We start from the raw sequence: 288358 nt of genomic DNA on the forward strand, positions 1-288358 counted from the left end.
TCTGCCAGAGGATACAATCAAGGAAACACATCAAAGTTCTGTCTCTGGAGCTGATGTGCTCACATGCATGAGTACTATATGGACACATCTGTGCACACAAACACATTCATCGAATCACTCACTAATTGCACATGAATACTCTATAGCATGACTCATAATGAAAGAGCAATTAAGGCTCTCTAACACTGGCTTTGTACCAAATGTAGCTTTGACTTTTATGCAGCTTTGATGCTTCTAGTGTCTGCAGGCCAACCACGTGTTGGGTTGTCTGACTTGACCGTCGTACCTTGGGGAGAATCTGTGGGCTTCCTGCCCACCGAATGTCAGTACCTTCTCTCCCTCCTTTATTGTCATCTATTTCAACTCCTCATTTACAACCTCTTGTTCTTGTTCCTATTAGTCGTGTATTCATGTGTGACGTCGGTTGGGACAAACTCCCATGTCTGGGCCTGAGTCCAGCGCCAATGCTGCTCTTGCATTTCACTCCTGAATTGGACATTGTGTGTATGTGTGTGATTATTTTACTTCCAAGCAGCACTAGCTTGGCTTAATGATATTCTCGTGTTGTGTGTAATCCCTAGTAGTAATGTTGTGGGAGTTGAAGCGTGTGGTGCAGGCAGGTCGGCAACAATCCCATCTCAGCCCACATCAGTCTGTCCATCCAAAACAAGAGTCCAGTTTGTCTCAAGTCTTGTTAACATCAGACTGCAGGCAAGCTTGACATGTGCATACATATTAATGAAGCTATGAAGTCATTTATTCACTCGCTGATTTACATTGCAGAGCAGTGAGGCCCTAAATCAAAGGGATTTCAAAACACTTTCCAAGATTTGCAAATTAGATGAGACAAGCTGTTTATTTCTCTTGCATGTTGTAGCTTTTGGCCCTAAACTTCATTTTAATCCTAATTCCTTCATTAGGCAAATACAACAGTGGCTCCTTCTACACTAATGCAATTTGCTGAACACGTCTATAAAAAATTAAACATTGTATGTGTGCATGTGAGTGCACGCATTAAATATAGCCTCAGAACACATCATACATAAGCATGCGAGGACACAGACACGAACAATATGCAGCTCACCATATTAATCTTTTTCTTGGCTGGGACTCACTAAAACGTTATCTACTTGTCTGGTTGTCTGTGGTCTCGAGGGAGGAATGTGCATGTGGCAGAGCCCGGTGGAGCAGAGTGGGTAGGACAGATTCAGGATTTGTATGCGACGGGAGGCACCTTTAGGAGGAGTGTGTCTGGTCTGTCTGACGCTCAGTGATTCTCGTGGGTAGGGAGCAGAAGCTCACTCAGTTGGAGGAAAAGACTTATGAGCTTTATTGATCACAAGCTCTTATAGAGAGAGGGAGGTTCTCCGTCTGCATAACACACTTTTATTGACATCAAGACTGCAACAAGTGAAGCAACTGGAGAATTCATCAGCATAAGAAGAGTACATTTAAAAGACAAGCTTGGTTTTTGCTCATAATAAGCATTACAAAAAGCTGAAATGTATTCTGTTTTTAAAGATCTGTGAGCACAAGAGACACAAGTCTGACCGCTACTTACCCACCAAAGGCAGATTATGGCATCAATACCACTGAATGTCAGGGCTGCTTGATATTCATATTACTTCCACATCACTGGAAGAAAAAAAATCATTCATGCTCTACTGCCCACAACATGTAAAGACCATATCATCTGTCTTTAAATCACCGGACTATGATAAGGTTAATCTATATCTGTTTTGAGGGTCAATTTAGTGACATTTCTAATTTTGTTGAATGACATCCAACATAAGCGACAGTGGGGTTCATTTAAAATGTTCAATTGGTTTGGAAACAGTATGTAATAGTTCAAACTGTCCAAGGGGGATTAGGTCTGATTATTCTGTTGTAAGGCAACATTAAGTGAATTTTGTGCAACTGAAAATGAGCAGAAACTTGCCTCATACTGAACTGTGCTGAAAGGTTTTATAAACACAACTGTGATTTGGCAAAGGAGTGAACTGTGAGGCCAGGAGGTGAAGGCTCAGAATTTTTTGTTTGTTTTTCATTTTTAGTAGATGTCACTAAGTGCTGTGACCCACAAAACAGCTGCATGTGATTGGGAAAACGCGGTTTGAAGTCATAGAGGCAGCTGTAGCTGCTGTTTCGCCTGAAAAGCTGTTTTCCAAACAGTTTTCCCATTTCTTTGCCAACATCATGTGTGAGTGTGCTCCAGGTGATTTGTACAGCCTGTGGCTTGCCTAGCTGCATGCTCATCAACTCTGTGACAAAGTTCAGTAAGCCAAACTCCCCACACCATTCAGATGTCTACCAGAGCCTCGCCAGACAACAGTAACTGCTTCTGATGTCCACTGCTGTTGGACTAAGCTCACGCTCCTGTTTTTGTTGAGAGACATTTTTTCTCATCTCCCAGCAGGTGCATGAGTGACCACAGAAGTTAATGCCAGCACTCTAATTTGAAGATACTCAGTTGTCCTATCTTATTTGGGAGCCTGCTGGTGTGGGTTGGGGGATTTAAACTGGGGCTGACTGGTTGTTCAAGTACCAGGCCACAGTTGTTGGCAGTTTACCACAGCACTCGCTCTGGCAGCAGTCAGCCCATGGTCTGACTCCCTGTTGCAGCCACACATGGATCACTGCTTGTGTTTAGCTATTAACACAAATGGGTGAGTAGGAATTTAATCCTCAGCAACAGGTTTTTTTTTTGTTGTTGTTTTTTTTGCCTTGGATGATTAAAAAAAAATGGAAAAAAATATTGAGTATGATCAGTGACCTTTACTGACATGTAGGAATGTAGTTTTACGTCTCTGAGAAAATTTTTTAGGTAGTGAGCAATTGTCTCTGTTGCACAAAGTATTAAAACGTGCTAAGTACTGAAACTTGCACTGAATGCTCATCAATGCTGTTGTTTACTGTTTGTTTATATCAAATGTTATTTCAGATATATTATTTTAATTTCAATTCTATCAATTTAATAATCAATGCAGGAAGCCCACAGGTGAATAATTGCTGTACCTTATATAGAACAGACCTAGTTTTAAATAAGACTGTATAAAACAGCATGGTCATTCCCATCAGGATTACTTCAAGAATAAATCAGCAACATTCAAAGCAGTTTATCAGGTTATCGTGACACAGAACCTAAATGTTATTTAGGTTTTGTGTCATGACATTGACCTCACAACTTAACTCGACCTCAACCTCACCACTTGACTTGGATTAATTCATTTGAACATCAGATGTTTGTGTCAGCAAGATAAATAATGAGATCATTTAAACATAATGGTCTTATAGGCAGACCCAGATTTTGTGGTTGTCACAGAAATCTGTCTTAGAAAAAGCAAAACTCATTCTGATATGTCCATACATGGTTACAATATGAACAGACATGATTAGTAGAGGTGTCGCCATATTTCAAGAACTGTTTGAATGTATCTATCCTGTGTGCTGTCACTATCCTAATGCTTTGAATTTACTGACCTGAAAAGTATATTTGAGTGTACTCTCTCAATATGTTCAGTCAGAAATGATAATCATGAATGACTTGATGGTTTATCTAATGTTCTGAACACCTTGTGCAGGAATTGTGTAGCAATTTGAACTTTTCACCATTGATTACTGACCCTGCCAGGCCCAATCCAAAATATCATAAGAGGTAATAGATCTTATGTAGTTAAAGAACTTTGCAATCATTGTTAATCATGCTCAGTTCAAAAAGCTCTAAGTAAAAGATAGGTCCTCTCTTTGGTTTTCTCCTGAACTGTTATTTTTGTCTAAGGCAAGAAACAGAGTCTGGTCTCTCTAGACACTCAGGCGATCCGTCCCATTGGCTTTCATTCAGGCTTTCCTCTGTAAAGAGAGGCAAATCCAAATATCTAGAATAAATTTAAAGCTCATATTCAAATCTGGCAAAATTCTGTAAAGCAGTAAATTCTATTAAAATAAGACCATTATTATCTGACCAGAAAGAGATCCACTTAGCTTTTAAATTAGCGTTTTGCTGCTCCTTGTCTTTTTATTTAAAGATGTGTATACAGGACCCCTGCCTAGTAATAATGCTTGTGCATACCGTATAAGCCACACTTCACAGTTCACATTACAATTTGTCTCTTTAGTGATGTGGATGATGCACTTAAAGAAAACATCTCAGGAAATCAACAAGAGCAGATAAACCAGATATGTCCTTCTTAAAATGCTCTGCTCATCATTGATCAAATAAAACACACGTTTATTCTTTAAATTTCTAGTGGTAAAATTGGTGAACAAGCAACTCAAAGTATTTCTCTCAAAATATTCGGTTTTGAGCCACCACCAGTCTGGTTTGAGACGTATGCATACTAACATCTCTCCCATGTAGTTGTAAATGATATTGTTTCTTCAGTGGACAAAAGGAAGCATCATACAGTTACAGATGTTTTTGGAATGACCTCTCTGAAAGATTTCAGTATGTGAAAACTGGAAATATCTAATCTGAATTTTTACCAGTAAAAAGGTGTTCCACAAAGATCAGTTCTGGGCTCTGTCCTGTTTACGATTTATATTAATTATATTGTCTCTTCTGACTGACTGTAATGTCGATGACACTATTCTGTATTTGTTTTGCTAACTCTTTTAAACTTTCTGTTGAGAAACAAACAGTCTACACCTATCCACACTCGTACCAACATTGAGAAAGTCCCAAAGTATGAATATCTAGATAATTGAGTTAATGAAACCTTTACAGTTAAAGTCATATTGTAAATCTTGTCATCAAGCTATAGCAACGAACCTGAATTTTGTACAGAAACAGATGCAGCTTCCCTTTGAATTGTAGAAAGAGTATAGTTGAACCAGTTTTTGTCAGTCCTAGATAATAGTGATGTAATCTACAGACATGCAGCTGCTTCCACATTCAAACCCAAAACTCAGTTTATCATTCTGCCCTTAGATTTATTGCTGGAGATTCCTTTGACATTCACAATTGCATTCTGTATGACTAAGTTGGTTGGTCCTCTCTGGCACAGAGGCATAATAAGTACTTGTATCATTTTATCCATAAAGCTCTTATTAGACATTTACCACCCTATAACATCTATCTGGACTGGACCACGGGACCATACCAAAGTTGCTCTACTTACTGTCTTATGCCTCAAGTCCTGCTGGTTTGTTCTGAACTTCGAAAAATGTGCCCTAACTAAAGACACTATTGCTAACCCTGGACAATTCAAGATTATGATCTCCAACCACTTCACCTAAGTTTGTAATAGTTTTCATTGAACATTGCCCTTTTTTGATCTATTTAATGCTGCATATTTTCTTTTTAACTGCATCTCGACATCATTGCAAATGAGGGAAACCTCTGTGATTTTTGAGGCTTAAATAACAGTTTGAATTAAGTAATGAATGACTTCAGAGTTTTTGTGTCGTGAACTATTTCAAGACAGCATAAAACACTGATAAAGATAGGTATTGATTACTTCCAAACACATATTACAAGACTCAAGAGTATGTGTGATGGATAGGTCAGAGGGTGGGGATGGACTTGTCTTGACATATGACTGTGTATCCTGAAGTGACTATGTCTCATGTTTCCAGACACCAGTCTCGACACTCCTGAAGAATATGTTTGTGACATCAAAGTTTCCCTCTCTTAAGCCATCACTGTTCTTTGGCACACTGGCAATGATGGACTGTGCTATTAGAGGATCAAGCTTCTGTGCTTTAGTGTACCTGGACCAGCACCAAGCTGACACAAGAACTACAGACAACACATACAATAGGTCATCTCCTCTTTCAGCCTGTCATTTCACTGCATACCTCTGGCCAGAAGGTTAATCGATGTTGTCAGAAGGCAAGGACAAAAAATTGTTTTGATTATAATGTATAATTCTTTAGTACATGCAATAAGAGAAAAAAATGTTTCAACATCACACATTCGATTTTGACAGTCATCAGTTATTCGAGTTATTGTGTGTTAAGCTGTGCCTGCTGAACTTTGTGCTCTGTCAATTTCTATCAGAGACGGGCTTACTGATCGAAAGATAGCCTATAACGTTTCATCAAGCCCAAATGGTAAAAAATTAGGCCAACATTATCACAACCCACCCAAAACTACTTTTTACACATGATTGATGATTTGTCAGGAAATGCATTTAAATAGTGATAACTAAGGGTTGTGCAAGGGCCTATTTTAGCCATTTACTCCCAGTTTATACTGACTGTTGATAGAAGACACAAATAACATCAAATCAAATACCAATAAATCTGAAAGTAGGTGAATCTAGTATTTGACTAAGGCAGATTGTATGGCCTACACCTTTTCTCTTTATCCTCTAATTATTCACTTATGTGACCCTTGCCATACATTTTTAAACTGAAAACTTCAAACTTTGCTACTTAATAGTAGACCACATTGAGGAGCACATTTAACACCCTCTTATCATGTTTTGTTGTGTTAACAGAGTGTTAATTTGTTGAGGGCTGTGTTAGCACAGTAATTATGTGTCTGTGTTGGTAAGGATTAGGGAATGGGGGTTTATTTTCAACTGTGATACACAATGTGCTTATTCTTACATACATCTTGCATAAGCTTGGGCATATTTTGCTGTGTGCCTGTGTTTTAAACAAGGACAGCAGTTAGCTGAGGTGCAACACCTTTTCTCTCATTAAGCTTACTAAACAGGATAATGATTCCCCTGAGAATCTGTCTCCATCGCTCTGCTTGCCCTGTCGCTCTACACCACCATCACCATGGTGATCAAAGCCAGATGTGCTCACTTCTGTTGCTGCCAACAAAGCACAACTGTACTAAGAGTCTTTACAGTTGTCACTCTGCCATAGCCCTTAGGGAATCTTCTATGAACTATACCAACATTAGACAAACCTAAAAACACACTGCAGCTCTTCTCCTGGAGAGGTGCACACATTTTAAAGCTAAAATAAGCTTAATTTGACTGATGAGAGTCAGCTATGATTATTTTACAATCCCATGGTTGGACATGGTCAGTACTCTAGTCCTTTCAAGAATTTAGACACCTGAACCAAATTAGTTTTAAATTAGACGGAATCTGTATAATAATAACAACATATTTTTTCACTTTTATATCTTTCATTTTTAAATGATCCCTGTCTGTCTGCTATATGAATGTTACCATAATTACACTGTAGATAGAGTTAGATAATGGTTTTCTCAGAAACATGCTCTATCTGATCATCATGCTTTTGTCCACCAGGCTGTTGTTTTTCCTTTCATCTATTAGTGACACTTGTTTAACCTCTTTCCTATTAATAGTCATTTTTTGAGCTCATGCTGGGTCAAAGTTTGTCTCCTTCTGAAAGACAAACTTATTAAACTATCAAAAAGCCAGCCAATAAAGCAGCTGCTACTGACAAAAACAACAGTGAACCAAACCTAACTAATTTGTTGTGACTACAGATGAATACACTTGCATAAAGTTCAGACTGCATGATGCCATTCAGCTGTTTGAAGAGGGAATACATCAGTACAGATAGTGAGATATTAAATATCTGCTGTGATATTTTGTGTGATTGCTAAATATGTGGTATTTGTTTGAAATGTGGCAAGGGATGAGTCTTTCATGCTTTTTAACAACAACAACATCAACAAACATCACCGCAAGACAGCGCAACAAAGACAAAGAACTGAAAGAGGGCAAAAATTTACACTGGTGTAATGCAACAGTGATCAAAGAAAAACAGAAAAGACACACAGAAACACACCTGCAGTGACAGATGGAGGTAGCCCTAGTAAAGGAGAGAGAGGGCAACACCACACTGCAAGAGATGGAACAAGGGAGGAATAATAAAGAAGGTACGAGAAATCCATTGTTGATTAAGTAAGTGTTGGACCACAAACCCAGACTATATTCAGTCTAAGAACAGTCTGGCTTGATCTATAAACAGGAGAGAACAGTCAGGAACCGTCTTGTCCCCGGGTGACACTATTAGGGTGTTGGTTTACCACCATAACAGTCTCGTCCTGGATCTGAGCCCAACAACAAGGTGACTCAGCTCAGTGTGTGCAGTGATTAGTCAAGTTCTGCCATGTAGTGATGCTCTTTGGTGCAGCTTTACAGCTCAGAAAAAGAAAAAAAAACACAGGTCTTTGATTTTGAGACAGAGGAGAAACCACATGCAAAAGATATGGAATCTCAGTGCTTCAATTTATTAGATGCGGAGAGAACGTTGTGGGAACTGCTGAAGAGTTTTTGCATTGACGCACAGAGCAATTACAGCAATTTTCTTTTAGAACCTAAATGTACAGACAATGAAGAAACTAGCAGGCAGAAACATAGAAAAATGTTTCTTCTTGTCTTTCAACAAAATGTGAACTCGTAGGATGGCTGATTCTCCTAAAACGGATGTTCATATACATACAGTGTATATAATATAATCTTTTTACAGATTACATTTTTATACCGACATAAAAAGGAAATGCTTACATTCAGAGCGTGTGCAAACTGCCTACACATTTTAATAACAAATGAAAATGAAAGCTGTTGAGATAAATCAAAGCAAAGCACTTAGTTGAGGTTAAAGGGAAAGATCATGGTTTTAATTAACTATGAGTCAATGCTGACTTGAAGCCACATTGAACCTTTTTCAATATTTAACCAAAGCACAACCTCTCCCTAACCTTTAACCAATTTTAAAGGTATTTTGTGGGGGTATTGACCAGCAGTAGTGGGTCACCATTATGAAGTATAATACAAGTGTACAAGGATAAATATGCATGGATTGAGGTGCACATCCTGCCAATGTTTCTCACTGTTCCTCTTATTGACGTTTTGTGGCTGTAATGTGCCAAATAAATGTAGCAATGTACAAAAACAAAGGCTGCTAGGAAGCAAACGACGTGGATATGTTAAGAAGTGGATAGTGTATTTAAGGTGGTGCCCATTCAGTACTATGAAAGTTGCTCAGTAGCATGTGAAACTAAAAAAAGGGGTGGGGTTCCTCAAATTCCTGCAATTTTGGGTCCATACAGCAAGCACATTAGAGTCCTCCAGTTCATCCAAGACTTCTGTAGGTGTGCAGGTTGGCTCCCTGCTAACCTGAATGGTGATTAAATAATTTAATTATGCAGGTCAGACTGTCCAAATATTATTTGGATCAAATTGTAATAATACAATGAGCCATTTCATGGCGAACATGGATGTATTAAGTAGAACTGGATACCGGAGTCAAAGATGGCAACCAGTTCATTCCTGTCAAAGTTGTTAAGTGGTGCATGAAGCCAAAAAAATTGGCTTCTGGGCTTCTGGCTGAAAAGAAATGACCAGGATGATCCTCATGCTTCCTGATTTTTGGGCCCATATAACATGCAAACCAGAGACTTCCCTTGGTCAAGCTGGCTAACTTCCAGGTTGCTCTCAGCTCACTTGAATGGGGACAAAATAATTTAATCTTGCAGCTCTTCTAGACTATCCAAATGTTGTTGGACCGAAATTCGGAGTAACATGTGTCATGGTTGTGACGCTAAAAAAGTGTACTGTTTTATAGTCGCTCCTTTTCTAATGACTGCGTATCGGCGAAAGGCTTTTTGGACCAGTATGCATCACGTGACACACCCAGACATGGACCCCAGTTTGAAGACTACTAAATTGCACTGTTCCTGCGAGTTTAGTAAACATGGATGTAAGTAATCCACAATTTAAAATTTGATGAAAAAATGTTTGCAAATATTTCATGAGGAAGGACAGCACCACACCTGTAAGACATTTTTTGTAGAAACACCGATGTTTTTGTTTGTTTACAATACAACTCCAAAGACTACCTTTAACAAAAGTAATTGAACAATCTAAACCTAACCACATGAGGGATACAGGACTATGTGTGACTTCTGTGAAAGTCAAGTCTTTTATCTTCTGTCATAAATGCCTGACTAAAGTGAGTATGTGTACTGAATTAACGCAGATGATCACACAGCAGCACTGTCTGAAATGTTTCCTGCACAGACACTGACAGATAACTGCTGATGTACTGCTTGAGCTACATGGTTTGTGTAGACGAGGTGTAAGAATGTCATATTTCCTGGATTGGAAGAAGCGTTGCCAGTGAATATAATCCAGACAGCAATTACATTTCCTCCAAAATGTATTTGGCAAGGCAAATTAGTAGCGCATCAATGTATTTTGTAGGAGACAGGGATGGATGGCTACATCCTTCCTGCTAACCAAACACTAAAACTGTGACTGACACCATCAACAGTAGATTACAACATAATTCTACCAAACAACCTGAAAATAGAAAACGATTTTGCAGCATTAAATTACAGAATATGATGTGTACAGGCGGCACAGTGCTCACTCTTTGACTCCCAGGGAAAAGAAATAGTGACAAATCTGTTGATTTGCTTTGTACTTTCCCCCTCCTCCACAAATCCTAAAACACATTTTTAATGTCATCTCCAATCAAAGAAGCCCAGATTGCAATCTGTTACACAATATGTTTTGCTCCACTTTATTAGGCCCATAGATAAACCTCATGGCTAGAACACAGGCCTGTGAGTAATGAAGGCTCCCTCAGCATAACAAGATCCTACCCTCCTTATGTTCTTCTTCTCCTCTCAATTTGTAGAATCCTGAAAAAAAGAAATCAGGAAAATGACCGGCTAAACTCAAAGGACCAGGCGCTCTAACAAAATGTAATCATGTTTTAGATCTTGCAGGCAATTAAAGAGAATGTATTGTGAATAAGTATGCAGCTCCAGGTACGTATTCCTGATGTCGACAAAATGTATTTCAGCTAATCATATTATCAGTTAGATAGAGGGCTCCTGTCTGGCACACAAATGACGTTCCAAGGTTTTTGTAAATTATAGTGTGCAGTCCTGTAAAAATGAAAGACAAATGAAATGTTTGGTAATAACCTATTTTGTGGGTGTATTGTGAGTCACTTGAATGAGAATGAGAAGCATATTTACAACACTGTCATTATCATGTATTAGCATCATGGAATTGAACATCTTTGGAAACACCATATTAGAAAAAAAGCACACTCATAATTATTCTCTATTTCAAAAAATTCAGGAAACTCGTAAAAGAACTTCAGAAAAATAAGAATGTGTTTAGTTCTCAGTGCTATTGAAAAGAAAAGGGAAACAAAACAAAACAAATGAATTCTCTCTTGTAGCAGCAGTTTTACAAAAAAGCTGAGGTATTGAAGAAGAAGGTGACTGGTGTTACATCCTTGAAGAGAACCACGAAAGACCTTAAAAGAAAGTGGTTTGATTTTAAACAGCTCAGTAAAAAGCACACTAGAGCCAGCTGAAGCTTAATCAAGGCCACTGGAGGAGCCCTTGTTAACAATAACAACTACGCTCTCCCAAACTGCTGAGTGCATCACCAGGGGCGTGTGTGTGTGTTTCTGGCCATGCTCCAGGTGTGGTTCCCAGTTGTTAAGATATTCGCTAGCTGGGAGGCTATAGCAAGGAGACCTTGTCAGACAGTGGGTTGATTGTTCAGCAGACCTCTCACTTCTTCTACTTCTCAATTGAACTTGATCCTTTTGATTTAATGCTTATCTTATTAATTTATCTTGTTTCATCAATAAAAATGGATGATGAAAGCTCACACATGCATTTTACAGGCTCCGAGTCAGAAGTCTATTGTATTTACACAATTTAACAAGGCATGAAAAATATGATAAAATGAGTGCTAAGGTTTTTGTTTATTTTTCTATTCACAAATCATAAGAACATTTACATTATGTAAAAATTGTGTACCAAAAACACTTCTAACTACTTCACTACTACTTCACTACTAACCCTAACCCTAGCCTGCCCTACACTGCACAACATTTTCTAAGGACCCAACAATGACATTTTAGAATTAAATAAAAAAAGCAGATGGAAAATAGATGATAAAAGTCCTTCACAGGCCATAGCATTAAATAAACCATCTGAAAAAGAAGCATATAGTGAGACTAGTGTGCTCCCCTCAGCAGCACCAACATGGAACCAGCACTTACAGCCCTAACATAGAAACAGTGTTGGAAGTAGAGAAGAAATGTGAACACTTGAGAAAAAAAGACTCAATTCTCACTAACTAAATGATAATTGCAAGCCCAATCATAATTGCGCACAGATAATCTGATGCCATATGCGCCTGTATTGATGGTCTCATGTAGCTTTGAACACTTGAATATCAAATTGTTGTTGTTTTGTTTTTTTTAGACCCTTTTACAGCTGACAAACTCTGCAAACTGGCATGCAGTTACCCAGTGGTTAGGCTGTAGCAGTGCTTGAATTTATGACTTAGACAGAGATTAAGTCGTTATTTTGTCTCAGGAAGGAGGGCTGCGTTTTTTCTGCTTAAAAACTTGTGATACATGCTTAACTATGATTCAGTATGAGCACTGAAAGCAATGATGTGAATGCAGAATATCTGTAATATGCCGAGAACCTGCCAGGGAAAAAAAAAAAAAGACAGAACGCATTTAGCCTTGTTTTAATGTAAATGTGTTTATAAAAATGAGCAATACAGGTAAAGATAAAAGAATGCAAAATATTGTCATTTCAGTGCTTTTACTGTAGGAGAACAAAAACAGCATCAATGATGGTTATCTTGCAACTGGTTGAAATTGTTTCTTTGTGCCAGATTTATGATAATTATGCTGCGAGACCTTGTTCTCATTTGATATAAATTTTCTCATTTCATTTCAATGCAATTTATTCATTAAAACCAAAGTAAACTCGTCAGGTGATCTAATTACCCATGAAAGTACAGTGTCACAGAATATTTACTGATGTTTTGTTTATATTTAAATATATATATATAGATTTTAAGGAACACAGAAAATAGATTTATAGAAAATAAAAATGATGACTCAATGCTTTGAATATAAAAGACACCTCATCATCCAACAAGGAATGAAAAATACAGAAAGGAAAGGTAAACAGAAAGGAAAACAATCAAATACTAAAAAGTAATACATGCAGATACGGGCTGAGTCTTTCAATTCTAAACTAATTCACTGTATGAAATTAATGTTCATTCCAAAAAATACAGGACAAAGGGACATAAATATAATAAACTGTAAAATAAATGTTTTCAAAACTAGAAGCGGTTCTAGGGAATGCAAATGTGAACAGAGATGTTAAAGAGTTTTTAAACGGTGCATATTAATATACTAATAGATTGCGATGAAAGTGCTTAGCAATATTGCATATTTGATTTCAGAGGAAAAGCTGTTACATTCTCAATGTTATATAGGATATGTGAATGATTGCCAAATGCTTTTTTTGACAATGCAATGCCAAGTACAGACTCTGTTAAATCTATACAGCAGCTGTAACTATGCTGTGTGTGTTTCCTTTGAATCTTTTACATTATTAATGTCATGAAGGTACCGCTGAGCCAAAGTGTAACTGTCTTTGCTGTACTTGACAGAATTTTCTTTAAGGAATATATTTTTTCTTTTCTTTCTTCATACCATCAAGTGTTTAAAACATGGTCCTCAAAATAATTACTACTACTATACAAATTTATTTTTATGGAGCTTTATAAAAGCCCATGTTTCTTTAACTTAAATGAATATAAATTTGATTGCTATCATGCCATTTCAAATTCTCTGCTTATCGCCAAGTTTTAAAAAAAGGAAAGTCTTTTAGAGCATGTTTGCAACATATACTATATATTATACCAGAGATAAGACGTGATTCTTACAAGGCCCTGAGTTTGGCCAGCAGAGCCTCGACATCAGACTCTCCATTGGTGCTACAGTTGCTGACTGTAGCACCAGTGGAGGACGGCTGGAAGGCTGGAGGCTCTGCTTCAATCCCCCTCTCTTTCACTGTGGGTTTAACCATCTCTTTCACTGTGGGTTTAACCATCTCTCTGTCCACCACCCTCTCTCTGTCCAACCCGTAGCTGTGACCTGGGTAGTTCCTGTACCTGCGACCGGACTCCGAACACGCGGCAGCCTTGGCCCGGGCTGTTGCAGATGGATGGCTCTCAGACTCGTTATGGGCCTCCTTGGCAGGGGGAGCTTTCACCACCGCCGAACCCACATTTATATTCTGCCGAGAGCGAGACCTTTGTAAAGGTGCCCTGTTGTTTTCTGTGAGTGAAAAACAAGAGAGACAAAGCAGTGAGCACAAACTGTGAGTGTGAATGAGGGAGGGGAATGAGACAAAGTTTAAACGCGACGAACTTGTTAAATGAGTGGAAGCAAGGGGGTTAAATCAAATCACAGATCAAATTAGAAGCCAGAAAGAGAGTAGGAGAAAGGTTAAAAAAAGGAAAGGCATAAGTAATGTTATTCTGCAGCAAATACACTCGATGGAATAACAGAAAATGTGAGAAAGTAACAAGAAGCACTTAAGCGAGCATATAAACATGCAAAACAAAGCAAATACACACATGGTGTCACTGTACACACTGTTAGTCTGGATGAATGCACACACAAACACACAACATGGAGGCATACACCGTGTACACACACACACACACACACACTGATGAGGACAAATTCTCTGCAGCAGACTGTGGCATGCAGCCAGCGCAATATGATGAAATGGATATGGCTGATCAACCGCAACAGAAACTCAATAACATTGTGCGTCGCCCTTTTCCAATCTCCCAGTCTCTTTCCCTTTTCTCTTACATGGCACCCTCCCACCCAGTTCCACCTCCCCCTCCCATCATCATTCTCCTTCCTCCGCTCTTCATCTCAGCTCTCTTCATCTTTCTTATTTCTCTTATACCCCGCACCCGCCATTCTCCTCTCAACGCTACCCCCCTCCTCTCTGGTTTCCGACTTAAAACACACACCCAGACAGACAGTGGAACAGAGCGACGGCCCAGATAGGACCTACATTCTGAATTATAATCCCTCTGAGTAGATCTTAGACTTCATCATCAGTACGAGCACGCTGGAAAGAGAGGTTGAAATCCATATTCATGTGACCTTGAACGTGAGGCTGAGAGGAGTGGCGTGAGGAAAGACACCACTGCATTTAAAGTTTCCTGAGCCTGAAATGTCTGGCAAACAGGAGTCAAACACAGCAGAGCAGAACAGAGCGACCCGCTCTGTCAGCCAATCGGTAATGAGTTTGGAGCGTGGCCAGTCAGTCATGACAGTGTGTTTTATGGGCTGCGCTGACGAATGACAAGCAACGTCCCTGAACACAACCTCTGACAAATAAATAAGGATAAAGGGAGGAAAGAGAGCTGACAAGAAGGAACCAAGTGCAAAATTAAGCAAAGAAAGCCTACTATTACACACATAGGCACATGTGCGCACACACACACAGGCACATTCACACACTAGCACGCGCACACACTCGTTAGGCAAACAAGAGGTGATTTTAAAAGGATGAAATCAGTAGCTTGTGTGGTCTCTCTGCTGTGACTGAACATTTACCCCTGCTGAAAATCTGAGTCTCCTCTCATTATCTCACCCTTTCTGCTCTCCCTTCCTGTTGTTGCCGTCTCAATTGTAAAAGATGACAATTATTCCCCACATTCGTTCTTCTTGCTCTACACTTCCCTATCATGTTCTGTTCCTCACTCCTCCCTCTAAAAAGCTGTCATCCACCCCCCCATGCCTGTTTCTCTCTACTCGATCAAGGCAATGCTCCACAAACACATTCGCACATTCACAGATTCTGAGCTGGTGTTGCGAACATTATCAATTGTGGTATCAGCAATTTGCATTTTAATATCTTGTTTACACTTCTGTTGAAATCTTAAAATGATGCCATTTTTGTCATCTTGGAAAGAAAAGAAAGAGAACATGTAACAGCAATTTTAACCGAATTCAAACACACTAATTATTGACATTTATTTTAGCATTTATTATTACGATTTAATATTTTATTTACTGCTCTGTGACCTTCAATATTTATGTATGAAACACACTAGAGATACAAAACAAAATATCAATGCCTATACAGTAAATACAACTAAAACAAGATTTTATAAAACCCACATATCGAGAAGACCTCTTATCCAAAAGTGCACTTCTTTTCCTCCTAACAGGGCTTTGGCCTTTAGTGGTGAGCATGATCAAAGTGCTAGCAAGACTGTGACACCTAGCTGCCCCTTCCTTTGAAGCCTAGCTAGCTTCTCTATATATGCCTTCATCTAAGCTGTAAAACACATCTGAAAGATGTAAAACATGTCTCATCTTACAAGTTGTTCCACTTTAACCAACAGCTGACACTGGTTTTATAGGAGAACAAGTCAAGTGGGGTTTGAACTGAAATAGCAGCTCTGGAAGATGATTGGATTCTGAAAGGAAGCCGTTGTCTTGACTGAACACATGCTGTGATGATAGCGGTCTGAATTTTTCTCTCTCACATAATTTAATACAGATTTATAGACGTGATCTACAATCTGATTCAACAATGATATATATGTTTTCCTGTAAAATAATATTCAATACATTTACATTTAGTGTAAATGCAGTCCTTTAGTTTCTGCTGGCAGTAACTTCATTAAAACATCTCCTTACTTTTTATTGCAAGAACCTTGTATAATAAGCCACACCATAAATACTTAAAATGAGCACCGACACAAAGGCCAACATTTTGGACATTCCCCAAAGACGACATATTTCTCACTGAAACTTGGTATTGTTTACCTTGATTTCAGGGTCACTGTCATCCATCTACATCCAGCACTTTGAGTAATACTATATGGGTGCATGTCCTTGTAAATAAAATAGCTTATTGCTTCAGTTATTGCCTTTGACCAGGAGGAGTTGGGGGCAAGTAGCATTAGCTTGCCTTGGGTTGACTGCTCCTATTTCTTGCAGCTTTCTGCCTTTTTCAATATTAAGTTAGTGTTTCCATTTGTAGACTTTAAGACTTTGGGCCCCATTTTAACGATCTATAGCGCATGGCATGAAGCGTGTGGCGCAAGTGCCTTTGGGGCGTGTCCAAATCCACTTTTGCTATTTTAACGGCAGAAAAATGGTCACTGCGCCAGGTGCATGGTCTAAAAGGGAAGGACCTAAGTCCCCTCATTAATCATAGGCGTGTTTTGGGGCATAACACGCAGTAAACCAAGCAGAGTGTCATCTCCCATTCCCTTTAACATCCAGGAGCGCTGTCACTTTGGTGGTTATTATAACAGCGCATTTATCCAGCAATACATTTCAAACATGAGTTACTTTTGCTGAAAGGCCTGGTGTCATCAGCTGAATTAATAAACAGTGAGTGGCTGTGCGTAATGGTACTGCGCTCTGTGCAGCATCAGAGGCTACAGACTTTCATTGGTTGTTAGGACTGTCCACAACGGTACTCTCCATTTTTTACAATTAATTAAATCTGATAAATATTATGACTAACTAATATGACATGTATTTGTTTTGTATGTCATGTATTATTTTTAATATGTTGATGTAAATCATAATACGAATTCACATTGTAGTCCTTTTATTTGTAATGTTTTGCATGTTTGTTTGTTTTGCATGTATGTTTTGCATGCACCCACCTATATAGGAGCATATTGGACTCTTGATGATGCACCCCTTAAATAACAGTGAAATATGCAACAGTGACTTTAGACCTGTTTTTTTTTGGTCAGTAGCACAATCTCTTTTCTCTGCCTCTACCACACCTCATTTTGAGATCAACACGCCCATAGGCGCACAGACTGGTGCAAGTGCATTTGCTATTTAGACAATGTGGGTACAGGGCGAGAAAATGACAACTGCGCCGGGGGAAACTAACAAAGACACACCCTTTATGTCTACATGACATGAAGCATCAATTTTGACTAATTTCCACAGAACTTATGTTAATATTTGTGACTCCAAATAAATGAAAGCACATCTCTTCAACAGACACCAAGGAGATCATCAACTCTGTTAGTAAGAGACAATGGTGATACTTTTTAACAATAAATAATCTCTAAAAACTATTTACACCTTGTGTAATAGCAGTTTAGTGGAGCACAAAATATCTCTTTCCCAATAACAGAAAACTGTATGGTAGGTGTTCCTTTCTTCCATCTCCAAATAGCAGCAGAGTGGAATTCACATTTCCTACTGTAAGATCATTTGCTCCATTTACATTTGCTGCTTTGACTGATGTAGATGAGCTTTTACTTATCTCCCTCCCTCCTCCTTCCTACTGCTCTCTTGAAGTTTGGAGAAGTTAGTAGGCAGACTGATGCAGGGAGCCTCAGCTGAAGTCTGGCCTGTCTTTTTCTTTGCCTGACTCTCAAAGCTACACTGCCTGCCACCACTGTGGTGACAATGCACTCATGTACATGAAGACATGTTAAAAGTAAAACAGTCATGCACATGATACAGCCTGGAGATTGGTATTTTCCATTGTCTGTACATCAGGAACACAGAGCAATTGTGGTAAACTACCAGTCTATTACATTTCTCAGTTTGCCACTGTCCTGCTGGAAGACAGAACAGAGAAGAAAAACTGTTAGAAAAACAATGATAAAAGAGCTGGCAGACTGAGCTTGTTGTGTCTTTTCTTGCTCTCAGCTTTGCTGTAAAATGTGTCTTTAAACTGTAAGTCTCACAGCCCTCAGCCCTTTAACCAGCTACTGACACTGTTTCTGTGGTAGAATAAAACAAGTAAAATCTCAAAGAAAACAGACTGCTCTGAATGATTTGAGAATATGATCAAGAATTTCAAGATGGAACCATGGTGGTTTATTAAATGCCTGAGAGGATGGCATTTTGTAGGAATGTAAAAGGCCCTGTCCAATACAGAAAACTGAGCATTTCTCTTTTTTCTATCTGCAAATAGCTGCAGAGAGGAATTCACATTTTCCTCTTGTCAGATCATTTGGTCCATTTGCATTTGCCACTTCAAATACAGATGCAGATGAGCCTTTCCTCTCATCTCTCTCTCCCTCCCCTTCTCTCCTCTCTTATGAAGTTTGCAGTATTTGATCACTTTAAGAAGAGAGCAGTCATGCAGACTCACAAAAATACAGACAGTAAAGTGACTTTTTCTCTCTGCGTAGTGACTGACACAACAAGTTGAAGTTAGCAAGATCAAACACACACTTCTACACTCGCCATAAATCACAACATAGCAAGCTGGATTGGCAGTTTGCGGCTTGTTCTGTCTAATGATCACTATTTGCGCTGTTTATTGCATTTACAAGTGGAACATCTAGGGCCAATGTACTTTATACAAGGGTCAGGTCATATACAAAACTTTTTTTTTTTTTCAATGCTGATAGTGGATTTTTTAACACAGTAATTTACCTTCAGCAACAAAAGTCAATCAGCAATTACTGGTGAGAAGGATCCTTTCAACTGGCTGGTTTGAAGTGTGCTTTATTTATTTATTATTTTACTTTTAAATGGGAGTAGGGCAGCAACTAGTTATTTTTATTGTAAACTGTAAACTATTCTAAATGGTCTTTTAACACTTCCAAAATTCAAGGTTTCAAGAAGAGGAAAGAAGATGTGTTTTCACTGTATATCAGTCAGAACATAGGAAACCAGATAAATAATGACATTATTGTGATATTATTTATCCTATGAGTTCAAGTACTGTATATGTGACTGGCAATGGATTTTTTGCAAGGCAGGCAAAGCATGCCTCTGAAAAAGTAAGAGTTTGTCAGTATGTCCAACACAGACTGAATAAAGACAAAATCATACTGTTACCATTAATATATGAAAAGCTGTGATGATTGCATTTATGTATGATTGTCCAAACTCCGATAGACTACATTTACCATTTATTTCCCACAGAGTAGAATGAATAATTAAGAAGGCGGGTGAGAGACAGAACAGAAAAACCTGTACCAGCTACAGACTAGAGAGTAAAAGGAGCAGACTACAAACAACCCTCACCACTTTCTCTCCTCTAATGTTTGGCTGTACAATAAATTGACACTGAGGTCAGACTAAAGATGCTAAATAACCCCATCATTTTGTCGTTTTGAGCATAAGACTGTGTGCACTTAGCTGCTATGATTTAATGTTTGTTTGTTTCTACATACAGAGAGAACACCTGCAGAGGAAGGCTAAATTTAAGACCTGGAAATGTATAATGTCATAAATCTAACTAAAGAAAGAAGGACTTTGTCCGTCTGTCTGTGTGTATGTACTTTGCTTATCTCAAGAACCCTTCATCTGATCTAATTCACACTTGGCAGCTGCATTTCTGGGGATCCAAGGAAGTGCAGTGTCTAATCTGGTGCAATTTGGACATGCGATATGTTCAATATCAATAAACTTTAGATAAACAAGTGATCACCGAGCCATTCAGCCCGGTAACAGCAGGGTGGGGCTTCAGGGCTCTGTGACTGCATAACATGAGCACAGCTGGAGATCGGAGCTGTATAGTGAGTCAGAGAAAGGTATTTTCACATGTTGTGCTTGGACACGTGTTTAAATATTAATTAACTTTGTATAAACAAGCAAACAGAAAGCTGTTCAGCTCTGGTTCTGAGCATGGAGTATGCTGTCCAGGAGTAAGGAAAGAGCAGGGAGTTGAAGTGGTGGCTGTCCTCTGCTGCTGGAGTTTAGCATTTCCCTGAATATGGAAACGTATTTGGATTAGTGTGAGTGGTTATTCTTACTCAAGATAAAATTTGATGAATTGGAAATTACATAGGGCCAAACTGGAAATGGCTAAATGATGTGTGTAATAGTCAAATAACGAAAAAACATGAGTGATTTTCAACAAAAAAAAAAAAGAAAGGCGTTTCTGATTTCCTTGTACTTAAACCATAAGCATAAGCACAGCTGGGGATAAGAGCTGTATAGCAATTCAGAGAAAAAATCATATTGTGTAGTAGATGGTGAAATCACAGCCTTTAATCAAGAATGGACAGACTGCTTCTCACAGGCAGTTCAAAACCATTATGTCTCATATATGCACAAATCGTAAATATACTCATTCAAATGATCTGAACTGAAGCCACAGATCCACTTTGTTTTAGATTATATTATTATTTTTCAAAAGCTCTCGGTTGTTTTTGTTTTTAAATGCAGCCCTTATTTTTGAGGAAAGATTCACTATTACAGTGCTTAACATCTGTGTACAATAGAAGGTTAATTTCTTTTTTCATGTTACTGATGTGTACACATCTCACATCAACATTATTAATTTTTCTATGTGTTGAAACAGCAGTACCAGAGGCCAAGCAATCAGCTTTTTCCGAACAGGATTTTTTTGAACAGGCATTGCACTAGTGTGTGTGCTAAGTCAACATGCCCCAGTGAGTCTTTTAAAAGGTAAAAGCTAGCAGACAGCTTGTTAGCCTGCCTCTATGCATTAGAATGGCTGTAATTAAAGATCATTACTTGGCAACGCACCAGTCATTGAAGGTTTGTCCCTAGCTTGTTCATTGTATTTAACTGTCTATGTGCAGAGTGGTCCTGTCTAGCTTCTCCATCACATAGGAAAATAGCAGAGATTCAAGATTAAAAGCAAGTAGAGAAGCAACCAGCAATGACAGGAGAGTGGAAGGAGGACAACAGTGGGGAAATGGGATGATGAGGGAGAAGATGACAAGATGGACAGAGGAAGAAGATGACAAGATGGGCAAAGTAAAAAGCATCAAGACACTGTGATGATTTGGAGGCGATGGTTGTGATTTAAACTCAACTAGAATAGAGTATAAAAAAAGAGGGAACAATAAGAAGAAGAGAAAATAAGAGGTGTGCAGATAGGTTGTTGAAAAAGCACTATAACTATCCCTGTGGGTAATGTGCAAACCAGCACTCTTATAGGTAACTGAAGCCTGTCCTGGTCTAATGCATATCAAAGTGTTTTCCTTTGTTGAGCTGTGATTTAACCCCCCCTCTCTCTTGTCCCTCCTCTCCCACATTTAACAACCCCAAATATCTTTGTGTAAATACAGAGGCAGAATAGATCACAGTGTTAGTGGAAAACCAACATCATTTGGAAGCTTTTTAGAGAGGTGTGTGCATGTGTGAATGTGTGTAAATCTGCAAATGGATAAGAATTTATGTCGTCCATATATTTGAGCCTATACCAGAATTAGGTGGCTCCAAATGACATCCATTTTTGAAGGTTTGGGTTAGGGTCAGTTTCGGTTAGCTTACATACAAAAGATCGACACCCATTAACCAGTACCTAGCTGGTTAATTTTTAAGAAAAGTTGTGATGTAGCTTTTGTTTGTGAGGGTTGTCTGGGAGACGGTGGTCTGAACTAGTTTGTCTGCCCTGGTTGGCTTGACTTTGGCTCATCCTTCTCTTCAAAGTGATTTTCAATGTATTAGTCACATAAGCTCTTGATGGTATATAATACTTGAGCTAAAGGTACCAAACTAGCTCTTTCAATCCCTCATTCTCTAACACACTGATTGGCAGAATATCGGTCTCAATCAGTCAGCACACCAACTGTGTGATGGCCTCCTTATCATCTGTGACAGTGGTATTTGGCAGCTTGACGTGTTCCGTTTCTGAAGCAGAGATGTCTGAACACGTTTTGGACTCATTTTGACTAAAATTATTTCCTCCAGAAATAAGAAAAACACGTTACTGAACGAAACTCCACAAACAACCCATAATACAACACTCTGTGTAGGAGTCTGTTTTACACCAGTAATTTATCCATTCAAAGGGAATATCTGATGTCATGAACACATAATTGTCTAGTTGTTAGCAGAGAGTGGCAGATTCATTTGGGAGATGCGTTTGTCCAAAGACATGTACAAATGAGGTTCAGTCCAAGCCACAGTAGATCAAGGAGTAGCCTTCAAGAATGAGTTGCTTTGCTGTTTTTTTCTGTCTTATATCTTTTGAATCATTGACTATCTTGGGATCTGGACCGTTGGTTGGTCTGATGTCACACTGACCTCTGGGAACTTGAGATGGGTGTTTTTCACTATTTTAAAACACAGATTAAACAGTTATTACTTTAATAAGAGAAATAATCAACATATTTGAGAATTGATAATGCAAGTATCTATTAGTTGCAGCACCAGGGGCAAATGTTATATCAGGCTTACCAATGGTGCGTATGATCAAACCAAAAGGAGAACAGAGATGGCCCCTCACAATGACCTCTTTTGTACAAGCATAACACTAATTTTAGAAAAAACATCATGATCAAGTGCTGTTTCTGTTTAATCAAGTAAAAAAAAGACTTTAATTTGTTCTATAATGCTTGGGAGATACCAGTTTTTTCTACACTTAAAGTAACAGGTTGTGAGTTTAAAATAGAACCATTATAATTGTGATAAATGCATCTTTTAAAGTAATCTATGAATTGGAGCTTGGAAAAGGCCTGGATCAAGAGAAAGAATGAGGGCAGTTTCATGACATTTATAGGCCATCCTCTGTGACTCATCTACAAACAAATTCATGGTAAGAATCCGCATAAATATTCCTTTAACTGGACATGGCAAGGGTCTTTGCACAACAACATGTGTACATACTAGACACACACAAAGACATGCCAACACATTTGACCTACAATGCCATTATTGAGTCATATTAAAATGAAGTGTGTGTGACAATGTTAGCAGAGAGTGGGAAGGGGTGTCAGGCTGGTTTGCTGCTTAAAACCAAAAAAGGGCGACATAGAGGATATGAAAGGGCTGAGCTGGATGTCCCTCAAGTCTTCTGCCCCTTAGTGTGAACCCCAGCCACTGTGAGCTGCAGCGAAGCATGACATTGCGTTAGCACGCCTTGGTGCGTCTAACAATGCCTCAAAAGCGAGCCTGGTTTCCTGCCACTAGTACTGCTACCCTACACAGTACTGGCTGACACTACACAGAACACTCTATTGAGAATTCAATTTAAATAAACAAAAAAAAAAGCTGCTATTTTTACAAACATCAAGATCCACCTCTTCACTGTCAAGAGGTAGGGTGGTGATGTTTTCCGTGACGTCACACGCCAACAGTATTGTTGAGATGACAAATTCACTCTAGTAGACTTTTCAAAAAGGGACAGTGTGTGACTGACAGCCCATCTTCATTAAACTCAATATAGGCACAAAATTATGCATAATTGAAGGTTTGAACATTGCTGCTAGAGCAAACAAAGACATATCTGTTGTGACATGGTGAAAAATAAACTGTTGTTATGATTATAGTGTAATGGCTACTGTGTTTATCATATATAAACAGATGTAATCCGATATTGGGCTGTTACTTTGAGGGAAAATAAAAAAAATAAAAGCTAAATTAATATTTGTTAAGACCACAGAAATGGCATATTCCAGAAATAATGACTTTCTTTGCTTTCAACTGTACTTGTGCATGATAACATAATTCTGAGTGAAAAAAAAGCAACATGATGCTCTGAGTTGTAAATTGCCTGTTTCAAGCAGATTTCATGTCTCTGCAAGTTGTTAAATTGCATTCATATATCTAAACATTTGTGTACTTCGGGCTATGGTCAGCAAAAATACAAATTTGCAATTTGTAATTAAAGAGAGGTATGAGCCTTTACAATATAAACAAATCTGTCTGCCTGTATTACAAAAAGGAAATACACCTGGCAGATGGTTGTAGCAGACTGGGCTCTTACTCCTGCTTTACTCTAATTATATCTACATGCAGGGTAATGGACTGAGAATGTTTCCTCATACAGGGGCAGTATCACTTCCTGGGGTCTATCTCTCTCTCTTTCTCTCTCCCACACATACACATAAAAGCAAACAACAGGCACAAACACAGCTAGACAGCCTGACAGACACACATCACTGCACAGGAGTAAGCACACACGCACATGCACACAGTCCTTTTCTAATAAGCACCGGCTATTTCACTGATACAAGTGTACAGTCGGTGTACTCTGTTGCCTCTGGCATGAATTAAACATGTCTAGGTTTCAGGCTCTGCTACCTGTTGTTTGTGTGGTTACTGCTGGTAAATATCCCTAGCAGTTGTAGTCCAATGCATATGTATTTCCCCTCAGTGGCTCCACACTAACTAAGGGTTTCTATCAGCCTCTCTCTCCAGCAGTGTACACCTGTCACACTGGGAGAGGAAAATATTGATCCTTCACACGCCTCCAGACACAGAGCTGAATCGCATTGCAAATGTATCCAAAGACAGAGAAATGTGTGCGTCTGTCTGTTTGTCTGTTGGCTTCCATTCAGTCGGCAACATCAATTAATGAACTGGTTGAGTGAGGGGAAGTTTCTTTGACAGATGAGGAGCACGACCCTATGTGTGTTTTTCACACACAGACTGTAGTGGATTATAGAAAACATAGTGGCTAACTCACTTTTATCCATAATCAGGGTGACGGCTGTGGATGAGGAGCTAAAGTGGGTTGTCAGTCCATTTACCTACCATAAGACATTTTCAGTGTTCATTTTTCTGATGAATTCCTTTGTAATTACAAATAAATTGTTCTTCATAGTACGTAAATTTTGAACAAATTTTGGCACCAAAGGTTAAAGTTCCATATTAATAACAATAAAAGCTTCAGTGGAATTTATGTTCTTACACAGCTAGTTTTCTTGGATTGGTTTTCATTTGCCAGCGTCCAGGTGGGAGTTATAAATCATACATTTAATACAATTTATTGCCATACATTACAGGGTATACATTTTATGATGGGAATTGAACCTCCTTTTTTGCCTCCAACTAAATTGTGTTTGTAAAACCATGTATGGAAAATAAATGATCTTGTATAATTATTCTTTAATCAGGTAGCTAATTATTTAAAAATCACCAATTTTAGACCACTTTACAGTATTCAGTTCATTTGGTTATTTGTGTTTAGATGACATTTACCATTTAAGTACAGTATATATGCATATTTAATGTACTGTGTATATCAGTTGCTGTGCATAGATATATTTATGTTTCTGTGTGGAAGGTACTGGCGGTGAAAACAATCTTCCACTGACACGATAAAAACTATCTAAGAAGTTTAGCTTCTCTTGGTAAATCAGAAAGGGACCTGAAAAGCGTTTATTTTTCTTAATAGAAGTATTGAATAAATGAAAATATCAAAATTCTGGTATTGTTTCACAGGAAATGATTCTTCCTCCCTAATACAAGTGATCATTCAGTAACACTTTTTCATTGAGGTGGTGTTAATGATTCAGCATCAAAAGGTGATTCAATATTCAGCCTCCAATAGAAATCGTCTATTCTTTTTCTCTTTTGTAGTTCCTCTGAGGTGTTTCTTCTCTGCCATTGTTTCTAAAGCCAGCCGAAGGGTTGTGTTTAACAATCAGGCCGGCTCTGACAGTTCTCAATATGCAGGGCCAGTCCTGCCAAACAGACTTATGAATTCCAAACGGCCCGGAGTCATGCTCCATATTTCATTGAAGTTGAATATTTAAAAAGATCAACCCACTCAAAACCCTATAAAACCTATCGTTCTGGGGCCTTGTGTCCTAAAAATAAAATCGCATCTGCCATATCGCATTACAGACAGCCACATCAGCCTCCATCTCTTAACCATTTCCCTCTCTCTGTTCCCCTCTCTCTCTGACAAAACCCATCTGGTAACCAGCCTGTCTCCATCAACACAGGTTTTGCTCTCTCTCTTTCAGACAACTGTGCACTTCTTCCTGTCTCCTTTATCTCATTTGCTTCCCTTTTCTTCCTCACTGTCGGGAACTCAGGCTTTTTCCCCCCTTTATTGGTATTGTATCTCTCACCCTTGCGCTGTCCTTCAACCTCATAATTTCACAGACCACCAGGTAGAAGAGATGGTTTTCTATTTGCTACCTAGGAGCAAAATGGACCTGGTTTCCTTTTTCAATAATCCAGCATAAAAGCACAAGATTTAAAAAGATGCAACAAACTAAGAGGAGTTAGACTGCAATGCAGCCTGCTTCTAACAGCACAGTCTAGACATCAAAGCGATGCAGGATTATACTTAAAAAAAATAAAAGAATCAAATTGAATAATCAAAATGAGAGAAATTGACAGATTATCCAGAGCAGGGTTTCACCCTCACTATGCACACGGGAGACCAGAAAAGTCTTGGTCATATAATATAATCATAATTAAAAGTAAAGCATTAATTTGTTGAGATATTTATTATTACATAAGAAAAATATGAGCATAACATAACATGAATTTGCCTCACAATGCATTAAGTGAAGATTTTGCCAGTCAGGAAAGGACAGTTTGTTTATAGTACAAGCATCACCACTGATTACACTGGTTTACTGAACTTGCATTAAATGCACTAAACTGCATTTAGAGAGCAGAATGACTCATGATGATTGACATGATGTCCATCATGTTCAGTTAATAGCCTTGTTAGATTTTTGTCCTTCCAAAAGGTGATCTTTTTGGTGCATTTGGATTACTGTAGCAGGCTGGTGGATTGTTGGATGGTAGAATACTCTTAGACAGTTGCTAAAAACATTTTACAAACCACATGATATAAGTACATTTAAGAGCTTTTGAGAGAAAGATTAGCCACTTATTCTCAAAAGACCCATTACAATCCTTATACCAACTAGACAAAAAGACTGCAGTGTTTTTATTGAAAAAAAGCAACTGAACAGAACTCAACTGTGTGCATAATGTTCTCCCACCGCTCTCCATTCACATGGGACATACAACAGTAGAGGTGTTTCAAAGGGTATAAATTGCTGATTTTTAAACTAAAGACGTTTAAAAAGAAATTAACGTATGGTGTGCTCAGTCTGTCTGAGAAAACAACACAATAACAGAGCAGCAGGGTTGGATTCATACTCAAGTAGCAGTGCTGTTACTTAACTAAAACAATAGCCATGTAAAAGTAAAATTAGGAATTGTATTATTATATAATAATTCTCTTTTGATACCAATAAAAGGTGAATACCTTCATATATTATACAATTATAATACTTTTAGGTCGTAAATAATCTCATCTGAAGTTTTACCCTAACATTTAAGACTTGTATTGTACTAAAACTACTTTGTATTAAATGTAATCATTTGCTATGGTATTCAAATGATAGTCAAATTTAGGTTAACATGACAAACTTCATGTGGACTAAAGCCAGACATTCTGATACAGCCACAAAAAGGATTCATATTTTATCTACAGACGGAAATGTACAATATGCTAATTTTATGCTTCCACTTGATTTAAGATATAATCTTTGATGAATAAACATGACACACACATAGATAAGCCTGTGGGCAGGAGCATGTGCATACACCCACCCATCAGTTGGCATGAAAATTGATCAAATCAACCCATATCAGAAGTCAAGAGACAAGAAAAGCATCAAGCCAAGATTCTTCAGTAATCAGGGGATTATGACATTAATAAAACCACCATTAATATAGAATTCATAGATCCTTACATTGGGTGCTGCCCTACTTAGGATGGTTGTTACTGTACTGTATGTTATGTGGGTATGGGTATCACTTAAAACAAAGGTGAAATGTTGGTGTTTGTTTTTTTCCATCATTTCAGAAAAAAATAAAACCAAATAAATAAATAAATATCCCTGATCCATGATATAAATGAACAAAGAGTAGCAGAGAACAGAGAGCGCAGTACATGTGACAAGCCATGTTATCATGCTGTTCATGAAAAAAACACTTTCTGCAGCTGCTTCAAAGTAGAAACTTTCCACAGACTTCATTGTTGTGACTTTTGCTGTGAATCACAAGAGAACTAGTTAAGTGAAGACAAATTTGGATTTTCTGCTTTCACTAATTGTATAAGACAACGCCAAGCAGCGAGAACAGATCCAGGCTTCAAAACAAATCACCAGAAACTTATGGGTCACGTTACAGTGTTGCACATTTGTCTGAAGGGCTGTTTATTGTCCCTCACAGACACAGACACAGACACAGCCAGAGGAAACCTTGAATTGATAAAGTGGTCTGTGTGTATAAGGGCCCCATTTTAACGATCTATAGCACATGGCGCGGAGCGTGGGTGTATCCAAATCCACTTTTGCTATGTTAACGGCGGAAAAATGGTCACTGCGCCAGGTGCATGGTCTAAAAAGGTCGGACTTAAGTCCCCTCATTAATCATAGGCACGTTTTGGGCGTACCACGCAGTGTCATTTCACATAAGTTAAATGACGGATTTACCATTGGTCACATGACTACATTGACAGTTTCATTGATAATTACTGCCATTGACTGATTCTGATACATAGTGGCAAGTCATTGTGACTTTTTTTTAATATGTTGATGTACATCATAATACCTTTTATTAGTGATGTTCTGCATGTTTGTGTGCTGCTACGTGCCCATCCGCCTATCTAAGAGCATATTGGACTCTTGATGATGCGCCCCTTAAATAACAGTGAAATATGCGCCATTGACTTTAGACCTGTTTTTTTTTTTTTTTTTTTTTTTTGGTCAGTAGCGCAATCGCTTTCCTCTGCCTCATAATAGCAACATGCCTGACCACACCTATTTAGACAACGTGGGAGCAGGGCGAGAAAATGACAACTGTGCTGGGGGAAACTAACAAAGACACTTGCGCTACGCCCGCCATCCGCTGTGTGCCAACCGCAAGATGGGGCCTTAAGTGTTAGTCTGTCTTCTTCTCAGCAGCCCGACTCTGTGACTCATCACTAAAAAGGAAGCAAAATTCACATGGCACCACCACAGTGCTTTGGGGTAATATTACTATGCTCTCCTGCAACCATTGGAGCTCACCGACATATCAATGCAATTAGAATCATGGCTGTGTCCCAGTGAAGGTCAGCAAGCACCACTCAGACTAACACACAGAGAGAACCAGAGGGACAGTAAGAGAGTGAGAAAGCAAGGGAGGCAGTCAGAAAGGAAACAAATTAAGTGACAGGGCAGCACGGCTGAGTTTAGCTCAGCCTCTGTCCAGGGGCCTCCCCAAAACTCTCATACAGGCCTGGCAATTAAAAATACATGCATCGATGGTCTATCTATGCAACTCTCTGAACATACAATAATACAGTTACACAAACCAAACACACATGTAAATGGACACAACCATTCAACAGTATGTGTTGCTAAATGCAGACCCATTTCATATTCCTTATGCACTTAGAACTGATGACCAGCCAGCCATGTTTCATTCAATGAACTTCTAATCAATGCAGCAGACAAACGATGCGACAAAATAGGAGGTTGGCTCAGGGGAACACATTAACCCAATCACCTCGAAAGGTATGGATCTACCCAAAGCTACAGTTCATCACACACTCCCATGTCCCCAAGACGGCAAGACAGACATCGGAAGGCCAAGGACAGTGGCGTTGATGAGATTGGACCGTATTGATTTTAATCAATAGAGGGTTGAACAGAGATATGTGCCCTCTCAAGATGAGGAAACACATTTGAATTGCGTTGCTCAGTTTTGTAGCCTGTTATTAGCGAACACCCAGGGGATAACTTTCAAGCTGAGTGGAACCTGTGTGTATGCACGCAAGACACAGAAGATTATGTGTAGGTAATAAATGATTGTTCTAATTGACTTCCAAGTGTGTACAAAAATCCCATCACTGGTATAGCATGTGTGTAATATCTGTGCTCGTATTGATGGTTTAGCACAAAAGTGTCCTTAACAGATCTGGCCTGAGGAAGAGTGCAGCGCTTTACTGTAAGTGTGTCATCCATCTCATTCCTTCTGAGAGCTCCCTTGGGGCCCATAGCAATCCATGCTCCCCTCAGACATGGACTATGTCTCGACAGTCGATAGAGTCAGTCGCAATGTGGACAATAGAATGGGTTAGTATTGTAAATGGCCAGCAGAGCAGCACTCTCAGGTCAGCAGAAAGAGAGGCACATATTCATACATGACCGCATCAATAATTAGAAGGTGTGTAACGGTACACAAAATTCATGATTTGGTATGTACCAAGGTAATCTAGGAAGCCAGGCTAGCTTGGCAAAGTCAGCTAGCTTATATCATGAGCATACTACAGCTAAGTGGTAAACTGCGGAAAGACTCAAGGTAGAACACTTTGGTTTTTATTGTTCTGCTAATTGGATGGAATTAATTAGTTTGACTGTTTTGACAGTAATTGTTTGGGTCACGGAGCATATTCTTCAGTTGACTGCATGCACTGAACCGTACTGTAATATGACACTCAAGATGAAGACACATACCGTTACGCCGCTAACAATCAGAAAATCCCACCAAATTCTTGACGACAAATTACTTGCTTTACACACAAATTAATGGTTTTATTAATTCAGTGCTCATGTGAGTCTAGTCCTGGAAAAACATGTGGAGCAGATGTGGGAAAAGGTGTTTGTGGGTTGAGGTAATTTGCTTCTTTTGTACATGGTCATGCTAAAAATCCACATTCTCAAAAATAAGAACCTTGAAAGAAATCAAAGCAAACATGTGCCTCTTCTAAAACACACACACACACACACACAAAAACACAAACACACACACACACACCCACACACAGGGTGTCACGATTCACCAACTGGAATCAATATGCCGTGCTTAATGTCTAAGATACAGCTGCATCGATTCAAACTGCTTGAAACAGGGCAAAGCTGGGAGGAAATCGCAGCTGAATCAATGCAGGCATTTCTGTATCAGGAAAGCCTGATATGACAAGCATATCTTTTTTTTAGGCAGCAAATAATGTCTTTTACTCTTTTGTGTGTGTTTCCCTTTCTTATATCTGCCAGCCTTGTCAGCTCGTTCAGAGTTCATGTTTTGACTACCCCTTGCTCAAAAGAGGAGGGGGAAAAAATAACTTTGTGCTCTGCTGCCCAACATGCCACTTTTTAAAATACATTTGTTAAACCTGAGAGATGCCATAACAATTTCTAAAAAAAACATATTTACTGTTTTATTTAAGTATCTGCACTTAAAAGTACATCAAAAATGTTGCTCCATAAATGCTTATATAACAAAATGTCATTCATAAAAAAAGAAAAGAAAAAGTACGGTCTGAGTCATATGTTTGGGCACACTTTCTCAATTTGGACAATGGGAAGGTGTGTTCAAACTTTTGATTGGTACTGGATTTTTTTGTTTGTTTTGTAACTTACATGTAGGACTCCCAACAATGATGTTATTGCTCCCATTAATGTCTCAGATCTAGCATTTTACTGTGCACTCTAACCACACACATGGCTGGATTAAGTGAAAAAGTCTTAACTATATACTATATACTCAGGTTATATTCCAAGAAAGCACTATTTGACTCTTTCTCTAATTTGTATTAAATCATCCTCAAAAGAAGAAATACACACCTCTGTTATAAAACCTGCATAGTTGTACCATTTATTCAGCACAGTCAATGTACAAAATAACACTGAAATGTGTTTGTTTTCTTTAATCAGACAATGAAGAGAACAATGGTGCAGTGTGACACATCAGAGCATACAGGAGTGCCTGCGGCACCATCGCACTTGCAATTATCACAACACCAATCAGCAAACACACACAAGAGAAACATGGGAACAAAGAAGAAATCGAGTGGGAAACAAACAAGTAAATAACTTCAGAAAAAAGACAATGCACCATGACAGCATTTAACACCCTCTGTCTAGAAACAATCGGGGACGTTTTGGTGCTGTTGTGTGCTGGTAGCATTGATCAGACAGGAAATATAAAACTGGGGGCGAGAGCAAGTCTTCATAGGGATATGTGTGTGTCCTGACTGCTTTGGAAAGTTAGTTAAATCATTGTTACTTCTAGATATGGCTACCTCATTACAATTTGACAGAGAGAAATAGTCAAGCCAGGAAGTACACTTAAGTATTCACAAAAATTACACATACATCCTAACAACACCAACCAAAAACTCAGAAAAACATAACTCTAATACACCCACTGAAAAATAAACATCAAAAATGCTTTAGAAATGTGTTTTGCATAAGTAAAGACACAAACAAATAATGACTAGTGGTAACTGGTATATGAGGGTACAGGACAGGGGAGTAAAGCAAGGTATTTATGAGTGAAACACCAGCCCAGCCTGAGAGTTTTGCCTTGGTAAAAACAACATGTCACATTCATAAATGGAACAACATACCCCAGCAGAACCTATTATGCAAAAATGCAGAGAAATTTAACTGTTTACAGAACTGCTTTCAGATGGAGAGAGAGTATTCCATAAACTCTAAAGAGCAGCAGTTGCATATAGGAGGAACATGTTATGGGTGCAAATGTGAATAGTTAACGATAAAGTTAATGTTTTATAAAAACACATGATGTGGATTGTAGTAAATGCTAATTAGTACCTAAATGCAGGTTATCAAAGTGAAATTTAAGGATTTAAGCCAGTCAGAAAATCACAAACAGTAAGTTGACAGTAATTGTTTGGGTCATTGAGCGTATTCTTTGTCAAACTGCATGCACTGAACCATGACGTCCATACAGTACCATGACAGTTGGATAAATATATCTAACATTACAGCTCTAAATCACACAGTACTAATAAACACATTTCTTCTTCTTTTTTTTTTTTTTGGGGGGGGGAGGGGGTGGAGGGGTACCAGTTGTAATAATTACTTTGTCAAGACATTGGTGAAAATACAGCCTTTTTTCTTAGGAATATATTTGTTTGCTAGTTATTGGAATGTATCATTCTATCCTTTGACACCAGCAGAGACCATCACAGTTTTACAGACAACTGATCTTCTGACAGCAAGATACTTGCTTACATTCACCGCTGATTCCCACACATGCAAATTAAGTAAACAGAAAATACAGCATAAACAAGAAAGCTGAAGATGAATTGCGGAGAGAAAACTAGGTAATGACAAGAGTAACAACAAAATATAGGCAAAACTTGGAAACCTGGCTCGTAATACTTCCATGACAACACTTACAGTGGGTGCAGCTCTGGGCATTAACAAATCAGATTTTGCTTGCACTGCTTTCATATTTGCTAAACCAGCTGGCGAGGAGACCAAGCTTACGTGTTATTAGAATTGCTCGAGTCTGGACAAAATCAGACATCTCTAAACCTGGAAGGAAGATAAGGGGACAAGTACCAGCCTATGATACAGCAAACACATATTTTAAATTGGACTGCACCATTAATTCTGTTCAGCTAAGGTAGATGGCTGGTGACAAACAACATCAGCATTCACTGCGGTTGATACCATGAATACCTAATTCACCAGAGCAGAAAAGTGTTTGATAAGAGTGTCCTAATTTTCAGAGGTGTATTTTTCTCAATAAGCATGACAAATACATACAGTAAATTGATTTTAGGCCAGACCATATCTTTTCCACTTCAGGGTGGGAGCATCTTGTTGACTACAACAACAAGGTGTAAGAACAGCTGGGTCTGAAACACCAGCCCAGCTTGACAGTTTTGCCTTTTACTGCAGATAATTAGAAACACTCATTTGGTGTGAAATCATACATAGGTCTACAAAATGATTTAATCAAGGGCGACACTACAAGTTTGTGTGGGTAGCTAAAGAAGGTATAGCTAGTGTAGTTTGCCAACCAGCTAATCACTGAAACAAATCATGATTTTCCTCAACATAAATAATTACACATAAATAAATAGTTCATTTGATTAAAAACAAATCACTGCATACAAATAAGCAAAAGACGTCTAATCTTACCATCTACTCTGATGAGAATGAAAGGTGTATGTGACATAATCTACACATGCAAGAAATCTATATACAGTACATAAAAGGTCAGTATGCATTAGACCTGGCAGTGTGATGTGTAATACATTATTTCCTGTGTGGTCATGTGTATCTATGCATATTTGTTTTCCCTGATTGTAAGCCACCTACAATGGAAAACTATACATAGACAAGCGTATGCAAAGCAAAAACACTACAATAAATGGCGTTTGTTACAAAGATGCCAGTAAGAAAAGTATTAAGTATTTTACACTTTCCTATGTGAGTGACTTTTGTCACAACAAGATTATGAAATTATTTTATCATGGACACTGCTTCTGAATACAGGCCATGTCTTCACTGGTGGAGGCTTTCTCTCTCTCTGTAATAAAAGGATTAGAGGCCTAGCAACATACACACACACATTAAATGTCTGTGTGTATGTTGCACATTCTCTAATCCTTTTATTACATATATATATTATATGTGTGGCTCGGGATGTAGAACAGGTCATCCACCAATCAGAAGGTCAGTGGTTTGATCACTGGCTCCTCCAGTCTGCATGTCAGTGTCCTTGGGCAAGATACTGGGCCCCAAATTGCTCCCAGTGGTGTGTGTGAGTGTGAGTGTGTGTCTGTGTCTGTGTGTATGTGAATGGGTGAGCACAGAAACACTGTGGCACTTTGGGTAGGAAGCTTTGCATCACTCCTGATCAGCAGGTTGGCAGCTTGCATGGCAGCCTGTGTATGAATGGGTGAATGTAGGCATGTACTATAGAGCAAGTTGAATGGTTGATAAGACTAGAAAAGTGCTTCTTTATATAAATGCAGTCCATATATCTATTTCTAAGTGAAACTAAGTTGTACTCTCAAAGGTGAGAATACAAGCACACACAGCTTTACAGACAGGTATACCCGAACATAACCAGCACAATCAACACAGAAACCTACTGTGACAGGCTGCTGTGTAGTGTTGGATGGGTGGAAGGGAAGAAAGATACATTATCTTTGTAAAGCTCATATTTTTGACTCAGCATGTACACAATCACTGCTGAGAATTTAAAAAATCAACAAAATAAAACAGAAGATAAAGGGGCGGTGGGTGGGGATATGGGAAAATAGTACACATTGTTTTCATCATCACACTATCACCCCCTGATATGTGGTAAGAAGGATAATGGCATTGCTAATGCCACTTGATCACACATGTACATATGAATACATATGATTCTTCAGTTTTTGTATGCATGCACACATACATCCAAATATACACATCAATTTCCCCCTTCACCATAGCAACGGAAACAAGATACCTAGTGCCTTGTACACAGCACTATCTTATGAATCCTTTATACTCAACTACATGGATCTCATTATAACCTGATGAGATGAACTGTTTAAAAAACAGCTGTACACATTCAGTATTAGTGAGATGGCCCCAAGACACAGACAAGCATATACACTGACACACATCATGCTAATGTCTCCTCCTCTGTGACTCCTGTTTCAAAATGCTGGTGGCATTTTATACAGAAGGACTGTGACAAATCCTGACAACATCTCCCTTGTTACTACTCCTCCCTCCTTCCCAACCCCCTTTCTGTCATGCAGAAGGCATTTCACTGGCAAATGGACAAAACACCTTTGTGGCAGGGGCTTTGGCATTTGCACATATTGAAAACAAGAAACAGAACATTAGAGTCAAACTATAATAAAATCATTCCTCTTTGTCGTCAAAAATAATGCCAACATATGTTTTTAAATATACTGATAATAGTTTTGTATCATTAAAAAGTAAAAAGGGTATTTGGGGAAATATCAGAAATGTTCTTTTTCATTTCAGTTAGCTGGTAGTGTTAAATCACCAGTCTCTATTCCACCTACAAACAGCATAAACTGTCAATCACTACCATAAGTTATATAACTCCTCCCTTCAGGCCTGCAACCCCTTTTCCCTCCACATCATACCAGAGAGAAACAAAGGAGAACACATGTGAGTTCTTTATGGACTTTTTACCTCTTATGATTATTTTCTTGATGTATCATGTATTGAACATTAACTGGTTGTTTTCTTGTATATTGTACCAGATACCTGAGTTAATTTATGTAAGGAGAAATAATAACAATCCAGATTGTGGATGCATTATCTAATGTAAGTTAAATTATACCCTAATTTGTTATTTTTCTTTGTCTAATATACAGAGTTGTAACCCTTATTTCTTTTATTTGAATGTCTTTGTATAGAAAATCATCTGCTATCAATCAACAGCATGTGTTGAATAAATAATTGAAACGGCATCCAGGATCCTGTGTCTAAATGTGCACACCACATAAGATGTTCAGTGAACCAACACCACCATCAGCTATATAGCTTTTTCAGGTGGGGTATGTCAGTTAAATTGACAATAGCTGGCAGGGTGCCAGACTGCAGGTGATATGCCAATCACAACGGAGACAAAGTAAAAAAAGAAAAATAAAAAAAAAGTCAAAGACAGTGTGTTGCTTAAAGTAATGGCCACACCGACATTTAACTGGTCTGCTGTGACATTTGCAGGTACGCTTATACTGAATGATGTTTAATGTGCCATAGCTAAGCAGCTAATTAGCTATTTAGCCTACTAACTTATGTCAGCAGTGCGCTTTTCCAAGGTGAGGGTTTGGTTGGAGTGTTCCTCAACAAGCAAAGATGCAGGACAAAATGTGTGTTCCTGTTTACAACTCATAAGAAAGACACTTTAGCATGAAAACTACTGTTGGTTGTCTGTGGCTCTTGTGCTGTGCAGGATGCCATCAGGCTCAATGTGACCATGTGCTTTGTCTATGATACAATGCCACATTATTGCTTTATACAAGATTTAATTTGCTGTATTGAAATAAGGTCTAAAGCAAGGTAGACAGATAATGGGAGGGTATTTAATCAAACTAATGCAAAACTAGGAGCTATACTAAAGTAGGAGAAATATACACATGTTGTAGTAGCCCAAAATGCAATTTCAGCTGCACTTTAAGTCTTCATCATCTGTCAAACAAACTGTGGATTAGGAGATGGGAAAATAATAAAATTGTCATCTGACTGCACAGATATTTTCTATTTATTTACACACTGTAAGTCATTAAAGTTAGAACTGGTGAATTTTGAATTTGTAGGCTGAGGTGAAAACTGTCCATGGCAAAACAGTCCACCCTAAGTGTTGGTAATGTGAGGGTATTGAGGAGGGCATAACATAACATACACAAGGAAAACATGACAGTTCAGGGTACACACAGAGAGGGAGCCACAAAAAGGAGAGGAAAAAAAAAAGCAAAAAGTGAAAGCAGGGTTGCATGAATGATGGGAACAGATAACCGGGAGAGGAAAAGAGAAGGGAAAAGTGCACAGCAAGAAAAGGCAAGGAGAAGGATAAAAGGAGAGTGGGATTTATTTTCACCTGTCAACAGCACTTAAGGCCATAAACACATACAAAGCTTCTGCCTTCAGGCCATTGGGACAATATTGCTCTCTGTGTGTTTGTGTGTGATAGATGATTCTTCACATTTATGTAGTTTGTCATCAGGGTGTTGACCATGTCAAGACCCTGGCTGAATCTAATCCTCCTTGAGAAATTACAAACTTGTGGCTACCAGTAAACAGCTTGTCACTGTAACATTGGTGCAAAGGTAAGTGTTCAGTGTACATAAGGTGTAACACCTGTACCACAAAAGCACAACATGAAATCAGAAGATCACCAAACAACCTTATTCGTTATCACAACCCTGATTCCCAATGGACAGCTGCTCTTAAAGCCAATCCATGCTATCCATTTATGTTATTTTTGAAGAAATATCTACCAAATTATAGCACCACTTTCTCCTACAGTTGGTTCTTGATGTTCTCATGACGACATCATGAGAAGATTTCTTGATAATAAACACCTCTTATCACACTGTTGCAACATCTTGAATGAGAGTCAAATGAAAAAGATGACGAAAACCTGGCAGAGAGCTAATGATCAAGAGGACTAACTGAAAGGTAAAAGTGAACTTTTTTTCAACTGTGCATCAAAGGAAGCGGAGCAAAATAACATGGCAGAATGACTTAATTCATCACCTTTATGAAAGCCACGAAGCCTTGGTGTCTGTGCTTAAGCTAATTAAATACCAACAGGCGAATATACTCTGAATGGTGTCTGTGTGGATAGTGCCCTAGACAGAAAACAGAAGGTGATGACTTTACGTGATGTCTGAGACTCCTGGGTCTCCTATTATTCTCTTATTATTTCTACTGGACTGTACACAAAAATGGCCACTAACATTTGAAAACTGCAATGCTGTCTTCCCTTCACAATGCTGCCAATTAAGGATAGCACAGAAACATGAGATTCTCTGTTGAGAGAGCTGTAACTTTGTGTGTGTGTGTGTGTGTGTGAGTATGAGTAACCGAGAAAGGGACAGGAAGAAAGAGAGAGAGAATTTAAGGATTATAAACAAGCTTGACAAAATGGAACAGAAACGGCAGGTGTTTTATACCATTTGTCATTTCAGTTGCCAGTAATACATGCAGTTGTGCTGTGCGTAATGAACAATATGCAGATTTTAAGTCATTTTGCAGTTACTCTCTCTGATTAGAGTGAAAGCTGCTTTTAAGCAGTAATAAATTAAGACTTGAAATGTACCCAAAGAAAAACACTTTTCTGCCCCACATGACTGACATGAAGATCCAGAGAGTTTAGGTCACTCTGTAGTACCCAAAAAGACATGGAAGTGGTATAATAATACTAATGGTTATAAATTGATTGACCCCTCTTATTAGCTTTTCAATAACTTTGCCTATAAATTATAGGCAATAATTTGCTTGTTTTTCCTGACAAACATTACAAAACCCTAAGATACTCAACTTACAATGATAGTAAAGTAGTAAATTCTCAAATAAGAGAGAGAATGTTTGTCTTTTCTGGTGAGAAATTATTACAATAAATGAATCACTTATCATAATAGTTTAAAATACTTGTGTACATCAAGTTATTGATTACTTGTATAATTGTCTCAGTGCCATAGTACAGAAACATAAAGGGCTGTAAACAAGTAAGTGATCAGTTGACAGTAAGTCTTTTTAACAGAACAACACTGTCAGGCTCCCACAAAGAATGTCATGTGCATTAAATATTGCAATCTATATAATGTACTGTTTGTACTGTAATGCTAGTGTTCCTGTGTGTGGGCCGCTGCCTGCATGTACGTCTGATTAACTGAGTGACCGAAACAGAAGGAGAAAGATACTGCACAAAGGGGAAGAGAGGGGAAGAATGTCTCAGATGCACGCATATAAGCCTGCCAGTTTGGCTCTGGCGGACAGTGACCTTGTTTGCATGATTAGTAGAACCACTGGGGCGTGATTGGCCCTGTTACATTATTCTCCCTCTCTCCTCTTCACTCCTGTCATCTCTTATTTATCAGTCTAGCTCTCCTTAATTCCCTCTTTCCTCCTTTTGCCTTTACTGTATGTTTGAAGGCATTTTAACCAACACTTCAATTTATTTAGACACATGAAAACATGTTTCTCTTTCTTTAGAAAATGTTTTCCTATTACTCTAAAATCCAATACAGCAAGGAGTCTGGGCATCATGACAGAAAAGGAGTTCTGACAGGAAATGCTTGTCTTTTCCCAGGTGGTGAAATAAATGCTGTCTATGAAAAGCAAGGTGACAGACTGTCTACTGTCCTCGCATAGTAAAGGCAGGGACATTTATGATGATGTAGGTAATTCTATCTTAACTGTATTATGTCATAGTTTTGGAAAAAGGTAAGAAAAAAAGAACAAAGTTTCAAAGTAATTTTGAGAGAGGTGAAATTGTCTAAATACCACTAATATATAAATATATACAGTATAGTGGAATTTAGGATACTGAATCAACTGGTCTTGATGAAAATAAAAGAGAGGGAGGTGTAAGATCATATGTCTTATCAGCTATCACTTAGAAAACTGACTTTCAAAGAAGAACGAAGATAACATTTTATCCTTCTAAAAAAGATCTTTATTATTATAATTTTCTTGAAATTCTGATAAACAACTCTTCACAAGACATTATGACTTTACTTTTACAATATATGTGTATTGTTTGTTGGCCTAATTTTTCATATATTTCACTATGTGAGAGAAAATATTTTATTATTGAAGAGAGTTTCCTTTAAATTCCACTAGAAAGGAGATATATTTGGGGTAAAAGAATATTTCTTCTCATTCATTGTACATTGAGTATTTTATGTTCTGAAAAGCACATAGACATCCTGAAATTGAAATGGAACAGCTGTGACCCTGAGGTAATGATTTGAGATGGGTTGACATAGACAGAGTCAGGTGAAGACATTTGAATGACAGGGGCAAAATGGTACTTGACGGCCAACCAGTTAGGGAGTGGTTTCAACTGTCATCTCTGTCAACATGGGAATAGGAGCAGCGTGGAGGGAGAACTGTGTGTGTGCGTGTGTGTGTTTGAGAGGAGATGCATTCATGTAAAAAATCATGAAACGCATCACAGCATTACAACACTGTAGAGGCTTGCATTCCTGAGCCTGTATTGTACAACAGCAGAAAAAATTTGGCAGAGGCAGAAAAAGCTGCAAATGGTATAATGCTATGAGATAACAAGAGGTTGATATCATTTAGTTGGACAATGGAGTTCTGTGGAAGCATCACATGGAAGAGACAATTGTTTGTTTTGAAATGTGTGCTTTAGAGGGTGTTGGACATGGTGTGAAGATATATATATATATATACTGTATATGAAAATTGATCTTTAAATGAAATCACACACAACCATCTCATTTAATGATGCAGTGAGAGATGTGAGAAGAAAGCTGAGAAGAGCATGGTGTATCAGACATTGAAGTAAAAAGTGGACAGTTCTAATGAACACAGCTGAATGTGTGTTATAATTTGATGATACTTCAAGTAGCACTGAGCCATTATACCCTATAATAGATTAACATTAAATTTGAGACAAGCCACTCTGAAGAATTAGGTCTGGCTATCAATTACCAAAACTTTTAAAGTATTGGCCAAAATGTGCCTGAATAGTAGCGCAGAGTATGAAAAACTGTCAAGCATCAAAAGGTAATACTGAATGCTAGGTTGAATACTCTTTATCCATGAGCATACATTTCTGATTTAAATCCTACTTCGGTAGATCTTAGATAGTTACCTTTTTAAACATAAACATTTTGATCCAACAAATGTAAACACATTTATTTTAAAAGGTAGAAAATGATTATTCTTTTGGTAAAGACAATGTTTTTCTCTTCTTTTTCATGCATTCTTATTTCAGTTACAGCTGATTGCATCATGGCTTTTTAACTAGAACTCGGCAATATTGTGTAATTGTTTGTAATCAATTTCACAATATTCATATTTTTTTACTATTAACATATGGCTAACATTGTTACATCATACTAAATAATCACTGATTGTTCATCAAACTGAATTACATGATGCTGTTAAATATTATGTCAAATAAAATAAATTTAAACATTAGAAATGTGTATTTAAATTTAGCAACTGTATGATTATACAGAAAAATGATAAACAATAATACTGAATAATCAACAGGTTCTGGCAATCCACTTGATATCACATACTATATATAGTATACTACTATCTAGTATACTATACTATAGAAGATATTCTCTCTTGACTTTATTTTGTATACTGCTTAATGAAACACCACATAGCGGAAAAATGAATTATAATGTGACTTTGATGTCTGGCCTTTGCCTTGAATGAAAGTACAGACCTCTCTCACTGACACACACACTCCACATGCCCACCACAGCCTGCGAATACCCACTAATGAAACTTTGGATTATTTCCATATGGGAGGAGGGTGATACATAGACACATCATCAGATGATTTCATGACTGCATTGTTCATCATATCACTCTATTTTCTCTCTCTGTGACCTTGCTGTGAGCCACTTGACCTGTCACCACCAACAATATTAATGGGTCAATGACTTATTCCACTGGACTGTTGACAACCAAATAATCTCAAACCCTCTGATCTTTTATTGTGTCCTCTGACTGTTCTTTTCTCACATGCCTTCTGTGTTTCATAGATTATAGAGATTTTGGCTTCTAGCAGTGTAAAAGATAGTATTCATTCTCACTTTTTTTCTCTCCAACATGTACACATATGCTGTATATATGCCACACACTGGCACAGGTAGTCCTGTGTCCAGACAGCCAGTCGTGTGCCAAATGTTTAATGAACATCGGCTGGCAGACTATCATGAGCAAACTCTGGCCCACATCACTGTTTGATGATTAGCTATAACCCATAGGGATAGACACACACACACAAGCACACATTTTGAATTAACGACTGTACAAAAACAACATTGTGCATTCAGTATATGCAGAGCTAATAATGAATATATTCTCAAAGCAAATTGGCAAATTAAAGACATTTGTCCATTTCTGTTTCTCAAATTTTCTCTTAAAAACTGTGTTCTTTTTCTTGCTTTAATTATTGCTTTCCATTGTCTCTGTCTGCCATTCCTTAACTTCTGACCTTCACATTTTGAAATCTCTTTTTATATTTCCTTTCTTTCCACCTCTGAACACTGTCTGCCTTTCCCTTCCATTGTCATTACTTCTCTTATGATAGACAGCTACTAGTCAACTGTGACAGCCAAACAAAGAGGCTTTATTTTCCAGCAAAGAAAAAGTAATCTCTTTTGCAGTAAGAAATAATAACAGAAAAAATAAACTGTCACACATAAATAGGGGTGAGTTGCACAAGGATCTAGTTTATATGTCTTTTCAATGCCTTGATTTGTAATTCATATAGGCACTAAGTCAACTTCACAGGCTGTGTACGAGTATATTGTGATATTAATTGACCAAGTCTACAGCCATGCTGGAGGCTCTGTAAGACTGTTCTTAGGTGCATGGGTGCTTTGAACACAATGCTAAATACTAAAATGTTGCTATTAAGCAGTATATGTTGACCATGTTCACCATCTTAGGTTATTATTCTAGCATGGTAATGCTTGCTTTTTCACACTTAACACAAAGTGCAGTTGGAGCTGATGGTAATGTCAGTAGTTTTGCAGTTACAGTGGAATCGTTTATAATGATCACATCTGTCCGAGTGAAATTGATCACTGTAAGTGGATGATTTTTATAATCTTTTTTTTTCTTCTCTCACACAGATTATCATCTAAATTACATTTGTGTATTTATTACATGGATATAAAGTAATAAAATGCATATACAGTGCATAGTTTTGCTATTTACTGATGTTATTGACAATTTCAAAGTAGAGTACAGCCACTTCAAATGCTTGTTGATTCGCTGCTGAATCCTGTTGGCTCATGTTTGGCAGTTTGTCATAAGCTTCAAGGAGACTACATTTTTCACAGAGAGAAAATGACTCCATTTTTCCAGTTATGATTTCAATGTTCATGCAGCACCAGCCAGAATGACCAGCCAGAAGTAGACAGGTTATTGTGAGTCAAGAATAATAGTGCCACAGCTTCCAAGTACATATCATACGTGTGTTAGTTAGCATAACTTCTGCACTTAAGTCACAATAGTTGAACTGCAACAAATTGATGAACTGTATTTATGAATTTATTTCAATCAATTAAATTGTATTATCTTCACAGGCTCTATGTAACGTAGCTCCTTCACCAACACAAGTCATTCCGTGGTTATCTGAGAATTTATCCAACGTATTACCTTAAATGTAAATAGCATCATAGTCTCATCCATCCATATCGATATTTGCCTAAGCAACTAGTACTCTCAAGTGAAAAGTTATAGTGTACAAAACCATCATATACTGTGCACACAAACAAACATGCAGATAGTGTGGCATTACGAGGGGACATGTAGTAGAGGTGTGCTACATCCCCACACAGGACGGCTGCCACATCACAAAATAACTCCCGTTGCACACACTACGTCTCCCAGAGGGCCTCTCCAATCAGACAGGTGTAGGTGCTTAAGCCACCTAATTGACTTGAGAACTTGACAGAGGCCAGAACAAGGGGAGAAGAGGTTCAGAAAGCCCAGGGGGGGCTGGAAGGAGCTGAGCAAAAAGCCTTTGAAAAGACCACCTACATTCAGGAAAGTACCTAAATGACTAAGAACTGTTCAAGTGGAAGAAGACATCTTAAAAGGGTGAAAAGAGAATTTTTGGAGTGTTTTTAAAGAACCATTTTCTCCTCTGGGATTTTTTAAGTTGGTTCTTGAACTATGATTTTGATTGAAGAAATTACCCAAGCTACCTGTTAATAATCGGCTCATTGGTGAAACTCGACTAAAACTTCTTTGAGTCCTCCATTTGTGCCATAGACACACACACACTTACACGCACACTATTTATTTAATACCTATCCAACTGCTAAAGCACATCTCAAAACATTTCACACCTAACACATACAAGGGATCTCCCCATTCTAAGCAAGTATTCATTACAAAATGCAGTGAAAAAGACATGCTTGATGTTGCATCAATTTGCAGAGGATAAAAAAAGAGATGTATGTGAAAAATTCAGATGAGAACCTGTGCAGTGTGAAAGTAAATCCCATAGCTGTGGTTTTAATTCATTCATTTTCCATCATGCATCACTTTTGTCTGTTAGCAGACACTCAAACATGCTATTAATTTTGACAGTCCACCCTAGTCCTTTTTGAACAGTGCACTGTGTGAGTGATTTCACCCTGGTTTCATTAAAATAAAAAGGTACACCAAACACTTGTTACATATACACATAGGTAAATGATGAAATACACTGCAAAATCTTGAATACACGCTTGCTGGGTTTTTCCTGATTTACACCCGTGCTTGACTGTGACTTATTTATTTAAAACTGTGCAAAGCCCCCTGGTATTTTAGCACAAGAATCTTGGTGAGAAACATGGTTAACAAGTGAAGAAACAAAGACTTGAGGAGGTTGCCAGCTGGGCAGGACAGATATTGCACTAGATAGATATGCTGTGAATGAGGAGAGATTAGGTGGTTAGAGACTCTTGCCAGTGTTAGGTAAGTAAACCGTAGCAGTAGGATGCCCTGAGTTATACTGCTCAAGTAGAGCTCCATGTGTTTGTGATTAGAGGCGTAATAGATTTATATTAACCAGTGTTTTCATTACAAAAAAAGCAGAACCGAAATAAACTTCTCACAGTAGTAAAGCCTTAACTGCTTTTGGGCTTTGTAATGTCTGACTGTTTTCTTTTCATATGCGCTCTTCCTTCTACAGATTTTCTTTTTCTTATTCTTTCCTTCAACCTTACTTTTGTTTAACCCAACCATACTGTGCACTGTATGTGTGCCCAAGTACAAAAAGCTAATAAAACCTCTATACTGGCGACAGGGATAAGGAGCTCTGAATGTGAAACACAAATGACGACTGAATGCAACAAAAATCTACTTGATATAATCCTCCTCCTCAAGTGAACATCTGACAAAACACACATTTTCTTTGAATGTGTATAGTTTCCTATTGTTTTGAGTTGTTTTTTCTTCTCTGAGTTTCAGATTTTACACCTATAGTGTTGAAAGTTGCAGAAACCAAAGCTGAGGAAGCACATTTTGATCACTGGATTGTTGCAAATGTTCAAATCTTGGTAAGGATTTTAAATTCAACCTTCGCTCTTTTCAAATCAAACAGTCCATTTTCTTTATGAATTGTGAAGGTGGATTACATTTTTTGATGACATTCTTATCAGGAAAGCTGTTTTTTATGATGAAAACTGATTTATATAAGAAACTCAATACCTTGTGACCTCTGAGCCTCTCATTCTAACATTTAACATACGTAGCTCAGATATATGATTGTTGAGCCTCATCTAAAAGAGTACACTGAATATAAGCTATTACATTCAATATAGGTTGGTTAGGACATGCTATCAAGGGTATTTAAGTTGTTTTGGAGTATTTTGAAATAAATCAATTGCCTTACGCACTTTGCTGGAGTTCATGCTAGGACCTGATGGACATCCATGATATTTGAGCCAGCTTTTTCTTTGTGGCGTATAAAAGTGGTTTCCTCTTTAATGTATGATTGATGTAGTATGTGTTATTTCTCTGTGACACTCTTCAGCTGTCTATTTAATGAGCCCTCATGAGAGGCTGTTGAGGCCCTCACATTGTTACTCAAACGTATATATAGCACATAATAGTAACCATAATTAGAAACGGAAAATGATCAAAAATAGCCTATACCTATAGTATATGTGCTGTATATATTTATCAAGCCTGTGCTAAAATTTAAATGTCATTATCAGTATCAGTATCATTGGATGTGTTTGCATACTGAGGATGGCAATGCCTTATATTTTGCTGAAGTTTTACACATCATGTACTGTATCACATCTTCTAATACACGATTGTTATTTTTAAATCCTAAATGAAAACAATTAAAAAGCATTCGCTGCTGTCAAAAAATGTTGTTATGAGTACCACTGTTAAAATGTCATATGATGATTTATATGAAAAAGGGATAGTAATTTTCACTCATGCTTTATCATGGAATTGTTTTGAGTCAATAACTGAGGTAATTAATAGGCAGACTGAGGCCCAGTCCTGGACCCAGACACCATCCTATCCAGACCCGAACTTATGACCAACAAAAGAATTATTACATTTTGACAGAGCGTTTTTAGCCTTTCAGGCACTAGTGTAGCAGCCCAGGGAAGTCATAGACCAATTGCATGCTTTGTAAATCATCTCACATGATGCTACTCAGCCAATCAACTTATGCATGCTGATAAGCTTTTGCGACTTGAGTCAGTAAGTGAGATACCCAGAAGGGATGAGAAATGAGACAACAGTCAGAACAGAAATAAATGAATAAAGTAATTTCATTCTTTTTTAAAAAGTGAAAAGTGGACAGCAAAAAACACCCCCAGGCACTAGCCCCTGAAAGGTGTCAACTTTGGGGAAACACTGCAGGCCCTACAGTAGAATTAGGAGTGGTTGCTTCAGGTACTCTTGTGCTCGTAGATGGGATTGTTAATAAATAAATAAATAAATTGAGGCTACTACAGCGCAGTATTCTCTTAACGAGGTAAGGCAGAATGGACAATCAACCTTGACAGAACCGGTAATTATTGACGACAAGCAAGAAGAGTAACTGAAAAAAGGAGAAAGCCATTATCCAATTAATCTGCTTTTAGAGGAGATCCTTCTCTATTGCTGGGTGGAAAGGAAAGGGGGTGGGGGGTGGGACACAGAGTAAATGTGCATAGTTGTAGTATACTGTAAAAGGTATGCTGCCTGTTTATATTCCATAGCATTACAGTAAATGCATCTGCTTTGAATTTTATGTATCAGCTCTTAACTCTTTGCAATTCAGCATAGGACATCCGTAATTTGACAACTCAACATTATTATTAACATAAAATCAGATCTATATTTTATATATAAATCATGAAAAGTTTGCAAAGGCACACTGTTGCATCCAACTACAGAGCTGCAGCTTCAGCTATTTAAAAGCTTCACTTCCAAGCTAATCTTTGCCACCCACTGGCAAAAACCAAAAAAAACCCAGCAACAATAACCCTGCAGATGCAAGCATGCCAATATGTGCCATCTATAGGCAAGAAAAGTAGAATGTTCAGTACGGTAATTTAAAAATTCCTAACGAAATTTTGTTTGTTTCCGCCCATTTACCGGAGAATCCATAAACCATAGAATTAAAGATTTCCAATTCTTTCTTAAAACACAGTTGACAGCCTTTCATGGTTCACAGCAGTTTGTGGTTCAGGTCACTTGCTGCTGTTTTCTTTTGCAAGTTCTACTTTGGTGGTTAAGAACAAAATAAACCAACCGCACCCTACTGTCTTCTATCTGACACAACAGTCTAACAAATTAGCACTTGCCAGGCAAAGACCTTTCAGATACATAATTAAGCCAGCTAACCAACTAACAAAGGGGTGTGAATCATGAAGGGGACAGAAGTGAACTGTTGTCTGTGAATTCAGTGTCAAAGGTTTGTAAATGGTAGATAATCTAGGGTAGCTCTTCCTTGAAAATAATCAGTGGCTATATGTTTATGACAATAGAAAAGAGTAACATAGGTCACCTCTGAATTCTGCCTTCTACATTATATGCCTTAATTAGATAGCAATTGTAGAGTGATGACAGGAAACAAGGGTGGAGAGAGAGGAATGATATGAAGTTAAGTTTCACTGCCAAACTTAAAACATGTAACTGTTGGTGTCATGTGTCTTAACCAGTAGGCTACTGGGGCACACCACGCACACAACTACAATTTGAAGATGAATCCACACATACAGTTTGGGAGGAGGAGGTGGCAGAGTGTTTGGTAAGGGGGTGGTTGGGTCTGGTAACATGAGCAGCTGGACAAACATCAAGGCAAGGCACTGTTCTCCTCTGGCAATCTGTACATGAAACAGAGCTGCTATCAACAGGGTGATACCTTGAAGGTTTTATGTCACTTCCTGTTTACCTCAGCTTCTGTGCTACCATATGGTACAGAGTCTCCATGACAACCATGTTGGCCCTGGGTTTAGAGAGCTGGTGATCCAGTAAGCTTTGTACTGACAATGGTGGTGAGAGAGAGGAGAGGCATTGATTGATAAGCAGAGCTGCCTACCTCAGGCTCTACTTGGCTTGACAGGGACAAAACAGCAGTCTGCTGCGCCTGCCACTGACATTTGTTATAAATCATTGGCAATTTCATCAGTCGAGAGTGAGAGACAGAGAAAGCCAGAGAGAGAGGAAGGGGAGAGTGACAAAAAAAGAGGAAGACACCTGTCTCTTGAAGCTATGTCTTCCATTGGTTTTTACTTTGAGCTCAACATCCATGTACCTTTCCTTTGTCTTTTCACTTCCATCATGATCCTCTATGCCCACCCAAAAACACCTATCGGCTATGCAGTACAAAACCATATAACAAAGCAGAAGGCCAGGACATATGTACTCAAAATAACTGTGCTCTAACTCACCTTGAAGGGTTACTTCACCCAAATTACAATACATTTTTTTCTATTTAACCCAGTAGTACCTAGACATGCACACAGTTTCAGTTTCATATGCTGATATTTGGGATACCCCCTTCAGAGGTAAAATTAGGAGAAAGACAACATACATTTCTGGTTGTTGAATAAGGTGTGTGTATGCATTAGTTAAGACTCTAAAACAACCCATAAATTAAACTAGAGGGATTTGGTATGTTACACAAAATATGCATTAATAATGACACACAATTATGAAAAAAGACCACTGCTTCGCCTGTGTGCAAATGTTATGCCTGATTCTAAGGCTAGTGCAAACTGTATAACAAAAGTCAGGATTCAGCTTTTCTAGATAAATCAGCAGATCCTACAAAAGCCTCCCTTCAAATAAAGGCGCATTCAAATCAGGCGCTGCCGCACTCTGCTGCAGGGTTGAGCGGAGGTGTGTGGGGGTGAGGGCATGTTTGTGCTCCAGAATGTAACCGCTATGAAACAATCACAAAATAACGTTTTATTGATTAATGTATTATTACACAGAATAACGCAGTGCTGAGCTTATAAATTACAATAGATTGTTAAAGATTAAACTAGTGCTTCCCAAACTTCTTGGCTTGTGGCCCCTTAAAAAAAAAAAAAAAAAAATCAGATGTCTTTCAGTTGTTGCGGTTACACCAAAGAGACATTTCAACCATAACATGGTTTCAAATTAATAACTCTTCAAGGTCCAAAGAGGCTAAACCCGCCAATATCTCACAAAGATTAAAGAAAAGTTCTGAAAATTAATCCAAATTAAATGTAATGTCGTGGAACTATTATTTCATCTCCATACCGCTCTTTCTCACTCGCTGCCTCGGTATGCGAGGCATCTATCAACTACTTCTGGAAACTTGATAAAGCTGTAACAGAGGTGAGTTGGTCCATAGTCATTGTTTGTTTGTTGCTATTTATTTATCTTTGTTTGAATCTTCAAAGTGGATCATTTTAGCCTATTAAAATGGATGTCAACTCCTTTACCCCCTTTCACTGAAGTATGAATCCTTCAGTCTTGGGAACTGGGACAAAACAAAAGATAATGACTTACATCTAATAAAAAAAGATGACATAAGTAAGATCCAAACCAGTTATCTACAGAGTCAGTGTGAACTGCCAATGTGTGAAGTTGAATTTGCACATGAAAAGCTCAGTGGTTTAAAGTTAAGTGTTTCATTATTTGATTCCACTACACTGCCAGGAAAGGAGATCAGAGACTTTTCTTTTTCCCTGATCTATTTTGGTGCTCATCATTTTCTCATCTCTAACACCTGAGACAGATAATTATCCATTAAAAAGGGAAAAAGTGCTACATTTTGTCATTTCTTTCCAGGCAAGATGTTTCTTAAATGTGACACAGCAGAGTGACAAGCAGGAAGGCCAATGATTATAGTAATTATCTAGAAAATAACATCAAGTCATTAAAAATAGTTTTGCTCTCACAGGCTATTATATTTAGATATTTAGAAGACAGTCCCTTTAGAAGTTGAAACCTTTAAAATGTTCTCTATTCAAACTTAAACACACCCACAGTTCATTTATCCACTGTCTTCATCTGGCTATTTTTCACAGGCACCCATGGACTATTCTTTGCATGTTTCATGAAACGATATGGTATAATCTTTTAGTTCTGCCCGTCTCTCTCATGCACACAGGCTTCGCATAATCACTCACCTCCCTGATAAATCATGTCCCCTCTGCTGTAGCCCAAACACCTTCCATTGTCAGAGCTCAGGCTCAGCTCGCTGGCCAGGCTGATGGATGATTTACAGGCAGCTACCCTCTTCACTCTAAAACCCTCCTAGGTGGATACGCCTTGTTCATTAACCCTCTCACATTTCTGAGCCCATGCATGCTGGCCAGTCTTACACTTTGTCTATATAGTAAGAAGAGAACAATAAGAAAATACATGATCCAAGGGCCACTTCACCTATATGTGTTTGGGCAGGGTAAATAAATGTCTGGGTACTATCTTCTTTCCATTGTAATCTACTCTCAGCAGCATACCTTGGAAGCAATGTTTGCTCCCAAAGACCTTACATGAGCCTTCTACTCCCGTCTCCCCTTTTATAATCATTCTGGAAAGGTCCAGTTCCCATTTCCGAACCACTCTTTGGGCATATTCACACCAGGAAAGTCCTTTGGTCCGCTTATTTAGTCCGGACCAAAATACAATGTTTCTTTTTTGGTTTGGTGCGGTTCCTGTTCACATTGCGCTTTTCGCAAGTGGACCAGAATTTGTCAACAAACCCACATGTGTGCAAAGATCGTTCAATCATTGGACAAAAAGCTCTGGGGTCGGGGTAAAGAGGTAAGGGAAAAAAGGGGGGAAAGCGCCGGTTAAAGTAAACAATCATGGACGTCCAGCAGCGCGCTGCACTCGTTGTGCTGATGTTAATTTGTGTCATTCAGTTGCAAACGTTTCAGGCGCATTTGGAGCAACACCAGCTTCTGGTGCAACGTCAGTTCTACGATGTGCTGTTCCGTATGTTGCAATATCGACGGAGAAGTGCTGCAATGCTAGTCAAACAATTATTTCCCATAATGCGGTCGGCTACGAGAGCCTGTTGCGTCCAAAAAGGCATGTGATTATTTATAACTGGGTCGGACCGAGCGCGGTCGCATTCACATATCAAGCGAACCGGTCCAGGGTCTGTTTGGAAGCGAACCGAGACCACCTCTCCGACTGGGTCTCGGTCCGACTGTTTGGTCCGCTCCAGAGTTCGATGGTTTGTGTTCACACCAGCCCAAAAGGTCCGCACCAGCGATTTTTTTGGTTTGGTCCGAACCAAAAAAGGCAGGTGTGAATACGCCCTTTGTTAGCAAAAGGTAAATGTTTGTTACAAGTATAACCGCAACATTAAAGATTCTGAAAACATTGAGGTGGGTGTACAGAAATACAGATTTTGTGTGTTAAAGCATTATGTACACAGTATAGCAAAGGATCCTGTGAACATCTCTGATGTAGCAATGCCATTGGCTTTACCAAAGACAATGCACGTCTTCTAGAGGAATAATACAATTACACATGGGCTATGTCATCTACTTTGGGCCTATGTGCATACTACAAAAGTGCCATTGTCATCAAAAAAGGACAAGCTCCAGCAGTAACATCATCTCAGTACTGATGGAACACTTTTAGTTTGAGCAACATTGTTCACAAAATTGCTCCAGCCTCATGTCCATAAAAGCCTCGAGCAATGCTGTGTAGATAATTGATGTTGGGTATTTGTTTTAGCAGAGCAACACACTGTATCTTATCTATTCACCATCCTAGGAAAGTATATATCAGAAATGAGCAAAGATCATGAGGCATGATGCAGTAGAATGGCCACATATGGATGTCTTTATTTGTACTTTGGAAAAAAAAAATAATTAAATGACGTGGTTCTGGCAGCACTTACTGTAGAAGCTCCCCTTTGTGTGTGCGGCATCAGCAAAAGGGGCATTATGAATGGAACTCAAAGTGAGAGTAATGAGGTACACAAGGTAGCAAAGCCAGACTGCTACATTCCTGCTCAACCGGCTCTGCATTTTTGCCAGTATCAGAAAGTTTTATACTGAAGAAGCAAATAAGCAATTTTCTATTATTTTAATTTGTAAATGTGAGGTGTGTTATATCAAAACAAATGTTATAAATAATTGTGTTTGGCCAGAGGTGTTCCTGCAAGCTGAGCAGAATCTTTTATACACCGATGTGAGTATGTGTATGTGGCTGTGTGTGTGGACAAAAGCAGAACTATCTGTGAAATACATTTAGACAGCCTTGTCTGACATTGTAATTACCATTCAAACTAGCCAGGCTAATTACCTCCCTGTTTAGAAAAATAATCAGGATTGTACACAAATCAAGACTAGCCACAAACGCTGCAGCCTGAAAACCAAAACAATTATCAAGTCTACTGGGCAGGATCATTATGTTTTTCATTTAATCAAAATTTGCATTAAGAGTTAAAGTCATCATTATTATATCATTTAGTCTTCTAAAGATTATTATATAAATCCCTAAATGATTCATTATATTCCGTCAATCATGTTTTTATTTTGGATTTGTTACAAATTCTAACCTCTATTCCCACTGGGCTTCAATGTGATTAATTCATTAAAAGTAATTAAAGTAGCTTGTTTAAAATATGTTTTACTATCCCCTACAATGTTTCCTTCATTAGTAGGCTATTACTGAAATCATATGTGAAATATGCACAAATACGCATGCACACACACACACAAACAAAAAAGGATAGTTATGTCAAATAACTATTTTCATAGTTATGTCAGATACTTTAAGATAGAAGACTGAGAATCAAAGTCATGTAAGCACTGTTTCAAATAACAGGCACAGCAAAGTTTCTAACAGACTACATCTAGTCTAATAGAGACTGGACTTTGTCATTGCCTTGCACCACATTGTGGATATGCAACTGGTCTACAAGTTGAAAGCAACATAAAATTAATAACATTAATCATCAATAGCTTACTATTTAATTAAGTAATAGGACAATACAAAAAAAAAAAGCAAACATAATTTGAGAGCGACAACTCTACAACCTCGGGGTCAGGCATTCAACAGAATAGTCAGTAGTATGGCACAAGGAGTTCATCTAATATTAGGGGGAAAAAAATGGAAGTCAACTGCTTTATATAAAAAAAGTGTTTGTATCAATATTCCACTTCTTTTTTAAGAAATGAAAATGTTTAAAAACAAACAAACAAACAAAACAAAAAAACAAGCCTGGCTGTATAACACTGAGTGCGCAATGGCAGGCTTTTTAAAATAATCTTTTCATCCGTGCCCTTTGCCAGCTAGCAGCCATTTCCTTTCCTTTACTCCTCTGCCTCATATCTGCTTTATTGTGATGCTAAACAGTTCATTTTGACATTCAGAAGGGCCCTGCCAAAAGGACAGGCCAGTAGATGCAGTAGAGAAGAGAAGGCCTTAATGGGTTCAACTGGAATCGAAAGCATCTGCTAGTCTCCACAGGCTGGAGGAGAGGGAAATGTCAGGTATGGTTATTATATAGTAAGCAGCAGCTCTGGGAATCTTCATCTGAATGAAAACAGTCTTGGACAATGTACATTCACAACCTACATTCCCACACATTTAATACCCCTTACTGAGGCAGAGAATAAAACATTTACACTGAGAAGCATGTGCTAGAGTAATGTGATGCACATGTTCCAAACCACAGATAAACAAATACACACATACACTAACTGCACACACGTGTACATGTTGTGTGCACAAAAATAGACTTTTTTCATTACTGTATGTTCTTGGTGTACCCTTGGTAGTATCCTCACTAAAACGACTTCAATCAGATGTGATTCAAGGTAAATCTGCCATCTCCTGAATGGAGAGGAAAAATCACGTTTTGAAGTGTTCATACATGTGCAGAGAGTCCCATAGTGAGTACTTCTTCAAAGATTATAATTTGTATCACTTAGGATGGTAATCAAAGCTAGTGTCAAACTAATGACGCCCTAGCTCAGAGGCCAGAGACACATACATGGCCCAGTGCCTCAAGACTAAGTAGCTACAAGGGTGTGTGTACGTGCTGCAGTGAATGCATGTAGGTGTAAACAGTCAAGTGTGTGAATGAGTGAGTGTATGTTTTAGTTTTTTTTTTTTTAGTTTTAAATTTATTTCTGTATAATTTAGATACAGAACATTTTTTCCCTCTCGATTAACATAACATCCGGTTTCTACAGTCAGATATAAAATACCAGATCTCAGCTGGGCACACAGAGATCTTTGCTTTTTAGACAAATTATGTACGACATAATTCTCCGTACCATGTTCAGTTTTTATCATCGTAATGTCAGAAATGTTTTCACACATTCCTGTTAGATAATAAATACAAGAGAGACATGAGGTTTTTCCTCTTGATTGGAAATTGTGTGCAAGTGCTGACCAAAAAATATGACCCCAATCAGCCAGATGGGGCCACGTCTTGGCCTACAACTTTTGAAGTTGTCTCACAAACAAAATGTAGACAAAAAAACACACACATTTTTGACATCTCCTAAAATGTAGGTTTGACTGCAACCAAATTTTCTGTGGATCATTGTTGATGGTGTGACACATGAATAGGCCTAAGTCAACAACCTTTTGGCCAGTTACCACGAAACTAGTGTTCACATAAGACCACTACAAACGAAAAAAGCAAAACACAATAAGATTGCATAATTATACAAATAAGACTATAAATCAGAAATTCTTTGGCTATTCATTACATAACTTGCAGAATTTGGTACAGCACGGTGCTGAGCCATTTCAGTAAAACCATTTTGACATTATTATACTTGATGGATATTTTTAATTAAGCTATTTAAACTCTCAACTTCTAACTGTGTTGGCTTACGAGTATATTTTCAGTTTTCTATACCACTCTGACTTAAGATGGTGATGGTAAAACTATGTACAGAAGACTACTTACACTACTTACTTCCCTTCCACACATTGGACCCCAATTTATAGATTTAATTTCTTTGACCATATCATTCATATAAATTGCAAACTCCGTGATGAGGCTAGGAACCAGTTTGTATGATACTCATTCAATCACTGAGAGCTTTTAGAGCACTATAGAATTTTCCATTCACCCCATGCTCAATAAGATTATAAGCTAAAAGAGCCCTCCTGATCATATCAAAACCCTTCTGAAAGTCACACATGTACATGTTGAATGGTCTTCACCAGTACACATTTGTTATAATTGCATACAATACAAAGCTATGATTAAAACATGGCCTTGAATTTAGAAACCAATTTTGCTCTTCCAAGAGGAGCATTATTTACTCTAGATACAACTTGAGCCCCACATTAAGTATAGTGAAATATAAATTTTGCTCATTAGGCTGATACCACTGTAATTTATTGGTACTCTTAGGTCATCACTTTGAGATTTTGGTATTGGATTTATAATAGATTTAAGCCACAGATGGTATTTTGCCAGATGCAAAACATATTTTAAATAATTTGCACAAAATATGATTTTTTTTTTTACTCTAGTTGATTTTCCTGATTTTGTTTTATTGATAGCCATTTGAACTTCATTATTAGTAAGAACCTTATTAAGGTCCTCATTAACATAATATTCTTTGTTTAGTATTTTTTAAACAAAGCTATATGCCACTAAAGCCTCTCTCCCACCTATTAATTACCTCAGGCAATCCAATCAAAGGACTGCCATCATGCCCAAGCATTTCCAAATCCACCTTGGACCCAATTTATTAATTTCATGCCAAAATCTCTTGGGACTTGATGTTTTTCAAGTCCCAAGTTTTCAAAGTTTAACATCTGTCCTCTCTGAAAGCATATTTTATAGAACATGTATCTTTTATCAAACCTGCACTAACTATTCTTAAAGGCTTCTAAGAATGTATTCCTTTCCATATGATTCTTTCCATGAACACATTTTCAGCTTAATGTATAGACTGCCCCAATTATCTTATTCTAATGAGATTTCTTGTTAAATATTTATCAACTTCTATTTTTTCTTTCATCAATTTTCAAAAACAACCATACCATACAAATTATCTTGTTTCTCTCTCTCTCTCTCCTAAAGAGCTGCATAATACTGAGCCTCAGACTTTATTAATAAAATTAACAATAATAAAATTAAAGACAAATCTGGAAATCTATATCTTTCTCCAGTTAGATCCATACAGACAATTTAATGAATTGATTTGGGGATAATACTTCAAAGGAGGCACAAGTTTGTAAGCAGACATATGCTACAAGTTTATAGTTAGTTAGTTTTACCGTTGAGAGATACAGATGCATAATTATCATTCAGAGGGCATATCTTCCCATCAACCTAACATCACCTAACTTTGATTCTAAAAATTCAATCATATGTATGGATATAAAAGGGTGATATAAAAGCAAATCAGCAAAGCCTTAATCCCACTGTCTAAGGAGAATCTAGCATCAAACAGATCCAGCTGCCTGAGGGCTGGCCTTCCCACTCTAGTCGGTGTGGAAACTGCTATGACTGCATTTAGAGCTTTTGGATCAGTGAGTAGACACATATCAGGTGGAGTGGCAGCAGAAATGACAGCAAGGGAGAGAGAAAGAGAGATGATGCAGTTTGGAAGAATGTGATCATTTTATCACCACAGACTAAAATGGTCCAGGGAATCATCAAACATAGGAGCCTTGGTGTTTGTTCCTATTTCAGAATGAGCATGGTGCTCCAGAGAATGATACTTGTATATGGGACTGTTTACTGATTGGTTATTGCAAGAGGTTGAGTTGAATTTTAAACCATTCATTATCCATCGTTCATCACTCCTACCTAAATTATCTGTGTTACCTCTGAGTCAAGACAGCTTAGTGGCAACCATAGCAACACATTCATACAGATATGTGGCTTTTTTCTGCCAAGGCCCATGGTGTGACCAGTCACAAATGTTAGCCTGAAGCACAAAACCACAAAGCCAACCTGCTGAAAACATACACTAATCAATGAATAACACAAATGTTTAACAAGATGGAAGCAGAATTATGGCAAGAGAGGGACAATTCCTCTGAGGCACTTAAAATGCTTCTTTACCAAAGGTATTACCACAGACAAAGAATTCAAGCACCTCCCTTTGTAGAGGGAATTGATATAAAGCATAGATAGTACTCATTTCCCTCCCATAACAACATAAGTTCATATAATAATCTCCCTAGCTCTTTCTCTCCCTGAAGGCTATGTGATATGGCTGCTGGCGTTGGTAAATGTGGGAGGACCAGGAATGTGTGTGGCTGGGCGATAAGGCTGCTGTAAAATTTAATTAGCACAAAGCCATGGTGAAAATGACTTCATTTCTAACTGCATTATTAACTAGAGTACTATGTAAGAGCCTAGTCTCAATCATTGTGCATAACAGGTTCATGGAAAGAGGGACAGACAGAAAGAGGGAGGGGGAGAGAGAGTGAGAAAATAATGACACATTAGAGATTTGAAAGGGATGAAAACACTGTTTTTAGACTTGAAATTAAATGCCCTATAAATCTTCAAACATTTCACCCATTAGTTTTCCTGCATCTGTTCCCAGGAAACACAGGGTGTACATCAGGGTAGGCAGACGTCGAGACAGTATGCATGTGAAAAGAAAAGACGAAGGGGATCTTCAAAGCAGGCTGAATAGCAATACCACATTAGTAGCTTCACCTGCTGTTTGGGGCCTGAGCTAGTGTGAACTGGCTGATTAGGGTCCTTGGCTTGACATGCTGAACACCACTTTCTATTTCACGATCCACAGCTTTTATTACAGACAGACTTCCTCATAATCCAGCTAAAAGTGGATATCTGAGGAGTCTGATCGGCTTAGGACTTGGCTAAAAACGTGGGATGTAAAGCGCAGCAACATGGAGCAGGGGTATTTGTTATCATCTATTTTCTATTTAGGACTGAGTGGGCACAGTTGATCTCGGTGTCTGTGTGCGTGTGCATGCATGTACTATATATGTGTCCACTCTACTCTCATTCTTTACACTGACCTCTCCAACCAGTCAAGTGTATATACAGCACACTGTTCGACTTTCTCATTTTCTACCGTTTTAGACTGGGCATGGATTACAGATATTCTAATACTGTGAACAAGGGTATATTTTATAGAGCTGCTTTAAGCGTGCCCTCTTAGCATAGGCTAATACAGTCATTATTAGTTTCAACACAACGTTGTATGTGTGTGCATCAAAATTTAGCACGTTTCATTGGAAAAGGTTTCTGAATATTCAGGAGCCAGAGCTCCTGTAACAGCACAAGTGGGAGCCATTAAAATACATTTTTTATTTTTATGTCTTTGCTTCTAATGTGACACACACCTCAACAGCATCACGACCCCTTTGTGTGGCTTACCACATGGCACAACCATAATTTCTAAACAAAGGTTTTCAGGCAGAATTTATTTCCTGTCACCCACCTTTTGTGTTACACATAGGGATGTATTTTCAAATAAATGAAATTCTGTTATCCCCTGATAGACACTAGGTGCTACTTGCTCAAGGGTAGTAAGGGCCTAAAAGTGGTGACAAGACAAAAGACAAGAGTGGTGGCCATGGGTTCATGGTTCAATTGCCAGACCAGCCAGATGAATATAGAACAATTAATAACGACTACATGCACAGCTGCTGTACTGGCCAGCTTCTATGTGTGACTGTGGCTGTGTCGGCGTGCATCAAGGCAGTCCTGGAACAGACAGCAAAACTTGAATAAAAGGTAAAAGGAAAGAAAAAAATATTTTACCTTTATTGCTCTCTACAATCCGCAATTACTATTCCACATCTCTCACTGCACAGGCTAGACCTAATTACACTAGCCGCTTTGTTAAGGTGCCCTTTTGCTCCATCTGTTCAATGCATGTGCGCACAGCCCCAAAAATGTGCTCGCTCACACACCAAGTACTGTACTTCAGACAGACAGACAAAGGCAGGTCAAGGTACACTTTCCCATCTGGATATGCCTTTGTCTACAAGAACAGTTAAACATCTAAACCACCAATCAAGTTAGTGTGGCGATGAGAGACACTCTGACTCCAAGTGGCTGGATGATTGTGGACATGAATACAGAGAGTCTTAGACACCGCTAGCCCTGATCCAGAAGTGACCTTTAACCTTTTCCTTACATGGTTTAAGCGGACAATTTCTATGCATGTATTCATGAGTGTGTATGCGGGAGCGTGAGCACTAGTGGTCAGGAACAGAAGCTCCTTGGCAATAATCTGTCACAAAAGAGCCCAGGCCGTACATGATGTGTGGATGATATATTATGACTAAATGCAGATAAATCAGCAACTTCTACAGTTACACTTTTTAAACAATGACATGGAGCATCAATTCAAATAGATTGAGGGAGAAAAATGTCTGCGCTCCTCTTTTTGTTTTGGGCTCACTGAAATTATTTAATAATCCTTTCCTTTTCTGCTTGTGTCACGTCTGGGGGAAAGCAGCAAGGCATGGGACGAGATGAAGTGGAGATAAAACAAAGACAGAAAGTAAAGAGTAGACTGAGGAAGTTTGGAAGGATGGAGTGCTTTCTCCCATAATTGACACTGATATGAAGAGACAGAAATGTGAGAGAGGAATGAGAAAACACACACACAATCTGCAGGATAGAGTAGCCTGCAGTGGAATCCACATATCACACTCTATAAGAGGCCCAATCAAAAAAAGCAAGCATCTAACAGAAGATTCCACTAGAGTCTACCTCTGGAAGCTGCAGTGACTGACTCTCACGGCTAGTTTTTCGACAACATTATCACACATGTGAGTACACCGAACACACTAAGAAAGGAGGAAACAAACTTCCTTTTTTTATCCTACTTTTTTGACTTTCATTTCAACTTCACACTCTCCACAGTTTCATCTTAATGATTCTCTGCAGCACAATATCTGAAAGACACCGTGGATTGAGTTTCAAATTAAGCCTATTATGCCTGGTTCACACCGGGCGCGGAAGCGCCGCAAAGTGCAGCGCTTGGAAATTCTCGCGTGTGCCACAGCCCTTCAGTTCACACCGGATGCGTATTTCTCCGGTCGACAAGCGGCTCTGCTCCTCGGCTCCTCTGTTGTCACACTTGGAGCTGTTTTTTCACTGTCTCTGTTTGCGTGTGTATGACACCCCACCCCTTATAGCCAGCCCACTCTGTGTCCCTCTCTCTCTTTTGTGTGTGTGTGTGTGTGTGTGTGTATGTGTATGTGCATATATATATATATGTATATATATATATGCACGCGCGTGCCTCTGTGTGTTCATCTCGTGCTCTGATTAGACACACACACACATACCGCATTCGTCAAATGGGGTGTTTAATTATTGAAAAATAGTTTTATTTTGACATGCTTTATTTAGAAAACCGGATTCTCTCGTTGTTGCTTTGTTTGACTTCCTGCCCGGCTTGACAGATTCGGCCGCGGCACGCAGAAAGCGGGGCAGAGCGCCGCGGCGCTTCCTATGTGAACGACACCATTGATTAACATGGCCGCTGAAAGGAAAGTAGCTCCGCTCCTCGGCACTTCGCAGCTAATTGCGGCGCTTCCACGCCCGGTGTGTGACCAGGCCTTAGTCATCTCCTACCATCATTTGCACCTATGCATGCCATTTAAAGTCTGGGCTGAGTAGCTGCCTGGGTGAACCAAGGATATACAGAGAAATAAATTCAGCAGAAAGGGTCATAAAGTTGACTCTGCAGATACATACCACACAAGACTTCCAATAGCTCGAGGCTTGCTTTTAGGGGGAAAACCTTAACGCTTTCAAGTGCAAGTAAGGAAAAATAACTCCTGTTTCGATTTGGTAAGGGGTTCACCGGCTTTGTTAAATGACCTTTACATCAATTTCAAGCTCTAGTTCAGAGCTGTATCACACATGATAATTGTTAGGTCAAGTGTCACTAAAGACATCTGAAGTAATTGCTCCTAAAGACTGAGGCATTTACTCTTTCATAGATCCTGTTCGTCCACTTTTTTTCTCCAGTACAAGGGCATTACAGCACATACATACATCCTTAATGTTACTCTTGGTTGTGCTTCCTTACACACTTGGAGGCTCTCACTGTGTGTCAACCACAACAGTATAACAAACAAAAAAAAAAAGCAAAAAAAAACAAACTAAAACAAACAAAATAAATAAAAAAGGTATGTGATTCCTCTGTACATGTACCTGCACACACTGGCCTGTCAGCAAGGCTGTGATGAGAACTTGCAAAGGAGGCTGAAATGACCAGACAGTGCCTGGAGAGATGTTTTCAGAAGGACACAGTTAAAAAGCTATGGCTGCTTTATAGATTCAATAAGTCTCTTACACCTGTGTGGCTAACCACCATCGATCCATCATTCTGTGGAGCCCAATCCAATTTAGAGTGTCGAGGAGCCCCAGAGCCCCACAGCCTTATCCTAACCCAGGCCAGCCACCACAAAGCCTGCTTACCTTCATCCCCAGAAGTCTGCAGGTGTGTCTGTGTACTTCTATGTGTATGTGTATGTGTGCTGAGGGAGGACTGCAGACCAAGCTAAACACCTCAGCTGCTGGCTCATGTTGAAGTGTGCTGAGCCAATTTAGGGGAAGGAGAGGAGAGATGAGAGACAATGAAGGAAGCTGAGAAAAATTCAAGGAACTGAGGCCAGGACCCAGTACAGTAATAAGAAAACAGGAAGGGAGAGAAGGAGGGGGTGATGTACCTGTACATCTCTTTGCAAGCAGTGAGCCATTGAGGTAGAATGCCTCTTTAATCTTATTTTCTCTTAAGTGGCAATAATACTCCTCATGACTATGAAGCATATTCTCATAAGACTGACCGATATGAATTTGCAGTAAAATGAAAAACAATTATGCTTAATTTGTTATAGAAAAATAGTGTTGGAAAGCCATTAGTTGATTTCACTGAAATGTACTGGTGGAGAGTGATGTAGTGAAGTACTGTACAGTACTTCACTACAATTTTAAGGTACTTGTACTTAACTTGAGTGTTTCCATTTGATGCTACTTTATACTTCCATTCCACTACATGTCAGAGAAAACTACTATACTTTCTCTACTGCACTAATACTTTTCAGAATACAATTTTATATAACATAACATCTAAATGAGCTTCAAAATTACAATATATTGCAGTGGTTCCCAAACCTTTTGGATTGTGGCCCCCAAATCATTGTGCATTTGTGGCTATTTGTCATGTTTCAGATGACTGTTGTTTGCAGTTACACTAAAGAGATAATTCCCCTAACATTTTCAAAAAGATAACTTTTTAAGGTCCAAAGAAGTTAAACTCTACAATATTTCACAAAAATCTACAAATTAAAGAAAATAATTTGAATTTAATTTTATGTAGAAGAACATTTCCTACCCCATCTATCTTCTCAAAACCGCTCAGATATATCTCATGGCCCTCACAAAGAAGTTCAAACTACCTCCACCTCAATCAGCTTCAGCAGTAAAATGCTACTTATCCATTGCCTTATCAATAATAATGATGTACATTGTTAAATGTATTTAATATCAGTCACAGCTTGAGTTTCTGCAAAATAAGTAGTTACTTTAATACTTAAAGTACATTTAGCTGGTAATACTTCTGCACTTACTCTTATGTAGAATTTTAAGCGCATGACATTTACTTACAATAAAGTATTTTTACATTACGGTAGTGGTATTTTTACTTAAGTATCTGAGTACCTATCCCACCACTGCTTCAATGTTGAACTGTGATAGTGGGGAACTATGTATATGGACTGCATAAAATCTCTTCAGTCCATATATGTATTAACAAAGGCCTTAGATACAGTTCTATTACATCTAAAGTCTTTAACAACCATTCTGTTCCAATAGAGAGTGTGCACGGCCCTGAAAAGTGATAAGCAAATGCAACAAATGACATTATAGACATACAATTATAGACATATTTTTGCTGTAGTCAGATGGCTAAAATATGGATCAACAAATTAACATGTTGATGTTCTCTATCCCATCAAGTTAGCGCTGCAAGACTCAACATTAGCATCACTGCAACAAAGTGCATGCTTTAGATATTTCCAGCAGTATATGGGAAACTGGGCAGTCTTGTCATCATAGAAATACATCATAAGATTGTGATTTTTAATTTATTGTAACTTCAGCAATATCTGCTCCCGTACCATCAAAACACAGCTCTGCTCGCTCACCAGAGCTCCTCCAGTCCGTCTGTGGCACAGCAGCATGTACAGCATTCAGCATTGCTATGCTATTATTTATGACTTTTAACCAATCAGATAGTGTTGTGGATGGGACACTGCTCAGGGCTACAGAGTGGTGACTACAGAGAGAGGCTGCTGTATCAGAGCCAGTAGCACATATTGGCAATCGGATAAAAAATAACGATTCCAATAATTGTAAAAATTCTGGATATTGGATCCAAATCCAAAAATCTGACTACCCCCTTTGTCTCATCAAAGTTTTGGGATAGGGGAACAGCATGCATTGGTCGTCTGATTTTTCTCTGTACACAAAAAACTAGAGCACCTGAGGCTCCATTGGTGCTAAATGTAATGGCACAATGCATGTTCAGATTGACCATTCAAATATCTCCCTTTCAACACTAATTACAGTATCTTCTGGCACATATGTTTCTGTTTTAATTCTCTTAACTGCTCCAGTGGAGTGAAGAAACACCCCCTGAGATCAATTATTAAAGGGTATTTAAAACTGTGTGAAAAGGAGGTGGTAGGATGGTGTGAAAGTGAATGCAGCTGTTAAAGTGCCTGTACCGCTGACTAAACTTCATCAGCTCCCAACTAAACAAAGAGCATGTTGTGGGTTTCACTCACACCGCGGACTAAGCCCAGGGCAATTAAGGCCTGATTCTCCGTAGGAGAGAAGAAGGGAAAGGAAATGGGAGAGGAGGGGGTGAGGAAGGAGAAGTGGAGAGACTCCATACCAATAACAGGCAATTATGTTTAGGGAGGGCCATTGTCAGGCCATGAGAGTATAGAAGAAGACAGCGGGGATATGGGATGGTAGGGAAATGAGGAGGAGTGTTATTTAGGAGGCAGATGGCAGAGAGGGGGAAATTAAGATGAATGGGCACTGAGAGGGCTGAGCTGGTGCTGGGGCTGGGCAGAGAAAAAGTAATTAGCTGTGTTTGCTCTGGGAGGCTGGCAGTGAGTATGATGCCTGCGGTGACAGACGAAAGCCTTGAGCTTTATTAGTCAACAAGGCCATATCTGAGAAAACCAGCAGGGGGCAGCTGGACCAGGAACCTTCCAGGGCCTTTTTTACCTGTATAACACATCATATGGTCTTTTTACAACATGGACACTAAGCAGAAACTCCTTCACGCAATGCGATCCAACTCTAATACCCTGTTAACACAACATAGCTCTGGCATGTTCTATCTCATACGGACTGTTTCACACACATGCAAGTGCACACACACACGCATGCAAGTGCGCGCACACACACACACACACACACACACACACACACAAATAGCATCTGAGTCTCAGTGCTCCAACAATTTTCTCCCATATTATACCTTAGTTTCATTCTTACCAGCTGACTCTATCTTTCTTCCTCACACCATTTCTCTCCATTTCTTATGTTACAGCCACCTCTATCTGTCTCTTTCCTCCCACCCTGTATATCTCCCTCCCCCTCGTCCCTTTCCAATCTAATTTCAGATAAGTCGTAGCAGAACAACAGAGCAAGGCCCTTTATCATTGCCATCAATGATGTGGGTGGATTGAGCGTGAATAATTTTATTCATGTGTGGCTGTACCCAGCCCACTGGGATTCCAATTTCAAGTATTAAGAGGTAATGGGGTTACAGCGTAATTTTTAAGTGCCTCCGTAATGACTGTAGAAAACCTTTGACGTGAGAATTTGTTGTTCATTTTAGCCATAGCTAAAAGCAGAGTATCTGTTCACAATATGAATAATACAGCACAATTAAATTTGGTATAATTAGTATCCCAAATTTGGTCACTCCCAGGAAGTCATCAAGACATATCCTTGCCTTTTTTAGATTAAAATATTAGAGTTTCTAACATTGATAACATTGATCGCCCAATGTGTTCTAAGTGACATGTACCTTATATGCAGTCTGAATGATATTTGTAATACAGCATTTCATCTGTATGTTTGACCTTAGTGCACATGCCTTACCTCTCTTCAAAAACAAAGTAGAAACAGGAGGGATCCAAAAATTCCTGCAATGGAACTGTCAACATAATTATATTTAACCATTTTAATTATTAATCTTTCAGTGTAATCTTTCTAATCCCTTACAAAGTATTCTCCTTGGGATGTGACACACTTGTCTCAGCGCTTATCCCCAAAAGACAAACAACTGTTACTCTATCCATAACATTCTAAGACACCTAAATCTTTTGATGTGACTAAATATCTGTTTCTCCCTTCACATGAACTTAAACATTTGAAAGAGCACAACTACACTGAAAAGCATAGTGCTGAACTCAAAATTCTGCAGGTACAGCACAATTTAAGAACCATATCAAACTGAGGCACCGGAACAGTCCACACACTGCTTTGAAACAATCTCAACCGTCTCAGACTCTGCACACGCTACTGCCTCAAACTGTTTTAGAAATGCCCTTTCACACTTTCAGAGGGCACACACAAGGTCACAAAAAGGCACAAGGACAACTGAAAAGGTCAGTGGACACACAAAAAAGCAGGTGATATGAACTGTCAAAGGAAATTTGCATTTCATGAAAGCGATGATTGAGGCTGAATTCCAACAGAGGATAAAAGATAGAGCTGAGAAAGCTTGTGGCTTTAGCTTTATGGATTTCTTATTTTTGCTTTACCATGGTTAACAGGCCTGAGAACCTGTCGGTAGGAGCTGGGGCTGATCGTCTGGTGCTGGTTATCTGTAAGGAGGGCAGTGGACACACAATGCCAACACACATTCATCAAAGGGGATCAAAAAGATCTCAAGGAGTTGTTCAGAACGCCACAAACCCCATCAGCTCTCAATTTTTCAATTCCTGGATGTGGATTTAAAATTGCCAGAAACAACAATAATCTGGGTGTGTATTGCATTTTACTGAGATCCAAACATAAAATGTTCTCAGTATTGTTCTGGCATCTTGCTTGGTACTGCTAGCAAACATTTGTACAAACAAACAACATTATACTGTATTTTGCAAGGGACTGTGAATAAAATAAAATAAAACCAAGGCATGAGAACCCAAGAATGGATCCAATTCAGTCAGCTTTTTAATAAATATGTGACTGGAATAAGTGCCTCGAATTAGAACATTGAATTACAAAATGTCCAGAGTCTTTCTAGTCAATACAGGTACTAAGCTGGTGTGTGTGCATCTTTGTTTGTGTATAAATGTAGGTAAAGGACAAAAGACTTACCCCTGGGTCTTGGTGCTCTCTTCCTGCGGTCTCTGAATGCAGCGCCTGACTGTAGAGCTTCCAGCAAACTATCCATCACACCTGTCTCATCATTCTCTGTAAAACCCAAGAAGAAAAAGAAAGAGGGGGTGTTAGGAGAAGTAAAGAAAGAAAATCAGTGCAGTTTATTTTAGTGGTGAGGCTTGCCATCTATATTGCAACAATTTGGAACAGACAATAGCTGGGCACTGTTTTAAACACATAACAGATTGAATATGAAAACCATTGAACCCACATGTATACCCAATACATAATGGGACTAGCTCAAGGCAAGCTTTTGGAATATACAAGTAAGAAGTTTTTCTGCTGAGAGGATGTCAGCAGCTGACAAACAAAATTATAAGATGTCAACTTTATCAATAGTCACATGTAGAGGAATATGCAATACACTGTCAAACTGAAATGAAACACAAATTCCATTTCAAACCAGTCAGCATGGTGTTTCACAGTATTTACTATGGAATCCTTTTGACTCAAAATATCAAGCCCTTGCTTTATAGTCACAAAGGAATCACCAAAATGCACACAGTGGGGAAAAACCTTTGCAGATATGACATGTAAATCATGCCCTTTGTTGGTACAGTTAAAAACCTGGCCCTGACACCTGGGCAGAATGATGGACCTGACCAGTGATTTGCATTGAAAACAGCCTGCCGTGGATGGGAAGGAAATGGATAGCTGGTATATTTAAAAGTTCAGGGACAACACATACTGTCAATAAAAAAGTTTTTACTGTGGTTGTCATGCAAATGTGAATATTTAGGTGTTCACTGCATCTGTGTTGCCTATATAATTTGAAATCTTTGTCAAAAAAACATGAAAATGTGAAGGGATGTTTGCCACTGAACTCTGGAAACTTTCATTTTCACTACTCACACATTGGCATTAAATATTCTGTGTTTGACCAAAAACAGAAACAGTATTGGCTTTATTACATTTGACTGTTGGCTGCCAATTGTCTATCTGTCTAGGTGTGCTGTTGAGTTTTCTGTATTCCGTTCAAGTTTTGAAAAAGTGTTTCAGTATAGGATGTTAAAGAAGAAAGAAAAATAAACCAATTTCAGGTGAATGATTTTTTCCAGGGACGAGAGTATTAGTACTCTTGGTGAGTGAAGCCACCCAACCCACTAGAGAGCAAGTCTGATCTGTGTGACCACATTTCAGCAAGCAAACACAGCCTACTGTGCAGCACAGCTCGTCTGGTCACTGACTGAAAGTCAGCAGATAGAATACTAATAGAAAACCTGTTCCAGAGCTGAGGTGCTAGTACAGCAAAAGCTCTATCATCCATTGACCTTAACTTGGACTCTGGAACAGCTAGCAGACCTGACCCAGCAGCTCTAGGGATGTGACGAGATTAAACGTGACAATATTTCTCGTTGAGGTTGTCTCGCGAAGCAGCATTCAGGAAGCGGTACGGAGTGTGCATGCCAAACAATAAAACAAAAACAAAACAAAAAACAAACAAAATAAATTAATAAACGTTCAGTTTTCTTTCGCTCATTTGCACATCACGTTTTCTTTTTATAATGTCACCGTGTGGATCATTAACTTTGTTAGAGTGAGCGCCCTCGTTTTAGTTTGTGAACTAGCATATCAAACTATTAGCAGTTATTGTCTGACCAATCACAAAGCAAGCTCTGATCAAAATTTCTTTGATTCCCAAGGTGAGGTGTGGGTGGGTGCCTTTTCTCTACAAAAGCAATTTGCAAGTCGAATGGAACCACTTATACTACAGAAAAAAAAAAAAATTACATCATGACCATTATTTCAGGCTTAATTATATTGAGCTCTTAGAGGACGATGATTTCATTTGAAGACAGTAATTTGATGTAAAGATTTTGAATGCATTTTAAAAAACGTGTGGACATGATGTCTATTTTCTAGACATTTAAAATGTTCAAATGCAATTATAGTAAACTTCCTCTGCTGTGCTTAAACATGTACAGTGAATCTGATTCATCATCAGTGTATGAAGTGCTGGAAAGGTTGTTACAGCTTCATCGGCCTGATAGAGACCAAGCTGTAACATCAGCCACTGTGTGACTACTGTGTCCCACAAGTGATTTAGTGAGGGGTAAGAGGACATTGCTCTGATTAGGGCTGTGTGTGTTTTTCTCACTCTTCCCATTTTGTCTGACAATTCCCTGTGGAACAATAACACACACATATCAAAATCTAATTCTAATTCTAAGACTAAGACTTTGTGATGCTACCAGGATCTATAAAGGGCCAAAGATCATCACTTTCTATATAAACACATTGGGTTTTATTTTTGTGAAAGTGGGAACAAGCACGAATTAAAGCACCCATGGTTGTGTATTTTTGCAACTCTGGTGACAAAAGGTATGTCTACAATACAATCCTGAAATACTACAGTACAAACAGGAAAAAAGGGGGCTGAAGAAGGCTGAAATGTTGTTAGAAAGAAGGAAGAGGAGTTGGGCCACGCAGACAAGTTTTTAATAAGTCAGGCAGGCTAGCTAATACCCCTTTCACACCAAAGCAGTTCCAGTGCTGGTTCGGGGACAGTGCTTAATTTGGAAGCGGTTTTCCTGTTCACACAGACAAAGAACTGGCTCCGGGCCAGACAAACTGGTTCCAGAGTGGCACCAGTACTTTGCTGGACTAGAAGAAGGAACCAGTTACGTTAAGGGGCGGGGGCGGGGTTATTGAGCACAACCACAGCAAACAAGACTGAAGCAATACCAGCCTCTGCTGTGATTGGATGCCAATGAAGCCTCAAAGAGCCAGGAGCAACAGCTGTACAAACGCGTAGTCTACCATTGTTGTTGCTGTTGCTTCGGAGTTGGCGCAAGTCTTTATGGCAAAGCAGTAAACATAACTGGTGTATGTGGTGACGTAATCATATTGCACTTAAATAAACTGAATTACAGGGTAGATTCCGTTATTTAGCATTTAATAGGTGACAAAATCCACTAAAATAACTCCTGCCTTAATCAACCTTACATATTGTTGCATTGGTTTCATGTCAAATAAGGGCTAGGGTTTGGCCATCAAATGGCTATATCCTAATTCTTAATCTACAGTAATGGAAGGATGTCTCATATGGTGTAAAACAATTTATTTAAATGTTTAAAAAGTGGCAAATCATATAGTAGCTTTCTGCTAAGTTTGCTTCTATTAGACTGTTCTATTGCCAGCATCACATATTATGAATGAATTGAGCACAGTCCATATTTGAATGTGTGTATTGTACAGACTCGGATTGTTTTGGTCTATTTCAAATGTTGTTAATAAGGACCAGGACTGAAATCAGTGGTCATCCTCCAGGTATTTCATGTTGTTTTAACACTTTGATATCTTGCTTGCCATTTCTGCCTGATGCCTACAAGCTTTTCTCTATCTCTGGGATTCTTCCATGAGGTATTAACCACAATTGCTACAGTCACGCTTCACCATAGAGCCCACTAACCGATCATTTCATCTACTTTTCCTTTGTGCATATCATGCAACACCGCAGTGGATTCCCTGCAAACCTACAAAGATTGTCAATCAGCACTACAGTACATGGTTCCTTTGCAAACCCTCCTCTAAAGTCCTTGTATTAAAAGGAAGAGGGTGGTGGTCCCAGGGTGGTGGGCTGTGGTTGTACTGAAACACCAAAACCCACACTAAGCTGCAACTATAAACACACACACTGGATATATCATGGCCCACTTCCTTGTCTGCCTTTGTCCTATATATGTGTTTTTTGTGTTTTTCATTTGCAACAGTTGCACTCTTCTGGCTCATGTGTGCCTAGTTCTTCATCATTACGCAGAGCGGAGAGGCAGCACGGATTTCTGAGCAAAAACAACGCTCCTCGACGTCCAAATTTGTCTCCACTGCTGTGGCAATTCATCACAGGCAGCAAGCTTTACACTCCACAACACACATAGACACAAACACAAAAAAATACAGACAGTACACAGAAAACAAACAAAAAGGAGCAGATCAATCTATTGCAACCTGTAGTGTGTGCCTTCATGTGTAGTACTCCGTTTGACTCCAACCCACAAGAACATGAAACACTTTGTGTGCCTCAGGAGGCAAGGAAAAACGAAACCCACTCAGATCTCCTGCCTCAGGAATATATGGGAGCAAAAACAGTCCAATTTTACACATCAATCAGAAGCAACTCAGACAGGCCGATACAGAAAACTGCTTTATAGAATGTAGACAAGAGGTGCTTTCAGTCAGCCCAACACTGAAAATCATAAAACATATTTATGTACTCACACCCACATGCTTGCAAACTTAGAGAGAGAGAGATCATGGACTTGTCACATGGATAGTAATGGAGGAGGAACACATGGCAGAGGAATATTAGTCAAGCTAGTAGCTGTGAAATGGGTTTGAAACAGTCATTCAGCTTGTGAAAGGTGGCGCTGAAGAGGATGTGGCGAGAGAACAAAGACTAGTGAGAAGAGCGGGACAGTGAAGAGTGGTATCCCAGCTTTGGCAGTAGAGCTACTGATTGGTCCTTTGATGTGAACAATTCGCCTGCCTTTTTCTATTCTGCTGCATCTGGGATCAGAGCTCTTGTGACAGGTGTGCAATGTGACTTTTTGCTTTAACTTCCACAAAAACTGAAAGGCACTCTCATAAGCCAGTCTAGGCCTCACTGATGTCTATTTAAAGAATAGTAAGAGTGTCTGCCTTGTGTTCACATCTTCTTTATTGCTGCTCCACCATAAGCTCCATGTCCCATGTTTCAGTAGCAAAAGACAGCAGTAACTGAGCCAAATGAGCTCTACTGTGAAGTGTCAAGCTTGACTGCCATCTTTGGGAGAAAATGTGTGTGGATATGTTCTATTACGTTGTTAGATGTACAAACAGATGTACAAGTGTACAGGTAAGATCAACAAGAAGATAAGCAAAAACAGATGGGTTGTTTACTCTACCACAAAACAAAAGAATCCACTTTAGGAGTGGAATCAAGACAAAGCTGAACCTCCACCTCTGGGAAAAGGCTGTACTTATCCCCCTGTCTGTAGTGAAACTTCAATCACCATCTATTTAATCAGAGCCTGTTCAGACTAGCGTTTTCTATTGTCTGAACAAGCAGCCTGTCAGTGTGTCAATGTCTACCCTCCATTCAGACCCGGGCTAATGTCTCCCGCCACCTCTCTCAACAGGATGTGGCACTTATCATCAGGACAATGATCCGGCTGTAGCAGTGTGTAGCAAAGGTGGGCCAGAGCAAGGCAAGAAATGGGGTCAGCTGGGTTGGGATGAAAAAGCTAAGGGGAGAAAATGACATGCCTGAGTACAATGAATACCGGCCAACCACTGTGTTCCCTTGGAGACTTAGAAGGCAAATGGTGCAATAAGGTCAGTCAGCCATTTCTCTCGCTCTCACTATTGAATACCCTCTGTTCCACTTTACCGACACTGATATGGATGATGAATAGGGATGAACTACCGACTTCCATGCGTCATTACCAGCTAATAAATATTCTAAAAGGTCACTGATGGTCCGCCAATCATAAAGAAATCAGCATCTTAGCCAAGCAGAACACAACATCATGTTATCAGTTAAATACATACATTAACAGATAAACCCAATGCAAATCTATATTATATTGAAGCAGTAGTTCACAACCTGGGGGTAAGGATTCGGACCTGGGTTCAGAGGATGATGATTACCATATCAGGACATTTTAAGAAGAAGCTAAACTAAACCACACTGAATTGTTTAGTTTTTGGACTTTTCTGTTTGCTTGTTTTTCTTTTTTCTTCTGTGAAATACTCAGTCAGTCAGTCTGAGAAGAAAAAAATCATTCCATTATATTGACATGCACCTAATGATAAGGGTTTGGAAGACAAATCATTTTGCTTCATATTAAGGGAGCACAAGCAGAAAAGGAATCACTGCTTTACAGCAATCAGTCATAAGCAGTCATAGTGAAATTTTACCATTTGTATTTCTATGCTCTATTACAAAATGTGTTGGTAGTACAGAGTCTGGAAATGAGAATAATGATGGGCAAATGACTGTATAAGAAAGGAAAAATAAATTGGTAATACAAGTAAGTCAAACCTGATATCCACATTAAGACTGATGAATAAGATCAGAAGTGCCTTTTGCAAATATATACTATATATATATATATATACTACAGTAACAAAGGGTAAGTGTCTATTATATAAGGGAAGCAATTTGGATTCAACTGCATTTGACTGATCTTGAAGTAGACACCATAAATATACAATAGCCACACTTCTTAGAATTTTCCTTTCCTACATTTTTTTCTGTCTGCTGGAAACATACAGTAAATAGGCCATTGTTTTTTATTTTTACTTTTAATGTTCAAGTTTTAAGTAATTTAAGTATTTGCATTAATTTGATGATTCACTGGCTTTGCGTTAGGTCCACCACATGCACACCTCATAACACAGAAGACAAGCAGTGGACACTAGATTATTGTTAGTATAGCTGCCAACCGCAACGTTGGGCACAAGACTGCTGCACAATGGATGCCAGCAGGCAACACTATCATTCCAATATTTCAAATTGTCAGTTTATTATAAATGTAAAAATATAATGAGGGAAAATAGTATAAAATGCAAACTAAGTGAACACCACTATAATACTAATTCATCATATGGATGCATTAATCCTGCTTTGAAAAAATACATTTTAATTTTCTTTCTTTCTTTCTCTCTCACTCCGATGCCCCCCTCCCCATACTTTTAGCATCTTTGCATGCAGGGGTGCATCTCTAGCTGTTCCTCTATTTGACGTCTTAATAGTTCATTGCTTGTAGCCATGTAGGGAATGTTAAATAAAGCTCTGATGTGTAATTTGTCGCTCCACAAACATTCCTGCTTCTGGCCTACCCTGGGAGTTAATGCAACAGATTTGTCATACACAAGCCAGGCACAGCTAGAGGAGGAGGGAAAAAAAACACCTATTCAATCTGAATTTCAATCTCCATAGGGCTCTATGCAAATGAATGCAAGCTGATGCTCTCACTCTCAGAGACTACCAGAGCACATAGTGCAGATGACGAAACCAGGCTGCATATCATTGTGTAGGTAGAAGCCCAGTCTGTGGCAAAAAGGCAGAGGAATATGAGAAGGTTTCTGTTTGAACTATACATTTCAGGAATACATAAGTAGTCGAAGCTACGCCTCAACCAGCTAAAAACAAGCTAAAATCCATTTTGATAATTTCCTCTAGGAAACCCTCCACCTTCCTCCTTCTGTCTCTCATTGATGTGCCCTTCAGCATAATGTGGATATGCAGCCTCTCTGGGGCTTTTTAGGGAATTGATGGATAATCAGATGATTACACAGAAAATCTCCATTGAGGACAATCCTCCCTGACAAACAAAGAGAAAGCTCTTTAGTTAATAAATAGGCTGAGAGACAGACTGCGTGAGAGAGAGACAGAGTGTGAGAGTGTGTGAAAGAGAGTGAGTAAATCCTGTCCTGGGTTGGAAGCACAATGCCAAATCACTATCACATATTCATTTCATCCCAGCAATCTGTGTGTACGTATGTGTATATGTGCATGGGTGAGTGTGTGTGTCATACATTGCCAAAAACATCACTTCTCGGGGATGTCATTGAGTTTGCCTTTAGCTTTATCTTAATTTGAGCGTATCTAAATAAATTTCAAGCTCTAGGCATATTTGTATAAGCCTTTCTGACAAAATTTGGCTGAAGTTTATTTTTATGATTTTTTTTTTCTAAACTACTTTTCTGAAAAAGAAAAGTTTGCAGTGAAACACAAGTCAACACACAAACACAGAGGAAAGAAGTACAAGGTGTCAATCTGAGCAAGTTACAAAACTAAACACACATTCATTTTTAAAAATAACATAAGGATACCAATATAAACGGCCAATAAAGAGTAGTTTGTAATTTGATTGGATTGGGGTCTCTGCTTTTGTTTTTAAGGCATTCCTGGGAAGTTCTGCCTTTTTGTGTTTGGGGTCATTGTCTTGCTTGAAAGTAAATCCACTGATTTGCAGTTCTCATGTCAGATTTCTCAGGATTTCGCTGCAATTATTTTACTGTCTACTTCATGAAGCCCTGGTCCAGCTGTGAATTCCCATCACATGAGGCTGCCACTAACATGTTTCATGCTGGGAATGGTGTATCTCTATTGAGGTGCAGTATTTGTCCTACAGCAAACATGTTTAGTAGGGATGGAACGGTTCACAAAAGCCACGGTTCGGTTCATATCATGGTTTTGGGGTCACTCTTTTTGGTTTGGTTTATGTTGTTCTTTTCTGGGGGGGGGGTTACACTTTATTTCTCATATTTTTAGACTGGATGACGTCATCAAGGCAAGAGCGCAATACAGATTAATTTAAAAAATCCTTAGGAGTTTAACACTAACCAACAGTCATGTCTTAAGGAAACTTATAAATTAATACCTCAGACGAATTAACATTATTTTACACACACTGACTAGGGTGTGAACACAGGCTGGGGTCTGGGAGGGATTCAGGAGGGATTCTAGAAATGTCCTGTGCTACTTTGTTTTTCTGTGTCAGTTTTTTTTTTTTATATATATATGTGCATTGATTTATTTACAGCCTGCACGTCTCCTGTACAAACGGACCAATTTGCCTCACAATGCTACAATAAAACAAGCCAGCTCTAAATGAAATGTGTAACTTATCCCAGGCTACATCATATAACCTATTTCAATAAGCACACTGCAAGATAAAAGAGAAAAACAGAGAAGGAAACGGTTTTATTGATGCTGCTCAAATCCACCTGTGCCACGTGGAATAATACTACTACTATTAATAATAGATATATACTCTGTAGAGATATTTTGGGTCCACACATGTTTGTGTAGCCTACCATTTCTGTTATTGTGTAGTTTGGCTGCTTTGCTATTTCAACCTGCATCTGGAGATGGTGAGGCTCTCTCAGGTCAGTAGCATACCAAATGAAAAACAAAACAAAAAACTTCACTGGAACAATACACACGTCCCCCGAACCATGACAAGCGTACCGAACGAGACAGATTTTTTTAATGAACCGTTCCACCACTAATGTTTAGCATGACAGCCAAAAAAGATTGTTTCAGTCTCATCAGACCGTAGAACAGTGACTATGTCTTTATAGGCATTTCTTTGTGCATTCAAGTCAAGAAATAAATACTAAAGAATAAAAAGTTACTGACATATTAATATTTCAAAAAATAATTGTAGACTATATTTGCATTAATGTGAGTATGGTGAACTCTAATAACTGCAAACACAAAGCAGAACCTCATCCTTGACATCTGCAGATCATTAACTATAAATCAGTAAATTTCAGTTAAATAAAGGACTATTTCTTCTAGTCATATATTATGTCAATTAAGTTTTCTTAAAAATAGTGTTAAAATCTTGTCTCATCTCTTTCTCGTGAACCCAATATCGTGTATTGCCTCGTCTCATGAGCTGAGTGTATTGTCAAACCCTTAGTGAACGTTAATAAGTCTGCATAAGATGAACACAATCCATACAACATTAGCTCTGGGTTGGTAGGGCTGTTTGATTATGGAAAAAATCATAATCACGATTATTTGGGTCAAAACTGAAATCACGATTATTAAAACGATTTTTTTTTAAACTTTAGAAACATGCTGCATTTATTGGCCATTTCTTGTCCATTCGGCCTAATTCATTTTCTCTCCAAGCAGCAGCCTTTTATCTGCTTCTTAACGCAATGTGATATTAGTGCTGAGCGAGTTAAGATGATAGTTCACACATCACATCCTGGTTTTTAATAATTAGTCAGTAAACTCAGCATCACTCTCTACCTCGCTCGACCACAGCTAACACAACACAGCCTGTAGCAGCTTACTGACAGAGCAACTCTGCTCGCTTATTCTGTGTGCGGACCTTTTATATAATACGGCGAGGTGGAATAAAGTTGCAGTATTCCCGCATTGAACAGCAGTGTGACGAGAAATGACAGCAAACTGCAACAGAGGCTAACATTAGCTGCTAATCTCTCCTCCGTGCAGTGGACACAGACATACAGGTTGAGTTGTCACAACTTAACTCATTTAACAATTTAATCTGCATGAAAGAAGATAATGTCTCGTCCTATTTCCCTTATATCTCCACATTTGATATCGTTCATATTGTCACTTTTTGCAATATTAATGTCTTGCACGTTCATATCTAGATATAGATACGATAATTATCTATCATTCAGCCCTACTGAATTAGGGCACAGAACATAAGTTATCTGCCAGAATCTTGCTTATAAATTTAAATAAGACATGACCCCCTGTTTGACTGAGCCCAGCACTATAAAACTTTGGCCAGTGACAATTGGGGGATGTCCAGATGAAAGTAAAGGGAAAAGAAGATGCTTATATGATGTTCTGGCCAAGAAAGGCCTTGTTTTGGCTAGATAATATGCCCAACAGCAGTGCTTTGGCCTTGATGGAACATGGTGCTTCTCCACTTGCACTCTCATGTCTACAGAAGTGCTACAGTGGCTGGCAAAGACATGTTAGCTATAGATGCTGGTGCAGGGCCGGGACTGCTGAGCTCAACTGCTCAACTCTGCCAGCCTTGGCTTTGGCATTGAGAGTGGATCTGGAGGCTGCACTGTTGAAAAAGTTCCTGGCATGAGCTGTGCTCCAAAGGGGAAGAAAAAACAAAAAAACAAAAAACCTCTGGCTCTTGGGACATGATGCTCTGGCACAAGGTAGGACATTGCATTCTTCACAGCTATGCCTGAATGTGCTTGGTAAATAGATTTAGCATTCTAGCTACTTTATCACTGAGGGTCATAGTAATGGATGGTGGTAGAAAATGATATACAGTACCAGTGAAAAGTTTAGAGTCTAAACTTTAGATGCACTTTCTCATTCAAGGGAATGGGAAGGTGTATCGAAGCTTTTGACTCGTTCGGTACATGCAGAGATCATTAAAAAACATCATACATCTCAATATGTAAGCTGTGATTAATGTGCAAAAACACATTATACCTGGTCAAGATAAAGGCAAAGTTGAAGGTTTGCCAGTCCAATTCTGAAACTCTACACAGCAGTCATTACAGACAGAGCTCAACTAACTCTAGCACTCATCAGTTAACAAACAATAAACCATTTTACAGTATAAACTCACAGGATCAGAAAACAAATATTTTCTTTAGTTGTTCTCCAACCAGGTGAGTCAGGTTAAGGGTAATTTTAGCAAATCATCTATCCTGCTGAAGTGCAATTAAAAGACACCATAACCCTGACAGATGTGGTTCTGGACTGACCTTGTGCTATGACCTCCCGAAAGGGGTCAAGCAAGAGGTAAGTTTTGCTGCTCAGATCAATAACCAGTCAATAATCACAATGACACCTTTACAATTCCAAGGTTGAAACATGCAGTGTTATGCATCAAATGACTACCTTACATTGTTTAAGTCATAAGACTGTCCTCTAATTATGGGAGGACAATCCAATGTTAATGCGACCCTCATGGCACAATAATATAACACAGTTTGTTGCGACTAAATATATGCCTGGTATGATGATGTTAAGTTTCACTTTAGATTTCCATATATGGTAAACTACATTAGATGGATTAATTGGTCTAAAATAATAACAGTCAAGCGTGATGATTTCATTTCAACAGGGATGGGACAATGATTTAGTGACACAGACACATATATATATATATATATATATATATATATATATATATATATATATATATATATATATATATATATATATATATATATATATATATATATATATATTAGGGCTGTCAAACGATTATTTTTTTAATCGAGATTAATCACAGAATTTCCATAGTTAATCGCGATTAATTGCGTTTTGAATTGCATGTTTAAAATCCTGTTATTTTACATTTCAAGGCAGTTTTAAGCCCATAATGTAAAGCATTTCTTACCAGAGTGTCTTAACTGGGAATCAATCACGGCTCTGCTGCGACTCCCACACTCCAAAATGGTACTTTGGTGGAGCTGAGGCTCGCTTGGCTGCACCTGGGTGTTTAGCGTGGAGGTGCTAACTCAAACTCGATGTACTCCGGTGGTAGCTAAACTCCGTTTGACACAGGTTGCATTTTACTTTTGACTTGTCAACTGAACCGTCGAAGTTTTTTAAAGTTAAACAAGCCGTTCAAAAGTCCAGTAGCTCTCTTACTTTCCATCACCGCGGTAGGTTTACTGCAGGAGGCCACTTCAAAGCATAGCGCTACAGCTAGAGGAGCTGAGGACAAAAAGCCTTGCAAAATTAAAATGCGATTAAAAAAAATTAACGCGTTATGGATTGCATTAATCTAATCGCGATTAACGTGTTAACGCTGACAGCCCTAATATATGTATATATATATATATACACACATTTTAAACGTATATTTAAGTTTCAAAACTTAGTCTGAGGACAGGGTCACACCTTCAGACTTTAAAACTACTTATTAAGATTAATTACACAGATCTACGCATGTATCATATTTTGTTACGGAAGTACTGCATGGTTGTGATGCAACAGGTATGCCAGCTGTATACATGACTGACAATCAGGCTCGAATGGTTGTGCCAATGACGTGTAGCAGCCAAATCTGCCATTTCTGGCTTCTACTTCTGAAGCTTTTTCTACCTTTTTACCATTATGACCCTATTTGCAATGAGTGACAGCTCTCTCCACTGTTGCACCGATCAAACAGCTTACCTTGGATAGAGAAATGGGTAGTATGTATGGGTAGAGCGTGGTAAAATGTGAATTACAGATATGTGCTTATATGCACGTGTCAATTTAAAATGATTCAGATTTAGTAACATACACACGGTCAAAATTGGCATGTGTCATGAATTTATGGTGATTTTGCATGCATACTCATTTTATGCGCAAAGTCCAATTCTACGCTCATATTAGTGAATGAGGGCTGTTGTCTTTGAATTATCTTTTACCACATTTGACTCTGATTGATTTTGCACACAGCAGCATGTAAAGGGGCTTAACAATTCAAGATTTGACAGGCAAAGCAGATTGAGCGGTCTCTACCTGCATTGACTTCCAGCAATCTCCTCTTCTTCTGCTGTCTCTCCTGTTTTTCACGCTCAGCCTTTTCCTTTGCTGCCCGTGCTCTCCTCTGTTTCTCCTCTGACTCCCTCTGCCTCAGGTTCTCCTTGAGTGCTTGCTGTGGGCGGAGAGAGAGAGAGAGAGAATGAAAAAAGAAAGAAAACGATGGATTGCTAAGTGGGGTTAATTACAGTAGTGTAAAGCCTGTCAAAGGGAAAGGCAGCTGTCAAAGCCTACAGACATCTTTATCAGGCACCATTAAAGTCAGATGCAGCTTCTAGGTTCTTTGCCACTACGGTCTCCCTAGAGACAAACCACCTTGATGCAAGGGACCTGAGGTACTAGAGATACAAAATAATGATGGCACAGTGACCTCGCGAGAAGAACTAGAAGATGCTGGTCCATTCAAAACACATTATTTTCTGTTCATATCTTTCCTTCACATTCAAAGAAAAACATGTATGTTCCTATTCTCAGATATCAGCAAAGCTCTGTTTCATTTATTTTGTTTTTCTCTTAACAGTCTATTACAGAGCCAAAAAACATCCTTGGCAGCATCTCCTTAAAGGACAAAGCAAACAGTGGGAAAACATTCTCATGTTGAAAATGTATGAAAATGCAAGGATTGGCCACTGTGGGTGTTTGTTATTGTATGTATATGCATTAGGGTCAGTAACATAACCTCAGTATCACCTGGTGGCTACTGTGAGAGTTTTGTCCGGTCACTTAACAGCAGGCAGGTTTTAATAGCAATGCTACCTGCAATGCAATTCAATAGTAACAGGCTGTAGGCACTGAGGTGAACCCAGCTTACAGGTGCTGCTGTGTGGGCAGATGTTGATGTCTACCACACTACCCGCAGGTGTAAACAAAAACATACATTTAAAACCGGCTGAATTTGACAGACTGACTACATGACACCAAAGCAGCTAGATATAGTTCAACAAGAATAATTAGCCTTACTCAATATATTGTACTTATTAAGACTAAACCTGGTACTTATTTGTAAGATGACTTTCAAAATTACAGCTTTAAAATAAAATGGAATGCCTTGTAAAAATACAAATTAGAAACCATAAGCCTTTTCTCTTCACCATTTAATTACTCTGATTGGAAATTACACTCAAATGACTTACATTTGGGAAGAATACAGTAAATATGAAATAATTGTATTAACTGTTACTTCTTTTCAGGAAATGCTGTAGGTGTTTTCCAACCAATTCATCATTTATTTTCCATCAAGCCTTTTTGTTCATACAGCACAGCAATAAAACATGTGCAAAACCTGAATAAACGTGATGATAATTTTATAAAAACAAAATATGCAATCAATATGAGACAACTTTAACCTTGACTGACTTTCAGACTTTCAAAGTGACATTGTTTCACCATTGTCCTACTTTACCAATAGATCAGAGTTTTACTGGTACCTTGTATATTTTCACTAGCCAAAAATGATAATACCGTACCTCTTTTTTCTATAATGTTTAGTGATTTAGTCATTGTATACATAATACAGAATAGTGAAGTTCTCTTTGAATCTGGCTGTTTTCCTTTACATATGTATATGTAATCTTTGCACAAACATAAAAAAATATAAAATTTGGTAAATACTGAATTAGTTAATGAATAATGTATAATGTACAGTAGGCTTCTCCATATTTTGTATGAAGCCAAACCGTTTAGAAAACATTGAGAGAAGAGAACAGAATTTATGATGAAACTATTTTAGTGAGTATGGATGATCTTGATAATAAACTCTAATAATAATTAAGAACTGAGACAACACTGACAGATCTACATAAATTAACTTAACAGTGAGAGAAAGAACATTGTTCACATGTTCACTCCAAGGTCCTTGAGTCTACTTCTGCAAGTCACCTGTCCACTACAGACATGGAGCTGAACTGTAATGCATGAAAAGGAAAAAGGCAGAGGAGGAAAATGAAATGGAAATTAAGAGTGTTGTCGAGTGTTTGATTTTTTTTCCCACATACCAGCATGAAACAATCAGAAAATAGAATTTTACGTTTACATTTCAGCTGCTCGCTCTCTTTTTCTCTCGCCTTTTTAAAATGAGTCGGAAAGCCGACAGTCCAGCCTCACTTTACTTTTAACGCAATCAAAGGAAGCGAAATATCCACCTCTCATCCTAAATTGTTGACCTATGATTCAGATTGAAATTTAACTGGGCTCGGACCATCGGATACGTTAGACCTTGACTTTGATTCCTTTTTCAACCACATACTGATCATAGTTTGCCTGCATTTAAACCATAGGAACCCAGTTTCAGTTTTAGGCTTAAGGCCACTGTCTCTGTTACTAATGGTGCAAGAATGATTATGATGGAGTTTGTAGTATCACATGTCATTCACTGGTAAAATACAAGCCCTGAGACTGAAATAACTTTTGTACAACATTCAGCAAACAAACAGGTCTTGGGACAGGAATGTCTCTTAACATTATTGACGTTTTTAGAAGTTGATGTAGCCAATTTCCAAACTTGTCAAAAAAATTGCAAGTAATTCTATTCTGCCTGTCTATGAAGAATTATCTTATAGGTATCATATCTACCGTACATCAACACTGTGGGTACAGGCGCTATACTCTCTGTGCCAAAAGGTTATTAAACTCATACAATGGTGTCGATAGCTCAATAATGCCACAGCCAAGAGATGGACTGCATATTATTTAATAAAGTGCTAGCATGATTGCCATCCTGATCAATAGTCAGTCACTTAAAGCAAGAGAGTCTGAGCTTTTATCAAACACCCAACCCCCCGCCCCCCACTGTCGTCTCCCCTCCTATTACATTATTCACACGAACCGGCTTGACAGGCAGGTCAGTGGAAGAATAGTGTTGCTGAACCAACATGAATGGATGGACACGAAAACACACTAAAAGAACTGTGTAGTGTAGAAGGATTACAGTAGTACAATAAAGACAGGCAGTCACTTACTGAGGCCCACTGACAGCCTCTTATTAAGTCTGCATACAAGTGACCATTGTTGGAAATGAAATAGTCAACTAGAACTCAAAACAATTCAGGAAAGTCAATTCAGCATCAAAAAGCCACTTTACATAGATACAAGAATAGACACCTTGAATAAACACTCCAAATTACTAATGGTAGGGGTGTGAGGGTATACAATATTCAGTCTGATACAGCTGCACTGCTGGTAGCATATGCTTGAATCCTGCATTATCTAAGGCCAAGTGCAGCTGCATATGAGCAGTCATAAACACTTCTATGTTCACAACAACAAATGTTCCACCTCTGCACACTGTCACCTTGACCTTTCCACTAGAAAGAAAAAAAAAAAAAAAAATTCTTACTTATGAATAGCGCTTACAAGAGCACAAGGAGTTTGTAGTCTGTTGGCAGCTCAGTTAACTTTAAACAACATACATTGACTCACATAAAAGAGACAATGGCAGCTGACGACACTGATGAGTGCCCGTCAGTGACTTTATAGGTATTCAGAAGAGAGTACTGAAGAAGAGAAGAGGTCTGAGATGAATACCAAACAACTGATATTCACACTGAAGCTTTTCAGAGCTCTATTTTTAAATGAAACCAACTCCTCCACAAAATTAACTTTGATTTGATGGAATGACTGTCGGTTGCTAGTGGCAACCGGTGACTCACAAATGACTACATTCTTAATGGGCATCCAATTAGGCAGAGAGAAATGTGGAAAAAGAAAAGGGAAGAACAAGAGTTTTGACACATAACACGTTTTCAATAAGGAACAATTAAGTGATCCCAGGTTATAAGTGGACAGATGTGATGAATGTCTAATATGAGTATTTCTTCTACTTTTCACTATCAAGCAGGTCTTCTATTCAATTACTTAAAGATAATGTAAACATTATTGCACTATAGCAAACAAGCAACGTGGTCACCACCACTAATTCAAACAATAATTTTATACAGACAGCAACCTAGTCTGTGGTCAAATCTGTTACATTTAGCCTCACAGACCATGAGTATTAAAAGCATTTCACAATATGTCTCTAACTTGTAAAAGAAACACGATTTGTCTTCTTTGTTTTAATTTAAAAAAACATGGTTATCATATGAATGACAGCTGGATTATGATATTAACAGACGAAGGCCAACAATAACACAGACTGTCTTATGATTTAGCTTTTAAAAAACTGTGTGGCAGATGGTTTCAATTATATGGCTATGCAGATACACAGAGGAAGTCTGCAGAGGCAAAATGACATCTTATTTAAAACTGAACCCTTTACTACTGCCAGCAGCCTGGGAAAACAATGATTAGTCAATAACGGGTCAATACAACAAGTGGGCCTGTTTAAGAGAGGATCACTCTTAAACTGCACAAAGAAAACAGAGCGGCAAAAGAGCAGGTGAGACCATTACTTCAAAAACAACCTTGTTAAAACAAAAATGAGTATGATCACAGCCAGTGGAAAAGGACATACTGTTCTATCATATCACAGAACCAATAAGTGATATATATTAGTGAGAAGAATAATAAAAGCATAAAATGAAGTCCTTATGGACATTAACTAAGTTTAGACACATGTAAAAGTTCATTTTAAGGACAGGTAAGGTGGGTTTCAATTGTATTTAAATCTGAATTCGACATCAGACAATAATTAACATAATACTGAAACTAATTACAACTGAAGGGACACAGATGTTTAAGTAAGTGAAGAAGAGTGTGGAATGAGAACAAGATGAAGAGTCATGTATTTTTTGTATTTTGACAAAGCATACATTTTTACTGTAATATGGAGTTAAAAAAGAGAGGAAAGGGGACAGAGAGAGAGAGAGAGAGAGAGAGAGAGAGAGAGAGAGAGAGAGAGAGAGAGAGAGAGAGAGAGAGAGAGAGAGAGAGAGAGAGAGAGAGAGAGAGAGAGAGAGAGAGAGGGAGGGAGGAATAGAGAGAGAGAGAGAGAGAGGGACAGAGTTAGAGAGAGAGAACCAGCTCTCTGAGGAAATTGCCCTCTGCTCTCCTTCATCACTGCAGGTCTGCTTCCCCCTCCTCTTCTCCTGGATGTCTGCCATTAGACACGCTCAATTGGATTCCTGTCAGATGTGCGGCCTCGCCCTGGGTCTCCTTCCTACGGGTGACTGAGCATGCAGTATGTGTATGTACACGTGTGTGTGTGTGTGTGTGTGTGTGTGTGTGTGTGTGTGTGTGTATGTCTTTGTGTGTGAAAAAGCTAAGCAGCTTTTCCTATAAAAAATTGCCAACACAAAATGACACACAAACACACACAAACAAACAATACACACACATTATGCGAGCGCAATACGCGTGTACGAGTTCAAGGCTCAGTTCACTTCAGGCAGTGGTCTAGAAACAGCACGCACCTATTAGCATGGGCCTAGGCACAGCAGGGTAAATGCTGACACAGATTTGACCGAGAGGTTATCGTACTGAGATTTACTGTATGCCTACGTTCATTGACCTAGCCTTGGCTTCTCCCAAGATATGTCTGTGTGAAGTGACCATTTAAACGAATTGCTGAAGGTGTAAGCTGCTTACACCTTGACCTATCAAAGGGGAATAAATAGCTACCTTGGGAGTTTTGGCCATATAATACTAGTCTTTATAACACTTGGCTTCTTAACCTTTCACTGGCAGAGTCATTAACTGTTGTGTTTGGTCAAAACATAAATGCTCCAGCAAAACTCATGTCTAACTCATGGAGCTAAAAAGAAATTCATATGAAATTCATGCCAACAGCAAATATTATCATTATTAATTTGCATTAAATTGATCTATCAAAAATGCTAAGGTTTGTATCATTCTGGTTAAAGAATATAATCTATATTACACATATGGAGGAAGGAGACCCAAGGAGAGGCCGCACATCTCACAATCCATATGTGAGCACCGCCAATGGCGTGTTGTGGCTATTAAAGTTAGGCAAAGGAGCACAGCACACAGAAGTCACAAGATCAATAACATAGGTGAGAAGAGTGAGAAAAAAAGGTACAGCCAGGCTAAAAGCAATGCATCTAGTTTTTTTTTTTTTTTTTTTTTCCCTGAGTGCCTGTGTGTTTCTTCAATGCCTTTGGACACTGTATGGGTTGTTACTTCCGTTTAAGGTTATAGACCATATAGAGAAGTCAGGTTATCAGGATGTGTGGGAAGTGTAGGGGTATGAATTTGACAAAAAACAACTTTCGCAATGTAAAAAAAATGTTCTAGCTTTATGTCATAATGCTAATGTGGAAGCTGATCACTGATTGTGTAATTTGAACTTGATGGCTTAAACAAGGTCCCCAATCAGACTAGGGAGTCCTATGTTTCAGTATATCAACATACGCTGTATACTGTCATTACAATTACTGAGACAGCTAGTCCTTTTATTCAGTTTTTACTATAAAACATGTCTGGATAATTTCCAAAATACTGATGTGAGAATATTTTGGTTTAGTATTTTAGTCTTTATGGCCTTAATACACCAAGCACGGATGCAGCGTGACATGTCTGCTGCACCCGAACGTGTCCATTATAATCAACTGAAGCTGCTACACTGATAATGGAAGCCGTATGCACCTGCAATAGGAATCTCTATGCTCATCTCCATCTTTATGTGACTGTTTTTTTTCTCCTCTACGTGTGATTATGCAGCCCTCCAAGAGGTAAAAAAACTATAGAGAACTGTGTAAAAATTTGTATAATATGTTTAAAAATGATTAAAATGAATATCTCAGGTGCAAAACACCAGTGCAACCTTGTGTTTTATTTTTTCATTGCCCATTAAGATAAACCAAACACATCAACATTCATCCATGATCCTGTATCTAAAATTATCGAGTTAATTCATTCAAAACCAGTTAATATAGTCTACACTTGGAAACCCTGAATAACCAACTGAGTGACAACTGAGCAAAACTGAAAAAGTGGCTGGAACATAACCAACAAAGACACACTTGATGTAGCAGGTAAAAATTAAAAAAAATTAAAAAAAACCCTGCTCCACCCTGCCTACATCATGTGTCATTTCCATGTATGATGTATTTCAAGCACGGATGCACTAATGCTCTCGTTAATTAGACATTTCAATCAAAATATTTGACTGCCTGTCTTTAGAAGTCTTGTTCAAAAGTCTAATTTCTCTGACTGGATATAAAGCAAACATTGTGTACAGAAATAGAAAACATCAAAGTCAGGCACATATCACTGTCACTCAGGTGGACAGGGAGAATATTAGGAGAAAGAAAAGGAAAGAGCACTAAAAATGATTAATCATATAAAATTGTGATTCAAATGAAACATTTGTATTGCAGGTGGGGTTGTCTACACCAAAAATATAAACCAGAAATAAGACAGGAACAAAATACCACCACCTACTGTAGGTCTCTGGAAAAAAAATGCAATTGTACAAACATTTTTTGGAGAAAAAGCAAATCTAAAACTCAACTAATGACTGCGCAGAAAAAAGGCAAAGCGGTATGAAATCCATTTTTGTGTGTGTGGTTCATGTTAAGTTGGGGGCAGGGCAGGAACTTTGTCAGGCTAATTAGCTACTATTATCTGTCGCGCCCAGTGGCCTGTGCCACTAATCCTGCTGATTAAACACAGTGGGTCTCCACAGCCCCACAGCTCACAGTCGCACCAGACCGATAAGGCCACAGAGCTCAGTGATGACATAAATGTCTGGGTGGGATTGGACTACATAGGACTGGCACTGTTCTGTGCTTTGCACTATACCACAGGACACTGACGTGAGACTAAGTTAGTTGAGCTTCTGTCTTGATACAGCCAATGAATAAAACAATAAAAGTTTATGAGTTTCCAAACGCCCATCATTTTCTTTCAGGATTTACTGCAGTTCTTCTGAAAACCAATTAAAAACTCTGCCTAACCATTCATTTGTCTCCTTTTTCTATTCAGGGCTGTTTATGATAAAAAGCAGTCCTGTCCACAAATTTGGTAAAAAAAAAAAAAACAACTAACTAGAACTGCTATTAAATTAAACTGACGGTGCATTAATCCAGTAGTTTATCCATTGGAGTAAAATGCTGTTAAGGTTTTGCTTACATCAGTAACATTTGTAATTTATAAAAAAATGTTATCCATAAATAAAAAGTATTACTGCATATGTGCTAATATACCCAGCAAATAACTAATAGCAATTACTCACAAAATAGCTGATTACATAAATAACTTGGATCTCTAAGACCTCATCAAACTCATTTCTAATAAAGTAGTGTTTCTAAGCATTACTTATAATAATATTGGATGGAAAAGCTATCAGCCCTGAAAATACCATTGGCCAATCAGAAGCCAGTATTACAGTTACCTGTTGATGATTAAACATGATTATAGCCACATTAATCACTATCGCCTTTTTGTATCTTTACTAAAGGAAATCAACTAAAAATAATCTTTTGCATAACTCAAGAACCATTCATTCAATCGACTCCACACATGGCGGGTTCATGGCTGTGGACTCAAGGGAGTGCCATTGTTGAATTTGCAGCAACCTGGGCATGCAATATGTTTAATATTAATTAAATAATGTAAATAAACCAGCAATCAGTGAGCTGCTCCGCTCTGTGCAACGGCAGGGCAAGGCTAAGGTTGAGGGCTCTGCCGACTGACTGCTGCATGTCAGGGAGGGACCAGAGACGAGGCGTGACATGAGTCTGAGGAAAGCGCTTTAAAAAGAATAAAAGTAGAGAGCGAAAACAGAGCTTTTAATCATGAATGGACACTCTCAGGCCGTGCCAGACAGAAAGCATAGCGTTAAGCGTGCTAAGCAGATCAGCAGAAGCAGTTTGTGACTACACAGGAGGCGTTCAGGAACATTGTTGTGGATAGGTCACGCACATTTTGGAAGCACTCAAAGCCCAATACACAATGGCTGTAGTTACACACATTAAACGGTGCTAACACTTCCAACGGCAGTTCAAAACTAGCTGGTCTCATACTTCCTGAGACAGTGAAGCATGAAGCACCATTACAAATACAGCATACATTTTTTTAAGCAAACAAAGCATGAGCAGCACATTTAGCAGATCAGACATACCAAGAACCAAAACCTCTATTACATCACTGCTGCGCCATTGTTATTGTCAAGTAAGAAACAAACCTGACCCCATGCTTTTTTGAAGTGCAGAATACTCACAGTGAACATGGAACGGAAGTTGCTGAGATCAGTGAACAGCTCCTCCACAGAGGTCTTCTTGGGATCGATGGCAAAGTATTCCAACACGTTCTGATAGAGCGTCTCCATGTTGCTGTGCATGATCACTAGCTTTCCATACTGCTCCTGTGCAACCTTGCCGAAGCAGTGAGGATGTTGGTCAAGGTAAAAAGTGGATCCATGACACAGTTGCAACTGGTATAGTTCAGCCAGAAATACAAAACTTGAGAGGTAAAACCTAAGGAGATCATACGTGTTGCCGTAAGGATCTGAAGTCAGTGGTAAACTGTGATGTTGCCATGAAGAGCTCTGATACTGTCAGTCAGGCTACTGCTACAGTGTGTGCTCGCTGGTGTGACCCCTACAGCAAAAAGCATCTGTGACTTATGTCTGGCTGCTGCTGGCAAAGTGTGTTGGTGTGTGTGTGTGTGTGTTACATGCACAGTATTATATATGTGTAATATAGCAGTAGACCTTGGGTGTTGTACACCACTCTCAGACTACACCTCCCTGCTACACTCAAAGTTCAAATTATTTTAACTTCAACCCTGTCTGCCACTGACATTTCAATGCCCATCCACTCAACATTTATTCAGCTTGAATTTCCCTAAGGCCCTTGTATACACAACAGATAAATCATATAAGGATGTATCGGGATGGAACTGAGGTCTTGCCACCCAAAGCACAGCTCAATTGGCATACCAACTGCACAGTAGACTGTTCAAACCTAAATGTATGTTGTGGACTAACTACATGTCCCCACACAAATCACACAACACATGCATTTAAAGGTCTTCCTGGTTAAGCTAAACAAAGTAAAGGACAGACCGGCATGGATGTCTTTGCATGATGAAGATGTGTCAACATGAGCTTGAGAGGTGTCAGTGCTATAACAAAGTAAGCGAGAACATGATATTACTAAAACACAATCTGCCGCTACCATGGCATACTGTCTATTTATAAAGCTAACAAGCACAAATTTGCTGTTCAAAAATATTTCATATACATCCAGCATTATTAGCTTTTTATGTATTTATTTGTTTTTAATCGCCAACATTGTATTCTGAGCTGTCTTCACCACATGATGCTATTCAGTGAAGTGCTGTGAATGATGTTTTTGCTGTCCACGAAAAGGGAAGGAGTACGTTTTTGATGCAGGAGAAAACTATAAATGACCTTTTACAAAGAAGTCAAGAAGAAAAGTCAATGTATTTTTTTTTTTAGATCAATAAAAAAAAGTGTCCCCATAACTACCAGTCCTGCTAATGACCCCCAAGATCCTTGTCTTGTGGCAGATAAGAGGTAACAGTGTCTCTGTGTGTGTGGTATCACAAGAACGTGGACAGCCTCTCAGGCTCCTATTGTGCCCATTCATTATAGCTCATTCGATGGACTTATTTGAGGTCTGGCCTCAGTTGAATCTGGCTGAGGAAATTACGATCTATTCACAGCTGGGTAAATGCTGTTCAATAGGCACCGCTCCCAAAATTGACTTGTCAGTAATATCTTCCCAGGGCAGGAGCGGGGGGGATAGAGTCAAAAAGGTAGAGCAGGTGAGGGTAAGGAAGAGAAAGTGAGAGAGAGACATAGAGAGAGTGAGAGTGTGAGAGAGACAGAGAGAGAGAGAGAGCGAGCGATCGAGAGAAGAAAAAGCTAATAACCACATTTGACAAGTATCATGGGGTGCAAAATATATCCCTTCTCTATTCCCCCTTTGCTGGTTTCTTCCCTTTTCTAGAGCAAGCAGTGGACTACCGCGGCTCATTCTCAAAGATTCACACTTATTGTTCCTTTCTTGCTGCTCCTTTTCTCCTTTCTCTCCTCTATTCCATCATCATTATGTCTATCTTTTTTTTTCATTCTCCTGTTTGTCTTTCTTTTTTAATCTGCAAATCTTACAAACATAGCTCATAGCTTTAAAAATGCAACACTAGAGTAGACTATGAGTCACTGTTTACTCTGTGGTGCATGAAATCCAAGTGGAATTTTCATTGTCAGCACAGTGACAGTCTGGGCTTCTCATGTTTAGTTGGCGACCATCAGTTATGTTAATTGAAGTAACAACTGCCAGCTTCAAAAGCCACTGTGTCTAAAATTTCAACATGATTGTATCAATAGGCTTCTTCAAGATCAGCAAAAAGAAAACTATAAATGTCATCAACTTTGACTTTGATCTGGTACTTCTGGATACCCATGTGACATGGATGATTGGGGGCCTTCAAGGATATAACTGAGCAATGTTGATTAAATATAAGTTTAGTATCTCACTCAATGAGAGATAGTTTGTAGAGAAATTGGCCATTTAAGTTTAATTCCATTATACAATGACTAGTTTGCCATTGTGGATTTAAAATGCATTTACAGTATATATGACTATGACTGAAATCATTTGGTTCTGAGTCAGTCAAACACATTGCTGTGGGAGCTTGTAACATTTACTTCGTCTAACAAAATTATACTTTCAATTTATACTGCACTTATATTATATATTACATGGATTTGCAGATTATGACCAATAATTAGGCTACTAATCAAATCTGTTGCCATCCAGTTATATGCAACAAAAAAGGTTGACCACAGATCTTTGAATCTTGGTGGTTGTAGAGTGAGTGATGGATTCCAGGTCCAAAGAACATGTGCACATGTTGGCGTGTTGAATATATTTTATAACATTTTATAAAATATTTGTCGGTGGCACAGTCATGATGAGTGTGAATACATATCAATATGTGTGAGTGTGTGTGTGTGTGTGTGTGTGCGCCTCCAGCTGAATTTGGATTTGAAAATTAGAATACTGGTGTTTTGTGTTTAACTTGTGCTATTTTATCTACATTTCATTTTATTAGAGTTCAGATAACTTCAAATTTGGTGGATTTTTTAATTAGCATTGCTGAGATAAGACATTTTGTGCAAGGCACCTGGAATTGGAAAGCAAAGCAATAAAATGACAGAGCTGTCAAATCCATTTTCAGTGAACCTTTCTGTGTTGCACTCAAGTTCTCTGTTCTACTACAGTGCAAGCCATCACTGCCCTAGCCCCAAGGCTGTTGATCAAAACTACATGAAGGAGGCTAGGTAAAGGGTGTATTATTGAACACCTGGTCTGAGACATAGATGTCAATCTGATCCAGTAGGATTGCATCAAAAGACAGTGAATAGTTAACACTGCTGCCAATCAGATATGGACAACTCTCAAAATGTTGACCTGGATAAAACTGACAATTTATCTTGTTCTAACCTCTCTCATTTGCATGATAATAACTGAGATTGTGAGAGAGAAAGAAATGGACAGACAAAGGAGAATTTGTTTATAATTATCCTTCTCTAACCCATCTCTTCATTTTGAAGTTGCTCCCAGTGCAAAGAGCCTTTCAAGAAGCAAGCTGATGAAGAAACGCCACTCATTATTTGCACAAAACATCAATCTGACAGTGGGAAGAAAACCACATATAAAATAAAGGTGGGGGAACAATCATCTTCTCCTTTTTTCCCCCTTCCTTGTTTTGTTTTAACAGAATATCATACCGGTTGTAATAGGTACGGTATATTATGATATTCAAAACCCTCTACTGCTTATTTACATGAGCAGGGGGACACTTCCACAAATTTAATACAGCAGTGTGAGTATATCTAAAAGATAAAGGAAATGTGTTTAATTGGGTGTTTGATCAACCAAAGACTAGAGATTTTCTTCCCTTTAAGCCATGAAACCTGATGTTTTGCTGGCGTATGCACAATCATAGTAATGAATATAAAGGTATACACCACAGTTCAGTTCTAGTAATACTCTTCTAACTTTTACTCTGTTTCTTTCATTACAGGAAACCCACTGGTGCATGCATGTGTAAAGGATATAGCCATTTTAGTGAAGAACATGTCGTTGGGGTCATCAGGGGAGGAGAAAGTCTCCAGGTCTCTCTCCAGCTGCAGCAGCTGCCTCTCCATCTGCCTGAGGCTCTTTTCCAGATTCTCTGCAGACACTGACACACATCCACACACATACACGCACATTCACAAAAGCACAGAAACACACCCATGTGCCAGGAAAATGTGAAGAAAGAAGAAGAGAGAGGACAACTCAATTACAGGTACAATCAAATTCATTATTATATTGAGGCCCTGAAAGAATAAGAGCAAAACAACATACATCCAAAATATTAAAAAAATAACAGAGAAAATGAGAGAGAACCCAGCTCAGTTGCAAATAATGCTTATTAGAGGTTATACTGTGCCAGAAATACTATGGAAATAAACAATGTCTAAAGAAAAATAAACCTCAAGTGAAGGTACGTTCAATACAGAGCTTATTATTCTGTTTATCTCTTATCTGTTCATGTATGTGTTGTGAACAATTATGACTACACAAGAATACGATGCTCCTTACTGACAGACATCTCGGAACCAAATGCTCATTATTTTTACTTATATAATTACAGTGTGTGTGTATGTGTGCGCGTGTGTCTGTGTGTGTGTGTGTGTGTGTGTGTGTGTGTATGTGTGCGTGTGGATTTTCAGCAACAAAACCCAAGCCTGTAATTGTGAGGGTGGCTGCTGAGGTAAAAAAATGATTTCGACACGCTTCATCATTTGTCTTTAGTCTTACCAACAGGTGCACAGATCATGCGGGTGGGTGAGCAGGGGAACACTGAGCCTAACTTTCTGTTAAGTTGGTCATGGCTGACACTTTAAGCTAGTCACTGAATATAGCATATGGCTTAAATTACCGTGATTAGACCCTGCTTGACAAAAAGGTATAAGCTGCTTATTTTTAAGTAGTTTCAAATTTCCCCTTGATCCAAACACATGCTTTACGAGAAAGAAAAAAAGCGAGAGAACTTCAAGGTAGCTTAGTTCTCACTGAATTTATAATATAAATCTCATTTTCTGATGGGAACATACCGTTTTGGACAAACACCTAACACACAGGCTTGTTCAATTAGACGTCTTCGGTAAAATACATTCTACAATTTCACCAACTATTTCAAGTTTAAAGGTTCAATGACGAAGAATCGGCCATCTGATACAAACAAATAAGGGGCAGCATATTATCTATGTCCATGGCATTGTCAAGATATCAAAATGCTACAGAGACATTAGAGACAGTGGTACAAAGGAGCTGCACAGATCAAAATAGAGAGATAAGTTACAACCTAACTCTAAGTAACAACTAAATAGTTACACACATGCCTCTAGAGTAGGAGTAAATTATGAAATGTCACACAAGCTGACAGTCTTAATGGTAAAACAACAGTTTTCCTGCCACACATAGTTTTTTCATTAATTACATGCCATTTTGCAACACAGTAACCCAGTAGAGATCTAATTTATTGATATTTCAATATCAATCCGGTTTACTATGATGTGCTTAATTATGCCAAATGGCCAGCTTTCACATAGCTGGTAAAACCCAGTGTAGTCTGTCAGATCAGCTGACATGACAAGCTGATGCTGGAGTAGATATCTCTACAACACCATACATATATGTAGGTCTTTGACATACCATCAAAACTGTCATTTTTTTCACATTCTGTTAATCATTTTAATTAATTTTGGAATGTTACTAAAACTAAAATGGCCAAATCTGTCTAAATGTGTCTAAAGTTTTATCACTGCAGATAAAGGTGGGCATGTGAAGGCATCTACATAAAACAGACACACATGCATTCAGCACTTAATTCTGATGTCACATGTGATTGAGACAGTAGGCTGAATGAACTGCAGTAACCAAGGGGAAAACTACGTAACACTACCTACATCAACTACATCTGTACCTGACAAATGATTATTTCAAACCGTTTCCTCTCCTCGCTGCATGTTTTACCCTGTCCGAAAAGCCACACTTTTATTCTCTTGGCAATTTTTCTGTTCATTCTCTTTTCCCCTACTTTTTTTGTTCCCTTTTCCTTTCTCTGATGGTAAGCACTGACACTAATGGTTAAGTCAGTTGAAGGCACAAAAAAATGCCTCAGCACACCAGTGCTTTGAAAATCTTGTCACAGAGTACATTGTACCCAACGATGTCTCAATCAGAGCAGTATTCACAGAGTGACTGCTCTACACTGACTGGCTGTTACATTGATTTTTATTTTGGTAGGAAATCACCCTGGCAATCTGGGAGGAAAAGATGCAGGAAGCTCTTTAAGATTGGGATTCAAATTTCCATGGAATGTAACGTGTAGTCCATTTTATACTATTTTGCCTGTGACATTAACAAAACTATTGTAAATGGGTGAAACAAAAACTAGACTAGCACACTCAAAATAAGACTAAGAAGTAAATATACCTGAAAGTATATTTGACAGAAAGTTGAGAAGATAACAAGGTGCTCTCTTTTATGCCTCTCAGGTCCTGTTAAATTTTACTACTGGTGAATGTTTTAGATTAATTGTGCGTGCTCTTATGTGACTACTACATGCATTAAATACTCTAGGCAACTGTTTTGGCCGGGTCTCTCTTGTAAAAGTGATAATGTTGCTCAAAAGACCCCCAAGTTAAATGAAGGTTAAATAACTTAACCATACAGGAACTAATAATGTGAATGAATAAAATTTTCACAAGCATCATGAGGCAAATGGATTTAAAGGAAAAGTCAGCGATTCTGATACAATACACTTTGTGTGAGGGCATGACAGTCTCCCATCTCCAGTATCCAGTTTAATTAAACATAATCTGAGCAGGCAACTGTTTAATGTATCAATAAATGCAAACAAATCAGATTTCTACCTGCGGAAACAACATGTAAACTATTTTGCTTCAGTACATTTCGGCTGTCAGTCAGCATAGTGAAGGCAATTTGGGTGGATGCTGTCTTCTCAGCTCCTCTAGGGATTTGCAGCTGACAGACGGCTGCTTCTATGGACAGGGATGCTGAAAACACAAGCCGCATGAAAAGAGGGGAGGCTGCAGAGAGGCAAAGAGTGTCGATGGACTGCTCAAATGAAATTAAATGTTTTTTCTGCTCAACATAATGTGTGACAGAAACAGTAGTGACTCTACAGCTGATGCATCGCTTCAGATTCCACCACTTTCATGTTTGGTCATTGCCTTAGTAATGCCTGTCCGTTACTTTGGGTGGTGGAGCACCAGTAAAAACCAACTCTACCTTTAATGAGACAGCAAACCTGAGCAATAATGAAGTAATGGATTTTACTTGTTACAATGACATGCACCATTTGTGAATAAGATGGTCATTTAAAAATAAAACGTAAGACAGGTATCTTTGAGTGAGTTCTGCAGTGCTTAAGTCACGGCAACTAAAATAGCATTAATCCAATCATATCACAAAACTATAAAAAATACAATTTCCTTAGTTTAAGCATGTTAGTAATATAATAGTTAAGTGTCGGCCAGATACTTTTTGTGGTTTAGGAGTTGTGGAGTTCCACCATCCGTGATTAATATGTCATTGTCTTTACAGAAATAACTTGGATTTTCTCACCCTAACCTTTGACTGAGAGTATATCAACATGAAGCCAGTTAATTCTGTAAACATATTTTTGTCTCTGTTTCAGTCCCTATCCTGACTAAAACTGTTTTTCTCCCCCTAAACCCGAGCTATTCTAAAGCAGCCTCCAGAGTGTATAAATCTAAATGGCAATTTTGGCAAAACTAAACACAAAATATCAAGACAACGCAATCCAATAATAATACATTTAAAAAAAATGATGTATCACACAGCTGTTCATGTAACCAACTGTGCAAGAAACAAGTGCTACCACCCACTCCCACACCCACACAAACTATAAGCCTGAGGGAATAGGACCATTTTAAGTTTTGGTCAACAGGCACCCTCACTGAATGTGGATCCAATTCTTGATCTGGATCTATCTAATAGTAAGTTTAAGTTTAGGCATTAAAATTATGAATATATTTGGAATATTAAACAAAATAGGGGATACAATTTGAGTTGGATTCTAGATTAAGATAAACAGCACTACAATAAATTAATATGTCACTAATATGAGAGATTTTTACTGCAAGAAAAGACAAATTCATCACATTTGGATGTAGAACAAAACACAAGGGTTAGATCTGAAGGGATTAATCAGCTTGTCAATTGAAGATAATAAGAACGAGGCATTTTTCTGATTATTGTTTATCAACTGAGAAACAACAATTTGTAATTGTTTTTTGTCCATTTCTATTCAGCTATCTGGCAGATTCTTTTTGACATTCTTACTTTTTCACAATTTCTCTAAGGTGCTTTTGGTGGTCCACAAATCTTGATAGTTTTGGCAGATTTCAGTGTGTATGGGGAAAACTGAGTTTTTGCAAAACGGTAACATAAGCTGCCCAGTGAGGGTTTGGCCTGTGTTTGACATCTGTTTCAGTTATTGTTCATTTTATCATTCACTCACTGTTGAGCAGCAGTCTGGGAATGACCACTGGTTACCAGATATGTGTTATAACAGATATAAGAAATATGAGAACAACTTTATTCTGAACTTGGCTGTATTAAAACACAGTGCAGGTGATCACAAAAAGTGTGAAGAGACTAAATAGATGTTTAATCAGGAGTAATGAAAGTGAGAACAATAAGAACATTGTGTTGATAGGGAAAACCTGCCACAACTAGGAGGGTGAACTTTACATGATCATTTCAAGTTACTTTTAAGTATATTTGCATCTGCCTGAAAACTAACTGTATCAGCCATTATGGGGTAAAACAACCCCACAAAAAAGACATAAAATAATAATAATAATAATAATAATAATAATAATAATAGACGCGGGAGCCGAAAACATCAAGATAAAAACAAGAAAACAACAACAGGATTAAAAAGTACATTGGAAATCAGCTTATATTAGCTTCTTTATTAACTCTCTTCCACTATCAGACATGTAATTGGTAAAATTCATGAAAAGCTTACATCTGGTTTACATGCATAATTACATGTGACAAGTCACATAAACGCAATCATGAACAATTGTCTTGATGACTATAATAAAAATTACACTCAAACTCTCTCTCAAAAGTAAAGTTAATAACAAGGAGAAAACAAAAGAGCATTACCATAATACTCTGATGCTTGAGTATTGTATAAACTAAGATAGTCGTTATTGCCATGTAACAAAAAAAAACAATGCCATGTGTAATGTAGACACAGTCTACATAATCGATGATCCCTTTTTATGTGGCCACTGCCTCAAATGATTGGCATGACAGATAAAATTGTAAGAAAGTAAACTATTCACCTGCTCCATCATTTTTCATAAAAGCTTTCAGTATAACTAAACAACCAAAATCTGCTGAATGAGGTAGGCAGCATGCTGACATGGAAGGAGGCCAGACAGACAGTCTGTTAATTGAAATGATTAAATCCCAGTGATGATACACTGAAAAAAGAGCAAGGGAGGCCAAGACAGAGAACAAAACAGAGAGGAATCTCATCTTTTCTTAGCTGCACAATTAAAAACTACAAGCTTTTTGTGATCACACTCCCCTCAGGTGGAAGGGCATATGGGGAAAAAGAAACATGGCAGTGACAAAAAATGAAAGCATATTCTTCATGAAATCTAGAAAATTTGACCAGGACTGATGGAGTGTGAGTACAGTAACTGGAATGTGTGAAAATGTGTTTCAAAACAAAATGATGCTGACATTCTCCATGTACAAACATGTATAGAACTTAAGAAGTGAAAAATATAATTGCTCTGTGTTAAAGTAACAAGCAGAGATGGAGATGAAACATTAAATGCTGTTTCCATGTCTTCCTTGTTCTCTCTGGTCACCCTTGCTCTTGTGCTCCCTTTCTGTGTGTTAAAGCGTGAGTGATTTTTATGAGCAGTGGGGCCTGAATGCCACTGTGGTCCAGAGGGGTTGCAGACAGATATAGGATGTTTTAGAAGAATAATAATTGGAATATTTGTGGAGGTCAAATCCCCCATTGACATCCTTTTATTACTCTGCCAACCTGCTGTGCTATAAATGAGACTGAGTGGAGCGCACAACCATGCATACTCTCTCACAAACAGCCCTGCTACACACAAATCTCTGTTATAGATCATACTTTGATGTATGGATATTAAGAGACTGCAAAACACAGATCTGCCTTCTGAGGCCAAAGCCAGACAGACACGTGTGACCAGACTGATGGTGCCAGGAGCTGAGAACTAGATACTTGTAATGCAACAAATCCTTGTGCTGAGCACCTATTAGATACAAAAAGAGCATGAAGGTCACTGAATTGCAACTTGCAGTGTGGACGCGTCTATATATTTTCAACTTAAGGTTCATCACTCAGGCTGCTTGTGGCAAAGCTACAAAACACAGCATGAACCACTTATTAAAAGAGAACCATCTCAATACAGCTGAATTCTCTGATTACTGCTTAATGACTCCTCAGGGCTCCAAGTCTCAAGCAGAGATTGCAACTAAACAACCTTTCCGTCCAAAAAATAACATTTATGCAGATATTTCTATTAAGTATTACGTGTAGATTTCAAAGCGATGTTTCAACCAAAGCGGTTGAACACATTAATATGTCTCCATGTTTCTCTGATTTCAACATCAAACTCAGCACCAAGTACCACACTACAAAACACCCTAATTGCCCAAACCCACCTGCTGTGTTTATGTTTGTGATGACGGACAAAAGAAATAGAAAATAGGAGAAGAAAGGGATGGAAAGAGGAAAAAACAGACAGACAGACCCAAACACACAGACACACAGGTGCATAAATAGATACATGGAAAAAGGCAGAGAAGCAGAATGCAAGGACTGCTTCTCCATGTCAGGATAAATAATGATTGCAATGCTGAAAAGAGGAGGAATGGAAGAGAAGGAAGGAATAAGAAGACAGACACAAAAGAGCCCTGAACTAAGCTGCAGTTTAGCTTCCACGGAATTGGCAATGGGGGGAAAAGAAGGCTGTGATACACATAGTCAGAAGACAGACGCACAAACCATTACTGCTACCTCTATCCAACATTGTTGTGAAACTCAAGTAAGCTCTTTGGTTAGTGTCTATGAATGCAATGGAGCCTTTTAATGTGTCTTTAGTCCAGCATAATGCCTGTCAGACCTGATGAAAGCCACAAGAGAAAGGTTTACAAAGATGAAATGGGATTTGGGTGTCTGAATGCTAGGTACAGTAAGACGACACACTTAGCTTATGCATCTCATATTGGAACAGAAACTTAAAGACGGTGAAAAGAGAACATTACATCTATGTTGGACATTTTGCAGTCTATTCCATAATACCATGGAAACAACAGCCTTTGATTTCAAACTGAGATAATAATCATATTGAATATGTTTTTTTATATAATAAAGTAATAATTATGTTGAATTTATATTTGAATATGTTTCTGAATGGTTAATCTAGCCACAAAGTCACTGCTAAAGCTTTATTTAATTTCAATTCAGTATTGGTTTGAGAAGTCTTAATCAATTAAGGTTGAATGCCTCGGCATCAAGGAGTGCATTATAATATGAAGGGTGACCTTAATACCCCTTTTCACATTGTTATATTTATTTTTCAATAGTTAGAAACTCAGGTTTGAATTGTATACATTATGACATAATAATGAATGTGTTTACACTGCCCCTGCAAGTGGTAACTTAATGAACTAATCATATACTGATAAGCACATTAGATAGAAAGTCACCCTGAATGGTTTACATTACAGAAGGAGTGAAATAACTATGTTGAATTTATATTTATTTCTGTTGTGTTTCACCTCAGAGAATTGATGCTTTAACTGTTTATTCACTATATTAGAAAAGGAAGGTTATTAATCATAAAATATTAATGTGAACTTTAATGTGAAATACTTGATGATAGTGACTTGAAGTGTGATTTATGCATGTCAGAATTCACAATTAAACTTTCCCAAAAAATTATTTATTTCAGAAGATGCAGGTTGCAGACACCAGCTACACCTACATTACCCCCCACCCCCCCCCAAAAAATAATTAATTATTTAGTAATTTGGCACAGAAATGTTAAAAAACTTAAATTTTTTCAAAATTATAAAAACAACCGTAGAGGATGTTTTCCCTGAGCTGGCCTCCATAAACCTCATGAGTAAGAAAATGCCCCTTTAAGACATCTCTTTCTATGTAAGCATGTTATTGAAACCATTTGAAATATGTTCAGTCATTGTTGTTTTTTCCAGTAACATTATGTCATTTTCACGTACAGTAGCCTACCGATCATATCAATGAGAAAGTGTGTCCAAACCTGTGACTGGCTTTGTTTTATTTTCAAAGCAAGATTTGACTGCAGTCAAATTAAACTTAATTTGGTATGAAACTGAGGATAATAAGAGCCAGTTTTCTTCGCATGTCTTATTGCAATACATTAGCATTGAATCTCACACTTCCAGCCACTGTCTGAACCATTTTCTTTCTATATTTTTAAGACCGTATTATTATTTTGTGTTGTTCTATGTATATCATGGCTCTTTGGGACTTGTATAACAAAAGTATGTCTTCGTCAAGAAGTCGTCATTTGCATTTTTCTGAAGAGTAGTAGACAGAACACTTACTGGAACAAAGCAAATACCAGTATGTGTATATTACAAAGAGAGGTCCAAGGATTGTGCTCTCCATTGATCTCACCCTTGTACTTAAGAGTATTGCCAAGTATTGCCAAGGGCTTGTGGACACACAGCACAGTTGGGAAAATGAAACACTCAACAGGAGCATTATTATCCACAGTTTATCAAACCACCAACAAAACCAAGAGGGGTCCTTATGAGCAAGAGTCCAAACAATAAGTCACACATCTCATCCTCACTTTGTTTTCTCCTCCTCACCCTTTCCTCCACTCCCTCCTGCTGGGAATGGAGCAGTGGGTGAAATCTCCTTTGGAGCGGCAAGAAACACACTCTGACAGTACAACTCCATACGCATGTATAGCTGCACACACACACATACACACACACAGACTGCTGTGTGTCTGCAGCTCACTGCTTCCTCCTGAGAGTTGCCTATGGCAATATGAACAGAGAACATGACTGAGTCTCCTCCGGACATCCAGTCTGTCCCTGCCTGACTGTGACCTTTACTATACTCTGGATACACTGTACAAACTGAGACAGCTGAGACGACAGCTCAGACTGAGTACTGTATGTATGCATGTGTGTGAATGCATGTATCAAATTATAAGGAAAAAAGATTTAAAGAGACTTTAACTATATTTATACAGTCTATTTTTACAGTCCACTGTTCTCAATAGGAGCAGTAGACATGACCTGAAGTATTCCCTTGAAGAATAAACCTATAACTCTTGTAAAGGTACTAGAGAAGAAGATTAATATGAGTATCAAACAGCAGTGCAGATGAGCAAAGTGTAGTATAGATCAAACACTGTGGTGAAACACAATACATGCTTACACAATCAACAAATATCTATTACCAGAGTCATCCTTGGAGAGTTACAAAAGTAAAAAGGTAAGCGGAGAACTCAAAGTAAAACAGGAATACAGAATAAAGCTCTATTTCTGTCTAGGTAAGAAGATTGTCACTGAAGGCCACTCCATACATACTTAAAGCTCTCCAAACCACATCTTTTAATGCCTAGATCACACAATAATGTTCAATTACAACAAATATGAAAAACTAACTCTAAAATGTAATATTGTGTAGGAAGTGTATTAATGGGAGAATGACCGCATTTCCTGTTTATGCTGAATAGTATTCACATTGTTGGGTGTACTTTACTGGAGGTAGAAGTAATTTGTTCTGTCTGAAATGATGAGACGTTAAAATGTGATAAGCTTCAAGATATCAGTAAGGCCGGACAACCCACACAGCTCATTATCTTTTCATTAGGCTTACCTTTATAATCATTTACCACTACACTATACTGTCACCACTGTTTATGTCAGGTGATAACACTTAATTACACTGCCATCAAAATAGAGGGCAAAGTGTTCCTTCTCAATTTCTGCTATGTTATTCATTTTTAGTTTTAATAGCGTCCAAACAACTTGTTGAACACAAGATAACATTAAAAGCTTTCATTCAACCCAATGCCGAAGGGGGTGGCGACTGAGTTTCTGTTTCAGTTTGTCACAGAGCTGAAAAAGAGATGAGGAAAGAAAAAAAAAGCAACCTTACTTTTCTTCTTTGTATGCCTTTTGTTTGCTCAAAGAATAGTCCAACTAATTGATGACTAATTTAGCATTCATAAGACCAGTTGGTGAAGCCCTGCTGGTAAACATCAACAGGGATGTTGATTTGATGGGGTGTGGATGAAACTCCCTGTGCACCTGGGGAGCTAAAGAACTTACGTTGACACCAGCAGGAAACCAAAATAACAGCAATAATCACGCTGTGATATCGCCTCTGAGAAATTGGGAGGTAGACGCAGTATTAAAATCAGTAAGTAGCGACATGAGGAGAGATCCTTGCGTGCTTAGAAAGGGTCTTAATAAATTATGTGCGGTATCTTTGAACAGGTAAAACACAATGCCCTTTGTTTTTTTTTTCTGTTCTTCTAAGACCTAAGAAATATATAAGAATATTGGGGACACTCACTTTCCTGTGTGTGCATGTGTATGACAATTTGTGCATTTTGGTGATAATGTATCTTACCTCTGCTTGCTCGGTCCACGTGCTCAAGGTCTTCAATAAACTTGATCACATCTGGAAATTCCTCCTCACATACTCGTGCCAGGAAATGGAGTAATGTGGTCTTCTGATCAGCTGACTTAGTATCCTTTAGCTGTTATAAAAACATATATACGTAAACACATTATTTTAGCAAAAATATGTATCATTGCATTTCCTTTAGTTTCAATCAATGAACTTTATTCTGAAGACTGTGCTTTAAAAATGATTCTTTACGGACAAGTTAACGGCATATTGTGCACCAAGTAGTACCTAAACGTTTGTTGTGAGCCAACTATAGCGGATATGATTCGTTTTTTTAATTAGTCGATCAACAGAAAATCTAGCAACTATTTTAATAATGTATCAATTGTTTCTGTCCATTTATCAAGAAAAAGGTTACAGCTTCTCAAATGCTCCTTTTCTTTGTCGTTGACAGAAATAGACATAATGTCTTTGGGTTTTGGACTACTGATCAGAAAAACAAGAAATTATACTGTGTAAACTTGCACTCTGGGAAATTAGTAAGGGCACATTCATTACTTTTTGACATTTAACATAAAGAGAAATTAATCGATTAATTGAGAAAATAATATGTGGATTAATTATTAATGAAAATAATCATTATTTTTTTTTACCTAGGACTAACCATAAATTTGTCACATTTATTGTAAAGGCAATATACTATTAATACATAAAAAAAATCTTTGTAATTCTTATTTGTGCACACTTTTGTAGAACCCATTCAACTTTAAAGAAGGGTTAGGGTTAGGGTTAGCAGAGAATCAACAACAGACTTCATGTTCCACATACATATGTACTGGGTGTAATGGGTTGAAGGAACATGTGTCATTGTCCTTCATTCTGCTATCATAAACCCTTTGAGCAGATTTATAAATGCTGATTGATGACAGCGCTACAGATGATTTGCTGTCGTGTACTCATGCAGCTAATACATATTCACAATATCGTGACCTCTCCTATGCTTTGTGCCTCTCTCTCTCCTGCACGCAGCAATTTTTCAATTTCTCTGATAAATTTCCATCATCACTCCTTTACAGTCTAATTCCAAGATGTCTCTCAGTATCCTCGCCAAACATCCCTCCTGTGGAGAGCGTTGCTGTGTATCTCTCTAGGTGATCTATTGGTAGACAACAGTGTACTCAGCCCCGCTGGGTTTAATCATGTTTGTATTATCTTCTCTAATCAAACATTCTCATCTCTCTTTTCATTTCTGTTTTTCCTATTTTTTCAAAAGCTTCAAGTGCTCGCACACAAAAGGTCCCTCTCTGAATTTAGATGGACGGTAATCCCAACTGACAATGCAAACATTGCAAACATTTGCTTTTTTACAGCTGGTGTGGATGTTCTTTTTCCTGTGCTATTGAATGGGCCATAGAATTAATCTGTCAAACTCAGGGGCAGGTATGAAGGTAATGTCTCCCTCTGTATATCCTGCCACTAACATCAACTCATATGTTGATGTTACAACATACAAGCACGAAATGAGTAAAGAGTCATACAGAACAGCAGCGTTATAGATGCGCACACTGTTGTTTATATGAACATAAGTGCTGAAGTCCAACAGGGCAGAGAGGTGGCAGTGATGAATGGTTGTGATGGTTGTTACTGTGGAAACAGCAGTGAGTGTTCCAACAGCTGTAATGTAACCAGTGGTGGAGTCTCTAACTCCAGGATTACACTCTGGTCTCTGTCATTATCACTATCATACAGGAAAACTTCTGTCTTCACTTCATATAAAATTCACACATATCATGTGTTTTCTATGTCTCTGCCCCACTAAGCATAGTCTTGCTGGGTGTGTGAACTTTCAAAGGGATAGTGGCCGTAGCCCCAGTTATCTATTCTGAGCAGGAGAATGAGAATAAAGTGCTCCCAAGGTTTGGCTGCTTTGATAGATGTCAGCAGATAGAGAAAAGGCCTGTCTTGCAGGGCTGATAGTGTTCAATCAAATGAAATAGTTTCAAAAAAAATGTCTCATCACAGCAGCCACTTTAGATCAATTCACTGATTAGGATCGGCCAAGGTGGCAAAAAAAAAAAGAGCATCAGTAATAAAAAAAATAAAAAAGGCTCCTAAATACACAGCCACAAAAATATACACAAGAACAGGTATTTAAACAAAGATCGACAGAGTAACCTTTTACATGTTTATTTGCACAAAAGAACACTGAATCCATCTGCAAATTATAATTAATACTTTTCTGATGACTAACTGTGTAAAGGAGTGTGTTTTGTCTCTGATTCATAGTCTGAACAAAATGAATTGTTACCGACAAGGCCAAAAGAATAAATCGATTTGTACTGATGACACACTGGTAATCCAAAATAAGCGGTTAAACATTTTTGATTAGATTTTTAATTACATGTTACTGCTGTCATCCCATTGGAAACACAGCTTGGTGAAATCTCATGAGTATTTATTTTCTTTGAACATACGTATATCACTCCTGTTGAATAGCTGTCACTGCAGGGATAAAGAAACACAAATGTGAACTGTTGACAGCAAGATCAGCATTCCACCCCTCACCTTGCAGAGGGAGCTGAGGTCAAAGCCGTAAGACTGGGCATTTCTGGAGCCTGCATTCATGTAATTCCCCAGCAGCAGCACCAGCTCCAGCAGGCGGCCAAAGGAGCGGCTCTTTCTGACCTCATCACAGGCAGCGTTTACAGCCAAGATATCTGGACGCAGGTTATGTATCTGCTCCTCAAACTGCAGCCGGAAGAGGATGTGGCTGAGGCGAGGATGAAGCCGCTTCACACTGCTCATCTGTGAGAGAAGAACAGAGATGAATGAGCAAACAAGAGAATGAGGTAGGATGAAAGAGCAAAGAAGAAAATGAAAAGTGTAAAGAGCGTAAAGCAGGAGAGAAGTATAGCAAAAGTAAAGAAAATTATGTCAACTGTGAGAACAAAGTCAGAGAACATCATTAAAGTTAAAATAACTACAATGACACTTTTGGCACACTCTTACATTCAACCAATCTAATTTAAAAGACATTTATGCAACTAGCATACTGGAAAGTGTTGCTAGGCAGTAGTTATAGATGCTGGCAGTGATTTGATTTGGGACCCAGGTCTGGTAAGTTAATTGTGGAGTTAGTGTCCATATAGGGCAGGCAGCGGAGGGGGTGGAATATACAATAGGCTGCCTTGGATTACCACTCTCACACAATTAGAGAAAATTGGAAAATATTGCATTGGGCCCAGGGCCTGGCCACAGCAGTGATTGTGTATGTGTGTGGGGTGGTAGGGAGAGGTGCAGGTTCCAATTGTCTGTTTCACACAACAGCTGGCTGTGCAGTTTGATGTCCTCCATCAAGGGTTTAATTATAGCTACCGTAATGTTATCAAATTACTATTTCAGTCGGTGAGCAAGTGAGCGTGTTTGTGTGTGTGTGCATGTACTGTGTTTGTCTGTATGAGAGAAAAGCAATGAGAAGAAACAGGGCATATGAAAAATATGAGATAATTAAGAAATAGCAAAGTGCAGGAGAACCAAACACAATGCTGAGATGGAGCCCAGAAGATGGGATACAGTATGATAAGGATTAATCATAGTATGGACAAAAAATAATCAGAGACAGAAGAAATAAAGCCAACGCACCGGGGCAACTTCAAAGTAAGTCCATAAAAAATGGACAAAATAAAGTTTAAATGGACTATGAAGAAGAGTGGAAGATTTCTGAGTCATTATTAAATAAGGTGGTGGGAGAGGAAAGATAGTCCTGATGAAATTTCTCTCATGCTCTCAAGTGTGAAAAGTGAATTCAAACACAATGCACCATATAGAATAAAAACACATTTTTGGCAACTTCTAACAAATGTCTCAGTGGAGTGTCAACAACAATTAAAATCCTAGATGAAAGACTTTAATTCAAAGAACTGCCTGTTATATAAACTACAGTTGGGGCACAACTGAAGTCTAGCAGTAGCAATAATGTCTACTGTACTGCATGAGGTTCACTGGGGCAAAATACATCAGAATAAGATTTAATTGAATGACTTGGAGATGTATGGAAATGAATACTGTATTTGAGAGCTTTTTTTGCCTTTTGACATCAGGTCAGAAAAAACTTATTCATGCACTTTGAAAAAGAAAAAAGAAAATGACTACATTGCCCTTGTGTCCATGACAGTATAAGGAATTTTACAACAGTGTGCAATCGGGTCTATTCTTTGGCAAAGACGCAACGACACATCACAAGCTAGAGTTCATATCATGTGTGAGTGTGGTGGATATGGTAAAAAGGAAAGTTAAAATGCATAAGTTTGCACAATGGAAATTAAAAATTCCCTTTGAACCTGAGCTTTTCTGATAGGTACACGCACACAAGCCTCCTTGGGCCCAAGCAGGCACAGCAGCGAAACAACATTATATAAGCAGGCTCCTCTTTGTTCTATGTATCCCTGAAGAACTTTACACAACAGCTGAGCAGGCTCTATTTTTGGCTGGACAACAGAAGCAAGGCCAGCTCTATAATCATGAATGTCCGTGACTGACTACCTGAGTAAGTGTAACTGAGTCACTGAATGATGAAGTTACACCATTGGTCAGCCAAATTCTTCTGTATCTGTTTCAACTTAAAAGCCCCCTTTTCAAATTAAAGTCTCTGGCTGAGCCTGAAATTCCATACTAAACATTTAAGTTAGTACACGGACATTGTATATAGTACCTAAGTATTGGGTATGAAACCAATACTATGTGAATTGCAATTTATGGGGAAATATTACACACTGCACCAGCATAAAAATCCTACAATGCAATACAGTGGTGATGACTAAAATAACATAACACACAATGGCAGACATCGACCAAGGCAGTTTTGGCGTCATCAGAGCTACATCAATAACAATTCAATGGAAATCTAAGTATGAAGGCCAAAACACACTGCCACTGAGCAGCACACATCAAAACAGTTTACAATGTAGTTTATTTATTTCACTTGTGCCTCTATCTACAAGGCAAAAATTGATGAATTGTCAGTTGATCTGCTTCTTTCAAATCAATGTTACTGCTCTGATCATTATTTTTTTCAGGTTACTAATCAAAAATATATAATAACAATAGGCAACTCACCCATGGCATTTTGTTGTACAGCGCTGTACTCATAGAAGTGGAGTTACATCCAGATAAGTAATTTATTGATGTGCTGCACCACGACACTATTGGTACTAGGGGCGGCATTTGACATGCGTCATACAACCTGCTGCAGCACACCGATGCATTTTCAGCTTAAGTTTTCATTTTTCTAGGAGTAATATATTTTTACTTACTTACTTTGTATGTATACTACTGTTTATTCACAGACAAGTATTTAACAATAGTAAACAGTTTGGGTTTATAGTGCATAGCATGTAATTTCAGACGCAGTGAAATGTAAGTTAAAGCATCTTCAGCTTTAGTACTGTGACATAGCTCCCAGTGAACAGAATATCTGAGCAGTGTACAGTTACAAGAGGGATTTAAATCAAATCCTTCATATTTGATGAGAGATAACTGAACAATTAACACAGGGACACAGGACTAGAAGTAGGAAAATGTGTTTTTCATTTCACTGGGTATTTAAAAGCCTTCTAGCATTTCATGCACAGTCAAGCCATAAACTAGGTTTTGACCTAGTGTCGTTTATCTCCCCCCATCAACTGCTCAGTCACTGCATTTTCATTCAGTGATAAGATTCTTTTTTCATGGATGATTGCAAAACAGGTGGGTGCATGGGGCAAAAGAAGACTGTTGGGTGTTTTTGTTAGTAACTTAGTTGCTAGGCAGAGACACAAAATACACAAAAAGTGCTACACCCCTCATGCATAATTCTGAATAAGCCTCCTTTGAAAAGTCTTTAAGAAAACGATGCAGACATAATTAGACAGCAGTACTCCTCTTTAATGTGCATAAATTAGTGCGGCAGTCCACAGGTGTCCTGTCTTTCCTCTTAGGGCTTAAAAAGATAGAATTTTAAAAAGCTCAGGATTACGATACTCATATGAAAGTGGTCTGATTGTGTGTGAGTGTGCGCATTTGCGTGTGTGTGTGTTCTTATGAAGCAGAAAGACTCTGAGGAGAGATATGATGCAAATACAAGACAAGTTTGCATTACTACTGTATAACATTTAACAACTAATAAATCTGTTTTATAAAACTGTGTGAATAATTATATTTATGTTAAACCCCTGTATTTTAAGCACACTCAATTTAAAAGTAACTGGCATAAAAATGAGTGCAGTGTACAGTGCCTAAGGTCTTCCTAAGGTCTTAACAAAACTACAACTTAAAGTCCGTGTAAAGTAAGAATAAATGCGTTCTGAGTTTGACATACCACAGAAAAGTGTGTTGTTAACCACCCTGCCAAATTTGAATGATTAAAAAAATCGTCAAATATATGAAATTAGGCTTCAAAGTTGTGTAAAAATCAGCCTCTTTCTCTCCTGTGGGAGTGCCCACCGAGTTCGCTGAAACCCGCCTCCTACCAAGTGTCACCTGTCAATCAAAGTAACCACCTCTACCAGAAACATGGATGCTATGTCTGACAGCTTTCTGCTGCTAACTCAGCTGCCAGCTCGGCTACTAGCTCAGCAGCTAGCTCAGCAGCTTATTCAGCTAACTGGCTAACAGTAGACTGTAGTAGTAGTAGTAGTGTGAGCTAAATGCATTTAAACCTCTACAGCAGCAGGGGCGGGTTTATGCTAATCACTGCCGCATTACGTAATGCGGCAGTGATATTCAGACCCTCCAACTAAATCCTGGACACAGAAATGTTGAAACACAGTTTGTGAGGCCAAGCTCCACAATTCAAATCTAAATGGTTGAAATGCTTCTTACACCTTTTTTTAGAAATACATTCATTACCTATTTAATGTGTTTAGAAGAAAATGTCTGAATTCACTTTACACAGTCTTTAAGGAAAAATCTTTCTGTGATGTAAATGTATTTTAGCTAAAGCCAACAAGTGGGGAGGTTAAGAGTTTTGTGTGTGTGCATGCATGTGTACTCACCACAACCCCAAACTGTTCAGGCTCTGACAAATTTGCGTACTCGTTTTTGTACTTGGCTAAAGCGTTCAGCTGCTCCTGCTCCGGAAGGTGCTTCACAAGGTTCTACAGAAAAGAGAGGAACGAGAAGAGTGTGAGGCAGCACCGAGGAAAGCAGTTTATACAATTTAATAATTGTTCATGGTACTGTGTAAGATTCTTTTCATGTTACAATTTTTTAACCATGAGAAAAAAGTAATGATTTAAACTGTACAAATATAAAGCTGTTCACCATAGAGTGATTGGCTACATAAAATGTTGTATTTTGCGTGTGCACCTGAATATGGCAGAGATAAGATTCAGGTATACTGCAGTGCGGTTGTCGACAGTACATGCTTGATTATTACTGTGGTGCTTTTCTTTCATTTCTTTCTAACTTTAGAATGAGACCTAATATTGGCATTTCTCATTTGAGCTATATGGAAATCTAGCCTATGTCTGCTTCATTTGCTTCACATTTTAATGAGCTTCAGAACTATTGGTAAGTTAGTAAGTAAAAACACAGCTTTGTAACTGCAACAAAATGTCTTTCATTATCACACACACATCCTTAGGGGTATATACATACTATTGTTTTAATAGTCTATTGAAAAGTGAAATTGTAATTGTGTTATTTAGATAGCTAAAAGAAATTAATGTTAAATTATTCAAGCCATATTGACTACATTGGCATCTCATCTGAATTTAACAGCCATCCTAACAAATACGGTTTATACTCGGGTAAATATTTTGGTCTGATGCATTTAAATGGGATTGAAAATCTGTTCCTGATGCCTGGAGTCAGGACAAATATTGCCACTTTCATTACTTGTGGTTTTTATTGATCCACTGTAATGGAATTTTCTTCAATGACAATTATTTGTGTTGTAATTAAAAAATATCGATCAAATTAAATTCTTAAAATGTACATAGCTCAGCTTTGTTTTTGTTTATTTGTTTCAACTCAGGTTATCCAAACCAATACTGAATGATCACAGTTAAATAATGTAAAACCCTTAACATTAGCATGGTAGTTATTTATTTATTCATAGATTGCCTTAAATAAATTAATCGATTTCCTCTAAAACTGGGGCACAATTGTAAGTAATCATCCATTTACATTTTTGGTGAGATCTATGGGTTCATTTAAATGTGGCTTGTTAAATATGTACTGTATAAGTATAGTATACTTTCACCTTCACTCCTTTGTCTCCAACAATTTAGACTGCTATGACTCTTTACTTGCCAGACTGCCCAAGTAATCAACTGACCATCTCCAGCTCGTACAAAACACTGCCCGCCAAGGTACTGGCAAGAAGTAGGAAATTGGAGCACATTTTTCCATTCTGTCTTCCTGGCACTGGTTACCTGTGGCCTTCAGAAGTGATTTTAAAGTTTCATTGCTTGTTTGTCCCATCCTAAATAGTTGACCTTCACTGTCCTTACACTTCTGTTGGTAGCCTAAAGTCTGCAGATCAATTGGCGCTGCCTGTTCTTAGGGCCAGGCTGGAGAACGAGGGTAAGTAGGCCTCAAAACCTCTAGAACAGCCCTCCATTCAAAATGAAGCAAGGAGAGTGTCCTGTTTTTACAAGTTGTCTTCAGTTTTACATTTACCTTTACATCTACATACTTTCTCCTCTAGTCTATGTATCACACATTTTATGTTCTTATAAGCACATATTTGTGAATTATTTTATAATGAGTGGTTATCATGACACAGCAATAGCAGTTTTGTTGAAAATAGCAAAACTGACAATAACTTTGCATTAAAAATAATAATCCAGATGACAGTAGTACTAGTACAAATAACCTTGACCTACAGCCTACCCAAAAGAAAGATTAAAACATCAGCATACATGTCAGCAGATGAGTCACTGCAGTACAGAAATGGGTCTGCAGTACTGCAACAGAGAAACCACTGTATAGTTTGTTCACCAGAGAGCACTACCAACTTTATTTGTCAGTAAGTATAAGTGTAAAATATCATAATAAGAATAGGTTAGTGGGATAACCAAAAATATATGTTTACAACATGTGTTTAGGTTAAAAAAAAAACAAATACCATCAAATATACTGATATACATCAGATAATGTTACCAGAACTCTAAAATATCAATATTTGTCTATACTCCAGTAATAGTTAAGTTCTACCCTGAAGAAAAGGAAAACTTCACAAACTTCTTCAGACCTTGACAGTTAACTAGGTCAGACATACAAAGAATAAAATAAAGAATGAAAGAGAGGACGAAAGGCTGACAAACACAGATCAAGAGAATGAAAAACATAGAAGAGAAAAAATATATATAAAGGCACAGATCAATAGTTATACACAGATCAATAGTTCAAACGGTATCTACTTGCTTTAAAGTCCGACTGAAATTACATTTAATCATCCCTCTTTGCAGTCAAAAATAACATTGCAAATATAGTGTTGTTGTGTTGTATAGCAGGCTGCTGTCTGGCTCAGTGTCACTGTCTGTTCTGCCTAATACACAACGCCACATTACTTCTTCATGCAAGATTACATTTTCTGTATCAAGGACTCCTGCTATGCAGGCAGGTAACAGAAATTGTAAATTTAAAAATTCTCACTTTTGTTTTTAGTTTTTATGGTTAAAGGAGAACACAGGACAAGTGATTTACAGGGCAACTATATATGCTATTATGGGCAAAAGAGTTCAAACAGAATAAGTGTGGTAAGGCCAGTTCAGAAGATTCAAAACTAGAAGAGTTGAAACTTGCAACTACTTGCAATGCGCTGGTCTGAAAAATCCTGCCAATTTACACCAACATGACTAGAAGAGACAGTGTATCATCTCCATAGCAACAACTGTTTGTACTTCTGCTCTAAGTGATGGATTTTCGGGCTATAATTTGTAGCATCCTAAAATATTATAATAGTGATAGTGATTTACTTGATAGATATACACATATAGATGAAAGTCTAAAACTCTGCCATTTCCATTAGCTGACAGTTTGCTGATTTGACCAACTGACTTCGTTATGAGCTGATTGGCTGTTGAAACAGGTGACATGCGTCATATACTACAACCAGCCACTGGCTAGCTTCATTTGACTAGCTGAGTCACAGACAGCACTGTCAGCCAGGTTCCATCGAGATGAGATGGGCCAGTTCACGCTCCTGCAACCTTTCCCTGCAACATTCTGAAATGGTTTTGTCTCGTCATGAATCTCGGGTCCGAACTAAGCCCAGCTGTCATTAAACCCAAATGTGACTGTTAAACACATAGAAGTCATGGCTGCAGAACAGCAACTAAAAAGAAGAGCAGAAAAATAGTATTTCTAAGATACTGCTTAACATCGGCATGGTATTTATTTATTTATCCACAGATTGCCTGAGTCTCAAACTTCCCCTGCTGTTGTACAGTAGGCATCACGGATGCCCGATACTTCAGCCTCAGGCTATATGCTGTTTCAAGCTAGACAAATAATCAAGACAATAGATAACAGTTGGGGCATAAACCGTCACTCCTGAGAAGGAGAAGGGCATCACTAAAAATATATTTCCTGCCTCTAGAACATTGTAGGTTGAGCTAGTTTCCAATATTGTTCTCTTGTCAGAACTTGGTGGGTGCAGGTCCTAGTTACAGTGAGCAGATGAGTGCACACATGTTTACAGCTTTGTGCAAAATGTTCCCTACCTGTATCATAGGTTCAGTGAGCTGCTCCTCATCCACCTCCAATATCATTCGACGGATTTCCTGATAAGGCATACGGAAGGAACCCAGGAAGATGGCTACACAGAAACAGACAAGAAATGCAACAATGCCGTGGTGAATACAAAAATCATTCATTAGTGTTGCCTGCTATGTGGCGTTTTCTGACATTTTATTTTATAATCACAAACAAAGCGGGAAAAAAACAAGACAAACTTAGACTGAAATTATTATTTTTTAAAAAGCTTAAGACATTAGGTTAATTAAACCTGCAAACCCGCTTCTAGCAGTGAATGTAATTACACATCACCGCAGACCTCCAATGCTTTTTACATGAGTCGGCCCCATACTGGAGACATGACAAAGTTGGTGCACACTGACATTACACTGGCACACTGACTGCTAACATTAAACACATCGCTACCAATGTGCCAGTGCAGAAAAGTTGCCACAGACAACCGATTTTAAAACTCCAGTATACTGTAGAATGAAATACAATAGGATTTACCTGGCAAAGACAGGCTTAATCACCATTGTCTGGACTCATTTGGCAATGTCTTGAATGTAATAGACATGCTTTTATATTGAAAGGTTCCACACTAAAAGTAAATCATAATGTTATTTCATTATGGTTCATTAATTCTATTTCTTGTTCATTTTTTGTACAGATGACATGTGTAACAGATGTAGCAGATTTGGGGTTTGGGGTGGTGTGAGACTCCTTATGTGTATGTCCCTGTTGATAAGTAAATTGTGTTGTATTGTTTAATTTATTATCATTATTATTACTGATATGTTTTGTTTTGTTTAAATGTTTTACGTTTTATGTTTTGTGTCCCTAGAAAATGAGATGGTACATAAAGGGGTTGACCCTGTAATTACATTTTGAAATAGAAATCAGTGCATTAGTCAGCCAGACATAAAACTGTTCTAAAAAAAATGATTTGAGAGATGATACTTGTTTAGCAAGCATGAATCCTCAAGCAAGTGGCACCATCTGGGACCAAATGGCAAATGTCTTGTCAAAATAAATTATTAGTCTAGCCAGTGGAGCCATTTCAAGGACCCTGCCAGTTAAAAGATCTGTGACCTGTCTAAGAGCACGATGACTCAAAACTTTAAAGATTATCAACAATCTCTGAAGGTTAAGATGTTAAACCTGTGGTAATACAATCTGATATGATGTACAGCAAAACCAGAACCAAAAAGGTGATGAAAACATTTTATTTGAATAAAATAAAAATATTACTCAGCTGACAGGGACAGGAAAAATATTTTCTAATCTTATTTTCTGATAATATATAAACCAAGTTCCTACCTAAAGTTATTAAAGAAATATATTTTAAATGTAATGCCTCTGACAATAGTGTTGAGGATGCCACAGCTAATCGAGAAAATGTCCTTTGGTTTGGAAGAATTTACAGGTGGGTAGCATTGAAAGGAAACATAATGCTGGAGAATTCATGTGAAGTTGAAAAATAAGACAAGCAGACTGATAAAAGGAACTGTTAGTAATAATTACTGAGGTGGCATCATGCACAGTTTGAGTTGGCAGACTTCAAAACACAATAAGATAAAAACAAAAGCATAATTTAACAGGTTCAGTATGTAGAAATCAGAAATTCCTTCCCCTAAGCGATGCCTGTGGCCGTTAAGCTTGTATGCTCACTCCCAAGATCGTAGTGCGAAACTATAGCAGTTGTGTCATTATGTAATTTTTTTATTGTCATTAGCGGGAGAAGGAAGACACTCTGGAGCGCACAAAAGCATCACACCCTTTTAATTTTCATGGAAAATCCATCCCAAGTAGTTCAAATAGAAATCAGTCCACAGTTACACAGTTACAGGCAATGTGAAAGTCAGGTACGGTCTTATTTTGTTAAGTTGCATTAGTTTCCGTTCACTCATTGGCAATAAAAAAAAGGATTAATACATATAAATCGTTTCATAATTCTACATATAGAGCCTTTAATGGAGCTTTGACTGACAAACTGGTCAAAAATATGTTCAAATGTGCCATAAGTCAGCCAAGTAACTTCTTTGTGAGAACGAAATTTTGACTCATTAAAACTCAATAGATGGAATAAAATTGCACTCTATCTTAATAGTGACACAATCTGAATTAAAACCCCACATACGCCTTCTCAACCTCAATCAGAGCCTTTTAAACTTTTTACCTCCTATGGTGGAACACATAAACCGCCTACTCTCCTTTTTTTCTCTCCTCATTCCTGCTCTATAATTTCCACTGCATGATTTATCACCGTTACTAGGCTGATTAGTCTCATTTTATTTTAATACATGAAACAAAGGTCACGGCTCCCCTTGATATAAGCCAATGAGGTGCTAAGATCTGGAAGTACTTAAGAGATCAACTGGATCCTCATTAATGCCGGGTGCCTTTAAACCGGTCATTTTAAGATCAAGCATGCGTGCATTTGTGTGTGAATGTGTGTGTGTGTGTAAGATAGTGAGGAAGAGAAAGGGAGAGACTGAGACAGAGATTGATGTGACCATACATGGTAGCATTTTTCCTCGTGTTTCTTCTTACCATAATTATGCTTAACATTGTTAATTAACTCTGTGTGTGGAGACATGTGTCACAGGTAACAGTGGACAGGTTCACGATAAAAATTTTAATTACTATAGCAACAAGGAAAATAAGTGACTCATTCCATTCCAGAAGTCTCTTTTAGTCACTTGCATAACATGCAAAGAACATAATGGACATATGGAAACTTCATGTAGATAAGGAGAGGAGCTGTGAAATCTACTGTAAGATGACAGCAGCAAGCAGTTTACTGTAACATTAAGACACATAGAGTAGAAGTGTATAAATGTAGTCCGTGTGAGATGAGGAGAAGGAACAGGCTGAGAGGAAACAAATACTTACACAAATTCTGTGCAATCTTGGGATCGAGCACCTTAAGCTCTTTAATTCTCTTCTTTATGGATTTCTTATCCTCCAGGTCCTCCTCTTCTTTTTTGGCTGATGAAGACAGAAACACTGAATTATTCCCAACATACAAGGTCAATTTTTACACAAATGCAAACACTTACTGTACTGCTGATATGTAAAAAACACACAAATTCATTTACTATGGGATTATGAGATTTACATCTCATTTTTTCCAGGTACAACATAACGGAAGTCAACTGGAATGTAGAGATTGTCCAGTTACATTTTATTATTCATTGAGCCGAAACTAGAGTTCCAATGATAAGTCGATTAATTGATCAACTGATCAGAAAAATTAATCTACAAATATTTAGATAACTGATTCATCCTAGCAATTTTTAAAGCAAAACTGCCGAAATATTATGTGGTACCAACTTCCAAAAATGAGCTGCTGCTTTCTTTTATTTTACATTATTGTAAACTGAATATCTTTGGGTCAAACAAAACAAGACATTTGGTGCCATCAGCAAGGACAAAGTGAAATGTGACAGACAACTGTCAATATTTTATGACATTTTATAGGCAAAAGCATTAATCAAAAAAGCAACGGGCATAATAATTGAAAATGAAATTAATTCCTAGCTGCAGTCTTAGCTGTGAAACAGTACTCATTTTAAGAGTCCTGCTGTCTGAATCAACCACAAACATTTAGTTTGTTTTTTTGTTGGGGGGGGTTGTATGTTTGCATATATAAAAAAGTCAGAGATATGATGCAGTTCGCCATGACTGCAGGATGCTTTGCAGTTGGAGAAGCGTGGAAAAAGGGATTATGGGAGAGTGTTGTGATCACACCACTGACAGAGGAGGGTATGAGTGAACCATTCGTGTGGCTTTTCCATAAACACAGTGCTGCACATATAGTAATCAGGTTATAGGTGGAGGTAAATCTATTCTAGGTCACAGGGAGCCACAAAGGTGTGATTGTGGCTATGCTAGTGGTAGTTAGGGGAGGAATCCTGACATCTGGATTGCAAACAGGAAAACAACAAACCAAGAACACACAACACGCAAAGATATATACACACGTACAACCCTCTCGAGCTATGCTCAAAAAGGAGTTCATGGTTGGTTTTAATTATTTAAGACATCAGATTAAGAGAACAAAATGTGCATCCCAGGAGTATGCTGGGTAATTGTCTGGTGCTGTAATTATGGTTTGTGTGGTGAGGAGCAGAGAGGAGAGGAGCAGAGAAGAGAGGAGCAGAGAGGAGAAGAGAGGAAAAGGGAGGGCAGCAGAAGACAAGAGAGCAGAGGAGAAGAGGGGAGATGAGAGGAGAAGAATCACAGGAAAAGTATTTCCACTGTTCCACTTGGGCTTGTCTTTTTTCAGGGATGCTGTATCTAATTAAAAAGTGAAGAGGTATGCTGGGAGCTCCCGCAGAATACACTGTTAGCATGTCCACAAACATGAACACCTACAGTACAGTTCACCCCACCACACACAGAAACACATTAACACAGCAACACACTGAGTTATCCTCTGACTTACGTGGGTCCTCAGTTGGTACATTCTCCTCACAGTCTTTCAATACATGAGAGGTGAAAACACAAAGGACAGACAAGGAGGACAATGGAAAATGTGTACCATGGAAAAGAGAGAAGAGAGAGAAGGAAGAGATAAAAATACATTTCATAGAACTGCACCCTGTCCGTTGCAGCGTGAAACACAAAGAGACTCAAGTAAAGGAAGAACAACTGCCCTGTAAATCCTCAGTAAAAAAAGATAGAAGCAAGTAGAAAACAATGAGATCAAACAGACAACTGGAGCAAAAGGCAAATTAACTTTTAACATCAAGTTTAACTTTTGTTGGTCCACAATTAGAAACACCAGGCATGCAAAAGACGCATTATTAGAGCTTAGAGCTGAAAAAATTAGTCAGTAGGTCATTTAGTTATTAATAAACAGAACATTAATTGGCAATTTTTCATTATTTTTTTGTTGTTTGTGTTTTAAGTAAAAAGTGCTTTGAGCTTCTCAGATGTGAAAATGTTTATTTGCCCATTTTCTTGGTCACAAATAATATTTTTGGGGAAATTTTAGACCATTAGTTGGAAAATTTGAATATCAATTTGGCCTTTTCTCCATCTTCTGACATTTTATACACCAAACAATTATTTGATTGATCTACAAAAAAAGATGGCATACAGCAATTAAAATACATTTTTGTTTTTAGCCCTAATCAAGATCAAAACATGTCCTAAGATGTCAACATATGAAAAATTCAGTATAAGCATCATATACTGTAGCTTCAACAAGTGTGTTGAAACAAACAGCTATATGATAATATGATTAAAATCTATTTTTAACTATTTTCTCCAGCTTGTTAAAAGAGGGGGGAAAAAAACAAGGTTCAAAAGGATAAATGACAGATGTAAAACAATTTAAATTGCTAACACAAAAACTAATTGATCTCAGTCACCATGAAGGACAGCAGCCACAGCGCCTGTTATCAAGTACAAATATAAATCATAAGGCATGAATTAAATAAACTGAAATGTGAAGATGTCAATATTTACCTTAAAAAACAGCATAAAGTACTTAAGTCTTTATTCTTACGGGAATATAATGTTGAATTTGATGTTATTGGGTATTTGGATGCAATATAAGGAGCCGACCCTCGAAAGCCTCCAGCTTACTGCATTAAGATGTAGTATTGATCTACTCATCATAACTTATAGCCTCACAGAATCTCATTTATTACAAACAACACACACAGAGTCACACACACAAAATACCAGAGTATTAAACACCTTGTTTCAGTGCATATAAAGCATACTTGGCGTGGTCATATAATCCATGAATCATCCTCACATAATACTGCAAGGGCTGCATCCATCTCTATCACACAAGAGATGGTGATAAGATAGAAAATCATATTGCAAACACACACATACTTACACACTCACTGCACTGCCTCAGGTGTTATCAGTTAAATCAGCTAATTAGATTGCCCCCTTCCAGCAACCCCCCTCCTCTTCCCCATCCTCTCTGGCCTTAAAACAGCTCTTCTTCAGGGAAGCCTGCTCATTATACATCAGCCAATTAAAATGTCCCACAGGGGGTCAGAGGTCACTGGTTAATCAATCAGAGGGAGCGGCGACTGTTGTAGTTATCAGATTGCGCTATCACCCAGGAAGTGGGGAAGATAAGAATACACTTGTGAGTGCAGAGCAGTGGGGAGTCTGCATCACATCACAGGTCCAGCAAAGTAGGGAAGAACCAAGCACAGGTGCGGTGCACGTACAGTGGATATTTTAGGCTCCAATGATGAGCAGATTTGCCAACATTAATTTGTGTGAAAATATGACACACTACAAGAAAAAAAAGAAAAGGTTGCACCTGTTCAGTGCAACAGAGCTAGAGAAAATCAGAGCATAAATGTGCCAGGATGTTATTAATTACAAACAAAGCCATTGACTAATACCGCAGTTAGCATCAGAAGCTAAGATCAGACACCACAGGAAGGTGGCGGAGCAGCAGAGACAGACATCAGCACTAAGAACAGTGTCAGTTGACAGGCCTGCTCGGCCGTGGTGAACACAGTGCTAGCTGTCTACCATCTAAGCACTTTCCAGTTAAGGCCTCTTAATGGAGGCCTGTGATAAATGTCAACTTGATGGTGGGACTGTGGACAAAGTAGCAGGAGAAATAAGTATGAAAAATAGAGCAAACATGAAGGGCTGTCTCAATTTCCCTTTACTCTCAGCTGTAGTATACATTGGAGAAAAGATGCATTGTGCATTATTCAAACTATTACAAACAAAAAGAAAATAAACATGTCAGTGTGTGTTTTCATCTTGAATTAAAAAGAAAAAAAACATGGGGTCCGTGGCACACAAGAGAGGCAAAGTTTTATTATTTTCCTGAGACGTGAAAAAGGATGTTAAGTTGCGGGGTCATGAGAAGATAAAACATATGAATTTAAAATAGAGTTATCTAGTTCCTCTCACTTGTGAGAACTTCACTGACTGGTCCTGAACCAATCTCTGCCAGTTTAAAAGGCACTTGACAAAAATATGACTATTGGTAACATTGCACACACACGCTTCCCACAAACAGTAGCACTTCCCACAAGGCAGTATCAGTGAATTGTGTCGTCAAAGCACTAAAGGGAATGGTGGATGAAATAAAACTGTTGTGAAAGAGCATGACTGATGCTGTACATGACAGGCAGGCCTCAGAGACAAGCAAGTAACAACTCAAAATCCACCACCACCCCTCACCCTTCTCACACACACACACACACACACACACACACACACACACACACACACACACACACACACACACACACACACACACACACACACACACACACACACACACACACACACACACACACACACACACACACAAATCTCATCCGCCTTCTCCCCAGCCCACTACACTCACACCAGCACTTCATCTTATCAGGATAGATTTCTAATCAGAGAAAACACTTTACAGGAAAAACCCTCCTTTTTGCACACATTCATGCTCACATACGCACGTACAAAATTCTAACACTAATGTCAAATGAAAAGAGCATAAACGTGATAAGTAATACCACCAACAGCTAAAGAGTATCAAGTGAAATAAGGAACCGACAGCAGTGTGAGACAAGGGAGAAATAGACAGTGTATGTGTGTGTTTATTTGGCCCATCATTTTATCCAATATTTGTCCAACTAGCTCACTTCCTAAGGAGACATCACACCCTCCAGTTGACTTTTCTCTTGATGAGGCTTCATTATTTATGGCATGTTATAGTGATACGATCATCTATCCCTGAGAGAGCACAGACACACCAGCACAGTGAGTCGAAAGTTGAGAGGGCAACAGTCTTCAAAGGGTAATTAAATCACTGTGTTGTTTCCAATAGTCAATCAAGGCAGTCATGCAGGTAAAGTTTAAATCACTGTTATTAGGGGAGTTTCTGTAGCAGGGATAATTCGGGGGCCTCACCATTCAATGTGCAAACACTGCATACACGCATATATAATTTGAACGCACACACACACAAACACACACACCTTTGCCTGAAGCAAAAATCCACTATGAGACATCTGATGCACAGGAGGAGGGCTGTCTGCAGCAAGTGAACAAATCCACCATTCCGACACATCTGTCAACTCTATAGTCAACAGAGGGGAGATGAACAGTCAAACTAGGCGCTCGGCTTGACTGTTGACTCGCTGTATGGTTCTGATCCAGCTAAGTCCTAGACTTCAGTCAGCCTGACAGAAAGCACAAGAGACATCCAGTATGTCCAGTAGCTGCCTAGACACACCTGCCCTCACCTTTCCCTTTCTGCCACATCAACGCGCACTCCAGCAATCCTGACTAATACTGACATGACGGCTTGACTGGTCTGTCTGCGCACAGAGTACTAACCCCCCCCTCATCCAGAGTTGCGGGTGTGCGAGTACCAGCAAATGTGAGAGCGAGAGGGAGATCAGAGTAATGAAGTGAGGAGCTGTGTTGTGAGTGAGCTAATCAAAGTGAACCATGCAGGGCCACCTCTCCCTGTGATGCAGACTAGATGACCCAGGGCCGTAATTAGTCTGAGACTTTCATTCTGATAGCAGCAAATTAACAGACTTCATTAGGCTTTTCTCTCCTTTCCTCTCCTCCTCTATCCCTGCTATACCAAGATCATTGCTAAATCTAAACCACTAAAATTGCCCCTGCATGAGTATCAGCGTCTACAACACACCAGTCAATTGCTCTCCACAAAGGAGCTGGCATATCCTACAGAAAGAATATATATGCATACACATTCACAAATCAATTCACAAACCTGGACTGAAATTATTGATACTGAATCAGAAGATTCATAATAGATTAGGAGCCTCTGTTAATCAGTGTGTGCTGAAGGGTTGATTTTTACCAGTACCTCTATTCTCAGTGGAGTAGTGCCCTCTAAAGGGCTCTTGTAGACCTACCAATAGCCTCTGAATGTATGTGTGTGTGTGTGTGTGTGTGTGTGTGTGTGTGTGTGTGTGTGTGTTAAAATGAGTATTTTCTGACTACTCTGTCATATCAGGTATGAGGCATTATTATCTCCATTTCATTTCACTATGTGACAGCACCAGTCCGAACTGAACAGTTGTTAAGCCCACCCTAACATTTCACAAGTCATTCAATGGATTGATGACAGCCTAAATCATTCATGTCTGAAGTCATTTGCCATTATTTTTCCACCTTTCTCCCTCCGCCATTGCAAACATGCCTGCTCCCAACCCTTCACCACCACCACACCCCACCCAACATACACAAACCCACATTTGGATGAAAAATCACAGCAGAAAAATAAAGTCGCAAAAGCAAATATGTTTTTAACGAGCCAGGCCACTGCTTTGGTGATATGAGAACATAAAAACAAAAATTGTGACTAAATCGAGGTGCTGATGCTTCAGAAACTGAGGCTGAAGACAAAAGAGAAGAAAACAATGAAGGAGAAAGGGGGAACATAAAAACAGAGCAGAGGGTTAACCACACACACCCAAAGGAAAATGGAAGCAAAGAGCTTGTGAGGAGAGTATGCATATGTATTTGTGACAAATGTGACATGACATTTTCAGATACAGCCACAGATTCAGGTGATGTTAGTGATTGGACTGCAGTGCACAGTAGCCAGTATTAGGCTGCACATAGTTAGACAGGAAAAAAAGTAGCCATCCATCCACTGTGTGTACTATGTGATCAGAAACTTTGCTTTTAACCACAATGAAAAGAGCCTTTAATGATAATGCATTTGATGAGCTCACTCATAATGGCACTAAATTTCTGCAGCCGCATGAAGTCATTATAGATATAAAGTGTTCTTTAAAATGTCAAAGAAAAAACAAAAACAGAGTGGGAGAAAGAGGGAGAACAAGTAAGGCAGTGTGAGAGAGACACACGGGAGAGAACGTCCATTTGATGTGGATAGATAGCATACAGATGGAGAGCAATACTAACTACTGGACAGCACGAGATGGACATCATGCTGCTATCCTCAGATAATCAATGTGGTTCAAAACAAGCTATATTTAAACATGCTGATGTCATTTCAAGCTCTTTTTTACCTTCTGTGAACACAATTGGACCCTACATACCCTTGAAGGAAACCTACACTCATTGTCTTTATTTAATCCAAATGCAGATGAAATATTAATGGTAATAAGCTTATTTAAGTCTTGAGCGTGCAACAACTTAAAGCATATGAATATATAAAAACATTTTGACTTTACTTTCTAAGCCTCCTCTGGGCAATTTATTTAAAAGGGACCACCTACAACCTTTTTTTTCCCATCCTCTCATGCCCACCTCCTCTAGTCCTCAATCTCTTCATGATACATCTATGATGGTGTCAACCAACCTCATTAGCTTCTTTTGTCTCACTGTAATTCAAGAGCCTACCAAGTCATCTAGATATCACAAAAGCTCTTGCTTTTATTATAAATGCACCCAACTTGCATTCGAGAGACCTATTAATCATCACTATATGTGGGTTTGTTACGGGGCTCAAATTTAGAAGTACTCTGAGGGTTACTGAAGTGAAGCCTTGCAGTCTAGAAGCATGAGTTTGAATGATCATGACTCTTTAATGTGTCACATCAGTCTAAGTTTGACAAGTCATGACAAGCTGTCAGCTCTGACCGGGGTCTTTACCTCCATATGGGAGCCCTCCCTTGATCGTGTGCAAACCACTCAACCACCCATACAAGTAGAACGTCTCCCACATACACCCACCACTTCCCTCAAGTAGTCCCCAAATACGCCTGTGAAAACTGACAAAACCCACACAAACATGCTGTCTTCCCTAGCCATTATAATCATATGGAAATAGGCTGTCTAATTATGTCTTTCAGCATGCCAGCAGTGGGTAGAGAGCTGGTCTTTCTTCAACTTTCTCTTTAACAGGCTACATTGATCTGCAGAGCTTGACATCCACTGAAAACACATCCTTAACGCTAGGGCAAGATAAATAAAAAAGGGGACACTTGTGAAGCATCTCTCCAAGTTTTTAACTGCTCTTTCATTTCTACTAAGTCATTTGATTGGGAAAAAATAACTTTTTTTCCCTCACTGTACGATAAACACTGTGTACCTTCACAAACTTAATCATGGATACCTATGATTCGTAGCACTGTAAAAAGCACGAATCAGGACTCAATTGAGACAAAATAATTTGGTAGCCAGTGTGGACGCCAGCGGTTCCATTCTGAGCTATTGTAGAAACATGGCGGTGCAACATGGCAGCCTCCATGGAAGAGGACCTGCTCTCTATGAAAAACACAATAATTCTTATTTCCAGGTGATTATACAGCTGAAAATAATACTATGAAAATAATATTTAAGAATATTATATTCCATTTCGGCTTAGTCCATTCCACTGCATAGTTGAAACTCTTGCAATTTCTTTTTCCAGTAGAGCAACATTTTTACTCAGTTAGTGTGCAGCTGTAGCAGGGGAGATTCCACTACTGCTGTATGTTGACTGCTCTGTCTCATTCTGTAAATATCAGCACTGGCCCCCAAAATCCAATGTCAGCGGGGCTAATGTTTTAATAATTAGAATCATTAATGAATTTGTGATTATCAATACTACTTATAGGAATATTGTAGGGCTGGAAATTGTAAATATAATTAACTTAGCTAAGAAAAATTAAATAAAAAGTATATAGAAATATTTTTTGAACCAACAATTTTTTGATTTGGTTCTGTTGAAAAAACTAGGTGTGTCTGCATTTAACTGTATGCACATAATCATGCCGTTGGTATGGTAGAGAAGGCGCCATTTTTAACACCTTTTGTGTTTCTCGACATCTCTGTCTCTTACATTGTAGTGTTTGACTTTGGAGTAAAGGTAGGTTATTAGCAGATGCCTGTGTCCTGGGGAGAAATGGCAAACTGCTTTTGTGATCTTTGAGGGTTTCATCTAATTGGGTGTTATTTATTAGAACGAAAAGGAGCCCAAGAAAAGGGCAGCTCTCTTCATGTTGTTGCTCATTTTCCTGGAAATACGGTTGACAATGAATCTCTCTGCTCTCTCTTGATAAACAAAAAGAAAAGAGAAATAATATAGCTGTTTTCTTCTAGTCAATTAAGATATCTCTACTTGACCATGAAATATGACAACATATATCCACAATGTCACTTGTAAATGTGACACAACATTAATCTCAACATATGAAAAACTGGTATGAAATAAATGTATATTGCATTAAGGTTTAAAGTATTAATCTGTGTTTTCATGCATAACAGACAGACACGCAAAAGTAATTTTCTTATTTCAGCTGTTTAGAGCCAACAGTGTTAATGTGTTGTTTTTTTTATGATAAAGAATGAAAAACCATTCTGAAAAGAACAAGAACCTTATTCAGGATAAATTGAATTGAAAAAAATGAAATAAATTTTAGTGCTCCGGTTTATACTACAGTACATAATAGTAAAGTCTAAAGAATGAAGGGGTATAAGAAACAGGAGTCCATAAAGATAGGAACATGGTAGTCAATATGTGTAACATACATGTTAAAAGTGCATTTCTGACATCTTGACCTAAATGTTAAATCTGTGTTAATTGTTTTTTTGGCCTCTTGGGACAAGTAACATTAATGAGAGTTTAAAAGTCTTTCAGCTCATTGTTTCGGTTTTGCAGACCATAACTTTACTGTGTTATAAACAATAGACTACATATCCAGCAGCAAATAACAGACAGATTATGTTAATGTGGCAACTACAGCTGTTGAATTTACATTTCCCTCATGCATTGGTTGAGAGCAAAACAGAGCAAGAAGGAGAATTAGTATTGGGCTCACATACATTGATTGGGGCTCCAAACAAATGCTAATGTTGCTTTGTATTGGCTGGATCTGTGAATAAGCAGCAGTTTGCTATCAAGGTATCCATATTAAATCTCCTAACACAAGTTGTATATTTAGCCCAAGTCAATTCAAGCCATGTCAAATCCAGTCAAGTCAATTTCCATTTATATAGCCCAATATCACAAACCACAAATTTGCCTCAGGAGGCTTGACAATATGTACAGTATACGTCGCCTGTCCTTACACCATCAAATCAAATAGTAAAAACTTGCATGGGAAAAAAAACCTTTGCAGGGAAAACAAATGGAAGAAACCCCAGGAAGAGCAATAGAAGAGGGACTGCCATGCAATAGATGGTGTGTGCACAGAATAGACCAGGCAGCAGAATTACATATCTAAATTACATATATACCTATATCAGACCCAAGCCTGATAAAACTTATCGTGTAACTAAAGGAATCACATAATCTTCTTCATCTAACTTTCACAAATAGCTGCTTTCAATGATCAAGAACAAAAACCGAACAAAGAAAAGAGAGGCAGAGTGAGATAGAGGGAGGCACTCTACTGGTAGGTCTACTGATGTCGCTTTAACGTTAAACTACAAGATAGTAACCACGCTGCTGGTATAAATGAATAAACACAAAAGGCCAGTACAGTATAAAAGAGAATTCACATAACCCTCAAATCCCACCTGCCAGTGTTTCTAAAATTATGTGATTTTCACCCAATGGAAAGCCTTTCCATACATGTTTTATCTCCATCTATTGACGTTGATGATTTCAAAGAGCTTCTCTAGAGGCTATCCATAAAATCAAAGACACTGCTGAAAGTTCTTACAGCTATCAGCCTCTTCTTCTGTGGGCATCCATTCACTACATTTGCTTGTTTGTTTCTCCCTATTTTTTCTTTTCTGTACCACTAAAAGGAAAGGCTAAGTAAAATTCTTTCAAATTGTTGTCATTAAAATAAAATCTATATAAATTGAAGTTCTTAAAGAGTACACATCTGAACACAGACAACACATGAAATGGCTAATCGGGAAAAAAATCACTGAATAATAGGACAGATGTAAAATAAATAAAGCTTTTAATATCTGTGTGAAATGCAATACATTTATGTGCTACACATTGTCATGAACCTCTAATACTCCAGTTCAGGATCAAAGCTAACAGGATGAATGGCCTGCTACTTTGAAACTGTGTAGGCAGTGAAAGTAATCACACTGCACCAAAATAATTCAATAAATAAATAAACTGAATGGTAGACTGAATGTGCTTAGTGACCAAGAACTGTCCTCTATTGTGATGTTTTAGCCAAGCCAGGCTGAGGGCAAATTTTACAAGGCATACCCAGCGTGATTACAGCACACAAAGTAAGTAAATTGTTCAATGTTGATTCTCTTGTGTTAGTTGGAATTTACTTTTGCTGTCATAGTCTATGTACTGCAGCTCCTTCAAAATGTGACCTTTAAGTCTGTAACTTAATAATTCTACTATTTGGATTTATTTATAAAGGTTTATGTGACACTTCTCATTCTATAACTGTGAGTTTGTGAAGTTTATTGAGAGATAGATATTGGCAGACTGAAGACCTTTAAAGATAAATTAAGTGTTGAAACAAGAAAAAAAGAAGTTGGTGAGAAAAACAACTACAGGTTACAGATAAAAATGAAAAATACTCACCTTTGATTTCTGGTCCGGAGCGAAACATCAAGGTAGATCATGCAGCCAAGTAGAATTTGCGAGAACAGAATTAAGAAAAAGCAAGAGGAGAAAGGGAGAGAAATAGGGAGGCAGAGCAAACAAGAGAAAGAACAGCTGGTTAGTGATGTTTGAAGAAAGCATTATTTTAGACATTTTATTGTCAGCAGAGAGACAGCAGAAAGCATTGTGCTGAATACAAAGCAATGTTATAGTCCACAGGGAGCATTAATACATTCATAAACTGAAAAAAGTCTGATTGTTTTGAACTTGGGCAGTTTAGATCCAGTCCATATTTCTTCATAACAAAAGGACAAAAGTGACAAACACTAGAAACAGAGCATATTCTCATAACAGGGACGTTTTAATGTTCCATAGTGATAATTTATTGATAAGTCACCAGTGACATTAATAGTCAATGATGAACGTCTTATAATTGACATCACAGGTCAGAGCTTTAGTTCCCTCACTTAAATAGAATACAATCATTCACTTATTGCATATACATACTTCTCCCTCCCCAGATCTTCTGGGGTGCATGAATTTGTTTTGACCCATATTCACTGCATTGATTGTACCAAAAACTTGAGCAAACTTCTCTTGTCATGTGCATGAAAGGAACTGAAAGGCTGCAATGTAGAATTTGAAATGATGTGCATTCTGAGTTATCCTTGTGAGACCAAAAATAATCTGTACAAGCTTTAAATATGCTAAATAATTTTCTTAGTGAATTCAAATTCTTGATGCATGTGTAAAAAAATTCCTCCCCCACAAAAAAATTTCACTGCTGAAGTACTTCATAAAACTAAAACACATTTTAGAGATGTCACCATAGAAATGCAGATTTGTGCAGCCACTGCACACGGGTCAGTTTACAATGTGTTACTTTGAATTACAATAGCACTCAGCTTATTTTACTTTCAGTTCTCTCACTTTTGAAGTTCCTTGATGAAACTCTGAGTAGGACTCCTCTCTACCCTACAGGTCCCACTCTCAGTATGTGAGACAGTAACCACAAAGACTGCAATTAAAGCCCTCAGATGTCAAGGGAACAGATTAAAGCAGAGCAGGGTTCAGAGGCAGACATTGTAGTATCATTAGCTATGCTCAACTTAAAACCTACCATTTATAACCTTTATAATCACAGTGAGATAACCTCAGTCATGGATCTAGTGATTGAGTTTTAGTACACCCCTCACCATCCATATTTAATGTGAAAGTTATGCGAATGACTTCTGTCAAATACAGCAAATCCTCTTTTATCAAACTGTATAATCAATCCTCAAAAAACGAGGCATCACTATAACTCAGCCTTTCACCAGTAAAGGAAACTGAGTGTGCATAGTGTAAACAGTGCATACTGTTTTGTTTTTGTTTTTTTCAAGAATTTGAATTTATGCATTATCATGGTGATAAGAGAGCAAAACATGTTTAGAAATGAATTACATTCAACTTTTTTTTACACGTCCACTTCATGTACATTTGTCTTAAATGTGTAAGGCATTACTTGAATGAACAAATATTTTTGCCCTTGAAAATGATTTATTTAAGGGGGACATTATGCCCATTTACAGTTCAGCCTCTGTCTGAAACAGGCTGTTTTAGCTCATGTCTCTTTAAAGCCAAAGTGTAGCTGTGCAAGCTCCAGAACTGTTGCTGTCAATACATTCAGAGCAGATTTAAGCCTGAGTTTTGACTTGCAGGGAGCATTTCTATCATGTTAACCTCAAGTTTTAAAACTTTGACCAAATTTAGATATCCAAAATCATTACAGAAAATAAAAAAACCCACATGTCCCCTTTGAAAGCCAACTCCTAACCTCCTTTAGTGTCACTAAATCAAATTTGAACCAAAAAGTAATAATAATTAAAACATAATGCCATTGTGACAAAACATTCAACGACTGTAACTTTTGCACTAACATTAATAGTTGAAAGCCGAGTAACCAACTTCTTCATAAATGTATAAAGTATGTATAAAATATGCATGCCTTTTTTGAAAATGAACTACAAGACTTATTTTGTGTGTGTGGGTGCTGTGCAGTATCCACACAGTCTTTTTTTTCTTTCATCAACATGACTTTATAACAAAAATCAATATTTGCCATTTGTGAAAAATGGCTGATTATTAGAATTATAATTTAATTCTTACATTCCTCTTCCACCCCTAATCAAAACTGTATTGTACTTGCCTTCTAAAGTTTAGGATGTAGGACAACAATAATAACAATAATAATAATAATAATAATAATAATAATGTGAGCACGGCATGGAATGTGATTGACTCGAATGGCGTTTTGGAGAAGAAAGAATGTGAGTATTATAACTTTGTTTTTAAAAATGAATGGCATGAAATACTGATTTAGGTGTTTGTATTATAAAAGGCAAATATATAGCATTTGCAAAAGACTGTGTGGAAAACAGGCAATTTATTTTATACATTTGAGCATTTGTTCTGTTTCAGAGGTTGTTTTCATTTCACTTGTATTGACTGGGAAATGCAACAAACAACAAGACATAAACATTACACTAAACAGCCATTTATGTGCAGTTAAGTTAAGTTTACAAGTTATATTATCTATGTTTATGGGAAAATTGTCTGACAGAAGATATGAAATCTATATAAAATAAACTAATATAACCCCCTCACTGTATACTATGTGAACATGATAACATCTCTGGAAGCCAGTAGCAAGAAATAGGACTGCGTGCCTGGAGTTGCAATGGCATGAACTGACCAGGCCCTCACAGTAAGAGCAGAGAGAAAGAAGCAGAAAAACATTTCAGTCTGAGTAATGAGGTCAGAAGAATGGAGAAATATACTGTATGTGTGTGTGCATGTGTTGAGAGGGAGGTGGGCTCATGCGAGTACTTTATTGGCAAGACCAGTAGATATAAGAGTAAACATAGAAATTAGGGTTTATCGAGAGACTGCATATAAGCAGCCAAGCCTACATCGGTATTAAAAGACACTATTCAAGGACCATAAGCAATGGCAGCAACATCAACAGTGGTACTAAGGTTCTATTAAATCTACCTTAATTTCCTCAGGAATGTGAAACATCTGAATAAGAAAGAATCCTTCAAACTGTTCCATTGAATTTCCCTCAAAGGCTAGCAAGAGAGGCAGTAAAGGGCCAGCTATGTTGCTGACGTTCTGAATTGTTGATAAGGACTTGTATTATCTTGTGAATGTAAACTAGTCTACAGCTGTGACATCTTCCACAAAGCAAGCTGTCCACTGGCATGTATTGACTCTCACAGATCAGCAGCTGTGTGGTAAGAAGGAGCAGACAGTGAAGAAGAAGAATGTGATTTTGGCTTCCATGTCACAGAATTCACAGATGAGGGGAAAAAACTAAACAGATTTGTCATGTTGTTCTTTGTATTTACTGCTGCATTAGTTGGATGTAACGAATGAATGAGAAGGAGACATTTAGAGGAGGAAAATTAAAAAGAAACTAAGAGCTTCTGTCTCCACAGTAAATCATCAGTTGAGTGTTTTAGAACGTAACCTCTACTAAACAATCAGAAAATAACATTGCACTTCTCTCTCTCAGAAAAAGCTTTCCACTACCATCTCTCCTTTAACCAGCACTGTTGGTTGCTTGCTCATGCTTTTTGCTCACTACCAACCAGCAGATAAACTATTAACATTATTAAATGAATATAGGTGTTGTCCCCTGTCTCTCTCATGGCAGGGTTGTACTGCTCAGCCAGGGCTCATGCAGTCCAGGAGTCCTGCCGCTGCAGAGCGGAGCGGCTCATTGATCGCTTGTTTACTAAGTTTATTAATATTGTACGTGTTGTGTGTCCAAATTGCACCAAATTCTACTGCACTTCTTTGGGTCCTTAGCAATACACCTGTAAAGCATGGACTAAATCAGATGAACGGTTATCAAGATATGTGAAGGACAAGCATACAGACAGACAGTCAGTATAGTTAGATTAGAACTCTGCATCACAGCTGTACCGGATGAGAAAAGAACATGTAGTCACCAGTAGTTGGCAACAAAATCCAGATTATTTGCATGAGTGCATTTGGCAAACATGAACTATAATCTTGAGAATCTAAAAAGCTATGTAAATATCTGCTTCAGGCTTTCTTTTCCCATCTAAGCAGAACATAGGTAAACAAGATTAAGGGCTGGTTTTTATTTAGTTTACAGCTGCAAACTGCATATATTCATCATCTGCTTTATTGAGACAGCAGCTGATTATGCATTCAGCTCCTGGATTTTGCCTAGTCCTGCCCTTCAAGGCATATCCTGAGAGTCAAGGAGAGTGCAGTTTAGTGGGCACAAAGAATATCTATATCAAAATGTATGGCAATCCATCAAACACTTGTCAAGATATTTCACTCTGTACCACAAATGTCAAACCCTTGGTAGCTATATAACACAACAGAAAAAGTAAGGGTACCACCAGAGTCATTACAATTTATCCTCTGTATAAAAGAAAAAAAAACACACTCCACGGTGTCCTAAACCATGGAATTAATTAACTGAGTGGAAATGTTATGTGATATAAATAATGATATACCATATCGAGAGCTTATCATCTCTATGAGGAATTCAGATTTATGTTTTTACTTCAAACATCATCCTCTAAAACTCTAAATCTTGAGATACATGTTACACTGAAGAGAAATTTAATTTGGTCAGCCGTCATAGCAAATTGTGGTATGTTTCCTTTTAAAAAGTCCATAATTGATCCACAGTTAAATATGTTTATGTGTATTCATGCACGTAGGTGTTATTGAAAAGAGCACTTGAGTGAGCTTGCACACCCAGACACTTGTACACAGGGTGGGTGTTATAATTAACAGTGTAGGAAGAGTGCCTTTCTTGTTAATGAGCAAGGAAATAAGAAATCAACATTTTCCTGAGGCAATGTACAATCCTATCTGACCACTGCCATTGATTTATTGTAATAGGTTACAATTAGACTTGATATATATTGTGTATGTATACTAAACCTGTTATGTCTGTGTGAATGTGTTCTTCTATAAATGAATATAGTTGCCTGATTTGTGTATGTTTAAGTACACAACATCTTGTCAACCCCTATTTGAGCAAGTCAAAACCACAGTGTGACAGCCTCAATTATGGTCTATATGCCTTTCAAATTCCAGCAGATATTACTGTCTACTACTGCGTAATAGCCCAATCAAAAAGATTCTGGGTGCTGCCATTAGCCATAGTACAGATGCCTCTGCAGTTTTTAAGTTAAATCTTCTTGTGTTTACATTTAATTTAATTTACCTGCTGTGCATCTTTAAAATGTGGATGTTGTTGCCTGTTACATGTTATAACTCATACGCTGTTAAATTATGTTCACTTATGGTGAGTTTAACTGAAAAACAATATTTAAATATACCACGACAAACCAAATCATACCCCACTAGAATCATCTTACTGAGTCTGAGCCTTTGCTTTTTATCCAATCCTGACTGAAATTCAAACTGAGGAATTTACAACAAAAAAATGATGTACACAGACACAGATTCAAATTTGAATGGTTAAAACAAATCCAACCTGACAAATTTAGACATCTGCTGTAATACTCTTTGATCTACTCAACACCAAATAACTATTTTGGCAAGGAATGTTTTTTGTATAAATGTCTAAAATAAGATAAAAATCAGTAATTTGCTATTTACTTCTCTCTCTCTTCTATTCTTCTTTCCCATTCCTCTTACCATGCAATCCTTCCGACAACTTACCCTTTTCTTGTTTTGCACAATGTCTGTTGTTTTGTTTTTTTTCCCCCCGTTAGAAAAACAACACATGACATTTCACCAGTTTTTGACTACCTGGCAGCTGTGATAAAAACAGGGCCATGGCTAATGCACACAATTATTGGAGGCATCAAGATTTCAGCATAGGTGACATGCACCTCCAGACTAATTAGGGTGTTGCTTTGAATGGATGTTGAGGTGTTGGATACTCATCTATCAGGTTGACGTGTAAGCATCTACGAAAAACGCTAATGAGTCCAAATACACAGCACACTGTGACTAGCAGGATTTGAGTTGTAGGAAGCTGTGGTGTTATTACATGTAGTTATAAAAGGGCCAAGATTGGAGAATGCAAAAGTAAATGAGTGAGCGTATGACTTACATTATATGGCTTCTCAAGGACTGTTCTTGTTTAGAGAAATCACTACTTTTAGTCAACCTTAGCTGCTAAACAGAAATCTTTCCACAGTTCCACCCTGAAAAAATATGCACATGTTAAATATGAAGACTATACTGGAAGGACAATACTATAAAGTCAAAAACAACTCGGCTAAAATTGATTTAAAAATGGACAACAAACAGACAAGGTGATCAAAGACAAACATAAAGAAATGTTACTCTCACTCTGAATTACAATCTCTCTTGCACGCTCCTTCTCTCTCTCTCTCAAATCTAAGGTGTCCAAAACTATTTTACAGACACTAACGTTTTTGTTCTTCTTATAAACAACTCACAAACAAAATAAATTGATCAGCGCTGCTACAGTATTTGCATCCTCAATAATTAAGGGTTTTTTTAGACGGGTCAATAAAAAGGAACTGATCCTGCTCATGAGTCGTTACAACAGTTACAACCTGATAGATTTGGGAAGGTCAATAAGTGTAGACAAGTAAACAGCTGCACAAAATACCTCGTCTCAGAAAAGATACCCTCGATGGAAGTCGTACATGCCTCTACATGAAGCAAGGAATGTCTGCATGTCCTTCACATATCTCGAGGAGCATTCTTCATAACTGCCGGATTAATTGCTAGGGACTCAAGGAAGTGCAGTGTTGAAGGTGAAGTTGTTTGGATGTGTGGTTCTTCAGAAATATATAAAAATACTCCTTAAATGATATTGGTTTGGTTTTTCATCAGCCCATGGAGTCAATGAGGGGAAATAAGACAAAGGCCTAATGCTCGCCAAAGGATAAACTCCAAGCATTGTTAGGGCTTCCTGTCTCACCTGGATTGATCCCAGCCAGCAGTTGTAGGCTTTTGCTTTTGGTTTGACATTCACATCTACATTACTGATGTTAATGACCAACTTACTTCATACATTTGAAGTTATTTCTTCAGTTGTTTACTTTATTATAATAAATACATTTAATTTACTGCCATCTGCAGTGTCCATTCCCATATTGATCATGGCCTAGGAACCAGGTTATGACATCATTAAATTTGTATGGTTTTAATTGTTACATACATATGTGGTGCTTGAGAAATAAATAATAAGCCATCATACCATTACAAACAGGCACATTTTGAATAGGTACTACACCAGTTACTGTGAACGTTTAAAGGCACACTATTTATGAAGTCAATTTTAGGTTGCTTTTCATTATCCCCTCTATGCAAACAAGGCTGTCCCTGCTTCTGTGCTTAATGCTAGTCTGGAAATGCTCTATTAGACTAAATACATAACCTTAAAACATAAGAGAGACACCCTCTCACTGTTTTGCCCCTTATTGAAAGGTTCCCTTTATTTTATTGTTTAGGACAAGTCATTTACAAGACATTTGTAACAAACATTTACAGCTAATAAACAGATACTTGAGAGAGGAGCATAAAAATCAACTTGCATTATTCAATATGGCCTTACTTAAATCTGTCCGTACTGACCTGCTCTCACAAAAATAAAAACACACATTTATCGCAATTTGCTAACTGAGGAGTTGTGTTAAAGTGGCACTGACCCTATGCCAAAAAACAAATCCCACTTTGAATTCATAAACAGAGGAGCCATAAAGGATATTAACTTTGTGAATATGTTTACTTTGTCAATAAATGTTTTGCTCCGCCAAAAGCAGTAATATAAATTCTGGTTAAACGTGTACGTCCAGCCTTTCCCAAACACTTTGAATCATAATAAAAACAATCACTGCATTTTTATTTACACTTGAATAAATTGAGGTACGCCAAAATTATAACAGTGATGGACTCAAAACAGACTGTTCTTGGTCCCCATCCAAACTGTTTCTGTATTGGATGGCAGGGATTCTTGTAGAAAACAATAGCAAAGGTCACAAACATCATGAAACCATAAGAAAGTTTCAAGGGAAATAAATTAATATTTAATAAGGAAATCCGAGTGAATGTTTCTTACTGTATCCTTTTAAATATTTAATGCTGATCCAGATGCTGTTGCTTATAAGTGAGATGAAACATGATGTTCAATGGCTGTGTTAATATGAAGATAAGCCTGAGTGTATATATACACGTACACTCACTCCCACACGGCAGCAGCAACTGGGCAACTTCTCAGTCATGCTGCTCCAACAAACCTCCACTGGGACGGGAAGAATCAGGGAAGGAAACAACTGAGAGAATGGACTCAAAACAATGTGAAAGGTCTGATTTAGCAAAATGTTTCATGTCTTCAACAAATCTGAGAGGCCAGCATACTGCAGAGAAGCAGTCCCGTTACGTGCCTCATCATATGACGAGAAGTGTGCGTCATGATTATTGTAAAATAAAATGGGTGCGTAGGTTCGTGCAGGTACAGGCTCTGGGTCATCAACCTAACAGAAAAGTGCAATCGCCCGCTAGTGGACATCCTTCCTTTGCCCTCTCCAGAGAACACCTGCTCAACTGTCTGTCTACCTGTTTGCCATTTAGATCTGCCTCCATTATTCAACACCTTGTCAGTAGGGAACAAGGGTGCACTGGTGTGTGTGTGTGTGGGGGGGGGGGGGGGGGTCTTGTGTGTCTTGAGAGGAGCAGCATAGAGTTGTGACAGGTAGATAACACCTGGATGAATAATTCAAATTGGCGTAAGCTAGCTGAGTCAGTGACAAGACAAGAAAGAAAACACAAGACATGTGAATAAATCATCAGAGAAGGGACTAATAGACCAAGCACAGGAGAAGACAAGACTGATAACATCTCTTGCTTCCTCCTGCTCTAGCTTTAATAATTCCAACAACCTTGTACATGAATATTCCACACCTTGCCAGCCATACTAATGAGTGAAGATGTTACTCTATGGTGTCTTATCATGCAGCATTACCGCAAGGAATAGTCAGGATAGCCCTCAAAAAACCAAAAAGCCTGAAACCATTAGGGACCCTGATTCAGCAAGGACTGCTAACCATGATGGGAACTGCTAAAGGTATATTATGAAGGATTTTACTAATAAAGAATGTATAGACTCAGACAAAAGTAATCCTTCTATGTGTTTACAGACACCAACTAACATTTCTTGCATAGTGTACCTTTAACTGATGAGTTAGGCACCTTAACAAAACTGGTACTGTTCAACATGTGAAAAGATGATACACTACACATGTAACCTAATCGGACAAACATCAGCAAATGTTATGTTCATAGTTCTCATGTTTCACTGATGAAATTTTACTAAATGGATTGAACATGAGGACTCAGCACCATTAAAAATAGTGTTCTAATTCAGAAAGAGTTGTGACCATGGCAATATTATCTTTGTCCACTGACACATCGGGGGAGTGTTAAGACCAAAGGAACTCTAAATAAATTAAGCATTAAAAAGAAATCAGCATTCCACTTCATTAAGCGTTTAAAAGACCTCTACCTACGCTGGAAACAGCAGAGGAAATTCGACTAAATTGAACCCTTTACAAATAAGGGATCCCTTCTGTCATGTGTATCCATTCATTGAAAGAGATAAAAAGCAGTTTGTTTGTTAACAGTAGCCTTGAGGGTTGGTACAAGAACACACACAAACACTTGCCTGTATTTGTTTCTTGCAATTCCTCGTCAATGGAGACATACAGCCAATTACACATAGGAACATAAGCGGACACCCACACATGTACACAACACAATAACAGAGACACATTCATATCTTTCTTTCTGTATTCTTTTAACATTGCAGGTCTACTAAATGACCTTGCAGTTTCCCTCCTACCACCACAAAATAACTGAGACAAATGACCACATATAGAAGTGAGAAAGCTGATCTAGGAAGAGGGGAAAAAGGAAAGGAAGTAAAGTGGAGAGGAAATTAGTTTGTGCTGGGAAAATACATATTGTAGATCAGAATAAGCTATGCAGAAATACCCTGAAAGAAAGTTTTTGTGGCAGCAACGTTGCTGTGTCATCTGATATTGACGACAAAGTCTTCTTAGAACTAAGGTAGATGGACATTAAATATGATAAATAAATATATAAACATAAAAATGTCTGACCTGCCCTTTGTGAACCGAAAGTGAGAGCAACTCTGCTGAGCAATTCAGGTTTTGCATATTGGTCCTCATCAGCCCGCACCCAGAAACAGCTCTCTGACATTTCCTGGGGACGAATCTGGAAGAAGAAGAAAAAAAAGACATCCTCAGTTTAGTTAACTCAATTAGTTTGGACACACTGGCCTGCACATAGCACCTCTAACCATGTACTGTATTTTTCAGATTAGAGAAACTACAGAGGGAAATGTCAGCAACAAAATGCATTATTTTAATCAATTTATTAGTTTTATTAGTCACAAAGAATACAAAAGATTGTTCCAAATTAACTGCATAATAGTCTTGTCAGTTCCCAAGATAAATATATGTGTCAAGTCTTTACGAGGCAATTACTGTGAATATTAGAAATTATATAATTGGCAACAAGTTGCAAAGTATGGTCATCTTACTGTGAAGCAGTGTTTATTTTGTCAACAAGAACTATGATTAAAAATATTCATTAGCAGCTGTTGTGAATGGTTTGTCAGAAAGTGTGGAGGAGTAAGAGTTCTACGTAGTGTGCAACTGTTTGTTTATTCACTTTGAGAAATGGTTTTGAGTAAAGAATCAACTGAATCGAAATATGACCCCAAGAATCGTATCAATCATCATCCCAAATATTCAAACCACTACAAGTAAACACACAGCTGTCTTGTTGACTACAATTGGTCTAAAGTTAACAAAAATCAAATAACTCAAAATTGATAGCAAAATGACTGTGGAGCAGTTTGTGACAGCAACTTGCAACCTTTTTATGGCATCAACAAATCTGAAATCGGTCTGTAACATAAACATGAGGTCACATTATTTAAAATGTGCAGATTTGGTGTGAAAAGGCTTTAACACGACACCTTCTTATTGGCCAACTAAACCTGGGTAACTAATAGCCCTCCTTTACACATGATAAGGACCACAATCTAAAAACTTATCAGTGTGAACACCCAGTTGATGGTGGGAAAAAAAGCTCAAGTGGTGGGAGATAATAAATGCCTTCGATAAAAAAAATAAAACCAGTATAATAACAACATGATTCTAATAGGATGCATATGAGGCTCTGTGTCTGCTCGCCTTTAGTTACACAAAAGTGACAAGTTGATAGTATGTAAAGACTCTGTTTCCACTAGCCTGTTTAGAGTCTTTCTGTCAGTCGAAAATCGTTGAATCGCTAAGCTCTAATCATTCATTAGTCACTACACTCTAAATATAGTTTGAAACCTTATTGAAGAAGTTTCAGAACAGCTTGGTACCAAACATAACCATATGTGAGGGGGGGCGGAGGGGGGGTCTCATACAGCTGTGCAATAAGACAGGTCCTCCTTGTGTTCAACTAAAGGGTTCATTGAAATTACAAGCATATGGCTTAGTTTGCTGGACACCTGTGTATGTACAGGTGAGAATTTAATTATTAAATCAGAGCACAAACTAATATCACTTGTGATGTGAACTAACATTTCTCTGAAGAGAACATCTGTAAAGGCACCACCAAGTCTGTTTTGACAATGGCATCTGATCATCTGTTTTTTCAAGTATTACTGGCTTGGCAAAGAAGAGTGGGAGGTTGTTGTTTAATTCTTAGAAAAACATCTGTACTGTTCATGTGCTGCCAATGAACATCAGGAACAAAGTTAAGAGTGGAGGAAAAGGGTTACTATAAATACCTTGGCCTGAATTTTCAGTTTCTTGTACGAAACTTTTTGCTAGTCACATTCATGCACAGTGGGAACACATCTTTAATAAAGATAAAACTTTTTTTCCAAAGTTAATAGTTTACAGTTAAATGTTATTCAATATATTATTGTATCACAAAATATATTCTAAACCAAACCATGATTGAACAGTTAAATGTTTAAATGTTAAATGTTTAAAATAATGTTTAAATAGTCTGATGACTAAAAAAGACCAAAATGTCTACAGTGTTCATTGACTAAAACTTGACTAAAGATAGTAAGATAGTTATGATTTTCTTTGACTAAGGTGAGACTAATTGTCCAGACTTTTAGTCAACTAAATCTTGACTGAGAAAAAAATACATAAAAAGCATGAGGTTGGAATGATATAACTACTAACGACATTGGACACAGGCCCAAACAAGCTGACAAACTTAACACCAGTTTTACTCCATAGTAACTCTATATTGAGGACTCAGTGGTGTACTGGAATGCATCATACTGTGTGGTGTTTCTTGTGTGTTGGTCCCCTCATATATGTAAATGGGAATGGAGAATATTAGAAACACTATCCATTTGTCCATCTTACCTTGGACCAGTTGAGGCGCTTCATGGAATTCTCAGGCTTGAAATCCTTTTTAGGCCTGAGGCCATAAGGCAGTGCACGGTGAGTGGGAGAGCCTAGACCACCACCAAACCCTAACGGGGGTGGAGGAGGGGCACCACACGGAGGAGGCACTCCAGGTGGAGGAGGTGGGGCAGGACAGCCAGGTAAAGGAGGTGGAGGAGGCGGAGGAGGGGGAGGTGGCACCCCAGATGCAGAGGGTGGAGGCCCAGAGGAAGATGGCGTCTGTCCAGCATTGGCAGGAGATAAACTCACAGGTAGAGTTCCAAACTAGATAAACAGAAAGAAAAAAAAAGTAGGTAGTAACATATACATACAAAACATTTACTAATTTTACACAAAGTATGAAAATGTATTGGCTCTACTTTTTTGTTTGTTTTTTAAGACCCTTTAATGATGACTCAGTGGTTAACACTGGGTGCAAATGTGTGTTACTTTGCAAAAACTACACCCAAGTAAAATAAACTTTCATTTAATGTTCAATGTAGTTGAACTCGGTTTTAGTTTAAAATAATTATTTAAAACGACCAAGATCCAACAAACGATAATCTAATAAATGGCATTAACCTGCAGCTCAACAAAACTGGCTGCGACCTGCCCTCCAGGACCAAGAAACTGTCCAAGGGCATCCTGGCCGACCCCTCACACCCTGGCCACAACATATTCCTACCCCACCCTTTTGGAAGGGGATACGGTGAAATTAAAACCAATATCACAAGACACAAGAACACTTTTCCCCCTGCGCCGTAAAACTCATTAACTGCTAAGCCTAACTGGGAATCCACATAGGTAGCGAGACGCGAGCGGCACGTAAGTGTTCTGTCATCCAGTCTACACCGTCTTCCGTAAACAGCCGTCTGTCAGCAGTAGTTCCTGGGGAGCAGCGATGACAGCAGCCGGCTAAACTGCCTTCACCAGGATGACAGACAGCATAAATTTAATGAACCAAAACCTTTTTTCATGTCAGCTCCATGGGAAGAAATCGACAGTGTTTGTATGTATTGATTCATTGATTTTATTTCCCCACCCACCGTGGCGAGTGAGGAATCTCCCTCTAGTGAAACAGGCGAGTTCAGACAGAACGGAAGCCTTGATCAATCAATGTAGAAAATGTTCAAAACACACATACGGCAGGATATTTGTGTGATTTAAACAGTTGTCTGTGTAGATTACGCTTCACTAAATGCGACAAAAATAGACTTGAAGCTTAAAATATTTGTGTGGGGTGGGGAGGTGGGGGGGCTCTGTGAGTCAGGCCTCATCAGCCTGCAGACCTGCATTCGCAACTTTTACCCTGCACCCCAACCCAGGGTAACAGTGTCATTATGACAGTGTCTGTGTTTTATGCTATTGTTTTTTGTTTTTTTTATTGAACCAACCCTGGATAACAGTGTCTGTTATTTGTTAGATGGTTTTATTGAACCCACCCAGTGTCTGTTACATCTTAGTTGTTCGATATTTTACTGAATACAAATGTCTTTGCCTGTTTTGAAAGGTGAACCAAAGCAAATTAATTGTATCAAATTATTCTTTCATCTAGGCAGCAGAGTGAATCACCATTAAAAATGCATACAAAAACAATTAATTTAGTTTCAAGGATATTTACCTTGAATATCCATTTTACAATTAATGTAAAGCTGACATTTTTTCTGATTAGTCTGATGGTCAAATAGTATTTTGAACTTTTTTAACTTGATTCTAGCAAACTGTCCTTCATATAAGAATATTTCGCTTGTTTCTAGTAGAGGACTTTTTTTTACAGTGTGTGGAGCAGTGCTCGAGAAACCAACCTTGAATAAATAAGTAGTGAATTCCCTTTCAAGGAGGCAAAAAAAGGAAGATGAATGAAACTAGAGACAGAAAATGGAAGCAGATGAACTCCAGCATCTGCTAAGTGCGTAGTACTGAATGTTTTCATGTCTAATACCATGGATTGTGCTACAGATGTCAGAGGCGTGTTCTCTCAACCATCCAGCAGTGACCAATATATGGTCCGGGTTCCGTCCAGAACATTCCCACATTCATTTGTTTTTTCCAAAGCTAAAAATCAAATGTTATAACTGGGGCTACAAAGCTTCGTAAATTGTATCATACAAAGCAAATGGCTTATTGATCCATGCACCAGTTTTAGATTAAAGACGCACACTAAAGGTCAGCCCTGGGCCCTTACTCTGCTATTGCCTCTAGAGGGACGAACACCTTTGCTGAATTAACAAGTGTGTGTGTGTGTGTGTGTGTGTGTGTTGTTCAGAGTTACAGTGACACAGACATGGGCAGACAAAGACAGTGAGACAAAGGGTGTGTAGGTACCCACAGTGGCTAAAAGAACCTCTGTCATTTCAGCCAAGGTACTATTTGAGTATTCATTCTGTGTTTGCTCTCTCAAATTGAAAAATTATCAGGAAAATAAAAAGGAAGTTCTTTTCCCCTCTCTGAGTGTGTAGTTATCTTGCAGTGCCAGGGCGTGAGAGCAACTCTCTTGAGTGTTGGGGGGTTGAAGAGAGGCCCAGTAGTGAGGTTGAAGGGGGTTGTCAGAATAAATTGCTTTTAGAACAATTTCCTCTTATGGGATAGAGATCAGAGAATTAGAAATGGCCAACATGGGGGACTGGTCAGTGTTCTCATTAGACTTAGTGTCAGCTAGCCAGTAGAGCAGCCTCCATGTCAAACCAAACTGCAGGCTCCAGTGGATAAAACCCCCTACCCCATCATGCACCCCTAAATAACAAGACCATCTCATAATGAAAAGTAAGAAAAGAAAGTCGAATTGCAATTCAGTGGTAGATTTAGGGGACTTGTTGAATAAACACATCTGGTGTTTTCTCACATCTAATATCCCCTATAGAGGCAGTTTACAAAAATTTACTTTCAAAAAACAGACATAGAGGTCATGTGCTGTGAATGTGCAGAAAACTGGGGATACAAAACAAATCATACAGCAAGCAGAAAAACAGTCAGATATACCTGGGTCCTGAAAGCCTGCAGCTCTGTTTGGAGTTCAGTTATTTTCTCTTCACACTTTACCAGCTGAGCTTGTGCCTCCTGTCTGCTTAAAAACTCCTCGTCAAACTAAAAGAAAAAGAAAAAAACATATCCAAATGAATCACACAAGCACACACTGATATCGAATCTATGTAACTCTGAATAAATGTGAGTAATTGTTTAAGTCTATTTAATGGTAGACTTGCTTTATATAATACACATTAATTTTAGTTCGATTACCTTTATTTAGTGACTAGATTTCAACCCTCTGTCGAAAACCCATTCATTAATAGGCAAGGCAAGGCAGCTTTATTTATACACAATGGCAACTCAATGTGCTTTACATAAAGCAAGCATTTAACAGTAAGAATTGGAAACAAAAAACATAAAAACATGCAATTTGAGAAATAAAAATAAAACCCAAACATTAAAACATACAATTAAACCCCCCCACCCCACTAATAGTAATAAAAATATAAAAAATAAAAACAAAGTGCAGAAAAATAGGAAGAACAGAGCGTTAAATATAAGGTTGTAGCATAAAATAATGATTTGATTTGCTTTAAAACCATTAAAAGGACCATAGAGTGCAAATGAAAGATTAAAATGTGTGCTTTAAAAGAGCTCAATCATATAAGCACAGGAGAAGAGAAGTGTTTTTAACCTGGATTTAAAAGTGTTCACTGTTGGGGCTGATTTCAGTTCTGCTGGTAGTTTGTTCCAGTTGTGTGCAGCATAACAGCTAAAAGCTGCTTCACCATGTTTAGTTTGAACTCTGGGCTCAACTATCTGACCTGAGTCAGTAGATCTCAGAGCTCTACTGGGTTTATATTCTAATAGAGACCTTTTAAGTGCCATACACATATATCAATCAGTGAGCACATACTTCTAATCAACATCTTCAACCCTCTGCTACCTAGATGTCAATTAATCACAGCAGCCAGTCTATTTCACCTCAGAAATTTAACTAAGGATGTGTGTGTGTGTGTGTGTGTGTGTGTGTGTGTGTGTGTGTGTGTGTGTGTGTGTGTGTGTTACAGTAACAAACAAAAACTATCAACTGTATTTCCTAAAACTGTTGCCGTAGTAATATGCAATACATTAGCAGACTCAAAAACATGGACATAAATACATAAGCTGTGGAACCAGTTGGGAAGAAACTTGTCATGGTTGTATACTTGCCTTCTGTGCCAATTCCGAAGCTCTTTGTTCATAGTCATCAGATCGAGCTTTGTCTACACACACCTCTGAAAACAAGAAACCATAATGAAAATTATTAATATTTTACTGAAACATCTGTAATCTAAATAAACTGCCAAAATGTGTGACTTGCCTAAGAGGTGGCTGAAATCCACATCCAGACGCTTGCGGTAACTGAAGTCTGGGTCAGTGCCACTGCGGTGGAGCACAATTTGTGACACACACTCTTCGATGATCTTAAAGTACTGTGGCCTGAGAGTAAGGATAAGAGAGACACAAAAGACACTAAGAAAAAGACACTGTAGCAAAAACAAAGACGTATGTTGGTGCAATACAGAAACATCATCAATTCAGTGTGGGATTACAGGTAGACACTTTTTGTTACACTGTTTTTAGTGTAGTGTGATAATACAAACTCTCATCATTACTCTGATCTACTAGAACAGAGCTCTGCTTTTTCAAATCTATGCATGCATTTGTTGATAAAATATAATATAAGCAGATTCAGTTGTAAAGAGAACTGAACTGTCTACAGGAATAGCAGGACCAGTGGGACGATTTGAGAGACATGTGCAACTAATCAATCCCTGAAAACATAGTTTATAAGCATAACTGTCTTCTCAGTTAATGATGCTGTTAATAAAATAGTACATGTCATATTGCCTACAGTTAATAGTGCATTGATAAGAACAAGTTTTGGGGGATATAATATAAATAAGCCTAACTGTCTTGATTCTTGGGACTGTAACATCATGTTCAAAATTAGGTGCTTTAAAACTTAACTAAAATTAAACTTAACCTTAATATAAGCACATGTTTGGTGATACTGATGAATGGGGAATGCAAACAAAGCAATTACACAGTTGCTACATAATTGTAATTAAATTGTTTCAAATGGCCCTGTTGAATACATTGATGACAGAACCACCAAGGGCATGCCATAATAAGCAAAAAGAGATACTGTAATGCAACACTAGCAATTGCAAGTTAAAGGGAAAGTGTCTTTTTGAACTGCTAATTATCTTACAAAGCCACAGAGTCGAAATCTCTACTACACCAAATCATTAACAAATACGTTGCGACTCATTAACACCTCACCAGGGATACTGCCTTCCACTTCTTCCTATAAGAATGCTGAGGTTGGATGTAATATTATGAGTAGCATGTCTAGTATTTTGAATATGAGCAGCACAGTGAAATAATTGTCTGAATAAAGATAAAAAATACTATCAAATGGAATGACACATGTAGTCAGTCAAGCTGCTGGTGTTCCTTTCATTACTGTGTGGCTCTGGGAACCCTGTGTAAAAGGGGACTATATATTCTTCACATCAAGTATACCAAGAGTTAAATAACTAGAGTTCACTACACCAGTCAGTCACTAGAGATGCAGTGCATTAAAAGGACTGCATTATAATATGATGCCTTACGTGCCAATGGTGAAAATTAATGATATCAAGAGTATAGAACTTGCAACTGTATTCTAAAAGAGTACTTGAAGCCAACCTAAAAACACAGCAATAATTGTTCCATGCCAATAAAACTACTATAAAAAACAAAAAACTGTGCATCTAAGATCTAAAATGTGTGTTAAATACTGACAAAACAAAGTTCATGTTATTTTCCAGAGCCAGAACCACAGACTTTAGTCAGGCCGATGATTGATATACAAATATCTTGGTATCTTAAATTCCACATAGATAATCTTGTGTGGCAACTCAGGTAAAAGGTTGGTTATCTTTGCAGAAACAAAATCACTGTTGCCCTGTATTGTTGGAAAAGGATTGTTTAGTCAGTTTTTATGTGTGGACTACGGTGATGTAATATATAGACAGATTTTCTTCAACCCCCAAACTCTTAATTCTGTATATCACTTAGGATCACTGCCTTAAGATTTATTTCTGGAGATGTTTATGGTACACATCATTGTACTCTGTAATGTTGGATGTTCCTCTCCCTAAGAGAGACTTGATAATTACTGGTATTACTGGTATGGTCTTTGTTATTGTCTCAGTGTCATTGTAAATGAAGGTCACCCTCAATGATCTCTCGAATATAAATAAAGCTTACTATGTAGGGTGCATTTACATGAGGGTGTTCTTATTTGGCTAAGGTCACATCTATTGTCAACCTAAGTCAAAAGGACCATACAAAATCATGTTTGCATGATGACTGCAACAATTATATTCATTAGTGATTAATCCCCAGTAGTCCAAAACCAATATTTCATTTAGAGTGATGAAAAAGCAGAGAAAAAGCAAAACCTTACATTTCATATGGTTGCAAAATAATCTTTTTTTCAACTGAGTTGTTGACAAATTGTTTTAAAATTGCAGTGAAAGAAGATAAATTAGATTGAATCTTTGCCCAGGCATACAGAGCTATTCTAGTGGCATCCCAAAATAAAAATAAAGGACTGGAAATGAGCATAATACGTCCCCTTCAATGCTTGCAAACTAGATGGCACCAATGTTGGCCTTTAGAGATGTACAACCTCTACTACCGTACTTCAAATATGCCCTGCACTATAAAAATAATGCAGTGTTCGGGAATATTAACATTTAACAATCATTTCAGATGAAGAAAAATTCATCAGAAAGCCCAAGAGCAGAGTGCCACACACTTTCCATGTTGTTTTTTGGGTGGCAGAAAAACCGCAGATGATACATTTCATATTCTTCAGATTAGAGCTACATCTTTTGATCAAGCCAAGGTTTAACTCACACCCAGCTGTGAGTGAACCAACATAAAATAAGCCTTTGAAAAGCACCATTAATAGGAGATGAGAAATACTCTGGAGCCATGGTTGCTGTAGATGGCTTGGAGATGAAAGGGACAGCATTCTCTTTGTTAGCCAATGTCATTGAGAGGGTTTAAGGCAAAGGGAGAAAGACCTTCACAAAACATTAGCTCGTCATCAGTGTTCATTATTACCAGTGTTGAAAAGGTGTTTGGACCTTTGCTTGTGTGTATTTGTGAGATTAAAATGCTACATGTCAGTCATTATTAGCACTCAGACTGCAAGTTATTTCACTATACATATCTGACCCAAGCCAAAGAACTCGGGTCCATAAAGAAAATAATAGAGCTAATGAATAGAGGCGACATGAAAGAATTCACAGAATTTGCAACTGACAGACAGGCAAGGAGAGACTAAGGATAAATGAGGAAATGGCACCATGAATAGGAAAATGAAACGTACAACACAACTTGCTTTGTAACACTTTAGATAATTAATGGTGTGTGTGTGTGTGTATTGTGGAGTTTTACCTGACCAAGTAGTCATTGCGTATAAGCATCAGGTGCTGCAGTATGGAGAGGAAATAGAGCTCTGCACTGCTGTCCTTCACCATGCTCTGCACAATACTGAACACATCCCCCGCATCAGTGCAGAGAGTCAAGGACTCGTACGTAAATGGAAACACTGCACTTTCACATTAAAAAGTAGAAGCTACTGAAATGTAAAACGAATGAAATTATTTTGGATTTTATTTTAATTCATGCTTGTTGTTATCCAGTATCTCATCAAGAGTGATTGACCTTAGCAGGATGACAATGTTTTCAATGTACATAAGCCACATTCACTAGAAACAGCCACTGAATCAGATAAATAATGACAAGGATATTCCAGCTCGCTCTTGATGTCCTCCAGCCTATGAGAGAACTCCATCATGTCCTCTTCTTTGTGCTCCTCGAATACCTTCAACTGAATGTCAAGGGCCTCATTCCTGAGAGTTGTCAGTTGCTACAGATGGATTAAAGAAGACAAATAAAGAGGATATGGCTTAAAAAAGACAAAGAATTAAGAAACAATCAGAAAGAAAGGCTTGAGACTCTCTATGACATCAGTATTTACAAGGAAGCAACAAGTCTGAGTACAAGACAAGGAGCTCATTCTAAATGCTGTTACACCTCATGATATACAGGTGTGGGGACCAGCATCTCATTTTAATTTGTTTTCTTGGCAGCTACCGCAACATTGTTTACAACAGATAAACATGTTAGGTAGATGGTATAAAAGCCAGTGGGAAGATTATTAGCCCAAGCACTAGAAACTTTATTGGTTTCTGGTGCTGGCACAGGCAGAGGACGTGCAAACCTTCCTCTGTGTTTCATAAATTATTTGTTGAAGCAAATCTACAATATTTCACTGAAGTGGACAATTTATTTAAATATTAATACACGGTTAGTGTGAGTCTTTATTGTGTGTGTGTGTGTGTGTGTGTGTGTGTGTGTGGGAGGGCATGTTGTGCTTACCGGCAATATCTCTTTCAGGCCACAGCGCATAAATTCATTTCTGATGTGCAGCCTGAAGTCCAGCTCATCAGGAGATGTTACAAGTGCATTGATGAGCTGCATGCATGCCACCTGCAACACAAAGAGTACACAGAACAATATATGAGAGAGAGACAGAGAGACAGAGAGAGAGAGAGGCCGACTTCTTCTTCTAGAAGTTGATGAAAAGCATGCCGGCATGCATTCTAAATGAGTTATGTCCCTAGGAAGCAGAGGACCATAACTAATGCATGTCTATTTTCTCCAGTCACCAACTAGGGGGGGCTGATTTTAATATTAATGCAACAACTGCAGACCTATACACACAAAACTAACCAACAGTCAATTTAAGGGCAAACTCGCTCTTTTGGAAGCTGATTTTCACTCCCCTCTGAGTTTGGTTTACTGCACAGGGACTGCTGCATCCTGTGACTCAACTAGCCAGGCAAACACAGACAGAAAAATCAATTATTGATCGGTAAAGCAATCCACTCATGTGTGAAAAGAGGGTATGGCAATGCTAGAGCCCTGGAAGGATATACGGATGTTTTAAGGTCCATTGTTAATTTGATAGCCCAATCATATTTCTTTATTTTTACTAAATGTCACAAAACTTTGTCTTGGTGGTCTTAGCAGTCAAGAAAATAGCACCTTTGATCTAGAGAAAAAAAAATGTAATAAAGCATTGAATGATTTCCTACCTTCTGCATCCTTTGGTTCAATTATATACAATTAAATAAGCAAAGAGTTGAAACTGCTTGGAGATACATAATCAATGACAAGGCATACAGTGGGAGCCAGGAAGATCTACGATACTATACACTACAATGCTTTAAACTATTTTTGTAAGGCATTACAATATGAATGCTACATTAGTATTTGATGACTGTAATTTGATTCCAGCTCATCGTATATTTTAAGAGTTTAAGAATGTATGTATATTAAACTTAAAAATAAACTATATTAGTCTCAGCTTTGTATTCAGACTAATGCATCAATCTGTTACAAATACATTATTATCATGCTTAAGAAAATGTGTTGGTCAATTTGCCTAAGACAGAGACTGCAAGGAGAGACTGGGTACAAAAGTGGAAAGTAAGAGAGTCTTTAGCCACACACACTGCCTCTGTTAGTATAACAGTAACTGTGTTTTAATAATGCATGAGGTTAAAGGGATCTGTGCTGTGTATTAGGAAGTGGTTAGAAGTAACACAGCATCAATATAACACAACCAAGGCCTTATAAACTATCCAGTGCATAGGGCTGCACTTGTAATGTCACAGGTGAGTATTGTGTGTTAAATGCCTCTAAATGAAGGACATACTAGCTTTCAGTAGAACTCAATCTCACATGCAATTTTCTTTTTAGCCATTTCCCCTTTAATTTTGTCCATTTATCCATTTTTTTTCTTCCTTAACTATTTCTACAACACATCTGACCATCTAGGTCTAGGATTATCTCTATAGTTGTGTGGTAGGTATTGGATGAACGATCACTCTCTCTACAGGTTGTTTTTTTTTTTTTTTTTTTTAATGTCATGCTAGAAAGTGGGTTCTCTATGATTGTGTTTTTCTTTGATATTTTTTCTTGTGTCCTCATTATAATTTTTTTCCTGTCTCCTCTTGTACAATAAAACCATCTGTGTATACAGGTGACGCTGTACAGCTTATTACTAGACGTCCCTGTAACCTAAATGCTAGTAGGATCATCAGTGAATTTTTCTACATTTGACAACTCCAGATTACAGGAGATCTCAGTGTTAATTGAGCAACTACAGCAACAGCCCCACACACTGATTATGTTAATTACTGCAAATAGTAAAATCAGATTAACAGGTGTTCACACTGCCTCATTGTTTCACAGTTGTATGTTTGATCCCCTAACCTCAACTAGAGCACTTAACCAACATGAATTATACTGTACACCAAACTGCTGCTAATAGTTAATGAATACTAGACACTGTATAATACAACAATACTCAAATCTGGTAAATACAATTAAATTATAGGTGCCTGAATGTTTCCTTTGTGACAGGATCAGTACTTTACAATACTAAAAGACAGTGACTAAGAGACCACTGAGCAGAGTAGTTGTGATATGTTGAAATGGTCAACTTCTCACTGTCATTCCAGTTTTCAAATTTAATTTCAGCAACAGGAGGTACAAGGTATCAATGGATGTGTGCTCTGCACTTACTTGTAATTGAACTGAGCGATCTCGGAGTCCCTGCACAATGGGACTGAACCTCTCGATGGTTCGCCATTCCCCTGCTGTGGTGATAGCTTCAAGGACCTTCTCTAAACTAAATGAGAACATGAAATGCATTAGAGAACAATTGGGGGGAGGGATTAAGAAATACATTCATTTGAAGTGATTTTGACCATTATCTCTCTTCTAGTCCACTATATCTTTCAAGTTCCTCTATTGTCAGTTGGGCCTGAGTGGATAGGCTTGTTATGACAATTTGAAACTGCATGACACTTAAATAATAATTCATCTGATATATACAAGTTCATTCAGTAATATATTCATTTCAATATTTTTTTACTAACTGATATTTTTACTTACTGATACTTGGCTATTTTTGCCAAAACAAATCAAACTCCTTACCTACAATGGGCACAACCCTTACAATAACTCATCAATATACAACTGTATATTCAATACTAGTATACTTTCTGATAATGTATACTGATCATTTCTGTTCCTAGTGTCACTGGCACACACACAAGAACATATCACAGGACATTTTAACTCTGGAAAATTGTGGCAGTAATAATGGGGAGTTATCATCTGGACCATAATCTCAAGTACAATCACTAAGCTAATGGACATTTTTCCCTCTATGGAATAAAAAATGATTGTCTTTGAATAGTAGAAAATTAAGTACAACATAGATGTGTTGACAGAATAATGAAGCCAGGACATACGTGTTCTCTTCGCCCACAATGCAGATGGCTGACAGCAGCTTTACCACGTCAGTCATCATGGCAGACTGAGTGGGATCAATTGCTCTTGCCAGTAATGCAAGACTTTTCTCCTCTCCCAGGATTCGATCCAAGCCATACTGCAATACACACAAAGACCAAACATGGATGACCAGATATGCTGTAATTCAGTCTTTTTGCAACAAGAACATGTCTTATCAAAAAGGTAAAAACAAATCTCATTATGATCATTATCATGATCAGTTCAAGTGCACTCCAAATTAAGACTGAATGATCAAATCCTACTCAAGGCTAACATTAATTTTAGTTCCATTTCTAATGCATTGTACAGTATATCTATATACAGTATATCTAATGCCATTCAGAGCTCTAGTTCAGTACAACTTATTGTTAAATTAAACTCAGCCAAAAGGAAAATATGATTAAATGGAAAAATAACTTTTAAATTGACATAAAATAATTCTGCTTTGTGTGTTACTGCTCTATACTAAAACCAACAAACAGAAAAGAACAGCATCAAAAAACAATATTGTATTGGCTCCATTTGTCAATATAGTACCATTTGTACCAGCACTTGACAACATTGTACAATAAAGAACACTTTCAGCAATTCTTTCTTCTGAACAAGAGTTCAGATTAATTTATTGTTTGTGGTTATTTTTTAATGGATAAAAATAATCAATGTCTGATTTTGTTAGATTAAATTAAATTAACCGATTTCATACAAACATGAAAGCTTCTTTCAATTTAATGGTGTGAATAGTTTGTTTCAGTTTTGTTGTTTGATTTAAAAAATGTTTTTTTTAGGAAATAAAAATTGTTTTTTAGACCTTGTAACAACACCAAGCATGACTGAGCACCTGAATAATAATTTCAGTTTGCCTCTTCTGGGGGCTCTAGATTTGGAGAGGCAGTCAGCTGATCAAGCTATGTGGTATTCAGATTCTGTTCTTGTATCCGAATAGTCTGATGCAAATAGCTACATTGTCATCAGATTTTTTTAATTCCTCAAGACCCATATTTACATATAGCAGATATGGTGTGATTGTGTAAATACTTCAATCAAAATTTAAATTGTGGGGTAATAAGAAACTATAAAAAAAACAATATAATTAAAGTTAATCAAAGAGCCAAGAGCTATATAGCCCAGAGCTATATACTGTACATTTTTATGTTAACCTTGCATTGTAGGAAATGGTAATATCACATCTATGTAATACAGATACTTTGTTAAAAGAGCAGTTTTATAGTGTGGTAACTTTCAGTATTACTGGACATTATTACACCATTGGTGACTGACAAGACAAAACATGCAACTGTTTGTCTTGACGCAGGAAGGCAGAAGAAGTAAAGACTGCACTGGCAGCTGGCAGAGAACACCTGTCTTCTTGGCACTGTGGGCACATCCCATCCCAAGATGCCTCTCTAGCCAGGGATAGGTCTAGGCTGACAGAGAGGCCTACGGGTAAATGCTGGCGTCTGGCGCCTGTTGAGACGTAGGATTACATGAGACCTTACAGCACACTTTGTGCCAGAGCGGCTGTATATCTGTCTCCGCTGGGTTTCAGCTCCATGTGGTGATATTTCTTTATTTTATTTTTTTTTTCACTTTATAGCTACTGAGGACTGATAATGCATAAGCAGAAAAACTGAAGGAATTGTGACAACTGCTTAAACAATATTAAATGTTATGCAGAAGTGGTCAGACCAGGGCAATAATATCAGCAGAATCATTTGGATTTTAATTAAATTCATGGTTACTATACATGTTGGTGTATATAGCAGTCCTTTCATTTTATTTTATTTTTCATGCTTCATACATATATAATAGGTGACCATAAAACATATAGTATTCTAGTACTTTAAAGTTACTTATCTATGCATCTGTTGTTTTGTGGGGTTTTTTTTGTTTTGTTTTTTAATTCTGCTGCTCAAACACTTAAGTGTCCCTGTGTGGGACCAATACATGTTTTCGTATCTTGTCACAGTATGATCTTATTGTTTTATTTTGTTTTTCCAAAATGATGTTGTACAAGGAATACCTGAAGAAAATTCATTTCACAAACATACTGTATATTGTTTAAATTGGGTTAGTGAGAGATTCATAGTGTCAGTTTTAGTGCATCTTCCAGTCTTACTTTTTATGTCTGTACAAAATGTGATTTATTTTATTTATATTGTTAGTTTGTTCTCTGTAATATATTGCAGCTTTCTGTGCTCTTTACGCCTGCGGCACTAACTTTGCTATGGCTTATTTGAACCATAAAAATATAAACGTAATAATAATGAATAGTCCCACATACTGCAGAGTCCTTTGGGCTAAACTCAGGAACTAAAACTCCTGTTTATACAATCTGCATTTCAACTACAACAGAAGACAGTATATTTTATAGATAACCGTAACCCTTCAATTGGTTCCATATTGTTTTGATGCTGTTCCACCCCTCTACTGATCATAAGACCTTTGTAACTGAAATCCCAAGTGCCTAACTTGGTACTTACATGAAAGGAAGGTAAAACAGACTCAACCCAAATACAGAAAAATGATTTTGATCATTCATTTTCCTAAGGGTAAAAGGACAAAATAGACATGTTCATTCTAAGATTGAATGCTGGTTGATGGCATTACTGTACCTTGTTGTTCATGAAGGCTTTGAGACACTGGACAACTTTATGCTGGTTCTTTTTGTCAAGCTTCTCCTGCCTAGGAACACAATAGAGTAATGAGGAGCAGTTGGTCTTTAATCAACAGCATGACAACTACATGTTTTATGCAGGATGTTAGAAACTTAGTTTTCATATTTATGCATATAGATATATAACATATGTTCACATACATTCATGCAGTTGAAGGACAGAAATGAAGAGTGTAATGGTCAACCCAGAGAAATGGAATAAATGTGCTACTAAACAAGCTATAAATATCCAAACTACACAACTTTGTCACTAATTATAAATGTTTATTAGTATTGATTGTGTTAATACACACATACTTATTATGATATTTTGTACAAGAATGTTGGTGAATATATTAACTTACTGTTTCTTGAACAGCAACCTCTCCAAAATGTCCAGAAGCAGTCCAAGACCCTCATGCCCGAAGCTCTGCACCCAACTGAAATAACAAACATAAAATCAATACCACAACAGAAAAAGACTGACAACTGACAACACTTTCACAGTCATCAACCACTGTGGAAAGCTTCAAGATGTAGAAAAAACATGGAGGGGTCAGTACTTTGCGCTGAGAAGAAGAGCAGCAGCAGTAAATATAGAATTTTATGTTTCATTAGAAAGACTGCTTTAAAAAAGTATAGACAGAAGAAGAAAAAGACAAATGGAAAGTAAATTTAGATACAGTTGAAGAAGCTATTACTATTTATATACAGTCCAGACAGTAAGTATTTGGACAGCAACACATTTTTTGTTCTTCAGGCTCTGTGCTTGAAATAAAATAATGGATAACACTTTAAAATGTCATGTCTCAGCTTTAATTTGAGTAAGTTCACACTTCTACATAGAAAGAACTGCGTGGGAGACATAGCCCTTTTAACATATAGTGCCAAAAGTTTAGGGGCTCAGTAATTAGATACACACAAAGTCAAAACAAGCGAAGAAGAAAGAAGACAAGGTCAAAACCTAGTGGACTAGTACTGTGTATGAAACTGATGATGTATTGTTTGAGTTCCAATTTAAAGTGTTAGTAAAACTTTCCAGGCCAATTTAATCATCTGATTTTCAAAAATTATACTAAAAATGCTGAGAAAAATAAAATAAAATAATGGTCAGTCAAATTTGTAAAGCAACCTGTATCTTTTATTCCAGTTTTTGTTGAGCAAGAAGCTTTCTCATCTTAATTGCAGTTTTCTCACTCTAAATATATAATAATGTAGATTAGACTGAATCTCAAACTGATATAATAAGAACAATCTGTCAGCATAGGCAATACAATGTGAATCACTACCATTGCAAAGTCAAATTTGTCAATAAAATATGATAAAAGATAAATCTGTAAGGCCAAATCAAACATGGATATAGCAATAAATCTGATTTTTTGGGATTTTATGCAAGTCAATTTGTATTGATATCTTAAAATGTTGTTTGAACTAGTATACACCTAGCTTTGGATATGTTTAAAGTCATTCAACACCAAGTTACAAAGCTATAAAAATGCTACTACAACCATTTTTTTGGCATTCTACTACTGAAAGAAGAAGGAAAATGGTGAAAAATTCCCAATGCATATTAAGGAGCTAGAAGTTTGAAGGTTATATTTGTATGAACCAATTGATATTTATGAGTTGTATCTCTAAGGTTAAGCAAGTTCACATTGCTTCATCAAGCTACTATATGGGAGGGCTAGAATTTGGAAGTTGAGTTTAGACACATCTTATGACAGTGCCTTTGATGGATCCCAGGGGCTGTTCCCTATGATTAAAAAAGTAATATCGAAACCTTAGGACCAACATAAAATATACATTCATTTTCATTTAAAAGGGCACCTTTCTCTCTCCCAAGTGAAGGAGCCATCCTTTCCAATGATGTGTGTCTACTAAAAAAGTTAAACTGGTGATATCATTCTTTTCCTACATTACTGAGGGCATATTGAATAATAATAATAATAATAATAATAATAATCATTGTTATTACAACAATGATCTTAATTTGGTGTTTTAGTTAAGTTTGTCATCTTTTTTTTAATCTAATGTTTAGCTAATGTAATTACTGTTTCCTCTGATGTGGCGCTTTCAGAAAACTACTGACCTAGTGCCCTTTCCAAAAGAATGCATGAGCTAGGATATACAATATATTATTATGAATTGAACACTCTAGGCAGGTTAATCTTAGGAGGTTCCAATTAACGCTGGTCTTTGCTACTAAATTCTCTAGATCCAAATATGCCTAAGAATTATGCAGAAAATAGAGTATTCACTCACATAAACCAAAGACTTCCTATACTCTCCCCACTTTCACATTAAAATGACTGTCAAACCTGTTCTTAAGGCAGATGAAGGAGAAAGGGTATGTGATGGTAATTCATTTCATAACAGAAGCAATATGCCATTGCCTCATGAAACCAAATCCAATTTTGAGACTTATTGGATACGACTCAACACAGAATGGCAATCAAGATAAAAACAATGTTACTTTCCCTTGTTACTGACAAATCATAGGTTGAAAATCCAAGGTTTTTACCCAGGACTGATGTTTGGGAGTGGAAAAATGAGCAACAATGTCTGTAAAATAACAGAAGTTTTAACTCTAACTCAAAAGGACAGAATATGGAAACAGGAACAGACATGATATTGTGAGTTTAGGTGAATACCTTTAGCTATGCAAAAAACAAACAAAAAGAAAACAGACAAGGACAGCGTGAGATTGTAAGCAACTGCATCTCCCTTCTGATTGAAAATGAAAAACATCTCAGTGAACATTAGCATTCAGTGTTTGTACTGTTCTAATCAACAAGCTGCATGCCTCCCAGCATCAAATCTACAGAAATTCTCAAGGTGACAACATAAAATGGGAAGCTGTTATCTGAATTCATTTCTTGAAAGGGAGTACGGGGTTGTAGGTCCATGTGTGTCCATAAGTTTATTTGCCTGGTCTTACAGTAGAATGCTGTATCTAGCAAAAAATAATAACCATTTCCATTTTTGTACTAAAAACCATGCAGGGCTATAATAGGATAGGACTGAGGTGCGTGCATGCCATTTTATTTTGTTGTATTTAACCTTAACACATATGGAATGCACACAACTGATCTGAATCTAATTATTAAGCAACTTCCACAAAAAATTTGCTGCACTGGTGATGATTTAGGCGTGTCATAGAAAAGGTGTCATAAACAAAAACACACCATTGGATTACTACTGCAAACCAGCCACTGCTTCAAGTAACTTCATCATAAGACAGCTAACTTAACTTGCTAGGGTTGTAACCTTATGTTTTGTCACTTTATACTTTAACTTCCTTAAAGTCACTTTAGTTAACTGGTGTGATTAAGACTAATCTTTTAGACTTTATTATTTGATCTTTTTTTGATAATTGAAATTGCAGAGACACAAATCTTGGGTAGATAGAACAGTATGACAAGCAACAAAGGTCTGCAGCCGTTGTGGATATGCAATCATGTGAGGCATTACAGATCATTAACCACAATTTCAGTTTGTAAGATATGCTTCATCTTTGCTGAGAAATACTGCAAAATTGCAGACCATCTTATGCATACATTTTTTATACAAACAACCTCATATTGGGAATCAGAGATCTGAGCCAGGAGCTACATAGGCGACTTTACAAACCATTTACAGGAAAACATTAGCTGCTTTTGATGTATTCATCCGTGATTTGAAAAAAAATGATGTAGAAAAACTATATTGAGCATCCTGCTGCGCAAGTTATCTACAATCTGTTGTGCACCGTGTAAGCATAGCGTGTAACAACAATGTACTGGGTTTAATATTGTCAGGGGCATTTGATGTACAAACAAACCAACAAAAAACAAAACTGATCTTAAAATGCCTGTGATATACGGTGGTGATTTAAGCATAGCAAATGACAGTGGATGTTTAAATTAAAATCACACAGGCACCATTCCTACTTTAATTCATTCAACTTATAAAAAGAGGACAAAACACAGGGAAGCAGTTTAGGCCTTCAACTTAAGATGTGCTTGTGTGTGTCAGGATCAGGAAAATGAGAGGCTGACAAAAAGTGTCTCAGCCATGCTGATGAAGAGACAGGGAGGGCTGATGCCATGGCAGCTGGGATTGAGACTCCTGGAAAAAATCATTTCACCTACACTTCTCACTGGGCCATAGCCCAGGCCATTTTGGTTATAGAGTAGGCAGGGCTCAGGTCTTGACAAGAGCTTCATTGAAATGCATAGCTCAGTGGCAACTGCATGCTAGTTTTTCATCATCAGTAGGTAAGGCAGAGAGCAAAGGAAAATAATCAGTTGATATATGGCAAGAATTATTACAGATGAAACTAACAGGCCTGCACTGTCAGGGTATGCTAATACAAATCTGAAAGACATCTACATTGGAACACATGATTGAAAAGTGAAATAAGGGGAGTGGTGACATAATTCAGCTTTGAAATGCTTCTTTTAAATTGACCTGGGAAATTTAGTAGTTCACAGAGGCCTATAAGGGACAATCTAAAACCTTTTCCACAACTCTCTTCAAGAGCAACAATAATCAGGCTGAGGTATCGAAAGGGTGACATAGTTGAAGGTCAGGAAGAGCTGGAATGAGGCAGATAAAGCCAAATAATAGTAAAATTGTAGTGTTATAGTTGATAATATCAATAAAAATGGTGATGAAAGTAACTTTCAAACGAGAATTGGTAGTTAATCATATAGTGACCTGTTTCATTATCCTTCCGCAGTACAGTTAAGTGGTTTGTATTTTACATGCTGTCTGTCTAGACTCTAAAGTGATTAAAGTGTTTTAAATTGTGTTAGCTAATCTAGCATGCTCTGGCAGCCCTTGGGTTTCATTAGTTCCTAACATCTGGCACCCATCCCAGATCCCAAATGAGAAACTTCAATCACATTCTCTGTCTGAATGTCCTCAGTGTTTGGAGTTGTGCAAAAATGAACACTTTTCACATATTTTCTTTGCTAGAGAAACTGCTGCACCAGTTTAAGTCTGACTGCTACCTGTTAACACTATTACTCTCATTAGTTATTTGGGCTCAGAGAAATAGGACAAAGAGCAATCATGCACAGTATCACAGTGTAACATTGCCTGGGTCCCTTCAGTGTTTACACAGGTCATGGAGAACATCTACACATTTTGGTACGTGGTTTCCTCCACAAGCAGTGTGCAGATTTCACAAATATGTGGAGCAATAGATGCAAATGAGCAGTTGAGGTAACAATGGCAAATCTATATTGGTATATTTTAAATGTAAAAGTACATAAACAACTGTCTATTTTGCCCTAACCAAGCAGTGGAATCATGATGTACATTATTTTCAATCAACAGCCAGGCTGCTATACTAGATGCTAGGTGCAGTTAACTTTGCATGTCAATAAAATATTTAAGACGTTGACAGACAGTGTATAGAAAGATGCAAATTAATCTGACTGCATAAAATTATTCCACATCTTGTGTCAACATTGCCTTAAAATTTCAACATCATGCTGGAACATTATCCAGTGTTACTAGTCAATCTTCTGATATGTAGATGAGATGTACACTACTTTTATTTGATATTTATGTTATTAATGCTAATTAAAGCTCAATCTGTAGCATGCTTTAATTACACTTCTAGATCAACAGATACAAAAGAGGTATGGTAATATTCAACTGAGGGCTATCATCTCAGAAAGACACAGAAACAGGGAGAGAGCATTACAAATAAGGAAAACAAATTTATCATCCCATTCCCTAGGAACAAAAACAGTCATAAATCAAAGAGAAAAATGAGGCACCTTATCTGGCTAACTTCACAGCTAAGGTAGCTTGACTTCTAACAGAGTCTCAAGAGGATGTCTCCAAGGTTCCCAGGCTGTGCAGTAGTGTTGCACTCTGCTAAAGCTGTTATGAACCAGAAATTAAAAATTACCCTTAAAATGTTATCTCAAACATTGCAAGTTAACTGACTACAGGAAAGCTCTCCAGGGACAGACAGCACGCTTAGGCTGGAATAACAGCAATGTAGGACATCTGAAATAAAAATAGGAGGTCATTTAATTCAATGTGGACTGAATGACGTCACTATCACCCCATTGTTACCACTAGCAACAATAACACTGCTTGTGACTCAACATGTGTCTGAAATGCCTTAAATGTCCAGATATTTATGCTGTTCATGTTCAAGAACGATTACAAAAATACATCAAGTGTGTCTTTAAATAGTATAATTTGTATAATAGAATAGATTTTGTTACTAGGATTAAAATTGACCTTTTTCATTAACACTGCTGCAAACATTGAATGTAATAAAAAATAAACTGTTTTTTTTTTTTTTACAATAAAACACACCAAACCATATATTTGAATGTTATACAATGAATATATTTACTACGTCTGTGTGCCTTCCTCAAATGTTTAAATCCAAATAGCACATATTGTACACCTAATGAATATCATATTGGTGGATCATATATGGCCATGTTTAGTCCTAAAATCACATGACCAACATTGTGGTGGACATGTAAGACACTCCAATATCTATTTCATAACCCTTCAACTGTGTACCTCTGCCCAACATGTTAGTGGTAGGGTGCACTCTACGTAGGGTGCTGACATGTTACTGATTATGGGGGAAATTAATGTTTTTAATTATAGGATGCATAACCTGCCAATCGTTAAATTAACTACTGCTAATTAATCAGAGAGGAGAAACGACATTTCTAAGTGGTCTTTGCAGCCTCATGTGTTTTAGAAATGTAGTATAAATATAAATGTGTATAAATATCTATCACAATACTATGAGTGTGATCTACATAACAGAGTACACCAATTACTGTAAGTGTAACATTGCACTCATAATGGACATTTATAAAAAGAAAAGGATTGATGCAACAGAACCAGCAGTATTGTCTTTTTTATTCTATGCCGTTTTCTTCCTTGCCTGATGCCTGTATGACCGGTCATGCAACTCAGCTCGATTTATTCAACTGTGTACATTTGGATGTGTTAGTCTTGTAGCAGCTAATTTAGCCTTGACCTGACAGACTTAAGCAGAGATGAGGGGCAAGCTACAGAGTTCTCGTAACCTTACTTCTCTCTCTCTCTCACTACACACCCCCAGATTTTTTTTTTTTATATTTTCAGACTTGAAGTTTCAACACTTGAGGCAATGTATCAGAGTTCACACAGCTTTCCTTTGGAGCCACAAAAAACGTTATGCAACGTTTTTCATACATGAGTTGGTACTGTTCAAAAACTGTAAACTGACATTTGATGGGTAAAATCAATGCAATTTAACTTTAAGACATTATAAATATTTGTGTATTGTACCTAGGTGGCAGGTATATAAAGCAAAAAGAGCAACGGTTTATTAAAAATGTTGCTTAAGGATGCTTAACTTATATCTACAGTATAGCAAAACTGAAAAAAGCTAGGGCCTTAAACCTGAAGGTCAATTTTAATATAAAATCAAAAACCAATTTCCACTTGTTTGTCAGATTCATTTCTCAAACCCATTTAACACACTTGCATCCTGTAGCCTTGCTGGTCCTCTGGGGTAGTATTGTGGCTTCTTCACAAAAAGGGAGAAGGCTGGAATAGCTAATGCGGGTAAGGTATAGAGAGGTCAGAGGCAAGTGTCAAAGGGTGGTGCTCTGAAGCTGTAGGAATTATCAAATTACCTCTGAGTATGTCTGTTTAACCACAAAGAATGTGATAAGAGAACATCCTAAGTCTGTCAACATATACCAGCAGAATACAACTACCTGATACTGGATGGAGGCGATGTGTGAGATATGTTTGCTATAATAGTGCCAAAACAGTGACAGTGAAAAGCCTCCAAAAACAGTGGCAGACAAAATGCACTTTGCTGCCAAATCAATCCCACAACTCAGGATTGTAATAGTGTATTGTATATAGCTGGTGGGCACCACTGCTGGCCCACTGTTTCTACAAAAGACTCTGAGCTCTGCCACTAAGACGGGCCGTTGAGCTGTAACATACTATCTTATGCTGAATATACACAGCATCTGGCTGTGCTGCGTTCTGTCTGCACTCTGGCTCAGTAGCAGCCTCAATATTCACTGGAGAGACTTTGTACATTTTTCATGTTTTACAAGCAGAAATACACATTTGGACCTGATTCAGATGTGGTAACAGATGCTTTGTGGCTGTACTTGAATATGTCTTTTGTTGCTTTCAAATTTCTCTCTGACCATTTGTTTAAATTTTAAATCACAAGTAGCCTATCTAGTACCTATCTTACCAATGTCTTATCTTTATCATTAAAAAGACAAATATGTATTTCATCACATTTATTGTTGGCAAAATTAACAGAATGTTTGCCGAAGTCTGCTTCTGGTGCAATTTCGTTAATGCCATTAATTCTAATCAGAAACAAAGTGAGGCTCACAAAAATTAGATTCATCATGATCAAAAGCTCTTAAAACCAATTTTCTCTTAGGTGTTTTAATAGAGCTGCTATGCTCAAGAGGTTCTAGAAAACATGATGAAGCCTGTGTTATTTGGCTCTATTGTGTAAGTGAGTGGGAGAGAACACTGGTGAGGGTGGGGTGTTATTCACATATAAAATCAAAAAGATGAGTCCAGCAATTTGTTAAACATGAGAGGGCTTAGACCTGATAAAAAAACAAGATGATACATTTCAGTTGTGTTAACTGATTTTTTTTTTTAAAGAATAAGGGGAAAAAAAAGTAAAAGCAAGAAAAAGAGAGGGTAACCATACAAATAAAAGAGTATGGTGTGTAGGAGTAGTGTTTACAACATTAAGCTATCTAACCATCATCCTGATTGTATAAATGTCCAGTGGCTATGGAATCATTTTACTTAAGAATTTTCTAGATATTGGAAAAAATAAAAAGTCTAAGTCATTAAACCAAAATCATTAATTGAATTGATCACATGGAATTTAACAAAGGCATAATCAATGTTGTTCAGGCTGCTTATGGTGGGCTTAATCAAAAGATGACATTTTGTAGAACTCTGTGGCTTCAACAGTTTAAATGAGTTCAATCAGATTCTGAGTCAATTTTGGGTGAATTCATTAACCAGGTGATGGTGTTTTGTTCCTGATTTTCAATTTGCTACATCTCTGATTAACACCTCTGCCCAGGATGATCTTCACAGCCACAACTACAAAGGTTCATAGGTGTGCCGCTGCAGCTCTTCTCACTTTGCTCCTATGCACTTTGTTTTGTTTGAATCTTTTCACTGCAGTATATTGAAATAATGTAACAGTTCAATACAGTTTGATGAATTAATACAATTTGAATAAATGAAAATTTGTTTTTTAAAAATTCTTAAAAAAAGAATGAAACCTAAGGTGATGGCCATGACAGTGATCACATAAAATTGTGTTTATACTGTGTAATTAATAATAAAATGAATGAATACATGCAAACGTCTCTCTTAAACTTAAAAAAGGTACTGTATGTAAGTATTGCCCACCTGTTGAAGTCATACCCCACTCCACCAACCACCCACCCACCCCAAAATCTCCACCATTGCTGCTGGCTGCTTTGACGTTTGATAAGGGGTTAGAAAATGCTTGACTAATGACCGGTTGGATGTTAAAATTACTCACTATCACCTCTTGAGGTACAAAGTGGTATTAAAAGACAGGACGGGCTGGGTGTAGCTGGTTAGCATGGTAACCTTAGTAGATATTTCTGCAACATAACACATCGACATCTTTGACAGTCAAAACTGTTATTCCTTCACATTCCGTTAATAATTTTAAGTTTTTTTATGCTTTAAATTCTTACATATAGCACCTTTAAGGGAGCAAGTCTATTTCCATCATTGTACTGTACCTGACAGGGTTGCTGGTAAGAGAAACTCGCAATGAGTCTAGACAGGCAAACAGACGTTCATCCATCACCCCCGACTTCAGCTCTCCCAGGAATTCCTGGGGAGATATCTGATGGCTGCTTCTCAAGCTTCCCTGGACAAAAAAAAAGAGGAAAGAAGATACCTCTTAGTGTAGCCATGGAAAATGTGATTAAAATATCATGTGACCAAAACATCTGAATAGTCACTACAGTGATAGAAAGACACAATGCCAACAGTTGATCACAAAAGTCAAATGAGTGTGTATAAATTCAGTTTCTCTTAAAATAAAATAAAAATCATTGGAGCAGCAACATTTGTATTTTAACTAAATGTCTTCAAAGGAGCACATACATTTGCCAGCACTATGCAATGTTTAAGATAGAACAGAGCAAGACTAACTTCACCAAGTATATCTCTATGAATGGTTTACTTAACCATCTGTGCACTGCATGGTGTTGTAATGCTGGTTCACTCATCAGTTAAAACCAGTTTGGTCAACAAGCTGAAGAGGAGTAGCACAGGTGCAATCATCCACTAACAGGGCTTATATACCCTTTGTCTTATGACTAAGTGTAGTTGCAACCTAAAGGCTTCAAGATTAGTTCATAGCAGGGCCTAGGTGCGTGTATACAAGTACCTGTCCACTATCTATTATTATTATTATCTACTACTGACCATGGGCTCAGCACAACATATTAGTCAAGAAATGCTGCAAATATGTATGTGTCCAACATGACTCAATAAAATATGTATACAAACATACTGCATCTGTAAAGGATTCCCATAAAAAAGGGTTAGAAAATCCTGTAACAGACAAGAGCAATCCCAAAGCTAGCTCTACCCAGCCTCAACCTGAGTAGACCTCACAACACCCATAATAACTGAAAATGCTTGTGAGTGGCCAGGGCCTTAAGAAATACATAGTTTAAAATTTGTATGACAACATTACAAAGTCAACTGAAGTAGTTCTGAAGGTAACAGGGGACCAACTTTTATTTCTACTATTTTGTTCATTTCTGAATTTGTGAAATATTTTCTTGATTAACATGAAAAAGTTCAATAGTCAATAGTTGTCAGTTGAAAAACACCTTCGGCAGTGATATTTTAAATTGGGCTAACATTTGAAGTAAAAGCTACTTATTTATGACCATCTAATTTTTCTAGGCTTTTGGATCAAAGCCAGCAGACAGATAAATCCAAATGTTTACTCTTCTGTTCTCTTTAATTTGACGGTAAGTCAAGTCTCCTAATTAGTTCCCTAACCCCCAAATATTTTACACCAAACTGACACATTCCCAAATAGCATATTTTCCAAAGGGGCACAAAATCGTATCTTTTCATGTTGGTTCAAAAATGTGTCATCAACACAGAAATGACAGAAATTAACTGAGACAGTCAGCATCTCACGGTGCAATGTTCCATAATGTTTGATCACGTGCAAATGAAACCATGCCAAACGAAAGATATGGATTATCTTATTATTACAATTTATTGTGGCACCTGTCCTGCCAATCCTCCTTAAGCCACTAGATAGGGACCTTATAAATGTACAGCTTTCTAATTATAATGTATCTGACCGTAGACTTGAAAGACTTTCTCCCCTGAATAATAATCTTCCCTGTGTAATAACAATCTACTGTACCTGAATCCTGACAAAGTAATAAATATACCCACATAGCTTTTTCATAGTCTGAGAAGTCAGTAGCAGGACACTTAAACCTGCAAGCTGTTCTGATAGTTTGTTTTTTTTAGCGAGAGGGTGGTGACAAGAGAAAGTTATACTTACTAGGTTTATTAAGCCAGCTGCACTAATGCCAAAACACTGCGTATTGGTGGGTATGTTTCTGATTCATCAAAGGTCTCAGAAATCAGTCTGTATCACTGCTGGCAGGAATAAATATCCCTAAACCTTGTAGGCTGCCAAAACAATGGAAATATGCCCAGTCTGTCCCCCCTGACATCTTAAAGCACAATCTATAATATTCTCAATGTTTCCTCTCAGGTGTGTCCTCTCATATTTTTCTCCAACCAAACGTCTGAATCACTTTCTGGCAACACATCAGAACATCAAAAATACAGTCTGTGTAAGTCTGTGCCTCCTTCCCTTTTCCTTCTCTGGCCCAGTGGTCAGCCCACCTGTCCCATCCTGGAGAGACATGATGATGAACATCATGTTTGACTGCTGCCATACTGCAGCTGCTGAAGGTGTTGTGCTAGTTCACAACCTAGACTTCTCACTGGGCTGCCTCAACCACCTTTAGTCTGACCTGACAACTGAGGAGATTGGGGAGGTCATAGCAACACTGGTCAGCTACCTCAGGTCTTCATTAGACAGAGAACTTTGTGTGCTGCTCATATCAGCAACTGGTACCCCTGACTCTGACTTTCTTGCTGAAGGAGCATTATTGGCAGTCTGTTTGCCTGCTGGCATCAAAGGAGGTTGTAGATGCACCCACCTACAACCTCAAGTGTCTCTGTAACATTTCCAATGGACGACATTGTTCAACTTGATATCAATTCTATGCTTTTAACTATATATCAAAAAACCTCTTCACAAAGATGAAACAAAAACCTTTAACCTCAACAACAAAAGCAATATGGTCAACAGCAGTGAGATATGGTCAGATTCACCTTAGATTCAAGATTCAAGATTCAATACTTTATTGCCATGTCGACATAGTCGATTGGAATTTGTTTCGGTGGGTCTCACAAATACACCAACATTCACTCTCAGCATTCCAAGATAAAAACAAGTGCATAAGTAAGATAAATAAAATCCAAGTAAGAGCAAAATAAATAGAACATAGGCACCTGCTGAGGGAAATCAGCAGCAGCTGAATAAAGTGCATAATGCATGCTAAAGTGCACAATGCAATAAACAATAATAATTAAAATCATATATAAAACTATTGGCTATTAAAAAGTCTTACAGCTTGGGGGTATGTGCTGTTTTTAAATCTTGTTGTTCTTGCTTTGATGCTTCTCAGTCTTTTATGAGAGGAGAGTAAGTTCAGTAGGCAGTTAGCTGGGTGGGAGGGGTCCCTTAAAATCTTTAGGCCTCTTTTCTGCAACCTGGCCCTTCTGAGAGCAGTGGAACCTCACACCTAGTGATTTTTGATGCGGTGCGCACCACCTTGTTCAGCTGCTTCTCGTCCTTTACAGTCACATTTCCAAACCAGACAGTTAGAGCATAGGTGAGGATACTCTCCACAGCTGCCCGGTAAAACTGTAGCAATCCTTTGCTAGACACCCCACTCTTTTTCAACTGTTTTTAAAAAAATAGTCTCTGGTGAGCTTTCTTTAAAATCATACAGGTATTGTCCTTCCATTTCAAGGTGGACATGATGGTCACTCCCAGAAACTTAAAGCTCTTCTATGATGTTGATAGTGAAGGGTGGGTGGTCCTCATGTTTAGTAAGAAAAGTCCACAACCATTTCCTTGGTTTTACCAACATTGAGTTCCAGATTGTTTGCACTGCACCAGTCTAGCAGAGATGAGATATGGTTTCTGTATTTTGATTACGAATCTTTACACACCACTGCCCCCTCCATCACATCCACCCACAATCATGTGGGATCAGTCCCATCTATTTTTCCACCCACAATGATGTCCACTTCATTTTCAACTCACTGTGCCAAGAACAATAATGGTAATGAAGCAGGTTTTTCCCTCCTCAGTTCCCCGTCTTAGCTGCCATTTCAATAGTTTTTCTATGTTTTTCTCTTCACAACAGGACAGGGAAGTGGAGCAGGGCCACAATGCCTCAATCCCTGTGTCTCAATACACAGTCACTCTCAAAACACTTACTCTGCACAGCCAAAGCTCTGAGCTTCCCCCTTCCCCTTGGCTAGATCAGGCACTGAGGGACAGGATATAGAGAGCAACAAGTGCTGGGCAGTATACCAATTCCTCTCGAACATCAGTTTTAACTTCCTGTACGATATGAATTTTTCATGTACCGCCGATGCATAGCTGAAATAATTGCTATAACTCTTTAATAGGCGGCAAAATATATAATCTCCATGAAGAGTGCTATGGTCAGGGTAAGCTGCAAAGAGTATATCTAGACTATATGAATTACTTTACCTTCTTACTAATGCATTAAACATTTACAACACAACAATGAACACACAACTAGCTGTCTTTAACAGGGCAAAACACAATGGTACAGAAGGGTTAGGGTTCTGACACCAACAATATGGAACATTATTAGTTGTACATTTACAACAATACAACACTGAACAGCTTGCTGGGTACGGCTCGTCATCTAGACAGGTAGCTCCGTTATTGAGATTCTGGAAATTCAGATGGAGATTCAGGCAAACAAGGCCTTGCATATACACATCAGGGCAACCTCCGTCAGCCTCATACTTTGAAATAAACGGCTTGTTTGTGAGTCTGAATGTAAGTAAGCAAAGAAACTAAGCGCCTGTAGCAAAAGTGTGGCATTAAGTGTATAGGGAAATACATCCAGGACAATTTGCATGTAGTTAGTTTACATCTGATGCTGAGGATAGCTTAGTGTCTCTTCATGCTAAAGAAGTAACTTAATAGATTAAATAAAATGGTTAATGCCTGCGAGTTTCCAAATTACAAGGATAAAAGACAAGTTACACACCAGGCAGTTTTTATGGACTACCACCAGATAATAAAGACTTGCATACTGTAATTCCTCATACAGTTAAAAAAGAAAAGATTTCTTTTCATCAGAAGAGGAGAACTGACTGCAGGAACAGTAGTAGTTTCTCTCAGACTATTCTGAGAGACCCCTACTGCTTTGTAGTACAAAGCAGTAGGGGTGTCACAATTCCCCAAATCCTCAATTCGATTTAATTTTTCAATTCTTTTTTTTTTTTGTCCTTTTAGCACAGATGCCTATACCATTTTTAGACTAGTCCAGTTATATAATTTCCATCAGTTTGCAATGTACCACACTAAGGCCTTACTGTCAAAATTAAATAATTTACTGACAATATAATGTAACATTAACTTGTTTCAGCAGTCAATTGAAAACTTACTGGAAACAATCTAGTGACCCTTTTGTAACTACAGTGTGCACTCTTCATAGTAGATGATATTCAAGTTCACAACAAAACAAAAACTAAATTAAAACAGCCATGTCCATAGACATCACTGAACAATTAAGTGTCTTAATAAACTATATCCTAACAGTAGCATCCCTGACGCTACAAATACCTCTATAGCTCTAGTTATTGCTCTAGTGTGAGTTGAATTTTGTTGAAGTTTAGCTCCAAATGAGGACGGAAGAGTTGCCTGTGTTAATGGTGTTAATGGTGTATTTCTTTATGATGCCGGCAGAGATATCCTGCCATATTTGTCATGTTGCCTGTGGACGAGTTTGCTACACACACATAACATAACTTACAGACTGTGATTTTCTTATCGCCATGCAAACATTGTTGACATAACTCACGGTGAACGCAATATATTTCCACACGGGTGATTTCAGTGAAGCAGGAATCTGGTTTATGTGTGTCCTATATCAGCGGTTGCCATGGTGTCCTTTAACCGGTTGCAGGTTTAAGTTAGAGGAGGTAATGTTGACTCGCCTGCAGGACGTGACATTGGGGGCGTGGCTACATCCTCCATTCCTCCTTTGATTTCGAAGGTCGAGATCATGATGTCAATTTGATCAATATCCGACTTACAATCGAGATTGTGACACTCCTACAAAGCAGGACTTGGGGTTCAGCAAGGTAACCTCAGGTTTAACCCTGGCTTTTCAGAGTTACAATGGTGGTTCACTTTTTACCAGGGTACATCATCATTGTGACTAAGGATAAACAGTGAACCCTCTCCAGAGCAGGTTAACTTCAGAGGATCAGATCACAGCCAGTAAACAATCCAACCATTCAACTATTCAAATTATACAAATGATCCATTATTTCTGCAGAATCCTGACTTTATTGTCCCAGGATTTCTATTTCCACTGTGGTTTTAAAACAGAGCTTCTAACAAGCGGAGAAAATGTCTATGAAACAGATTATGATGATTTTAGCTGCATTTTACTTGTGAAAACTGTATTTTATCCCCAGAGTGACAGTGTGGATGATGTTATATTGTTATTCCATCACTGCAGCTCAGAATAACATGAGACAATTATGTGTTAATAATTGGAAATAAAAACAAAAGATTGTCTTTTATCAGAAAAATAGCCCACACACTGTTAATTGGCTCCCATGATTATAAATGCAACATTTTGGTCAGATAAACTTCAGTCATTAACTAGTTTTCCACTCTTTGCTTTGGCATTAATAGTCTGGCATTAGTTTTATTTTATTTTTTTATGCAACATATTCAGGAATGGGTCTTCATCATCCAACTGAATAGCAAACAATTCTCATTCCTCTATAGTTTATATAGTCATATAAAATGATTCCCACATGTTCTTTAAGCCTTAGCCTGCTTTCAATATATGGAAATAAGGCTGCACGGGTTGTTTTATTTTGAAAGATGGAAGTTTTATTATGCTGATTCTGTGTCTGACTTCCTATCTGGTGCAATCTGCTCTGTTGAACTTGTCGCGAGTTAGAAACTGTTCTGTCAAAAATCGAAATGCTGCGGATTGATAGCGCTGTGGCATGGAGAGGCGCTGCTGGGACGTTGCTGACATGCTGCTGAGATGCTCCCGGTGGAAACACTCTCATTGATTATAGTGGCACCTATCAGCTCCAGTGACCGCGGCGCAGCTGTAACGTGCCGCTGACGGACACGGTGGAAATTGGGCTTTACTTGGCATTTGTTTCTGTTTTAATGATCAGGTTGTTCAACAATAAATCAGTTTAATTTGGGTTTTAGTCACAATTGGAATTTGGAAACTAGCAGACCACAATTTATGCTTGATAAATGTTAGAACAATGAGCCCCTGTCTCATGTTTTCAAGTACTGGTTGATTTAAGGTCTCTGAGCCACGAAAGTCAGAAGTCAATGAGTTCCATATTATAGCTGGCTCACAAGAAATTTTGTACAAAAAATTAAGTTTGGTAAATAGACCAAAGAGGGATTTCTTCAAAGCCAGTGTGGACAGGAGAACAATTACTCTTTTAATGTGCAAATGGGTATGTGAGTATTGTATTTTTGTTAATTGACCTGAAAAACGTGCTGTCTTTGCAAATAAGAACCTTTGAAAATTAGAACAATGAATATTGGTTGAGAGCACTGAACACTGTTAATTTGCCCCTCTCTTCAGTCTTAATGATACAGTTTATAACTGAGAGTGAAGAGGGGATCCAATTTCTGATTTTTTTTTTTCTTGGTTTTAACGGTAACACTAAGTAAAACCACCATTCCTTCCACAGCAGGGGCATTGCAGACAAATCAGCAGTCAGGTCTCCAAGAAGTAGAACAGTTATTTCAAGACAACTACTGCGACACAACATACTGGCAAAGGTCACCAATTATTTTGTGTAACAAAATACATAACCATTTTTTTCCTCACAAGGCTATCACACTTAACTATGTCAGCAAGGGACTTACATCAATTTAGGATACAGTATTAAAGGTTAATTGGCAAAGCAATCTTGATTGAAAAGGGTGGTTGAGATGTGTGTGTCAGGAAATTGGTGACCCTTGTGCCTTATGAGTTTTAGGTGGGTAGGGAACCTTAACTCATATAAATAAAATTGATTGAATCAAGGAGGAAAAAGACTAAACATGACAAAGTCTTGGTCTGAGAGAGCAAATTATTACATGGGAGCCTGGTCAACCTCATAAAACAACTTGACAATGCCACGTTCCTAAGAGTGATTTAAGACCTACCTGCTAAGTATCTTATATCTATAGTGACATTATTTTAACTTAGTAATTACCAACATGAAAGCAATACCTGTGTGCTTATTTTCAGACATTAAATTTATCACATTTATGTAAATGTAGCATTTGATAAAACTGGTGCGTTGAAGGTTTTTGATTTGTTGCCTATTGGCCAGTAACCACATTATTTTACTATTAACAACGTTAACAAATGCATGCATATAAACAGGCTGGTCCCCTTGGTAACTACAGATGGAGAGCCTAAGGCAACATTGGAGGGAAGTCTGGTTATAGCAAATATAATAAATGCAACACTTCTTTGAAAGACACTGTGCCAAAAAAAGCAGAAATGCAGAGGAGAAATCTGAGCTTTGTACATTGCAATGTGAGGCATCTTGAGCATAAGTTAATATCTGTGAAAAAATTTTAACAACTGATGTAAGAAGGAGGATGGGGAGGAGTAGTACCCTCAGAGACGTTATTCAGAGACGTAACTTCTGTTAATATGAAATCAACAAAAGAAAAAAGACCTCAGGTAGGTGTGAATTTATTATTAGTATGCATCACTGACTAAGGCCATATCGAACAGGCTCTGGGGTACATATTTAATGGAGTATCACCTACAAATTCTGTTTTTTTCGCAGCACTTTTTGCCTTCATTGGACAGTTACTGGCCAAGAGGGAGACAGGTAAAATGGGGAGAGAGGGATATGACAAGCTTGCTCTCTACTCGTACCAGGGATGTTGCAGATATGTGGCATGTATAGTAACCACTCAGCTGTGGTTTTTAATAAAATTTTAAAAAGAGTAAGAGAGGTCAGCAGAAAGTTCGACATCAGTTGCCAATTTAATATTTTTAAAAATATATATTATTTGCCAATAATAATATAATTAGTTGTTATTGTTATCCAATTAAATCAACCAATCAGTATGTGCCAAGGCAGTTCAGGAGGCATACAACTGGGTATTGATGGGTTGGGCTCTATCCTTCCAGCACAAGCAGAGTCTCACTAATTTGTGAACTGGGATCTTTTGAAAAGCCTAGCAGGATTTTAAAAAATGTACTTGCAACGCACCAATTTTAACATCAGGACCATTAATTTAGCATTTTAATGACTAAACTAGCAATCTATATGCAGGTGTAGTTACATCTGCTAGAGATAGAAATGCCAAGACAAATTAGATCACACAGGTTGTAATCTAATGCAACCTATTTTCGATATCCAATTATCAAATTGAGTCCCTCAGTGTCTCTCAGTTCAGATCACGAGAGACATTATTTTCATTACAAGCGAAACTATTAAGTCTTAAAAATGCATGCCATTTAAACATGTTCAATTCCAGATATTAAATCATGTAACTAAAGACGTTAGGCAGCAAAACAGGAATTAAAATTAAGTTGTTGTTTTTTTTAAATCATACATTCAAGGAACTTACAGTTTTAGAAGCAGTAAAAACATACTGGATGACCATTTCTCTCTTTGTGTTGAGATCCTTCTCCCTCAAAGGAGTCTTTTTTTCCTCATTCAAGTTCATGTCCTCCTGAAAAAGAAAAAAAAAAGTAGATAAATCATGTTTGAAATTTTTAACTGCATTAAGTCTTTTTTTTTTTTTTAATTCAATAACATCTCTGGCTACAGAACTTAATTGGCATTCCCTGAAGCTTATTTATTTTATTATTTCATATTTCATTTTGCCCCATTTAATTATTTTTGCTTAATTTTAGTTCATTTACCAAACTGGTGCGATGAAACAAAAATATGATTAGACATGAATGAATTAACAACAACATGTTTTTTTAAATGTAGTGACTACAACTTCTGGCCTACCCGTCTGCCTACATGTAGTTTGTCTTATGATCTACTCTCATGTATTGTAACTTCCATGAGTCATCTACAGGCTCTTGTTTAATGTTTTGCCTCCATGAAGGACATACATGTGAAAGGTGTCTCTCATCATATTACAGATACAGAAATATAGAAAATAATACAAGAAAAGAAACAGGGAAAAATATGCTGCCATAGATTGTCCTTTAACAATCCACAACTGATTTTTGAAAATGCCAACAGCCAGAGAAAATCTTTCTGTGGTGTTCTCAACTATTTCACTGAAAAAAAACAGTAAAGGAATACAGTCTATCAAAGTCATCACTCTACTGGGAGTTCTGTCATTTTTTGTCATGTATTTTATTTAACCAGAATATAACCTGTATTATGAAAACACATGCAACAGTTGTTAAAAATGTGATGCACGCCCATCTTATATGCACTTCCTCTTCAATCCAAATCTTTATCTCTCAGTCAACATGCTTGTCCTTGCATCATCAGATTGTACATGTCGTGCTGCTTAATGTTATAAGAAAACTTTTTTGGTATTGCAGAATGACAAAACAACATACCATCATCTTTTCAAACAGAGCCAGGATCTCTTTTTCCGAAGTGATCTTTGAAGACAGCTCCTCAAACTGATGGGAGGTGGATGATGAAGAAATGGACCACTCAGTAGTATTGTGTTTAGGGTGTGATAAGGGTGGCCGCTCCTTTTTACTACCCGGAATCCGAATACTGGCGAATCTGTCCAGCTGTTGGGACAACAGAGAAGACGCAATTAAAATAAAGACAAACACATATTTTAATGTTAGTAAGATACATAGAGGACGTGTTAGTTTATGAACATATTTAAATGGTTAATAGTCAGAATGGAGTAGATGACACATGCCTATGGGTTAGAAAAACAATGCTATTAGTGTGAACTATGTGAACAAACACATATATCTACTTAACACATGTTGAGGAGAAGTGACACATTGACACAACACATTCTATATAACGTGGAGGCAACAAAAACATTAGTTGGTGAGAATTATTAGTCAGTGATTTTTGATGGGAATGAGTTTAGTGTTTTAAATGGCAATAAAATTGAGCTTATATTGCCACTTAAAATAAACTTGTGATGTTAGATGTTAAACTGACAACTAAGAGAAGACAATAAACATTTCACAAATCTTACCACATCATCTGTGATGTTTTTAAAGGGTAAATGCTACAAGTAGGGAACAGACAAAACAAAAACAAAATGAGGATTCATAAAACAACTGGATCAAATAGTTCAAAAAAATAAGTTTTTATCTAATCCCTACAGCAGCTCCCAGCTATTTATTGTGATCATGACCTTATAACTTAGTTGAACCTTATTTATTTTTATATTCTTAATGAGAAACTCCACAAGTTAAATTTACGGTGCTCAATTCTTGCATGCAAAAACTAGGAGGTGGTCTGGCGAGGAGCCGTTCTGTGCGGGTGTCTCGCGAGACCACACAGTATTTCAGTGATGTCACGATATTTCGACGATGTTTACAGCTTTAGCAGTAGCAGTAGAGTAAAAGCCATCAGGTAAGTATTATTTTAATAAACTCCTGGTGTACTTACAAACTTTCCAATGCATCGATTTATGACTAAAGACCCTATTTGTACAACTGTAGAAGTTTGATAACAATCCAGGCATTATAAGTAGGGTAATTTACGAGATACACTGGTGGTCCTGTTAGCGCCTTCGGCTGATGGATCTAACTCCACTATTTTCCAACCAAATGAAAATGAACGGCTGAGGCGCTGATTAGATAGACTTCATGGTGCATATGGCACTAGGTCGAAATTACACCGAACCATCACTCTAAGTCTCTTTAAGCAAAGTAGAAAATGTCTCCTAAATATACAAACAAGGTAACCAAGGACCATTTAGGAACAAATAGAGGAATGCTCTTTACTGTGTAAATCAGTCACCTCAATCCAACTAAGCTAATAAATGCTGAGACTTTTTACTGATGTTTTTTTGCTTGCTGAAATCAAACTAAGGCAAAAAGGCTCCCAAAACACACAAGTACTGCCATGCTCACAGTACAAGCCTGGCAGAAGATCACCAGTGAGAATATCAACTCACTGCTCATATTCCAAGAGTCACAGACCTTAGGCAGATGACTTACAGTTTATTTGCACTTGTAAATCTACTTTCTGCACACTATAATTGGAGAACTTTGTATAAAAGGGGCAACCGTTCCTACATGATTCATCTGACATGGATGCCAACACCATCAAATTAATGCTAGGAACCAGCAGTTTAACCTCATACTGTAGTAATGCTGCAATAAGCTGCCAACACAATAAAAATGGAAGGAGCCAAGTAGCTTATAATAATGAGAATAATAGTTTGACTACCTTTGGCCAAGATATTAACCAGTACACTTTATGGTAGTGATTCAGTCATAGACCTGAGCCAATATTAAATCTAACAATAGAAACATCAGTTTTGTGTATAACAGTGGGTGGAGTAGACAGGTCATTAACATAAATTCACCAATATGATCTTCAAACCATTAAAGGCCACTTTGACACAAAAAATGATCTTATCTGCCCTCTTTATATGGCCATGGATACTTAAACCTTGTATGCTATGAACACTTTGATCTAAATGTATTAATGGACAAAGTGCATGTAAATTAAAATCAACCCAAAACTGCTGCACGTCCCCTAGAAGCCTGTACAACCAGACATGACAGTCCAACAGATGAACCATCACTAAAATATCTATGCTGAAGTGTCATGCAATCCAAACATCAACAACTCTGGTTATTTAAACAAAAAATGCTGCATAAAAGTGCTTCTTCTTTTCTTTTTTTTCATAAACCTCTGCTAATTATAATGGATCCACATGTGCTGTGGAGGAACAGATTGGTATTTGCTCTGTTATGTGTGTGTGTACGAGCTACCTCAATGCCTGTCAAACAAGATTTGTCTGCAGCTTTTTCTTTTTCTGTGAGTTAGTTAGTGTTTCTGTAAACTTCTTGGGATGTTGTCATTTGTATTTGGAACAGGTGTAACTGAGTCAAAAATGCCAAAAGAACAACCCTAATAAGGAAGGGGGGGTCAATACATTAACAGAAAACAATACATTTCAAAACGTCGTCATAATGAAAAAACTGACAATTAGGTTAAATCTCACTCAAGCATAACAGCAAATCATACAGGAAAACAATCAATACATAGCAGTGTTTAATTATTATAAAATCACCTGGAACAAAATGTCAACCTGTCATTAAGCCATCCGCCTCCATCATATATTTTCCCTCAAAAATGTGCGAAAGAAACGGAACGAAAGTTGACATGAGAGTCAGTGTTTCTCCTGTATTAATTCTGCAGCAGCAGTGCAGAATTATGAGCACCGCTGCTAAAATTTCACACGATCAATATCAGCAGTCTTCTAATGATTTTCACTCACACACTGTGCGAGCATGTTATCATGGAATAGTTTTGTGTATCAAATCCCACAATCTTCCATCTCCTCATTCTTCAAAGGACATCTACGTGAAAGGTATAGTTATGCAAGTAGCACAGCTGCTGTAAGGAATATGGCAGTGTGTAATGTGTGTGCATGGCGAGTGTGTGGTATAGAGCGAGCAGCAGAAAAGTGACGGTGAACACAAGCAGAGCAGAAGAAAAGGTTGGCAGTAAGTGGTCAATCTGACAGTAAATGTACAATACAGACGACAGTGTGGCAGTTAATAAACGCTGCAGCTTCTCAAGGCCAAGAAAAGTTTCATCTGTTGTTTCAAAACCTGCTGGAGAAGTGAAGGGGGTTAACCCTGAAGTCAGCAACAATAGGCAGTCTAGCCTGATCAGGCTCACTTAAGGTGGACCGGTATTCTCATTTTAATTGTATGTTTGAATGTTTCCAATTTTTACTATAATTGTGATTTTTTTTTTAATGTATGTTTTTATGCTTCCGATTCTTACTGTTAAATGTTTGTTTTTCAGTAAAGCACATTGAATTGCCCCTGGGTATGAAATGCACTATATAAATAAAGCTGCCTTGCCTTGCCTAGCATAAATCTCAGCCTCTCCTAAACAGAGAAATGTGTGGAAATGCACACAGCCGAGCAGAGCCTAAACAATCTTTTTCTATCAGTCCAACGTAGTGCAAACTAGCACAATCCACCTCCATAATGAAATTACGCACCCGGCACGTGCCTTTTATATAGTATGTAGGGCATGTTATTTAGACTAAAACAAACACCAAAATGTTCAATTCATAGCAGAATCGCACTGTTGCAGCTTAACAGCACCGAGCAATTACAATTGAACAAAGGAGTCCGAGTGTGCACTTGCTGTGTGATTGTCCAAAGCACTACACTGTGAGAGTGGAGGGTAACAGAAGCACTGCTGCAGGGCAGTTTGTATACAGCTGCAGAGGAGAAGCCAAACTGACAGGTGTAAGAAGAAATGCTTAGACTTGTTAGATACTCCTACTGTAAGCAGTCTGCATGAAAGAAAGAATTCATAGCATGCATGTAAAATGATTGTGGCTCTGTAAGAATAAATTATAGTGAATCATGTTCAAATACCAATAAAAGCACAGCAGCTAAATTGACCAATTGATTAGTCAGAAAATGAATCTGCAGTTATTCAAATTTGATTTTAATTCATCTCACTTTAGTTCCAGCTTCTTAAAGATCAAGACGTGTTGCTTTTATTTTATTTGTATTACTCTTAATTGAGTATAGCTGGCTTTGGGACAGTTGTTCAGACAAAACAATTAAACTGCAAGCAATGGTAAGGCTTCACATGCACAATTCAAAGGTGTCCAAACAGAGCAGGCAAAAAGGAGCTAAACGACTAGTGGAAACAGGAGAGAGCCATCAGTAGTAGCAGCACAGGATGGTGAGAAATGAAAAACTTACAAGATCTCACTTTCATTTTGATGGACAAAATAGGATGGCCTAACGGCAGTAATTATGTTAATGTCAGTGAATTCATTTTACTTTCCACTATCACCCTCTGCATTTAATTAAACTGTGATAACATCTTTTTCAATTACCTGAGAAAGGCAACCCAACACTTGTTGCGAAAATGTTGATTTAATTGTCTTTCATACATAGTTAGAAAAACCTTGAGATGATTTTCACTGTTCACACACAGTGCAGCTTCATTCAGGAACATTTCTATCTAGCGTCTTTTCCAGCCTGCCATGGCCATGTCGGAGTAGATGGGACAAGGGACGGTCCAGTGGATGGCGGTAATGCAAAACTTATAGATGACAATCACTATAAAATTCACCATAAAAAAAAAAAAAGATGGGGGGCAAGGGCGAATGTACGTGTAAAGAGCAGAAGATGTCTCTTATGTCAGTTTCAAACCATTCTTGAAAAAAAGGAATTTGTTTGCAAACAAAAAACTTGATTAACTTGTTAGTTATCAGCAGAGTCTTGTGATTGATTTGCTGGCTCCACGAGAAAGACTCTTTCATCAGACAGATGTGACCCTTTACATGATTGTGCCTGAAAAGTTATTGCTTCCATTCACAACACAGCCGTACTGGTATATTCCCTAAAATGTTACTGTCTTAAGGAAGGGAATTGAAGGGACAATTTCCCTGAATATCCACACCTGCTCCCTTTCTATAGGGAAATTTGTTTTGGTGGAAAACAAATGGTCAAGCACCATAAATATTGATTACTGACAGACACATTTTTGTATATCAAATCGTTCTTAATTTCAAATTGCAGCTCTAAGTTATCCTTGACCTTCTGTCAGCAATACTGTATTTTATGTTAGACTTCTTTTGAGAATAAAATATGTTCATAATTTTTCTTCTTCTGTGTTGTGTGTGCCATTCCATAATTATTATTCCGATTATTATAATTAGGGGCCCAACTGTCACTGAATGGTCTCTTAATGAGACCATATAACCTTTTCAGAGTTCAAAATGACAACTTATTTTGGGTATCACATTGGTTACTCTCATCCATCTTATCCCTGTTATTAAGAGGGTCAAACACAATATCTCTAACAAACATTAACAGGTTACATTAACATGTCCTCTGGTCCGTTTTATCTCTGCTGTTTTACAGAGAGTGGCCTCTAATGGGAAATGTACTTCCTTCTTATTACAGTACATATTGTGGTATTGCAGTGCCACCTATTGAATGACAATTAACTAGATAAATCAATGCTCACTGTGGAAAAGATTTACAATGTTTTTTCAATCATATGTTATGATAATATAATAACTGTAGATGTTAGACAAAATTGAGGAGAGAGTGGGGCTGAATTCAAAGACTGAGCAGTAACATAACAAGCACAGTACATGTGTGTGTTTCTTAATGGAACAAAGTAAGAAGATGTCATTTAGAGCTGTGTTTCTTAAAGTCAAAGAGGACAAAAACATGAGAAACACTTTTTTTAGGAATTCAGTGCTCCTTGAGAGCCAACGTGGGCTCAGTGTATTTAGCTTCTTTTTGGTCACTGAAAGGAAAACCAGAAAAATAAACACCTCTGTCAGCTGCATTGTAAAGGTGTAGTTCAGCGGCTCACATAATGATGCTTTTCACTCTTTTTAACAATAGTGTAAAGTTGCTGCCATGAGTAAACAGCATGAAAAAGCAATCTCAGTATGCTGTTAACACAAACACAAAACATGCTATCAATGACATCACAGTAGCTGCACAAAATCTTGAGCAAGCGTTTCTTGCACTATTGGGTTCTATCTTCATGTTAACTGAGGAAACTCCATGAAAATCATAAGATGCATTTGAAAGTTTCACAAAAACCTAATAAATGGACCTTGAAATACAATAATTAGTTAATAATATTTCTAAGATTAAGCATGAATTTTCATGGTCAAGGTTAGAAGTTCTGACTATACATTTTTATCCACTTGTTTTTGATAACGGACTTGTTTTACTCAAGGGAGCTTGTTATGTTAAACACTGTTTGTGCTAATTGACATTTTCAAAGCATGAAGTCAAGGACTATCAAAATGTGATCAGCCCTAAGGAAGTTAAATGCCAGCCATTCCCCACCAGTCAGTCAGAACATAAACAGCCCTTACAGATGTCCAGTTGCCTTCGACTGAATCCTCCTATGACTGAAAATCTTCTGTTGTGTTAATTTCACTGTCCAATGTTTAATTTTAAACTTCCTCCAAAGGAAATGATTTCACTGTTATTTGTTGTTGTCTTAATCTTAAATCCTGCAGCTACTTCTTTGCACTTCACACGCTGAGTAAAATGTGTTGTGATGTGATGGTTCATGATGGCTCTTCATATATGACAGTAAACTGAAAATTAAATACATCGAAACATTTATGTCAGATAAAAACATGCAAATTGAAGAAATTCCTTTTCACCATTTTTTAACAATTCATACAAAATAAGGCTGCAACTAAGAATTCTTTGTAGTGAATAGGTGTCAAAACTTTTGATTGGTACTGTATATATATGTATGGTGCATACAGTCCAGAGTGTATATCTGTATTATCCCCTGTCAGACAGCCACAGGGATGCAGGTTAAGCTCACACTGGCTAGCAGTCAATCAAAACCGTTTAACATACATCATCTGACCTGACTTTGACACTGCTTTCAATTAGCACTGAGAAGTAAATGTTAGTCGTGTTGTCAACAGCTTGTCAGTGGGACAGGTGGCAATAACAGTTACATTTAAAAACCATTGCCATTTGCTGCAGGCAGAATCTCTAAGTGGTGGCAACAGTGTTTTAAGTTAGGGTAAGAATGAGGTCAAATGCTGCAGAGCACGCATTAAATAGATCTGTGTCTTCCACAAGTCTCAATTAAAGAGTGTGTGTGTGTGTGTGTGTGTGTGTGTGTGTGTGTGTGTGTGTGTTGTTAACAATAGCCTGAATGAAAATGAGAACCCTATTGAGAACCCAAATAATGGTGATGTTTTGCCTAATTAGCAACATCTCCCTATACATAGCAGAAGAATACAGCAGATAAATAGCAGGCAGACAGAATGGTTTGTAGTAGTAGGAGGCACAGGGATTAGTGTAACAGCTAAACCCTGTGCTAATTTTAACCTTTTGATTTCCTACAGGCAAAGCAGAGTCAATAAACAGTCAAGGTCACTGTTTCACTAAAAAAAACTAAAACGAATATTCAAAGAACGTGTTGTGTGAGAGATTCTGCCAACAAAATACATTACCAGTCACATTACAAAGACATCATTCATCTGCTTTACTGTAGTAGCTGCTGCTCACTTTTTCCGTGTGTGTGTGTGTGTGTGTGTGTGTGTGTGTGTGTGTGTGTGTGTGTGTGTGTGTGTGTGTCCACGACTGTGCCAGTGACAGGTAAAACAGAGAGAGAGCGAGAGAGCGAGAGAGAGGGAGGAAGAGGGAGAGAGAGGGAGAGGTAGACACAGGGACTAAGAAGCACATAATTTGGAAACATTGTGTGCTTGTTGTTGCACCCTAAGACCATAAAACACTTGTATCCACCACAAGACAGTTAAAATGAAACTGGCGTTACAGTTGTATAGTGTCATACTTACAAACTTTGGTTTGCGGTCTCCTTCATCGTAGCTTGACGAGCCGTGGAGGGAAGAAAGACCTTTCTTCTTTTGAGATTTACTGTCTCGTCCGGTATTGGATTCAAACCGCTGACTGTAACTATCCATGTTGTTAACCTGATAACTTCTACACGAACTGGCAGCAACTCAAGTTAATTTAACCAAGTAATGTATGTAACGTAAGGTTAAGCACAGCACCTAAAACTGTGAGGGACACACGTACAATTGTCCGGTAGCTTGCCTTGACCAGACTACTACTAACATTGGTTAATGCATAGCTGTAAATCCCACCAGTTTCTCAAAATCAGAAGTCCATATTCTCAAAGCTTCACGCCCAACTATCCGTTTGGCTAACCAACGTTAGCAGGTTTGCACCCCTATCAGTCACTGATGGCTTTACTCAGCGCTAATCCAATTTAAGGACTGTCACGTAAAGACTTCAGTTTCCGCTAACCTGAGGAATGCGGCGGGCTTTTCCAGCGCGGTGTTCTACAGTCACTTATTTTATCCAACCATTAAATTATTGCTATATAGTTATGTCAAACTGTAGCAAAGGCGATAGCTGGTTAATTTAAGAGTACGGTAGATATTTTTTGACAGACCCGCGCAACGAGTATGTCCGGGTCCGCATGTTCAATCCGACCAATAGCATCCACGGAGCCACAAAGAATGAACCGTCATTGGTTCATCCTCTACTGTCTTACATACAGTGCATTTGATTGGCTACAGTGATCTGTCAATCAAACGAACTTCATATTGGAGGTGGTTCGTTTTATTAAACCTGGGTATCCCGGAGTATCGATCGTTTATGTAGCCTAGGTGATGAACTCAAGGGCCAAATACAGCTCAGTTTCATCTCAAGTGGGGCAGAAAAGTAAAACAATTGCATAATAACCTAAATAACATATTATATGTTGGGGAGTGACTAGTTAAATTTAATGGCGTTACATAGAATAATTTAATTACAAAATAAATGTAACTGTTATCCGTTATACTTACTGAGAAAAAATTAAATTACAATTACTTTTTCAAAATGCTGATGATTACAAAGGGGGTTACATCTGAAGTCAGACCTTTAAGATTTGCTCAGTAGGAGGGTTTTCTCGTCATTTGTTAATATTTAATATGCTACCGAATCTACTGATTTTCTTTCTTCTTTTTGTCTTTGAAAAATAATATTGTTTTTATATTTTGTAAATAAATCATGACGTGGGCTTAACTGGCGAGACAGTACCAATTAGGCCCATGCCAGACTTTTGACTTTTTTCATAAAATATTTTTATTTCATATTCCAAAATCTATATGAACTAATGAACAGATTTTCAAATGAGAGATACCTCTTGCTTTACAAGAAATAACTCCTTTCTAAATCCATCCACCCATTAAAAAACACCTGAACTTACATTTGGTGCTTAATGGGTACACTTATTCCAACAGCTGAAAACATTAGTTAGAAAATTAGAAAAGTAATCAAAAAGTAATCAAATGCAATAAGTTACAGGGTAACTAGTAATCTGTAACCTTGTACATTTCCAAAGTAACCTTCCCAACCCTGAAAATATATAATATGTATATAACTTTACTATAATAACCGTCTTAAAATAAAATGTCTTAATGAGTGCAATTTCAAGATTCAAGATTCAATACTTTATTGCCATGTCGACATAGTCGATTGGAATTTGTTGCAGTGAGTCTCAGCTATTTCAACAATATTAGGCCTCCACCTTTGCAGATTATTTTGCACAGAAGCTGCTGATTAACAACATTTTGCACAATGTTCAATGTATGAATAGTTTAAATATAACCACAATATGTGTTTGTTGTTTCTTCAGAGGATTGTATTCTGTTCAGGGCGGAAAAACCTCTGAAGCAGCATTTTACATGAAGTAGGCTCCTCACAGTTTAACTTTAGCTCTTGAAACCTGGCATATTTTGCAAAGTTATCCATTAGATCCCTTGGCTGGCTGGTTCTGGCCATATACTGTATGACACCCTTGAGTCATGGTTGTTTGATTTTTTTCATAAATTGCAGCTTTTACAGCGTTATCATTAAATAATGCTGATTAACCCACAGGACTCTTCAGCAAAATCAAATGACCAAAATGTTTAAGTTTAAAAAAGACTGACTACTGTCCTTGAAATTGCACAACAGATCAGATATTATAATAGTCCACATGATGGGAAACATATGTGTGAGCCAATTATTTTATTACAAAACTGGCACATTACCACAACTACACACTATATGTACGGTAGATATGTAGATAATTTTAAATGTATTTTAGAAAATTAGTTTCCCCTTCTCTCCATCCTACCTATAGACTATCCTACCCTGTCCTGTTTACAGGAGCCTACACCAAACCTTTGTGTGGAGCTTGGGTTGGTATGTAGATTGATGCTGTTTGTTACTTGTTTGTTTTTTGTCATGTTTTAAGATCAGATTGTTATAGGCTACTGAGACTGCTTTACACTGTTGGTTTTCAGCGTTGTTTGGCAGTTTAAGAGTAAGCCCAAAGCTAAATTCCAAAATACCTTCTCAGATGCAAACAGCAATAAAATTATGTGATGCAACAAACAGAAACATTGCTCATACTCAGAATATGATTTGCTCCCCCTAGACATACAGTATCAGTGTATCAGTATTCTACAGTGTAAAGCAAACCAGTATGAAACATTTGTGCCCCTGTTTGTGAAACTCATGAATTATAGGCAAATATATTAAATTGATTGAACCCCACAATATTGTTGAGTGCTCTCAGATGCTTATAAGATGTTTTACAAAATGTTGGTTAATGTTGATATTCAGCAGTTACACTTGATCATGTGTGACTTTCTTTGTGTTACCTAATGATGGCAATAGGATAAAAAGCTATTAGTAATGTTAACACTTCCACTGCCTTTCCACTTCAAGACTACAGATGACTATTAGTCTATGTCATTTTCTCAGCAGGAATCTTTAAGAAATCAAGAAGCAAAAGATAAAACAAAAAACAAACAAATAAAAAGGACTGGGTCACATTCACAAGCATGGATTTTATATTAATACCCTATATAATAACGAGTAATAACAGATTTGGCATGTACGTTTTGAAAAATATGTTTTGTTGTATGATATTTTTAAGGGAAAATCTGAAGTCAAACGTCACCATTGAATGAAACATTCAGCTATTAAATCAAATGTGACTTTCTTTGAATTCAACCTCTTGAAATCTCATTATCTTTAAAGACCTTTATTCCCCAAGTCCCCAAAAGGTCTGTCTGCATGTCTGCCAGCAGTGCGTTAACACTCTTCATCGAGCCAACCACAAGCCTTGTGGCATTGTGCCTTGCTAATCCCCTCAGACAATGAGAGCATCAACCCTTCCAAATCATTCAAAGAATTGCTGCAGGGACGAGCAAAAGGCCCCAAAGGCCAGACAATAGGACATTTTTTCTTGTATTGATAATGACACTGATCTCTGCTATTTAAAGAAACAATCCACATTCAGAAGATCCACCTAAACAAATGAAGAAATCAGTTTGGATTTACACATTTTGTTTCTCTTGGTTTTATTGTCATGGGTATTTCTAGACAACATTGCCACATCATGAACAAATAAAACCATTAATATATACTGCATTATGTCTTACAACCACTCAATTAATTAACAACCACTATCAGTTACTTTTTCAAGTTCTCTTTGATTAATTGACTTGGGCAGGGATGTTTTATGTAACTTTATATACTGTTGTGTCTCAACAAAAATCTGATTTTCCCTCAAAATTCACAAGTTCAGTCACAAAAATATATACAGTCAAACTATACTGAATAGTGTTTGTTTTCTATATAACAATTATGGATAATTTGGCAGAAACTTTGACTAAAGAATCGTCATTTCACATTGGGCTGTGGGACATCAGACAAGAAGGTCAGAATGAAACTCAAAGACTCAGACTCAGTAAGGGAATTTTTATCCTCAACGATGAAGCTTCATTACTGGACTGTCATATAGCAGACATAGAATCCCATTAAGATTCCCATTTCTATTGCAGGGGCTTTAAAATGAAAACCACTCTTACGAAACCTTCATCTACAGAGTAGGCACCGTGTTAACTTTTCAGTGGGCATATACTGCCATCTTGTGGTTAAAATTGAGATGGTACAAAATCCCATTTTACGTCATTGATCGTGCATAACAGCCTTCATGAGCATTTTGACATCGATCACGTTGGTTCAGGGTAGTTCATTAAATAGCCTACATCAAGTCTTATGGACATGACCACAACTCAAACAAATTTTGCTACAGTATAGTCTCAGATAACTAAAGACTTAAAGAACACATGCCATAGTGGACCCCATGTGAGCTTATTTGCTGGCGTTTCTGTCATTTGGGTGTACTCATCCTCTAACACAATTCTGCAGCAGCTTCTGGCAGATTCTGGCTATTAATGCAGACAATTTAAAGTTTAGCTCCAGGTGATAATTAGCTACTGAGCTCTGCTGTGGGTTGAATAAAATAATAAAACAGCTTTGCACAATATGGTACCTTTAATAGCCTAAAACAATGACTTGGTAAACCATATTTGGTGCCATGCTTTCTTTCATCTTTTAAACCTCTACAAATCAAGGCGTTCCTAAAAACTAAATAAAAACTAAACTAAAACTACAATTTCTCAAAAATAAAAATAAAACCACTGAATCTCTTGTGAAACTAACTAAAACTAAACTGAAATTAAAGTAAAAATTAAAACTGAAAAACTAAATAAAAATAAAAAACTAATGAAAACTTCAAAACTAGCCTAAAATAACCCTGCAACAAACAGGGATGAACACAAAGCGGAAACTAAAATTAATTAAACGTGTAAATAATAAAAAATGTAACTCGCTCAATGAGACACGAGTTCAAACATTAATATAGGCCTACACCTTACCAGTGGATATTAAACAGCCTTTCCCGCTAAAGCACTTCATAAAAAAAACCGAAACCGCAATAGGTAAATACATGTTTTGACCCTTTCTACACTCCATACTCGTAGACGTATGTAACGTAGGGTCGTTAAATACTCATTAGCAAGCTTTATCATTGTTAGACGAAAAATATGTATTGCAGAATCAGATAGTGTTCATTCAAGTGTGCTCACTTGGATATATTTGTATCTTCCTATAAACTTCTACAGCTTGGACGAAAATGACCGATTTGACAGATTCCCTGACCAAAGAGGGCTGGTAGGTAGCATAGTAGCTAACGTCAGCTAGCTAGCTAACTAGCAGTGCTGCAAAATTGATGTGGGTTAACTCTTAACGCTAAACGTAATGTGTTTATACCTGAGCGCAAGTTTGAATGTCTTCAAAGTACACACGGCCACTTAAAGTTTTGCGCGTTGTGGCAACTTTATTAGTTTCCATTTAGGCAAAACGAAGATAGCAGCAAGCGAGGTGAACAACGTTAGCTAGCTAATAGCATTGCATTAGCATAACGCTACAGTTTATGCTAACCAAATAAGCAGTCCTATCAATGTGACATACAGGGGTGCTTAAAGACACTTGGAGGCATTTTACAAGCGGACAGACCTTCATCAACAGTTATAACACATCTGAAAGTCAGAACTTTCCAGCAGCACGCAATACTATCTAATATCTATAAATGAGTGTTGATTTAGTTTAGCCCACTTTAATCTTCAAAAACATCCATCTGTAAGCGTGTAAGATATCCCTTTATAGTTTTACGGGGTTGTTAATGGGTTGGGGTCACATTTATCAAATGAAGAAGCACCTCAACCCCATCAAATGTATGCTGGTTGAAGCTCTTTAATGCTTGAAGGAGGACTAAACGTCGTATTTATTCAAACAGCGTTATCCTGATCTAAGCCCAGTATTTCAGCTTACGTCTCCATCAGGGGGCCAAAACCCCTGTCACATTTTAACCAGACGTCCTTACCCTTTTTGGAGTTTTACCGTTTCTCCGAGGCTATTGAAATGAATCCCAATTAGACATGTTATATTATACAGAATATGCGTCCATGTTACATTTAACTATGCTCATGAGGTTGCCCTGTTTTATTCATGTGATCAAATCTGGGCAAAGTTGCTGAGGGCTCAATCCTGCCTCACAGTTGCTCTGCTTTAAAACAAAGCATTAATAATACATCAATAAGTGCTATGGCAGGGTGGTTTTAGGATTTACATAATATATTTTGTTTAAGCCCTCAGAATTGTGATTGAGACATAAGATTTGTCTATCATGTGATTTAAGTGCAGTGAGTAGATGCTTTGTTGAAGATTTCAATGGTTAATGTGTTAAAGTGAATGTTGTGGCAGTCAGGCATGCTCACCTGCTACTTCTTCCAAAATCGTAATTTCCCCTCTCTGCCTTCTTTGTCATGTTACAGGTACCTCAGTGATGAAGGCATAGCAGAATTGAAAGGATCTTCTGAGAAAATAACGCACATCGATATCATTCGTATTGCACTTGATGTAAGTGAAATCTTACAAATTATACATTATTAGCCAAAGGCTTGGACACACCTTTCCATTCTCTATAGTGAGAAAATGTATCCAAACGTTTTACTGGTACTTAATATTATGTCATTTATTTATGATGATTTTATATTAAGAAATAGGTTTGCACTGTAAACTGTTGCTACACAAACTGAAACTGGTTATTAAACTCTCTTTTCTCTGGAGATTGAGTATTTTTGACATGTTTACTAGGGAAAGTATGAAAAGTACAATTGGCAGATTGAGCATTGGTTTAATCCATCTTCAGTCACCCCAGCTGTTGAGTGATTATCTTGCACCTTAATATCAAACTATTCCCTTTTCTCTCTTTGATCAACCAGTTAAATCCGTTGCCTACCTCCATACATAACATGAGAAATTAACATGAAGCCAGAAGTCTGTGGATTTTCATTCCATGGAGAGATAACATGTAATGTTGATTAGCTAACAATAATGATAATAACAACAATAATAAATATAATAAACATTTACATGTGAAAAACACAAAAGGCTAAACAATATTTAAAAACAAAAATGATAATAATGGCAAGAAACTGTAGTAGAATTTTCATTCAAAATGCTTTTCTGCAAGATTTTGACAATGATTGAAAATAAAACAATGGTTCTGCTGACCTGCAGAACATACAGTAGCTGCATTTACTGTAAAAGCCTTGACCTTTATGTTTTGGTCTGAAGTGCTGACAAAAGATGTCAGACTACACTCAGGCTTATTACCACATAGCTGGTTGAACATGTAGTAACTAAGGGCTAGATCTTATAGGGCCTTAAAAACAGTTACATCTTAAAATCATCAAAATAACAATGATGGCCCCATTTCCTCAAAGCCATTAAAAATCAGCATTTTTAATTTATATAGCGTGATATCCCAACAAAAATGATCTCAAGGCATTTTTCATATAGAGCAGGTCTATACTGTACTCTTTAATACAATTTAAAGAGACCCAACTTTCCCCCATGAGTGAGCACTTGGCAAAAACAGCCATGAAAAGCTCCCCTTTAATGGGAAGAAACCTCAAGCAGAACTGGGCACTAGATGGGCGACCATCTGTCTTGACCAGTTGAGTTTAGAGAGAAGCACAGAGAGGCACAGTAACAACAGCAATGATAATGGTAACAGAAGTATGGCTCAGTATGGATTGTAAAAGTGATGGTAATGACACTTTTGGAATTGGTGATAGGATGAGTTTGTTGCAGGTGTCTTTTTTCTGCCTTTGTACAACAAACAGAAATCTAAATGAAATTTGCAGTATGGGGATTTGCAGACAGGTGAACATTGATCTTGATTACAAGGAAATTTAAAATGCTTTACTATTTATTACATATTAGCAATAAGTCAATGTTTAAGTTTGAATTAGTATGTACTTAATAAACCATATACCTCAAAAATACATCATATAATATATACTGTACAATGCTGGAAGTACTGCAAAGTAGCCTAATAGTGAACAGGTATGATTACCTGACTGCTTTGAACTGGCTCCATGATATCCATGTCTGGGACTGAGGTGAAAGGGCTCATCCCTAACACGAGGATGAAACGCATTAAGCAGATTATGTTTATCACGCGGCACAGTGCCATTGAAGTAAAAAAAAAAAAAAAAAAGGAATGTTAAATATTTAAGGCAATCTCTATAGCATTATTTGATGTCAGCATTAATGACATGATTTTTTGTTTTCTTTTTTACCTCTTGCAGAGTGATCTTAGACCTATTGGGAGAAAATTTGTACCATCCGACATCAATAGTGGAAGGATTGAAAAGGTGAGTTGGACAGAAATCTTTATATGTCCACTTCAGTGCTACATTTATGAAAATGGTATCATGTATGTCCTGTGTTATATGAATTTAGTGGGACATGATGCACCACAGCCTCTTTTTTTTCTTCTATCTTAATGTCAGTGCAGTGTATGCTCAAGAGCTTAACCGAGGTGCAGTTCTCATGAAGGTCACAAGATGGCCCTAACACACTAACAAACTAGGATCTGGGAACGATTTCTTCACCTGTGAAACTGGAGTTGAGCAACTGGAGAGAGAAAATTATCCAGATATTGTCAGAGGATTAAAACGTGTAATTTTATGTGAGCTTAAGCCGTGCTCCCTTCAGGCTTCAGAATAAGATGTACACTCATACAAGCCTGCCTCATACAGTATATAATGTATATTGAACAAAATTAATGTGATGTGAGCTTTAATGTTGTTTTGCATCACATATTTGCATTGATTGCATTTACACATGGCTTGTATAAAAGAGTCTGTCTGTGGAAAGTAGAGATAGTTGTTTGAGAGAATAGAGCTGGTGAGCAGAATCAGTTATTAGTGATCACAGCAAAACTAAAGGTCATCCATTAAACAGATCAGAGGAATAGATAAACCTGTGCTGTCACAGGTATGCTAAATAGAGTTATCGATTTCTAATATGTGTCAGAAATGTACACCTATTCAAATTGCCAGGGTTTTTTTTCCTCACACTTTGCTGTTACAGTCCTCCCATGCATGCTGCTGATTTGCATTTTAAGCCACAGTTCTTTTGTTCTCTCTTTTACATCGCCAGTTGGAGGGACCATGTGTCCTCCAGGTGCAGAAGGTGAGGAACATCTCGGCTTCTAAAGACCATGAGGAGTCCCAGGGTGCACCAAGAATGCTGCGCCTACAAATGACAGATGGCCATACCACCTGTGTTGGATTGGAGTTTAAACATCTGTCCAAGATCAGGTGTCTGTTTTACTAGTTTTGTTGCTTGTAGAAATGGGTTAGATTTAGTGCAAATGATGGGGTGTAATTGTTTTGAAAATCATTATCACTATTAATTACTATGTAAATATTATGTTAATTGTCTTTGTTTTACAAAATGATTTAACTGTAAAAAATAATAATAATAATAATAATAATGCTTGCTTCTTGTAGCTACATAGATAAAGCGATAAAGCTTTGTTCGACAGCCAGTTTCTTATAGATTCAAAAACAAATGTGTGACTTTCTGCACACACCCTTCTCCTTCACCTCCTTGACAACACTCTCACCCCACCACATGCCTCAATTTTCCCTTTATCTGCAATTTCCACGTGGTGGCAGCTGATCTAACAATTCCCAGCCTTAATTACATCTCCATCCCAGCAACGGTGGCCTTGGTGACTGCTGCCATGGTGACTAGCCAGTCTGTACAGGTGGAGTGGCCAGAATGTGGGCCTTGACTTCCTGATGGGAAGAGAGGAGAAAACAGAACAAATCCCCTCTTTATGAGCGGCACACACACGCTTGCTACCAACAGCAGTGGTTAGTGTTTCTTACGAAAGTGTCCGCTTTAGTGTGCGTGAGGGCGCAAAGAAGGATGAGATGGATTACAGGCATGAGGGAGCTGTTGGGGATGGTTCAGTGTGTGAGACAGTGATTTAGAGACATGACAATTAAGCATTAAGTAGCAACATTGATCAGAGTGAATAGTGTGTTTGTAAGATGGTGTGTATGTGCTTGTATGTGATTGGATTGAGGATAGAGAGTGCCTCACTTCTGCATTGGCTGCTATCATGAGACCAGCATCCATCCCAGAGGTTTGGAGTGAAATCCCTAATTGTTGCTTTGGCATCCGGCATCAGTAGCTGGAAATCCCTCTAAGTCCCTGTGCTTTCCTAATGAGAGAGGCAGAGGCCTTATCAGGCCTGATGAGATAGAGGGGCTTTTAATTTACCACGAGGATGGGTGAGCAGCTGGGATTATTAATAGTCTCTCCTAGCCTCGCCACCCATCCCTTGGCACTGCTCCATGTCATTTATAAAGTGGTATGGGTAAGGCAGTAGGGTGTGGAGTCTGGATCGTGTAGTTATAGTGTCTTGAACCCTCAAATGTGTTCAACTCTTGAACATAAATATGTGAATCACAATATCAAAATGACCAAAATGTGCTCTCTTTTTTTGCAGTCTAAATACCCCCCCTGGAACAAAAGTAAAGCTCCTTGGTACAATCCAGGTTAAAAATGGTCTTTTGCTGCTGGATGACTCGAAAATTTCCGTCCTTGGAGGAGAGGTTGATCATATGGTGGAGAAATGGGAGCTGCAAAGGGTGAGGGTGGCTTTAGTAATGATGGCTCAGCTGAAAGAAATATGAAATTCACAATTTTGAATAATTTTCATCTATATTAAAGGCCACCACCAGTCTGTCATCACTGGGAATGTCTTTTGTCTCAGTTTTTTTAGAATGCTCTCCCTTTTATTTTCCATTTCAGAGTCTGGCCAAACACAGCAGGAATAACATCGGAGCAGAAGGTGGACCTCCTCCTTTTGTGCCCTTTGGTCAGGTGAGGGTAATAATAATTCAAAGTATAAAATAATAAAATAAAAACAGCAATAGAAAATAACAAACTAGAAAAAAATAATCAAGGAAATGCAAGTTTATGGAAATGATATTTCAGTAGTGGTTAAATATATGTCAGGTACTGTTGAATAACAATAACCTCACAGATGAATCCTGGGGGCCAGACACAGGGATGGATCCAGGAGTGGCCTTGATGTCCTTTTCTTGGCAATGTTCTCTCTGATCTTTTTGAACTAATTGTGCTGTTCTTCATGAATCTTTAAAATGCATGACTGAATTTTAATTCTCCTGCTGTCGTACAACACATGTTGCAAACCGTGTAGTGACAAATGACAGTTTACTCGCAAAGAATTATGTGTTGTTGTAGTCGTATTAAATTAAATTAAATAGCTGTGGCAACAGGCAGAAACAGGTGAGGATAGATTAAAAGGCAGTATGTACACCACCTGAAATAAAAGTAGAGATTTGCATCACACAGTTCTCATCTATACACAGTAGTATTACATTTGAAGGCAATAACTATGCTCTGTTCTAAGTAGCCTTCATAAAGAATTTAACCGTAATTTTTGAGGTGTGCCTCATCACCACTATTTCCAGAAAATTAAATCCAGTAATGTCTTAATTAACAAGTATTCAGTCTGAGTCAGTATCATTTGGCAAGGTTCACAGCTACAGAGTGGGATACAGCTTGACACTTGGATTTTGGGATTTTTACCCGCTCTTCAGTCTGGATTTATTAAAGCTTTGGTAAAGTTGGATAAGGAGCATTTGGGAATTATCACTGAGCATTCCCTGAGATTTTCAGTGGTTCTGTATTTCTAATGCTAGGTCACTTCAGGACTCAGTGTTGATTGGATGTCTGCTGAGGGTTGTTATATATAAATATTATCCTCTTCCAAGGTAATTGGCACTTCGAAGTAGATTCTCTTCAAACCTGTGCCTGTTTCCCTGGTTCTCTGTTCTATCAGTCAGTTCCACTTCTCCCAGTTCCTGCTACTCGCATGCGTTGTCACAGTAAGGGGCTGCCACCCCCGTGCTTCACAGCAGGGATGTTTTGTTGAGAGATGATTGGCTGGTCAATAGTACTTTTTGGTGCATTTAAGTACATTGAAAGAAGGTACCATGTAAATGATCATAGACATCAAAAATGTATTTGATCAAATAAGTCAAATGATGCAGATAGTATTGGTGATATTTATTAAGCAATTCCAATGTACCTTGTCCCAGTAGCTTAGCTAGCCTGGCTGGTTTCCTTTGGCAACTTTTTTCTACTGAATATAAAAACAGACTTGTCCACAGTGTGGTCCGTGGATTATCTAGAGTAACAGTGACACCATTTCAGGAAAGAGGCAGTGCTGTTGAGACTTTTTAAAGATTTTAACACAACACGACCGATGCTGCTATAAGAGCAAAACAAATTCAGAAATGTTTGCTGCGGGGCCCAGCGTGGCCAGAGCTAGCAGCAGTGATGCTGCTGTTTCAGCAGTGGGTCCCTCTCAGCAGCAGGTGTCGGCAAACCAGTCGGACAGTGAGTCAAGTGAGGCTCCCGCTGCCATGGTGGTGCAGGAGAAGGTTGAGGAAGACTCTCCACCATGTGGAAGTGGTGATACAGTCTTCAGCAGGTGTGTGCCTGCCAGCATGGTGTGGATAAACACATTAAATGTTCAGAACTCAGAATTTCAGAGTTCCCCAGTCAGAAATCACAACTGGAACACCCCCTGAAGTTGGATCTCCGACTCGGAAAGTCAGACAAACCTCACCATCCCCAACCTCAAAATACAAGATGGTAGCCCTGTGCATCAGCAATGATAAAGTTGTAGTAATATTGTGTTTATTAGTAGTTTTTCCTGATTTGTGTGTCATTAAATCAGTCGTACACACAGCACTGCCCAACTTCTATCTGTGGACATGTTATGCTGTTTGTATTTGCAAAATGCCTTTTTATTAACTGGTATTCAATGACTAACCTGGCTAGAACTGGTTTTCTGACTTCTAACTGGAATTAATCAAACTCCGGTGTGATGTCATTCCCAGCTCCAACTTCCAACTTCTGAGGTAAATATAACGCAGCATGATATAAAGCCCCTAGCCTGCCCAGCCAGTAGCCACAGAGGCGGACTGAGCACTCACTGTTGCCGCTGCTCCTCCTCCAGAGCTCCCGGCACTCAGCAGATGTCTGAACCTCCTCTGCATTTATAAACATCTCACACACTCAGACTCAGCACTGCAACATGGCTCGTAGTATATCTGGACAATTTGCTGTGACATAGAGCGAGCAAGTATGTTTGAAAGATGCTTTTAGCAGACTGTGTCTGTGTGTGTGTGTGTGTGTGTGTGTGTGTGTGTGGTTGGTTCAGAGGGGGAGGTCTTAAGCGTTCTGGCTCTAACCCACATCAATGCATTTTGCTAACGACTGAGTGTGTTTTCTTTTGAAAAATCTGGAGAGGAACACAAGTGGAGTCGCCCTTGAAAATATAAAAACAATAGCATCAAATAAATCCAATAGTATTTGCATATCTAGGTACCACCAGGAGTAATAAGTACAATGTCTTTGTTGTTGTAATTTGTCATGAACTACATTTGGCATGTCATCGATAATATGTAATCAAAGATTTGTCCACTTCTGCACAATACTCCTGGTGCCAGTCCTCCTTCTTTTGTTGTCTAACAGTTCATCAGAGTAACCTCTTCATCAGCTGCCCTTTCTTCCCATTTCGTCAGATAAATCACCTCTGGCTTTATAATTGTTCTGCTTATCTCTTACCGGGCTGGGATCACAGCAAATTCAACAAAAAGATGATGAATCTGTTCAAGCAAAGGTCATTGCTGCTCCACTCAGTTTCAAACTTTTATGACTGAGTCATCACCTCCCAGTCGTGAAACAGCTGCATGAAGTGTTGAGTTTCTATATCCATTCTTCCCAACTCACTGTTGATGTTTTGGAAAGTCAGTACAGTTCACACTTGGCATTCAAAACATTAACAGTACGCTGGGAAGCTGCTTTTGGATTTGGGTTGCTTTTGGTTGCTACAACAAAATAATTCAGTATAGCTTTAACACTGCAGATGACCTCATTATAACACTGCAGATCAAAACCACCAAATATGGAAAAATGTCAAGTGGAATAATGCTTTTCTAACACAGTTATAAATGACTGAGAAGGATCTTTCAGAATATGTTATCACTTTCTCTTTTCTCTGCTCCTTACAGAAGTGTGCAAGGAAGGGGGAAGTAGACAGTAGAGAATTAGACCAGAGGAAAACCCTCCAGACTCTCAATGTGGTCAAAAGCACCGATGAGAATGATGAGTTTGAAAAGCAGCGGACAGCAGCTATTGCTGAGGTGGCCAAGAACAAAGAGGTATGTATACCTTCATCATGGGTGTGTGTGTTTATTACTTATTGTGGGAAAGATTGTGGCTGATATAATGATATAATGTGGCCGTGTAATTTTCCACTTTTAACATCAGGCATGTGATTTTCAAAACCACTGTACATGCCACATGTGCTAATTTTGTTGTCTCTCACATCAACTGCTTTTTTGTTTATAAAATCGTTCTGCTCATTGGCATTAAATCTTACCCATAACATGATCTCCTTTTACACTTCAAATCAAAGCTCTCAATTACAAAATTCAGTTTCTTGTGGTGACTTGATCGTGCTGTCCACCCTTGCATCCATATTGATCTTCAGGGTCTTTTCCTTGTTAGGGTCCACGTACATTTGGCGGTGGAGGAAATGCAGGTAGTAATTTATCCAACGCTGCCTCTTCCTACCGAAGCCGAGACTCGTACCAACAGAGGAGACGAGAGGACAGGGTTGAAAGGACTGAAAGCAGACAAGATGGAAACTATCGAGAGCTGGTGAGAAGACTTATTTTGTACAAACCCACTTAAGTCTTTTTAATATCAAGTTTTTTATGTGTTAAAAGAATGATTGTATTCTCCATTCACTCTTACAAAGTAATTTAAACATTGGCACTTGTTCTGCTGTCGTCTTTGGTTTCTTTGGTCTGCCTTGAAGTCTTATTTCATGGCTCATGAGTGGAATTGATTATGATATTGTAGAAATCTAAATTAATTGTCCAGGCCAGACTTTCCAATCAAGTGGCAGTCCATTTGTCTAGCTTTGTGTTGTGACCAGCCAATTTTCTGGACTGAACTTAGCCAGGCCTGGGCTGAACACATAAATAGGATTGAACAGGATATTATAGTGTTTGGATTGGGAATGTGTTAATGCCGGTTTAAAACTTGAATGCACACTCAAATGAACCAACTGGAATGAAACACAAAGTGACACCCACATCTTGCCTATTAAAAAAAAAGAGAAAAGAGGTGCAAGTCAATAGTTTAAGTGGTTATTGTGATTTATTTTGATCCTTGCCTCCTAATTATTAGTTTAAGTTAAAGACTGTTGAATAGAAAAATTAGTTACAGTAACTTTGACAAGTGCTGTTACATGTTTGTTTGACAAAACATACAATAGTGATCAAATAGACGTCAGACATTCTAGGACTTGTTTTTATCTTTCTCTTTCTTCTCTCTTCCTACTGCACAGGTGGATGAACGTGCTCTCAGAGACATCATGGAGATGGGCTTTAACAGGGAGGCTGCTCGGCAGGCTTTAATGGATAATAACAACAACCTTGAGGTGGCACTTAATAGCCTACTGACTGGAACTTCTAGTAGCAGACCCAGCCCTGTGGTAGCTGAATCCAACAAACCCCAGCCCAGAGGTTCATACACACACACACACACACACACACACACACACACACACACACACACACACACAGCCTGTTTGGGACTGAAAAGTGCCCCATAGCCTGAAACACTTTGTGTTCCTACAGAGTGAGGGGGAGAGTGTGGGAGTGGAGTAGAGATTCTTTAAATGTAGTGAAAATCACCTACAGCCTAGTTAAAGGTCTACACTGGCAGTTTTGCTTGTTTTAGTCCATTTACCACAAATTGCCTATACACTTCGCTGCCATCTATTTTCCTAAGCACACTGTAAGGTTTCAGATGGATATTCTACTTTCACCAGCAGTTTCTGTTTTGTATTTGTTTCAGTAATGAAAATCAACTTGCAGCAATTTGAAACTATTTCCATCACACTAACTGCTTTTTTTTTTCTTGTTCTTTTTTCTTAATCATCAATGTGCTACAACTGTGCAAAGCAGCGACTGCTTTGAAAGCTTTTATTGTTACATTCGTGGTAGCTCTGAAAGCTGCAAGTTCCAAGTTTGTTGATCATTTTGTCTGGATTTGGTTGCCTGATAATATATCTGGCAATGCTTTTTGGCAAGCTTTCTTATACACTGAAGTTGAATGTGCTGTATGTGTACTGTATGTATGTGTGCTATATGGGTATAGAACAAAATTAAAGTGTGCCTAATTCCGTCCATGTAATCGTATGTTTTGGGTTCTTTGCAGCCAGAGGAAGAGGAAGGGGCAGGTCCAGAAATGAGGATGAGGATGAGGGAGCAGGAGGAAGGCCATCTGGACCCAGCACTCTGTTTGACTTTCTGGAATCCAAGATGGGAGTTTTCTCCATTGATGGTGGGTGAAGTGGTCTTATCTGCCTCAATATCTCTCTCAAATCTGTGTCCATCATGCCATTGTTCTTTACTTCACTCATTATATGAAGGAGCACATTGCATGAGTCAGTTCTGTTGTTAGATAGTATTAATTAATAACAGTAAGTCAACATGGACAGACTCATGATTGGATTCAAACAGATGGCTGTCTGGCTGTTCTGAGTGGAGAGAATATGGTCTTTATCTTCTATGTTCTTTAAATCAGCACTACTTTGGAAGACCAAGCCATCACTGGCTTAAAAAAAACAGAGAGACAAAGAGAGCAAAAAGTGTTCATTTCATATTTATATTTATCCTATTATTGCTTAGTCACAGTTGTTAATTGTGCTATTCTTTTTTGTTATTTTCCCAGAGCCAAAGAACCAGGCTCCACAGAGACATCATGAGAGTAAAGCAAATTTTCACAACTCAGACTATTACTCCAAAGACGCTTCTCAGACCAAGTTCTCCTCGCATAATGACCATAGGCAACAAAGGAATGACAGACCACCTCGTTTCCACAGGGACACTGACTTTCCCAAACCAGGCCAGGAGCCTCCCTCTAACTGTACAACGTCCCAAACATCAGTGCAAGGCCAACAGTGGAAGGGCCAAGAGAGATGGTCACGTGGAACATCAGACAGACCGCAGAATGACAGAAGAGACATGCGGGATGAGCAGATTTTTCCTCCTTCCTTCCCAACCACTTTCACACGTTCAAAAGAACTTCAGCAGCAGTCGGAGTTTAGTGGGTCTTTCCACCAGCGATCCAGAAATGGAGATGGAGGTGGTGGGAACATGGCTGGACCGTCTCACAGGAGAGGTGCAAAGGACAATGCTGCACCCACACCTAAACCAACCAATTCTGCAGGCAACGACCTGGATGGAAGAGGAAATAATAAGCGCACAGACAATAGAATTGAAGAGCCCAACAACAGCAGGAGAAAGGGGAAGACTGACCGGCCAGACAACCCTGACCGTCAAAGGGATAATGGTCCACCAAACTTTATTTCGAGAGGAGGAAGCTCAGGGACGTCCCAGGACGCGGGGTTATTGCAAGATTCTCGACTCCTGAAAGGGGATCCCTCTCATTTCCAAAATGGAGATTTGGAACACAAAAGAACTGGGCCAATCAAGCCAACAAACTCCTTTAGTCCTGCCAACAGCCAACAGCCACCTCCTAAGAGGAACTCTTCAAATAATCCAGGACCTAAAAGGAGGCCAGGGCAAAGTAAAGGTCAAGGTCAAGGTCCTCGAGGGTCAGAGAGAAGTCATTTTGTGGAAAACGCCTGGAAGCCTGGAGACCAGTGCCTGGCATTATACTGGGAAGACAGCAAGGTTTGTCATTAAAGCATTGATAATAACATAGCTGACAGCTTAATGTTTGACAAGTGTAGAGTTGCAGTTGTGACAATTCATTAATAGATGATGTTGGATTGTGAAATTGTCAATTTTTAATTTTTTTTCTGTCCAATATCTTGACAGCACGCAAATAATTAGTGTGACTGTGACTCATTTAGTCTCAGTCACAGTGTTAACAGTGTCCCGAATTTGTTTGTCACTTTGTAATTAACTGACAAATATGTCTTGTATTGACATGTGGAAACATTTGCACTAAAATAATTACATTTCAATTTGTTTCTCTCTGTGGTGGCGGTGGGTGTCCACAAAGTTCTACCATGCCAGAATAGATGCTGTGCATCCATCAGGCACCACGGCCGTGGTTGTGTTCAGTGATTATGGAAACTGCGAAGAGGTCCTGCTGCATAACATCAAGCCTGTTCCTGCTGACGCCTTGGTAAGGAGAAAAACATGCCTTGAAAAATAGAATTCATCATCATTTACAATTATTTAATTAAATACACTTGTTAGGACCTAGCAAAAGCAACTCATTCATCAGTATTCAAGTAGGTTGAAAAAAGGTGATGAAATATGAATGACATCTAATCTGATTACCCACAGTAACATCACAACCATATCAAATGTACAATGGCAGGAGGAAGATGATGGGTACTACGACAGTTCACTAGAGTTTCGCCGCGGGGGAGATGGACAGCCTAGACGTACAAGACCCACACAGCAGTATTACCAGCCACCCAGGGCACGAGATTGATGTGTCTGCGTTTACACTGGCTGGTAAATGAATATAAAATTTCAGGGGTTTTTATTATTGATTTACCTGTAAACATCAGTGTGTGTAAAATAAATGAACAATGCTCGCAAACAATGTTCTTAATTCCACTAAGAGTTTTTAATCATAACATGTGGTGGGAGTATTTCAATGTTATAAGCGAAAGCAGAGACTGTTCCCTGAATGAATTGACAATATCACAAAATTAATTTGTTGGCATTTCTGTAACCTTGTCTCTTGCAATATTACTTATGTATAATACATAATTGAAATGGCTGCCTGTCACAGCTAAAAAATCTCTCATTTTAATGTAAAAATTGATTTCTACAATAAATAATTTATACTTTCTCTGCTGGTACAATGCATTGACTGTGTAAAAATTATTTCACAAATTGGCAACAGTTGTAATGCCCGGATTCAATCAAAATGCCAACAAAGGTGCATTTTGTTCATTTACTTCAACGATTGTCTCTCTTTCTCCATCTGTCAGTGTGCTTGTCCGACACCCTACTGCGACAGAGATTATGTCAATTTCTGCAACAATCCAGAGTGCTTCCTGAACTTTCAAGCGTCCGCATCGTCAGGACATACAGAACTTATCAAAGGGCTTGGACTACATGCAAAACTTAAAAAATAAACAAAAAAAACTGACGAGCACCTGTTGTTAAGGACATATCTACTGTATATGTTGTGAAGATTTGTTAAATGGATGCATTAAAATAAACAAATATTATAGTATGTAGCATATTTGTTGTTTAATGTGTTTTATTTTTAGTTATCAAATTCAAATGAATAAACTGAAGCAGATCAGAAAAAGAAACCTCTCTGTCCATGTTTTTTAAACTCATGACAGTAGAGATCAGTTACTCTGCTTAAGTTAGTTTTAGTTGTTTTAGTTAAGCTCATATCCATGGATACATGGTGACTCGTTTTAAAACCAGCTATACAGTATCTCACTTACTCATTCTTTTAATTTCTGTAGCTTCCCTCTGGCATTACTAGTCCATAGCAAGCAGCTCCAGTTCATTTGTCTTGCTCTCTGAAGCAAATCCAAAGGGTAAGGCAATCTCTTCCCTCTGTAATAGAGATGGTTACACTGCAGAGATATCATTTTGCATGCTACAAAGGGGGCTGTTCTTCAAGCATTGCACACACACACACCACTGCTCTGGCTGTTTATGGACTCATGCTGTGCAAGAGACAAGTTTTACACATCAAGAAATAATCTCCACGTTGGCTCCAGTTTCACTCTTACCCACAGTAGGAGACAAATGGACAATGCACCCAAGGTTCAGTAGAGAGGTCGTTGTGCTATTCTGTATCACTGGTCCAAAGGATTTGCTTTATTTTCCAACTGAGGTGCCAAGCGACCATAAATGAATAATTAATGGGTGGTAATATGGAAACCTATCCGTTTGGAAGAACCTGAAAGTGATGCTCTTGAAAGCTTTCTTGGGGCCTGACTATAACACGCTACCTGCATAATCATAATGGATAGATTTTCAATCAGATAATCAAAAAATACTGATGAGGTAAAGAAAATGAGCACATTTAATATTGAATAATTTTTCTCTTAACCCCGTTAAATATCAAACAGAATACAAATATAAAACAGAGGCCTTTTGGTCCCTTCAGGTTGGCACCCTGCGTGGTAGCCCCTGCCATCAATGTATGACCGTGTGTATGAATGATGGCTTTTTGGTGTGGATGACAGAGTGCTGATGATGCTGTTTAAACGTTTGTAAAAAAAATAAACATAAACTGGAATTTAATTATTTTTGTAAATGAACAATGAACATTTTTATTTATCACAGTGCCATTGTAGTGGTGGCTAATGAAAAACTTCCCAAACCAGTTTTCCGGATGCATGTTTATCCTCACTGTGTAGGCCATGACATTTATGAAGCCACAATTACAATAGAATGGGCCATTAAATGCATTACTAGTGCATTATGAATGTGTCATGCTGTTTTATCCCCCATTGAGGAAGTGTTGGGCCTAAGAAAGTGAACACCCATGAAAGCTTACATCTGGTTTTGCATGTTTATGTAACCACAGAGTAGATGCAATCTTGTTGATGCTGTGATCAGAGTAAATCTAAAGCTCCAAAAACATCATGTTTACAGATATGCCCTGTGTGGTTGGATATGATCTAAATTATCCAGTATTCTACAAACAATCTTACATTCTGATTGGATTTTACATGAACGGATTTACAGTGGGAGTGAAATGTATTGGAACAGCAAACACTTTTTTAATGCTTTTTTCCTTCTTTTTTTTTCGAGACAGGACTGTGAGGTTTTAGTCCCGTGAGCATCAGGTTGATTGTATTTCCATTTACATTGGATTATCTGGCCGTGGCACAATGACTAGGTTGTTAACACTGTCCACAACAAAAAACTCCAAGGTTTACATCTGACAAGCATGTTCCTCCTGCAGTCCAAAGGTGAAGTGACAGCTGTAAAATTGCATGTAGTTGTGATTGTGAGTGTCTGTCTGTGTGCGTAAGCACTGTGATGGCCCCCTGACCTGTCCAGATTGTGTGCCTAAAATAGACAATCACAAATACAAAAGCCATGAGTGCTAAAGAGATAATGAACAGCCAGACAAACAGAATTGTGACATCCTAACACATGATAGTGGATAAGAGAAAAGTTGAGTAAGACAAAAAATTGGTGAGCTTTTGCCTCACTTAAAACAGGAAGTTTGAAAACCCCTGTTTACCATGGTACAGCCATACATTCAATAAAATTATGTGTAAAATTGTAATGCTACTGAACAGGCTTCAATGAATGATAATCGACTGAAATATTATGATAATCAGTTGTGCATATGCATGATGATGTGTTTGGGTAGTAGGTCATTCTGATAAGTTAAACCAACAAACCAAGTTGTTCAACAATGCTGCAGAAAAATTCAAATTTTGGCAGTAATTGCATGTTTAAACCCAGTCAAAGGTCTTCTCTGCCTAAGTCATTTCTATCACATGGCCAACAGGATAACATACAAATAAAGGCTGATTAGATCAAATATACTGTATCTATTTATTTGTTGCTAATAATGTAAAAACAACTTAAAGTATTTCAGCAATGAAAATAGGCTTTCTGCCTTCTGTGTTCCCCTTTTCATCTCTCTCAGCCTTTACCTTGCAACTTGATAACCTTCAGCAACAGGAGGAATGCCTTTCTTCCATTGAGAGGGAACAACCTCCTTTCCCACATTAATATCCCCTTTGCTTTGCCCCTCCGTTTCCCACCTGCCTACCTCTCCTCATATCCCCATTCACAGATGTTGGCCATTATCTTTCTGCTTACCTGACCCTTCACCCTCCATCTCTCCACTACAGTACCTTTGTGGCAGTGACATCTGAACCTTGTTATCCTATTAAATGCGTCCTTTCTTACACCATTTCTACATCAGCCGAAACAACCTAATCCTTTCTCTCCCTTTCGTAGATTGGGGAAGGGAGACCAGAAAGGAGGTTACATGAAAGTGACTGGCCAGAAAGTGACTTTCCTTGATAACATATTTAGTACATGGTGGAACAGAGAGACAAGGGTGCTAAAGGAATTAAATTCAGTGTGTTAACTTATTAAGAAAGACCATTTGTATTGGCTGCATCAGGTCCATCCATTTCATGTCATTTATACCCGTTCAATTACAGCTTAATTCAAAAACTCTGCTTGTGGAGCATGTGGGAAAACACAAATACTTGGAGATGGTACTTATTTTCTACAACATCTGTACTACATGCTGAATGAATGGAAGAGTTTTTCAGAGTTTTGTTTTTTTCCTAACATTTTAAATCCAGTAATATATTTAAATATATTATATATCACTACAGTGGAGCCTGAAAGAAAGTCTGCATTGTGCAAAGAGAATATGATCTGTGACATAGGTATATGCATATGCTCATTTTAGCATAATTTCATCAAGACATTTCTTCTCAATCCAATGGTAAACAAGTTGAATTTGAAACCTAAACTCTTGACTCTATTGCTCGATAGTTTCTTACAAAGAGGGCACAAAAGGGGGAAATGGCAGCTTTACCACTCTTAAAAACATTATAATCCAAGGAAAATGTCAACATAGGATATTGAAGTGGTTCTGGTCTCAAGAATGGACTGTTTTGATAATATTGGGTTATTCTCTCTTTCTTTGTTGTGGAAGGCACAGCATTGTTTTGCATGTGCTTCAAAGAATGTAAAATGAACTCTCCATGTGGTTGACGTCTCCACCACTAACATGCAAAACAAGTGCATGCATATGCTTTGTTGGGATCTCTTGGCAAATTTTATTTGTATTGCAAAGCTTTGCTATTGCTCATACAGTTGAAATTATAACAGCTGTAGTGTTGGAGAAGACATGGAATGCCACCATCACTTCCCGTCTTTGCATACACCACCCTGTTGCTGGACACAGCGTGGAGTATTATATCTGATTTGAATTTGGTTTTAGGCATGGTAGACTCTGCTTCATAAGCTGTGGAGGGAAAGTACAAAATGTTAAGAGAAAAATATCATACACTGAGACGTATGGGACTGAATTGTGTTGAATTAAATACATGATGGTTAATTAATTAAATCTGTTAACCTTGCGCTTGTTACCTTTAACGTAGTTGTAGAATACATGTAATTTCATCTCCAGTTTCAATTCTAGCACTATTCTGAATATGTTACAGAACAGATGCCATTATAAGCTCACTAGAGACAATATCATTACATTGTACAACCAGTCATAATGCTCATTTAATTAGCGTAACTGACACATTCATGCAGCAATAGCATATACTAAAGGAAAGTTTGGCTAAGTCTCAAACTTCAGTGTTATTACTTGCACTGCAGTTGAGAGGCTCAACACTTAATGAGCAAGATAGGTGCTGCTTGTCAGCAATAATGGCTGTTTTCAGTGTGCAGCAGACCATGGCCTACATGGGTCATTCTTCAAACATCCTGCCAACATTTGTTGCCAAGCACCACATGTGTTACTCATAACACATGACAATATAATGGTTAAATGGGGCCAGTTAGATTGACCAAAGACAGTAGGAACTAAGGAAGAACGATGTATCAGCAGTTGGGTATTGATCTTTACCATTACCAGATATGGGTCTACACAGTAAAGCAAACATGGAGTAAAGCCCCTGTTAGTCACTTTTATGGGCCCTGTCCAGTTGCACTTAATGACTACATGCCACATGAACAAGAACTATTGAGTCCAGGTGGTATGGTTGCCTTTATTGTTTTTTTTGTTTTGATTGCCATTTACACACAAGACCTACAGTGTCATATTTTTTTCATGATGCTATTTGTACATCATTGGACAAACAAATGTTGACTCTTTTGCTGAAGTGGGTGGCCTAGACAATTCCAACAAGATGTGTATTTTTAGGGATAAACAACTACAGTCATGGTGCTACCTGAGAGTGTGTCTATTCACACACATGCTTCTTTATCACGTCCTGGGGTCAAACTTTGGTCACGACACTGTTTGCATCATTGTCTTTGTTGTCCATCGTCCTGTCTCCAGTCCTCTGTGAAACGCATAAATACTTTTCAAAGGGTTGACGTTCTGAGTGTCTGATTTGTCTTGGCAAACATCACATAAATCATGACAGACCATATGGTCTCTAATTTCCTGATCAAAGGTGCCTGAGAGTCTGGAACAAATTCTTTTCATAGCAAGAAGAGAAGTTTTTCCGTGTGGTGTCAGAGGTCGAGGGAGAATGGTTTCCTCATTAGAAGTAGTTGGTACAGTGTTGTGAGGTGTTGGTGTAATCTGTGTGCTCTCAAAACAGATATTTTGTCCTAGATTTGTAAATACTTAAGATAAAAAAGGAACATTTTAAAGAATATATACATAATAATTGACATGATTTGACATAATTAAACAAAACTAAATATAATGGACCCCAACTACCAATAAAACTGATTCAAGTGACTTCATTCATTGTGTCTCCTGCTGATGGTATATACAAGAGGACAAGATCCCTTAACCACTTAACACACGCCCCGGTTTTTTATGTTGTTAGCCTAAACAACATGCCCAAGTTGTGAGCAGCACAGATCCCACATAGTTTTAGACTCAGAGATGTGTCTGGTATCATTGGAAAGGAAACACTCTCAGGATTCTTGTAAAAGTGTCTGTGTGATTCTGTGACTTACTGACAAAGAGTGGCAGAGGTTACAATGATGGGGTTGTTTACTCGCCCATAGGTTTGCCTTTACAATGACATGTGTACAGACATTCAGGGACCTCTCAGCAGGATATAGACACAATGAGGCCACAGCCACAGGTCTTGGCCTCATGCAGTCCAAATTTGGAGTCAAAAGACCAAAAGATGAATTTTTCAGAATTATTTTTCAACAGGTATGTCCATGCGTTTTCCTCAGGTCCTTTTTGGAGACTCCAAATGGACACTTGGTCACCAAAGCTGTATAACCGCAATCAAACACCTATAACTTCACATCCCCTTTGCCTACAATCAAAATATTGGTCTCTAATGAAAGCTGACGCCATATCATTATTATTATCATTATTATTATTATTATTATTATTATTATTATTACATATAACCATATTTTTTGTTTGGCCATATCTATCTATCTATCTATCTATCGGTTTATTTTGGCTCTGACTATTGGCTAAAAGGTTATCAACTTAATTTCACCGAATATTTCCATAGGCTAGAACAGCAGTCAATCAAAGCCATGTCGTCATTGTTGTCGGTCACATGTCCTCATTGGCTTTGGAGACATGTACTGCCTAATCCTAAACACCGATTGGCTTGTGTGTGGTGTCGTCAGAAGCAGAAGAGGCTCACGGTCGTAAACATCTAGTCACGTGTACTCTGAGATGGACGCGCAGGTCAGGAAATGACGTAAACGGACCGCATATGGTTTGTTATTTGTGTTATTACGTTACGTTTTGGACTAAATACATGGACATATTGAGGAAAGTATTCCGGTTTTATGGAAACGGATTTCATATTTCACAAGAATGGATACTTGGCGAGCTGTACAGAAAGTCCTGTGTCATAAGATGATCGTTGTGGATAAAGGGAAGACTTTGAAGGTATGTAGGCATTATAGCGTTTCTTACTTAGCTCAGGGGCTAGCCGAGCTAATCGCTAATACTATTACGGCTGTGAGCAACCATATAAGTCGTGAGTGGTCTTGAATGAATCAGGACAATCTAAGCTTTCCAACGATGTACGGCATGAGTATATATGTTTAAGGGTTGGTGTTTAAAACATTCAGAAGAACGTGTGGCTACCTCCTAACATCCGTCCCGTTCCGTAGACGGAACAGCGTGCGTTAAGTGGTTAAAAACACACAAAATAATAACTACAGTTTGATTTTTTTCATTACTGAAATTGACTGCAACTTTTTAAATTAGCTTTTGCAGCTATTCATTTGTAAAAATTAAATTAGATTATCTCCTGTTTTCTATAAAAGTATGAGAGAACAATACGATTATCAAGTCAATTTTCATCAAAGCACAAACACCTGGTCAATTAACAGCTCCAAAGTATATGCTGTATTCCCTACTACACCCTTAGTCTTACATCATGAAGATTGTGATCAATAAAAATAAAGAAGAAATAAATGTAGGCACATTCAGAAGTTGCAGCAGTAGAATGAATTTGGTTGCATTGACAAGAGAAGAGTCAAAAGAAGAAATGGTTTGCTGCACATTATAATAAAAGTCTTGGTTGACTCTAATGGAGATATTAATACATGGATGAAGAAGTTCCCATATTTATTTTGTAACAAGAAAAGAGAGTGATTGTCTATCCAGCCTGTCAAACTGGTCAGATATCAAAGTAGCCACCTGGCCTTGTGTTATGTCTTAAGCCTCTGGTTCAATGACTTTCCTAATTAGGTAATTACTGTAGCCTGTGTTGTGGAGGTACTGAGTTGTGAAGTACAGCTCTCCTTTTAAACTAGGGGAGACCAGGGGGAGACTGATTTTTGTTCTTCATGGCTTCTTTTGTAGAAACAGACTATTTCCATTGCAAATTATGCTAAAGTATTCTGAGAGTGCAACTTATGTATTTCTTTTTAAAACAGTCCTGTACTTCATCTACATCTGCATTTTGTAGTGCTGTGTAGTTCAGTGAATGTGGCGCATCAGTTACCCAAATGAACTTATGCTATATGAGCATTTGGATACTGTACAATGTCATGTCATGCTACTCTAATATTATTTACAATCTGTCTTGACCTCCAAAGCCCTCACTAAATCTCAAGAGAAAAATCAGTCAATCTGTCAAGTTTGTTTATGTTGTGGTAACTTTTTCCCCCACATAATACCTTTCTTAAAAGTACTTTACAAGTCAATAAAACGAAACACATTACAAAGACATAATAACAAACTTTATTCAATAAAGATACACTATGACATCAAGAACAAGTACTGTATGTCTTTAAAAATAGGATTACACCTCAAACCAACCTACCTACTATCTATAGAAAGGCTGTATTGCAGATGTTATTGGCAGAACTACAAAAGCTTTGTCATCTTGTTTTTACATTTTGAGGAGAAAATCAATAAGCCCTGTCTGTGAAGTTTGGAAATGTCATGCAGTCTAATGCAACTGTTCTGAATGTTCATTGTTGCTGACATTGTGTCATAGAGTTGTTTATTCAATGCTTTTTACACTCACACACACATTTTATGGTGATGAGGTACTTAAATGAATACAGTGTTTCTTATATTTTTGCATCTATCTATATGTAAATGAGGTGGACAAAACATTAGTAGCTTTAGTTAAAAATTTACATACGATCTTAGTGATAAGTTAATACTGTGTATTATGTAAGATTAGCAAGAAATCATAGTAAGAGGATAATCATGGGCTAAAAACAAAGGGGTAATAATGAGGCAGAACTATTTGGTTATAGGATAGTTAAATTATCTTACATCAGTGTATTATTTGGATGAAAAATGTTAATATGGTTACATTAATGGGGTAATAATGAAATAAGATTTGTGTTTTCAAAATCACATTAAAAATCTTGAAAGTCAAAATTGGTGTTGTGTGGTGATACATTTTTCTTCCATTGTGTTCCACACATTCATGTTTTGGTGATACTGGTAATACTGTAAAAAAACTACATTGTATGCTATGATTTGTTACCTTGAAACACTTGAATCAGGGCTGGTAAATGCACAATTATCCATTTCTTTCAGTGTACTGCAATATACAGTATAATCCAAAAAAGTCAACACTTTGAGGAAGGTAGTATAAGAGCTCTGCAGTAAATGGAGAGCAATTGTATTGAATTTTCATTACATTATACTATTTCTATGTTCTGATCATGTTAGTTTATATTAAAATACAATTGACAAGCATGACATGCATTAAAGGGATTTTTATGGTGTTATGGAGTCTATTTGTGGGACACCTTAAAAAAACGGAAAAAGAAAAAAAAACAGAACACATGAGTGCACTTTTAATTTAGAGCAGCTGTTCATTTTCATTCTTGGTCTTTCAAGCAAGTGGGGGCCTTTGACACCTAAATGTTAGAAAATAAAATAGAAATAGCACCTTACAACTATAAAGCTCCTCCATGCACAATCACCAAATTAGGGTCCAATGTGTCATCTGTGCTCATCGCAGTTAAATTTGTCCGATGAAGTACCTAAAATCCCTCAAATCCCAGGATTAACCTTTGGACAATAGAGATTTGCATTGCAGTCACAAACCCATGATCAACAGAGATGATGAGTGCCATAAGGCTTCTCTTCCCCTAAGAGGCTTAAATATCATGGAAGGTTATTTATTTCTTCCTGTGTCTGGATATAGGGCTGTTTCAGTACAATTGTGAAGTGTGATGAAAAGCAAAGGTCCTCTGAAAGGCAAAACAGTGCAAAAAAACAAATACAGGAGAAATACAGTATTTCAAATGAAAAAAGTAAAGCACTTAGATAAAGCTAACAGTCACATACTGTTGATGAAAATGAGTTGTAAATGTATGTATCTTATATGCATTGTACAGTTTTTTGTCTTTGAAATCTTCAAAGTAGTTTTGTGGATTTTTTTATGCCTTTATAGGATAGCAACAGTAGAGAGACCACAGGGAACAAGGGGGAAAAGAGGGAATGATATGTAACAAAGATCCACTGCCAGAATCGAACTGTCGACACCGCAGTTAGATGTGTGCATCTAAACCATTATGTTACTGGGCCATGAAGTCATTGTCTTTGTTACACATACATTCAAGTAAATGATGCCATCTAACTGATCTCATCTCTGATTGTCTCATTCTAAATATGGACTGCATCTGGCATATTAACCTAAAACAACAGTGAATAGTTAATAACTTCTATCCAAATGACTTTACAAGTAATAAACATACATTTGTTTATCTTAATTAATTACATTTCTTGTAGCACATCGACTGTGCAGGAGCAAGTACTGATGCTGTTGTAGTATCTCATCCAATCTGGCAGAGCATCCAAATGTGAAAACAGTGAAGCTTTAAAATGTATCATGTCCTTGAGACCTCTAGCATGTATTTATACTAATTTCTGCTCCAGAACCAGGCACTCTTTTGATTGATAAAATTGCCAACAGAGCGATACAAGGTGAACATCAATGTCCAAACACACACAAACACACACTTATTGCACTTAGTTGCCAGTGTAAAAGTACTCTTGACTTTGCAGCAGCAGGGCGTGTGGATATTTTATAAATGGAAAATCTGCCCCAGGATGACATATTGAAAAGAAATCACAGTGAACCCGTGTTGTCTGCCTTTTTACTCTGGAGTAGTATAACTGTGAAATATGATGCTTAAATGAACAGTCCTAATCTACCTGTATTACCTTTTGTGTTCTGTTACCAAAGCTGTATTCATCTACTGTAATCATAACCAGTATAGTATACTAGTGGTCAATGTTCAGCATCACAGCTTGTGATTAAAATGAAAATTAAACCAGGCAGTTTTAAGGGGTGAGGAAATTTATAAAACCCAGCTTGATAATCAGAAAAAATATTCAGCTGAGGGCATAAACCTTTGAGCCTTGGCTGAAAACATTATCCATTTGACTGGCTACTCAATGCCCTTACACACTGTAAAATACTAATAATACATAATAAATAGTAAAATAGACATTTCAGTCCTTTGTAGAAGGAAAGAGGAATACAGTTTATCCATTCTCACCTAAGCAATTTATCTGAAGTTCATGGTGGTACAGTTAATCCCTGCTAAAGTAACAATGCATTCACTTACTTAAACTGGTCAAACTGGAAATGCAATGCATAATTGGTATGGTTGTTTAACAGTGAACTTGTTGGATCAAGTCATCTACTTGTGATTATCATCTACTTTCCAATATGTTTTAGAAAATACTTTATGCACTATAGAAAACAAATGTGCATCATTTCAAAACATATTTACATACATTGTGTTTTTTCACAACATTTTGTATTAGTTTTTACACATGATTATTCTGTAAATGATGACTATACTTAATACTTACTGTTCAGTCAAATTTGACCAATTTTTACATTTGAGATATGTACACATTTCTTTTAACCGATCTTTTCCTAATGTGCCACAGTATTCAAAAATAAAAAATAAAATGCATTTTTTTTATTTTTGTGCAGCTGCTACAAATTTTTATATGCAAATATACACATATACACACAAACCTGTTCTCTTGGACCATAAAATAGTGATTGTGAATGTATTTTAGTCAAACAGAAAAGATTAATCTAACATTTATTAATGACTGATGGTGAATTTATGTGTGAATTGGTGTAGAGACTAATTATTAGTCAGTATACAGGTATGAACAAGTATGTAAGGGTTAAATGTTTCGAAACACATAACTGCTCTAACTGTTACAAAGTTTTGAGTGAACTATTTCAAAAAGTCTTTGGGAGGATGTCAGAATGGATGGTTTAGCATACAAAACATGGAGGTGGAAACATAGTTACAACTATTACTCCTACTTTTAATTAACCAGTTTAAGCTGTTGAAGAGACAAATGCTATTCACTCATTTTCCTGCCTCTATATTGTAGTTGCTAGCCCAGGGACTTCAAACAGCAGTTAATTGCTTCAATTTTGTGCATGCATGCACACAAACCAGTTAATCCAGCAAAGAGCTTGTAAATGTGGGGAGAAAAGGAAAATAACTAAACTCTTAACTCAAGGATTAGGTAAGAAACCACATTCTGCTCCAACAGAAAGTCAAGTAAGGACTTTTTGTTTGACTTACACAGATAAATGTTGTTAAATTGGAAAAATAGATGAAACAAGTACACTTTTCCATGAGTTAATGTAAAGTTGGCTGAACCCAAGCCATATGGCAGATGAGCGTGGGCCCGCAGGAAAACCTGAGAGCAAACGAGCCACGTCATGAGCACTTATCTCTCTGCCCACCTGTTCATATCTCTATCTCTCTTTCCTTTAATCAACCTTCCCACTACATTGTCTGTCAGCACCTTCTTTTAAAAAGTATTTTTCCTTCTTTGCAATTCATTTTCCACTTTCCCCACAACTCTTACTTCCTTTGTACAAACGAAAAATACTTACTCTACAGAGTGTACTTCATATGTGATTTATGATTCTGCAAGCACATAATTCTGCCTCTGCACTACCCAACGCCAAACATGGCATGCCTTTTCAATTAAGACGTAGCAGATCACTGATCAGCATCAATCAAAAGGGGCAAATGGGAGAAATTATGATACACCATTTTTTTCTCTGGAAAACTGCAGCACATTTTCTCTACCAAATTAGGTTAGCAGACTTAGTTCCCCTTGACAGAAGAAACAGCTTCCTGAAATGCATGAGTGGCTGATATTAACAAGGCGCGCTCATCTGGCACTCTATTAACTCAGACTGATGTTACAGCTCAGTCAGACAGACAGACAGACAGACAGTCTGACCACATAGGGAATCTACCTTTAAAGGCTATATGGTACTCTTTCCAAAAGTAGAAGGAGAAATACTTTACTTGGTTAATATTTTCAACACCCATTCACTCTTACTCTGAATAGAATAGTGTATTAGGAGTAGTAATCTTGTTAGTGTAGAGTAGAGTAAAATTTCATATAATAGTAGCCTAAATTTTGGGTCTAATATGGCATTATATACTGTTTCTATTTACAGCATAATTTAGGTGTTTTGTGAGTAATTAATATTAACTTAATTTGATACAAAGTGCTGCTTATTATGTCTTATTAGTGTACTGTAAAAGTGACCAATATATCCTATGTGCAGTCATTTAAAACATGTCCTATGAATTCTATGAAATGACTTATCACTAGTCTGTGGCTGAAAATGAGCATGGGGAGTAACCATTCAGCTACTGGGGCACTCAAGTGTTTTTCTTAACCAGTTCTGCTGAAGTTTCTGTGAGAGTCTGTGTAGCTCTGTCCGATTTCAGATTGGTGAGAGGAAATGGATAAAAAGAGTAGGTTCAGATAGGAAGCACCCTTTGAAAACACAAATAGTCATATTCCATATTGTCCTGTTGGTCAACTGACCAGAGAACATGGTTTCATTAAAAAACAAAACTACTACTTGCTATTTTGTTCCCTTTCAGAATTTCAGCTCCTGCTTGAATTGGACACCAGCATGTGCAGGCACCTACAGTACATCATTCTGGAGGCAAACAGTTCAGCAGTTGGTGTGGGTGAACATTATTGCTCCAAGGAATGGCTAATTTACTCGCCTTTCAGTCAGTCTCATTAGGGCTAGGAATATGTTAACCTTCTAATGTTTTGAAAGCAAAAATTCACACAGAAGTTTGCAAAAAATGAAGCTTTCATTGGGAGTTTCTCCTTTTCAGCCTGAGGTCTAAAGACAGAGGGTGATGTTTGATTTAAATCCGTCTGGGGTAATTACCCTTGGGCTTAGGATCATTTAAGGCAGGATGGGAGCAAGGCTGGTTTCTATAGAAAGGTTCTGACATCCATGATGGGCAAATGCATTCTTTTCAGCGACATCTGTGTGTCTCTGCATGTTGACAGGATATTTTGACAATGATGAGTGTATGGAAGAACATGTCCTAAAAGTAAGAGTCCTGACTTACTGTGTAATGTATACTCTATGATAAATACACTACTTTAAGATAGTTTCAGATTTTCAATGAGGGAGGAGGACAAGATGTAATTTTAAGATATTATAAGAAAGTCATTGAACTTTTGGGGGGATAAAATATATTAGACACAAATTATTATTCAAAAACAATAAAAGAAGATTAAAAATGCATAATTGTTACCAATGACAATGTATTACTTTATGCAGATGATGCAATTTAAGGATGTGAAATGATCTAAATGTGAAAGGATATGCATGTAGGTTCCGAATTTTCAATCTACCTCAAAACAGTCCTCGCATCCAATGAAGCCTAACTTCAGTATTCTTGGTTGCTAATAAGATTCCCTCTCCATACTGACCATAAAGTGATCCCTTCCTAATGCCACAAAACCCACCATCTTCAATATGTGCAAAAAAACCTGTTCAGCTGGAGACAAAATTTGTGGGTTAAAGCAATATGTGAACCATGGGTTACAGTGGTGAAGCTAACATGGGAACTCTCAACCCTGCTATCATATGCTGCATGTTTGAGTCAAATGAACCTTCACACCTGGAACAGCAAGCACAATAAAACAGTCTTTCAAACTCAACATGTCTTAATACACTTGAGGAGTGAAACCAGCAGGATGGAAAACAAGGTGTTTATTTGACTGTGTTGGTCACAGTTAGGTAGTTGGACATGTTAATTAAAGCAATGCCAACAAACACTTTGACACATGTTGGACCTAAAGCTATGTTTACTGTGGTTATTGTCACTGTCGGTACAGAATCTCTGAAAACTTTTAATGATGATTAAATGAACTTGCAGTCTGCCAAGAACATGTGTAATGAATACTGTCTGCACAGAGGTCTGGGTAGTATTTTACAATATGAGTGTTTGGAAAATGTTTGGAAAATGTATCTCTCTTTTGTTTGCTTGTGCTATCAATGCATAGTAACAGCAAATGTGCTGAATATATCCAAATGGTTGAACATATATATATATATATATTTTTTAAATACTCACAACTTAAATTGCCATATATGGAAAATTCTGAGATATCTTAAAAAAAACCCACTAATCCTAATTGATAATTATTAGCTTACTTTTTTGTTTGTAGTAGCCATGGGAACAGTAGTTAAAACAACACTGAATGAGCTAAATACGGTGGCAGTACAGGATCATATTGAATCCTTATCAGTTGTGGGGAAAAAATAAGTTACTCCGAAATACCCTGCTGTAGTTAATTCTCTGGAAGCCGCACCGTGATTTGCTGGGGATGAAACTGGATGAAAGTGAGAGAAAAATAGGGACAGAGGAATAAAGGAAATTAGTAACGTAATCCACGGCAGGATCAAAAGAGTGCGATTGGATTATATTTTGTTGCATCACAGCAAATGAAAGATGTTTTAGATCAAAGGCAGTGATTTTCAGCGAGAGAATATGGAGATGCATTATTGAAGATGACGAACAAAGTGTGTGTGAGTGGGTCGTATTTGATGTCATAACTTGGGAAATGTAGCCTCTCCTATTCAGTAGACCAGTGTAACCGAACCCGGGCCTCTCATTGTGTCTGTATTTGTTTGATTTCAAGGCAGGGACATTGCAATAAAGCCAATATGGAAATGGGATCAGGCTGTGACCGATGGTAATTACTTGCTGTCTACACCATTAAGAATTTAATGTAATTTCAGATAGACTTTCCCGGTGACAGAGAGAGAGAAAGAGTGAGAGAGAGAGAGAGAGAGAGAGAGAGACAGAGAGAGAGAGAGAAGGGGGGAGTCACAGGGGGGTTTGTTGGGCAGAGTGTGTTGGCTATCCACATGTTTACAAAGTGATGTCTCCTCTGTGTCAAGTCTTCTCTGCCTGAGAATTATGTTTCTTAACAACCTGTATATGAAGTCCAGAAGACTAATCCCCAAGGTTACAAAGAGTTCAAGATGATGTTTTAAGCCAAGTCACTCTTCTGCTGTCCATTCTGCCCTGGTCTGAAGATGCCTGTCTGTCAGCAGGATTACTGCAGCAGGAGGTGATCACTCATGTAGAAAAGCTGTGGAGTGTCTCGGTCTGAGTGACCCCTACCCCCTTCCAGCTGTTTGTAGCCATGATGTAAAACTCTGATCAATTGTTGTAATGAGGCGTAGATTTCTAAATAACACCCTTGAAGGTTCAAAACAATTAACGTTAGGATTAGGGCTCATTTTGAGGATGGTGTTGTATAGGGGAATGTATGCTGTTTGATACTGAACAACAGGATCTTGCTAGGGCTGATGACATAAACTGCAGATTTGAATTAAAGCAGTGAAATCTGGATTTTTACAGCAGCTACAGAAGTTCACATATCTAAATTAATACATTTAAGTGAGTTCATTTTCATAACTGTATGATTCTTTAATTTTAATTTTGTGTTTTCATCAAGTGTTGATTTCAAAGTATTTTTTAGCTAAAGGTTTAAAGGAACAGAAAGTGTTCCAGTTGTGTTGTCCATATCAAAATATGCAAACTGTATGAAAATAATCATACATGTTGCCCCTGAGTCTTTCAACCAATTAAATAAAGAACACCCAAATAGCAAACTAAACACAAATTCTATATGATTTCATTTTATGCATATAAGATGACTAATGTTAAGGCAACAGTATCTGTACATATGTGATGTCATGATCAAACCTTACTGCTTAATAACCAGACCAGTGTTTGTTATTGAACATAGGAGTGTACTTTGTCATCATAACAGCTGGTTTTAAGCTATGATATACCTAAAGGGCTGTTATGACTGTTGTGTGTTTCCTGTCCCAAAGGGTTGAGGGAAAATGACTAATTGAGAGAGGAGTTGGACTTGGTGGAAAATAAAGTTTATCCAGTGAACTAAACCTCCATTGTTATTGCTGCAATTAATCACATGCCATTATTGTTTGATCAGTGTAAAAAAAACAAATGTAGAATTGTGCAGAAACCACCTTAAATTGTCATTTGGCTGCAAACAACTATTCCAGCTGACTTATTTATTATAGGCGGATATAGGAATGCATCACCAAGGTATTGATTTTGCTTGATAAATGGGAAGGTTTGATCATGACATAGCACCTGGCTGGCCAAAGATACATATTTTGAACCTGATCCCAGAGAAGCACAAAGTACTAAATGCTCGGGTGCCATATTTTATAACAAGTTATCAGGATATTCTGCACAGGGATTGTAAAAGTATCCACAAATATGCCTTAAGCTTTAGATAATAATTCCAAAGCATTTTTGTCAGGGACACTTCAAATGCTTAACTGGATTTATGGTAATATTTTAAATAAAATCACCATGAAAGAAATGGAATTAGTAAACAATTCTCAATGTCAAATATATCAAATCTGATTTGTATCACATACAGAGGTGAATTTTCTAACTCCAGAAAGGAGGCTGCACTCACATATTGAACTTGTTTCTGCTCATTGCCCTTGTCAGTAAGGGTATCTTTCTCTAACTCTCTCTCTTTCTATCCCCAGCCTCTTAATCTATCTTTCACTCACACACACACACACACACACAGACATACTGTACTGTAGGTGTGACCATGCTTGCATGGTTAGTTCTATTGATCTCAAACAACTTGACAGTAAACCAAAACATGCCTATTGAACCATAACCACATTACAAGTCTGACTGTTCATCCAAAAAAATATGTGTTAGTGATCGTAAATCAACAACAGAAGCCAGTTACACTTGATCTATCACATACGGCAGAAGGAATGTGTTTTCTTTTGTCTTGAAAGACATTACTGTGTGCATAATGAATATCATTTTGCAACCTATTTGTGTAATGCACAGTTCAGCTAGAGATGATTACTGAGGATTACACTGAGCTGCTCATGATGTGCTCTGTACTTGCATGACATGCTCCGGCCCTGAAATGCTGATTATTACTTGAGATGTGTGAATACATTCTCAGCACCGGTTTGTTTGCATGTTTCCTCTTTTGTAAGAGCCAAACCCAGACAGGTTTAAAAGGACACACAACTGAGTTCTTCCATTAGGTGTGTGCATAGTTGGAATTAATTCACAAAGCTTTTATGTCAACATTACTTTCAAAGCAAACATCTGAAAAATAAACAACAGGCATAGGGCAAGAAAAGAGTATCTTCGTAAAACAGAGACCCTAAAAGTTCATGTGGTGGCAGAGAAAGCATCAAAAACACTTTCACCATTTCTTGCAGTGCATAGTATAGATGTACCACGAGTGCAATTAATGCCAGTACGACTTGAAAGGTGAGAAATGTGGCTTAGACTGAATTGATTTGAACCTCAAATAATCCTGACAGGAGCAGCTGTAGCTACAAGTAGCATACTGTTTTCCTTCTACGTGTGACTCTGGGTGTTACCTCACCAGACCTGGCCTATGTTGGTGATGACAACAACAAAGCAGGCTCTCAGGATTTTGATCTTTAACTGTTTCATCTCAAGCCTAGGTACTGTGCAGTAATTAATTTGTACCTCAGTTTAATCTTTTCTAAAGACAATGCAATTTAAATTTGACCAAATGCACAACACACAAATGCATAAATATAGAGTTTGAGTTACAGATGGACAATTTATATATTGTTTCCTTGATGTTGGCAATCATTGGCAATGTGAATAAAACTTCAGCAGCATCATTAATCAGAAAATAAATACAGCTGTTTTTCTTGTACACTGAATAACCCATCAATCAATCTGGGAATAAAGAGGGAATTTGAAAATAGATAGATATACATTATGTAGATTACATCAATAAAAAAAACCCAAATCATCCAATGTATTACAAAAATAAAATATTTTAATAGTTACTTTGATTTTCTTTCACAAACACTTATTTAGCATATTTTCACAGACACATTGAAAGTTGCATGTGTGTATAAAGGGGGCTGATGTAACTTAAAGCAGTTTGGTGAAGTATTTTAACAAAGAAAGGTTGGACACAGTTCAAACTGATCAGCATGATAAGAATGTAAGAATATGCTTTTTGACGTACTAAAATGGCATTGAAAGGTTTTACATACATTGTTATTATGGTAACTGCTGTGAGCCTTCACAAACTGTCACTTAGCTCAATATCATGCAGAAATGACAAACAAACTCAACTCAATTTGTATTTATATTAAATGGAGCTTGAGTTGAGATTGCTTTCTCCACTGCTGTCATGAATGAACTGTCAAACATACAGAATGCTTTAAAAGGGTATTTGTGCATAGTGTGTTAGCATATAAATAACCCAGCTATAGAGTTTGATATACATTGACATAGTGGGCTCTCCAGATAGAACAGCACTACACTACTTAAATTAACTAATAAATATTTATGGGCCTTCCTTCAGTCAATTCTGAAATGTATAATATTTCAAATATATCCAAAATCTGTATTGACAAAATAGATAAGGTATATTTAGATTGCAGATACCATGATACTTGTAATTGACAGGTGACAGGTGGTGTAAAGAGATGCATTTTTTTTATAAAAATAGGAATACAAGAAGTAAAAATTGTGCCTTGAACTGCTTTTCCTTTTCATTTCAATGAAAAAAGTTTAATATAAAGTTGAAAAATATGCTGTGCAATATTTACAGGGCTATTTTACCTTCAATGAGTTGCTCTTCTGTTCATTCTGGATGCCAATACTGAATTTATTGCTAGCTTTGGTTTTCTGACATGTAATAGTACCTCTGATATGGGTCATAAAGTTTGTATCATAAAAAGTAGCACTGAGAATTGTACTATGTGCCCATTTCAAATTACAATATATTGCTGTTTGACAATAACAAATTACCAAGAAAAAAAGCAACTTCATGTACTCACAGTGAGTTTTGTAAACATTCATGTAAACAGTGGTGATATTTGAATATGTGGACAACTGAATATCAGATGTTTGAGATCTGCCTGAGCTTCCTGTTCACACCCTGTATCGAGTCATTCTTCATTTTTAAAGGTATTTCCACTTCTGATTGTTTCTTCCTGTATTTTTTAAACCTCTTACAGCATATGTAAGATGTCAGTGTGACAACTGAGAAGAATAGTCCTAGACATGTCACTGAAAGAGCAATGAGGGCAGACTGACAGGAGAACAGCTCATACCGCTCAGGCCCTTCTCTCATCTGACCAATGTACCAGGGCCTCTCCTCTATCTCAATGTCAGCCTCTTTGGTCAGCAGACTCTGGATGTAACTCTCATTGCTCACTGTTTCATTGACAAAGAAGTTAACCATGACTGTTGAGTAAAGCGGCTCTGGCTGACCATGATCACTGACCTTCACCAGAAGGCTGTAGAGTCCGCGGTTGCTGAGCTCCCTCTTTAATGTGATATTTCCTGTATCTGGGTCGATGACAAATGACCCTGGCTCCCCACCTTTCCTCTTTATGATGCTATATGCAATCACAGCATTCATGCCTGTATCCTTATCCACAGCGTACACCTCTGTGATTGACGTCCCTGGTAATGTAGTGGGAAGCACTAGCATGTAGGACTGATTGGACTGGGGGAATAAGACAATAGGTGGGTTGTCATTAACATCCAGCAGCAGCACGGTCACCATTGTGACACAGGAAAGTGCAGGCTCTCCACCATCAATGGCCTCAATCCACAGCTGGTATGTTCCTTGTTGCTCACGGTCTAATGATGTTTTGGCCCTGAGTGTTCCTCTGCCTGTGTCTATCAAAAAGATGTCACTGCCATTGAGGATAGAAAGAGCAACCCAGCCATTTTCCCCAGCATCAGCATCTGTCACAGAGAGGACTCCAATCTCACCGTACCCTGGAAAGTTCTCCGGCACAAAGAAAGTGAAATCCTTGTTGATGAAGCGCGGACTGTTGTCATTGCGGTCTTGCACAGTCACCACCACAGTTGCAATAGACTCCCTCCTGGGTGTCCCCTGGTCCACCGCTCTTACTATGAACCGGTATGTCTCTTTTTCTTCACGGTCCAGAGATGTTGCCACAGTCAGGACACCTGTCACACGATCTATAACAAAGATCCCAGGGGTGTCACCTCCAAGGAGATAGATGACTTCCCCTCGGCTTTCACTGTCCTGGTCTGTGGCTTGCAGCTGGGCTAGAAAGGCATTTGGTGGATTGTTCTCCTCTATAGATAGTTCCATCAAAGACTGCTGAAACACTGGAGCATTGTCGTTCTCATCCAATACCTGCACCTTGAGGAAAGTCTTGATGACAAGCCCCCGCATGTTCTCAGCAACCATGATCAGTTCATATTCCTGTGTCTTCTCATAGTCCAGTGGCTCAGTAGTCTCTAGCAGGTATTCATTTTTGAATAGCTGATAGGGACCAAGCCTGAAAGGACCAGTACCCTCCAAATGACAGTCCACCCTTTGGTTCATATCAATGTTTTTGATGGTAAAAAAAGCGATTGGAGAAAACACTGGCTCAGACTCCTTTATTGTTACCACTCCATCCTTTTCTGGTGCAATATACCGGGGTATGATAGCAGGTGGTCCTGTCACAACTTTGATGATATGAACAGTAATGATGGCAACAGAAGGTATACAGCCAGGTCCATTGGCCAGAACAATGAGTTTGTAAAATGTGGCTGTGCCAGTGTCTATTTTCCCTGCTAGCTTGATCACCCCTGTGATTTTGTCCAAATGGAACAAGCTCCTGGTATCCCTTGGCACACGTTCACTGTAAGCATAGCTGATCTGAGCATTAGCACCAAGGTCAGGGTCAAAAGCATGTAGACGTGCCAAATGTGCCCCTTTGGTGGTATTCCCATGCAGAGTGACATTAATGTGCGACTCACTGAATTGGGGGCAGTTATCATTCACATCCGTGATGACAATTTTTAAAGTAGCTGCGCCAAGTAGAGGAGGGGTCCCTCCATCCTCTGCTATGATATCTGTGATGTATTCAGCCTGTGTCTCTCTGTCCAAAGCTTCTGTCACAATGAGGAAGGGTGTCAGCTCACCCCCCTCATTCTCCTCAACATCCAGTGTGAACACGCCAAAGTCATTAACAAGCCAGTAGGTCTGCACCCCATGAAGACCCAGGTCTGGGTCAACTGCAGACTGCTCCACTGCATAACGGGCATTGACAGGTGTATTTTCTGGGACAGATATAGAGATCTCATCCACAGGGAACTTTGGCCTGTTGTCGTTCACATCCTCAATAAAGATCTTAACTTTCACCAGCTGAAAATACTGCTGAGGCAACACAAACACATCCAGTGCGAGGACACATCCTTTTCCCTCTGTGTTATCAGGACAGAGTGTCTCCCTGTCAATCTCTGTAGCAGATGTGTAAAGCTCTCCGGTGGTATTATTTAGGTTCACATACTGTCCATTGACCTTCTTTTGAGGCAGACTGAATAAAAATGGGGGCTCAACTGTGAAATCCAAATTTAAGTCTACTCCAATGGCCCCTATGAAGGTCCCCCTGGGTAATCCCTCCTTTATCTTATAGATGAGCTCTTTAGCTTGACTGAAATTTGCAAAACAGGAAAGAGGGCTGGTGTAAAGCAAGATGATGCACAATCCCTGTAAAACAAGATAGTTACAGATAATACAGTTTAATAAAGTATATGCAGAATTGTCTTCAGCAGTTGAATAAGATTTGCAAAACGAGTTCTATATTAACAGTTGTAAACCTATTTGGACTATTGCAGCAATGATTTAAACTGTAATCACAACACTTGACTCTCATTATGATTATCATTCTAAATCCTCAATACACAAAGAGTTTAAAGTTTATGTGCAAAAGATAAAGTGCTAAAAAATTACATGAGAGTAAAAATAGCATATTGTAGAGGATGAGGGACCTACTTATGTCTTAACTGAATAATATTAAACAATATACAATAAGAAACAATAAGAGTACATGTAGTTGTGTGAAAGTGAATTCTATAAAGTGAAACATTATAAAACTTACCCATATTCCTCCTCTTTTGCTAAGGCTGAGGTGTTTGCTGTTGAACATGTTTATGTCCTAATCCAGCACTTTCCACTTATAGCATGAAGAGTGGCAGCTCAAGTAACACAGGCATTTTGAGCGATGAGCAGCGCAGACCTCTGCTGAGTGCTATGCCTTATTTCTGTCTGACTTGAACAACTCATTCATCCCAGTGCTAGCTCAGGACACTCCCACCATATGCAAATCTGGCCCTTGTCCTAACCAATGAGAGTTGATGGCCACTGGGAAATCTACTTGAGTTCACAGATTCCTTTTCACACGTACTATCAAAGTACATTATACACATTACACAACTTACATGCTGCCATAAGCAGCAGCATACCTACCACATATTCCTGTGGCAGTGTGAAAGCATATGATTACCATCTGAGTTTATAATGACATGGGAGACTAAGCACGATGTAAAATATCCACAGCTAAGAGATTACTGTTATCCAGTATTAGTTAAAAAAAACTATGACAGATGAAAAAACAGTACAGAATGAATTGAAGCATACATGATGATATGATGATGATGTATGATGTTTCTGACCACCTGTGCTATTAACTTTTGATTACATTTAAAAAAAGAAAGATACATAAATGATGGCAGCATTTAAACAGAGGTGTTTACTCTGCAGTCTACAAACATTTCCAATTGTAACTTTCATGCAGAGTTTTTATACATACTGTATGCTGTACATGCATTAAATAATTGCAAAAAATATATAAAAAATTATAATAAACAAACCAACAGAGAGGTGATCTTGGCATCATAAGTGGTGCTATGGTCTGATTCTGGATTGAGCCTTTAACTAAATCAACCCCTTAATCCCCATGTGTTCTGAATGCCGGGCCAGCTGTTTGCTGGGATTGGAAGCATACTGCTCAGAGAAATTGAGTGATTGAAGTTCTCTGGAAAAGGGCAGATTGAGACAGTCACACACACTCATTTTGTCTTATATGTGGTTTGAGTTGGGTCTTTACTATCAGTCCACATAAGAGTCAGGATGGATAATACAAAGTTTATATGATTCATGTGTTTTATTTCCTTTGTATTTGGTGATAATATAGAAATAGAAAAAAACCTTACGGTTTTATGAAAAATCTTGCATAATACGCAGTATATTTCAGTGATGTAGACAGATCGGGTTTATTAGTATGGATCATCAACAAATCCTTGCTTCCTGTCTCTAGTGTTGTTTTGGTCTTTGCATTGAGCTCTTGAATATGTCTGTAAACAGAGACTCTATAGGTACAACAGTCTGTGAGGCTTTAGAGCGTGGGAAAGAGGTAATTTTAGAGCTACCCTGAGACGCAGAGGGTCTGAGGTGTTCAGCTATTGATCATTTGTAGAGTCGGTTAAGAGAAGCTGTAGATGACACAACAAAAGCATCATCATCAGTGTTTAATTTTGTGATATCATTTAATTTTTTATGTGCTCATTTGATGTAAAGAAGTATTAGATTAGGTATGGAAGAGTAGAGTTTCTATAAAGGCACCACCCATAATATTTCATTGAATTATTAATAACCATAGAATACAACTAATATTAATGTTATAATGAGACTGTTTTATTAAAGCGATAAAACAGCTTTCTTTTTTTTGTGGACTTGATCCGTCCTGACCCCGACCGAATGCTTACCCATGTCTTCAATTGTATTGGACCACAATAAAAAATAATGTGTTACAACATGTTATTATTAAAGCTCATATTGTGTTTTGTTGCTGTTTCTTCGTCACCAGCTCCATAATATTATATTAATAATAATATATTATTAACTGTTGATGCAAACATAAATAAATAAGATAAATTGTGAAAAGGAGAGTGTAAGTCTAACACTACTGTAACACAAGACCAGAGAAGCTATGTGTCTGTCAACCTGATACTATGTCTATGTCCACCATTCATTCTTTTGCTTGGACAAGGTCAGCTTTCTTGCGGCTCATGTCTTAATATCATGAACAACATGTTAGGGGACTAGAATAAAAGATCCCAAATCTGTTCAGTAAGAAAATAATCACATCATCCATGTGGAACAGAAGATACGTTTATACAATGTAATGCAATGTCCTGGGATCAAACTGGGCTAGTGACCTTTGTTGCATATCATGACACTTTCTTTATCTCAATTTTTCTCTCTTTTCTCTCACCATTGTTATTTGTATTATAATGAAAATGTGATAAAACAGTCCGGAAAAGTCTGAGTGATATATCATCTACAATATTTGTAATTTACAGCTTTCAACTAAATTTTTTATGTTTTTCTCTGGTGGTGAATTTTCTAAAGTAACCCTGTGTATTAATTGTGCTTGCCAGACTAAAAAAAAAGCTACTACAAAGTTTAAATAAGGCCAAGAGGCTGTATTACTTTGGTTTTAATTGCATCATTTGCTGCTCTGAGTCTGTGCGAGATGAGGCTGCGTAATCTCTGCCCAGATTTCCTAACAGATGTCCTGGTAACCTTGGTCTTTTCTTTTAATCAAAGTGCTGCTAAGCTATGTTGATAGCTGTGAGGCAGCTCCATGACTGTCAAGTAAAATGGATATGACCACACCAAACTATCATGTCAGGAGAAATAGTAGCTTGAAAACACTGGTTCAGAATCTGTGTAGCATCATTTAAAATATGAAACATTAAAAAGTGTACTGTGCATACAGATCTCTTCCACTGGGATCATTTGATTGTTTTTTCTTCCATTTCATTCAAGTAAGCTTTCAAAATTAGACAGTACATGCATTTGTATTCAATATAAAAGGTATATTGCCATTCTGTGCAAGAGGGAGCTTTCCAAACTACCATGTTACTGTACACATGTTAAGAAATTATGTTTCTTTCAGGTTCATAGCCTGCTATATGGCTAATTTGTCACATTGTGTTGACCTGCCCTGGTCAAGCCCCCCCTCTTGGGCCCATTAGTGCAACTGTGAAAATGCTTCAGAGCTCTGGGGAGCTGCACTGCTTGACCAAATTTGAAAAATCTGATGTGTGATTAATTGTCTGAGATACATATTGCACAAATGAACCAAATGGCCAAAAAACTGTGTTTAAACTAATTGCAGTAAGTAAGTAAAAACCAAAAACCAGAAGCCAGTAAATTTGGTTTGTTTCTGAGCCAGCTAGAAACACTGTTTCTTAAGTTTTATACAGTTCCAGAAATATGCATCACAGCTGCGTTGTTAATGTTAATGTTGTCTAATAAAATGGCTGAAGAATTGCCTCTTGGTAAATCAATATATTGCAGTCTTACATACTTATTCTATAACATTAATTAAACCTGCTTTTCCTGTGTATATCACAAAACAATAATTGCAAGTCAAATAGAGATTTCAGTTTAATAGAGAAATGTGCATCATTCAGAGGTATATTCAACAGGCCTGAAATCTCATTTTCTCCTGATATATTTTATCAGATAGAGCTGGGACTGAACTCAGGCAGAAGGGCTGTGGGACATACTTCCCATGGCTCTGCTTTACTTTGCAATTCCTGGATTCATGATGGGCATATTAGCATATAGATATTCTCTCTTGACAAAGTCCCAGTATTGACTTTTAGCACCAAGACTGGCACATGCAACACAACAACTATCCTATCCTCTATCTTCATTTCTGTCATGCAACAACTTTGTCCAGCCCGGTGCACTCCAATGGGTATGAGCCACACTGCAGCTGCAACCCCCAGTCTCAAGGGGACAGACTTCATTATTCTCCACTGTATGGGTAGCAATCAACAAGCAGGGTTAGAGGAGACTAGATTTTGATTAGTTATATCTTTTTTGCAAAAAGAGGCGAAGTGGAAATAACCAAACAATAAATATCTACTTCTCTGGTTCACTTTAATCTCCAATGTCAGCCATGGTTGTTTTTGCTCTGTCACTGCCATCTACTGGTTGAATTAACAGACAAATGAATAAGTAATTTCTCAAGTAATGTTTTAGGGAATATATATATAGTGTAGTATCAGTATTTGTCACATTACTGGTCCAGATCCATGAGGCTTTTTGTTTGCTTGTTTCTCGTTGGGCCCAAGATGCAATGTGAAACACCATATACTGCTTTGTTTTCTCTGTGGCCTTTGTTCTGCAGCAGAATTAGATTAGTATAAATGTGGAAGTTGGATCCACGGCTGAAAACTTGTACAGTACTTATTCCTGATAAGTACATGATTTGTCAATTTACCTGTGGAGACCCAATTTTCTCAAATAGGGAAAGATACAAAAGAAAAAATGTTTGAAAATGTCTCTGTGGCTTGCCATCATGGAACCAATTTTGCTGCAAAATGGAGCTGTCCTAACATAATATTATACTACACAATTTCTAAACCCTAAAGGTCTATTTCTATTAACTGAAAAAATACTCAACTTCTCTCCCTTTTTCTCCTCACACCTCCCCACTGCTCCTCTCCTCCCCCACTCTTCTCTCCCATCAGTTTTCCCCTTTCTGCTCTTGTCAGCTGCTAAAGATGCATTCTGGCATGAACGTGAGAAAGCTCATTTGGAGGAAAATAACACGAAAACCTTGTGAGCTTGTATTTGAAAGGTAGACAGAAAGAGAAAGAGATGGTAAGATAGTGTGAGAGTGTTAAACCTTCGTGTGCTGTGAGTGTGCCTTTGTGCCTCTGCAGGTGCAGGCTGGATATATCATTGAGAACAGGTGCTGTGGTAGAATGTATGCCCCCCACAGCTGCAGCCAAGGAGATTACTAGCCAGGCTTCCCAGTAATGAAGTTTCTATCGATTGGCCCACCACAGGTTCTTGTTTCTGCCTGCTAACAGTGTGACTATTTCAAAGCCTCAATTTGAGGTTTTTGAGTACTCCAATTAAGGTATAAAAATGGAGTTTCCGGTAGGGTACAATCTGCTGATGGAAAATAATCTCTTAGCAACTTCTTACACTTCCATAACTCAAGACTTAAGCCAATTTTTGCTGAGAAAATCAATTTTTGCTCTGGAATTACTCACAAGCAACACATTCACTGTTGTTTTTTTCTGCTTGTGTAAAATCTCAACTCATTCCACTGTTGATATTATTTAAATGTATTTCAACCATAGCAACTTTAACCACATTATGGAAATTGCAGTATTCAAGTATATTCTTTTATATATTCCTAAAATTTATGGGAAATATTCTACCCACGAGGGGCAGAAAGAATGATTCAAAGATTTAAAGAAAAAAACAACCAAAAGAATGTGTGCATTGTAATGAACCCACACTCACACAATCATTTGAGTTAATAAGCATCAGTGAGTATTTTCATATCAAATATTAATTTCCTCTATGATAATGAAGCCCGATTACTTTTCATAATCTTCTTATCTAACATACAAATCTGTCCATACAGTGTCTCTGTCAAGAAGATCCTCCGTCATCTTGCACAAATCATTACAGCCACAGGAGCAGCATACATTTCATTTACAGTAAATAGTTACAATAAAAATATTTTAACAACAGATTTGAACTTTCTTTCTATTTCCCTCTGTCTTTCCCCATGTCTGTTGACCTCCTCGTTGTGAGGTCACTGTTGGCCATCTGTGTCAGGGGAACTATTTTCTCAGACAAGGGTGAAATCTTAATTTTACCTTAACAGTTGGCAGCTACTGGGGACTGTTCAATTAATCTTTGCCATCAATAGTGGTGTGTTCTTAATGTAATACTATTCATAAGGGTAATATGTGCATGAACTACATGTACTGTATATGAGTGGCATAAGTGCCACACATATAGAGTACATGTAGTACAGTTGCATATGCATAAGAATTTCCCAAAGGTACAATAAAGTAAACATTTACTCATTAATTTATTCATTTAATGAAACATACTGTATGAGCATCTGTATGCAACAATTTAACTTACATTAACTTTACAATCACACCTGTTCTACATTCATCTGCTTCTGCATACAGACTCATTAACATGAAGTAATACCTTCAAAACATTGTAGATCCCTTACAAAGGTGAAATAGCCTTAATGTACTACCTGTGAAAAGATGTAGCTAAAGCAAGAATGTTTTATTTAGTAACATAAATAAAAGGTTGTTACAGGGGTGAAGGAAAAATGGTTTGACATTAAAGTGATGATGAATTGTGGTGCTGAAAAGAGACACTGGGAACAGTCCCACTTGAGTTTCTTCCATGGATGATGAAATAGTGAAAGTTGTTAGAAAGATGTCCCTGAAAAGAAAAACCCTGAAGACAACTCTTTCAACCACATCTGAGCTTGGACAACTTAATTTCAGACTTCAAATCCCAGAGCAAGGAATCGAGTTTTAAATGAAACTAACCTAAAAATGCCAAATTAACCCGTGTCTGAAGGTTAACAGCAGCATTGGAGTTTTGGTGTCTGTAGTGTGACTTTACCCCTGGGTACTTTTGTCTAACACAAAGAATCTTTTTTATATGCATGGTCAGGAGTGGTTCAAAATACACACGCATTCTTATGCACAAGCAGAAACGGATTGACTTGGGTGTACACATAACTGTGCATACACATGGATGAAAAATGATACTCCTGTTTTTTAACCAACTAAACTATTAAATATTTCTCAGCTGCAGCAGCTCTCACACACAGAAAATAAATATGAAATTAGATATGAAGTGTAATTGAACATCAATTGAAATTCAGAACATCAGCTGGATCAAAACATTTATTAAATTCATGATTCAGTAACTACATTATTGGGATTATTTTAGTCTGCATGTGGCCTCTTTTGTCATTTTGTCAGTGTACAGTTTGGACTTTTAAACTTTTTGCAAACTTTTGCCTTTGCAGATTAATTAAATCTGAATATTTTTGCAGATTCCCTCTTCACCCTGGTGTTTTTTCTGTGTCTGATCTTTGAGTTGAACAGTGCTGAACATGTAGTCTGGTGGTTAAGTTCACCTAACTAGCACACTAAACAGGAAAATCGAGATGATGGATTGAATCCCAGCAGAAACAGTGGAGTCACACAAAGTGACTTAATTCATTCATTTTTGTAAGATTCATTGTCTGTCAAATGGAAACAGCACCAGTTAACCTTTGCTGCATTGCAGACGGGGGCCTTGGTGGTTTTGATCTCCCCCTAGCATAAGGGGGTAGTATTTTATTGGTTGCTAATGTGTTCACATGAAGATATCCAGTGACGGACAAAACAACAGGTCCCAAGAGAAAAAGTGTGAGAGAGCATACTAACCCATGTAAACTATGCATAAATGCCCTGGGGGATGCACATAAATGTTATTTCAGATTTGAGAGGTGGGTAAAAAGGATTTATCTGCATTTAGCTTTCGCTATGCCCCTTCATGGCTTCTTGAAAGGATGCTTTAAAGCTTAGATCTGAGGTTACTGTTGGCCACAATCACTTGGTCACCGGAGCCGCAAAGTTCAAATTGGGGGCAACATAAAATGGTGTCATAAAATCTGTGCCTGGGCATTTTTCTAACACATCAGATATTCACAGCTTGGAGGAATGATGTTAACTGTAGAGACAAGCGAGGTTTTCTTACCATGGCAGTCTCTGTTGGCACCTCTATAAATGTTGCAACTCATACATGACTCACAAATGACCTTAAGGTTTCCCATGTGACTCTAACAGAAGAAGCTAGGGATCAAGAATAAGATCCCATGAATAGCACGGAGCTGTGTCATGGTTTTTTCACCAAATTTGGAACTACCACTAAAAAACTTACCTTGCCAATCAGCATCCTATAAGGATTCTTGCTTGATCTCATGAATCTAGCTGCCTTCCAAGGTAAGATGGTGATAGACAGCTGGTTTATCCAATCACCTGCCAAGTACTTTTTGAAAGTGCCTGCCCTTTTCCAAACAGTTTCCAAAGACTGGATTAATTCATGTCCTTACTGAGTATCTCCTTCCTCACACAAAAGTATAGTCAAGTGGCTTATTATGACTGAACCACCAAAATACCAAAAGGGCACAGATGAGAACTAATTGTGCACCAGTCCAGTAGAGTAGTGACCCACCAAGTGCTATGACAACAATGCACCCATTAAGGTGAGATCATAACTGAAGGCATAGCAGTTATCTTTGACAGTTAAGAACAACACACTGTGCCCAGCATACACATGCAAAACGTCATCATTCTGATTCCTACCCTGTCATGGATGTCTAAAATACTCTATGAATGATGTTTAATATTACAAAACCAATGTGTGCATATTTAGCAAATCAGGGTCTATGCATGTATTCCTTCCTCTTCAAAATAAATTGATACAAAAATCCTATAAGCTGCCTGTGGGCATTGTTATCAGGGCATTGTTATCCTCTTAGGACTGTCAAGATTTTGTGTGTTTGTTCAAGGTTTTATAGAGACAGTATGTTTTTTTATTTCCAGTCAAGAAAGACACAAGCACAGTACTGGCTGCATCATAAAGATTTCACCAGGAATACATTTGAAGCCAGTATTGTACAGCTTCAATAACTGGAAATGACAAACCTGCCTCAGCTATTTGCTAATGCAGCTGATGTTCAGCAATACATCATTTGGATGCTGTTGTTGTGTTGTTTTTATTGGGAATGCTGAAGTGGTCTGATGTGACAGTGTGAGTGTAGATCTTGTGAGACAATGGACTCGCTCAAGGTCATATCTGACTAGACATAATGGCAGAGCCTATCTGACTGTCTAAGGAGGGGTTTGGGGAGGCACAGGGGTGGGGGTGGGTAGATGAGGGAAAGGGGAGGGAAAGGGGAGGAGAGGGGGTAAATACAGTATGTTCTTCTTGTCCTCTCACTGCATTCCCCTCTGTGGTTAGCATGCTGAGTAGGGACCTCTAAGATACATTTTGCTTCATCTTTTTGATTACTTAATGCTCTGCACTTACTAGCTAACATTTGTGCGATGGTATGCAGGCAGCTTTGTTTGCACAGTATGCTTCCCGTTCTTTCTGTGTGCACATGGCCATTATGCATTTGGATCAGCATGGGAACAGCCTGTACTAAACTACATAATTCTATGCCAGCAGGCTCTCCAGGTGATGTATGTCCTTCTGCCCCCTGGAGAGTTACGAGCAGGATGGAATGAGTGCAGAATGTGGATCCTCTGGTGTCCTTTTGATGGCATCTTTATTACCTATTTGTGACATTAGATCGAGAGCCCAAGGAAACTGCCTGGGAAGAAAAGGCTGTGTGTCTGCTTTTTTATGTGTTCATAGGTACATATGTATATGTGTGTGAAGGAGACCGGAGGAGTAAAAAGGGGGAAGAGGACAAAACAGTTGGTGAACCTGGAGAGAAAAGCAAAGGTTAAGTAAAGACGAATTGGACATGACGAGAAGAAAGAAGGCAAAAAGGAAGTGGAACAGAGGTTGAGATGGAATGGGGCACTTTGGAGGAGGGGCATCAGATGAAAAGGGTATTTTCTCTCCCAGCGGTCAAGCTGTCAGAGCAACTTGGTGGCATTTGTTGTCCCACCTTTCCACTGTGACCTTACATTAAGCCAAGGGGAAAAAAGAGACAAGAACACTGGCTTGTCATCAATATCACATCTGACACCATCTCTCTCTCACTCTCTCAAGCAGACACATGCCAGCCCGTCAGTCCGTGATGTGCACTTGCAAAGCCAGACTGCATCTCGCATGCTCAGTTTTCTCTGCAAGATTTAGGCCAGGAAACACAAAGTCTGGGGTGTGCTTAATTGATGCCATGACATGTTGCCTCTAAACTCCATAACCTTGTGAACAACTGTTTTCACTAGATGTTATGGATATAAAATGAATTATGATTCAGAAACTATATAGCCTCTTTCGTGAAATTTAATCAGAACCTAATTTCAGAAGCTATGACAAATTTGATATTTCATGAATAACTGTCTTTTTTAAAATTTAAATATGATTGATGAAGGCCAGTGACAGCCCAATGAATGGTGCATTCTTCCTGTCAGGTGTAGGAAAAGATTTATATTGATGTCTAAGTGAAGAAGAGAGCTGTCAATCATCTATTGTACAGCCTAGCTGAAATAATATATGTCTCAAGCAAATGCCTATTAGCAAATGCCATCTGTCTCAAGCCTGGGATTGTGAGTATAAATTTTCTTGACCTATACGTTTCTCAAACCTTTTAAACCTCTGTGTATTACTGAAACTGATTATAGTAAACAAGTATTATAAAGAAAGTAAAATATAAAGAAAATATTTTTTTTTAAATTCCTGCAATACAAGCTTCCTTTAAAAGCATTAAAAAAATGTATTAGGTCAGTGTAGAATATATATCAATTCTTGCCAAAGAGTAATAAGACAGTGACCACCTTCACCTGCATTCAAACACCTCTTCCTGTTTATCACACACACATTCACATTTCAACTCCCATAATGTCTATCCTTTATCACCCATTGTTCGCAAGAAACAAAAAAAGACCTCCAAATGATGAATTCCCTAGTAACCTGTCTCAACTGTCCTCCCTCTGTTTGATTGTCAGCATCGTTTACCCCTGCCATATTTTCTCACTTTGCTAATTTACCCGCAAGGTGAGAGGATGCTGGGAAGCTCCTAAAAGTCCTCTGGCTCCAGATGTCTGGACCAGATGTCCCATTATTTCTGCAGTGGTCCTGTGATTTTATTTTTATCTATTTCCAGCTCTTTGCACCTTTACTAACCCTGTGTACCACACACGCACGCATGCACGCACAGAATCACACACATACTGTACACATACCAGAGTAGACTACTGGACACATGCAAACTCTGCATACAATGGAATGCAAATTGAGTCACTGCCCAAAATATCCTTTGAGATTTGCCCCACACTTAGGATTTATTAAAACGTATTCTAATTAAAAGTTAACAAGAAAAGTGTGTGCGCTGTATTTACCAACTTAATTCAACATATGTTCTTTTCCAAACTTGTAACTTGTATGTTATTCTAAGAGAATGTAAATGAGCATTCCAATTATACACCCTATTAGATAGATGACAACTTGCCACTGTAACCATGGCATGGTTTAGTTGTTGCTATGCAGTACACACAAAGATTGGCACAGAACCTATAGCTTTTTGATATGGGTCAAAGTGTCACTTAATTAATTACTTGACAGTTTTTTAATTTCTGTTGAGATTTTTTTCCACATAAGATGTTGTTACTCCTTGGCGGTGATGCAAAAACCTACCAAGTTGTTGTAGTAATCTGAGCATAGCATGCTTTGGTAGGGCTGGATGACATCACTTAAATTGTATGAACCAATAAATCGCATTTAGCTCCGTGATGATAAGTGTAACAAAATCCTTAAGAAGAATCCTTAGAAATCATTAGCACAATAATTTTTCTCTCAGTGGTGTTTTATCTCTGATTTTTTTGTACTAGTTAATAACACTATAACCAGTGCAAACATCTGGACTTCTGGACTGGTGCTAATTGGTTATTTAATCATCTGATTAGATGTAATTGTTTATTATAGCTACACTCAGTTACAAATAGGAGCACACTGTGGTCTGTAGGAAATTCATAATGCCAGTAATTTAATACATGTAGGTTACTGTTCACCCTTATTCACATTGGGTCTGTAATTTCAATATAAATTGTACTAAAATTAATATGCTTATTTAAAACATATACATCAAATAAAATATCAGTATTGTATTGTAAGTGGAAGTATCTTAGAAATCTCTCATGACTGTCTATTAAAGCAACCACACATGGGGTGGAGGCCCCAAATTTTGGTGTAATGTGTGCTGTGTTCTCTTTGGCATAGGGATCAGGGTGGCATAAGGCTGGTTAAGAAAATGTAATTTGCATCACTTAGCAGTCAGCACGAGCAAAGGAGGATTTTGCACTGTTAATAGATATGGTGGAACACACAGGCACTCAGAACACACACATGCATTACAGCTCCTGTGGTGCAAAGGCGCACAACTACCTTAAGTCTTTCATTACACTCATCTGTGAAACACCTTTCAGATGTGCGTTTTGATCACATTGCTGTAATGCAACTGCTTGTAACTAATGAGCAGCAACCGTTCATGGAGCTCCTGCTGAGCTACCCGCCACTAGATGGCAGAGAAGCACTGTGTCAAATACGTGCCTCGCCATTATGTGTTTGCTGTTGTCAGTGTTGGTTGGTCCTATCTTATCTTCTCTCAGATCCTTCTTTTCCATTGTAGCACAGGAAGATAAAACCTGCCAGTGCAGACCGGTATCATTTAGGGATCTGTTGCTGCTGACAGCACATGGATAGTTAGAGCAGAGATAGAGAGAAAGTGAGAGAGAGGGAGAGATAGAGAAAGTGAGAGAGAGAGGGAGAGAAGAGGAATGTGAGAGGAGAGGACACTGAGAGAAGGAAAGCAGAGGAGAGATAGAAAAGAGGGGTAGCAGCAGAGTAATTGGCCTGAGACGTGCTGCTAATGCAGCCTCATCTTCATTGTATTCTATCTACAAGCACACTCTCCTGTCTGTTAACCATACATACCCTGTTCCTAGCCACACTCTCATTCCTCCACACTCTTTTCTTACGCTTCATTCTCTCCTTTACCACAGTCATTCAAAGCACTTTCTGTCCTCGTTGACCTTCTCAAGTTGCCTGTCCCTCCGTTCCTACACTTCCTGTCCTCGCCCTTTGCATACGGCAGCTCTTGGTTTGTCTTCATCTGACACCTCTAGGGAATGAGCATCAGGGATGAGCACCTAAAGGTTGAAGGGCAAGAGAGCTCCCACAGGGACTTCTGTTCAGCTTTGACCTCTTTGTGCTTCCTGGCTGTCTGGTGACTGGAGGAGGGGGCTGTAAAAGGGCTTAACATGGTCACAGCAATTGTTCTTTGTCATTTACATAAGATGTTATGACAAGTATGAACCATTGGAATTTTTTATGATTCTGACTAATTACTCATTTTGGTTATAATCTAATATGTTTTAGTACCTTGTTTCATTTTAATCATCTCTACATTCTAAGATAATAAACTAAAGAATCTACTGGCCTAATTCTATGGTCATGCAACTTGATGCACCCAAACAGACTAAAGTGGCTTTAACCAACCAAATGACTGATATTGCCCTCTTTATAGCCACAAGCTTTCATTATACTAGCTAAACCCTGCAAACTAGTTGGAAGCATTAGCATGGCAAAACAAATGAAATTGTGTCCTCTATGATGCAAGAAAGAAACTACAATTTCCGGATACATATGGGATGCAGCATATCCAGTGATTATGCTTTTGGTATTAATTAAGACCACCGTCCCTCCTCTTCCCTCCTCCCTAACCCTAACCCTTAACCCAAACATCAAACCAGAAGATAAAACATTATACTGAATATTATACTATTTTATGGTAATAAAAACCCATAGTCTTGACCTATACACAGCCTTCCAGTGTATGTGATACTCTATGATAAGTTATCTGTGATTGGAATGTGAATAAGCATGTAGATGGCAATTTGCGTGATGTCAAAAGTGTAAATCAGAGTTTAGCGCTTAAAGATTGATTTGCATCTTAAAGCAGAAACTTTGCAACCGGCTTTTGCATTAAGAGTTTTCTACATTCACACTGAAAATTAGGCCAAAGCAATCAGGAAAAAAGCTGTAAAAGGCAGCACTCTAAACTGTTAAGATTCACATTGTTCTAACCCCAACCCACCCACCCACACATGCACACACACACACACTCACACATAGCACAATAACACGCACACACACACACACAAATAATTGGATCCTACACACTGCTCACAAGGGGGGACCCATCTGGAGGGGATGTTTATGTGTGTATGTTCGTGTGTGTGTGTGTGTGTGTGTGTGTGTGTGTGTGTGTGTTATAACTAAGGTACATTTCTCTTGCAGTCCACCCTTAGGCCCTGGGCTACATTTGCTCCCATCCATCAGCCAGATGAGCTGTGTCCTTTTAACATTGCTGACAGCATGGAAAAAATAAACTCAGACAATATATTTATTTGTAGATTAGGACCTTAATCAATAAGCCCTTTGGAGACAAAGGATAATGTTGCTAACGGAAACAGGCGGCGCTTATGTTAGAATTTAATAATGACAGCTTTGGAGTTCCTCAAGGAAAAAAAATGCCCCTTTACTCAAACTCCACTGTCATCATCATTGTTTTCAAGCACCTCTAAAGACTATATGTTTCAGTGACTGACAAAGATATGCTGCACTGCTCATGTCAAAATAGAGAAACACGTAGAAATGGTTGTATTAATATGTATGTCACTTGCTGCTGCGGATGTATACACATTTCTATTGGATATCTGCCCATGTGTGTTTTTAGAGTGCTTCTTCAGCTGTCACCTTCCACACTATATTACCTAGTACAATGGTTTGTGTTTGTGCTCTGCCTTCATTGTAAAGGATTATTCTTTATTCACGTGATGTGTTTGTGTAAGCGAATATATCTGTGATATTGTTTGTGTGGGGGCCAAGCAGTGTTAATCAGATGTTTACAAGCACTGCATAGTAAATGTCTGTGCCAGTTAAGGCTGAGAATTGCCGTACAAGCTTGGGAGAACACATTACCCAATTTCCAAATGAAGCCACTATTTAGATGTGCACCACTTGAGTGAATGGTATGATAAAATGGTTTGACAAAAGACACAGTTGTGTGTGACTTTTGGGCTAATTTTTCTGCACCTCTTTAACATTTCTGGTGTGCCTGTTTCTCACTATTATATGATTGAGGATTACACTTTTATTACTTGAATGAAAGGTCACATTTTAAGCTTGTGTTTATTTTGCAGATGCATTTTTATTTTTTAATATGAGAAGGACATTTATCAGCAACATGTATAATGGGAATTTTGAATTGAATGAGATTCTATCTTTCTTTCTTACAGCAGAACACAACACTCTCGAACACAAGTCCATGCCTAATAAAATAGGTTGTGCATAAGCAAATCCAAAATCTAGGCTGGCATGAAGTAGCTATGCCTTCAAATTATAATTATATCGTATACTGAATGAAATACTTTTATACAAACACAACACACGTGCCTAAGATAAATATAGTTTGTAGGATGACTGCAGCCTTACTTGAAATGTAGCTCATTTATTTCCAAAGCTAATTATGTTAATTCATGTCCTGATTACATCCAGCTTTTAATGAAAGAAAAAAAATACAGTGCTGTCAAGGAAATCTCCATAGCCATAAAATGCTTTTTTAAAAAGGCTATTGCCCACCTACCATGCCAGGCCATCCACACATTTCCTCCTCAGTGGCGCACACCAAACAACTCTACGCTGCAGGCAACAGTTGCTGATGTACCTCTATTTCCATCCTGATTCCCATTTGCTTTCAAGTACCACTACTTCCCATGTCTATGGGTCTGTCCATCTCCCTGGGGGGTATGCACATCTCCTGAGCCTCCCTCTATTCCTCTGCCTGTTTCGTTTCACCAGACACCTTCTTAAAGGTCAGGTACCTATAAGGCTGAGAAGATGGGAGGGGGTGGAAAAGGGGGATAAAGTTACACCTGAAACTCATAAACAGCCCAATCACAATCTGAAGGATACATGATACAATAGTCAAGTCAATCGGTCAAGTGGATTCAGTCATGGCGATCATCAGCTAAAATAGATGCATGGTGGCATGAAGGGCATGTATGAATGGTTGACTCAGCTAGTCATGCATATGTGTGATATGATTTGATTGCACACTGAGTGCATTTAGGCTTATAGGTTTGTGTGTTTCTATGTGTATGTGTATGTAAAGGGCCTGCAATTTTCTTCTGAGGGACATTATAGTGGAAGCCACAAAAAAATGAGTCACAATGAGTGAATACAAATATGTGCACAATGTTCAGTGTTTGTTCATACAACTCCTTTAGTGCTTTCACTCAGTTCTATGCTAAGATGGGGCTGCATTAAATTGAAAGTTGTTACAAATATTCTGTCCGCCTAATTTACATATATGTAGGAGCTACACTGTAAATACAATAAACACATTTCAAATTAATACACATTAAGACATTCAGCCTCTGAAATCATCATAAAGTGGAATTGAAAGTACCTTTATACCATATATACCATCGACATTGGATTTATTACACCTGTATTGTATTTTAATGTGCATGGGCACTGTTTTTCATTTCATGTCACTGAGATAAATGAAATACATGTCCCCTCCTAAAAGTGAATAAAAGTTCTGTGGAGATATCATTGACCATAAAGCCTCTACAATGTGATCATTTTCCAGAATCTCTTTATTGCTATCTATTCATTTTACATCCCATCTTTGACCTTGTATCTTTTGTTTTATCCTCTCAGTCCCCCCCTCTTTATACCATAGTTATCCTCTTTATCATTCCATCCAACCTTTTCCTCCCATTGCATCTCAACATCTACAGCTCTGTTCTATTTACCATCGCTGCCTAGTTTCTATCTTCTCTTTCTCTCATCCCTTCACGCCCTCCAGCCAATTTCCCCACAGTCCCCTTTCCAACATCTAGTTTTCTCTCTATATCACCGCTGATCTACCTTTCATGCTGGGCTTCTACACGGTCTGATGCCCTCCCTCTGTGTTTATGCTGTATGTGTGTTATTTGTATCCCCCTACCTGCCATAGTAAAACTCATTGCTTTGTGTAAGGCCCCACTGGCCCCACCCAAACCACTCACTATGCTGGCTGTCACAGGGGCCAGGCCACTGAAGATTACACTTCACTGAGCAAGAAGCCTCTCTACTGGCCTATTCCCAGCAGATGTGTCTAATGCAGCCTATTATCATAGTGGCCCCATGATTTCTCTTTATGTCACTTTTTCCAATCCATTTTATTCTTTTAAAGTTTAAAGTTACAATCTGTTATGTGAAATAATCTCTAGCAGGGACAAACTGCGTGTTAGTGTCATCCTTTTGTAGAGTTTCAGAATAGATAGCATACATTATTAGAGAGTGATATACAGCCCCTTTCCTTTTACATGACAGGTTGAACATTTGAACCAGTGTCATCCAATAAGTCTTTTTTTTCCTGGTTAACTCTTTGATCTGGTCATCCAGTCAGATTACTCCATGTCTTCAGGTCCCACCTTCCTGTTCCCCACCCCTGATTTATCTAAAATGCAGGGTGGTCCTAAACATCAGTTCAATGAGTGAGCGCTTGGGGGAGATGACCACACTTTTTCTCCTTTAACACAGTTTGTACCCATGTTTTATAATACTTCAGTTCTATTAAAAATGAATCAAAAAGATCACATATCATCTTATGTCTTTTCTCTTGTCCCCAAGATATCAACATTTATTATATGTGACTGCCTAAGATCTGATCAAGCTATTGCAATCATTGGAGTCAGCTTGTGGACCTATCACTTTTAAATTACACTTTGTTTATTGATAGAAACTAAAGAATTTATCAACGTATTTTAAAAATGAAAATTCTTCTGAGGCCCACATAAGGTCTGGGAGTGCTTAAAGTGTCCATTTAGAGGACATGCTATTAAGAGGGGGTCATGGAGACAAAAACAAAACAAAAAAGATAAAGGAGAGGAGTTTAATGGATGAGATAATTGAACTGAATAAAAGGCTGCATGAAATGCAACTATCCTCTGTAAAAACAGCTTATTTAATAAAGAGTAAACAACTGGAACTGAAGAATTCATACCCCAAGCTTGCAGATAGTATCAATAGATAAATAGATCATCAATGGATCCTGTGCTACTTGCATAGAAATAGGGAAGAGAAGCGTGCTGCTCATTTTTATGATTAAAATTAAACCAATTTTGCCAAGAAAAATATGAACTTGTGTATCACAAATGGCATCTACTTACACCTCCACATGGTGTTTTGTGTGAGGAGGTGGATTTCAAAACTTTATTTTGAGAACATTTTGAGAAGGAGCCAGAATCCTTCACTGGTAAACTATAATCAGACACTTTCAGTAAATCAGTAATCAAGTTGTGAAGGTGAAGTTTTGGAAGGAGAGTTACTGGGTGCCATTAATCCTTTCTCATCTGGTAAATCACTTGGGATTGATGGCATTCCTATTGGGGTTTATAAGACTTTTTTCATTAATCCTTTCTCCTCTGGTAAATCACCTAGGATTAATGGCATTCCAATTGTGGTTTATAAGACTTTTTCACACAAATCTAAAAAAAGCTGACATCTTTTATCTTCTCTTTCATTCGGGCAATATTATGAGACACACAAAAAAAACAAGATCCTCAAGGGCATTACAAATATCCAGCATATATGAAACACTGGAGACCACTGACACTGCTCTGCTGTGATACCTGTATCCTCTCTAATTGTGCTGCATTGAGAATAAAAATAATTATTGGTGATAAAATATGATGACAAACAGGTATAATGGTGCTTTATTGGTAATAACAAATGGTATCTGCTTGATATTATAGACTACTGTGAAAATGAAAAAAAAATTGTTGAAAAGGCATTTAATTAAGTAAGATGAGATTTCATCCAAAAAGTTTAATTTGGGGGAAACCCTTATAAAATAAGTTAAGGTCATGCATACATAACCAATCAACCAAAAAATTAAATAATGATATTTATGAAACAATGAAATAATAAAAATGAAATAATGATATTTATCTAATAGTTTCAACCTGTCTAGAGGCGTATGCATGAGGTGTCCACTGTCTCCATATTTGTTTTTCTGTGCATTGATATTTTTGCATTTACAATTGGAAATAAGTAATGTATGATTTGGTTTATGTATGGTTTAAAACTAAATGGGATAGAAACAAAGCAACATTATATGCAGATGATGCAACGTCTTTATACTTGACTTAAATATTTTTTCTAAATTATCTGGATTAAAGCCAAACTTTGGGAAATGTGCAATTATGAGATTAGGACCATTGAGAGATACAGATTTCAAACTACGGTATCCAGCTTGTCAAGTGGAGTAATGGTTTAGTAGATCTTCTGGGAATTCATATTCCAGATAAACCAAAAATCTAATTAAGTTATTATGAAAAATTTAGAAAATTGAAAATATTTTCCAACCACAGAGAGGATGAATTATTTTTTTACAAGGAAATATTACACTGATTAATAGCCTCATAATTCCCACTTCATTTATCTTTTAATGGAATTTCCCTTCCCTTCCTTCTTTAAATGTTTGGAAAAAACATTTTTAGTTAGTTTGGAATAATAATCCTGACTAGATCTGACTGGACGATTGCTCGGTCAAAGAGTACAACAGGAAGGTGGGACTTCCGGTGGAAAAGGAAAAATAGTTGGACAATGTTGGGTCAAGTTTAATGAAAAGGGTTGTATATCACTCTAATATTATCTCCCACTGTCAGATGTTGTATGTTTATTCTATTACATAATTTTTGTTAGTTTGCCACATGTCATGTTTTGGTAAAGGTATTTTTTCCTACAGTCAAACCCCAACACATGGGTCTGATTGTGGAATGGAGAGATATTGATGTCTTGTTGAGTGTATTGCACATTCTATCTTGGTAACAGCATGCCTCTATTGCTCTTAAATGCAAATTCAACAGCAACACGTAGGGCTCTTTTTTGTTGTGGGCACATGACATTAAATGCAGCACCACACTAGCAGAATGGCATTTTCCTGGGGGAAACTCAGGTTGTTTCTGGACTGTGCCAGTTTGGTATCTTGGCGACTCACCTTGCACCCCAGCAGCAGAAGAGACGTAGGGGTATGAGTGCATTTTGGTTTGCTACCCACCTGCTCTGGGCAGTTTCAAAGCTCAACATGTTTGTGTTCCATAATGTTTTGCTCATCTTATTGGGTGAAGGCACATCCATATAAACATCTATTCATGATTTATGATTTGCTTGTCTCTACTTTTTCTTCACCAGTTGACAAGTGATTCCAGAGACAAAATAAAGTTTTATCCCAATTATGGCACTGATGGCACACAATAAAGGTTAGCCTAATGAGTGATTTTTTACAGCATCGGTCACAACTGCTATCAGCCTATATTGTTGGCCTTACCTTTACTCTGGTGACTCTCTTTACAGGCATCTGAAAATGGCTGATATGTTCAGTCTGGTGTTGAGCTGCATCAAGACAGATCCACTTTATAAATTTTGTGCAACCAGAACTAGACCAAATAACCACAGAAACCTCCATGTTTATGTGCACATCCACCTTGTTGGTCATTATTTACTCTGTACATTTTATAATGCAAATCAGTATGCATGTTGGATACTGACACATTGAAAAAATGTTCTAACAGTTCCATGAAAAAGCATAGCTCCAAACCCCCCTAACCCTAACCCCCCCCCCCCCCCCCCCCCCCCCCCCCCCTCCCATTTTTTAACACCCTCAGAACTGCCCGTTCAAACCAGTCCTCTCCAGTGTCTCTGTCCAAATCGCTGAGTAACTGGGAAATACTGCACATGTTAAGGTTTTGAGAGTCTGGCCAAAGCATCATCACCTACAGCATTTTTAATTATAATACAGGTAGATATGTGGCTGTGATCCTCAACATGATGTGAGAGATCGATAAATCGGAATAAGTATCTGCTGCTGAAGTCATATTTGATATTTAAAACTCTGCAAGTCCCAGATAAGTCTCCTCTGAAGGGAGTTTTTTTCTGAAAAAAAAACTCCCTACAGGATTCCCAAAACTGTAAGTGGGTCACGATGGAGAAAGCCCTTTTGTTTGAAGGAGATGAAAGTAATGAATGTGATTGGCCAAAAAAATAGGAAACCTCTACAAGGCCATACATTTATACATTTTATTTCTCAGTTTACCAATGATAATGAGTTGAATGTTTTCTCAAGTTATTATTTCGATATGTACATTTCTGTTTTCCTGAGATAACGGGAATTATATCAATGTCAATGGGAAATGTATCAGTGTCAGAGAATATTGATCACTGCATCATATATCTCGTCAATCAAGACCTGACACAGGCTGAATATCTTTATGCCTTTCTGTCACAGATAATAGACATTATTGGATAAAAATACAGTATAAAAAGATGGTTAGTAAAGCTTCAGTTTTATCGGCGGTACAATCAAAGTGAGATTGATGTTGTCGTTAACTACATAGCTGACCAGCTTTGAGGCCGTGGGCAACTCCATGGAGATAGGATAATAACTGAGAGATGTAGATCAGCTGGATGGTGGGGTCACTAGAAACCTGGTATATGAAGTGTAATCCTTTTTGGACCCAGAGGGTACTACAGAGGTTATGTAAGAAGAATGGGAGAAAAAACAGAAATACAAGATGTCTTTCCCTTTCTATACTGACAGCATCCTTATTGATGTAGGACATATAATTACAATATTTACACATTTCATTTTTTTCTTCAATTACCTGGAAAACTGTACAAAATAGGGGGTTTGTCATGAGTTTCAGGACTTGTCAGTGTCTTGTAGATTATCTTGTATCTTAGTGAAGAATGTTAGTGAAGAAAGGCTCATAAAAATATAGATACTTTTATTGGTCCTTATCGTCTTACCAATGTAACATTACCTATCTTTACATTAACTAAATGAGGACTTATAGCTAGTTAGCTATAGTATTGCACGTAAATATTATCACTTTTTAAAATCGTGCAACTTAAAAAAAATGGTGAGGTCTGGTGCTCACTGACCATGTTAGTGACAATGTTGTGACAATGGAGTGGTAACGTTCATTCATTGAAAAATTAATTTAGAATAGAGAGCATAAAAACACAAACACATGTAGAAAAAGGGATTACCTACATTAGTATTCAGGGCATCCATCAGTCAGCATGGCATGGCATGTCACATGTGATGAAAATCTTGAGAGAGAATAGGCCTATTGTTTTCTCCAGAAACAAGTTTCACAGGAAAACAAGTTATTGCCTTGAGAAAGACAATAACTTGAGAAAATGACCCCCTTACTGACATTTGTTGTTTTGAGATAATTACATAAATAACTTGGGATCTTGAGAAAACCAATTAAATTATCATTGGGAAATGGAGTAAATAAAATGCCTTTTAGGCTTTCTGTAGTTACACCTTCAAATATGCCACACCTAACATATAATAATGTATTCCCTCTGATCTCACCCAGTATCATAATGCACCACAGGTACAGCCAGTTAGCCTAGCCACCAAAATACCACAAGTGCTTTTGGCACATTCCCATCACAGTGGGCATAGTGTACTGCGAGTCACACCACACTGTGTGTTCATGAATACAGAACCTATTTTATTATTTTACAGAATCATGGTTGAAAATTATGAAGCACAATAAAACCATCAAATGGGACCTTACAGATATGTAGATGCTAATTTACATGTACATAGAATACCAATAAAAAGCATTTTAGCATTTTGATATATGTTTTGATTATCTCTTCACTCTAATTTTAATTTTTCCTGGCAAAATTAACACTGGTATAACAGGAAAATCATATTTTTGCTGCAGTACTCTTGTTCATTGCAAGTACTGTTGGGGAGTAGCAAGTCTCTAATGTATCAAAGGTTAGCACTTAATTTATTTTAATTTGCATTAAATTTGTTTTTATCGACATTTTCTAAGCTGTTCCTAGGTCAGGTAATATTGTACTGTAATAGTATTCAGAATACTTGTAAATTATTCAGTGAGTTTTATTTTTTATTCATTTTGAGTGTTTAAAATGTACATTTTGAGAACTGAAATGCAGGATATGCACTTCAAATATTGTTCTTTCTGTGTTGTACATGCTGTAATTGTGATTTTCTTTGTTTCAGATCTATCTTGAAAGAGATGTTCATTTCAGATGCCACCTGGTTAAAGGTCACATGGAGAAGGTCTGGGGCCTTCGTAAGCCAGCACTCAAGCTGTGTTGGCCAGTTGGACAGGGCACCAAGGTTCTTCTGCCTCATATCACCCTGTTACCCCCTCCCTTTGTCTTACAGTTGAAGCTCAGAACACTTTAGAGGACACCATGCTTCTCTCCAACCTCACAGATGGCCAGTTAGTTATCTTCATACTAAACTTCTTCTAACTGAACTTGATGTTGCAAATGTCATGCTCCATCAACAGGTCAAGTAATGCAACTGAATCAACATGCCTTTTTGCTTTGCCAGTACTGATAAACTGCACTCAACTGAATACATTTTCCTTAACATTTTAACTTTCTCTATGACTTTAATTTAAAAAAAATCTTAGTTACAATAGATTCAGCATTTTCAAAGTCCTGTATTCCTCCATGTTTATATTTTCATTGCTTTTTGTGTATCATTCAATTAAGAAAATCTTCCAGTTTGTGGTCTTAATTGTTGGCATGAAATCATTTCCGTTATTTCAATGGAGAATAAAAACCTAATGAAGGCAGTTATTGTTGTAATTATTTAAACTTAAGGGCCTACATTGAATTCAGTTTCTGGCATGGATTTAATGGTGGTATTCCCAGCTTACTAACCCCTCTTTCTACCCTTACAACCCCAACTCTGAGACTTGTTTCAACTTGCTGTAACCCTACCTTAACCTAACTATTCCCTAAAGCCAAAAGGTTGAGGACCCTTGGCACTTCTCTTTGTCCAGCATTGGAAGTGATGTGAGTTCAACACTGCTATCATCACCTTTTCTATGGCCTTGACTACCTATGATAAAATGCATGTTTTCTCTAAGGAGATTCAGGTGCCCTACCACGTGGCCGGGCAGTTGAACTCCCTCATCACCTTCTTTGCCCTTTCACGTCTTGTTTCTAACAACTGTTTCTATAAGCAGCTGTGGCTAAGCATGACCATCCCAGGGAGACAGGACTGTGAGGATCCCCTCCTCATCCAAATTCTCCTTCATGGTCCCGTCAGTAACAGCATGGCAGACCTTTTTTAGTATACTCAATGAAAGGATAAGTAAGGAGCCCAGTTTTGTCAGCCTCTCTCTCTCTCACTTAAAAAATATTATGTTAGATTACCAATCCAAAACCAAGCTGAGATGGACTCAAGCAGCCAGACCACATATTGTTCTCCTTTTTTGGATCTCATGATGGCACAGGCCCAGGTGCTATGTGTCTGGACAGATTTTTGGCATCCCTTTCCCTGATTTTTTCAAGCGTAGTCTCCTGTAAAAATTGGATGCATGATTGGCAGTACTTCCCCCCCTACAGGGACATAGCAGGAACCTTTCTCTCCCCTTTTTCTCACTCAAACAGGGGAGTTAACTAAAATGGCCTTCTGGACAAATGGTTTGCCACCACTGATTGGAAAGATGCCAACTTTTACATCTTTTTGGCTACCAGATACAAGTTATGTCACTCTTTTTTTTAGTTAGTAGCTTATGAATAGGCTACAACTTCCACTAGTCTCTGGCTAGAACCAATGGGCTGATTTGGATATACAACTGCATTAAAGCTACAGTATGTAACTATTTTTGTGGGTCAGAAAGAAAGTCAGACACAGAATCAGCATCAAACTTCCGGTCAACTGTCAAAATAAAACAACCCTTACAGACGATCGTATTTCAGCAACAAACACGACAGATAAAGAGACCATTTATCTCCGTAGCCTACTGACACATGATAGATGCACAAAAATCTAAGAAAATGACCAAATCAACTAAATTTGAGCAAGTTAACAAAATTGGAACCATTTAGTTTTGCTGGTACTACAGTAATTACAGTCGCCTAAAGGCACTCGTTTGGATTTGATTGGGCTGCCGTAATTACTGTATTAACAGTGCAACTTAATTTAAAAGTCAGATTGCTCTCCCAGAGCACGCTCTGCTCCGCTGTTGTAACACTCCCGGTGGGGTAGGACGGAGCACTACCGTGGCATAGCCGCTCCCGGTGGAAATCTTAGGTCACCTGACAACGCCCCTCCCCTGCGCAGTGCCTGCTGCACTCTCACTAGGTCAAACTGGCTTCGTCTGTCACCATGGTTACAAGCGTGTTGTGCATGGCAGGTTCCTCTGTGGGGAGGGGTTTGAAGGCAGGACTGCAGCGCAGCAGAGAGGTAAGGGGAGGGACCTGGAAGTTGTACTTGTTCAAAAGTCCTTTTTTCTCATAACTACATACTGCAGCTTTAATAGGTTATATCAATGGACAGGAGATTTGGGGATATGGACTTCAGTGAAATCATGATCGACTTTGGTCATCCATATGCCAAGAGCTTAAACCGAGATGATCTGGCTAACAGACCATCTTGTTAACAGATTGTCTTTCTGTCTACATGGCTACTGGCCAGTGAACTTCAAGTGCTTTCAGTGCAAGTAAGATGAGTAGTGAGATACTTGATACAGTAAGCAACCATACTGCTACTTGTAGGTACCGTATCTCCTGTTATTTATGAGGTTTAAAAGGGTCAGAGGCCACTAATGATGGATGTTAATGTTGTGTTTTAACTGTATATAATGAAGGAGTTTAAGGAGCAATTGCATGCAGTAATTCATTGTAATTACATAATAGCTCTCTCACAAGATATTTACGCTATGTCAGTTTTAAACATGGTGCAAATCTTTCCATTTTTTCCAGCAAAACCCTGTGATAAGCACTTTCAGGAATTGTCTATCTGATACAATTTGCATCAGTGCATATGTAGCCAGTAGTATGTCCTTCTGGGCTACCATAGCCACACAGGTGCCACTTTACACTTCCTAGTCCTTAATTTTGTTTGGCCTATATATAAGGCTGTATTGCTCCTGGCATGCACATGTCATGCTTGCTATTCGGGTCCTGCTTTCCAGTTTTTAGCCAGTGCCTCAAGTCTGTTTGAGACTCCTTGTGAACTGTAATCTGAGATTGTCACTGCTGTTTTGTTTTGTTTAGTTTTGTTTAGTTTTTCTTGTTTTAATTTTGTTCAGTTGTGGTTAGTTCTGTTACTTTAGCAGTTTCTCATTTTCCTGTTATTATTTGATCTAGCTATTTGTTTAGATTAATAAGTCTGTTTTTGGTTGGACCGTGGTTGCGCGTGTTTAATTTTGTTCTTTGACCTTTTGTGTACTTCTTGACCATTACTTTAAGACATTATTTTCCCCCAGGAAAGAAAGTATTTATTGTCATTGAGGGGTAGAAATTGAAGTGTCTTCTTTCTTTGTTTTCTTTTTTTGGTGTATGGGTATTTTAGGAGTAGCTGGGTCAGTGGTCACCAGTCCTGCGCAGGGTTCTGGTGATAGGGTCTCGCCCCCACCCCCCTGCCCCCCTCTCTCCCTGATTTGTGGGTTGGTAGTCTGTTTTGTTTTACACTGCCCTCACTATTTTATTTTTGCCCCATTTGCCTTACTTTGCTGTGTATGTATGAGGGTGGGGTGCGGGGGTTTGGCGAATGCTCTAACCCAGTCTGACTTTTGTCCCCTCTGCAGCCACAACCACAGCTGGTCGTAATATAGCTCTCTTTCAGAGTCTCCTGTTTTTATATTATAGATTCTAATGAATTAGCATAGCATTTTTATATTTTTTATGGCTTGATAAATAATAGACATTGTTATCCTAGGGGAAACCGCTTGTCTCTGTCCATCATTGACCATCACTTTGTCATCTTGGGTATTCAAAGGGTTTTTTTGGGGGGTTTTTTTACCCAAAAATTAAGGTGTGTCACTGCACTGTCACACATACATAATTAAATGTGTTTTTAAATTGTTATTAATTAGATCTCTGTTTGTGTGTATAAGGGTGAGTGCGGGGTAGTGGTTAGGAATGGTGCCTGGTGAATGCTAAAATGCAACTCTCCTCCGTAAGCCACCTATCGTACTGGTTGGCTGGTTAGAAATGACAGGCCAGCAGACAGCAGATGGATTCAAAGTGTTCTCCCTCCTCCTTTTTTTTCAGTTTCCATTCTCTCTTTATATTTCTGTGTCTCTGTCTCTCTATCTGTCTGGTGTGTTCATCAAGTCCACCACACCCTCAAGCTCAGTGTTCACATCATCTCTCCAATACATGTCCTCTCATTTTGTTCCAGCTTGTTCAAGCCAACCCACATGTCGAAATTTACTTAATTCATAAAAAATTCTTCACATTAGTTGTACTGTCATACTGTCATAGAAAGTTCTTATTTTATAAAAAAATATGTAATTCATGTATGACTTTATGTTTTGCTTCAGCACTGCCCATTATAACTACATTTAATATGTTTTAAACACTTAACAGAGAGTTCACTGTCTGTCCATGATTATATTGAGCTAATATGATTTTTATTTTTCCCTACCCTCCTCATAAATCCATGTAGTGTTATCTGACCACTCCAAATTGCACAAATCACGTAATCAAATGTAGCCATGAGTTGGAAAATCTCATTCTCTCTCTTTTTAGACGAATCCAGAAAAAAACCCCTGCATCCATAATTTTACACAAGTTGATTATTAGGGGATATTTATTGTAAAATGAATGCAATACTTTTGAAAATGTGTAATCTCCAAATCAGAATGAAGAGCAGTTTATAATAATATTACTACCATTGCTTATCAGCTTATCAGCTAGTTGCAGGTGCAACTCATGGGTGCATTTAATTAGATCACACCTCTAGCTTCTGCAGTTTTTGCAAGAGTCTGTGTCATTATGGACCAGAAGTAACTGTTTTTTGTAACAATGCAACTTCATATAACATAGAGTCCTAACAAGCACTACAAAATCCTAACAATTCTCATACACAATTACCTTCAAAAACATGACATTCTGAAATTGGTGTACTCTATTGCTACACAATCTTATAGTTTTGCTCTATCAGACCCCAGCTAATTTGGAATGTGTACAACACAATGCGGTCAGCAGACGTTGTATTAATGTGCCTTTTAATCAGAATATCAGATGAACATTAGAGTCAAAGGACTGCCCAACCCATTCTTGGTTTAGCTCATCTGTGCATGATTGACAACATGGCACCACATACTATTCTCTGCACATCCACACACATCAGTCACATCATTATGTGCTGAAACAGTGCCGAGTGGGTGGTGAGTGTTGTCAGTCATCTCCAGCTGGAAAAAAATGTAGAAAGACATGTTCAGACAGGCAACAATTGTTGCCACCCAGGCACTACTGGGTTTTCAAAGCTGTGGAGTTTTGAGAATCAAGGGGCAGGGACAGATAGTGGCTGTTTTCTCCCCTCTTTTAATATATTAACTGTCCTATTTAGGCTGTCTGATAACAAACATTGCTACAGATGCAGGCAGGAATCTACAGCTTATGCCAAATACCAACTAGATGCAGCAGCCCATTTTCACAATAAAAACGACAGTATAGGTCTAAAATTCAGGGCGGCAAAAAAAAGTTGTTGTTACGTTATCAACATCTAGTGGCTACAGTAATCATGACTGAGGGAAGTGACGCAGATCAGATGACATATTGATATGATGTTTTTTTTTTTGCCTTGTTAGGAGGAGGTGGATTGCGTTGATGGCTAGATTGAAAAAAGTGGACTAGGTTACGGGAGAGCACTCTTTGCTTCCTGTTTCAGAGTGCCATGTTTCCAACCTAAACCATAATCTTTCCCTCACCCTGACCAAGTGATTTTGTACCTAAACATAACCAGACCTTAAAGACTGTGTAAAGTGAAGTCAGACTTTTTCTTCTAAACACATTAAATAGGTCATAAATGTATTTCCAAAAAAGGTGTAAAAAGCATTTCAACCATTTAAATTTGAATTGTGGAGCACGGCTTCACAAACTGTGTTTCAAGATTTCTGTGTCCAGGATTTAGTGGGCAGGTCTGAAAAGCATAACCCCTGTTTCTGTAGAGGTATAAATACATTCAGCGCACACTACTGCTACTACAGTCTAAACTTAGCCAGTTAGCTGAGTTAGCCGCCGAGTTAGCAGCCGAGTTAGCCGCCGAGCTTGCAGCTGAGTTAGCAGCAGAAAGCTCTCAGACATAGCGTCCAAGTGGTGACTTTGATTGACAGGTGACACTTGGTAGGGGGCGGGGTTTCAGCGAACTTGGAGGGCACTCCCACAGTGTTTTGTAGCAGAGAAAAAGGCTGAGTTTTACACAACTTTGAAGCCTAATTTCATATATTTGGCGATTTTTTTAATCATTCAAATTTGGCAGGGTGGCTAACAACACACTTTTCTGTGGTATGTCAAACTCAGAACACATATTTATTCTTACTTTACACAGACTTAACCACCGCACTCTCACAACATCAACATGAAGGAAAGATTTTTTTAACAGTGATTTGGAATGGTTTTGGAAAGCCTGGGTGCGTTACTAAATCATGTTTGACTGGTCTTGTATGTATAAGCATTAGTAAATCTAAAGCCAGCAAGTTTAGCGGCGAAACCAAAAAGGCAGGCATTGAAGGGAACTGTTCAAATTTACTGATGAAACAACAATCTTTATATGCTGCCTTTAAATTTAAACTTGGCCTGTGAGGACAACATGTCTTTGAGTGGGTGACAACCATGGGGTTATGTTGTTCACTAATGTCAGAGCTCTGTGCACACAGAATTCCATTTCTGCACATACCACCAAGGTTCCTCCTCATGATGTTGAGGGACGCTTGCTGGCATCACAATTCTGTGTGTGCTGAATGACATTACTGTGCACTCAACAGAAAGATGCTGAGCTGCTTGCTTCATTTATTGCTCTGTGTATGGGTCTGCTGTGCCCTTGTGAACACAGGGATCTCTGCTTGCATTAGATACCACCAAGAAACATGTGCCAATTTAGGCAGTTTCCCATTATTACACTTAAAGTCATTTTATAAGAATATTTTATTGCTCTGCATTTAATTTCTTGGTTAAGTTGTTGTGTGCTTTGACAATGTCATGGGAGTTTAAAATGAGTTACGTTACTGAGTCGAGTATAATTAATTGAACAGTAAGGAAGACATGTCATTAATTATTCCTATCTTGGCATGGATCCATATGGCAACAATCTCACTTTCATTCACCTCTGCCAAATTCACCATCGGAAACTTGTGGTGAAAATGACATATACTCTATACTCTTTTTTTTTAGTTTTTTTTAAGTAACATGTAGTTTGTGACACAATGGTAATTGTCTAAAATAATAATAAACTCAAAATTGTTGTAGGAAATAAGAAAAAGTTGAAGTCTGAGCTGACCACTCTGTACCGCCACACTGAGCATCATACTGGTAAGATGGCTGTGTCTCTGTTAACATCCATCCACGAGACCTTCTGACCTGGATTGTGTTAGCTTATGACAATGCAATATTGCAGTCTTGATTTAGGCTTGTGACAGTGGTAATGTAACTTATCTCTTCCTGTGTATGTGAAGATCCAATGATGTGTTAAAAATGCATCAGTAGCAAGAGTGAGCACTGTAGTTTTTCTGGTATGTAGCCTGTCTATTAACGGATGGCATTGTAATTCTTAGACAGCAAAAGTAATGTTGAATAATCATTACAACTATCATTACAAATATGTAAATTCTACTGCTTTCCCAATATGGTCTATGAGATACCAGCTTTCTTGCTGTTGTGTAAACTTGATTACCCCGGTCATGAAACTATAGCCTTGCAGATCATAGCGGGCTATCAACAATCTTCAGTGTTTGCATGACAACAGTAACAGTAATTAGCTACAGGGCTTTTAAGCTGAGAAGATGTAGTGTCTAGATGTAGTGAATGAATTAGTTGTCATTACTTAAAAATAAAAATACACAAGATGAAATATTGTATTTTTTTCCATAACATCATAACACAAGAAAAGTGTAGCTTCAGTACTGGAATACGTTCTATGAATACACGGAATACTAATGCAGAGATGCAACAACCAAAGAGAAAACAGCAGAGGTCACAAACAGTAACATCAAAGATCATGGCAGTCATTTACCATCTTACAAGTCTATTTTACAGCAGCGACCGGTGACCTTTGAACACCAACTGTGGTCCATCACTTCATGCAGCATTTAATTGCGGCACTAAAAAGAACAGAGTGAGCAGAAACTGACCTTGCCTTGTACATCATGAGTAGAGCAGAAGGGAAAGACTGTTTCATAGTTATTTCTCTGGTGAAAATAGACATGAATTAATTTCATTTTGGTCCAGTGTCTGATTTATCACAGTTTCACAGCTACTAGTTTGACTGTGTAGGAGAAGCACAGGACCAATGATATTAATGATGGCTCTCTTTGATGGAAATTTTACAGGAAGCAATCCAAGTGAGACAACAAGCACAATAAGCAGAGCCAGGGAACTCAAAGAGCTATGTGAAATACAGCCATTGTTAATGTTATTAATTATACATGTGCTTTTCCTGCTATGGTATGTCACAATGTCTGCCCTAAATAAGAAATCTTATAAATGGTCACAGCATGTTTACAAGAGCATGATCAAGCCTGAGAAGCCAACACTGTGCCACCACTACAGGGGAAGTCTGATCTTTGTTGTTCTTTTTCTGCTGGAGGCACTTTTAGAGCAGATATTTTACACCTAACTCCATTCATAAGATGTTCAAACCCCTCCCCTCAGGACAGAAAAAACAGACAGATTTTGTAAAGAATGATACACTCTCATACAGTATATCCTTGATCTAAATCTTTAATAAACTTACTCCTCTTTCCTGAATGAGCACCATGTCCTCCTAACTCTTAATGTCACCCCAGTGAGATATAGTAATTAATAGAAACATTAGTCAAAGTGTTTTAAAATGGGGAAGGAGTCACTTCAAGAACATTCTGAAATGTCCTTCTCCAGTAGCCCTGATGATGGATTCGTGCATTTCAGGATCAACACATGGGAGGCCTTTATCACCTGGGACAGCATTTGGCAGATTAACTAGATAGTCAGAAGCAAGGTTCTGTATGTAAATTGATGTATAAACGGATAAATGGATATCAGAGGGTCTCTATTTTCTAAGCTATATTCCAACATAACCTTCAGTACTTGATGATTTTTGGGCGTGGGCTACCTGATTAAGGTCCTTAGTGTTCAGAGTGCTGCTGGAGTGCTCTGCCTGATTGTTAATTGTATTCACTTGCCATCTTAAGTCTACAACTGTGCTCAAATTCCCTAATTTAAAGTATTAATAAAGGCAGTACACTTTGTAGCAGTTAGTTAAACAAGAAATACACTTTCTGCACCTTTTTGTTCTTACAGGAAAATAAATACCAGAAAAGGCACATTGTTGATTACTATATGTGATGATTCTGCAGTAAGCATGAGCATCTTGTTGCTTGTTACTAAAGAGTTAATAAATCTATGTGTGCACAAAAATACACAAGTTGTACTGATGGACTTAATGGATAAGGGGATAAAAGCTTTTGCATTGGGAGCAGCAGTCATTACCTGGTTGCAGTCTGAGATTTCCTTGCACACATCTTGTGTACTTGACACGTACTTGAGAACTAACTACACTTCAGTCAGATGAAGATGGTAATAATAGGACGCATTTAACTGTTAGCTGTCAGACTATTGAGATTGTATGTGCAGAAGGTGGGGGGTGTTGAAAGTGAGTAACATTGTTAATCTGCTCTTTATTTATAAATCTTTGACTGTTTGAGCATGTCAGAAGGTCTGCATGGTAGCATGACACTACGTTAAAAATGCAGCCTCCACCATCAATTGACATTTACTGTAGCAGCAACAGCTAATGACATACAGTATTTCCACAGGGTGTCTTTAAATGCCTTTTTCCTAACATGCTTAATATTAAGAATATTTAATTTCCGTTGGACTGCAGCAAGAGAAGCTGATCCTCGATATATATGATGATTGATTTTTGCAAGATGCTGGACATACTCTACAACTGTGTGATGCAACAGACACGTACAGGAGGGACATGGCCCAGACAGCAGGGATGAAGCTTAAGTCCTAAGAGCTTGGAGTTCATGGAGACATTTTAATATACTTTAGTTTGGTACCAGATATCCCCAGACATGATATAACAGATAAAGAAATTCACATATTGTTGTGGTAGCGTTTATATGCGTGAAAGCAGACTCCAGAGACTTTGTGTAAACTCAACACAGCTACCTTTACTTGTGCTTCTCCACAGATACAACACACTCTTCTTCTATCTCCTAAACCATGTCAAGGCACCTCACAGGCGCCACCTCTTGACCACATGTGATATTGTACTGAACATCTGTACACATATATACTGTACTACATCTGCTCTTGTCAAATCCAGAAAAAAAGAAACATATGGTGGATGAAAAAAAACAGTGGCACCACTGTTTCTTACAAGACACACATACTGTACAGTAATCAGCACACAGTATTTTGACCCAAGCAGGTGTAAGAAATGGAGGTGAAATTTAGTTAAATGTACTTGTTCCTTGTTCCTTAGTTGAATTTCCACCTGAAATTATAATTCCCAAAAGAATGTTGGTATTTTTGTACTGTAATTTGGTTGGCACAATATCTTTTTTGTATCATGAGGCTGAGTTAGCTTGGCTAGCTAGCGTTGGCTTGCAAAGTGGAACAACAGCACTTAACAGCATGAGTGGTCCTACCATATATTGAATGCTATAAAGGAACATGTTGCTAATGGAAAGACTTTGCTTGGGGCTTGTTAAAAAAGATAAAAAATGTGTTAATGTTCGGTGCCTACAGTATTATAGCCTTGAGTATGACCTAACCATAACCCATCACTGAAGTATCTTGGCTTAGCTCTGTCTGCGTTTCATTTTTAAATGAACTAAAAGCAACACGGAGCTCAATGTGCTATTGGCAATACAAGAAGTGGCCCAGGCTCAATGACACAGCGAGTGTGTCCAAGCTGCACTGTGGGAGGGACTGTGAAGAGACTCCTGCATCCTTTCTTGTTGTTCGTAACCAAGTCATTCAGTATACTTCTGACCTGTTAATAAGTTATACAGTAGTAACCCCTAGATATAAGAACCAATTATTTTTTTGATAAAGTTTCAGTTTCCAATTTTACAGTTAACGTGCTAATTTGAAAACATTTGTTCCAATTTCATCTTGGTGAGTAAAAATATTCCCTGTGTTTTTCTTTCATGTTAGTAGTTGTGAGTGCTTATAGGATTTTCTGTTTATGGAGTGCTCACTCTTCTCTGTTCTTTATCCTTCCTCTTCTCTTGTTATCCCTTACTTCTTATATGACGGCATGTTGTGACTGCAGGCAGAACCAGCTCTGTGCCCGCCCTCGTGTGCAGGATGGGTTGTTGGCTCTGTCCTTGGGTTTCCAGATATTTAACTCCAGAGTTGATTGCATATTCTTAAAATGTTTCTCTGTGTTGTTTTTTTACATCAGCTAAAGCTTTTTCGTGACCACAATGTGATGTGAAAGTAACTAAAAAATCATAACCTTCACCTTTATGACTTTTATCCCTGACTGATTTTTTTACAAAAGCCCAATTTGGCAGAAAAGCTGTAAACCTGGCAGCACTTACAATTGTGTGTGTGTGTGTTTATGTGTGTGTTTGTCTGTGATGGAGGGAGAGAGAGAGAGAGAGAGAGAGAGAGAGAGAGAGAGAGAGAGAGAGAGAGAGAGAGAGAGAGAGAGAGAGAGAGAGAGAGAGAGAGAGAGAGAGAGAGAGAGAGAGAGAGAGAGAGAGAGAGAGAGAGAGAGAGAGAGAGAGAGAGAGAGAGAGAGAGAGAGAGAGAGAGAGAGAGAGAGAGAGAGAGAGAGAGAATGTACAGTATGTGTACGCATAGCTGACTAGCTGGGGGGCATGAAGCTGAGAGTAGGGCATTATTAAAAAACCATCTGCTTTCCTGCAGAGTCAGAAGGCCGTCTGGACACAGTCTCTTAACAGGCCTTGTTTTCCTAGACGCCCTGAGGCAATATGACAAATTTGAATGCCCAAACTAGAAAGTAGGGGCTGACCGAAACCATGTTTTTTGCTAATATAAATCTCTTTAAAGAGCAGGCTTATCAGAACCCTTGTCTTGCACACCACTTTTCTGGTCACCAAATTGTACCTTTTAAATCTTTAGGCGTATTTTAAAGCTTATGTCTCTAATCGCCTGAGTGCTTTAACATCACAGCAGTTATTCTGCCATTCACTGACCTGTCAAAGCACTGGCAAAATACTTTCTAACTCGCCATGAGATAAATATAAGATGGCTTTATTTTGTTCAAGAAGATTACATGTTGACTGGTATTTTGCATTTTCTAAACTGCATGGTGTAAAGGACTATTTGAGATAAGGCTGCGATTTTCAGCCTTATCTCAAAATATCCAAACTGGGGATATAGTGTGAAAAATGCTTACAGTTGTTGCTGATGTTCTGTGTCTTTACAAAATCTGTTGTTCTTCAGGCACCAGCACCATCGACACGTACAGTAATGCAGGAGGGTAGTTGAGGGCAAGGAAGAACTACAGGCTATTTCACCTTGGGTTTTCTAGTCTCTGCATCTGGGTAGACAGAGCTCTAGATGTGCAGAAAAACAAAACTTCCTTGTTCTCTTTTCTTGTATTACAACCTAGCTACTTTCCAACAGCCACGATAGCATCCCAAAATATGGTTTTTAATACTTTTTACAGTGTCTTGGCTGACTGGGAAATTCAGCTGTATATGGCCGAATATTTTATTTATATTTTATTTAAACTAATATTATAATTGTATAATTGCATATTGCAAGTTATGTACATATGATCTCCAAAGAAACTCACAGAAAAAATAATTATGAAACAATGTAATTGTTAAATCTAAAATAAAGTCATTTTACCCACTTCAAAGTTATTTTATCTAACTCAGTAGGGTTATTTCTTTTACTTGGTTTCTACGCCATGAAGTGGTCTGTAAACACTATAGATGCAACAGAGCGAGCTGAGCACATTACTGCCTGCCTGCTACGGCCATTACATGCAATCAGTTTCACTTGCAAGTCCACTGCTCTCAAAGACATGGTCATGATTTGACCAGGGTTCTCCTGGTGTAGACAAATGAGAAGAAATAACACTTTTTTGACACAAAAAGACCATAAAATGTTCCATAACAAGGCATTAGGTATTGCAGGTTCATATTTCAAGTAGAGATGTGTGTGAGCTTCAGTCTGGCACATGTAGCCAACATCATAGCTAAAACATGATGAAAATGGGGCTCTCTAATAACACTTTCAAAATGACCCAGCCAATGCACACTGAAATTACAACACCTGATTAGGTTTTTAGATGATAGCCCTTCTTCCTTAGGATTCCTTTGTTTGCATCACAGCACAATTTCCTTTCTGTTCTGCTCAATGACCCTGTTTTTTCCCCTTCTCCCTCTTCTGTTGGCATAAACAGACAGTAATGGCGTCTGCGTTTTCCTTCCCCCTCACCGGTCCTTCACATGGCTCAGCAGCTTAGCTTGACAGCTCCACTGCATGTGGGTTCAATTGGTGGAGTTGAAAGCCTTTTGCAGCATTGGGGTTTGGACTGATAGAATCCTCCATTTACCTTTTGCCCTCAGGCGATGAGCGAAAGGGAATAAGGTTAAAACCTTGCTGGTAGCAGAGACTAAATGGAACATGATCCTAAAAAACACATAGAAAAATTCAAGAAAAAAGGAGTAAGAAGGAACATACAGGGTTAGTAAAGAGGGCTTTCATCAAGTAGGGCATGCTTGTTAGAAGTGAGGTTTTGGTTTCAGGAGATAACTCTGCATCCACACGTTTCATCAATCACCTCGGTTGTTTAAAAGACATAAGTTGACTGTGTGCTTGCATGCTCAAATGCACACAGTAAACTCTTCAAAGGTTCACTGCCTATCTCAGCTAATTCAGAACCTGACAACGCTGAATGTAATTTCTTCATGAAGAGCTGCTCACTTAGCTTAGCTTCCCTTTTCAGAAACAGTTGCCTATCATGCAATAATTTTTCAACAATTAATAAAGAACCTCAGATACATTAAATGGTAAATGGACTGCACTTATACTGTGCCTTTCTAGTCTTCTGGCCACTCACCTTTACACTATAAGCCACATTCACCCATTCACACACACACTCACACACTTATAGCTGTAAGCTACCACTCAAGGTGCTGGCACTGCCATCGGGAGCAATTTGGGGTTCAGTTTCTTGCCCAAGGACACTTCAACATGTGGATTAGAAGATCGGGGAATTGAACTGCCGATCTTCCAATTAGTGGACAAGCCGCTCTATCTCCTTAGCCACAGCCACCCTAAATTAGAATTTTACTTTTCATAGATAGTGAGTAAGAGAAAATTTATTTCACCACTGATACATTGGTCACATTTAGAGGCTGCCAGTGTAGCTTCTGACATGAGACCTAAACCCCAAGGGAGTTTTGTAGTCTGGACAAAGAGCTATAGGTTAGATTTGAGTCCCCAGTGAGTGTCTGATTGGCTGATGTGGATTATAAATAGGCCTACATATATAGGTGTGAGTTGTATTGGTGATGTCAACTGTTTGATGAATGACAGCTGGTTGTCAGGAGTTGAGACTCAAATTGTTGACAGGCAGGAGGGGTCACTGTAGTGTTGTTAGTGATGATGGAAAGATCTCACAAAAGGCAGAAACAGCCTTGAAAGAAGAGCAGTTCATGCTTGTCAAGGCTGAGCTTGAGGTACCGGGCAGGCTTCCATAAAGAGATGTCAACATGGCATCCACAAATGAATGCCTCACACTATGCATTGCCACAGGGAAAGAAAAGGTTAGGTTGTGTGTCATCAGCATATCAATGGTAGTTAATATTATAAGCTGACAGAACCAGGATATTTCTTTTGTTAAAAAGGAAGGCAGTTGCAATTGTGTCCACAAGTGGTTCACAGTAGAACATATTTAGTGATGACATGAACCAAAGGCTATATTGATAACCTAAGAGATGAATGACAGCAGTTCAGATCAGAAATTTGTAATTAAAAGAAGAACAATAAGTGAGGCAAGAGCCATCTGTTTCTGAGATATAATGTCATTAGATGATGAGGACTGAGGACAGTTTTAACAGTGACAAGTGCTGCAGTGACAGCAGGAATACACAAACTCTGAACGTGCAATATGTCAAAAGAAAGCACTTGAACGAGTAGAAATACTACTGACTTTCACAGTGCTCAGGAAGGCATTTCTTATGAGGGTTTGACTATACTTTGAACATAAATGTTGGAGAATGTACATATTTTCAATTCAGGCATTTAAATACATGCTAATATTACACAAGATCCAATCATCAGATCCATGTAAAACTTATAGCAAAGAGGCATGAGCAAATTAATGAATGCAAAACAATGCTGAAACAGTGCCATCGTTTTCTCTCCTATGTCTGTTTCCTTTGATTATTTCATTCTCTGTATTTTGTACTGTATGTTCAAATGTTTGTACTGAATGTTGGTCCTCTTATACAGAACAAATTGGCTTTTGGGGCCTATGTGGTCACATGTGAGTAAATTGTGTGTAACTGAGTATAAAGTACTGTTTACATGTGTGCAAGTGTAGTATTTAGGCTGATTATTTTGTTGATTTCTTTGATGCAACTTTACAACCAACATAATCTCCATGGGGACTATTTTAACTGATACTCAAACCTTGAACAGCCACCTATAGAGTTGAAATGTGTGATTTTACTATTTCAGTCGCGCGTCATGATCTCTGCCTGAAATAATAATGAAAGCCCTGACAATTTACAAATAGTCTATTGAGCATGCAGCTGTAACATCACTCCATTTCTCCTTTTTCCAGTTGTGGGTTGGAGTTATAATTCAAGTGCACAAATGTGTGTACATTCAGAACTCACATAAAATGATGTTTACATTTAATACACTGTGTAGGTTAAATGCACAAAAAAAGCCGGTGACTAACATGGTGACTCACCCAGAATAAGCTATTCAGACCTGACATTAGTGTTGGACTTCTTTATGTGTGTGATTATCTTTGTAAAGTGATTTTTGTAATTATGTTTGAATAGGTAATAATTTGTGTTAAGTGACCATACTATACAGAACTATTTTTTTGACTGTGTGGCTAAGTATCTATAACTCAGTTTTTCCATCAGCACTCAAAAACTGGCAATATTTCCCTTAAATATAACCCATGTGCTTCCACTAAACCTAATAATTAGTCAAATAAATACATTAACTCTAGAATAACTGTCATCATTAAACCCCCGAACAGTTATATATGGCAGAGATTTAGGGGGGGCAGGTGCCATAAAATCAGTATGAAGTAACATGACTGACAAGAGGATGTTTTAGTCTGTCAAGCTCAGGTACTGATTTATTTAGCAGATAAGCCATCTGGTAAGGTTCTTCAAGCTGAGGGCTGATGTTCCTCTACTCTTACCGTCAGGTTGGCAGCTTGTTAGTATGCTTAACTTGCTGCTTCAAGCTGCTTAATGGCTAATAATGGCTAATGCACTTTTAGAAGTACCATTTATGTGTGAAAGAGGATGATCCTCCTCATAAGATGCACTAGTTCACTTCTGCTACTGTCAGACTATCTGCTAAATAAACTAGTTGAAATAAATAAAACAGTACACCCGTGTTGGGCAGTGTTAATCATATTGATTTGTTTTGGGTTAATGTTGTGGGGCACAGATAAATGTCTCTATTAAATGGTAAATTCAAGCACAATAATAAAATCTTTTTGCAGATTGTGCATTTGGCTGACACGTTCTCCCCAAACCTATTTATATCCATGTCTTCATATGTATATTTAAGTATAATAAATGTATATTTTTACATGCAAAGTGCAATTTATTTTCAGGTTGTTTTTTTTCTTCCAATTTTTACAATACAAATCAGCTCTAGCATTTATCTGTGCTTTTTTCTCTATCTCGGAGCGAAGCTTTTATTGAGCTTGAAAATAACCAGCACTTTACAACACTGCTGACACCAGGGGCCAAAATCACTGAATGACAAGAGAAATCAGGCAGACAATGCTAAAAACAATCACAAAAACACAGCGCTTCCTGAATAGTGATGCAATTGCTCGAGGCAACTTCAAAGTAAATTCCCAGACTTCTTGTGTCAAAGAACCCAATTAGGACCAGGTTGAGATAATATGAAAACAATCAACAATATAAAAAGTGGGACAACCATTGCACACAACTTTGTGGGATATTTTCTGCCACATTATTCCATCTATTGATTTTCCAGCTTCTTATCCAGGTCAGGGTCATAGAAGGAACAGGGCAGCTCACATCCCTTCTTCATGCAGATCCTCTGAGGCCAACTGGGAGATGTAAATCCTCCAGTATGTCCTGGGTCTGTACACTAGTCTTCCTACAGTTTATCATTCCTAGAACAGTTACAGCAAAGTGCATTGGGGTCTTCAGTAAAAATATGCTTAAAAGATCCTCTCTATGTTAGTAACAGCTGCTCCATACTGAGGCCTCCCAAATTGCAGAGCTTCATATAATGAATGCAGTTACTGTGTTAAGAAATCTCATTTTGGCTTCTAAAATCCACTGATTCTAAATTGGTGTAGTGGATTTATTATATCATTCTATGTAAAAGCATGAAAGCAACAAATGTCGAGATTACAGAGAGAGACAGAGAGAGACAGAGAGAGCATGAAAGAAATGAAGGCACCATATGAACTGTGAAACATCTGTTGCCCCAAGGGGTGGAAAAGAGCAATGGAGCTCCATTACTCCCATGGAAAATACATTATTATGATAGAATAAATAAATAAACCATTAAGTCATTTAGAATATCTCAAGTGCTGAAAAGGTTTCGCAAATCTCATTGTTCATTTGTCTCATTATGACACTGTATGCCAGAGAGTGGACTATTCTGTACAGTGAGATTTTGGAACTGGTGGGCTGGTCTTACTCTCAGCTTTTGGCTTTGTGCCTCGGCTTACAAAACACTACTGCCAATATTACTGTTACATGGCATTTCACCCCCTCTTATGTATTGATGCGTAATTGTAAGCTTTTTAGCATTAAACAGATAAAAGAAACTGCGTCAGTGAAAAAGGGTAGATGTCAGATACACAAAATAACAAGAATAACAGATGAAAGAACAGCTAATTTTAACCTCTGGGCTTATTGCACACACTGAAAGACATAAAGCTTTTCAAGACAGAGTAAAGACGGTGACTCTCCTGAGGCAAAACAGCTGCAACCATCATTATGTCAGATGTTACAACTATTATAAGAGGAACCTATTAAATGAAACTGTTTGTTTAATGTATAGCATCTTACATCAGCAAGTTTGCTTCACTCATGCTTCAGCATTATGAGTTTTAGATATTTCTTTGTTCTGATACTGATTTATTTTCTAGCTACTGCTAAAAAACAAATGCAAAAAAGGAAATGATAATTAACTTGAATAAAACCAATGAGCAGGGGTTTAGGAGACTTCAAACATTAGCATGACCAAGTATATTGTTTAGACAAACAGTACAATGTGCTACTGCGTTAATTAAATTTTGACATGTTCCCATAAGCTGGCAGTACACTCCAAATTAAATTGGCAAACTAACAGTTTGTATTTGGTTAAACAAACTGTGCCTGTAAATAGAGTTCAAGGCCAGTCCTTAATGTGTTCTACTCCCTTCGGTACTGTAAATAACAACTAAACACACTTTACTTAACTATAGCACATTTCAGACATTAAAAAGCAATGCATAAGATAAATTAAATTAACATAAACTCAATACTACTGCTAATAGTTATCAAGGCAAAAAAAATAGAAAATGTTATAAAAATAAGGTTGTAAACTTGAGTTGAAGGAGACTGGATGCAAAAAATGTGTACAGTTATTAAGCTATGGTTATTAGAAGTTGATTTCTGCTTGTATAACAGCATTAAAATGAATTGTCAAAGGTTGTATGGATTTTAGAAAATTACTCAAAACAATGCAATTTGTTTAATTGCTTTTGTCAAAAATAATGAGTAAAATTTAACAACAGCTTTTCATAACATTTGAATACACTAAACGATCTTCTTGTCCAGAGTATTCTCTGTAGGGGTGCAGTTCTGAAACAGAGCCTGAGGGAAAAAGACAACAGGAGATAGTTATATTTCCAAGGACTGTGTGAAAATAGCAAGTCATTAATGTATCCTGTATCCTGTTTCACAATTAAAAAGCCTGCCAATCCTCACAGGTTTTCATCCATTGTCATTGTGTGGCCAAAATTTGCTTAGTGGACTGGCTGTGCTCAGGTGCCAACTCTCCAGTTGGAAAAGCACTTAAGTGTTATTGGGCGGATTTACTCCAGATTTACCCACCCAAACACTGAGGGGAAAATCCCAATCAAAGGCTTTGTTGGATCAGCTGTTGTCACTGATTGTGTTTGTACTTGAAAAATATATAAGTAAATGTAGTAACACTGAATTAATGTGTTAGTCAGGAGGGTTTCCCTTGCAATACAAATGCTGTGTCCCAAATAGACATACATGCTCATTGTAACCTGGTTTTGAGTTTGCTGTGTGTTTGCCTTGGAAAACAGACAACATTTATCATTCTCAAGTTATGCAGGCAAATTTAATGCATAATAAATATACTTGATTTTTATTTGCACAGAAGTAATAGTTGCTGGACAATATTTCAACAAATTGTGGATGTGGTTTTGAGACCGCTTCGGGATATTCTCTGAAAACAAACATAATGAAAAACCTTAAATCTTTGTAGAAACATGTGGCTTTCTTTTCTTTTCTTTTTTTTTTTAAGTTCTGCTGGGTTATATTAAATCAGACTGATGGATCCCCTGTTACTACAGAAAGTGCATAATAAGGGTCTGTGGGCTGAAAAAAAACACTGTCCATTTTAGTTCATCTGTCAAAGGTACTAGTGTGCAGCATATTGGGTCTATTGTTGGTATTGTGTGCTCTTTATTCATTAAATAGCATTCCCCATTTGGTGTATAATTACTGTCCAACATCCCCATAATTTCCAGTAATTGATCATAACACCATTAGGTCATTTTACATCACATGTATAGGGATGATTCCCTATAGGTACAAATTATTTCTCACTTTAATTATGCTCAGTGCAAACTGTCGAGCATTTTCATGCAATTCCTGGTTAATATACAAGCTTGTTTGTGCAGATATCCCTGTTTTGCACATACACTTTCCTCTTCACTGAAAAAATATATATTAATATATCTGATATTTAAATCACCATATTGATTAAATTCCATGCAAATGGTAGATGATACTAAACATGAGAGAATTTTGAACCATTTTTATATTTGGTTAAAATAAGGATTGTTTTGGTAGCTACTGTTTTTGAAAGCACATCCTACTCCCTTGACTGTTCACTTATGTTCAGTTAATACTCTGTTGTTCTTTTTGTATTAAACATGTTACTTTCTGTGAAAAATATTGTCGCCAGCTACAAAATGAAATAGATATTTACTGTTTGCAGTTGAAATGCTTTTTCAATGAAATAACAGCAAGCATTACCACCCTATCATGTGTGTGAGGGTGGACTACAAATCCATTTATAAATAGGATATCATAGCGTAAAATCCAAGAGTAGGTATATATCAAAGGAACACGTATTGTACAAATCAATAAATGTTGCCCTTCCTTCCTTACCTGTTCAGCTAATTTTTTATTCATATTAATTGGGTCTCTCAGTTGAAGTATGTGTATTGCACAGGCAAACTATATTCAGAATTTCACTGAGACTCATCCAAAGCTCACATCGTGGCAAATGAGATGAGACAACAGCAAATACCACAAAACGGATTCACCCAAATGTCCTCAGAAACGGTATTCCTATCAGCCAACAGCAAGCAATAACTACATTATAATAAATTACAAAAGCTCTCATTTTCTGTTCGTGTGATCAGCTGAGCAGACTGCTATTAGCATTATCACTTTGTAGTCTTAGTTTCCCAGAGGAATTATCATTGGATGAGGTATCAAAATAGCTTCTGTTCCTCCCACCCCCAATGACTTCACATTCATCAATGGAGGAAATGAAATTAAGGCCCTGACAACTTGATAATAAGGATTTGGTTGGAGAATAAAGAACATTTTCAGGTTGTAATGAACTTCCATTATTTATAATGCATAATTATAGAAGAAGGTGTGTAAAGAAGGTTTGTAAGGGGAATAAATACCGCCCTCTTCATTGTGAAAGTGAAAAAATAGTAGCAATAGAAATCATGAGAATATGTAATTATAATAAATTATAATTAGAAGCATTATTGTTCAACATGTTGTTTGTGAGGTATTTGTTTCCATACACGTGGACGTGGAGGACTGTTTGAGGGAAGCAGTCCACATTGTTTAATCAGACATTTGTTCAAAAACATTGTCCTTTTCTTTGGGTCCAACTAAAACAGCATTGTTAATTATTGTCGCAAAGTTTCAAAAGATTTCAACATGTATTTATTTGTTTCTTCCACTGTGGAGTTTTTTTTGCTTCATCTTCTCGAAAGCGCTCCATGCATATGTATGGTTTGAAGTTGTTTGGCTTTCTCGATATGTTTATTTTAAAATCTTTTTTTAGCTTTACTCATAATTTTGTGTTATTCCAGAGTAGATTGTCTTGATGTTGGAAATTATAATGAGATTTATGTTTCTAGGACACCATCGGAAATGAGGCTTTAGTCTCAGTAGGATATTTCAAGCACTCATCTGCTGCTTCCTTTTTTTTTTTTTTTTTCTTTTAATTTGAGTCGAATAACAAAGCAGAAGATGATAGACAGGAAGAAAGGAAACAAAGGAGATTGGAAGCTTCATCTGAGTGCTGAACAACCAAACAATGAATAAAACTAAACAAAACCTTGAGAACGTAGCCTTACAACATGGAATGAAATGCAAATGGTGCTATCAGTATGTTTCTTAGCAGTTCACTGCAGATGAATAGAATACTAGAAGCCTCTCAATGTAAGATTTAATTAATTAGTAATATGTGGATAAGAACATGGAATGCACATAAAAATGGGGTCATGTAAAGCATGTCTGCACCCTGCTTTCACAGTATAAGTATTGTGGTTTCTGTACTGAAGGTCAGTTTTCAGCATAGTGGTTAATATGTAACATTTAGTCATAATCTGAATTTGTTTTGAGAAATACCAAGATTGAATTACTCTGCTAAATAATAAGAAATAAAGCAGACTTACAATATATAAAATATGTCAGGTACAATATCGAAAAGTATTTTCCTAAAATGCAACTGGTGAGACTGGTGAGTGGTGTCTTTCAGTCAGGATGTTGTGAGGATGTCCCAGATGCTGCACTGGCTGTCTTTTACTATGACACAGTACATGGGATAAAACAAACAATGTATTTGCACTTTGATAGAGCAGTACCTGTGAGCAACAAGTGACACTACAACTGACATTGAAGACTTAAGATTTTCTAAAAGAGTAAAAACATTTTGAAGGCCGTGACATGAGTAAGGCAGTGGATAAAAAGCGACTTATGACTCCAGTTGTGACGCCGCTGCGGTAATACAGAAGGAGGAGCAGCTGACTCTGTCGGTTATTGCCCCACTCAAGGCTGAACTCCTGAAACATCTTGAGTCTAATGAAGATGACTCTGATGTTGTGAAAGAAATAGAGCGTGTGATGTTGGAGGACTTCTTTGACAGATACTCTGATCAAGACACTCTTCACGCAGGTAGGCAAAGGTTATACATTTTTTATTATATATTATAGTTATAAATTGCAGTTATAAATTATTTCTATGATGGCATGTCTATTGCACTTTGTGTTTGAGATTGGATGTGTGCACATACGCTCTAATATGCTTTTCTCTTTTTAATCAGCATCAACATTGGACCCACACATCAAAGGAGCTGCCTCACCTTGAAGTTGAGCATGCTTGAGTAGCTGCTGAGGTGAATGACAACCAGGTAGGCCAACAAAAACAACAGGTGATTGACCATGGATAAGCTGCTTTTGAAATGGCTCATTAGTTTCTGTTTGGAGGGGTATGACAGTATATTTAGACGTGATTTTTATCAACCTGAAGTCATTTTATTATATCCCAGGCATTCCCGCATGAAGTCTATTGTCTAAGAGTGTTTGGCAGTGGAGCCTCCTTAACCCAAAATCTGATTATTTAAAATACTTGTGGAACATTTTTAACTTTCTTACATACTTACATACTTCACCCATCTCTCAACTCATGAACTCACCATCCTACTAGCTCTCGCACACACTCCTTCCCTTACCAGTATGATTTAAATTGGTACTCTGACTAATACTGCCGCTGTCACTACTGATATTACTACTCAACATGTGTTCAGGCTAACATTCTTCAATACTTACAAAAAACAAGATATTCATTTAAAAAAAGTGTGATTTAGATGTGAAAATAGCCATCACAATTTCATAGAAAGAGTCTCATGTATGCATCATAAGTATATACAGTATATGACACAATGGTTGAAACATGATTTGTTGTTTATTAGAAAAATAATAATTTTCCTCATAATTTACAATGTGCATACTCTCACACATTCTTTATTGGTAAGGCAATCCCTCATGTTCTCCAACTGAATTGTATTTTACAAAGAAAAATAAATAACTCCCTTTAATTGTGAAAGAATGAGTTTCCATATCAAAATGTTTACTCTTCTTTTAAAGGTGAACAGCATTTCTACAAGTCTATTTGTTTAACCTGTAGTTTAAATTAAAAAAAAAAGAAATCCTCATTGCCTATATAAAGCAAAGCAGTATAGCACATTTAGCACTGCAGCTGTCTGATCCATTTTTTAGAGAGACCTGAAAAGACACAGTTACAGTAGTCGAGTCTACTGAAGATAAATGCATGGACAAGTTTTTCTAAATCCTACTGAGAAATAACTCCTTTAATCCTTGATATATTCTTAAAGAGATAGTATGCTGACTTTGTAATGTCTATTTTTCTAATCTAGTTTTTAATGGCGCTTTTCCACTGTACAGTTCTAGCACTACTCGAATCGACTCGACTCGTTTTTTTTTTTGCGTTTCCACTAGGGATAGTATCTGGTACCTGGTACTTTTTTAGTACCTGCTCTGCTGAGGTTCCAAGCGAGCCGAGCCGATACTAAATGTGACGTCAGCAGACTGCCGGCCACTGATTGGTCAGAAGAGTCTTCACTGGAAGAGTCAAGAGCCCTAACCCACACAAGAATCAAACCCGGCATTTTAAATACCGGCAACAGCTCAATTTTCTTGCTGTGTGTGTGACAGAAAGCCACATACAGCAGCAAGTACACCACTGCCTCAAAGTCCTCCATTGTTTATGTGTTTGTGTCGAGTCGAGCCGAGTAGTGCTAGAACTGTATGGTGGAAAAGCGCCATTACATTACTGATTTGATGCCGAGCCCTGACTTTTAATCATTCTCCCTTGGCTCCAAAAACATGTCTTTGTTTAATTGAAAAAATTCTGTCACATCCAATAAATTATTTGTTCAATACTCTTACTCAGTGCTTGTGTCATACTGGGTATTATGTTGTGTTGTGTTGCTTTCTACAGTTGAAATCATTGTTTGTTGTGTTTGAGTATTTTGTTTATTTATATGCATGTTCAACATTTATTTGCTTTCTTTAGTTATTATTTTGAGTGGGGCATTTTCTTAGCTTGAGTGTATTGACATGCATGTTTGAGTTAATTGACACGTGAACACAATGGAGGCAGCGATTGTAGACATGGACTGATATCTGCTTCAGCCAATCAACGGCTACAAGCTGGCCACACCGCCGCCCAAAGCTGTGAGTTCCCTATGGCCAGTTCACTGTTTGTTGGTGAGGCTGCCCGCAATTGACATAACCCTGTCTATGAAGTGCAGACTGCCGGCTGTTTTTCTTGGTTCCAGGAGTGGAGAAGAGGGACCATTGGTGGTGTGGGCCTGACCGATGTTAACTGGATAGAGGGCGCTAGAGCAAGGACTAGGAGTACGGCAGCGAGCCCTCTTGGACTGATTATTTTAAGACTTGCCTTTCCTTTAAAGACCTTCCCCCAATTTAGAGACATTTGCTAGCATAAGTTTTATCCTTGTACATATCTTTGTACAATAAATAATTATTGTTGCAGCCTCTGTATTGTGGTTCATCAAGTACTGCTCGCCCTCGTATCAAAGAACACAAGTTACCTTATTGGTTTGTTTCTTATATAGTTTATTACAGCCACCTCCTTTTCACATTTGCATTGGACCATAGTCCCCTGGTGTAATGGATATGTCAATTTGTGTGTCATCTGCTTAATTATGGTAACATATTTTGTGTTTTTACATAATCGGAGAAGCGTGTAGATGTTGAACAGAAGAGGCCCTAGAATGGAGAGGGGAACTCCGCATGTCATTTTTGAGGCATTAACTGCTGCTTCACTGATTTTTGTCAGTGTTCTATAGAAGTCTATAGGACAACCCTGCACATCAAAAAATGAAACTAACGAGATACCCAGTCCACTAAAAAGTGACGCCAACGGGTCCTGACCAAGCTTTGGTATTTAACGAGTTGGGGGTGAGAATGGGCTGACCATATAGCAGATATTAATGAAACATAACACTGAATTATTTAAGTGAAAAGACAAGGAATATGTGAAGTCACTCAACTGAATGTGAGTCACTTTCTGATAAACATCTTGCCTTTAGAATATTTCACCTGTAGGAAAGAGTAAATCATACAATATCGATCTGATGTGCCTCTTTAAAAAGTCCTCAGTTTGAAATGAGCTTTCAATGAGGCATTTAGAGATGGACATGGTTTTGTTTGAAAGAAACTTACAGTTGCTTCCTTTTAAAAGTTTCCTTTATATGGCTGCCTGTCTTGTTCAAGCATTACAAAAAGCCTATTTCCTCAGCAGGATTCAACTACAGCCTAGCAGAGAAAAACCATCTGTGCCGAGGTTTGCCTTGAGTCAAACATCTTGAGTAGCAAATGGGGAAGGTGCTCCTCTTGTGGTGCCTGTGGAGTTTCAGCAGGAGGCTATGTCCCAGCTACCCTCCTTTTAAAATAACTGTTCCATTTAGCCCTATGAGTGATCACAGCCCTAATGGACTGATAAGTGTTGGAGTCATGTGGAAGAGAAACTCTGGACATAAATTTACCCTGCAATTTGCCCTGCAAATCATTTACTGCATTTCTGCTATGCAGTAATCAATCAGTGTCTCTATACCTTTTATACATACACAACTGAGAATGTCAAATAATTATATGCATTCAAAGCCTTTTAGTACTGTGGGCTCACAGTTATGTTTGCATAATGAAGCATAGCATTAAGAAGTCTTTTTGCTGTTATTATTAGGACAAATATTTTTTCTATTGTAAAGGAAGGGTTATTGCTAGAGATACATTCCAGGCTCCTTGCCTTCTCTGTTTAACGTCTTGGTCTAGTTGCCTCCTCCATATTTATGAAAAACATGACTTTAAAAATGATCAGCTCGCATTGTACAGTAAGAAAAGTCTTGAAAAGTACTTGCTGCTTCTAATTCTAAAGTCAGTCAATAAAAAGTGCACAGTGATGCTCCTGAATGTATAGTGGAAGATGAAAACGGCAATAAAACAGCAAGCTTTGATTCAAAAGTTCCTGAAGAAACCAATTCTGTCAATTCACTGCCCCTAAAAGCAAATGTTACTGCTCTGCCTGACGAATTATTAATCGCCCCTGGCTCAAATACTTTCTCATTGTCTCTCCTGCATGGGCCAGTGTTTCATTTCTATGGCAAGCACGAGCTGCCATTTGCAGACTATGAGAGCAAATGTTAATTTGCCCCATGTGCATTTCTGTGCCGGAGGAGCCATAGGGCTGGGAGCTAACATAGTGGTAAAGAGAGGAGGGGGTGACTCGGGTATTTACATAAGGAAATGTGATTGAGTTGTTTCCATAGATTTATCCCTTCCCCCCAAAACCCCTGGGTGAGGTGAGGAAGAAGAGATGTGTGTGTGTGTGTGTGTGTGTGAGTGCAGACCTGTGATAGACAGTTCTGTCCAATTGTCACTACTGTTGCCTTACATTCTTCAATGGATCCAGCTGCAAAAAGGAGACAGTGCCTACATCCTGTAGACATCATCTACCACTGATCATGTGATGTTCTGTCACGATCATTGTCTTTTAACATTTCTAAAGCTCTAAAGCAGGCATTGGTGTATTATCTTGTCATCTATTTAATTTCTATTTCTATACAGTCCTTCAAGACGAACTTGTGATAAAGGTCTTCAGAAATGAACTATACTAACATGTAATGTGCTCATCAATTTGGAACCAACTCTCTTGCTGAAAGGGGGTTAATCATTATACTATTACACAATATTATTTAAATAATATATAATAATTAAATACGTCAGGATCTATTGTTTCAGATTTTGTTGCTTTGTGCTTCCACAGAGTACGTACGGTTGGTTGCTATGGGATATGCTTAGGCTGCTACAGAGAGTGCAGAAAAAAACTCAGATATGAATGTTTATGGCTAATGAATATGTTTTCCTCCAGTAATTTTGATCAGGTGGTCATGGGCATGAGAGAATTTTGTTTTACAGACAAAGCGAGAAGCATCACAGTAGCACATTAGAAATGGACATTTCCAAAGGTCGATGTGATTGATTTTAAACTTGGGCAGCAATCTTTTTTCCACAAACTGAATGGTTGTCTCATCCAAAGCTAAATGGTTTTACACAGCAGAGAAGCAAAAGGGAAGGAGGGAGGAAAAGCAGGTCAGTTGTTGACATGGACGAATGGGGATACGGCAGAACAGCATACAATATTGTGACCCAGATAGGACCCAGTCCAGAGCTGGAACATGAGTAAATATTATATTATATTATTAAGTGACTGCATACAAATAAAAGAACATCTGTGTTTGTGTGTGCATGTATGTATATAGGCACTCATGCATCCATTCTTGTGTGTGTGTGTATGTGATTGTGTGTGTATATAATTTTTTTAATGTATGTTCGTATATGTGTTGTCATGCAGTTGCTTATCAGTTTTTGCCTTTGCTGCATTTGTATGACTCAACAGAGAAACCATAAGAATGAAAAATGGTTCACAGGTGAAAATGCATGTCCTGAATGAGTGTTTAAGAAGATAAAGGCGACCCCTACAGTGTGACGTATTGCCCTAATGTATCAGCCACATGGTGGTGCTGGTGGACTGCTGACCGTGGCCCATCAACAGTTTATCTGTCGCACATGTTGCCTTGTTTCAATCCCACACCATCTCATTCTCACTCCCCCCAGTTTTGACTTATCACATCTTTTGCTCTCTCACTCGTGCTCTGCTTCCTTAACATAATGTGAGATGAAGTGAAGTGTTATGGCAAATTAAGTAAAATTAAGACAAGACAACAGCTCTACTCACCTATGTCGTGCATGATTTTTATTGCACAGCTAACAGAGCCCTGTCTGTGCTGTCCTTGGAGATGGGTGTTGATGACAGACTGCAGACCATGAAAGGAGTGGGAGTGTTGCATCCAGTGGAGGTGGAGGTGCCTGCACAACACATTATCATTCACCCTCTATGGTTTGTTTTGTTCTCTTTTCCTTTTCACACTTTGTCTGCTATTTTTTCCTCTCCCCTTTATTTCATATCCTTTCTTTGGCTATGTGCCCCCCCCCACCCCACTCCTCCCTCTGTTCTCTGCCTTTGTCCTGCCAGTTCCCCGTCTCTCCAGTCTTCTGTGTAGGTCTTGTCATTTGCTGAAATCTTGAAGTCTTTTCCATCTCTCCCTCTTCCACCATTCTGCTGTTATCTGTCCTACCACCTTTTTACCAACATCTACCTTTTCCTGATTCTGCCAACCTCTCCCCATGGCACCTGTCTAATTCTCCTTGTACCCACTCTGTGGTGCCACTCATAGCTTGCTCCTTCACCCTCCCCTTCTTCCTTTCCTGGCTCTCTTTGCCCTGGCAGTTTGACAATTGTTGGAGCATACACTGCTAAGCAGTTATCACCAGCTCACAGAGGTGTGTGTGTGTGTGTGTGTGTGTGTGTGTGTGTGTGTGTGTGTGTGGTATGTTTGGTAATAATAGAAAAAGGATGCGTATACATGAGCACGTGTGTCACTGTGTGCATTTTTCTATTTATATTGAGGTGTACAGCTCTTGTGTTCAGTAAAACAATACAAACAATGTGTCAGACAGGTTTCTATTATATTAGAGCTTTGTATGGCTCTTCTACTATAGTGTAATTTCTTTTTGTAACAATGAGGGGTAAAATGATACTGAAAGGCTGCAACTCCTCTCCTACCTCTGCCAAACATCCCCGGTGTCTAGCTGCTCTGGATCCATATAAAAGGCACTAATTTCTTTGTCTTCAAGGATTTTTTCTAGTTTTGGTCCCATCTGTCACTGGGAGGAGGTTGAAAGAAAGGAGGAATAAGCCCAGCTGGAATCCTTTGTCTATTGAAAGTACATCACATTGTAGTAAGACCAAGACAATGCTTCTCTGGCCTTATGGGTAGTGAGAGAAGAGGGACACAGGCCAGGCCTTAGACCCCAGGAGCAAGGCATGCCAAACAATCATGCTGGAGGAAACTGATTCAAGAGGATTTGATTTGTTCTTCTTGATACAATTAATTCATATTTTCAAGCTGTAGAATTGTAACATACCCCATTGTCTTCTCAGCTGTAAATTACACAAATTCACAATATTGTCAACATTTTCAGTTTTTTAAATATTACTTTGCTGGTAATTTGTATGCAACTTTAGTTTTTATAAAAGTGGTAATGGCAAAGATAAATTAGACTTGATCACCGTTTCCTTCTGAAGATAGCTGTTTGAGTCCATTAAAGGTGAGAAGAAAACATTGTGTTGAAAGTCTTGAATACCTTTTTTTTAACCTAGTATAATATGAATGGGCACATGAGTGAATAGATTTGAGATGGAACTGTTACTTGGTTATGTTTGATAATTGAGTGTATTATGTGTCATACTTCTTGCAGTCAGAAAGGATAAGGGAAAATTATGGTGAAAAGTTCTATTTGTTCATTCTGTGAAAAATATCTCATGTGGAGTCATTGTTGTCTCCCCACAGGAGGGCATGTATAAAAAACTGTAAGTGTAACTCATATGCTGACTGGTTCCCTGCAGTGACTGTGTGCATTCAACATGATAAGTTGAAGCTTTAAATTGCTGGGATCAGGACCTAATTTGCAATTATTTGTGTGAGTCAGTTATGGGAGCAGTTCCAGGTTTATGTTAGACATCCTCAGCAGGGACCTGAAGTTATTTGGATGAGTCCTCTCGGAGTATTCTTTGAAAACTGTGAGACTAATGTTGGTAACATACAATATAAAACTCATTAAAAATTCATTTTGTGTGGTGAATTAGAGATTCTGTAGCTGTGTCAATGTACCCTTCTACCTTTAAAAGGAAATAAGCTATGGCTATTTAGATTTATTTGACTGCTATTGTAGGTGGGGATTTAGTGCAGATACAATGTTAAGAGTAGAGCAAAATTAACTACAGTACAATATACTACTGTAGTTACTTTACCCCTGCTACTATTACTGGTTATGATATAAAGTCTGCATAGACAAGACTGAATCAAAGGCAGAAGAAACATGAATTCAATGGATTCTCCTGAATTTCTGTTGCTGTTGGTTATGATTTACAGTCTCCATAAACAGGATTTAATAATTGACCAAAAACTCGACTGATCCTCCTGAAGTGTGGTTACGATTTACAGTCTGCATAAACAGGACTGAATCATTGAGAGAAGAAATCAGTACTTGACTAATACTCCTGACGTTATGTTGTTACTGGAAATAATTTACAAGCTGTATAAACATGACTACATCATTGACAGAAGAAACCTGGACTCAACTGATCCCTGTGAAGTTTTGTTGCTCTTTGGGCCAACCCCCTAGCCCCACAAGAATTGATTGCAGAATGTAATATGGCATTGTAAAACCAAGTCCTATGAGCTCAACTCATGCTAGATAAAACCAGTGTCAACTGTGAAAGTGCAGCTGACAACTAGGGAACAACCATGTGACAGCTTGGACAGACAGTGGACAGGAAGGAAAGACCCCAACAAGGCTGTCATGGACTAGCTACCCATGACAGTGGGTTCCATCACCTGCTAGTGAATAGGAGTCACCCCCTTAACAGCTACGAAATGTCCAAAAAGGAAAATATTCCTTGAGCCAGTGAAAGTGGGGGCAGAAGATGGCTCATTGGCTGACACAATAGTAACAGAAACACAAACGAAAATGACAATGAATCACCTAATTGGCACATAAACAACAGCTGTTGGACACAAGCTCCAAACATTTGGCTGTGTCTGTGTCCAAGTAACATCTCTCTAAGGCCTAAGAATACACTGTGGCCAGATGAAATGTTTGAAGCATGAGGAGCTGGCACCCCGCATTGACCAGTATCTTCTCTGAGAAGGGAAGCTCAGCAGCAGAACACAACCCACAGTCTACTGAACATCAAGATCCTGATTGTAGAGGAAGGAAAGTCAACAGTGACATCTGAGAACCGGAAACCAATCTAAACACAACGTTTGATGAAGAAGAAGGATACAGGCCACATATGAATTAGCCAAAGTCCTGCAGAAAAAAAGAGAGTGAGAAACATTCAATGCAGATCAGACCAAGATCATAGAAGGACTTTAAGGAACAGCAGAGAAGAAGCTAAAGAGGATGAGCAACCTGATATATAAATACAGGGTAGAAGGATTTGGAGCAAGAAACCCAAGGAAAAATAAATCAACAACCTCACCTAAGTCCAGTCAAGGAGAGAAGGGTCTTAAGGAATCAATGGAAGAAAGGTTGACTAGAGGAGAGGGAATCAACCTACTGCAAGCTTTTTTTAAAGCACTTTCAATTTTAATCTTTGATTTGGACTGTATTTTAATGATTTTAAAGCAAATCAAATCATTATTTTACAACCTTATATTTAATGCTCTATTCATCTTATTTTTCTGCACTTTGTATTTATTTTTTATATTTTTATTACTATTAGTGGGATGGGGGGTGGGGGGTAATTGTATGTTTTAATGTTTGCGTTTTATTCTTATTTCTCAAATTGCATGTTTTTATTTATAAGCACAGTCCATTTATGTTAAAGCTGCCTTGCCTTGCTTTGCAAAGAGGCATGACTGGCAAGACCATGGAGGACAGAAAACCTCCAAATTCAATGTAATAAGGATGAGAGAGCAAGAACATCATTCTGCAATGATCTGTTTGGATTTGTGAAAAGGCTGTTCACAACCAGAGACATGAACAGAGAAACATATCTCCTGACATGCCACCCATTCCTCAACCAAAACACTATTGTGATGGCAGTCCTCCTATATGGAGAAAAGTCAAGAAAGTTGTGAGGAAGGCAAGGACAGCATCAGGTTCAGGATAAAACTTGATTGATGCCTTGGAACCAAAAGTAGATATATCAGATTTCTTTAGCTGCTTAGAACACTGAACCGTGATATGGCATCATTTTCAGGCTACAAGAAAGGAGGGAAGACATCTTCATGTTGCATTACTTGACCTGGCTGACGCTTTTGGCTCTATCCCACATACTGGACAGCCTATGAGTTTTTCTGTGATCTTCTTGAAGTTCTGTTGCTACGTAGGCTTATCAATGAAACACCAAGAAAAGAGGGTGCTCACTTGATGACCCCAGTTAATGATTTACGCCCTAACCCCACTCAAGGAACAATTGCCAATTACAAAATGAGATGTAAAACCAAGCCCTGTGAGCTCAACTGACTGGATATGGAAAAACCTACATATACCCCTAAAAGTAATGCTCAGCAAATAAGGTCAACTAATACCAAGATAATTACCAGTACTCACTTTGAATAAAAAGTAGTGTAGTGGACTATGGCGATAGTCACCATGTTAAGCTGAACCCTCAAGCACACTTACTACATTTGGACCCTGTGGGGCATAGTCAGGACCATCATCTTCAGAGGGCCATATTTTTGGTTGGAAAAACACACTAAACTGCCCTCTTGGGTGGAAAAAACACCCTAAACTGCCCCCTTGGCTGGTTAAAACATGATAAACTACCCTCCTGATTGGCGAGAATGCGCTGTATGTGCCCTTTTTTTTCCGCCCCTGCACTTCAAAACGTCTGTGCACGCCACTGGCCATGTGCCAGTATGAAAATAGGGCCCAGAGACTTCAAGTGCAATCAGTGCTCTGAATTTCCTCCTCATCTTGTACTTGTCCTGCAAGCAGCATGTCTATAACCATGTCGCACCTAAATCTGGCATGACTGTAACCAGCCATAATGAACAAAACAATACATTTTCAAGTGGAGCTATGGTCACATTTTCAAACAAGAGTTTTCAATGTGGTATTTCCAACTATTATTTACTTGGTAGAATAAAACAGGTTGGCATGTATGTGCGCATGAGTACAGTATATTCTGAGGTGAGAAGTACAATAAAACTTGCAAACTGTCACCCTGAGGGCAGTGGTACACAATACAGTATATATCCTTATTAAAATATATGTACACAAATAAAAAGTTCCTATTAAATGCCATTGTGGAGTAGTGATACAAAATGTGCATAATTATTTGAATGCATCAATAAAACTTCTTTGGCATTTTGTTTAGCAAGAAAGCATTTATTATGTAGCCATGCAGTCTCACTTCCTCTGTAAGTTCTTCTAAGTAGTTCAGAATTGCCTAGAGGGGATGGCTGGCTGTTTAAAAGCAGGAACAGACTCCTTATCAATGATGTTACTGTTTTTACAGCTAAAGAATGAGTGCATATGGCCATAGCAGAGGGTTAGCATCTTGCAGTGAGAAAACAAAATGAGCACTAAAATATCTAGGGAATAAATGGGAAAAAGGAACAGCATTAGGGAGGTGTGTCCCCCCCCCTCCATGCATAACTTACAAATTATCAATGTTTTTATTTTCTTCTTGCCACATATTGGTTGGAGGGCCCAAGAGACCTATTAAGGAACCAAGGGAAGAAAAACACCAGATTTCATCTGATTCCCTTGAGCTTAGACTCTTACAATGTTAAGAACACTTACTGGAAAGAGTCCATTGAAGTACAAAAGTTTGAGTGTAAGGTTTTTTTCTATGGTATTGATCCACTTAGGGTTTACTCTCCCTTGTGTCTACAGCAATAGTGCAAATTAGACTGACCCAAGGCAGCACGTGCATCACTGTGATTCAAAGTGCAGCAAAAAACAAAGTTAGTTCATTGAAGAGATGCTACAGTACTTCTGCACAAACTATACATTAAGCACTCAACATTGAACATATCGTTCATATTTTGGAGCAGTGTTGTCACTTATTTGTCATGATTCTTGAGGATATGTACCGACTGGGCATGATTGAAATTTTGCTCATGTCCTGTTAAAGAATGCACATAAAAAACAACCTCTTTATATACATGAATGTCTATTTACTTACCTTGCAATACATTTATCTAGCAAGGGGATAGGGATAGGGGAAGAAACAACCTATTATCAGAATACAACTGGGTCATTATTATATTTGCAACAAATTCTTACTTTTTTTGGTGCTTCTTTTGCTTTTTGTTACTTGAAACCTTATGATGTTAATGATGTTTTCAATGTATGTTAATCCAGACTGGTATTTTTGAATTACAAAAGTTTGGCATGACACAAAAATAGAAATGAATTTATTAAGTTTGTTGACCTCATATAATGACCGGTCCTTACTTCCTGGCTCCTCTCAAATGCAACCCGAGCAGAAGTGGAATCAATCAGAATAACTTACACACCTTGGTGACTTATGACCCATTTACTCCTTAAAATGAACACTACAAAGACTGCACTGGGTGACCTGAAGTTAGTATTTATTAAATAGTAATTATTCCAAGCTAACCAACAAAGCCTGTCTGCGTGTGTACACTTACAGCTGTTGTTGACTGAGACAATATTGTGTTCTTTGGAAATGCTCTGATGAATGAATTTGAATGGTCTTGTGTGAATTAGGAGTAATTGCTGTTGTAGTGGGTTAAAAAAAAAGATTATTTTGATAAAAAAAAAACAACTGTACACCCATGACATGTTTGAAAAAAAAAGGTATCCAACATTTCAGGTTAGAACTGAATATCCAAAATGTTCCATTACAAGGATACAGATGTTGAAACACAACACAATGGGGATGTGATGTTTGAAAATGTGTATTTTTCTGTCAGTGTCAGAGGTTGAAAGCAGATGACTGAATCCTTTGCAAGAGAGCATTTTGCCCATAGGATTAAGATTGGATGGCTGGGTTTAAACCTGTCAAAAGAGCAGCCTCAAATCCCTCACTCACAAACACTTTATGGTTCTCACTTGAGGTGCTTGTGAGCAGTGGTGGAAGGAGATATTTCTCTTTCATGGCACTTACTTCAGAAGCCATTCAGCACATCAACTGGATTGTGGAGGATTTGTAAGGCACTGAGTAAAGAGTGAGATTGGGGAAATTAGTTATCATATTTTTCACATTTGTGACAGGGCTCTTACAATTCACCATCTAAAATTAGATCCATTGCATCCTGTACATTTTAAACGTAATTAAGAGATTATGAGTAAGTAGTGGTAAAAATCTTTATGTAATATTGCATCTGTCTATAAAGAAGGTAAAATACATATTTTCTTCATTATGATCCTTTAGTCTGTTGTTAATTGTTGTTATTGATATTTTCCTCTCTTTAGTACAAAAGTGCCCAAAAACATTAGCTGTACATATTTCAAATGATGTATTTAGCCAAATGCAAACTTATTTCAGTATTAAAATGTTTATCCTTTATTATAACCTTTAGTTTCCTAAAAGGATCATTGAGCTTGCAAATAGTACTTAAAGTCAAATACAGAAAATAATAATTAACTTGGGCACAAGACTATTTGTGTGTGGCAGTGCTGATGGATGTGTCTTTAGTGTGATGGTGAGCAACCAAGGGGGAAATTGGGGAGGGCAAACAACAAAAACAAGAAATCATTTTCTGAGGAGAAGTTATTTGAGTGGAATTACAATGTCTTGTTATTTTGCAAAATTATACTGTGTTTGCATAAAGAGCACGGCACTTGGGAATTGCCTTGTGTATCATGCAAATGCTACCCTGTATACTCTGTTCACCCGTTGGTGGCTATGATTTGGAATATCTTCAATGTAATACATACTGATTTATAAATCATAACAGTATATATCTTTCAGTTTGGTTCAACCTGCCTGATTTGCATTGATTGAGGAATTCCAAACACCAAAATTGTTACTGAATATATTTTTTTAACCAACGCATACAAACTAATAAAAAACACGAAATGCATTATATTCACTTTAATTAGTTAGATTTTGACAAGGCAGGAGACAGTAGCATACAAAACACAATAGTAGTAGTATACAGTCCCAACATTAAGAGTACATATCACAAGCAGAAGCATAAAATAAAATAAATACGTAATTCATAGTACAGCTAAGAGCAAATAAATAGGTCATTAATAAATATGTAATTTAACACACATTTTAAAGACTTGAGGAATAAATGAAAGTCCATGTCTTTTGGTTCTGCTCGTGGGCATTGCATATAAAAGTCTGGAGCTGTTCTGAGGTGCATTTCTGGATGTGCGAACATGAAGTCTAGGGTGTTGTGAAGCCGTACACTAACCAAATATCCCATCAGGAGGAAAGAGAGAGCTCAAAAATCTATCAACTCACACTGGGCCATACTATTGGCAAAACAAAACCCACATAAGGGGGTTGGAGAATCATATCTCCCATTTATGTATAGTTTTGTTTACCACAATGCAATACTTGTTTTTGCTGCATCTTTGCTTTTATGATTTCTCAGAATAAAGAACTCCCTTCAGGTAAATTGCACTATGGACCAAAGAAAAAAGAGCCACAGTTTAATTTGTCTGTAGAACATATATTATTAACAATGTCTGAACAAGATCTAAGAGGTAAAAGGAGCATTGATCTTCATAGCTGTAATGCCAACTGTCATAACTGTCTATTAACTCATCTTAAGCTAATTACAATTTTTTAAATTGCCACATTGCCACAAAATTAAACTCTTGACTATAGTTGGATTCATGTTGTAGGTGAAACAAGCTGCCATTACTGTGGTGGCTCCCTACTAGTAAAGTTATATCACTGTAATGTAAGGAATTTGACCTTTAAGTGCTTCTGCCATCATTTAAATGAAGGTCATAATTACTTAATTTAAACTTTTCCATGTAACATAGTCCAGTTTTAATAGATAGCTAGATATCTTTTCTGGGCTGTGTTGTTGGCTGCTAACAGCAAGCTTCCAAGTTTGTTCATGAAATCAATTTTACCTTCATAATTAAAGAGTGAGATATGCATGCACATCCATACCAAAGACAGCAGGTGCTGGGCTGAATGTGAGCAGATGTAGAAATAAACAAATAAACAGCTCGCACTCTGCAGGACTCCAATATCCACTTATTATTTATTGCACCAAGGTGACATTTCTAGTACCACTGCTCTTCCTGAGACTCAAGTGAAAATGCATGACGTCATCTAAAATATACACAATACTAGATAAATTATACATAATATGTGTGTGATGTAAACATATACACAACCCTACAAACCAACTAACAAGAATAGATGGTGCACAGTAATGTCCAATAAATCATAAAGAAAAATCATACGTGCAAAAGTACAGTATTATACATAGAACAATATATAGTTCTGAATGAACAAAGTTCAGAATTCAATGGTGTAATATACTAGACAATAAATGTGTATACAAAAATGTATACAAATGTATGTAAAGAGGAGATCACTTATAAGTATATCCCTAGCCATGGCTTGTAGGCTGTCATCAAGTCTACAAAGTGTATGAAATAGTGAGTTTCAGGGGTGACAAAAAGTTCTGTGCTATTTTATAGGTCACATTAGAGACTGGGGTCATGTGGCTGCATCATGTGACTAGTATTATGTATATAATTCAGATGGCGCTGTGCATTGTCGTTTGAATCTGATAAAGACCAGTGGTGCTTGAAACGTCATCTTGATGCAATAAATAATAAGTGGACATTAGAGCCCTACAGTGTGCAAGCTGTTTATATCTACCTTCATAATTAAACCCTCATGTTTTGATCACATTTTGAGCAACTTGCCAACAAAAGACAGACTAAGGGAGCATTATTGCAATGTAATGCTTACAATGCATTACAATGTAGAGAAAATAAATAATGAAAATCAATTATATGAACAATTAATTGCAATAAATACCTGTTGGAAGTTCGAAGTGACTCCACACAGCACTTTTACATCCAGACTGTGAAGGTTGGTCATATCTCAATTCACACCAGCGCTAACGAGTAACTTCCACAATCACACAGACTACTTTCAACTGTCGGAGGGGGCAACTGCTGACCGTGATTAACCCAAACATCAGTGCTTCAACTCAGCTGGTCCTTCCTATACGCAGACTACGCAGACTGCGTAGGGCCTGGTGCGTCCGCAAAGGCCCCGCCCACCACCAAGTCCGCACCTAAGTTACAAAGTCTGCTCATATTTACTGATAACAGTAGGCAAGATGAAGCGCAGCTATCCCTCAAGCCACGAAAAAAGGAAGAGAAAACAATATGAGTGAATTGCGGGAACAACAAACAGGTATTTGTGTTCTCAATCCAGCCTTATTCATCCACAGATATACATATGCCCACTTTTCTTCAAAACTGCTTGGGGATACACTGTATTTATATGATGAACGTGAACAAGCAACTGTGTTTGTTCCTGAATTGCAGCTTGGAAAGAAAAGTACATTTGTGTGCATCCACTAGCATGCTTGCACCTTGAATAGAAGTAAAACTCAGGCTGCATCAAGCAACACCTGTGCTCTGGAGAATAGGCTTATTTGATATGAAGTGCAGAAAAAATAAGTTGCACATAATTTTAGACGATCTATTCTCAGTCGAGGTTAACTTTGGTTAACGTTAGTTACAACTTTGGACTAAAGGAGGATATTGCAAGCAATAGGTTGCAGCAATGACTATTGGTTAAATATTGATTTTAAAATGTTAATTAATTAATAGTTTATAGTCAGAAATAAAACTCACCTAACCTAATAGGTTAGGCAATATGGATGCACATCTCTCACAGTAAATAAGTGTGACTTTGTGAAGTTAGTTTCCCCCATTCTCAATTACTATTGTATAGCATGAGCATATTTACTGTAAGAATGTATCCGCAAAAGGTAGCAGGTGGTCGAGTGGTTAAGAGCGCATGTTATATACGCAGCAGACCCCGGTTCAAGTCCCGGCCAGGGGACCTTTCTGCATGTCTCTCTACTGTCAAATAAAGGCATCTATGCCAGAAAAAACGAGGGAGGAGCAGAATTTAGCTTAGTGCCCCAGAGGGGCCAGGACCTGCACTGCTTCCACTGTTGGTGTAAATGCGTTCAGTAGCATTCTGTCCTAGCAGTAATGGCAGTGGTGCTTAAGAGCGCAACACATAAATCACCTGGTGGATTTGTCTATTGACCTTTTTCACAGCAAACATTTTGACTTGTCATAATGGAAAAAGCACAGTTGTTACAAATAACATTAACGATTGCTACATCCTATTCAACTGACACTGAATCAACTGATGTATGTACTGTTGATGCACAGACAAAGACAAAAATGGCTTACTTAAAATATTCCTCATTGTGTATCATGTAAGTGTTTGTCATTATTGTTAAATTGCATCACGTTATGGTCAAACTAAAAGCTAACTTGTTAGTAGTTTAGTTTGAATAACCAATAGTTGGCAGATAATACAGTTGGAATCTTCCAGTTAACTTTTAAGCAAATTATATAATCATTTTAAGCTTGTTATCTATATTGTTAATCAGAACCTCCAGGATTTGGGCTTGTTAAGCAGTTTGATATGTCAGTCTGGGAAGCAAATGAGTGCAGAGCTTTCAACAGTAGACTACAGGGCTTGTCTTTCAGATATCAAAGGTTTAGTTACATTACCAGATGTCAATAGAAGTTTGCCAACTTCTAGAACCTCAGTGTTCACACAATTGTTGTAACACAATAATACAATTTATAAAGCACTGTTTGGAGTTTAGGCGTGAGTTCAGAAATACATAAAGATTAAGATTTGAATCCTACACAAAAATGCTACAATGTCCAAATAAATGATAAAATGCTTTTTACAATAGAATGTAGTGTGTTGTAGTGTTGATATAAATTAAGCTAACGAGGTAAAACTTGCAGGGTGCTCAAAACAAGCACTATTGCCCAAAGGTCTCTAGTCTCTAGTTCCCTGAATAATCTGGTTCATCGATCCAAGGAGCTGCAATAGACATTTACTATACAGTACATGTCGATTTATAATTTTAAAGTCCTGCTGACCACTTCAGTAAAATGTTACAATTTAACTTCAGATATTCTAAGCTACTTAATTGAAGATAACTTTTAAAGATCCTCACTGCATTGGGATAGGAAAAGTAATGACAACCCACAGGGGAAATAACTTTGAGAAGAAAGTACTAGAGAGGTTCTCATACAGACTCAATTCTGTATCACCAGGAGGCCTCAATGGGGTTTTAAATGTTACTCCTTTGTTGTTTACCCGAGGTTATGTATTTTGTTGAGCACTGAGTAAAACTTGCCAATTTGTGAGCAACTCTTAGATGTTTTTTGGTAGCTATTAGAGATATTTCTGTGATGAAAATACAGACTTTTTTATGATATTTAAGTATACTGTATCCAAGAGCTCTGTGTTGCAGCCATTTTGACTTGTCATGGCAGGAATAGAGCAACTGCGACTGAAATCATAATATAATATGAAGTATCCC

General features: G+C 38.0%; 3 protein-coding genes across 4 annotated transcripts; 1 reads left to right on the forward strand and 2 right to left on the reverse strand.

Annotated features, from left to right (window-relative positions):
• Positions 1-13631: 13631 nt before the first annotated feature.
• LOC128376055 (protein diaphanous homolog 3-like) lies at positions 13632-183802 on the reverse strand. Its single transcript, XM_053336388.1, has 28 exons — positions 183661-183802; positions 176332-176364; positions 175721-175903; positions 174760-174864; positions 165530-165660; positions 156089-156163; positions 155683-155752; positions 153031-153167; positions 152297-152402; positions 150083-150193; positions 149452-149570; positions 149096-149212; positions 145959-146077; positions 145808-145872; positions 144608-144712; positions 141608-141913; positions 139319-139433; positions 117596-117691; positions 114688-114782; positions 111010-111111; positions 106544-106783; positions 103979-104108; positions 93288-93412; positions 89415-89579; positions 80273-80408; positions 67237-67332; positions 66678-66740; positions 13632-14061 (listed from the first exon to the last, which is right to left on the reverse strand). Exons 1-28 carry the CDS (start codon positions 183784-183786, stop codon positions 13664-13666), a joined length of 3669 nt encoding a protein of 1222 aa, XP_053192363.1. The 5' UTR covers positions 183787-183802; the 3' UTR covers positions 13632-13663.
• Positions 183803-188703: 4901 nt separating this feature from the next.
• Positions 188704-202989, forward strand: tdrd3 (tudor domain containing 3). Of its 2 annotated transcripts, XM_053321202.1 has the most exons (14): positions 188704-188884; positions 190048-190132; positions 191872-191937; positions 192728-192888; positions 194091-194232; positions 194396-194467; positions 197695-197844; positions 198194-198346; positions 199041-199218; positions 199916-200041; positions 200432-201396; positions 201731-201856; positions 202055-202194; positions 202680-202989. In XM_053321202.1, exons 1-13 carry the CDS (start codon positions 188847-188849, stop codon positions 202169-202171), a joined length of 2379 nt encoding a protein of 792 aa, XP_053177177.1. In that variant the 5' UTR covers positions 188704-188846; the 3' UTR covers positions 202172-202194; positions 202680-202989. The 2 variants fall into 2 exon arrangements, with proteins under 2 accessions (XP_053177177.1, XP_053177184.1); XM_053321209.1 differs by having other exon boundaries at positions 202021-202989.
• Positions 202990-222112: 19123 nt separating this feature from the next.
• On the reverse strand, positions 222113-225173 carry LOC128360697 (protocadherin-20). Its single transcript, XM_053321189.1, has 2 exons — positions 225126-225173; positions 222113-224734 (listed from the first exon to the last, which is right to left on the reverse strand). The coding sequence occupies exons 1-2, from the start codon at positions 225171-225173 to the stop codon at positions 222113-222115; spliced, it is 2670 nt and encodes an 889-aa protein (XP_053177164.1).
• Positions 225174-288358: the final 63185 nt, after the last annotated feature.

Source organism: Scomber japonicus, chromosome 1 (assembly GCF_027409825.1).
Source record: "Scomber japonicus isolate fScoJap1 chromosome 1, fScoJap1.pri, whole genome shotgun sequence".
Lineage (NCBI taxonomy): Eukaryota > Metazoa > Chordata > Actinopteri > Scombriformes > Scombridae > Scomber > Scomber japonicus.

Coding starts and splice junctions, on each gene's coding strand:
- LOC128360697 (XM_053321189.1), bottom strand. CDS start 225,173: ATGTTCAACAGCAAACACCTCAGCCTTAGCAAAAGAGGAGGAATATGG. Junction 224,735..225,125: donor GCAAAAGAGGAGGAATATGG/GTAAGTTTTATA, acceptor CTTGTTTTACAG/GGATTGTGCATCATCTTGCT.
- LOC128376055 (XM_053336388.1), bottom strand. CDS start 183,786: ATGGATAGTTACAGTCAGCGGTTTGAATCCAATACCGGACGAGACAGT. Junction 153,168..155,682: donor AAGCCTTCATGAACAACAAG/GTACAGTAATGC, acceptor TGTGTATTGCAG/TATGGCTTGGATCGAATCCT. Junction 66,741..67,236: donor GAGAGCACCAAGACCCAGGG/GTAAGTCTTTTG, acceptor CCCTCCTTACAG/ATAACCAGCACCAGACGATC.
- tdrd3 (XM_053321202.1), top strand. CDS start 188,847: ATGACCGATTTGACAGATTCCCTGACCAAAGAGGGCTG. Junction 188,885..190,047: donor TCCCTGACCAAAGAGGGCTG/GTAGGTAGCATA, acceptor GTCATGTTACAG/GTACCTCAGTGATGAAGGCA. Junction 192,889..194,090: donor AAACATCTGTCCAAGATCAG/GTGTCTGTTTTA, acceptor CTTTTTTTGCAG/TCTAAATACCCCCCCTGGAA.